Source organism: Aulonocara stuartgranti (assembly GCF_965226115.1).
Source record: "Aulonocara stuartgranti genome assembly, chromosome: 14".
Lineage (NCBI taxonomy): Eukaryota > Metazoa > Chordata > Actinopteri > Cichliformes > Cichlidae > Aulonocara > Aulonocara stuartgranti.
The window spans coordinates 10,706,058-10,994,415 of NC_138950.1; the positions used below are offsets into that span (position 1 = coordinate 10,706,058).

Here is a 288,358-nt window from a genome sequence, read left to right on the forward strand (position 1 = left end):
GGAGACAGACACCCACTTTCCTTTTAAGATTAGGCTTAAAGCTTTCCTTTTTAATTTTTGTAGGGTCTACCTTACAAAATAAAGCACATTGAGGGTGCTGTTGTTGTGATTTGGCGCTGCATAAGTAAAACTGAATTGAAGTTTATAGTGAGATCATATGATGAGATCAGGTGACTGTGAACCCCCTCTTAGTTTTGCTGCAGTAGGCCTGGGATGCTTGGGGCTTCTTCTGATGCTGATGAGTGTTTCTTCTTCACTCACCTTTTTAATTCTCTTTATGTTTATACATCACTTTGAATTTAATGATTAGTTATTGTTAAAGTGTGGCTCTCTTTTGCAATGTGTCTTTTGTCCTGTCTTTCTCCCCTCAACCTCAACTGGTCATGGGAGATGGTCTCCCTGAGTGATTATGAATATATTGTCTAAACAGTGGGTTTTGGAAACATTTTGTGAGGAAAATTTGTGAGATGTTGCAGACATCATGATAGTGATGGTGAGATGAAAGAGGAAAGGTTGTATGCTCGATAGGGTGAGGACCAAAGGGATCATGATTTCAGGTGAAAAATTGGAAAAGGCCAAAGTAATTGTTAAATGTTACATAAAAGGCTTGCTAATGAGAAATACCAATTGTTTTGGAGTAAAAGAAAGAAAAGAAAAGATAGAAATGAGTTAGATTGCGTTAACAAAGAAGCACAAAGGGCGTCAATTCTCCACTTTCTATTACTGAATAAATCTGCTATACGGTGAACAGTGACCATTTATTTAGCAACAACTGTGATCATTACTGCGTTCATAATGACTATGTTGTTAGTTTTTTGTGCCCTGTGTGTGCAGCCCGTCACATGTGAATTGCATCATAAACACTACAGCAACCTCAGAGCTGAACCACGACTGGCTTGAATTCAGAGTAATAAAGGAAAGAGCCACACTGTAGAATAGTAATTACTCAAACAATCAGGCAGGTCTGATAAAATGAATAAAAGCGTATGACTTGGCAAACCAGCTTCATGGTTAATTCAGGACTTCCTGGATGGAGTTGGAAGTTATTGGAGGATTGTTTCCCTGCGGGATAGTAAAGTGATTTGGCCGTACTCTGCAGATGTCGGTCATATAGAAGAAGAGATAACGGCTGTCCGCCGCAGGATGGATGAGATGAGGAAATTAGAGAGACGTAGACCACAGATCAGTCTATGACTAGGATGCGAATGACATTATCAAAGGAACAATGCCAAGACTGGTGAGTAGAGGAAAGATGTAGTGGTTTCATCTCCATTTCTCTTCTAGTTGCAGGAAGTCCAAGATTATATTCAACCATTTTGGAGAATCACCCGCAAAAGACAGAAGATAAAGTGGCATCTTAGTTATTGTCAGAACAGGCAGGAAGTGATCACATGACCCTGGGAGGTCAGTTTGGCCTCTATCATAGAACAGCATCAGCTATTGACACACGGCAGTAATGACCTACCTTAGGGCTGGAAGCTTCACACAGAGTGATGATGACCCATTCCTGCCTGCAAGCTACTGCTTCCCTTCTCATCGATGCAATTACTGCACTGAGGCACGGCTGGTCATGGTCTCTTCATCTTTGCCCCCATGGCAAAGAGGAAGATCAGTTCCCTGCAGTGGCTTTTACCACTGGTCTTACAGCCAGAAATAACACTAAGACAGTGACTGTGTAAAAACTGTAAAGCTAACTGGTTAATCTGTAGCAGTCTGTAGAGGGATATCAGGTGTATTCTGTACACAGGTCGTCATGATGCATTAATTACTGTTGATGTTCATGTGCGTGTTTAGCCCCTCACCAGTGAAAAGTGAGATGACAAAGGAGGTAATTTCCTCTTTCTCTCAAGCTGGTGTTTAATTGTGTGAGCTACAGTATAGGTGATGGGGCGGGGGGTGGTGTGTGTGTGTGTGTGTGTGTGTGTGTGTGTGGTGGTGGGGGGGGGGGCTACTGGTAGGAAGGAGTCTGTGTGAGGCTTCTCCCTCCTCATTCCTTCTGACAAAGATTTTAATTCACCGTAATTATACAGATGGATTGAAATATACAGCAAGACAGGGAATCACTCCAATTATGCAGAGTTGATTAAAACTTGGACCCCATGCCAGGGTACTGCAGGAGCATGGGGGGAGTCAAGATGTGTACCACTGAAACACTGAACACATAATACCAGTTAACATCTGCAGCAAAAGTACCAAAACACTGAATATTATTTCTGTAGCTCTTGTAAGACAGATGTGTTTTTTTGTTTGTTTTTTTTCTCTATACAACAAAGCTGAACATTAACAGTTTGATGGTGTGGCGCATGGACACAAACATTTCTGGTCTGGAATGAAGGCAGAATTCTTATAAAGAAGTCTCTTTACTTTCTAATTAAGATGGATCCATGCTATTCATTTACTGTCAACTGCACACTCTGTGCAGCACAGCACATCTCTTGCATTGTGTCATTGCATATAGCTGCAGTATTGACAGACAGAAGGGGAGAAAGTCCTTAGCATCTAGAGGCCATGGCCAGCGAAGGAGAACGAGGAGGAGAAAATAGGAGGGAGGAAAAATGGAAGATGGAGAATAAGAAACAAAGAGAATGAGAGGGAGAGAGAGAGAGATCACAAATGGGGAGGGATGGAGTGAAAAGGGCAAGACATTTGTCACCCTCTCCTACAAGACCATAGGAAGAAAGAACAATATCATTAATCTCCTGACATTTCAATATTGTATTAACCTTTCTAGTGGAATTCTGTGTGCTCATTAGTCTTTTTTGAGAGAGAGAAAAATAATAATCGATAGAACAAGCTCTGGACACGATTTAGAAATACACTGCAGTCAAATAACATCTAACCTTAAGCCAGTCACATGCTTTTGCCCTGTCTTTAGCAATCTAGGTCTTTGTCTACATGAAATTAATTGGTTAAAATACAAACATATCAAGTAAAAGATACATTTAGGTGAAAGGTTGCTCTCTCAAGTAGGTTACAGTCATAAAAGAGAAAGAATGGCCTGGCTGTAAAACAACAGCTTAAGATGGCAACATAAGCACTTCAGCCATCTTATGTGAGGAGGAAAAAAAAGCCCCAAGGCCACACAAAGCATGATGTCTCACCTCCACCATGCAGTCTGTCAGCAATGGAGAGAGAGAGAGAGAGAGAGAGAGCGAGGGAGAGAGAGGGCTGATCCTAAAGGTGCCTAAAGCCTTTAAATTCCACCAACATGATCCTCCCCTCCCTGTAACACCTCCACTGCCCACTCACCCTTGTCCTCACCTTCCATCTATCAATGCCTGGAGAACACCCGCCATTCAAGTACCCAACACTCCCTAGGTCATTTGACTAAGAAAACACTCTAATTTATTCACATTATGTGCCCTTGGTGAACATCAAACACTGCCAGACCTTTTGTCTGTCATCATTTACTTTTGGCCTCCATGATTGGTCATGTCAGTGTTTTGCTGAACGTGTTCGGTGATGCTGTTATGGAAACATGTGCCTTTTTGAGCACTGTGATTGTCTGTTTGTGTTGGGCATTCAAAGCCCAGAGGAAAAGTCACACGGGTTCAAGGTTATTTCCAGTACTGTAATTATGGGTCTAACAAACACCTTGACTAACACTAAAGGTCTTTCAGTGGGATTGTTTGACTTCACCGGGAAATGAGTGGGAGGTAAATTCACACGCCTACTATGTATATAAGGATTTTAATCTGTTTACTTTTTCATAATGTTGCAGAAAAGAATCATATTAGTAAAAGTAGTGTATTAGGCAGGAGCCTGAGTTACAATCTATAAAGGACCAAGGAGCACATGTAAAGATTGCTCTACAATCTCTGAGTTATCACCCACTCCATGACATGTTGGTCAGTCACAGGAGCTCGTTCAGTGAGAGACTGAGATTACCGAAAAGCACCACTGAACGACACAGGAAATCATTCCTGCCTGTGGCCATCTCCCTGTACAACGCATCCACTTAACACACTGTTTGCTGCTACAACTACACATGTTTCTTTTCCAAATATTTATTTATAAGTGACTTATGTATGTATGTATGTATATATATGTATATATTGTACTATTCTTAGTTAGCGTATTGTCTGTCTTGTCTTAATGTTGGTTTAAAATGGAGCACTGTAACAAAAAATAATTTCCCCCAGGGATCAATAAAGTATTCTGATTCTGATTAATAATGCAGGTTGTATTATGTCAATGCAGACCCAGTGTTGCAAATCAATTATTTGGACTGCTGTGTGGCAAAATGGGATTTACATGACTGTTGCATCAATGTGATTAAGCACCTTGGCATGTATTTAATTTACTGCATTAGCACAAAATCAGCCATTCTAGTATTATTGTTAAATCCATTTCCAAAGAACAGTGTAATGATGGTAGTGCTAAGGTGATTATTGCATTAGTTAGTTTGTCAAATGATGGGCAGCTACCCAAAGATTGGTTTAATCTGTTGTTCAATTGAAAACAAATGTATTCAGTAGATATATTTAAAAAAAAAAAAAAAAAATGGAGTTCAGTAGAATGCAGTAATGGAGTGAATTTTCACACTTATCTTTAGTCTTCTAGAAATGCCATATGAAGTATAATGTGATTATTTATTTATTTTTTAATGCATAGCAGTAACTGTACATCATCTCATGTGTTAGAGCAACTTTAAATGTGTTGAATGTTTTTTGTAAAACCAAAAATTTCTGTGTGTGGTCTTGGGTATAGGGGGTTCAAAGTCAGGTGAAAGTGATTGTGGTGGAGTTTTCTGGTGTTATTAAAGTAAGGTTATGTCACCAGCAGCATAGAATGGTCTTTATGCAGTGATCACGGGTAGTCATTATTATCTGAAATGCTGTGTGGGTGCAGGCCATTTCAAATAAAATGACAGTAATCCAAATTATTATTATATAATATTAATAACTAATAATAATATTATCTTTCATTAATATTCTCTAACTTTTTTGAAAAAATGGGTAATGTGTGTGATGCTCTAAGGCACTAATGTTAGTGTTGAGGGAATGGGTTATAAATCATTCACATACTTAAAAAGAAAAAAAAAACTTTCTTTCTCCCTCTCTCATCCACACCACTAGGATTTACAGTAATATCAGAGTGTCATTTGGACTGGAGAAATGTAGTCAGATGGCAATAAGGAGGGAAGATAGTCAGAACTGAGGAAATTGTTGCCTTCTTATTACTTTTAGTACATTGCAGACACTGAGAAATCCCACAGGCAAATGGGAACCATGAAGACATCACTAGGAAAGCTGCAACCACCAAATACCCGGAGAGATGAAGGCCAGTCTTGAGGAGTCAGGTGAATGAAAAGAACAAGAAGAACAATCAACACCTACGTCCTGAGAGTCATTCAATACCCTGCTGGGATAATCAGCTGACCAAAGAATGAAATAGGAGGCAGTGACATCAAGACAAGAAAGTTCATTACTGTGCAGGGTTTTACCCCAAATCCAGCACCCTGAGACTGTATGTTAAGTGGAAGAAAGAAGGCCAATGACTAGCCGGTGTTTCTCAGGATGAAACAAAGATCCATGCACTTCAAGCAACCTGTTCATACAAGAACTTTTTTTATGCTCAAGTGCTAACATTGACACATTTACACTCTTTTGGATGCATCTGAGAGCAACTTGGGGTTAGTATCTTGCCAAAAGGTATATGGCATGCAAACTGGAGCAGCCAGGGATTGAACCACCAACATACCGATTAGATTAGATCAGATCAGATGACCTGCTCTACCTCCTGAACTATAGCCACACATTGTCTGGACCTTGTTTTCTGCATATTGATTAATGGAGCTAAAAACAAGTAATTCTACGTCCTCTTTTGACTGATGTGCCTGTAATTGGTTGACCTAGCCTCCTCTTCTAACGTCGCTTCTGTAGAGATATCAAAGTGGTGATTATAAGGCATGTCTTATAGCTCACAAATACTACCAGCTGGCATTTGATCTAAAATAACCCATCTTTGTGCAAGTGTTTGGGTTTTTTTGCTTGAATAACACTTTTTTTTATCTTCCTTTTTTAAATCTTTATTATATATATATGTAAACATCACTGAGCCAACAACTGTTTAATAATTATAACAAGCACTTTGATAAAGTCCATGATTCACTGGTAGTGTTAAATGCTAGATTTTGAGATCAACTTACGGAAGCAAAGCAGAGAAAAAGCTGAGGGAAGAAAGATTCCAGGGGACAGCATGAGGAGGCTATATTCCTCTGGGTTAATTGTGCAGACCCGTCAGCACTAAATAAGGATGGTTAGAATGACTGGCTAAGTGACAAATGGATGTACAAATCATCCAGATTACTTCTTGGTTATTAAAAAAAAAAAAACCACGCACAACTTGGATTTGGCAGGCTTCCACGGTTCCTCTCTCATTACGCCTGGCAGTCTCTCACACTGACGGCCATCCTTTACAATAACTCTCATCAGTTTAGTTTTCACAAGTTTCACGAGCTTAAGAGTTTAACACTGATTATAAACAACTCTTTTTGTAATGGCATGTAATTGTGATGAGCTGGTTGGTAAGACTGTTAAACCTAAATTAGTTTTGATTGATTGTCTGAAGAGATGGCGTTTGACCTGCAGCTGTAGTGTAAATGGCTGTGGAGAGGTGCTGGTAAGCCATCTAAACGCTGCGCACCTGTGATGATGGGTTCCTCGCTGGTGTTTTCACAGAGGGTAGTGACAGTATAAGATGAGTTGTCAGACAGAGCACAGCTGTTCACTTAATTACCTTCTAGTATGGGAAGGAGGTTAATGAAGCAGTTTTGCGATCAGAAATGAGAGACAGCCTGAATGTGCACAAAAGAAATTAGTTTTTGGCTGCTGGGAAAGCAACAGCAGTTTAAATTATTGATTGCAAAAAGTGAAACACTGAAGGCATAAAGATGGGAATTTAAAGGAGGGGGAGATGTTAGTGTGCTTATATTCCTGTATAGAGTCACAGGAAGCAATGTAATGCATGCAATAGAGTACTGAGAAGGAATTGCCTTCTGCAATTTAATCATTCACTTGTTCTCTTCAAAGTTAGGCAAAGGCAGTGAACCCAATGGCTGGTATTTTGCAATCCTTAGAACTTGTAAAAATTGCTTAGATTTGTTTTGTAATCTCTTCATTGCAGTCACCATAGACTGCTTATAAAAGATGGTTGTAGTCATTATAAAATGACCTAATAGTTAATAGTTCTGTTGTTAAGTTTTGAGCTCAGTGTTTTCGCCTTTACAATGTCGGTGTTTTGAAACCATATGTGTCTCGAGCGAGGGGTGGATCCACACAATCTCTTCTTAATGATATGTGATTGATTAATCATTAGGTAATGACTCTGGGTAATCCTCTTTCTGACTTTCAGAATGACCAATAATTTAGAAAATGTTAAATTTTGATTCATTATGATCTGAAACTACTGACTGACTTAGTAAACCATTATGACTTTATTGAGGCCAAAAAGCAGGCGAGCACAAGAACTCGGACTTCTGAGCAACTTTTTGCAACCAGGGGAGTCGCCACCTGTTGGCAGTTAAAAAGACTGCAGGTTGAGGGGACTGAGGTTGATTTAACTTTTTAAACTCAAAAGTTCTGACCCTCCTCTTTTACTGTTTATGCCTTGAATCCAGTGCCCAACTGCCTTAATACTGTATTTTTTCAATAGATCTTCTGCTCCTCTTACTGGGAAATATTTTGATTGCATAGCAGTATGTGAGAAGTTGAAACTTGTTTACTGGTCCTGTGGTGCAAATTAAGACTTTTGCAGATGAGTTTGAGCTTCTCAGTCACTATCATTTTGTATTTTGTGGTTCCCTTGTCAGCCTTGAATCTCACCAGGTGTGCAGTATGGCGTTATTTTTGTGCCACTATTCTGAGCGCACGTAAAAAAAAGTTTGTAGGTGCAAGTGTTGTATTTTGAGGAGAAATTTATTTTGAGCGAAGAAAAGCTGAATTTGAGTGAACAAAAGTCATTCCAGCGTGCAAAAAATGTATTTCAGTGTTTGCTGTTGGTCTCCAATCAGCTCGAAATGACGAAATGCAATATCCCAGAATCCATTTCGTCCAAAACTCAAACGAGGCAGTGGCGGGGGAACACAGAGTGGCAGAGTTTGAAATATTACTCTTTCTGGGTCACAGAATAAACTTTTAAGATATTTTCATGCGAGAATGGTGCTGTGTAAACTTCTAATATCTGCTCGATTCATCAAGACATCACATATTTGTATAAGTGCTCTAACGTTTTCGGAGATGCCTGTTACCCACCAGCTGACCGGGTGGTCACTCGGGTTAAACACAATATATAAGGCTGAACTGACAAAAAGATCATAGACTACACCACCAGGTATTATAGGAAAAACCATAAAGCCTTTGAACTAAAACAAACGCTGTTGTGACAGTGATGTACACTGTCTTGTTGGTATATATGTATGATTTGTATCACCTTCATGTTTCCAAACCGATATCATGAGCAGCAGCTTTTACAGCTGTGGCTCCAGCCAACATCAGCTGATACTAGAAATTAATTTTAAATAAATTATAACAACAGCTTATCAAGCTTGAACATGCTGCTGTTGTTGTTTAGCGCAACATACGCTGGTTTCCTGTTTCTGGCGCAATGTGGGAGATAAACAAACAAGAGAGATGATCAGCTGATCATTGATCAGTTTCATCATTGAAGTAGCAACAGGAGAGGGAGGGGGAGAGAAAGAGGGGAGAAGAGGCAGCTGTGCAACGTAAAGACAGAATAACTCCAGCGTTGTCTTTTTTTCATTCTAGCTAAAGTACGGGACTCTTTTTCCCTTCAATACGAATGTATTGTAATTGGTCCAGCTCAGAGTTGATCATGACCAATTGGCTAATCCACCACCTTTCATTGTTTATACCGTTACAAAAACAAACAAACATAAAAATGAAAAATCATCATCGGCCCACCGGGCAAATGTCCGGTATGCCCAATGGCCAGTCCAGCTATGCGGTCAGCTGGTGGGTAACAAGGCATCTCCGAAAACGTTAGAGCACTTACAGAAATATGTGATGTCTTGATAAATCGAGCAGGTATTTGAAGTTCTCGCATGAAAATATCTTAAAAGTTTATTTTGTGACCTAGAAAGAGTAATATTTCAAACTCTGCCACTCTGTGTTCCTCCGCCACTGCCTCGATTGAGTTTTGGACAAAATGGATTCTGGGATATTGCATTTCGTCATTTCGAGCTGATTGGAGACCAGAACAGCCAATCAGATTTTTTTGCATCCAAGTCTGTGATTGGCTGGTTTTATGGCACAAATATAACGGTGTAGAGAAAGAGTTGAGCACGCACGGGCAGAAATGTTGAGCGCGCCAGCAACACATTGTGAGCGAGCGCAAATGCAAAAACTGAGCGAGAGGGGCTGCTATTGTGTGTGTGTGTGTGTGTGTGTGTGTGTGTGTGTGTGTGTGTGTGGATAATAGCAAACACCGAAATAAATTTTTTGCACGCAGGAATGAATGTTGCTCCCTCAAATTCAGCTTTTCTTCGCTCAAAATAAATTTCTCCTCAAAATACAACACTTGCACCTACAAACTTTTTTTTTACGTGCGCTCAGAATAGTGGCACAAAAATAACGCCGTAGTGCAGCATATTGTTTCGGCTGTGGCGTGCCTGTTGGAGTTGCTTGTGCCCTCTCAAGACAATAATTACAATTCCACTAGATGCACTTCAGTGTCCCAGAAGTGCTTTCCACTCACCAAAAAACACTGGAGCAAGTCTATTTTTGATGGAAGTTGAATTAAGCTGTAGAGAGGAGAAAGTCCGACAAACAACGCAACCGATTTGATTCTGTGGCTGCCTTGTGATTTACAATAGCAAATTAGTTTGGAGCTTCTTAGTCAGATCCATCCTGCCCTTTTGATGTCACAAACTAATAGGTGATCAGCCAGTTAATGGCAGCCCAGGCTCACCTGAAATTTGGTGAAGTCGCCGCTGAATCTGGGAATTACCTACAACCGTTACCTTTTACAGTTTAACCCTATGTGGCTCCATAGTGCAGTGGTTTACACATTTTCCTAACAAGAAGAAATATCCCCGGTTTGTTCCTGGGAGCTACCGGTGCTGTGGTGAACCCTGTGATTGGGGAACAGAAAGTATCTTTCTCTCTTATCAATTGCTACCATGGAAAAGCTTTGATGTCCTCCTAATTATACTTTTATAGTATAGAAATATTTAATTCAGTAATATAGAAATTCTAATGTAGTTATTTTACTGGTAAAACTTTTTATTTTATAAGCTTGGAACTGATTATATTTTTGCAGTCAGTAAAGGCTGCAACTAGCAGTTAAAATATTTTTTATTGTCAACCAATCTGCAACCTGTTTTTGATTAATGGAGTCATTATTTGTTTGTCCAAAAGCTCAATAGGTCCTTTTTGGCCAGACAGTAGAAAGAAATAGGGCCAAAATATACAACATAGAATTATTTCAGATGCACATATATGCACACAGGTTGAGTAACTGTAAGGACCAGACCAGAGACAGTTCACCCTCATTGTGCATATTCATGTCATTATGGGGTGAATAACCCTGGCTGCCCGGGTATCCACTTAAGATCTTTAATCACCTGCACTTCGTTGTGAGAACAGGACACACCTCTGCTCATTAAAATGATGGATGGAGGCATGAGGGGATGCTCTCTCCTGTTCCAAATTTGTTCTTATTTAGAAAGGTGCTTATTAAAGAACACCTGGGGGAATGAGGGGGGAAGGGATCTCCGAGAGCTGAGGTGGTGGAGGAGGTGGTTGAGGAGCGAATCACCTATTCTGAGGGTATAGCTGCAATTATATTGTTGCTAAGTAATACAGATATCTTTCACATTTTAATTTATGTGTAAATGTTAAATGCCAAACAAACTATGTTCTCTTATTTTTAAAGAAAAAAAGTACAATTTTATTTAAAAAAAAATTTAAAAATGCAAAAAGAAAAAAAAAATCAACATATTCATAAATGGTAAAAAAAAAAAAATTAAAATTACTTCAATAGTAGATGCAAAATCCTGCTTCTCAGCTAGAGGCATACGTCTCTTGATGGTACAGCATGTTGAGGTGGGCAGCACTACTCATTAGCTTGTAAAAACAGGACTTAATTCCAGTTCTTTGAGGTTCATGAGGGAGTACAAAGGGGAGGAATCATCTCTATTTCTTCATCACTGCTGTTTGAATAAGCCAGTCAGACAGTGCTTGACATTAAAGACTCCCATAGGCCAGGTTATTGCCTCTTTGAGAACAAGCAGTAGGCAGGTTAGATGTAATAAACTGGAACAAATGTATTTCCGTCTCCAATTAGGATAAGTCGCTGTCTAGAGTCCCTCTGTGGTGCCAGTGTCATTTCCTGATTCTTTTTATGGATATTTTGTTTTGTTACATCAGCAGCCACCCATCACCGAGTGAGTGACGAAAAGGGGTGAGTACTGTATTCACTCTCTTATGTAACCTCATTGAATTCTCCTTACACCTAATTGGCAGCAATCTAGGCCTGTCAAATTGAATATAATCCCTTCGCTGTTGGTTTTAGCTTCCCTCTATGGTTCCAAATGCCTTTACTGAATGACATGGCATGCTGATATTGTGAGTAATGGAGAACACTAATGGAATTGGCATTAGGTAATACATTTGAATAGCTACAGTACAGAACAGAAATGGCTATTTAGCGACTGAGCCAAGAATATTGATAGTTCCCTCCTTGATGGTGTTGTTGAAGTACATTGTATACTTTTGGTTGAGGTCAGCTCATATTAGTTCTCATTAAAAGTGTTTAATGTAGCTGATGCAATTACACTTGGGTCATTATGATCAATTACATTTATGGTAAATATATCATTAAAATAAATGTGTGCCTTTTATGAATCATTTATTACACCAGCAGAAATAGTTTTGTATACTTCGCACACATTATTGATTAGTCAGAAATGGGAAATTAATAGAAATCCTGTTTATGTTTTTGAAAAGTGCTAAAAACGAATTGAACATCTCATTGCTTATGTTGTGCAATACTCTAGAAAATGCTCTGGAAATCCTGACAACGTTTTGGGGGGTTGGCAGTGGGGGGTGTCAGCTATATGCAACTGAGAGATCAAAGTGGAAAGTGGATCACATTTTGCACATTATTTTAGTTTCTTATTTTGAAAAGTTAAAATGTGGTGTTGGCTGTATTTAGCAGCCTGGGAGTTATCCAGTATTTAGTAATGCAAAAATAATATAAATGATTAAAAGCTGCATATTGTCAACATGCTTTACTCTGTTTATAAGTCTGTGGTATTAGAGTTGCACAACATGTCCTCAAAATTCTGTTCCGATATTTGGAAAAATGTTGGCTCATGTTCCTGATGATGCAGTGAAAAAAAATTGTTTATCTGCATTTATAAGTTATTTTATCTTTTAGTTTTAAGTAAAACCGTAAAGAAACCCTTTAGTTTAACAGTCACTAAAGTAACTTAACCTTTCTAACTTGTCAGGAGCTGCACAATATTGTCACATTATAAGACTGAAAAGTATTTTCCATCTAGGATCTAGTCAAGAAGGGTTGCCTCATTGTTTTGTGCACTATAGGAACAATATTGCGATATGATGCAAAAACTTGCAAATGACTCCAAATGATTTGATGTAGCACAGACCTGTTACAGTATAAAAGGCTAAAACTGCCATTTAGATATTTGACCCAATAGTGACAAAATGCTTGCTGCAGACGTGCAGAGAGTATCACAGTTTTTCAGTTCTTACTGCCAGCAGCAGCTCCTTTTGTGCCGTGATGAAAGATGTGTGCGCAGGTGGGCAGCTTATAAAAACTTGGTTCTGTGTTCCCTTAACGGTGATGTGTGTTGGTACACAATACTGTTTCTTAGTGTGTTTCTTACTTGCAGACAAGAAAATGGAGGCAGCTTCTTAGTAGTGATGTGCAGATCGATACTGAAATATAGATTCCTCCGATACCAGTCATTTATGTTCTAGAATCGATTCTCATAATAAAATGTAGATATTTTAGTAATTTAGGGTAGATTTGTAGTTTATCATTAACAGGAACACAGTGGAAAGAAACTATATCATTCAGATTGTCTACATTGGAAGGAACTACTTCCTCTTCCGCCTTTCATAATCATATGCGACTGTATAAATGTGTCGCTGCCCCGAGTGCGCACTCACAACAATGACTGATCGTAAATGGAGTCATGTGCGGACGTATTTTACCTCCACAAACAGCCGAGTCGTGGTTTGCGATACAGGTGGCAAGACAGTGAGGTGTTGTGGCAACACCACTAACCTCGTCAAATACCTCAGTAAATCATATCACAGAATATGACGAGCTTATGTTGAGGCGAACTGAAGAGGAGGAGAGGGACGGGTGCTGCTAGGGCGAGACAGACGTCTCTCACGGAGTCCTTTAGTACCGCAGGCAGGAAACGTGTTCAAATAGCACACAGCTTCAGTTTTTGAATTTCTATATGATAATTCTGCATTGTCAAGCGATAAGAACAAGTAGTCTAATGTCCTGTTATCATTATGAAGCTATACAATAGCAATACAATAAATAAAATAATTTTTTGTACAAAGTATCTGTATCGGATCAATATCGTCGATACCACCCTGAATTTTACTTGGTATCGGATCGGAAAGGAAATCAGTGGAATCGCACATCACTACTTCTTAGGAAAAGAAAACAGGGCAATACATAGGTTGTTGTTTTTTTTTTTGTTTTTTTTTTTTCCCCCCCCCATTCTTATGCTGAGGGGGCATAATTGCACATAATTGAGTCTATGGTGCGATCATCTGTGTCATTATGACATTGTCTTTTTTTTTTTCTCCCTGCCTTGTAACGGTTTCGATATGAGTTGTACAAACTTTAACTTTGTTTGGGGTTTTTCCAAAAACACCAAACTAGGAGGCCTGGGAAAGCCTCAGGATCCCTGCAGGAGTTGGAAAGTGTTCCTGGGAATAAATTCTGGATAAGCGGTAGAAATCTGATGGCTGGAAAGATTCTTCAGTAGGAGTGGGGTTGTGCCAAAAACACCAAAGGAAAATGGATGTTGAGTCATAGAATAACAAATTGTTGGTCTTAACCTTTTTGTGGATTTGAGCTTTTAAAAAAAAAAGGATATAGGCTTATCCTTTCAGAAAATACTGACAAATGACCAAAGGAACATTTATAATTTGAACTTTTTTTTTATTCATCTTTTTTTAAAGTTCTTTTTACTTTTTTGCTTTACGAAACAAATGTTTGCAGATGTCCTATGAATAAACAACAGCACCCTTTCTCCTTAAAACAGGGCTCAATCAGCCCTTTAGTATCAAGAAAAGAGACTCTTCTTGTCCAATTACAACCTCTCCAGATTCCCAAAGTGACATTTTTCCTGTATTTGACATTCATTTAAGTGCATTCGGAGTCAGCATTACCATTTCAATTAATGTGCAATAGCTGAGTTTATGGTCAATGTGAAAAGGTATTTACATTGCAGCTATGACTCACATTAACTGTTGTTGTCATCACTTGTGTCAGAACTGGAGAGGAAGACAATCACAACATAAGGAGTCTCCTTTCAAGCACAGCCTTTGTAAACGGCAATCTTTACCTACAACATCATCATCATCATCATCATCATCATCATCATCAGGATTAACTAGACTCTTTTGTCATACCTGTTTTCCTCCAGTAAGACAAAAAGGTTAATAGATAGAATGGTTTAAAATAAAGTTTAGTGATTGTGCTTTTAAAACCAAAGTAAAACAAACAACAAACATTGATGACAACACAAAACATAACAGTGCATTATAAAAAAAAAAAAAAGGAAAAATCCCAAAGTGGCACTTTCTTGGGGAAGCTAAATAATATAGCAATTTACAACATGGATGGAATTGATAAAATAATTATATTTACTGGCATAATAAAATTAGAATTTGCAAAAAATAAAACAAGGAAGACAATTTTGAGGTACCACAATGGGTAAAACAAGAAGACATCATGTATACATGTATATTTACAGACAGTCCACCTCTCTCTGCTTGCAGCTAATTTATTACAGTAACATCTCACTGTATGGGCTTTCCAAAGTTCTTTTCAAGGCAAGCTGAGTCATGTCAATATCTGGAGTAAGAGTTCACTCCATATTGCATTGGAATTATACATAAATATACTACTGTGTATTTTGTTTTGAATGCACCATTTTATTCTTCACTCTTTCGTTTTTTTCAATGGACATATAAAATGATAAGTTAGAAAAAAAACAACATTGGTCTGTTTTCCAGATGTAAAGAAACACTACTGATGTACAGTATGAGGGCAGCCAACATGATGGTGAAATACTAAGATATTTAAAACTGTAAGAGAAACAATGGTGCTCCATTCTTGGACAAAAAATCAGAACAGTCTGTCCTTTTCCTCCTCCTTCAGCTTTCTACCATCTGGGAAAAACAAAAACATTTTGGTTAGCACAAAGGTCAGCCAATATTGACTCACTGTAGATCTGTATCTGTGTATCCCATTGTTGGAGGACAATTTAAACAAAAGTATTTTATATACGAAATTATTGGCTGCAAAGGATTTTGATTCTTTGCAATCAATACCTTATTAAAGTCATAGACATCACCAAAAGCCGTTTTGTTCAGCCAGGCCATCACTGGCCATGTAACATTTTCTGTAAATTCTGTGAATCTCGGGCAGCTCGACTTGGGGGAAGTGTTTCCAGCTGCACGTCCTTTACCTGGAGTCGAGTGTTTTAACTGATGCATGAAACGATACATTTTTAGACATAAGTTGTAACGGCCGCCGTTTTCTTTGTGAGTATTTATTACACGGCGTGCTGCGGGGAAAAGCCTGTTCTAACGTTTGACTCCAAGGTTTATTTTTTTAGCACCTGGTGGCTCTTTTTTACTTCTCATCCGTTAATAATCTGCTCTTTCACGTGATTCAGTTTATTTTGAAAAGTCTCAACAGGATCTTGAGCTTTATTGTGAAAGGTTTATGTGGAACTTAAACAAGCGGACACACGATGCTGTTACTGTCGTTGTTGCTAATGACAACGCATAAAAACAGGCGCTTGTCCGTCCATAATGTGGTTATATTAAATATAAGAGAAAGAGATTTGGACTGTGAAGTGTTGTCTGTTGGCTGAACCTGAGCTGAGAGTATATCCCTGTACAGAATGAATCCATCTACTTCTATCAGCAGTCGCATCATAAATAAACGCTAGCGACCCAGTTTCATTGGCGGCTGTACGTACCCATTTTTGCTGTGTTTTTGATCAGGAACTGTTGCAATCCTACTAATTACTTTCCTTTTCACGCCATTCTGGTACAAGATAATTTTGGTTTTATTTTTGTTTTCTTTTTTTCTTTTTGTCCAGAAGAACTGTGCTCTTTTATGTGATATGTCTACCTCCTTAAGACTAGCTAACTATTGCATAGGGTTTTTCCTAACCAAGGAAAGAATTTTGTGGTCATTCACTTCAGGTGTTTTCATTGGTCTTTCAGGCCTTTTGGTATTGCTGAGCTGCCTAGTGCATTCCTTGTTTTTAACAAATATGGATTTGGGCCATTACTATAATTTTTGCTTTCTCTCTGATAGGTTTATTTTGGCTTTTAGCCAGTAGTGTCTTTCCCTCTTTTGCATGATGATCTTTTTTTCCTCATGTTAAGACTTCCAGTTATTGAGACTTAACCTGCCTACTACACTATTTGTCAGTCAGTTGTCCAATTCCTTTTCAGCCTCTGAAAATTGCCAAACAACTAATGCAATATGTTTGGTAAAAATACCTTGATTTAAAATATAGAGCCGTTGAAATAAAGTTGGCTCTATACAGTCTGATGGTGTAGAGAGCCAAAAATGACAAAGATTGTGTCATTGTCCAAAAACTGTATTCAATCTCTTGCCAAAATTAACAGATGCAAACATGGGACATTGTCTTTGACATTACTCAAGTAGAATGCAGATGCCCATCAAGTATATTTCAGAGAAGTAGAATCTAAGACTACCCTTTACCTCTATCTCTTCATCTCCTGGTTGGAAGGCTCTGGAGGTGTTGAGGCCCATATCTGGAGGGTTCCTTCGCCCTCCTTCTCCTCTCCGCCGGCCCCCTGAGCCCCGGGAGGACATGGAGCTAGAGGAGCTTGGGTCTCGGGGGCTGTTGACTGTAGGGAACTGTGGTCGGCTATACGGCATAATGTCTTCTGAACCTATAAACAGGGAACAATAGTTAAGAATCAAGGTGCTACCCATCGGACTGAAGAATTCCTTTATGCTGTAACTATTGTAGTACCTGCATGCTGGCGTGCTTTGTTGGTAGTGCTACTCTCATGTTTATTCCCTTTCCCTCCGTGAGCAGTCTTTTGTCTATCCTGAGCATCTTTGCGTTCAGATGAGCTGGTTCTGGGGTCCGAGTCCTCTCGGGCTCGATATCCCCCTGTTCCTCCTCTCTTGTCTCGACCTTCACCGGCTTTGGGGGAAATCACTCCCCGGCCCTCCAGAGCTACCTTGGAAGGGTGTGTAGGGGACTTGAGCACTGCTGGAGGGGGGATGGGTGGAGGTGGGAGATCTGAAAAATAAACACAGGAAGCAAAAGCACATTAAAAACAAAATAAAACCCCACAAGAGTTTAGAAAATTGCAACAGACTGGAGAACAAGATCTGTGTACTTATGAAACTTTAGTGTGTATCATCTGTCACTCACTTGTCTCACACCTGCAAGGTGATGCACAAACACAGCTGTGATGTGTGTACATACACCCAGAGCTGCAGACATAGCCATGCTGAACGGAAACTCCTCCAAACAGACAGTAAACAGAACAGATGACATTAGAGAGGCTGAATCTGCCAGAGAGTTATGAGATTTGAGCAAGAGAGGAGGGGAGTGTGACGGTCAGCAGCTGCCTCTCTGGCCTATTCGACTTCTTCTGTCGATGAATCAATGCTGCTTGTCCTTGAGCCATTATTCATATGAGACCAGCCAGTGAGCCGCCTGGCCTCTCACACATCACACGGCTATCTAAACAAAACGCAGAGCAAAAGCCTTGTCTGCTTGCGATCAATGGCATTTCATCTTCTAATCAGCTACCAACCTGGAGGATGGTTTTGTTGGCAGCCAGACCCATAATCCACATTGGATTAGAACGTTATTAAACATAGTGAGCGTCAGCTCTTACACTTAAGATCTCAGTGGCTACCTCACAGACTTTAAGACAAAACTGGATTAGAAGAATCAAAGATTTTTATTCTTTTTTTTTTTAAACACAACAAGCTAATGGGGCTGGTAATGTCTTTGCTGTGTTGTTTTAGCAGTATAGTGAAGCTTCAATACACTTTCCTGATTATCCTCCACTCCCCTTGAATACAAAAGGGATGGTCAATATCATATAGCAGAGAGGCGTCTGCAGTTTTTTAATATCTGTCTTGCCTCCTGAGTTCTGCCTCAGTCAGAGTCCGATCAATGCCACAGTCTTTGAGCTATAGCTTGCTACAACGGAGGAGCTGAGCGCCTTTTAGATTTACGAGGAAATATCGGCGAGAACAGAGCTCAGATCTGAAACTGTCTCAGAGCTTGCCAAGGAGGATTAATCTGAGGGTCTGGTGGTTAATTAGGCAGGCAAGGCTGAAGCATATCGGAAGAGAAAGGAAAGGGTTAAGTTCGGTGAGGAAGCAGACAAAGGCATCAGAGTCAAACATAATATGAATCATGGAGAGAATATAACTTCACATCAACTGTGCAAACAAAAGAAATGACTAGGTCAAAAAAGGATAAGTAGTAGGGAAGTGAGGCTGCTGAGGTGCAGGGGTAGAGGTGTTGATTTTTTTTTTCTGGTTAGCAGTCTTAACCTAAAGAAATTAGGACACCTCAGGGATATATAAACAAATGACAGATATGTGTTTGCCTCTGTAAATGTAATTTGTGCCTAGAAAACAGGGTTTGTGTTTCCTTTCTTTTAAATTTCATTAAATCTTTTTTACCTATCACCTCAGAAGCAGTATTCCAAACCACAGACAGGGTCTGTAGGGTGGGAGGGTGGGTGGTTGGGGGCAGGGGAGGCAATAAACTCTAAATGAAAAACAATCCATTCAGATCAAATGTAATCAGCAGGAGGACTGATAGGCAGACAGAACTGCAGAGCTGTCAGTACGCCCCCTCCTTGCTCAAACAAAGACGGAGCAGAGCAGGAAAGGAGAGGAGAGTGGAGTGGGATGGAGAGATCACGCCAATGGGAGGGGCAGCGGATGGGGAGGAAGCCAGGATATAAGGATGATGGGTTTTTTTTTTGGGGGGGGGGGGGGGTTCTGCAGTGATATAGCTGGTCTGGCTCCCAGTGAGCTGGATATTAAATCTCCCTGTCAAGTGCTTCCAACACTCAAGGACACCTGACACTAAGAGGAGAGCCAGCTCTGGGACAGCACATACTGTACACACAGGAGTGACAATGTGCACATTCTCAAATACAGATAAATAATAATAATTAAAAAAAAAAAGATCTTTCCACAAGATCAAAGCAGAAAGGAAGTGGGGAAAAACAGGTTGGTAGGCTTCTGAGTTTTAAATGATGGTGCTATAAAATGTTAATTGCTCTGTCCCTTAACAAGGTTAAAGCTTTTCCTTCTCTGTGCAGCTGTTCCAGTATTTAGCCTCTTTTTAGTTTATGTTCCACCCCTACTGAGCTAGGTGATGCTTCAGTATGAGCCACAGCACCTTGATCCATTTCATTAGTGGCTAGAGTAGAGAGACATCCTAGTGTCAGCATCTCCAAGCTGGGCAGAGCCCCCGTGAGACAACCCCCCTCAATTTCTTCCCACCATGGCCCTGGCCTCCAGCCCACCACTCGCCCGATCTGTTCAGCCCTGCCACAGATTAGGAGTGAAGCCACGTATGCATGCGCATAAACACATGAGAGAAGATGATTAAAATTCTGGCTTACAGCACACCCATACTCAGTCATTTACAGACACTCTGTCACAGATAACTGCACTTCTCCCTTCCATATCTTTACAGGAAATATAGGAGCAGCATTGATACAAACTGACCATCTGTGTACTTGTGGGATACAGCTAAACTGCTGCCACTTGTCTGTGTAAATAATGATAAGTGATAAAGAGACTGTGTGTGACCGGATGGAGATGATAAACATTTAATTTTCTTGATAATTGATCATTTTTAGATGCTGCATAACACACACACACACACACCATAGGCTTTAAACAAAAAAAGACCTGAAAGAAATATTCGTTAAAACAAGACTTGTAATTCTGGATGACTATTACTTGAACCTGAAATGTTTTTACTTAATTGTCAGAAAGGATTTTTACTATTTTATCTTAGTAATCTACAATATCAAATGAGCCTGTTTTAAATATAACTAGATGTAATTAAAAGATGTGTACCTTCATTGAAAACTTCACGTCTCTGGTTTGCTGGATGACCTACTGGATGTTGTTTCTGCTTTTTAGGAGGCCTCCTGTGTACAGCGGCCATACTCATGTTACTGTCTGTAGACACCGGGCTGCCAGGACGGTGACTTGATGGGTTTATTTGGTATTTTCGTGCTGACAAAAGAAACAGAACAATAGTTTTTTTCCCCTCTTTTTCTTGGACAGCAAGAGAATAAAATTATTGCAATAAAATTAAATTATTTCCTATAAAAGTGGTCTACTTTACCCGACGCTCCCCCAACTTCTTGGCCCTGTGAATTAGGGTACTTTGCCACCCTGAGGCCTGAATACTCTGCAGCTGCAGCAACCGCTTGAGCAAAGTCGGCGTCTGTGAAGAAGGATCCATCTGATGAGCTGACTGCACTGGATCTCCCCGAAGAGACATTATCCTCTTCGGAAGCTGACCCCCATCCGTTGATCATGGAGCCAGTCACTGAGCTCTCCAGGTCCCCCATGCTGGATGCAGGCGTCTGTTCTAGCCCTCGTAGCAGCAACCTCCGTGGATGCATCTGGGGATGGTGAGGGTTTGTGTGGGGGTGGGTGTGGTGGTAGTGCATCTTAGCCACCTCTGCATCTGTCTCATCGCCGTCCTCCTCTTCCTCCAGTATGTCCTCCTCCTCCATACCATCCGTGTCCAAGGCTAACGGGGTGTTGATATACCCATATGTGTGTGAAGGAGACATGGGCCTGGGAGGGGGTGGGGGGCTCACAGCATGGCGCCTATAAAAAATGAGAAGAAACTCATAAACTGTAGAGTTTTTTGCATCATTAAATCATAGTTACCCAGTTATGGAAAAAACAACCTAATCGTCCCATGTTTTAGCCAATTGACTACAAATGAGGTGCTTTACTGTTGATGATGCTGATGATCTTCTGATGTCACATTAGAAGTTAAGTTTTGATCACCCCAATGATGTGAATTTGCTAATTTATTTTAAAATGGCTTCTCTGTGGAAGATGAACTTCAAATTCATTATGGCATCCCCCCCCCTTCAGGCACAATAACAGGGATGAGTTTTCCAAAACAGTTCTATCTCACAGCTGGATTTCTGCACAATTATAATCATTGACAAAAATACATTTGACTAAATTTACGCTGATGTGCTACCTATTTGAAACACATTTAAAAAAACAAAACAAAAAAACCCCTAAATGTTCTACTGCTTGAATCCCCGTACTATACTGAAATGAACTGCAACAAATGACTCCCTAGAAGGTAAGAAATCAGTCTAAAACCTAAGATATGCTTTTGAAAAATGGCCAACGGTGCACACAATATACAGACGATATACATGGAGTTTAATGGGCTCAATCAGGAAAACAGCCATGAATTTCAAATGCAAAGTAAATCATGTTTCTTTATGAGGCTTTAGAGAATAGATACATTTCTTGAGGATTTTTTTTTTCTTTTCAGCAGCTGAGTGCTCTTATTCTGCTACTTTATTCTTGCAGACAGCTTGACATCATGCTGCTGTACCTGCGTTCATGGCTGTCTGGGGCATCCTGGAGCATCGGCTGCATCTCCTCCTGGGGTGAGGGGGTGAGAGTGGCTGTGGACTGGTGACTGTAAGACACGGCAGCAGGGGAAGAAGCTGCCCCACGGATGGGAGGAGTGGGCCCCCTCTCCATCTCTTCTTCCTCCTCCAGCTCATCAGGCTGCAGGTACATGTGAGAGGGGGGCATGGGGCACTGCATGTCTGGATCACAGCTGCCCGCAGAGAGAAACAAGCCTCATTACCTTCATATCACTCAGCAAAAACATGAATGTTTTTTTTTTTTTATTGAAGCCAGAAAACATCCTCTAAATATTCATGTCAGCCTTCTATCAGAGTCTGACATGAACCTAGCACTAATGGACAGAAAATGCTCGGGGCAATTGTTTGGAATGAATGTGGAGAAAAGGCAGCCACAATGAACTAGTATTTAAATATACTGTCAGATCAGATGACCATTTAGACATGTCCCACCTTTCTTCCATCGGTAGAGAGTATTCCTCTGTGTTCCGAGTTGGGGGTGGGTTTGCAGGAGGAGGGGGCAGAAGGTCAGCCCAATTCATTGTGCTTTGTTTGGGTACTTTGGGGGTGCGCACTCCCTTCTTTTGACCCTGACTCCCTGTTCACAAAAGGGAAAACGATCATTCACAGGACCGCTACAGATACACATACTCTCTGTCTCTAAAAATCACATCAATTATTAATGCTGGAGAAATCACAAGGTAACAAAGATACTGACAGCAGAGACAATTGACATTAATAAGGCTGACTGACAAGAAAACGATAATTTTACATGTGAGAGTGAAAAGGCTAATGCAACTCTCCAATTTATGTAAGTATGCCCATACTGCTCAGAAATTAAATGAGGGGAAATACTATAAAACAGCTATTTCCCTGAAGGGGTATAACCCAGTATGAAGAGAAAAGGTAGAAGGAAAACAGCAGAAAAGGGTCCAATTAATAGAAAACTATTAAAATTGTGAACCAATGAGCTGTGATGTGCAGGCAGCACTAAAGGCTGCTCCTTAATGGCTTGAACTTCAAACGCAATATCAGAATGGATACATGGCATTAAGGTGGCAGTGTTGCATGCCGTCTGCAATGTGTTATCATTTGTCCTTGTCCAAAGACAGACATTGAGGCCATGATGAAATTAGGCTGCTCCATACTGGAATTAAAGTAAAGCCAATTAACGGAAGTAATGCAAAATAAGCAAGGACAAACACAGAAATAAAAAGTACAAAGCAGAATAACAAACACAAAATAATTTGAAGATGCATTTCCTTTTATCTAATTTGCTTTAAACATCCTTGGATGATGTTGCATAAAGAAAACAAAAAACAATGGAAACATGCTCTCATGCCTTTGTTTCAAAGTACTGTTGGCACTTGTGTTTTATTCACCATGTTTCCACACTGAAGGCTTTGCTTCAAGATGGGCTAACATGCAAATTAATCAAATTACAATTGAAAGCATATTTTATTAGTGGCTCAAAGTGATTTAAAGCCTTTGAGAAAACTGGGATTTTAAAATGGAGCTTGAGGGTATATGTGATTATAGAATTCATAGTAATAATTTAGCTGGAAAAATAATATTTTGCCTTTTTTTTTCTTCCTGCGAACATCGAATGAGAGTCTGTGTTGATTTGTATAACAGCCGACTGCCCGACCTGAAAAAACTCCTGTCCTTGATCCTCTAACCATCTTACCGGAGGTACTACTGCTGCCCCGGTCAGAGCTGTTGTAGGAGCCCCCAGTGTGGCTGTCATGAGTCTGGCTGTAGGGAATTGTGGCTGGCATAGGGCTGTCACCTCCTCTGTAGCGATCTGGTGGTGAGGATAGTGAAGGATATAGTTATTGCAGGGAGGCAGGCAAACAGGGACACCACAAAGACGACTACTTTGTACTAAACAAAGATCACCGCTTTACATTAGAAACGTTAAACAATATATGGAGTGAAATGAGATTACACCGAGAACTATGTATTTAGCTACACATGAGGCATGCAGGTCATGCTTTCATATTCATTCTCATGTGAGTATGTGAACACATGCAACAGCTGCACTGAAATCTTAAAACTATCACACCAGCTGTGGTTCCTTTCTGCAGGTACGACCAGGTGATGATAACTCAAAGATCTTTAAAGATGCTTTGAATGAAGCTATCTTTATCTTTCCTTTAGAAATCTGACACCAAGGATAAACTCTCACACCTGCTTTCGTTATAAAACAAGACACCCCAGATACCAAAAGATGATAGCAATTCAAGCCTGGCCCTCATTTAGCAGTAAAGATTCTACTTGATTGCGTGGAGAGGTTGCATGAATGCCATACAGACAGGCAGAAAGACAGTGATGGTGCTTTTGTTGAATGAAAAGGACTGAGACAGAGCCAAGGGATACATGAGCATGAAACTCTTCTACACGTATCCAGAGTGGGGCGAAACAGCCAGGAGAAGAGAGAAGTGAGAGGGAAAAATCGAGTGGAAGAAGATCATGGCTTGGAGTTGGCCTCTCTAAAGATGGCTGCTGGCTATTCCACACACTCACCCTTGTTCAGCTTGTTTTGCTCCATGATGTTGTACTGCAGCTGGGAGCTTATTTCCTGTTTCTGCTGCTGGACTGAGGGGGGCTTCCAGCAGTGTTTCTCATTCACCTCTCCTCCACCCACGAGTCCACCTCCACTCCCTCCAGTCACTCTGTCTGAGTTCATGTTGTTTCCCATAATGGAGGACTGGATGAGCTGAGTGGTGGCATAAGGTGTCGGCTGGCCCCCTGGACCTACAAAGCGGCCATCTTTAAGGTTTGGGCTGTTGAAGGTCTTCATCTCATTGATCTTGTTGGACAGGTCTACATCTCCATAGACTCCTGACTCAGGCACCATAAGGTTGGTCTGCTTGTTTTCCATCTGGTTGTTATAATTGGCGATACAGTCGGCTGAAGAACATGAGGAGGGCATTTAGTCAGTCTTTTCTACTGCTGATCAGCTTAGCAGCAGTATGCCAGTTTGGCAAAAGATTTCAAACAATAAGGCATCATTTCATCTACTGTCGAGCTGAAAAAATTAAGAAAAGCAACACATTTTTCATCTCAAGCTTTTTGAATGATCCCCACCTTCCAGAGAGACATTTCTACTTATGCTTTAAGTCTCAGTTTTGTTTGCAAAAATGACGATCTGCTCTAGGTGACTGACACAGGTTATGTTACCCCCTTCTCAGTTTCACCCATGACTCAGTGTAGGTGTCATCTGTGTTCTTTTTCTTCTGATGGTTGGGAGCGTCTTTGCTCATTGAGAGGGACGGAGACATGTCTGTATCAAAGACCTGGAATGAGGCGTGCAGTAAAAGCACAGCTTCACTGACAGATCCAATTTTCCCTGGCTCATAAAATATTCAAATCCTCCAGCAGATCTGAGAGCCAGCCTTGCGGTAAATACCAAGGACGGCCATAGGTGCGCGCAGCTCGTGCCACGTAACTCATGTTTCAGCTGCATGGAAAAGCTCAAACACTTCAAAAGGTTGATGTGTGAAAGCGCCCCTATGGCTGAGATAAAGGGACCTTAACTCGTATTTCTTTGCTCTGTCACCTAGTCAGTGATCCTCTTAATGTTCAGAATTTAGGTTTGGCACACACACAAAGCATGCGTCTGGCAAGCTCCTTAGTGTCATACAGCAGGGTGTCATGCGAGTGAGGGCTGCCTCTAGCCTGTTATTCCCTGTTAAACATCTCAGACCATGTTAAGGTAGAGTTAAACACTTCAACCTCAGAGGGGTGATTAGCACAAAGAAAAACTCAACTTGACTATAGTCTACAAAATGAATTATTAATCCTCACTGGAAAGGTTTGAAGTCAGGAGAAACTATTTAGTGGCTGGATGGATATTGGATTGAACAGCTGGACAGGAATTATGTGCTGCCCTTAAAGGCATAGTCCCAAAGTGCATAATTTAGAACATAAAGCATTTCATTGCAATCCAAGTTCCAGAGGATAGAGGTTTTTTGGTCATGGCTGTTAATTATTAATATTACGTCCTACATCATACTCTGTGTGTGTGTGTGTGTATGGTTTGGCAGCAATGCATAAGATTCTGAGGCCAAATATGCTTCCCTTTGTTGATAACTGTACTAGTGCTAAATAAACTAGAGGCCACCTGGTGGTGTTCTCTTTTTCCCCCCTCACCCTACTTATCTTATCTTTGCTCTGTATTTATGCCAATACATCTCACTGTAACATACACTTATTCTTCATCACTACTTTTTCCATCTGCATTTCCAGGTACACCCTTCTCCCTCTATCATTCTCTTTTTCTCTGCTTCTGGCCATCGTCTGCAGTCCAGCCTTGACCCCTTCGCCCGCTGCACATTTCTTAAATAACTGAGCACTTAGGGGAAATTACATTACCGGGTATAACAACTGTATGGAAATCAGCAGAGCAATTTGATTAGCAACAGAGTAGAGCTATGAGCCCTGCTCAGTGTGCTCCTTTTATTTCCTGCCTAAAACAGCTCTACTTTAACCTCAGATAAATCAAACACACAAGCGCACAGCCTCTCTTAATCCTAATATTTCTCTAGGTTTTTCTTGTGGAGACCTACAGAAGGGAGCGATACACAGAATAACTCTCCAGGGAGCTAACCTAGATATCAGATTTTACTTCCTTTTGCACTGCAGATTCCCCCAGCTCCCTACATTTCTTATCTCTACAGTTATTTTGTCAAATGATTGCATTGTTGCCTTCGAGAGGAGGGTTTATTTTGGTTGTTGACTACATACGGCACTGACAAAACATGCATACCTGGTCGGCTGTATGTTGCCAAGTTGCTGTCGCTGTTGCCATTGCCAGCAGTGCAGCAGTTGATGCTGCAGTCATTGTGGTTGGAACATGAGTTGGGCCATGTGTCGGCCAGCCAGGGTTGAGTGGCAGAGTCCCCAATGTTTAGTAAACCAGGCCTGTGGACAAAAAAAAGGAGGGGGGAAAAAAACAAAAAGGGCACCAAATGGTTAACAATAGTAAGAAACCAAGCCAATGCCGCAGTGACATTTATGTGAATGAACTGCAACACCCACAATAACATAATATTTGAAAGAGAAGATTATGTGAGTTTATTTATCCAGCTAAGAAGGGGAAAAGTAGAAATCCGGCTTTAGCACTTTTTGCCTTTCGGCCACACACAGGCCCAGGGAGCACATTAGAAAAAAGCCCAGCTAAATAGATTGTGTGTGCTTGGCTTGGCCATAGCCGATGACACTTTCCCTGAGCCCTCGTGAGCATTAGCGATCCGCCTGGATTAGACAGCTAGATAAAATTCTCTCCCAATGCTGCGAAATCCACGTCCTGAACAGGCAGTGAACCACAAATACTCAGAGTAGATTCCACAGTGTCACACAATATCTCTATCATTGGAAAGTGTTTTCTTTAAGCTGTACACAAGGAGAACAGACTTGAGCAACGGAAGAAAAATGCATCCTTATCATTGTTTTGCCATCCATCTCTGTCTTGTCTCCTGTTTTTCAGCTTTAATTCAAATTCAAATCAAGCTGGCTCATTTAACAGGATTCTACTGTACTACTGGACCTTAAGCCAAGTAAAGACAGTCTGTTTTTGCTCATTGAACGAATCAATTTAGTATACAAAAAGAATGCAGGAACATATATTGTGTGAGTATCCAAATCTCTATAGAGTGACTCTGGGTTCGCGTATCGAAACAGTGAATTAGCCATGAATTACATTTTCTTATTCCCTCTTAAATGACTCATTTCTTGGATTCGTTTTGGGTAATGAACACATTTGTCTTGTACAGCCAAATACAATCTCACAATGACTCCTCAATCACCCTGGCAGTTATATGTTGATACTGAACAACCATTGTCTTTGTGCAGAGCTGACAATTCAGTCATACAACTGAATAATATAATGATGGCTTCAAGCTAACTGTTCATTAACAGAAGAACAACACACGCATACATTACAGTATTAACTATGTTTTGGACTAGAGTAAAGAGCGCATAATGAATGAATGCATATTTTCCTGTTTTTTCCCTGCTATTTACCAGTTATGTGAACACATGCCAAATGCCATCCAATGGATATACAGGTCCAAGTCCAGACATTCTTGCTGTTTATGCAAAATGCACAATTCCACTACATTAGGCGGCGTGCTGTTGCTGCTGTGTACATGCATGTAGCTCCATTAATGTTTTATGGTGATGCTACGGCACAGCCTGGTGGTTGCATGTGGTTCTCCACCATTTGGGACAAGGATGGGCACTTGGCAGACTATATGGGGCTTTGTTCCTGTAGAATTATTACATACTTAATGCAAGTCCTTACCCCTCTCCTCTGCTCTGTGCTACCTTTGAAAGGCACAGCACTCCCCCTAGTGTTTGTCAAAGAAAAGTACACAAGGCACACCCTACTAATATATTCCGGAGGTTTAAGGATTCTTTGTATTTGAAATTACATTCTTAGCATTCATTCACTTAATGCGCCTGTTTAAAAGATATATTTTTTCAAAGACACTAAACAAACTCTTACCTTCCAGCACTGCTGACACCTTCTCCACCTCTTTGATATGCCACTGAAAGAGAGAAAATGAGTTTGTCGTGATTCCACCAACGTTATGATTGTCGTGATGTCCTTCTTTTCACCACAGCCATGTAAGTTCAACATAAAATTCTTTATTTGAGTTACTTATTTTCTTATTGAATTATTTATTTATTTTGAATTGCCAATTTTGTGAAAAATGATTGGGAGAAAACTGCTTTTAAGCTAGTGCTGTGTTTTTGTGTTTTGTATCAGAGCAAGTGAGTGTGTGATTGAATGCATGTGTCATCATTTCAGCTGAGTCATAGACACACACGCACACACGAAGCAACAGGAGCAGGAGGATGTGTAAGAGGCTTATGAAGAACAAAGATGCAGAGCTCTTTGGTTGTCTGGCTCGGGTTCAGCGTGTTTGAAGCTCTGTGTGCTGCAAGTTGGACTCTTTCAAGGAGCTCTAAGCTGCCGGTGTGTGTGAAGGCGAGATAAACTTCTAACTTTAATTACAATCTCTTCCCTGAGAGGAGAGAAGGTGGAAGAGGGGTAGGTTGGGCCTTTGCTGTGTTGATTCCATGTCTCTCTTTCAAAACAGGAAGTGTGTGGTTTGGTCTCTGCATGTAGCCAGAGGAGATCTTATGCAAAACTAAATTATCGCAGTCTGGTTAAAGATGAAAATCAGTATAATGCTCAGTAAAATCCTGGTTTCACACAGAGTACCAGGGCAGGGAATTTCTCTCTAAAGAATCGAACCTAAACGCGCAAGCAAGGACTATGTTTCAGCTGAAAGATTTCCATGAAACAAGCCTGCCACTGCAAAATTATTCTACCTGATTGCAAGCCTCAAGGCAGACACAAAGCGCACTGCTACCGTGTAGCTACAATCCCTGCACAGACAGGATCAACCAGTAGAACAACAAACACAGAGTGCACTGGATTGTCTCCTTCACGGTTACTTCCTCTTATCTATTCACACGGTTTCACATTTGCCATTTCGCTAAACACCGCCAACACCCTTTTGCACACCTCAAGGGAACAAGGAATTTCCGAGGGATGAAAGTCCACGAGTGAAAGAAGAAGGTGGAGAGAACTGTAAAGACAGACTTGCAGGGACAGAAAGATACAGATATACAAGGAGCTTTTCTTTTATCTGTTTTATGCTGTGTCACTTCAGCTCACAGATAACCTCCTTAGCTCTGCTGCCACTTGCCTGTTTAATTGGTGTGTTGGAGACTCTGGTGGTGTGTCATTCTCCTAAATCCCCTCTGAGGTTGCCAGCAGCCCTTTGATCAAGTTACCACTACTATAAAACAGATTCTTGGTACTGTGGCCTCTCTTTTTTGAGCTTTAAGTTCTGAAACAGCTCAAATATTTGCTGGAATATTTATGTGGAGGTAGACCATTGCTGTGCCAATTAATTGGGCCTTTCTTTGTTTTTTAATCAAGTGTTCCTCACCAACTTCTCTACAGCTGGTAATTTCTCTAATGATTCTATTAGGACTGTGGTTGTTAAAGCCATTAAAGGACGCTTTCCCCAACGGCAGTGAAAATGTTTCTGTTGTTATAAGATATTCTGGTTTGGTTTGTATTTAAAAGGAAACAAAGAGGACAACCTTCCCACTGAAAGAATAACATATATTGAAGGACAAACAAGGGATCTTTGAATAGGTTTAGGAATCTTTTTTTGGATTTTATGGGGGATGTGTTTCTGTCATTGTCAGATTCTGATTGTTTTCTTGTGTTGTTTTGTTTGTCCTCCTTTTTTCCTGAATTGGCCTTTTTCTGTTGGGAAACTGGACTGAGATGTGCTTAAGGTTTTGAGCACACTGTTTGGTATTTTTATGTTCCAAGAAGTTTGTGAAAATGGGAAAAGGCCTGTGCTGTAGTACATTGAGTTTATAAAAACATAGATACTGTATGTACTGCAGGAGAAGGTGCTTACCTGTTGGTGTAAAAGTGAAGGATGGCACTGTTGGAAAAGACAGAGAAAGAAAGTTATTGAATTATCAGAACTATCTTTCTAAATATTAACTCCACAAAATGTATAAGTTTCGCAATACACTTCAATAGCCTGTATTCACACGCTGCATGCTGCTTGCTAGTCTTTGATCCTCTCAGACATCCCAGAGGGAAAATGAATGTTGAGCCAGCTGCTGGTTCAAGTCGTGGCCCAGACTGTCGGAGGCCTGCTGTTCAGAGGTCTCGCACTGTTGAGATGTCTGTTGCTATCTCAACACTCACATCATCACCCTCACAACTTAATTGCTCGCACAGGCATGGAAGGGGTTCTTTATTAAACATCCATCTACTGTAGTAGGGTGCCTGTTTTTGAAAACTCTTGTAGAAAATAGGATCCTAAGTATCTGATATTTACTGCAAAAAATTACTGATATCATGCTATAGTTTTTAACTTTAACTTTGTGACTTTTTCAATACAACATGTGGCAGGCAAAGAAATGCATCAAATTCTGTTTTTTTTTTTAAGATTATTGCAGCCCAACAAGTAATTATGGCCTGGTCATGAAAGCCTTAGTACAACATTATTTTCACATTTTCATTTTTATTTATTATTACTTTTTTTTTTTAAAGCATTGGTTTATGAAATGGTTCAGAAACCCAATGAAAGTGGATTAAATTCTTTAATAACTTCTATATTTTTATGGTCTTTAAAATATAGTTGAGTCGTTTCCCTGTTTGAAGAAGTTAAGAATGCTCCAGTAAACACTCCAGTTGATGCAACTTTGCCCCATGCTGGTAGTCATCCAGCACACTGCCTTAAATATGTGCATTTTTTAGAAATGTTGCACTTTGCCTTCAGACTAAAACTGCTTTTGCGAAGAGACATCTAAGAAGCGGATACTACTGCTGCTGTCACATTTTTATTTCCTCAAATAATTACCTCATACAGTACCCCGTGCGAACAGATGTCCTTTAAACATCACAATCATCTTATCACGTTTGAATCTTTCCCCTTGATGCTCAAACAAATCGAAAGATATGAGTGGTTGGAAAAGATTATCTGTTTGATAAGTGATAGGTTTGTAACATAAACCTATTCGCTGGAACGTTAAGGACAATCTGCTACGCAGCAAAAGCAAGACTCAAGGCACCAAAGTTCTCTGGTTACTCATGCATGAGGGAGACCTGGCTGGAGCCAAGCGTCGTTCCACCACTTGACCACTGTCAGACTCTCAGCCAGGTTTCCTCACAGCACTCCTTTTATTGTGGTTACATGAATATGCATAGGGTCATTAACATATAACATCTTACATAGGTATACATGTGAACAAAGAATACTGTGTGTGTGTGTGTGTGTGTGTGTGTGTGTGTGTGTGTGTGTGTGTGTGTGGGGACTGCTGATCAAAGGGTCAAACATCCTTGGTCAGGAAGAGGGTAGCCTCCCCCTCACCCTAGATGGTTCATCCTAGATAACACGGTGAGGAAGTCCTGCAGTTCATCTAAACAAAGAGCACTTAGACTAGAACAGACGCAACTACGTTAATCCTACCATAAAACAATAAAACACGGTATGACCTCTCATGCTCCCAAAGTGCTGTCTAATACACACAAAGTTTGCAGACTATCAAGGATCAAAACCTCTACCAATCTACAACTAATTACAAAACTCTAAGCATATATAAGTAAATATTTCTAAGCATAAATGACAATCAACAATACAAATCTAACAATAAGCCTTTGAAGAAGAGACGTACCCAAAACAGTCGTGAGAAATAGAAACGTGACTAACATGCATAAATCAAGAATCAGGTTGCCATTCTCGCAGATGTTTGTTCCCAAGAGCGATGAACCAGTATGTAACCTGTGACTGTATGTAACTGCTGCTTTCTTTTCTTAAAAATGACTTGAGCTAAAAGATGTGAAGGCTTCTGTAGCATCCCATAATAACATTTGTGTTACACAGTGATGTCATTTGTAGTATTTCGAATAATGACAGAGCGCCATGAGGTCATGAGGGAAACAAGAGAAAGCTGTTTAGACTAATTTTGCATTGACAAAATAAATGTAATCTTTTAGAGACGGCGCTAGCATATACTGTCACACACAGATACACAGTAATGCAAATTCAGCTTAGCGAAGATTGTTGATTCATGTGGTTGCAATTATACTCTTTTCAAAACAAAGACTGTGGTCTGGGAACACCAGGAGGAGAAAAAGGGGAGGTATGTCTGCCTCCTGGTTTTCTAAAGAGCTTCCATCTTCCTTTCTTTCTTTTTTTTCCTTCCAAATTTGACCAAACATCAACATATATGATTCACAGCGGGACATGAGGTAACCTTACGCTACACTGTCTTCTCATCTCTTACCTGACCTCAGATCATGACTGCATTCATTAAATATTGGTCTTCACTTTGTTTTCTCTGTAATCTAAGACATAACAAAAAAAAACCCACAATAGCTCTCACAGACCACACAGGTAAATGTGCAGGAGATCAGGATAAGCTTAGCTGAGGTCTCTTTTACTTTGAGAGACACTGCTCCCACTTTTATCATGGCTGGAGTAAATTGAGAGCACAGATAGCCACAGATTTACAGCTAAAATCATTGTTTGTGTGTGTATCAAGATTGAAGGGTCTATCTTCTCTAACCTTGGCAATCAGCAGTAAACCTAAACCTGGAAGTGAGGCTGTAGAAGGTAGCACTCACAGGCAACAGCTGCACAGCCCAAGGCCACACATTAAGCCAGCCAACACATAAATGAGACTCTGAAAGAGGGGCTAATGGCTCTCTTTATACTCTAAATATTGCGGGCAGAGGCTGGGGATGTCATGAACCTCATTACTTTTAAGTCGGGTAAAAAAAAAAATGAATGAGTTAGGCAGAGGCTATGCCAACATCCTTGAAATACAGTCTTTGAGTTTTTGAAACAAAGGTATGAGGTCCTTATTAACCAGAATGAAATAATTGGCTGCTCTGTATCTGAAGGCCTCTCTCTCAAAAGTACTTTGACCACGTGAGAATGTGTCCTTGAAAAAGCGAGATTACAGCCAGACATTATCCCTTTCCCAGCGCAGTCAGAAGGGAGTTGGTAAAAGGAGGAATTTTGGATGCCAAACTGTACTTGACTGCAAACACTCCTAACACACTCCTGCAAAGACAGCGTGACAGAAGTATGAAAACAAAATAAAAGAGGTGTTTATGCAGTACTCTCAGCAGGAGCTGACACTGCATCTTAAAGTACTCTACGGGAGACCTCACCTCCAGCGCTGCTCTACAAAGAAATTTTTGTGTTTGACAGAGAGAATGTGAGGTAGGTTGGCGTCATTTAGGGTAAAGACGATGGGGAAGACCGAATTGCGTCGCACTCGCTCACTAAATGCAGTGAGAAAACCTCACTGAAGTAAACCGGCGCCTTGAATTTGAAATTCAAGTTGATAGTTCGGTGATTGTTGAATTTGTTACACTCGTGTACTGACCTTTGCGTATACCTGCATAGCTGCTGGACAGGCCATTCCGCTTCTTTCGGTGTCTGTACAACCAGATGCTGAAGACCATGAGGATAATCCAACAAGCAGCTCCTATGCCTGCTATAAATGCCGGCTGTTTGACCACATCTGAGATCTGCTGGGACAGGGGGTTCTCCTGGTTCACTGTGTCTGTCATTCGGCCAGAAGCATCTAGAACAGTGAGAACAAAGTAGAAGTTATTTTTTGTGCTTTTTGCGATTATTAGACAGCATATTAGTAGACAGAAAAGCAGTGAAAGTGTGTGGTGGGACTTGACCCCAGGCCGCTGCATTTCAGCCATGTGGCAGTGCTAAAACTGGCACCCACAAAGTAGAAATGATTGAAGAAGCAGTATATTTTGACTTGCAAATTTTGGATGGGACAAGTGAAATAATGTGAGTTGGGAATGTGAAAACAACATTATTCAAAGCTGAAACTAAACCAAGTGGAAAAAGACTGAAATAGAGAAATACATTTAAAATAAATGGAGCCTGCACAATACATAAATAGGGATATTCTTTCTCCTGGTACATAAAAAGATTCTTCATCTCAGCGGGTATGTATGAGGCTGGGGTTGTTGTGGAAAAGGAGTTGTTTCTATAATTCAAAAGGCTTTCATTGCAAATCCCAGTCAACAATAGCAGGTGAGCATATAAAAGCAACCAGAGACATTCAAACAGAGCCTGTGCAGCATAACAGCCTGATGGAAGCGGATAGGAAAAAAGAGAGACATCATTCACACCGAGCAATAGTGGTATCATAATCATATAAATAAATCCAAAGAGATCAAGCTCAAACACAGATACCACAGTAATTAGCAAACCGGGGCACATCTGTGGAAAAACTGAGGTGTGAATGCCTTGAAGCCTGTTTCACTGTGAAATGCGCTGCTGCAAAGATGCTGGCTGTACAGCTGCTCACAACAACAACCTGCTCTCGGTCTGTTTTTCTCATCGTGACACATGAAAGATTTCTTTGACTTGCCCCAAACCCCTGTCACTCTGAAATTTCTTCATGTTCTCGTTACTTTGTCTTCGTCTCTTTTTCTCGCGTCTTTCATGTTGTAGCCACTCTTCTAAACTGGCACTCTTAGCCAGAAGCAAAAACACTTCCCAAAAGAAACCAGCTCGCTGCCTTTACCCCTTCTGTATCTTTCTTTGTCTCAGGCACTGAGGCTACGTCTCCATTTGGCTGCATCCCTTCTTACTTTGCAGTCTTCTCAATTTGTGGCTCTGTCTGGCCGAGGGAACGCAGCATGTCAATGTGACTAAGCAGCCCACAAGGGACTGTACAGGTATCTAGGCCGGGATGACGCATACAAGCTCCGAGTGTGACAAATGCATTTGGGTGAAGCGCTGGTCCCCGAGGCACATTGTTCCAGTGCAGTGTTGGAACATGGCAACAATCACCACAGGAACTCTTCAAGTGAGATAAATTGTATCAGTCACAGCCAATGCTTCTTCATGCCCATCCCAGCCCACTCAATCACACATTTGAAACCAGATGGAGCTCTTTCTCTCTCTGCCTCATCCTGCTATTCATGTGTTTTCCATCTCTCCCGAGTAGGCCAGCTCAGAGCTTTGGGGAATAAAAACTGACAAAATATCTCCAAATATTTGTCCATCTAGACTAAAAGAACAAAAAACAATAAGTAAATTACAACAACTGGCCTCTGAAGCAGGCTCCGCTGTGTGTCTTAGCATTAATAACATGTCATGTCTGAGCCCGGAGTGCACGATTCATTATTGCCTTTGTTGTCTGAAGCGAAGCAGAGGCAGAAAACATTGCATCCTTGACTGGAGAATGGAGCAGGGTGCGGCAGTCAGTTCAACAGCTCTGCCACACAGGAATTTAATGTGCCTGTGTTGATCGTACTGCCAGCTACTGTAAACTAAAGCTATTTCAGACTATGCAAAAGCTGTATAAGACCCCCTGTCATTCAGACTCATCAGACTCCCGTGTGGCAGGTTTGATGATGTTTTTCTAACAATAATCACTCCAATTATAGTTTTAAAACATCGTTGATGATAAAAAAGAGAAGACAGGCAGAGGCTTGCACATGGCTGTTCCCATAAAGAAGGGCATTACATAACTGTCTGTTTACTTGGCATTAAGTCCTTTCTCTCTAAAGCTCTTAATTTAAGATGTCTGGATTAATGCCATAATTATTTGTCAAATATTTGGACTTCACTCAGTTGTGAGGATTGGCAGAAGACAAAGGCACTGAAGTAATGTTTTTAAAAAAGGAAAAGAGGGGAGAGAAGAAACAGTTGTTTCTACTCACCGAGCTGAAAGAAAGTGACATCACTCTTGACCCCTGGACCTGCACCAGTGCTGGCTGCTACCTCCACACTGTAGCGGATCCCCGGGGCCAGACTGGGAATCAGCACGGAGAAGGTTGAGCCATCAACTGTACGGTTGATGTGGTACCTAGTCTCATTCCCCAAGCACCAAATCTGCCATAACAGAGACAAAGATGAAGTGGAGATTGAGGCAATGTTATGAGCGTTTCGTGAGAACATTTAGTTTGGTAGCTGCCACTGGTCTTGTGCTCTTATAATAGGCTGGGGCCATTTTAGCACAATCTGGGTATTGCGTTTCATCTCTGAGGCAGGAAAACATGTTATAACTTACAACATTTTACAGAATATGCTCAACACAGGGTTATTATTACTTGAGGTAGTCATAACATGTCACGGAGCAGTCTCAAACCAATTAAAAACAGTAATCATCTCCTTAACCCAATTTTAGCAGAAGCTTAGAGCTGCGAGTCCCTAGAAGGGCAGCTGTCTCACAGACAAACTCCAACAGGGTCACAGAAGTATACTTTAACCTGGGATTAGGACTCAGAGACATCTCTGTCAGTCTGTTTTCTTTACCCCTCACCTCCTTCCACCAGTTAACTGTGTTAATATGCTCACTTCATCCAGCGTGTGTGTTTTTGCACTTCTGTGATGAAAACTACAAAGGCTTAAAATTTCCTGTGCATCTTAAAAATTGTGGTGAGAAGCAGTGCCGCTGGGGACTGAGCTCAGTAATGAGCAGGGAACACTCTCGAACTGTACTTAAAAACCATGAAATTACTCTAAAGTCTATCAGCAGAAAACATTTACCTGGAAAATTAACAGTGGCTTAACTTTTTCACAGGCTCTGCCTCATCTCCCTTTTTGCCACTCACCTATATCTCTTCTGACTCATAAAGGCTTTCCAATTAAAATAAAGGACTTCCACAGCATAATGTATGACAGGACAGTGCTGTCCTATATTGGCCATTGTTAAAGTGTGAATATTATCTGGTAAAGAGGTAGGACAGGGGACTAGAGTTGTTACAGAAAGAAAGATACTGAGGTCTTTTGCCAAAAGTTTACTCTCATTCTTATACACACACTACACTGATGTCTCTACTACATCTTTATTGACAGCAGGAAATAAAGGCAAGTAGTTTGTTCTTCAAAGGAAACTTCTCATTTTCATTAATACCACTACAATCATATATTATAAAATACATAATCTCCCCTAAACTCCTAAAAAACTAACATTCCATCTCTACTTCACAAACACATCTGTAATCACAGCTTAAAGCCTCACTACAGCCCAGCAAATAATAAAAGATAATAATAACATTTTGGTGAAAAATATACAACACTGATAGATTTTTACTTTTGAAATGCCACAAGATGTGTGAATTTACCACCTCCACCAGATGGCACTGTTTCACAACTGTTTCCACTAGCTTTCCAACTTTCCTGTCTCTGAGCTTTTGTCAGCAGACACAGAGGTGTACAAAGGTATGCCTCATCTAGGAATTCATTACCTTTCCATGTCTATGTATTGTCTGTTTCTCTGTTATTCTTTTATCTGAGCATCTTCACCTCTGTTTTGTCTCCTTTGTGTCTCTTTCTGAACAGTCCTACTTGCTCAGACCTGAGGTAAGTGCTGGCTGTTTGGGTTTTTTTTCTTCCTTGTTACCTTGTACTCCTGGACCACCCCATTCTGCTCCTCTTCTGGAGGGGGTTGCCAGGAGACGATGATGGCAGTCCCATTGTCCCCACTCTCTGTCACTGTAACCTTACGAGGAGGGGCACTGGGGGCTGGGGAGGTAGACAAAAGAAAAAAAATGTTCATATATGATAGGGGAAAAAAAAAGCCTAAGTGCCTACAGTCTCTCCCTGCTTTCTCTGTGCAATTTAGCTGTCAGAATTTCTTCTGTGCGTGACTAAAGCTCATGTGTGAACAAATGACTAATTATCAAATTTATAAGCATTTTTTTTTAATCTGAAACATCACTTTGCTAAATGTAAGTGTTTTTTGGGGGGTAAAAGCAAACAACTGTTATTCAGAATAGACAGTTATAGTGCTGGGGCATATGCTGCTGTGTGAGCGCCAACCTGTGATGGTAATTAAGCGCACACAAAAGAAAAAGTCACAGTGTGCGTGAGTGTTACAAACACACATCATTATGAGAAAACAAACGTTATGTTTAGAACTCCAGAAACAATTATCGACACAATTGGAAACAAAGGAGAATCCAGCAGAAAAAGATCAAAACACTCCCACACATGCAACACAGAAAAACGCACGCACTCCAGTAAACACTCTGCACTACAAATTAAAATTTGCAGTTGGGTTTAAACCAAACCTCACAAGTCTGCCACAACCACACCCTTATGAAAAATGAGTATAACACTTGCAACTGGGGTGTCGTATATTGCTCGCCATACCCAAGCATGCGTGAATATAACACAGTTAGCGATAACATAATCCTGCCTGCTGCCAGCAGCTGTTGTATTCTCTCACACATGCAAGCCGTGCATATAAAACTGTGTAAACATGAAAACATGCATGCACACATGCAAGCACTGAAGCACTCTTGCACACAGCCGTACACATTTACACCCTCCCCACCTTCCTCCAGCGTCTTGCCAATTTTGACATCACTGTCTGTTCCCTGGAATTCATTGAAGAAGGGGCGGACTTTGAATTCGTATGTGACGCCCTTCCGAAGGTGCGGCACGACGGCGCTGCCCTCCCCAGGGGTTCGCACCTCAAACACGGCCCATTCACTCCTCTGTTGCCCCTCTGGTGAAGGCCTGTACATCACCTTGTAGCCCTGGATGTACTGTGACTGCTGCTCCACCTAGTGAACGCAACAGGAACAGAGGCAAAGGTGGTGTCAGCTTAACTGGATCATGCATGTCACAAGTAACAGTGGAAAATGATACGGCAGCGTAATAAACTGTAGCATCACTGGACAGCCATGGATTCATGCAAAGAGGTTCGCCAGATGCAGATGGAATGGGGTGCTAACTCATCACATCACCCCTCTGTTTATCCATCCCCATCTTCTACATTTCTCCTTTCGAAAGTCTGTCTATGCGCCATTTGGAGCAGCAGTGATTTGTGCAAACCACACTATGAGGTCATTGGCCAAAGGTTCCTCCAAGTCTGGAGCTGCTTAAATAGGGCCCAGACTCCCAGAACTGCCTGTCTCATCCTGTCCTGCTCTCTACTGACTGCTAAAGTCAGGAAAGAGAATAAAAAGTGCACCTTTATACACGAAGTAGTAGTAGTAGTAGTAAAAAACAAAACAAAAATACAAACAAACAAAAAATGGTGTGTAGCTGAATAAAGACATTTGTTTAAATCATAGTGATAATTAATGTTACTTCCAACATGGAAAAGAAAAGAATAACTGCTAACCAGTATGCTAATATCCCTATGAGTCCCTGTGGAAGGCAGGCAGCACTGGCTTGTAAAGATTTTAGTGATTTCTTTATCCCTCCCCCATAAAATATGCTGCTGGCTCAGGTGGTCTTCATTAAGCTGAAAACTGTGCAAGCATTTACCACAACACAAAGGAAAATGTAAAACCAAGAAACTGCACATTGAGAATAGATTTAACCCCACAAAACAAGGAAGTTGTGGTGCTCCCTCCTGTCATGTCTTTTACTGGAACATTCCAGCGAGACAGAGCAACTGGGCAGTAATGGTTTAAATCAGTCTTGACATGTCAGTATCCTTTTTACATTTCCTAAGCCCCATTTATCACTCACTATGGCACTTCATAATACCTGGGAATGCTGGGGTGGCCTTGTGTCAAAAGACAGAACTGGGATTGTTTTTGCCCCTTGGTGACCCCCATCCTATAGTCTAATATCTACTATGCAAGGAAGTCGGTGGAGCATAAAAGCGTATTTGCATTGTTCCAAAAACATACATTTGCCAGATTAGTTATAGAAGGCCATTGGTACTTGTTATTTAGCTTGTACCAGAAAAGAAAAATCACCATGAGCTGCCGTTTCTACTTCTTCCTCACCCACCTATCCATTTTAACATCTGTAAGCCATTTCTACTTTAGAGCATGAGTTGGCAGCTTCTTCCTTCTCACTCGTATTATTTTAACAGCCGTCAACTGTTTTCAATCTTAGATGGCACAGTCTGGCATGGCACACACTGCTATATAGCACTACATGGCCTGTTGCAAGAGGTTGTGCTCTGAAGTCTAGCTTTTGGGTGGATGAGTGGTCTGCTATAGACAGAACTGCAAATCTTTGGTTTCTGGCCAGCTGACCAGTTCAGACTGATGCCAGATGGACACTAAGAAAACTTGGATTGTGTTCCAGGCTGCTTTCTGCAGTGTCCTTTCTCTGTACGATGCTAGGATGTTAGTGCATCTGCTCGGCTGAGTGGTCTGACAAATTGACCATAGGCCTATAACTAAACTAACCTTGAAGCTCTAGTGACGAGCTATACCAGCGATCCACTCTGCAATCTGATCCTGAGAAAAAACAAACTACAACAGTCCATTCATTGCTAAAATTATACTCACTGTCCACTGAACCCTGACAGATGAGGAGGAGAGAATAGTGGGGTTGTGCAGGTGGATGACAGCATCTCCTAGCTCCCTCTGAATCTGACGATGGTCCACACCCTGACTGGTGGGAGGGATATCTGTGTGGAGGCGAACAAAAATGAAAAATAGTGGTCATATTTTAAAACTCCAAATGTGACATTATTATATTTTTAAATTTACATCAATAAGAATTTATTATATAGTTCTCACCTTGTGTTTTCACAGCATCAGTGATTGGACTGGGATCGCTCAGCCCATAGGCATTGGCTGCCCGTACTAAGAAGAGGTAGACTGCACTGGGCTTCAAGCCCTTCAGTACAAATGACTCAGGTTTCACATGCTCTGCCAAGGTCTGCCAGCTGCTTCCTGATGCATGACTGTGGACACACCACAAAGAGAATTAAGATTTAAAAAGCTTTAAATGAAGCCCTCCAGTTATTAGTTTGTTCTTGGCCAAGCTTTACCTGAAGGCTTCTATGATATAGGAAGTGGGCGTGGCTCCAGCATTAAGGTTTGGTTTCCAGGAAAGCGTGACAGAGCTACGGGTAACATCAGTGACCTCAGGTTTGGAAGGAGCGCTGGGGATCAGGTTTGGGTCAGTAGGTCTGTTTGGCTGGAATTGGGCCCCAGATTCTAAATGCAGAACAGAGAAAGGCAAATAATAAGGAAAACATAGTCTACTGCTGTTTTCCAACAACCAGGGGAATGTGGAACATCTCCAAGGCTTATGTCTCGTGTTCGCCTTCAGTTTAAATAAACACAATCACCAAAATAAACGAGAAAAAAAAGAATACACTTGTTAGTAAAGTGGTTAGGCTTACCTTGGACCTCTAAATAGGCTTTCCAAGAGGCCTCTCCACTGGGTGTGGAGGCAGTGCAGGTGTAGCTGCCAGTGTCACTGAGCTGAAAGAGGAGGAGGAGAAGGGAGGATGTTTGTTTAAATGGAAATTATTTAAATGTGTCCCACGGTTTCCTGAACTGGGCTCTGCCTCTTGTTATCTTCACCCTACCATCATTGCTTTTGCTTATTGACATGCCGAAGGAGTCTGTAGCAGGCAGCTGTCATTGCCTGATAATCTCAATATCATCTCCTTTTGAGCAGAAACTGGGGGAAAGCAGCTGGAAAGGCCAAAAGTGGCGGAGCATTCCTAGTCAAATGGAAAAGATTTTCACAGGATCATACACTAATTGGAGACCTTTTCTCCCTTTGCCATCCACCTGAATGCCAAACATGAAAGTGACTGCTCTGTGCAACACATGTGGTATATGTTTAAACCTTGATTCATGATTCATGTGCTTGTAGATGTACTGTAACTTTGCCAGACAAAGACAAGGTTCACTTGCATTTTGGAAAATGTGAACCATTGTGCAGCTAATGGGTAATTAAGTATATTTGTGGAACTGGGCATAACTGGAAAAGGGCTTATTTGTCTTTCTTTCTGACTAGTTTGTTTTGAATAAAAATAAAATTTTAATAAAATTCTATTAATGCATTAGATTCAGGGGAAAGAGTTCTTTCAGTTAAAATGCAGCAGTTTAAGAAAAACTGAAGAAACACATGTTCTCTTTAAAAAATAAAGTCAAAGTTCCAGACATCTGGATCTGGATCCAACCAAAAACAAATCAGAATTTCTTGGCTTGTAGCCTGAATTTCCTCCTAATTTAACTGAGATTTGTTGACAAGTTTCTAAGATGCTAATAAGCCAAACATGAAACATAAACATAATGGCACAGATTACAAAAAGGTACATTTTTAAAACTGTCTGTTCTGTCAGCTGGAGTCTATGCCTCTGCTTGATACTAATGACTCTGTTACGGTTTGTTAGTGATTGATGCTATTCTGACACTACTGTGCTTATGTTTAGACAGTAAAACAGAAAAAATGAAAAAGATAAATGTTTGAATCATGAAGTATAAGGATATCCTGTCAACAGACCTCTGTTTTCCCCCCACCCAAATAAGAATAAAATTCATTAAAAAAGTAACACCCGCAAAACAATATGAATAAAATATATCATCCCAAACATCAAAAACATCTTCATTAAAATATTGTCTGGTATAAATGACAAGTTCATTAATGTAAAGTGCCTGCAGAGTTTACTCTTCTACAGCAGGGGAAGGGTTCAAATGCATCTCCTTTCCTGCCTGGCGGCCCAGTTGCACTGCAATCTTGTCACCACAAGACGTGCCGGCATTCATCAGAACGCCGCAAAATGACGTGACCTCTGACCCTGTGACGCCTCCATCTGGAAGACACGTCGTTACCCCCTCCTTGTCTCTACCTAGAAGTGTGTTCAGCATCACACAGCTTGCCATGACACATAGACGTGTGCGCGCACACACACACACGCAGCCCACAGCGCCTGCTGACTGACAAGAACTACAGACTGTTCAACTTCACAGACTCCATTTCAGATCTGCGGCAACTGACTGACAGCCTGCTGAGGGTTGGCTGCTGGCAGGCAACACATGCTTTATTTACCAACCAGCAGGGGTTTGCCAAGCACATTATGCATGTGATATGGGTAACCTTGAAGTCTATTTTAAATGGATTGAAATCATGTATTATATATAGTGTATATAAATACATGGCAATTTAGCAGATTTTGAGTGAAATTATGAACAGCAGTGGGTACTACGCTGTCCTTTAACTTTGCTTGACACTAAAAACAGACTTTTTTTAAATGTGTCCAGGTGTCTCACCTTTGCATAGCGTATCTGCAGTGCACCTGTGTCCAGTTGCTTGACCCTGGAGTCATGTGTGGACACTAAGACGCTGTCCTTCCTCCACAGGATGGTGGGTGTAGGGTTACCAGATGTCACACAGTTAAGAACAACCGTGCCATCCACAGCCACCGTCTGATTGGTTGGGCCTTGGCGGATGACTGGTGGCGGGCGGTCTGACACAACTGTGGAAGCAGGAAGGAAAATGGGCAATTATGTGGATGGCGCTAATCTGTGAAGGTTTCATGTGGTGTAGCGGGGAAAGAAAAGACACGGGATTCAGTCAGTTATATCCAGCTTGTGGGAGTAAACACACAAAAGGTATAGAACGGTGAGAATTGGGTAAACAACCTTGTAACAATGAAAGAATGGGAAAACTGCAATGGTAGCAGGAGAGGAATTCAATTCAATTTTAAGAACTGGAAGCAATTTTCTAATCATTCAACAGCAGGAGTCCAACTTAGCCAAATAAAAACAGTGTAATTAAAATGAAAGCGGCTCAGATACTTCAGTCCTCTCGCTGCAGATCCACCATAAGACTAGCAGTATACATAAAAACGCTTGCAGCCAACAATTCCCTGGCCCATCCCCCTGCCATAAAACACCAAACAGGGAAAAAAGGCTTAAAAAAAAAGCATCTAGCCAGAACAGACAAAGGTATTAGCATGAGGATGTTTAAACTCCTCCCTGTCTCACAGCCTGTGAACCCCGGGTGTTCAACACAAATCAAACAAAGACAGAGTAAAAGCGTGTGTTTGACAGAAAAAGGATGTAATGCACAAAAACGGCGGAAGACTTTAAATAATTTCTGCCGTTTGCGATTCATCATATTCCTACTATAGGTTTTCTGCCTCCCCCAGATTATCATTATTATTCATAGCACTATTGATGACCACTGCTGTCAGCCCCACTGATTTACTAGCAAGTTGCATTCAGTGAGAAGAACTCAAATTAATATCTAACACAGTGTAAAAGCAACACATAATGATATATGTATGTGTGCGTAGATCTTCAGAACCATGCTGTGGTGTAATCTGTGGGCTGCTTTGTCTTTGCTTTTGTGCCGGGGATGGTGCAATTACTAAAACACTGTCAGCATGACCTGTAATTACCAAATCTGCCTGCGGAGAAGTAGTGGCCTCAGAGCGGCCTGCTCACTTTAATAACTGTTATTATTATCCAGAGAGCACGACAGAATGAGAGAGAGAGGAGGACGTAGATTTGGAGCACGCCATTGTAGGTCTTAAATGAAGAAGGACATTTGTTAAATGAAGGGATGAATCTAGGTGTGTCATAGACAAACTAATAGCTGCCCAGATTACTGTGGGAATGGTGGAAGTGAAGCCAAGGTTAGTCCACCAGGCTTGTCAGGGATTGGCTAGAAGGGTAATTAGAGGACCCAATCCAGACCTCACCACATGGCTACAGTCTTCCAACAGTAGACAGCAGCAAGCCAGCCATGGAATACTGAAGGAGACTTTAGCCAGTGTGAAGCCAGCGAAGCCAAGTACTGCGCCACGGTCTGGGTGCACAGGCACCAGAGAGTCTCTACCTCTGACAGGAACACAACGAACTGGCCAGACCAGACCTCACAAACCTCACTTTGGATATTAATATGCTCTGAAGCAAAGCCACAGCATTACATTTGAACAGCATTATACCAATAAACCAAAGATTATCTGAAATTCCGAAGTATTATCCGACATATTCCTCTAAATGTCCTCCTAGTGTTCCTAATTCTCTCTCAGGCTTTGTTATATGCAAAAAGGGTGTTTAAAAAAAGTTTGCCTACCATCTGTGACCTCTAGCAGAGCCTTGGTGATCACACTGCCAGCAATGTTGAGGGCCTGGCAGCTGTAGTATCCCCCATCTGAGCGCACAGCATCAGTGATGGTCAGATCCCCAGTCTGAGACACTGAAAACCGACTGGAGGGTTGAGGAGGTTGATAGGAGAACAGCAGGTTCTAGAATGGATGAAAAAGGATTACATGTGGTCACCATTTTAGTATTTCCTTGAGCAAATCAACTGGACAGATGGAAGATTTCATTCTAAAATGATAGCCAATCATGTGAAATAAGCTTACAAATAGTTATTTACAAAGCTTTTTGAGATGAAAACTTTTACTGCAGTTTATTTTATTTACCTGACTGCCTTCCCGCTGCCAGAAAATGGCCGGTTGTGGGTTTCCAGTGGCCTCACACTGGAAGGTGACAGTTCTGCCAACTCCAACCACCTGGTTCTTCGGTCTTACCACAAATGCTGGCGGTACTGGAGGACAGCCATGAAAATGGTTAGCCAATGAATAGACAAACACACTACTGCCTATTACATTTATCACAGTATTATAGTTACAAGAGGGTCTGAGTTCTATGAATAGAAGACAAAGGAAATGTAAGCGCAGGCCAATGTGCTTGTATTTAATCTGTTATTGAATCCGGCTCGTTTTCAAAACTTTACATGATGTGTGCACAGCAGATCAAACAGTATGCTGATCAAATGCAAAAATGCAAGCATATTATTGTTGTAATGAATAGAAAAAACAAGGCTCACTCCTGTGCCCCTCATTTGCATGGGCAAGGGCATGGACCATTAAAATTTACATGGAAATGGGGAATAAATTTAAGCCATCTGTCCATGCTGACACCCTCCAGTAGTGCAGACCTCAACCACAATGCCATATCCATGCATGTTAATGACAAAGTCCATCTCAGACAAAGTGTGGTGACACAGACCAATGTCACATGGTGACACTAGTCTCAGCCTGTGAGGACAAATAACCTGTATGTAGAGGTCGAGAGGCAGCCCAGTTTACGCTTTTAATATCAAAAGTGCTGTGGATATGCCCTCAAATGATACAACTCTGCACACATTTTCATATTTTTTACACAGTGGCTGTATAATACATAAGAAAAGCAATCTGAAAACTGTCACTTGAAATACAGAAATAATTTGTCCATGAATAAGATGGGGTTTGGGAATGCATAAAAGGGGGAAATAATAGAATGAAATGGTGCAGCTTTACCTTGGAGGCCCAAGCTGAGTGTACTTTTTTTTTTTTTTTTTACCCATTAATGTCCTTTTGCCACTGTTGCCCGTGACAACTGAAACATGAGTGCTGATTGGATGGTGGAGAGGTGATGTGAGGAGAATGGAGGGGGGTTGTGACAGCTTCCTGTCTCTGTCAGGGCGGTGAATAGGTGACGGGTGACATTTCAACTTACCAGACACAACTAAAAAGGAAACAAAAACACAACAACAACCCAAAGGTGAATAAATAAATATTAAACAGCATGACACAAAGAGGAGAGACAAGGAAAACAATGTGATGTCCACATGTACAAATAATCATGCCATCATCAGTAAAACATGTCATATTTCATACTTCACTCAAACCCTAGGGACCACACGATAACATGCAAAGAATAATTCCTGTGAATGAGTCAGAAAGGCATTGAAATGCATCTGATTCAATGTGATTTTAATTTGGGAAGGTGTTCAAGGACAGGAAAAATGGCAGACTAAGTGAAATAAAAAGGCACAGCGATATGAAGCACACAGAGCAGATGTTTTATGCTCAGCAACATCAAGCTTTGTTTATCCTTTTTCCTCTTGTTCCAGGTGTTGTGTGAAGGTGAACATCCCTACACCCTTAATGAGGTTTAGAGCACCCTTAGGAATGGCTACACCAGTCTCTTAAATGTAGCCTTGCAAATGTACCCCGGGACTATAAAAACACAAGGTGAATGTTAACTGTCACTCTCCGGTCATAAATCTCCCCCAGCCAATCACTCACCTTATCTAATCTGTCTGCTTCAACGGCTCCCTCGGAAACATAAACGCTGTCAGTCAGAGTAATGACCAACCTCTTCCTCCTCCCCCTGCCTATCGCTGGCCTTTAAAATGCAAATAGCACGCACATCAAACAAACCTAGAAGACGCTCAGCACTATCCATGTGCGAGATGCTCCAGGAACACACAGTAATGTGAACATACACAACACCCCCTTCACCTTGCAACGCTTCCACACACCCATTCATGTGTGTCTAAGCCTTTAATTAGGTAACCCTACCTCTCCCATGCTGCTGTGATCACAATTGTGGACCTGGTGGGAGAGGAGATCTTTAAACCTGACCTGGCTACTTTGTTGTGAGCTTTCTTCTGGCTCACAGAGCAGAGGTTAGTCTATCGATAAGCTGATCAGAGCAGCCGAGGAAAACACACCGAGCACTGTGGCATCCAGCCCAATAGGAGGCAGACTATGTACCGAAGACCACAGCAGAGATATTTATAGGGGTTTGATCGAGGCTGCTGTTCAGTGGGCCTGTCATCAACACAAGACTCAGGCTGCATGCAGAGGATTTGGCCTGATTAATAGCAGCTCCCACTGGGAGATGTACATCATACTTTATTCTGTCCCTCGCTGAGATTTTGTATTCTGTACATGAGCCGAAGTGGAGATCTCACAACAACAGGCAAATATTTATTATCACAGGTTTTGGTATTTATTATAACTCGAACTGCACACACAAAGCCGGCGGGAAAGTTCCTCTCATTCACTCTGTTTTGGCACCAGTTCCAAGTCTCCTTCCAGACCCTTTACATGGGTTATTAGCAGCGCTGCTCTAGGGACCACCATTGCATTCATGACCTTTATGCACATAAATCATGGCTAAGGACAAACTTAACCAGCTAAGAAATAATAACACATCGACTTTTTTTAAAATTCTGTGCACTACAATGTGAAACAATGTTTAAATTCCATACTGCATAAACATTGTCCCCATGCCCACTGTAGTGTGTTTTTTTCTAATTCTTAAACCTTATAGATTTTGTATTTTCATAACTTAATGAATAGCTGAACAAACTATCTCAGGACTACATTCTCAAGTGGCTTAGATTAGCTATTTTACAATCAATGTATAAATAGAGCTGGTGACTTGGCCAATTCTGTGTTTCTTCCATCAATCAAATGAATATTTCACTTGACATATTTATAAGACCAGAGGAGCTGTAGCAGACTGACAAACACATGTGTAAGACAATAATTCACTGATTAAGTTAGTAATGAGAGCAGAGCGCATTGAAAGAAAAATAGCCCCAGGCGCCACTTTCACAATGTCGTCATTGTTCGCTGACAATCCCACCACAGAAAGCGTGAAAATCTCCCCGTCCATACAGAACAGCATTCTTCTCAGAAACTGTCCCGCTCTATAATAGATTAGCTTTGAAGGCCAGTATCTTTAATACTGCGTGTCTCGTTATAGTTCTAATATTTTTTTTGCTCAATCAGCTGCAATGATAAAGACATTTCATAGTGACATTGTAGGAAATGACTTCTACATTGAACCGTTTTTTAAATCCAGTTTTAATTAAACTGGTTTTATCTTACATTTACACATGACCACACAATTAGAAGAAAAACTTCAATTCAAAGAATATTTATATTCATTTCATTTCAGCCTTATATGCCCCTTTACTTTTCAGGCTTAGCAATATTGCCCTACTTTGAGTTTTGATTCAGGGCAACAGCAATGCCCACTGAACCCACAGGCTAAACGACTGCCCCCCATAATGCTGTTGTCTTCAGTACTATAGCGGCATCTTACTACCTATACATCATTTACTCTACTTTGGCCTGCTCAGACCTACAATTACCCAGCTTTTCTTTCCATTCCTGTGCCCACATCTGTAATTAGAAGCATGTCATTTCCGGGCGTGGGACTGTGGCCTGCTAGTCTTTAATTAGCTGGACTACTCAGTGGCCACAACCTCGATGGCCTCCTCGTGTCCTGGTCTGAATAAAAGTCATGAAATTCAAGGATAAATGGAAATGATTCTTAGAACTTGGGTTTAGGCATCAGCCATCATTGGATTTAACCATAGCATTAGCTCAAGGAGTCATATGATTTAAATTACATGCTATTCACCTGGTGTTACACTTGGAGAGAAAAAATTGGTTTCTAACTCTGTGGAGGTGGTTTTTCTTTGTAGTTTAAGTGTTTTTTTGTACCTTTCTAACTCTTATAATATGTGGGCAAACAGTAATGTATTAAAAGAGGGTCAGGGCTTTGCTTCTCTCCTTCTCCACACAGCAGGGAACTGGCCCGAGGTTAAGACATTTAATTTCCACTCAGGACAGGAGAGGTTTTAGAATTTCAAATATGACCCTTGCTCAGGAGAACAGCTTATTGAACTGGTGCATCAATGCTGTTCCCTTTCATTAACTAAGCTTTCATCAGGGAGAGAGAAAGAATGAAAAAAGGCAATAAGAGAAGTAGATTTATTGACGGGTTTATTGGCAGGTGTGCCTAATCTTGCTCCTCAAACCAATCTAAAGATCGCTGTCTTGTGGAGAAAAGCAAGAAATAATTGCAAAGGGTAGCCATGTGAGGATGAAGTATCTTTTTTTAAACATGTGGGGGTTGGCAGAGGAATAGAATTGCCTTGTCTCCTTAAATCTCGGCTGTGCAGACTGCTGGTAGTGACATTAATATGACTGACCTCACTGGAGAATTCTTTCTCCCCCTCTATCCTCTTCACCACAATTGCCCCCAGCCCCAAATCCCAACCTGTTCTGCATCATTGGTGAGGCACCTCCATGACCAACATACTCACTGCCCTTCCATCCAACACCACTAAGCTCCCCCCTCCTTCCCACCCGTCTTGTCTCACCCGACTCTCAGCATTCCCCCTTAGTTTGCCGTTAAATGGTCTCTGTGTTCCTCTGATTCTCAGGAGGGTTTGGGGGGTGATCCCAGCCCCCAATTCCTCTGAATGGTTTCTTTCTGAATGTTCATACTCTGTGACCAGCTGCTTTATATTCCAACTGTGTTAATAAGACATCCAGTAGAGACGGCTACTGGAGGCACTGAGATATTCCATATTTTCACAAATACTATTGTACATCTTAAAATGTGAAGGAAGACAGGCCTCCGGAGTAATGCCACTTGTATAGGGCAAATGAAATCGATTACAGCCGAGCTCCCATGTGCTCTCTACAGCTGTTATGGATTTTTGCGTTTTGTTTTATTAGAAATCAATCAGCTAATTGAGAGAGAATAGCTGAAAGTGATGACCATGTGGCGCTAAAGCTGAAGACCATTATTGCACCGTAGCTGGGCTAAACTGCATTTAAATCAGGCAGCACAATAACCCAAAATGGAAATGAATTCAGAATAGCTGTCCAAGGGGCCATGAATAACATATTTGTAGGACTACAGGAGTATTTTGTCTTACCGTGGACAGTGAGCGTAGCTGATGCCTCCGCCTTGCCCACCATATTTTCTGCCACACATGTGTAGGAGCCCACATCAGCAGAGACCAGACGACGGATCTTCAGGGTGTGGTCCTCGCGAATTTCATACCTAGATTAAAACAGGTACTCATATCACATGTTGTCAAAGACAAAAACAGTTGCAGACAAAGACAAAAGCGAGGGTGGATCAAACAAAGACAGGGAGTGTGTGACTTAGGCAGGTATTGTGGGATGAAAGGGGACCAGTTGATGAGTCAGACCTTCCTTTCGGCAGATCACCATCATCTTTCCTCCAGCGAACAGTGGGAACTGGATCGCCACGGGCCTCACACCTGAACTCTACGCTTTGGTCCACTAACACCACCTGGCTACTCGGGCGACGGACAAAGCTGGGACGCTCTGCAGAGATGAAAAAGAGCACGTAAATGAACACACAGCAGTCCTTCAATCATGTTTTTTTAATAGAGCTGAAGCTTTGATTCCATAAAAAAAAAACATAAAAAAATCTCAGATCCGTCCAAAAAAAAAAAAAACAAAAAAAAAAAACAACTAAAAATAAATCACAGTGGAGAAAGTTTAAAAACAAAAAAGAAAAGAAAAGGCAAAAACAGTCGTTTTGTATTTATTTAAACCAAGGTGTCAGTGTTCATGCTAATATAATCTCTCATTATTATTCAGTTTCTAGTACGTGTCAGTTCAGTAAATGAGTTTTCTGATTTGCCTTCCTCTGCTGTTCACCATTTTCTCTCTTTTTAGTGCAACTTCCCTTTACTTTGCCCTACTTTACCAGATAAGCGCCACCACAAAGATTCAATGATTGAATCTTTGTGGTGGCGCTTATCTGGTAAAGTAGGGCAAAGTAAAGGGAACTTGACTTTTGAAAGTCAAATTGCTTGGGAAATCAATTTAGAGCACCTGCATGTGCCCAAATATTGATGTTTGGTGCTAGAGTATTTTTATTTGTAAATCCATCATGGATCCAAGCTATAGCAATATTTGAATCCCACCCCAACAAAGATAGACACCTATAAGACAAAATCCAGTATACTATAGAAGCCAGATGGTATATACCACTCTCGGTCCGACTCTCTCTGCTCAACAAGTCACAAAAGTAAAAAAAAAAAAAAAAAAAAAATTATATTAGTAATTTATAATATTGAAAAATAAGAAATTCATATCTCTTAGTCTTAACACATTCCATCAGATGGGACATGGTGAATGGACTGGTTCTTATATAGTGCTCTTCTACTCGAGCAGGCAATGCACTTTTTATATAGGTCTCATTCAGCTTCTATCTAACATTCACATACACACCCGATTAATGCATTTGAGTAACTCTGGGTTCATTATCCTGCCCAAGGATACTTTGGCAAACAGACTGGAACATCCAGGGATGAAACCACCAACATTCCAATTAGTAGATGACCTGCTGTACCTCCTGAACCACAGCCACATACCATGGTTAGTTGTTGTTGTTGTTGTTTTTTAATTTATTTAGAAAGAGGGGCAATACATATTAATGAACATTTAAACAAATGTAAGTTGTAAGGACAACTAAGAACTTAAATGAAGAATTTCTTGATTATGACACTCAGAAAAGTAGAAGGAGTAGGTAGCCCTTATGTATTCTGAGTTTATTTCACTGTAATTTTCTTATCTTGACAAGGTTTCTGGGGAAAGGAAATAAAGGAAGTGAAGAAGATGATGCTAAAAATCAGGAGTCTGGACATGTTCTGTGCTTAGGCCAGAGAGAGTCAGGGTCAGAGGTCAGTGACGGTGAAACAAGATGCAGCTGGTTTGCAGGGAAGCTGCAGAGAACAGCCTGAGATTCATAATGAAGTGTGAGATTGGAGGTAATCTCACACTTCATCTGATAAAGGTCAGTGACACCATTTAGTAACCTGGGAGGGAGACGATCATAGCTTAACATCTGGACCTTTGTTTTTATTCTGCAGGCCAAAAAAAAGAAAAGTGTGTGGCTGTTGCATGTTTTGGGGGTAGCATTAGAAGCAGAAAAATAGACAAAAATCTGAGGTACATACCAAGCACTGTAAGTTCAGCTATTTCGCTTTCACGTTCTCCAACCATATTTGTGCCGACGCACACATACTTCCCAGCATCGCTTTTCCGGGCATTTGTAATCATCAATTTCCCTCCACGTATCTGTGAAAGCAGAAGAGAAGGTGATAGGCTTTGTATGGAGAGAAAAATGGCAATATTAGTCTGAGAGACACTTGGGACTTGTTGTTGACACACAGAAAACAGCAAAGCCCAAACATTAGGAAACATTTCCTGATTGCACTCAAGAATTCCAGCGAGCATTTATGCACCAAAAGCCCATTACAACACCGTGATAAAATGCACTCACAAACATATAATGGCTTGATGGGAAAGAGGCTTTTCACTGGGTTTTTGCTTTGAGCTTACGGAGACACAGTCCAACCGGATGACTTTAGTCTTTAGTTGTTTTATGCCGTTTGCAGTCATATTGAACTTGACTCTAAGCCACTATCAGCTGACCTGTTTCTCGCCAAGCTAAAGAATACTTTTCAAATCCAGCAGAACCACAGCTCACTGAGGTAACACCTGAGGCATTTTTTTATTATTTTTTATGTACGTTCATACAACTACAAGTGAGAGCAAGTGGACGTTCATTCAAGCACACATGAACTACATACACGTATACACACCCACACACAGAGGAGAAAATGTGTGTTTGTCCAGGTGAATGTCATGTCTGTTATTTCCCAGGGCTTTGATTACAGGCCAGAGGAGATGCTTTGTTCTCAGGCAGTCGGAAAAGCAGTCCTGGTCCCAGCACAGGCCCCTCAGCCCTTCTCTCTGCTGACAACCGTGCCAGTCAGCAGAGATGCACACAATAGCACGGTGCACGGTGATCTCTGTGCCCTGATAAAGCTTAAGGTTTTAAATGCACACATCAGCCTGCAAGACCAGGACCACCCTCTGCAAGCATGTAATGGATAGCTTCATTAGGGAACACCTGACAGAGAACTTGACACACAATATTGCAACAATCTGCTTCAGCCATGACCACCGTGTTAAGCCCAGTTACACATGTAGTCACATGCGTGCTAGGGCATCTCATCTATACCTCAAACAGCGTGTTTTCATCTGTTTTTGTAAAGTAGTTGCAATAAGTTTAACTTTCTTGAAGGACAACTTTGGACAGCAGACACATTCTTCTGGTTCTGCGGCATTCCTCGGCCCTTCACCCCTGATTAATATTCATGGTAAAGCAGGAGGCAGAGGGACTTGAAGAGGCTTGGAAGCCTGGCTTATTTAGGGCACCCTGTGGTGCTGGAGGGGTTTGAAGTATCATTATGTTACTGTTTGTTTGAGGAAAGGCTTAACAGCTAAAACACTGTGACACTCACAAAGGCCCAAGGTCAGGGCAGACCATGCAGCAGAGAAAGAGGGGGTGTACTGTTGGTTCCACAGGGCTTTGACATGAGGAACCACTTAAGGCCCCTGTTCCCTCTATCCATATCCTTACCTCTGTGAGTCTGTGGCAGTTTCCCATTCTCTGCAGGCATATTTGGAGTGCCAGAGCAGCAGGGACTCTGAGAGCTGGCTAAAGTAAATGAATGTAGCAGCGGCCCTCTTTTTTTTCCTGCATGCATATCCTCTCAACACAACACAGTGCAGCACACTGGCTGCTGAAAGCCCCAACAATCTGACCATTATCCCTGCAGTAGAGGGAGATGGCACTATCCTGTTGCCTTTTGTCTCATGTCATTTGGCAATGCTGATAATGCAAAAGCCCCCCATTCAGCACCAACTCTGTTGGTATTCACACAGCAGTTCATTTTCCAGGCCGATAATTAGCCACAACTACAGCACAAAACGAGAAGGACAATGTGCTGCATTTTGGCCATTTATGATGCTGCCGGCAGACTCTCTCTCTAACGAGACAATGGTCTAGGCTTAAATACTTTCTCTTTTTCTATTTAGTTGTCCCTCCCTTATTGTTCCTGGAAGACCATTTAGACAGAGTTGAGAGGGATGTGGCCAGCTGCTGCTAGTGGCACAGCAGCAGGGTAACTTACTTTTTATGGCTGTGGGAAACCTTTTGCATGAAGTCATGAATATATGTGAAATGGCGCACAAAGTAGGGACGTATACAATATCAGACAGGTGGTTTTAATGCCGTGCTGGATCCATGTGTGTCACGGCACGCAGTGTGCAGTAGGTGTTTACGTATAGCTGGCTAAAATAGATAGCACACAGAAGAATTCCGTGCGCTCTCTCTTCCTTTCTGGAGTTAATTCCCTCCTTTTTAAGCTATATCCAGTAAATCCAAGCCATCCCAAACCCAGTATAAAGTGCAGTGCAGAGAGAAAATCCCCACTGCAGGTGGTTTGGGACCTTGCTCTGATCAACAGTGATCACCAAGGAGACTGCACGTTTAAGCATGCTGCATGGTGGGAGAAGTGGATTGAAACAAACATAACAATGCAGAGTAGATGGGGTGGGGTTTGACGAGCTCAGCTGTTCATTACATTAAAAAGACCTCTGCTTCTCCCTCTATGGTCATTCATTGCAACCAAATTTACTATACCATAAACAAGCTTGCCGTATGATTTTTCTATTTCTAATACAACTTGATCTGTTAACATCTGTCACCACAGTTGATTACACATATTCCGATTGCCATTCATGACGTCTGGCGCTACTTTTAAAATGGTCATTTGGGAACACTCAATCTGTACAGTTTTGTACTTGACAGGAAGTTTACAGTGAGCAACACCAGCTGGTCCAGACTGTTTTTAGTTCCTCAGAAGGCCCAACATTGCTCCAAGCTACAAGGACACAACTGAGTCATCAAGCAGCAGCATTGAAAACGTTTACTCAGAGAATTTCATCCAACAGCAGACAAAAGTCATAGCTTCCACTATTCTGGGTGTAAAATCAGTATTATTGCAGAAACAGGAACAGTTTTTCCGTGTTGTTCTTAAATAGGCACAAACATGATTAGGTGGAAGAACGTGTGTGTGAGGCATGCATGACACGGAGATGAAACAGGACTGCTTTATCTTCAAAGTATGAGGTAGTCCAGTAGATAATAACCAAAACTGAAAGGGTAAAGGATGACAGAGATTAACATTCCTTTTATTTTACAGAAGATCAAATGCTGAACATGAATAGTTTTGATGTCAGTTTAAGGAGAGAACACTATCTGTGATGCAACAGCGGGCAAAGATAGCTGCTGTGCATACAATGGCCAGATATGCACTATTTGAATGAGCAAATACTACACTAAATTCCTCCAGTCAACAAGGTCCACTGTGTAGTGAAATTTTCGTGCTCCTCAGTGACAACTGACTAAACTCAGAGACAGATATGATTTAATTCTCTTTAAACCAGATTATGCGCTTGTTTCTTTCAATTATGCTGTGCAGCGTCCAGATTTCCTGAATGTGCGGCTTAGGAAAAAAAACTGAGAAAGAACAGCTACACTGTTAAAGAGCTTGGGACTCAATATATCCAACCTCAACTCACCCTCGCTGTGCAAAACTGTGTTCAGTCATGAACAGCTCTCCGCTAAAGATAGCCAGCAGCGATAAATCACAATTCTGACCTGCCCAGAAAGTTTTATTTTATTGTGCACAAGTAGCCCAGGCTGGTTTTTCAGCGACAGACTGCAGGCATACTGAGTGGAACATCTTTATTAGTAGCTTATATTTATTATCTGGGCAAGATTAGATTTTCCACGACTGTACAGTGAAGTTCAGCACTTTGTCAGCACTTGGGGGGCCAAATTCTTTGATTGCCTAAAAATTGTACAATGTGCAGCCAGAATCTTAAAATCCATCTAGTCAGATTGTTAAAATGTGATCCAGGCGCACTACTAACTACTGCCTACTCACTGCCTGCTTATGTTAGCCAACTGCTGAGTTTGACTTACTTCTAGCGAGCGCAGTATAATTAAACCCAAGTAAAAATCTCCTGCTCAAGAACAATTACTACAGACACAAACTTGTGTTTGCTACAAAGTGTTTAAGCTAGGGATAATCAAGAAACATCTTCAGTAAGCAAGCATGTAGAGCTGACTGATACTGTTGTGCTGGCCTGGGTGCTATTTTAATTAAACTGAATAATTGGTGGTTTGGTTGTAAATGCAGATAGTTGTTGTTTTGATTCTGCAGTCAGTCCTGCTGCTGCTGAGTGCAACTTTCTTCGATTCCAGTCAGCTCATTTCTCCCCTCCTGATCTACACTTCTCCTGGTTGATTTCACCAGTAGGCCATCCCTAATCAATGCAATGCTGCCAGCTAATGGAGCAAGACTAATTCCATACCTCAGTTATTAAGTGCAGAAGGCATCAAGATTGGGTATTTTGGGTTTGGGAATTGCTATTTGTGAATAATGAGCCAAACAAATCAATCTTTCAACAAACGCTGAGGTGGTGGTAATGACTTGACCTAGAGTACTAGGTCATTTTCTCTCATAGATTTAAACAGACATATACAAAGCAGTCTCTAAGCTTCAGCACATGTCAGCGATAACAGTTACTTACAGTGATTCTCTCATCTCTGTCATCAATATTCACTCCATCTTTTTTCCATGATATGGTGGGTTCAGGATGTCCACGAGGAGGTTGACACTCCAGGACTGCCGGCTCCCCCGCAGCCACAATCACATCTGCAGGATTTTGTCTGAAGTCGTCACGTAGAACTACGAGAAAACACACAAAAAAGGGAAACATTTAATGAAATGCTAAAATGTTTCCCTCTGGGGATGGTATGAAAAAGAAAGAACGAAAGAAGCATGCTATTGAGGTGTGTTTTTTTTTTTAAAAACAACAACAACAACAAAAAAACAACACTTTAAGTCAAGTTGTCTTAACACACAAAACTGGCTCTGCATCAAATGACAAAATGTTGAGCATATCTCGCTTCTGATTTACTCCATGCAGAGGATCATTGTGTACTAAAGAGTGTGTCTGTTATTGCATCTTCATCTCTCCTTGACCTTTCATATTTAGATATTCTGAATTCATGCACCCATTCTATTTTAACATGCTTGAAAGCCTGCCGTAGATCACTGCCACTCCTGTCTTTTTGATTTCCCCTGCTGGAGTGCTTTAAAATAGATGACACAGCCATGGATTTTGATTTTTTTTGGATACACGAGTTCCACTGTTTGTCATTTAATTATTTCTTGTGGAGAGTAATTTGATAACGAATAGATGTGGAGGTTTTAAAATATGAACTGAGTAGTTCTGTATACGTGGCTGCACCTAAAAATCATTAGTCTTTGCCTCCCTGCCTAATCAGACTAGTAGATTAATATCATTAATAAGTGGACGTCGCAACAAAGTAGATCAATGCAAATCCACTTTCTGAGAGGCAGACAAACTTCATATCAATGAGCTCATAATGTGCAGTGTTAAAGATAAACTGGAGGTTTATTGAGCGGAGAGAAGGTTATGAAAAAGCAACAAGCTCCTTTTGGCAGACAGTGTGTGCCAGTAATCATGTTTCCAGCTCCAATGCATATATACATATAAAATATATAAAAACAGTGTCTGTATCCTGAAATTCAGGCCACACACAGAGTAGGGAAGATCAAGGCACTGTGTGCGTGTGCATTGCTATCTGTAGGTAAAACCTGAAAATTATGTGCAAGTTGTTCTGTCTGCATTTTGAGGATAAAAGTTGCACTTTAGCTATCTTTTTGTCTCAGGCTCCTTAGCTTGCTCTAAAGTCACCGAAGGACCCCTCACCTACTGACAGCCTACAAATTCCTGACTAAACCCTTTAAGCACTTAATTGGTCATTGGCAAGCCCAGATACTGCTCTCTGTTTCTTGTAACACTGAGTATTCAGTCCATTAAAAGGAACTTTGTTTTAGAGGAAGATGGCCTGTAATGGCTTCCACAGTCCTGTTGCCTAATCACACCCACGCCTCCCCAGAAGCATCTAAATTCCAAAGCATGCGGCAGCATTTATCAGAAACAAAGCAAAAGGATTCACTGGATATTTTGTGAGTTATTTGCCATTGCACCATCAAGAGAAGGCATGGGTCCGCAGATCTATACACACTGTGCTGTATACAGTTGAAAGGCAATTACGTGTGTAACTCCCTAACTTTTCAGCCTCTCACTCTAATTCATCTCACACTCAGCAGTGCAGCTGTGGGCCGAGTTCATGCTGTATGGTTAATAGCAGATCGAGTCATTCAGGAATGTAAACACCAAACATCCGATCCATTAGAGCACCAGCTCCATCTGAAGAAACTGTCTCTGTTTGTATCAGCAAATCCAGCTTGTCCTTAAGAGGATTATTGTAAAAGTCAACCTAATGTACCAAGGTATAAATATGCTGCATCAGTTGGAGACAGTGATTGATACTGATCAAGAATCTGTACATTGAAGATATGAGGGAAATCATATTTTTCCTTTGAGGTAAATACAGTCTTTCAGTGCCAGGGAGCTAATATTCACAGGCATCTGTCCCTCTGGAAAATAAAGAATGATATGCTCGGAGGAAAAGAGGGAAAAACGATGCTATATTGACTTGTTGGAGGCCCGAGGGAGAGCTGGCATCATTCAGTGTTTACACCAACAGTGCAGTGAACCCCCCCTCAACGGCACTCACTCCCCCACCTCACGGCCTTTCTCCACCTCCAAACCAACACCTCTTTGTTATAAACACAGCTGAGTGCAGCACAGCAGACAACGCTGAACATCTGCGTAGTGGAAAACAAAATCCTCTGGGATTGAGGAGGAGTGAGCAAGAGGGAGACAGAGGCAGCCAGACAGTCTGTGAGATCGACAGACAGACCGAAATCTGGATGGGGTACAAAGCCCCAACTCTATCCCCAGAAGCCCCATCAGATCTGGATCTGGGGCTGTGGCAGAATCATTTTGCCTGCCCCCTCCAACTCATGTAAATAAAAGATCCAGTATTGCTCCTTCCTGTATTCACATATATCTCTGCTCGCCCCTTACAGCTCCTGTTTTGGGACCCAGAATTCTGGTGGGGGGAAGTGATGCAAGGCGCTCACACTACGTGCTGTCCTGTAAGTGTGTGCGGTGCAGTCTGTATCTGTGTTTGGGATAATGAGCCTACTCTACCATTCTGTCTCTCTAGTGAGCCTGCAGCTGTCCCCTTGCAGATAATATTTCCTGGGCTATTAACAGAGGGGCCAAACTCGGTGTGTGTGTGTGTGTGAGAGAGAGAGAGAGGAGTGTATGCGTGTACATAGAGATTTTCAGTTTGTAGCTTAATATGTGGAAATGAGCCAAAGTCACAGGTCCCAGCATGAAGACGCCTCTTTGTCCGTCCTGGATTTGCACAAATATGCTGATGATGGGATGGAACAGAGTGGATATCCGGACCTGGACAGATATCAATACGCTTTGTCAAGGTAAAGGGATGCATTCTGCCCTGCATTTCCTCTTTTCAGGAGTGGAAGAACAAAACATGTTTTACCTCACCTGGCTGACATGGCTTGCTGCAAGACAAATTGCTGACTATGCATAAAAAAGGGGGAAAAAATCATTCATCAAAGCAGAGTCTTAGCTTGTAGTGGCAAACATCTGTTGGGCTATATTGTACTGTATAATAAAGCTGTCTCCAGGTCCACAGTAGCAAATTGGAGCTGTGTTGAAGCTAATGCAATTAGCTGCCATCATTTCTTGCATTCAAACCCTCCTTTAAAGGTCAGCTGAGATGGCTGCTCTCAGTTCTGAAAACTAACAGGTTCATCACCCCCATAAGCTATCCCCTGTCCACACACACACACACACACACACACACACACACACACACACACACACACACACACACACGCTCATTCACACACATAAACACACACTCTTTTCCTCAGGAAATTGAAAACAGATGTTTAAATGTCAAATTAAAATGAGATTCCCGTGCTGCCCTCCAACATTAATGAAAATGAAGACTTAATGCCACACACCAGTCTGGGTGGGAAGATCAGATGAGCTTTGTTCTGAGGAAATTAAACCAAGTAAAACAAGCTCTTCACAAATCTTTAGAGGGATACAAAAAACAGACCCACCAGGGAATTAAAGGTTTATCAGAAGGCACCCGCACTCAATCCCACAGAGACACACAGCACAGCGTGGGTCTCGCCTTTGGCTTTGGCTTTTTCCTCAAAACAGAATGGACATGGCTATCTCCACAACGGAAGCAGCGGGAATGACAGGAGAGGAGAAAGTGAATTAATGAGAGGAAGAAGAAAAGTAGAAACAAAAGGAAGAAGAGACTCTGCTCGATGTATAATGCAGGACCGCTTCCTTTTTATCCATCCTGGTTTCCTCAAGGTAGTTCAAGTTCACAAGCGGCAACATTGTCGGGCTATCAGGGGCCAAATATCATCAAATACTACCTGAGGATAGTAGACAGAGATGAATGTGCAGCGCAGCGAACACCAAGAAAAATATCAAATGGCTAAGCAGCCCTAGATGTTCCTGGGTATAGGTGACTGCTTAAATCCTCAGCTCTAGCAGAAATCCATTCTTTTTTTTATTTTGCACTGCAGGAGTATTTACTATTAAAGTGTCTCTATGATTCAACATGATTGAGATGTTAAAGTCTTTGTACACGCAAAATATGTACATAAGAAATGTTTAAAAAAATGGAAATATTGAATAATAGTTTACAAAGAAAGAAAACATCCACTAAATCTCTCCTTTTCTGGTCAAATAACGGATTTATGTGCATTAAACTAAAGCTTACAGTGGATGAGCTCCCCTCCAGTCCATTTCTACTGACTATTCAACATAAATCCTCTGCCCCATCATGAGTGTTGTTTACGCCATAAGCACAAACCTGGCCTAATCACAGTGTGGCTCTGTTGTATGCTTCCGTACTGATGCTCTTCACCTTGCCTCCAGCACTGTCCTGCGATACAGACAGCGCTCATTCGCTCACTCAATGCATCTCCAACTTTGTCTTTAAATTTCTCTCCCCCCTCTCAGCATTTGACCCCCTTATCTTACCTCTCTTTCGGCTCACACACATTGAGCGGCTTATATCAAAGACAGGCTTATAGCAATGGTGTGTTAACCCATGGCACTCCACTGCAAAGGCTGTTGCAGGTGGATAATTTGCCAGAGGCGTGCATACTGTGTGTCTCTGCTTGCACTGTATAAATCTGTTTTTTTGCTGGTGGGTGTGAAGATATAACAGGACTCCTGGTGCACTCTGGAGAATCACTGCCTCCCGCCTCCTTCTTGTTTCTTGCTCCCCTCTGACCCCACCACCAGAGAGTAGAGACTGGACACAGCAGACGCGCCTCTCTTTCTGGATCTGACTGGCGTTCTTCTGCTCTGAGCTTATTTCCTCTTGTCCACTGTGCAGAAAGTCTTATCCGTCTGTCCAACAGCAGGCAGATAATGCTGTCTAGGACAGATGATTGCAGATACAAACTTCCAACTCATGAATATATATCCAAATACAGAGATAAAAACTGACAAACAGGGCAGCTGAAAAAAAGAGCTGACATCATCGTGAAGCCATCACAGATTTTCCACTTGTAAATGTTTTGTTCTTTAAAGAATTGATTCATAGCTTTCGCATTTATATTTAAAGTCTGGGTTTATAAATCACATAGAAACCAATCAAAGCTCCCCAGACAACCGTGACATTCAGTATGAGGTCACATCTGCAGAGTCACGTCAGTAAAAATGCTTGACAGCCTATGTGCATGGTTGACCATAAGATATCTCATGCACACCCGTAAATATGTCAACAAGAGCAGAAGGACTATTACCCCACTGGCCTTTAGGGTTTGCACCTGCACGCCCTGAACATCATGAGGTCATCCTACAGAATGTGATGTCATGTCACGGAGCAGAGACAGGATGTCCCGATTACTCCTACAAACAGAACTAGCTTGAACAATAAAGTATGGGAGTCCTTTTGTAAACAAAGAAAACTCAGGCACAGCCCTCAACATGTATTCACAGCTTGTCTTACTTGTCTTTGGTATCAAGATACAAAGGAGGAATCACTGCGGTTTAACATTACTGGAAGATTTCTCAACAACTGGTTTGTTGAGGGTGACACACAGACACATAAATACAAACCAAGCCATGTAGGGAAATATGCCAGCTTAGCCGATGTGTTTGCGCGTGTTGGATAAAGGCATTTTTATTACACTAGGCCAAGTGATTTCAGTAACTGACACTGGCAGGCAGGGCAGATGGCTTTGCGAACCCTTAGGTGACATACCAGAGGGCTTGTCCGAGCTTGCTCTGGCCCAGCGAAGCTGCCAATGCAGAGGGTTCAATCTCGGCACCTCACCCTCTACACACTTTAACACGCACATGTAGGCCTCATGTGCAGCAGTATCCAACAGTAATTATGTCCGTACATAAAGAACACAAACATGTGCTCACACACAGGCGCGCACACATGCACCACATAAAGGAAATTCTGCCCCACAGCCGCACAGACAGAGAGGCCATTGAGTGCCTGTGTTTGTTTAAATGGTCATAAGTCTTCTCGTCAGGCTTGGAGAGCGAGATGGCGTTTGGCGAACATGGCAAAAGGCACAGAGGGCAGCGGGGAAGCAGGTTTATGTGAGTGACTGAGTGAGTGAGTGACTTGGCACCTCATAGTTCAATAAACAGTGCCTGTTTGATTGGAGTGCTGGGTGAGCATGAGTTGGACTAAAATAAAGAGTGTTTCAAGTGCCGGGGCAGTAAAGCCAGGAATGTCAGAGGAAAGAAAAGAAAAGAAAACTCGAGAACAACTCTTTCGGTCCAAAAAAGTTGTGAAAAAGGAAAAAAAAATACAAATCCAATAAAATCCAGATAAGAACACCCACTGCCACAATGCAAGCTGTGCAATAAACATCTGTGTAGGATTATCGCATTTTCATTTAATGACTGAAAAACATTGACAAGCTCCTTGTGGATTTGTGAGCTGACAGATCACTCACTGTCTACATATGAAAGTAATCAAGGCTGTTTGGATTCTCAGGGAGAGCCTGTTACCTGTTGTGGAAACTGCATCAGATATTGTGGGTATTAAATGCACTCAAATCAGTATCAGTACTGGTCAGGCTTAAAAAAAATCCAAAACACTTTTCCAAAGCATTATGCTGCTTCTATTGGAACTCATACTTTTTCCACTCTTGCTGGTTTAGAAGTTTCACTATGCACTAAAACAATAATGAGGGAGAAAGATGGGAGAAACAAGTAAATGAATACACTTTATGAGCAGTGATTTACCTTCACTTTTGACAATAGATCACTTAATTACCACTACAGCAATTCTGTGCACACCTAACTGGTGGGTTCGGGATTTGTCCAGCCTCACTGGACTGTGCTCTACTTTTAAATGTACGTCATCTGAGTAAAACTTCTACTTTGTATTCATAATGGTGTCTATAGGTGGAGCTTTGCATCCAGAGGAAGACGAGGAACTGAGAGCTGGTGTAACTTAACTCTCACCACTCACTGTATAGCCCCGAGCCTGCAGCTCTCTGCACACAGATAAAAAAAAAGAACAGGTGTAACACTATCGTCCACACAAGCAGGTACACCTGTACTGTGTGCTCGCTCATTCTTTGGCTCTTTCTCCCTCTCAAACACAACAGAGAGACATATTGCAGCCCTGCTTGTCATTTCTCTGAATTGAAGTTTTACTGTGGCTTCCAAATGCTTTCTATTAAAACTGCATAATGTAGATCCTAAAAGAATTCTCTAGATTTATTATTATTTATTATTATGGAAAAGACATTGAAAAGACATTAAGCTTTTAAATTTTTTAAATGTAATTCTTCAGCACTGTGAGCACCAAAAAACAAAATTCGGTTACTTTGTACTCACGGGTAGAGGCAGAAATCTCAAAGATGGATCTCAAAACCTCAAACCACATATACGCACAATGAGATACTAGTTGAAGTAAGTGAGAAAATGTGTTATTTTGCTGCTTGGGTGAACCTGATCCTTTATGAACTCTTTTCTCCCTCTCGTTGCGTTTATAGTTTCACTCGCTGCTGTTCTTTCTTCTCACCCTGTGCTCAAGCTAGACTGTGCTAGTCTGAGTCTTCACAGTGTAATAGGATTTTACACAACACACAACTGGTGAGGATATGCAGATCACACATTTGTCACCACAGAATGCTCATTATAGTAAATCCCTTTACTTCGAGAAAAGCAGGCGTAAACATGCCAAGAGCCATGGAATATCTCTATCCACAAGTGCCTAAATCCCACTATGTGTCTAACACGGCTTAGTTCACATTGTGTCAGTTATGTTTTCTGACAATATCGCGCTGTGAGCTGCCCTCCTGTCTGTGTGGCCCCAGCAGCTAACCCTCTCCCAGCATCTGCAAAGATGAGAACCTTATTAAAACAATCTTCCCAATTAACATTCCTGGCACTTGGAGCCCCATCCCCCAAGGAGCAGGACCTCCTCAGCCTCTCCTCCAAACCTGACCCCTCCTCATCTCTGTGATGACAAAGAAGCTGTGTAGGACCAAGACCAGCCATGAGACCCTTGAGCATGAGTGGTGAGAAAGGGGATGTGAGGCAACTTGTTTTCCTTCCTGCTGCAGAACAGAGATCCGTGTGCTTGTCTGTTTTTACACGTGCATTTGTTTACGTCTTCATCTGTGTACCGTGCGCGTCAAAAGGAGAGGGAAAATACAGTTACGCATAAGCGAATTACTACCAATCAGGACAGCACGGTCATCGCAAATAATCCTGATTTGATGTGACGTGCAATGACACGGGCTTATTTGCACAGGGTGGAAAACTCATGATCCTGGGCTCAAAGAGGTACTGTAAGATCAGGCTGTCCACTGCAGCTAGCACACATCAGAGAAATTACATCCATAAACACAGCATGCTTTCCCGTAGAGTGCCATCTGACCCTTTGTGACCCTGTCAGAGATTTTAAAACACAAACATCTGCTGCAAATCTTTTCACTTCTCTATTATCCTGAGATCTCACAACCAGATAATCATACTCGTTCCAATCTCTTGCCCATCTTCCCAAAACAAAGCTATATCAGCTATAACAGCAGAGACTAATGGACACGGAGCAGAGGTATTCTATAGCAGTGCTGTGCAAACAGCACCGTGGTGAGGGGAATGAGATCCTGATGTTAAAAGAGGGATGTGATGTTTACAGTGACTGAGATTCTGGCTATGCTTCATGTGAGTGTTAATGGAAATCACAAATATTAAACAGCTCCTGCTCACCATACGTTGGCTGAACCTCCCATTGTCTTATATACTGAAGCATCTAGTGTGTTTATATGAGTGCTCATGTGCAGGTAGGTGTGTTTGCTTGGGTTTTAGTTCTCCTGACTCACTTTGCTGCCAGTCTGTTTGGACTACTCCTTATTAATGCATGCTTAATGAGATCCAGCATACACACAACTTCACCGATGCCTTTGTAGCATATGTCAAACACACTAATTCAAAGCTGAAAAGTTAGAATTCAGCCTTTCATCTTAAATTGGTGTAATGGAAATCTTAGCCTAATACCCTTAGTTTCCAATGAAAGTCTAATTTGTTGGAGGTTTAGGAAACAGTAGGAGTGAGCGATTGTTGCAGTGTCTTGGTCGGTCTGAACTATAAACTGGAATTACATCAGTTGGTGTTGCAGAGGTGACTGGGGAGGAGTAATGTGATAGTGGCTGCGTCGAGGGAAACAGGCGCTGAGGAAAATGGTGAAAGAAAAAAAAAAAAAAATGCTAGGGAGTCCAATGTAATGTTACAGCAGATCTCTTAGCCTTTCGTCATGGCCACTTTCATTTCCACTATCCCGTTCCCTCACCAATCACTTTACCAGGCACAGAGGAGATGGGAAAAGAGGAAAGGAAGAGCGACAAAGACAGGAAGAGCTTGTAGAGGTCAAGTAAAAGTTGGGAAGTGGGGATAAGGGGATAGAGATATAGGGCACAGGAATGTTAAAGAGGGTGAGACAAAGCAAATGAGGGTACTGGTATCCAAACATGTGTTGCAGCTCCAGAGGGGCACATCTTTGTCTGATCAGTTGCCGTCCCCATTTCAATGGTTTCCACATGGACCCTAAACTTTCCCAGATGAACCCTGAGAAGATGAAAAGCTGTCCACATCATATCTAAGAGGAGATCTGTTACAGTGGGAAGTGTTGCCGAAAGGAGTGGAATGAGGGAATGCTGTCAGATACGGTGTGCCAAACAGAAACAGAGAGTTGAAATTTCATCTTTAGCACTTGCCTACTAAGTGCGTACTTCTATGTGATCGCTGCCAGATACTTTGGCGCTATAGCTTTTCACTACGCTTGTCAACTTGTCCAACATGCAATATCGAGCTTTGCTGATACCAAAGAGGAGGTTTTGTAAATGTGCCAGAAATTAACCTGATCTCTGTGAAATTGACAGTGTGTAAGGTTTCAAGACTGATAAGTCCCCCATTTTCCAAATTTCAATTTTCACAGGATTGAGCGTGCAGACAAAAGAAATGTTTTGTCATAGTTTTTCTTCTTTGTTTTATGGGATACTTTGCTACTGTTAACATGCCTGAAACATCCTACTGAGCTGATTTATGATAGTCTCCCCAGGGTACAAAGCCAAGCCCCGTAGAAGTGGAAATTTAAGGCTACTGCACTCACAGAGTTGGCGCAGTAGCCTTACAGTAGATTTATAGAGGTGGGAGCAGAATCTTTTCCACCTCTGTGGCAATGCATGCCTGTTGCATAGACTGAATTTTCAAGCTTGGTACCCTGAGACTAGAACAAAGCTGAGTGTCGCAGTGTTTTCCACCTAAACAAATTTTATGTGGGGAGTTTGATTTTGTTAATTATATTTTAACTGAGGTCATTCAGAGTTAGTCATCTTCATCTTTTTATCACAGACAATGCTGTCGTGAAGCTCATTTTTCATAAAGAAGATTTGTTTGACTTTTTCTTAAATATAATTTTCAAGAAAAATATATCTGATTAAAGAAAACAATAAGTGTCTATTAAAATCACATGGTTTAACATCATGTTTGTCCTGTAAAATTGTTACACCTACGTGATGTGACACAAAGTTATAAAACCACATGCGATAAAGCTATTAAGTGATTCGTAATTGGAAATTCTCGAAATAGAAAATATAAGAGGGAAAATTGCTCAGAGATGATAGACATATCCTGGCCTCATTGGGTGACAGCAAAGGATAATACTAAATACTGGTCTCATATCTTTTGAGCCCCATTCCCTGCAGGCTTTCTTTGCAATACAGTTGGAGATGAGTCTTCAAAACACAGACGTGAAAAATTCATCTATGAACATCTAATCACACTAAAGAAATTTCCTCTGGCAGTTAATCCTTTTGGGAAGAAGAAAAGCAGTGACAAGGATGGTGTAAAACCCATCAACTGTACAATGTAATGGACTTATTAAAGATCAGGGACGTTTCAATTGTCTTTTAATAAGGGCAGCTTATCCTGCTGGTTCTTCTTTCTGTTGTTGTTTTTGTCATTTTTCTTTTTGTTTTCTAAATTGTTTCTTTGACTTTCTGTCTTTATTAATAATTTAAGAGTATTTTATTTATTCCTTTAATTTGAAACACTGAGAGCCTTTCTTCTCTTTCCTCATCTTCTGAACTATTTTGCTGACAGACAACAGAAGTGCAACCTCTCTTTCACCTCTTTCATTAAAAAAAAAAAAAATCCTACTCAACACGGATGCCATTCCCAACATCCAAAGGCATGTGGTCAGCCCAAAGCCCCCATGCATCATAGACAAATTATCCTGAAAGCAAGAGAGGAGCCCATCTGGTGCAGAGGAGGGGCAATGAGCAAGAGGAAAGGAAATTTAAGAAATGAAGGAGAAAGAACTGGTCGGCCGATAAGAAGGATAAGGGAATGGAAGGCAGAAAGGCAGAGGAGTGTTTGGGGGGGGGGGGGGGGGGGGGGTGGCAGATGTTTGAATTTTCTGCCAAAAGGGAGAAGCAAAGATCCATGAGCTGGGTAGCTAAAGCACTAACTGGGGTGTGTTGTACAAATGAGTCTGTGAGAGGCAAGAACTGGTGAAATAAGAGTTCGTGTGAACACCATTTAAAGCTTGGCAGTCTGGATTATTTAAGAGGGGAATAAACACTCTGCTATAGGTGAAATATAACTGTGTATTGCCGGCTGCTAGATGAGGAGCGCATTTGAGGTCAGAAGCCACGTGTACACACACAACGTTGTGTTCAAAGCTGTCAGGTTGCGTGGTCAGTAATACAACTCATTAGCACTTGCTAACCCAACTGCTTCAGTGTACTAATAGAGCAGTGGAGCTGCGGTGTAAAACAAGCAAACATGAAAACTCTGAAACTGTCCCTTGGCAAAACAGAGCATGTGATTGTGAAATCAACAAGCAAGACAAGAAGCCCCCACAACCATCATCCGCTCCCTCAGCATCTCTCCAACAAACTAACAATCTCATTTGCAGAGGTAAAGACTCAGCGAGCAGATAAACTACCTCCATTCCTCCCAGTTCTCCTGAGATAAGACCTAACATCTAACATGCCTCACAAAATACTGCCGCCGCCTCCCCGCGGAGGTAATCACAGAATAAACTATGTTTGGTTTCTACCAGGTACAAAAAAATGCCAACAAATCTTTGATAAGAGACCGTACTACTAAAAAGCTACATTGTGCAAAAAAAAAAAAAAAAGGGAAAAAAAAGAAAGAAAAAAAATCTGAGTCAGGATGTGAAAGGGCTTGTTGCCCTCTGGAGCGCCAGATGAGGGCAGTTTGTTGTGGAGAAAAGCAAAATAATTCAGAGTTCATATTATGTGGGTTAGACCAGCCTGGAGGCAGAAGCCATAAGGGTGACATCAATAAAACATTCCTTCACTATTTTTCTTGAGCACAGGGATTTTGGCATAGTGCAGCTCAAATGCAATATGCAACACTGGAATTGGAAAATACAATATCAGCCTGACAAAGCTTGACGGTTACTTTTATCTTGGTATATTGGTGTTACGTTGCTACAACAAGCAGTGACATTATGATTCTGTCCCAACAAGAAAAGTTAACATGCGACGTTTTATGATACTGGCCAATTGGAGCTTCCTTTGAAACACGGTGACTCAAAAGAAGTATGGCCCCCTAGCACCTAGTTTCAGATCAACTACAAAAAACACGATGAGAAAGATGATATTACACATCTGGTGTTCAACAGCACAAAATACTGTGCAGTTTGATCCTGATACAGCACAGCCAGAGCTGCAAAAGCAAATTGGGAGTCTTCCTTCCCTGTAATTTGCATCTTTTTGAAATGTAGGATGAAACAAGCAAACCTGGGTCACATTATGCTGGGAGAAAAACTCAGCTAAACACTGCACATATTTTAACTTAGCTAAAAACAAAACATTACATTCCCTTGCAAACAACTGGATCTGTCTGCAATTTTTGAAGTGATTGCAAACACACAACCCTCCTGCAGTACCAGAGACCACATGCCTTCTATTGTTTGAGTCCCCACCATGTTGTCTGTATCTGGGAGAGATAGCATCTCTGTAGAGCGCTGTGGCGTTCAGAGCCTGTGGGAGGCAGCACACCTGCACAACAGAGAATAGCAAACGCTTCTATGGATACTGGGAGTCTTTGAAGTGGAGATGGATTCTAGTTCAATACCCAAGACCCTCTTTTATCACACAAATCACTCTGTGGTTTCAGTGCGCATTCTTTGTCATGAGAAATGGCTTTGAGACAAGTCAACTGGAGCTTTTAGGGATGTTGAAGTGTTTGGCTGACCAGCTACTGAGACATGAGAGAACGCGTTCACGCGGAGCATACACAAAAAGTCAAAAACACTAAGATCTCTGAACACCAAGGTCGGCTTACTCAAATTTTTATTGCACAGTTAATTTGCAAAGGTTCAGGTATCAAAACAGAGACAGTGTAAATACACACATTGGGTAGAGACTAATTAATGGAAGATGAACTGAGAGTTACAATATGTTTGGGTTGGAGAGGGAAAATACCACACACACACACACACCGTATCAAAGTATCACAGCTACATCTCCAATATCTACCTTCAGTCTCTGGGCTTTTACGGGCATCCTGAGTATAAACTAGCTGTGAAATATGACATCATAAAAAGCAGTCAGTTTTTCAATTGTGAAGAACCTATGAATTATTCAGAGGCAACTACTGGCAATATATTTCCCCTCTATCTAGCTGCTTCCATCCTTATTGCATAGCTCTCTCTGCTTTTCATCTCTGCCGCTCTTTTTAACTTTTGTATATGTGTCAGTTTTTGTCTTATTTGTTCATCTCTCTCAATCCCCGTATACTGAAATGACTAGCGTAACTGCGGAGTGACGATGACAGAAGAAAAATGGAGCAGAGTCTGGAAAACATGAGAACACCGCATTGTGAATGACTGGTGTTAAAGTGGACACCTCACCCTTTGACAGATCTACAACAAAGTTAAGTGAGTGGAAACCCCGACTAGTAAACAGAGACATCAGAGCACGCAGAGACGATGTTCCAGTGTCAGCTCTGTCATCATGTGGCTAAAAACCCAGCCAGTGTTGTCCTTGCAATCCCAGTGTCTGACCCTCCATCTGTCACCATCTATTTTACCATACCTCCTTAACTACACACCATGAGCACGAGGCCCTAGAAGTAACCCTCTTACTGTACATCACAGTGGTTTACTGTGCTTGCTTAAGCATGATACAGTAGGAGTCTCTGGGGAGTGAACCAGTCACATGACAGCACCTTCCCTCCGTGGTGACAGATAAGGCCATACTGTATGTCTGTATGCACAGTGATGAGTTATGATCTCACCGGGGCTCTTTGTCTCGTATCCTATTTTCTATCTATACAATTCTGCATAAAAAGATGAAGCACATTTCCCGTTAATGGTCCACCATCAAAGCGTGCTGCTGATATCACTAATTAAAACCATTAAATCTCAAAACTACCATATAACGTTTGAGGGTAAGAGAGTGCTTGGGCTAAAGGTCAGAATTTTTAGATTTTTTTTACTCATATTTAGACAAAACCTTATTAGTTGTCCGTGGCTGGTGGTGGGTGTTTCGTGCAAAATCATTGGGGTGGGGGGAGGGGATTTTTTTTAATTCAAATTTGGACGCCGCTCACGACTCAGGATTCAGGAAGTGGGAACAAAAAGGAATAACAGCAATTTGTACAGTAATGAAAGATGGCCATTTGATGAGTTTCCAAGATTTAAAAGATCGGTATAGTCTAGAGAAAACCGATTTTTACCGGTACCTGCAACTCAGAGACTACTTTTCAAAGAAAGTACGAAGTTCGCGTACGTCTTATGGCATCCTGAATTGCGTAATTAAATCATACAGGGGCCTCCAATTCAAGGAAATTTCTGTACTATATAAAAATCTAAGAGAGAACACGACAACATCAACTTGTTGTCGTGTCCCATAAAAAAGAAATGGGAGCAGGAAATAAAAACTGATATCTCAACTGAGGAATGGTTAGATATGTGTGAAGCCCAGAACACAACGAATAAATCAAGATGCTGGAAAGAATTTGGATGGAAACACCTTACTCGATTCTTTATTACACCAAAAATCAAAAGTAAACAGACCCAAGACAGTTTGCCATGCTGGAGAAGATGTGGTAACATGGAAACACACCATACGCACGTGTTTTGGGAGTGCCTGAAACTGCATAATTTTTGGAAGAATATATCTTGGGCTATCAATTACCACACAATTTTAAAACTGTATATCTTGGGAATATTAGAGAGTATGTTATGTACGACGACTTGTATTTGACAAAAATCCTATTGATAGCTGCAAAGAAAGCTATAACAAGAAACTGGTACAAACTGGATCCGCCTTCTTCAAAAGACTGGTTAAATATTGTTGGAGAAATCTATGCAATGGAAAAAATGACTTACATTCTCAGATTAAAGGAAGATATTTTCGTTGCTAAGTGGGAGAAGTGGTGGTGGTCAGAGGGCCCGGTGGCGCCTGTGTCCGGCAGCCTCGCCTCTGTCAGTGCGCCCCAGGGCAGCTGTGGCTACAATGTAGCTTGCTATCGCCAGTGTGTGAATGTGTGTGTGAATGGGTGAATGACTGAATGTAGTGTAAAGCGCTTTGGGGTCCTATGGACTAGAAAAGCGCTATACAAATGCAGGCCATTTACCATTTACATTATATGGCACCAAGGAAAATTAATGAACGAACAAAACATTTAAGGTCTATAACTCTGTATATCTATTGATGCATGCCCGTATAAAAGTACGTATATAAGCTGGAGTATGTATGCTGCGGAGTAAAGGCAGGCATGCATACCGTAGTTGATTAGAATTGGCACCCACACCTTTTGTTCGCTTTAGTTCTGTTTGTTTTGACTGTGTGCTTGCATGGTTATTTCTCCTGTAATGCAATACATGTTTGTGTTTAAACTGTGACAAAACTATCAATAAAAATTAGAGTGTCAAAAAAAAAAAAATTGGACGCCACTCAGATTTTTCTTGTTTGCATTCTGACACCAGCTTGAACTTTACACTGAAATGAGTGAATATTTTCTTGGCTCATTTCCAGTTACACATTTTGGACTGAAGTCAGGGTTGCTAAGGAAATGTTTATTATGTGTGTTTGTTATGCATTTATGTTTCCGGATTTTCACTAATTGCTCCCTCATTTAATAAGAAATGATTACTGGGCCAGATGTTGAGTATGTTGGACAGTAATGAAGATTATACAGATACAGTCTATGAAAACTTAACTTCCTGATCCAAAATACATTACCTTTATATAATAACAATAATAATGATAATAAAAAACCCAACTTGTAGGAATAGATGAGCCATGACATCCATTTCAACTGGCTACACAGTCCGATTCTTCCATTGTTTCACTACAGATGCCACATGCACATGCAAGCACACATACTGCATTACATATACCACACGTGTAACTTTAACACCGCTGTGAAAACGCAGCTGTGTGCACCACTAATGTACTCCAAATTATGTCCTTGAAAGAGTTACCACCACTAACAAAAGCCATTGTTTAGAATGGCTGGAGTAAGGACTGGCAGTGATCAACTTGAATGATGTAGTAAGAGCAATCCATGGCCACTCCACAGGAGATAGAAGAGCACTGCCCAGGCTGAAGAGGCCCTCCACCTTCTCATCTGTCCACTAAAAGCCCTCTGTCACTGCTTCGTGCATGTATCCTCATCCACCCACGCCCTGTATGAGGCCATAATGAGCCCTGGGCTAATGCATAGAAAAACACAATTAAAGTCAAAATGGATACTTCCCCACTCAGTCCATGCATGAGCATGCAAGAGAGCACTCTCTGTGTTGATGTGTTTATGTAGCTTACAATGTGAGCTTGACCACTTGTGTACTGTCCGTGTGTGCGTTTGCTGTAAGAAGCTAACAGAGCCGACAGCTCCAGCCAGCAGGCCTTTGAACTGTGGCCTGAAGGCCCAGCAGAAGACAGCAGCACTCGCTTGTAGTTAGTCCCTTCTTTTGGCGCAGAATCCTTGGCAGGTCACTATAAAAGGCCATGTGCACATGGACCTGATCCAATATGCATCGCTTTGTTTGATCTCTCACTTGGCACACACACACACAGAGGGAGAAAAGTCCCTGTAGAAGATCCATGAAAGTGACCTGAGGGAGAGTCCAGCAGTGTGCTTCACTGTAGTCAAAGAAATCAAAGTCCAAGATTTCCACTCTGAAAGGCCAACTCCAGCTCCCAATAATAGTTTGACAGAAGCAATATTTGCTTCCAACTGCACTGTATGCGAGTTAAACTGCCTACACAATGGTACATTTATTATGGCCCTGATATATTTGTCTTCGTCTTTCTCTTTTTCTGTGAGCCAAGAAGAAAAATCATTCTTGGTTTCTCTGCTTCCTTGCCTTTTCCCATTTCTGTCACAGCTATTATTTCATGAAATCTGACTCCTGGTATTCAGTTTCTTTTCAATTTCCTTTTCAGCAAAGCCCGACTGTTCTCTCCTCCCATGTCAACCATGTCTTAGTGCACATTACAATGTGCCAAAAATATCTCCGTACCAAGAAGCAATCTTAAAACTACATTCAGCTACATTTGTCATTTCATTTCAGGAATGAGCTTTCATGGAAATACAAAAAACAACACATCTGAAGAATTCAACTTGCCTTTGTTCTACATCTCATGTTGCTGTTTGTTTACTCATCTGAGTGTGTTTGACCACTTGTTTTGGACAGTCAACAAGAGCTCCACAGACTTCTGAGTCCCAGACAGCCATCCTTTCCCCAAGGATAATATACACTCTTATGTAGAAGTAAAAAGCAACTAATTGACCAGAAATCAAAGATAATTGGCTCTGTTTAGCCTCTTCCTGTCCTATAGCAGTATGGACACTGGGGAAATACAATCTGACCCTATTCACAGACTACCACCAACAAAGAAGCAGTAATGAGTAGTGGAAGTGTGATACTGGATTGTATTGGTACCTGCAGGGTGTGGTGGCCCCTGGCTGAGCTGTTGGCCACTTTTGACTTGCTGACCTGTGTCTGCCAAAAGCTGCCTGGGAGGATATTTCTATCAGCTTCCAACATGAGAGACATTTAAACGTCTGTAAGTTCCGTGGATCTTTTTCTTGATTTCTCTCAGGAATCATGCTGTAACACATCTTTAGTGTGTGCATTATGATTTGAATTTGGTGCATTTACTAATCTTTATCAACAGTAAGATTTACACGAAGCAAGCAGACTTCTCTGCTTCTAATATGTTCATGCCGTGTATTTTAGTGTACTGGGCAACATACAAGCTAATTACATGATTATATTTCCACCGGCTGTGACAACCGCAGTGGAAATAAGCAGTGAGCAGACGAAAGTACCTTCATCCGATAGCCACATTAGCTGTCTGTTAAGTTATCATTAAGGTAGCGCCTAGCGGCTATGGCTAATAATAAAATGGTAATGTTAATGTGGGGGCTAGACACCAAGCGCCATCAATCCTGCTGTCTGTAATGTTATAATAGAGAGTGTTCATTTACGAGGATAACACAATTATTGTGCCCCAAAACTATTATGTTTCTCTTAAATCCCACATGAGCTGAGAAAAGTCTACCAGCAAGAGGACAGCAACAAACATGTGGAGCCAAGTTACCAGAAGCACAGCACTGCTTCAGACAACTTGAACGTTATAAAGACGTTATAAAAAATGGTTCTTGATTTTTTTTTTTCCATTTTTGTCCCACATGGTAATGAAAATGGTACAGAATATTTTCTTGGGTATCAGTATCGAGATTGAAATTCTAATATCGTGACAACCTGACTTGATATTAGAAAATAAATTATCAAAAAGGTGGAAATACAATATTATGTGTCAAGCAGTGTTGACTCCCTGTGAAGATGTTTATAATACATTCTTGAAAAGTTACTTAAAGGGGGACACTCCTGTTCAAAAATCTATTGTGTAAATGAACACCGTGTTAACTTTTCCAGAGATTTCACACCAACAATCTCACCAGGTCAGTCCTTGTGAGATTCATGAATCACATGAAAACATGACAAAAGTCTGACAGGGAGACAGAGAAAGAGAGAGATCCAGCTTTTAGCAGCAACAAGATCACTAAACCTTTGAAAATATGGTTAAACTTAAGTTGGTACGTGCAACAGCTGCCTCAATTGCAACAAGTCTTTTGTGCATAAGGCAAAATCTCACATGCACACCGCGGTGCTCTCAGTCATGCTCATTTACTCTGTTCAATTGACGTCTCGAGGAATATTAACTAAAATTTAACGTCCCCACACTTCTAATAGCAAACACAGAATATTCTCTATTGTAAATTTGTTTTAGGGAATTATGTATGCATTTCCCAAACACAATAATGTGGTTTTATCTCAGCCAAGTGGAAGAAAAAGAGGCGCAATGTACTCAATTTCATCTATGAGGTAGAGGGGCAGATAATCCACAATAAACAGTGATGGGTCATAAAACAAATGAAGCAAGCCTCAAATGCTGCTTGCACTGCTGTGGCTACATGACCTACATCTGTAAAGTGGAGGAATGCCGATCCTTATCTAATGTAGGATAGAGCTGGAGGGCAGTTCATCTTGGCACAAAAACCTCACTGTTATTCACCGTAAACTTTCTATTCACAGTGTGTTGAACTACAAGAGAAAACCCTCAGAGTTGGTGAGTGTACTTTAAGTATTGCAGTGATAAAGATTGATTTGTGTTACATCCTATAAGGAGAGCCATGGAGTATCCGATGAGAGCCCTGGCAAGGTTACATTAAAGGCATTCCAGTGAACCCTCAGCTCTCCACAGCACAAGATCCCAGTTTCTGTTTCTCCCTTCCAGACAAATGCCAAAGTCATTGTTTTTTCTGAGCCTGCTTTTCGGAGGGAAAACTCAATCCTACTGGCTGCCGGTGTCACCAGTGGCCCCTTGTCCTCCCCTGTCATTCAATCCCATCTCTCCTCCTTTCAGGAATGCACTTCAGTCATTCTTTTGTACTCGCCTTCCCTTTTTCTCCAGACCACTGTGCCCTAGGCAGTCTGGGGGCAGTGTGTGTGTTTGGTTGCTCCAGATCTATTCATCCTCTCTGGTGAAACAGGATACAGTGACCTCCTCTGTGTCCGGTGGTCCCCATCCCAGGCTCCTGTCTGCTAAGTGTCAGAGACTGGGAACTTGTGAGAGGAGACGAGGTAACTCAATGGCTGATCAGGAGGAAAGCCAAGAACGCACGCCTGTTGGGCATCACAGATAGATGATACTGGATCAGAGTGAATAGACCAAAAGTAATATCAGTTTATGTTAACACTCTGGACCGAATTCTTAGAGCCATCTGGTGTGCTGTCCTGTTCTGACTCCCTTGGAGAAAGCCATATATCTAGGTTCCAAACCGTGACTCATAAATGATGCAGAGTGATGGAATATGCCATACTGTACCTCAGCAGGGGATATACACATAGATGTGTTGATTTCAATGCCATTTTACAACACTGTGTCATACGTCAATGCTACTAGCAAACCCCTCCCTTCCCATTATGGAACAAAAGTGGGAGCATTTTAGGAAAGGTTCCTTCATTATACAGGGGAATACATGACACCCCCACCTCACGAGACATGACAACCTCTCTGCACCTCACATTAGCATAATCGACTTTTACCACGTGAGCTGCAATTTGTCTGGAAAATCTTTCCCCTACAGGTTCATTATTGAGAGTGTGTCCATTAAAAATAACTGAATTACCATCACAATTGGTTCACCATAAGGTACAGTGTTGGCAGTCTTTGAAAGAGTAATTGGATCCATTAAGGCAGGAAAAAATCCTGCCGCAAGAGCCAGTAAGATGCATGTTCTTTTGTGTTCAGTGTGTGCAAATGTGTGCGTCAGTGTCTCTGTAAATGCCACTGCATGGCAGTTCCTCTCGGCTCTCTTCTTCTGCTACTTCTTCTCCGCAAAGGTAGATTAGGACCAATTAAGATTAAGTTTCATAATTAAATTTAGTATTCTTTAGAGCATATAATGTAGGCAACGATTTATTATAATGACAATTTTCAACAAGAGATCCTCCGAACAGAAATTTGAATGTCACTCCACTAGTCACAAGGATGTTTCTGGCAGTATAAACAGCCACACGGAAGAGTCCCGCTGTATTGATTTTTATGCAAAATAACTTTAAAAATGGAATGGAAATGTAATTTCTATTGCAAATTTCATTACACATAAATGCGATATGCTTTACTTAACAATAGAAATAAAAGCATAACCATAATAAAACAAGTGACAGGCAAAATAAACGTAAGCATGGTCGAAAGTCTGAAGAAAAATCTAGAAAAAAATCAAATGTACACCATCACAAACTTGTGAAAGGAGAAACCATTATGAAGTGCTGGCCTGTTACATACTGTCAGCGCAACTTCAAAGCCCCTTTGTATTGATTCTCCAAGTCTCTCGAACTCTACTGGAGGGATGGAAGACTATCCTTACAGAAGATTTTCCTTCATTTGGTGCTTTAATGATGGTGCTGGAAAGCCCTAACATCTAAGATCTCCATCCAAAGTCTCCCAGAAGTATTCGCTTGGGTTCATGTTTGATGACTCTGAAGGCCATAGCATATGATTCACATTACTTTCTTATTCAAACTATCGAGTGAGTGGGCTTGACCTTTTAAAGGACACTTTTCCGTCAGTATAGAAATATTTAACCACATGATAAAGGTGATAACACTGAAATTTGCATATACCCATCCCTCATAGACTATGCCAGCAAATGCACTGCACAGCATAATAAACACCTAAAATCTGGGACTCTCAACCAGTTGCTCTTAGAACTGAAGAAGCTTCTCAGATGAGAGGTGAAACATCTTCAAGAAACTTAAAGAAGTCTAGTTGCTTTTCTTTCCAAGCTCCTTAGATTACCAAGACCTGGATGACAGAGTACCTTCACAAACAACAGCCTAATTCCTTTACTATAAAGGTAAATGTTTTTCCATTAGTCTGTCACTCATCTGTACATCCAGAGCCTTCATTTATTTTTATTTATTTGTTATATAAACTTGAGGATACAGGCTGAATTCATACAATTTTTGATGAATATTGCATTGCTTCTGCAGAAACACCTGTGTTGTCTGCTGACTCACAGAGGATAGCGTGTACAAATAAGAGCAGGCAAGCAGGATGATCCATGAGAAAACTGCTCTCCCGTGTAAAGCACCTCAGTCATGCGAATCCATTTACAGTTTAGCCTTAATAAAAGGCTCTTTAACTTTGCCGCACCCAGTATGCTGGACAACTTATCTAGCTAATGTTAACAAGCTGAGCAGGAGTTGTGCTCCGTGATAAATCTGGCCACAGCCAGGGAAAAGCTCCACCAAACAGCCTCTGCCTTATGATGAATGAACAAACCAGCAATAGTCCTTGAAACATGAGGGTAACTAGAAAGTGCCACAAACTAATCTGTCTCAATTGTGTTCAGCTGCCTGTGATTTCTATGGGTCTACGCAGGAATGTGTGTGTGCGTCTGTGTGTGTGCCCAGAATAAAATGCTGTAACGCCATTACCTGTCTGAAATGGTGGCCCAATTATGACAGTCTCCTTCAGCATGCAGCCTTGCAAAACCAGCCTCCATGAAATTGATTACCTGCACACCTGGACCTCATTTGAGACTATTTTTCCCTCACCCCCCCCCCCCCCCCCCCCCCCCCCCCCCGTCTCTGCTGGGACCCTGTTCATTTCCAACAACAGGGGAAAAAATGTTTTTTAAGGATGCATGCATAAAAAAGTATTTGTATATTAATCGACCAATGCAATCTCATGTTGGAAGAGAGAAAGTGCAAAAGGGAATTAATTTTTGCTGAGATGTGAGAAAAAACCAATTTAAGACAAATTGGGAGAGAAAATGAGAGGGTGAGGAGGAGTGATACAGGGCAAGGAATGAATTTAGAGATACTGAATAATCACCTGACTCCCAGTGTTGCCCTCCCTGCTGCTATCATTAGCAACCGCAGGTCTTTTATTCCCTCATTCTATTTTGTAATTCTCTTTTAAAAGAGTACCCGCTCTGATTCAAATTGACCTCCTCCATTGGGCTCAAGGTTACTGGGGTAGGCACAAGGACAGCGCTGTGAGAGAAACAGCAATGCTTGGCTGCCATTGAATAAATAGAGACGTTTTATGAGTGCTGGTGACAGTAAAACTGAATGAGATGACAAATCTGCCAATTGGGTTATTCTGAAATGTATTTTATTGCTGAAGTAAAGATGAATGTTTAGAGGTTTTACAACAGTTAATAATTTTTTCCCAGATATACAAGTGTATCATGCTCTTATTCTATGAGATAATATTATATATATCTGCCATATTGAGAAATAAATTCAATGGTTGTTAGTGATGGCACTTCACTGCGGCTGCTGTTCTCATTTTGGTTCACTTTTATTTGGTCTTTGCACCTCTGCCGTGCTTATTTGAGGTCTGCTATAAGGAGGCCTCAGTTCTCATTGACCGATAAGGTTGGGAGGTGGAGGTAAAAGGGGTGGGAGCTAGTTGGTGATGCTGTCTTACTCCCTTACGGCTCCTGGTAAAAAAAGCCCATTTGTGTTCTGCTGTTGACCTCAGTCTCTCAGTGGGAAAATCTCTGGGGACTCCCTCTGCTCTCCATCTCTCCATTTCTCCATCTTTTTAGCTATCCATTCTTCTCTTTATCATCCACTGCCCAGTAGCAATGCATTTCTGCTGATAATGTTACAAGGCTTTTCCCCTCACAGGGATACCTTTATGGGGAAGTGGGATGACAACCTAGTCAAGTAAAATTGCAGACATATGGCTTATATCATTGGCAGTTTTAAAGCAACCACAAATGTCGAGTTACTTTTTTTCTTCTTCTGGGTCCCAGTTTCTAGCCTGATCTTAGTTTTTTCTTAGATGTACTCCAGGGATTGTCTGAACTCCCACTCAATGAGCTCAAATGTGGGTGGATTTAGTCTTGCCTGCTGGCTGCAGTTAGAGCAATGCTTGGTTGCATGGTGCTACAACCGCAATACAGGGCTGTCAGGTTTGTGCAATGGCTATGTTAATACTCAAACAACCAAGAACACAAAGCAGTGTTAGTTTCAAAACAGGATGGAAGAGGAAAAGTTCTGAAATCTGAGGTGGTGAATGTAGCGAAGCAGTCACGCTGTGGTGGGTCCCGCATATCTGTAGCTGGTGAGCAAGCCCGGCGTACGGATGACTGCGAGGCAACCTCTCCTGTCTCTCTTGACTGTTGTTTTGCATTCCTCATAATTAGAAGTGCCCAAGCATGCTAGACATTCCTAATAGAGGTGTTTTACTCTTGTGGCTGACACCATCACTCAATCTGAAGCCAGTGGTCCTTTCCCAAAAGGTCAACAGCGCAGTCTTCCCCTCTTTCAAGCTGCCTCCTTCCAAGAGATGGGAGGCCCACGCGTCAGAGGGACAAAACCACACGCCGCCTTCTTTTGTTCCAGTGCTCCTGTTCTACCTCTGTGAACCCCAGGGCTGGATACTAGTTAAACCTAGCTTCCCTATAGTGACAGATGACTCCGCTGCTCTCTATACCAATGAAGACGAATGCTACGCATGAATTATTAAGGGCCGGAGCAGTTCAGAATATTTTTATATTGAACGTCTCATGAATAATTCCAGCAAGGCTACACCAAAATGAATTACCTTGTTCTTAATGTACTGCAAGGAGGTGCTACTCTTTGTCTCCAGGTAGTGGAAAAAGATGCTGGATGTAATATCTCGGACATAAAAATTCATCTCATACTGGTATTTGGTATTGGGAGTGAGGCGAGAGCAACCTGGGCTGTGATGTGTTTGGACAGTGCGGGATTGTATATTCCCTTTGATCTAGTGGTTGAAGATGGGTCCACCGAGAGACTCACACTGGGATGCGAAGTATATGGAATGCAGAGGGGGCTAGAGAGAGGCAGTGATTGGGAGGGGAGGGATGGGGTTGCATGTCCAATTATCTAGCAGCCAAGGAGAGAGGGAAGCTGGCCAATTAGAGGAAAAGGGGAGAGACCTCTGCCAAAGACCCCAGATATACCCCACCGAGAGAAAGGCCGACAACCAGACAGAAAAACACAGCCTACAGAGACAGAAGCAGAAACTGAAAAGTTAAAAAACTAATAAAAAGAAAAAACAGAGCAGGGTAGATAAAATACATTTCTATTATACTGTCTTGGGAGGTGAAGGAAAGGCAAGCTGAAGATGAAATGATTTATTCCCTCATTGCTGCAAGAGTATTGTTGCATGGTTCCTGCTTAGGTTTACAGTACTGAATACTTTATTATGATAAGCTCAGTTCGGCTTGTGTTACATGAATTCACTGAATTTGGATAAAATCAGATTTCACTTGTTTTTCATTTTCCAGAAGCATTTCAGGAATTTGTTATTTTGTTCACCGGTGGTAGTGCTCGTATATGATGAATACTGTAAAATAATTACTATTTAGTACACTGTGCTGCTGTCAGTTCGGGTAAAATGATGATTTACAACCCTATAGAAACTGCAGCCAGCCAAATCCCCAACTGAAAAACACTTAACGGGATTATAACTTAATAAAAAAATGTCACACATCCACCCTTATAAACCTCTGAAATGTGCGTGCTGCTGTGTTTCCTATAATTTACAGTGAGGCTGACTATTAATCATCTTCTGTCTTAAAGAAACTTCTCAAAGTGACTTGGAACTAAATCCAGGTGTAAACAAAGAGAAAGTCAAAGTCTGTTTTTTTACTAAGACAATGCCACCTTGTCTTTCTAAAGATGCAATTCCCTGTCAAGACAAGAAAGGTGCTTGGAAGAAAAACCCTCGAGCACATGGAGCAGAGATAAATGGAACAATTAAGGATCATCCATTATCACCTTCTTATTAGGGAGGTCGATGACTTTTTGAGTCTCAGAACATGATTAATTGTTCACTTTACCAGCACTTAAACTCTTTGAAGGGCTTCCATTTTGAAATAATTTAATATTTCTTGTTATTTCAAGTTTTGCTCAATTACAAATCCATGCTGGATTTTTTAATGATTAATTGTAGCAGAGGATTAACTCAGTTAACATGTTGTGCACTGTGCAAGCAAAAACATGACAAGTGAGGATCAAGGATTGCTCAACTAACTTAGTCACGCACTGAAAACAAGCATGATAAAACTCACCTCAAAACCACAACACTTAAAAGTCCTCAGAGCTCAGAAACTTCATCTTACAGTTAAGACTACCAGTATTTGTGGCAACTCATAAACCGCTTAGCCACCTTCAAACTCAGTCAGTTACAATTGCTTTCTTTGTCTCTCATCTCTGTGCCACTGAAATACAGAATGATTGCTCACTCACTTCAGGAATGTCTGGTGACTTCTCAATGTCTCATTTAAGTCTAAGCAAATTGAGGGGTTTTGAGCTAAACAGCACGGCGCTCCGCGGCCAAGTCAAGTCCAAACAGCGGATCCTGTCGTTTCAGACCAACTGTATAATTTCTGACACCACAGGAATGGAGCCACAACTCTAAACTGAGACAATGGCTGTTTGCTTTGAAAGGCGCGCAACGCTGCCCAGAAGTCTGACTGCCGTTCTACGATCACACTCTTTGATAGCAGGAAATCGTCTTCACTGCAATCAAGAACATGGCATTCTCTCTTTAGGCACCTGTGCTTCTGATTGTCATCTGTTTCCAAGACTAAAAGGACATGCTCAATCATCTTCAAAGCAGCAGCCTCCATTTCTGTCATGCTCCTCTGATACAGAGAAACATTTAGGAGCTGCAAACAGGATATTAAAGATCTTAGTCATCTAGTCTTACAGCTGGCTCCAAGTACAAAGACTGCAGTGAGTTAATAATTAACCACAGGTCCACTTTACACGCTTGCCTTGACCTCTGACCTTTTTTACTCACCACTACTTCCTGTGAGCATATTTAGGGTCCTATTGTAAATGGCCCTTTGATCATGAAGCAGGGCAGATGTTTAATACATACAAAGCCATTAGTAGTCCTTTGTGCTTTAATACATCATAATTTGGAGTTAAGCAGACAAAGGTCAAGAGGTCACTGTGGTCTGACCTGGGAAGGCCCTTAGTGCTTGATCACTGGTCAGTCTTTAACAAGCCTCCTCACGGAGAGACAGTGTGCCGGCTTAAAGAGCAGTTAGTGGGGGCTGCTTGGTAATGTGCAAAGCAATACAATTTACATGAGACGAGAAGAGAAATTAGAAGTAAATGAGAGGAGGACTGGCTCATCATTCTTTCAGTCCTCAAGCTCACTCCCCCTTCTTTCTCGTAAAATTTCAAAATAGAAATGAAACAGGAAAATAACATAAAACATCTTGTGAGTCTGTCCTTATATTGTATGAACAAAGACAAAAATTCAGACATGATGGGTAATCAGGGTGTAGAAAGGTTTCTGAATACTTTTGGGAAAAACTATTGAGAAACAGACACAAACACTGAACCTTACTAGTGAAACCTAGTAACTCATTGCACATCAGTCATACCCACGGGCAATTTTAAAGCCGATTTTCTTCTTTCCAAATTCTGTCCTTCGGTCTTGGGCCTTTTACATTTTGCCAGTCCTCCTCAGTGTTTTCCAACTTTTACTGGAACTCTATCTATCTCTGAAGTCCTTTTATACCTTGGTTCTGAAAAATCACATAAGTCACATCCCAGGTATTTAATATGTTTTGATATAAATTAGGCTATAATGTGAATTGTTAATTAGCCCTTCCATTGTAAGTCACTACACTAAAGACACGACTTATCGCATACATGCTGATAATACCAAAATGACCAAAGAAGAAGCAATTTGTTCAATGTGCTGATGTTAGTAGAAGCATCAATAAAAACTGTTTTTAATAAATCAGTATATGTCTATGCTGTGTCAAACCGGCTCTCTTTCTGTCAGCAGTTACAAAAGTGCACAGAGCCATTCATCAAATTCTACCAGATTTATTAAGAACCAAATAGCTCTAATAATTTTAGCCCCTTCCCTGGCAGTCAAAGGACACTAAAATTTTGAGCCCGATGAAACACGATTTATTAGCAGACTAAGGAAGAACGCAAGAAAATTGGAAGTTGGCATCTGGACAGATTAAGATAGAGAAATTTTACAGTGCCGCATCTGTCTTCAGTGTCCCTGGGCTAGAAGAAGAGCTCAGACTGATTATAACCTGTGGCTGACGACAATCAATAAAGTCCTGCCTGCAAATCAATGGCTGACAATGGTAGATGATATGGAGTGAATGCTTGTGTGTCTCTGTGTGTGCGTTACATAATCAAAATACATTTGTATGCATGGAAACAGTAGAACAGCTAATCCCCCACACCCACCCAACCCTTATTACAACTCATCTATCTCAATGAGAGAAGTAAGGGATGACTGGCATTTGGCCCTCTCACTGAAGACACTCAGGAACACTCATGCAAACACACAAACAAATGTACTGGGGGGAAAAAAAAGACTTTTGTTATTAGCATATTTCCAGGTTAGCTGTTTTTCAAGAGAATGAAATCATGTTTTTCATTGATGTATCTGTGCTGCATGTGCAAACTAATTTGAAATCTTAACCCTGAATACCTGGAGCTACAACCACTTTATTTTATTTATTTATTTTTTTTTGCAAATGAAGATGAACAACCAAAACAACTGTTAAAATTTAAATTAAAAAAAGAAAGACATGCAGGAAGAGAATGTATGTCACAAATCCTATCAGTTTTAGGCCTGCACATGGCTATCTCCTCTTTTTCTTTGACTTACTTATAGCACATTTTAGCAAAAATATGGCTTATTAGAATTTGTATAAGCGCAGTTCTTTATGTCATTACATTTCTACACACATAGCTGTACGCAAACATGCTTGCACTGAAACATGCCAAAGATGACAATGAATGCTCTATAATTAGTATAATAAACATGTGTGGAAAGTACCATACAAAAAAAGCTGTCGATGATTTACCAAGATAATTCATCCCAGGGAATATGGTGGGTGCAGTAGAATGTGCATAAACACTACTTAGATGCACTAACCTCCCTTTTAACACCTGTCTAAATAAAGAACAACGTTGAAATGCCTGTTTATACTCAGCTGTAATGTCACTGACCTTGCTTTTATCCTTGGGAGATTTTTAAAATAGAAAACTTCAAACAGTTTACGCATATGTTTAACACCAGTGCATGCTGACCCAATGTCAAAGGCAAGTGGATTTTAGATACAGCTGTTTTAAAAGTCGCTTTAATGGCAAAAATGTGGAAACTGGCACCAAACTGCAGAAGTAAAACACTTGATCCATCTTATAATTAATAAATCATCATTAATCAAGTACAAAGTACATCCGACGGCTCCATATGTACGCTAACCATGCCTGTATCAGATGTAGACCATCTTTAAGTGAGCAACAGAATGCTCTTCCAGTCTGCAGAGCACTGGCTGCTTCTTTCATGTAATGAGGGTATGCTATGGAACTAGTCATGACGAACAGCGCACAGATGAGAGTAAATACCACTCGCTCACAGCTGCGTTTGCTTGCTTCTCTGAGGGTGCAGTGGAGAGAAGACAGAATGCTAACATGAGAGCAGGGAGCATAATGCGAAACAGCGCTCATCTAGCCTGACAGTTATTTGCATGCAGGGTAAATAGGAGAGGAAGGAAGGCAAACTACAGACTGCAAAATACACCATGAACCCACCTCCGACTCAGGTAATGATAGAGCAGAGCTTCAAAATGAGTAGGCGCACAGAAGTGTGTGGAAAGACAAGCGAGTTAAATAGGGAGAAAGGAGGAAGGAATAACTCACAGGCAGATATTTTGTCATCAAAATCAGTCTTTTAATCTCAAGAGGCAAAGTTACCTAAAGTTTCCCTTGAAAAGAAACGTTCAAAAGGAGGATATCCTCATATGTCTGCTGCTCTTTTATTGTAAACCTAATTATCACCAACGCATCTGACAAAGAACGAGTCCTCAAAGAAGCGTTTTGTCAGAGAAAATACATAAAAGATTAAAAGCCCGGGGAAGAAGGGAAATATTCACTTTGATAAAAACACACTTATGGTGGTAATGGACGTCTCCGCCTGTGCTGTTTTCATTGCCCTCCCTCATGTTTGGTGAAATTTTATGGTCTCCTGGAATCTCCCAAATCTCTGTTGGTAGGAGGGCTCCTTTGAGAGCAACCACATCCCAGGGGAGAAATGTATGACGAGAATGCTTTTATCCTTCCCAGAACCGTCTTTTTGTACAAAATTCATCATAATAAGTGCTACTTTGAACATAGACACTCCGATTCTGCCTCTGAAAAGATGGTAGATTTCATTTCTTTACAAATGGATCAACTAGTTTCCAAGAGGTGAGCATTTACAAGTTCGAAAGGGATTCATAATGAAGGCTGTTCCCCGTGAAAGTCATTACTACTGATGAGAGCACGGGGCTTATTAACAGTAAGAGAATCACCCGAGGTGTCTGGCATGATCTTCTTTACATGTGTGATCACTCTCGCGCTCTCTTCCTTGCTTTTCTGAAAGGTTAAGAGGGAGGTAATATGTTATAAAGAGAGGATTAATCCAGCTGTCTGACTACCACTTGGCTGCGTGACTGTGCTGATAACAGGTGCCGAAGACATCATGGACAAATTAACAGTAACTACATACATCGATTTATTTACTGTTGTAAAGTCCAATAGGAGAAAGGCATTCTTGTGCACCGAGTTAAAAATGAAGAATAGAATTGTATAAAAAAACAGATCAGCTGCATAAATAAGCCAACATTTGCTGTCACACTAAACCAAACAGGCCAAACATGTTCATACAATGCTCACAAACAGGCAAACAAAACCCCGATGCACCTGTACTGCTGCATATAGCTCTAATCAGGTCAGAGACTGTGACATAGAATGCGTTCACTATCTCACTTTATATGATAATGTGCCACGGTTGACACGCTGGAACCTAGATAAGCCATATCAGGCTGGGAAGAGAAATGTGACAGGACTTGCAAAGGACCACTGCTAAATCGGCTACAGTATATAGAGTTTATTTGGTGACTGCCTGGCGTGAAAGTGAGGATATGGCCCAATGATCTTGCTTGTTCCAGGTGAGGGCCTTCGCTATTACATTCGCTTTCACGACAGGAGCAGCTGACGTCCTCCCACAGGGAGTCACAGTAAAGGTCAGAAGCACCCTGAAACAGGTGATGGAGAGAGAATCGCACTTGAGCTTTGGATTTAATGTTTTTAAATAAAAACCCAAGAAGCCGTGTTTATCGTGAAAAAGTTGAGTGGGCACACATGTTCGTGCTGAGCAATGCAGGGCTTCACATTTACACCCAGGACCCACCGACAGCCTGTGACTGCTGGCAACTGACCAGACCCACAAGTGTAGCTGGCATCAAGTGTACCTCGACAGCAGCTGCTGAGAAAGCATAGAGTGTGAAAGCAGCAGTGCAGTGGAAACAACATTGAAATTAATGTGGATGTAGAGGCAAAATAGCCCGTTTCCCTGTGGAAAAGCCGAGGAACTGAGGAAATCAACCTTGGCGTGGCAGTGACACATCCTCAAGCGGACGATGATGGGTCAGCAATTCCCCTCACCCTCTGGAAGCAAACCGTGTCAATGTAATTTATGTGAGTGAATCTGTACAGTTTGTCACCTACTGTAGCAAAAAGTGAGTTATAGCCCATTATGTATAACTGATTCTTATATGTACTCCAGTAAATATAAATCCTCCATCGCTCTATCCATGGAGAGCTCATAAGGTGTGCAAGTCTGCTGCACCCTGGCTGGGAGGCTGCTGGTGCTTGTGGCAAAAAACATCCTCTAGTCTTAGCCTCTCTACAGACCAAAGCATGTCCCAGGGTGCCTTGATTTAACCAAATGCAAGATTTTACACTTGAGAGTAATGACTTGACTAGAGCACAAGCAGGAAGAGAATCTCAAGGACCTTCTGCCGAAGGAAACAAGGAGACTGAGAATTCTGTAGCATGCAGCTAAATGCAACCAATGGGGACCAATTAGTTATTAGAAAGTACAATTCTCCACACTTACTCGAAGTCATCGATTAAGTATCTGCCAACCCAATACTCAATTCAATACTCCCTTTTTTTTTCTTTTTTAAGACTCTGTATGTGTGCACAATTGTGTGTGTAAGGAGAGAGAGGTGACACACATATCCCTTCAAACATTGAGGTATGGTGATGAAGTATGGCAAACATCTCCACCTAAACACAACGCAACAAACACGGTGACCCCGCTTTAACCCCGGCTCTGTCCATCCATCACCCAGCAGCACACACCAGTGAAACCCATATCTCTCTCCTTTGTCGACATCAGGCCTACCCCGTGGAGAGATTCATGCGGCTTCACTCCATTAACGGTTCCAGCGCGCACACACACAGAGCCGGACAGTTTAACAATCTAACAGACATTTTATATATGAAGTTATAGTGAAAATGCTTGGGCATTGACAGCAAGCTGTTTAAATCAAAGAGCACAGTTTAGACTTTAGGTTTAATGACTTTCCACCTGTCCCTTTACAGAGTTGGAACAGAAAATGTGCGCTGGCTAAAGAAATATAGCTCCAGAACAAGATTTTTTTGGGTTTCTGGAACATATTTTCACTGTGAAAATGTACTTTCCCCACATTAGTCATAATGAAGAGAAAATTACAGAAAAACCTCTGACAACCACTCTGATTGCCAGTGTTTTTTGGAATGCTTTCAGTTTATGTTTATTACGTTTATTACATTTATAAATGATTGGATATCAAGCCTTTCAGTTAAATGGCACCGCCACTCCTCAAAACACCAGACAGATAGAAGATAAGAGCTTAGACAGTCAGACGTGGTCAGAAAGGCAGAGGAAATCCCTATCATTTGTCTCAGGCCCTGCAGACGTATGTTCAAGCTCAAGTCTCAACCCCCCTATCTCTCCTCGCTTCTCTCTCAATAGTTTAAGGTTCATGTGGAGGTGAGGGTTCCTACCTCCCCTTCCTCCACAGTGACCCCTTGCTCTCTGCGTGTCTCAGTGGAACAGAGCCCCTCAGGGATCAACCTCTTCCCCTACAAACAAACAACACACACATCCACACGTGTTGCTTTTATGGTCTCTGCAGGTGCTGCTACACACAGTGAAGCATACAAAGTCCCAAGATGCACACTACGCAAGCCAAGAAAGGGCATGGTTCTTTTTCTCCAAAGAAAAAGATTTCGATATTGTTGTTTTGCGGTGGTAAGACCAAACTGGGAGGGGGGGGAATCTTTCAAAAGACCTGGACTCTTGTTTCAAAAGGCAGGTACGGTCTGTACTTTATTGTTCGCAACTGGAGTTAGAAGATTTAGACAGCGCTCGATGTGCTAGAAGTTTCAGAGCAGGTAATTATTGTAATTTAATCTTGAGTGAAGGAACAACAGAAGAAAAACTAGTATTACTGCTCAGCGTGAGGGTGTTTCAGGGCGAGAAGCAAAGGGAACTCGGATGACCGTGTGCTGCATAGAGAGCACTGCCAGTCAAAATTACTTTAAATAACTAAAAATGTTACTGCAACGCTTGTAACATATGTGATGGAGGATTTTTCACAGCGTGACACACTGTCCAGGTGATGCAGCTGTTCCCACTTGCCAATCACATCTTCCCCCCCCCGGACCTTCAGGTCTTTCTAAACAGCAAATTTAGTCTGACTAAATTACGAGGCACATAAGCCGAATTCAACAATCATGTGTGACTGTGTTTATCTCCCTAGAGGAACCATGCACTACCACTGACTGACTGAAAAATGTGGGGATCCTGCAGCTGATCTTGACCACCCAGTCCTGAAACTGGAGAACACAGCGCTACGCTTGAGGTGCACAGAAATGCATTAGAACTGTTATCCTGAACTATTTAGATATTTGTTTTCTAGGCATACGGCAGAATTTCTCTTTTAGGATTTTGTTTTTTTAAATATCCATTTGCTTATTTTGGGTACCTGATATCCCCTCACATTCAGCAGTGACCATCCCTTTTCACTACACCCTACTGGTGCCAGCATGCTGACTATGTGTCTAAATTAGGAGTCTTTTTTTTAAAGCCCTTCAGCTATTTTCTTCATAAAAGCACCCAGGAAAAAAATATCTGTGGACAGTGCAGCTTCAAACGAGCTACACTTTAAGAGAAAGGAAAAAAACTCTCTCTTGTATCATTCAGCAAATGAGTATTGAGACTGGGCACTCTGTGAGGAAAAAGTAAAAGAGGCTTCCATTTTTCTCTAAGTGATCATTTTACTTGAAAATACAATGGAATCTAAAGTAGAGTCATCATTGTTAACTCATATGCATGATGACTTTATCAAATTATAAAATCCCATGCCAAATGGCAGCTGAAGCTTTACATGTTCCCTGTTAATTATTAGCAAAGCTCCAGAGCACAAACATTGGTATTCAGGACAGCCTTAGATTGCGGTTACATTCTGGATACACCGATAATGATATGCAGGTCAGAGAAGCTCCATCATCCATAATCAATAACACACAGTATTAGGTCTGCTCATCCATGGAAATGTGATGTGCAATTTTAGACCGCATACATGTTGCTGGAGGCAGAGGCAGCATTGTTCCCTGACCCACATGCTTCACCTCTTAGTGCCTTGGCAGCACCCCTGGGCTTGTGGCGGTAATGAGAGGGCAAGGGGACAGGCAGCCTGGGTTCACACATAGAGCATAGGCCAGGGGGGGCAAGCAAAAGAGGCCAAAGGATATACAAGCCTGAGATGCATACTAAAAAGGCATCAAGCACAAATTCCATTGGCAGCAATCTTTGTCAGGTCCATCACAGCTAATATAATTACCCTGTGATCCAAAAACCCTGCTGAGCACAGAAAACCTAGAGGGAGGGTTGTGCATATCTTAATCCCTCTGTCAAAGACAGCATATCTCAACATTAACTGCTCTCGTCACCTTTTGCGAGGGTAAGTTGATAGGAGGAGGGAATTTCTTTTGTATCGCAGTGGCGGAGAGGAGATGATCAGAAACTCCTTGGAATATTTTAACATAACACAATGAATTCTTAAGTAGACTGACATTTAACCCTAACATTAGGTTGCCTGGGATTGAGCGAAAAAGAAGGACAGTGTGTGTTGCGTCTTCTTTTTTTCCTGCAGCGGCGGTTCATTCCCCCACAGGACTGTGGCATGACAGCTTGGGCCCATCACTAAGATGAATGGTTCTGTCCTACACAAGGCCTTTTAATTAGCTCCACAAACTGCCTTTTATAAAAAGCGCACACAGAAACGCACCCGCACACACGTCATGCTACGCACATGTTCACAAAACATAAAACCCACAAGCAAAGAAGAAACCATATCAAAACTACACTAGGGAAAGTTTTTGAATAGAGCAATATTTCTGTTGGGGAAAAAAATATGCCAACATTAATTACCTTTGATGAACTTCAGCCCCCATCTATGCTTAACCCAAAAATGTGGGAGGGCTAGTAAAAAGCAATTTCTGCTCGGTGTTATCAATCTATCATCATTTTACTGGCAAAAAAAGGGGGTAGGGATTAGAGCAAGCACTGAAAGGGGTAAGCATGCTGGCGACCAGACGTGCACCATCAAGACTGGGACAGGAAGCAAGAAATCACACTCTTCCTCCTCTGGCTCCCTTTCATTGCCTTCTTTTCTCCATCTCTTCCTCCTCCTCCTCCTCCGCCAAGACTCTTCCTCCACACATGGTTGGGAATGTGGAGTCCCATCCACTATTAGAGCGTGGGTGGGGTTATAACAGGGCCTGGGAAGGCTACAATGAACCACCAGGGCTGTTCCAATTACAGAGTGACTGATACCAGATGATGAAGCTTGCGGCATCTCACATTAACATCCACCATAGCCACAGCATCTGCCCAGATGAAGGGCCATAGCAGGACATTGAGCTGCACACACATACTGCACTATCCAATTAGTGGAACTGCCAGCTATGCAGCATGTTGGTGGGTGGAATAAAAGGAAGGCTGCCTGAGTGGACTCAAACCTGTGCTGCAAAGCAAAAATGCTGTAATTGTGCTACACGCTCTCATTAGCTAAAGGTCCTAAGTTGGGTTGTGCGTGGGTGAGTGTGTGTGTGTGTGTGTGTGTGTCTTCGAGTGTGTTAAGATAAAAAGAAAAAGTGAAAATAATGGAGAAAGAGAATCATAGACGTAGACAGAGACATATTTCTGATTTGACAACAGCAAGATGGTCAGTGAAGTACAGATAATGGTTTGATCTGTCAAACTCTGCCTTCACAATGTTCCACTGCTCTTCCTCCTCGCTAGGCTTGTTCAGCCACTTGGACAGACGCACACACGCTTGCGCGTGCACACGCTGATAATAAAAGCAGCAAAGGGCTTTACAGTACATCTGCCACACTGCTGAAGCAAACACTGTGGCCTCTCAACACAACACCAGCTGTTCTGGAGCTAGGACTCAATGTTTGTTTATGGCCCATTGTTTTCTCTGCCCTGTCTTTCACTCCTCAATTTCAATTTACTCAAATACACACGAACACAAAGGAGGGCAGTGTGTCAACGCCCACAGGCCTTTGAAGTGCAGACTGAGTGTTAGTTTAGACATCCGAGAGCAGTTATAATGTGAGCGTGCACCCATTGCACCCATTCATTGCACACGTTTGGTAATATATGGGGGCACTCAGAGGATGTAGAATAGATGGAAAAAAACTCTAGCACTTTCTGCCCATTCTGACCCTCAGCTACACCGGGCTGTATCATTTGTATAGTTAAAGAGGTGCAACAAGAGCCGTCTGGTGCGGAAGAAAAGTTAATGATCATAAGTCACTAAAATAAGATAGATATCGAACATCTTACACGTTTGCACGACTGATTTCCTGACCTGCTCCTGGTGGTAATAAAATAATTTGTTATCAGATCTACTTTAATAACTGACAGCCCTATAAATCTGTCAAGTGCACCATGAATTACTGCATTCCATTCACTCAATCCTGATATTCTCTGTCTGCATGGAAAATGGCCGTAGCTGCCAGGCAAGTCAAACAGATTTGATTTCACTCATATCTAGTAACAGTACGTTTTTCTTTCTCCTGCACTGCCTGTAACAGAATATGCCTTGTTCTTCTTGGCCTCAGGAGAAATCTTCTGCCTAGCAGGGCTAGAGATGGACGGAGAGAACCCTGACTGACTGTGCCTGGCGGCGGGTCTGTGGGGAGCAAGCTCATCAGCAGTCTACTGGAGAGGGAAAGAGGGAGGAATGGGTTGAGGGAAGGGGTGAAAGAAATAGGGAAGAGGAAAGGGAGATCAATAAGCCAACCAAGAGTATCCTTTTTCTTGTATGAGAGAAATTTCCCTTTTTTCCCCTCTTTTCTCTCTTTCGCATGAAGGGTTGGTCCACAGCACCCCAATCACACTCACTGAGAAATAAAAAGGATATATATATATAGAGCGACTGATATTACAGACAGTCTTAGCAGGACAAAGAATCCAATCATACACCCAATATGTACTGAACTTTTCTTAGTTTTGGAGAAAACTACCCAAAACTTATTACTGTAGGAGGTTATAGTGCTGGATATATCTACAGGCACAAACATATACGGAAACCAATATAACTGAAAGTGCCACGGGGTGCTTCTTTGAACACATTCACACACAGTATTGTCCCAAGAGGAATTTATTTGATTTCATTAAAACACACAGAAGATGTCTATTTTCTTCTTCCCCCCACATCTAATCCTGTTGTCTCTGAGTTGTCAGCATAAAGTCCTGATTATGATGAAACATAAAGATGATAGACTCCTGAGGGTTAACAGTAAAAGGCAGTATCCCCTGAGAAGTGCCCTGACGACTTGCTGGAAACAGCTAGGGAACACATATAGGGAAGAGAAAAGTTCCTCCTCCAAATGAAGTACATTTATTCTCCATCTTCAGCTGGAGAGAAAAGTATATCATGCAACAGTGCAGCCATGTCTGACAGATTCGTCATTGTAACCCAACTCGTTAGTCATCCTTTCAAAGGCCATCTTTGTTACTACCGTCATTAAGAGGGAACAGATTAGTCAAGCAGGCATATGAACATTTAACCTCTGTCCACTGAGTCAGCATGGCCTGATCGATTCCTTCAGATCAGCAAAGGATGACAAACAATAGCAAACAGTCATTGTAAGCTCAGTACTGAGAGCAAGACCGAAAGCCTCTCCCGCAAGGTCAATACTGGAACCTCTTTACCTTGATAAGGAAGCAATGGGTGATAAAAAGAGGGCAGAGTTGACAGTGTTGTACATTCTAGTCGACATTCATAAAGAAGATGACCTCATATCCTTTTTTATCATCGTCTATCTAACATGGTTCAAAGTCCTCAATAGGTACATAGAGAGTTCGGCTCAACTTAAAAGAGCTTTGACTTCGATTTGATTAAAACAGAGGGGGATCGCAGGAGGGCCCTGACGCTGCCTAGCACAAACTAGAGCTCCAGCTAAAATCATTCATCCTGAATATTGCCAACAAAGCTATGTCACTGTTATTCAGGCTTCATCTGAAAAGGCCATGTTTGATGAAAGGACAGCTGTCATAGCGGGGACCGGAGTAAGTACTATGATGACAGAGTGATGCCGAGAGAAAAGGAGGTCATGTAGCTGAGAGTCACTTAGGAGACATGGACCAGGGGAGGCCAGGATATTGTTCGTCAACACGACTAACCTCACAGGGCTCACAGAAAACAGTCTGGCTCTCATTTAGTCTACCTCCGTCTCACCAACTGGAATCACAGTACAACAAACATACCAGCATTTAAAAAAACTGGTGTTCAACATAAAGATTCATTGATGTCGTATAGGAAATTTACATCTAGTCTGCTTATTGAAGCAAAATTCATGTTTGAATTATCTGGTAAAATGAGTCATCTAATAAAAACATTTTTTTCCTCTTTCCCTCCTTTTTTAAAAACAAAAAAAACAAAAACAAAAAACAGAACAAAACACAGAACAGAGGCATTAGAAGCACTAGAGCCAGAAAAAAAAGAATGAAAAAAATTCACTCACCAGATCCCAATAGCACCCCGGAGAGGCCGAGCTGTTAAACATAAGCGTCCTATCTGCATTTCACTGACATTTTCCTGGCAATATTTCTGGGAATATATGCAGTTTTCCACTTTTCACTTACTGCTATTTGAATCCACCAGTGTGAGCTGGCCATCATACCCCTAAGTCTATAAATAAAGGAAATGTTCAACAAGCCAAGACATTAAAATTAAACCGAGACAGTAGCAAAAGAAAACGCAAAAAGCACTGGCATGTGTCTTGTTGGTTTAGAGTAACATGCAATCAAATTGTTTTCTTCCTTCCATCCTTTCCCCTGTCAAGGGCCTGCAAACAAAACCGCCTCGTTTGAACAATAGAGCCATGATTGTTGTGGGCATAAAGTGAAACTTATCTGACATGTAGCACCCTTTGAATATACAGCACTGAAGCCTTGAGAGGGAAAAGAAACGCCAAAAAATGTCCCTCCGGTACAATGGCAGCCTTTGTCAGAGTGCAGGCTGATACATAGCAAACTAAATGGTAAATGTTTGAGCAATGAAACTGAATCCATGTTTCACTGCTCAAAGCAGGGTCTAACCTGTTCAGGACTTTGGCAGGCTATTTATGTGTCTGGGGAAGAAGGAAAGAAAAGAAAAGCAATAGAAGGCAGAAAAAGCTCAGTGCTTAACAAAATACCACACTTTAACCAGTTTAAACTCTCTGTTCTCCAGTCTGCCTTTCATTTAGTCTGAGGCTTTGCTTGTAGTCTGCATTTTTTACTGCTGACCAGATGAACCTACAGTATTTCCACATTTGTGCCTCTGATGACAAACCTATGTTTGACTTTTTGGTTAAGGTCACGTGCTCTGTTTGGTTTTGGGCCCCTGATCTCAGACTGCCAACACATACAATACAAATCCACAAGTCACTCGACTGGCTCAGTTAAGAACCCAAGCTTAAGTTAATGAGTGTTTCTTTAGCCCCAAATTAAGAAAAAGCTGAGATGATGGAGCTTTCACATAGGACAGATGATGACAACTTTCTTTGGTTGCTGAATCTATCAGAAGACCCTCTAGATCTGGATTAGGGCTCCCCAACAAAAGTGAACTTCAGTATCCACATGAGGAAAGCCAGACCATTCCTCCTACCTCAAGGGACAATGCTGTGGTAGAAGTCTTTGGCATACATGGCCATAATCAGCTGTGGCCATGTTCACTCACCTACTGAGAAAACCCAGATTGATCCCCTTTCACAAAAAAATCTCAGGGAGGGATACAAATCACATGTGACACCACAATGTAAAGACACTGAACAGAACTGCAGCACGGAAGGAGACATGGACAAGAGGAAGGAGAGGATGAAAGGAGGCACCAGAATGTCACAGTGAGTCTATTGTGGATTTTTAAAGACTGAATGTGTTCTTCTGTAGGGAGAACTCAAGCATGCCTTCCTCTGCACATCTGATAATGAGGGTATCCACACACACACACACACACACACACACACACACACACACACACCTTAAAAAATATATTGTCAAGACATCTTACTATTGAAAGAAGCTTTGCTTAGTCTACCTATTCCCATTGTATAGCCCTGCTCCATAAATAGATGAAGCCAAATGGTATAACATAAACTCAAGACTGACTTGTGTCCCTTAGTAGCATCTGCCACGGAGTAAATCTGCCCACAGCCTGCAGCTGTCAACAGGAAGCCCAGAATGACCTCCATATACACACACGCACTCAGTCAAACAGTCAGCTGCACGCACACACACACGCATAGGCTTTCATCTGTCAATGATTGGCTTACATCCAGCAGTGTATATCTGTTCCACTCAGTTTTAATAAAACTTCATACTCAGGCTTACTCAAGACCAGTCTTGAATATTAAAAACTGCTCTTTAACTTTGTCTGTGTATTAAAGGGAAATGGAATTAGTAAGACAAACTGTGTCAAAGAACTGTTAGAATAAATAAAAAAAAGTGCTCTTGGAAGGTTGGAAACACTTCCTATATTTAACTGGAGTGGCAGCACATATACCTTGTAGCAGAGTGCCGACAACCACGTTCTCGAAGGAGGGAAGGGCTTCTGGTTTTTGTCAGCGCAATAGCTCCCAGCACCTCAAGTGCTGCGCCTCGATTGCCAGTTTGCTCATATTTTCCCCCAGCCCCTTGGCAGAAAATTTACAAGAACGTTTTTAACAGTTTGTTATTTCATGGGCTGGCAGAGTCAGTTTTGCTGAGAGCCTTGTAAATGTCTTTTAGGACCTTGGATAATCAGCGGGACTATCAGCTGCAGAGACTAGAGTGCATGAAAATAACAGTTTCCAACAATCCATCATGAAGAGACAAAGGTAAAGCAGACAATAATTGCTGCATATACATATGTGGGATTGCCCTGTTTTCAGCCTGTATCAGAAAATGTCACAATGGCATTTTTTTTTCATTTCTCACAGCTTGTCATTAAGATCAGATGGAGCTGCTGTTTTAAAATTGTACAGATGGGCTTTTACAAAAGATGTTTTTCAAGTGACAGCTGATTCAACCGTCCTGCAAACATCTAAACTCTCACCAGTCTTTGTAGACAGCTGGACTAAACTGCGATAAACATCATCAATGGAACAACAGAGAGGATGCGCACACACATGCGCAAACACGCACACAAGCAAAGCATCATATGCAACAAAACAGACCAACAGCAATCCCTTAGCGATAATGGCCATATACCAGTGAGGGTGTGACTGTGGTAGAAAGATAGGGGGTGTGCACCCTGTTTCAGTGCCAATGTGCCATCTGCACCCAGTACTGGCTGAACTAATGAGAGGATTAGGCCCACATGCACAGCCCTGGGACAAGGCCCCTACCCTAACACCAGCAGGAACCCACCACACCAGCACTTTAATATGGAAAAAAATGACAGAAGCAAGGTGTGCACATGCTGAGCAGAAACCCCGCTGACTGACAATGTGCAAGGGCATGTGGGTTGTCTGTTTGGCCATTCATGGATGAGACTCAGTTTAGGTGTGTAGAAAAATACCAGTGTGCACTTGTGTGACTACATTGCATGGGCATACTAATAAAGGACAAAGCAATGTGAACATGAAGGAAACCAGAATCAAAAGCTCAGCAAAGGGAATAGTGGGGATCACAGGGAGTCTTTTCCTCATCTCTCACAGACAAAAGATCTGCTTGATAAAATAAAACAAAGAGAGAAAATAAATCTGTTCACCTATGAAAAAAAAAAATCTGGATTAAAAAAAACATGAATATGTTAGCTGTTCAGATAGCATCGACTCTATGAGTACACTGTTTATACCAAACATACCATCAACACCAACACCAGAGACTGCATATCCTAAGGCAGCCAGCCCTTTTACACGGCCCACAAGGAGTAAAAGCTCCCTTAGGCATTCCCAGCTAGTAGTGAAGCCTTTATGGGGCACTGGCTTCCTACTCAAGGCCATCATCACCTCCAGCGAGGTGTTTTGTTGCAGAGGGAAACACGAAAGGAGGGGTACAGACCTAAATGACAGCAACGGATATAAAAATACCACCAGAAAGGATGATTACTAAACAAATGAACAGATAAATGAATAAATCCACTGACCTTGGGTGCAATTAGTCGTTAATTACTGCACACCATGTGCTCTGGGAGACACATTAATTAAAAGGGGATAATGGAAGGCAACAAGGGAAGCTTCATGTGAAAATGGTTGCCGGCAAAGAAGATCCACCAAAGGCACCAAAATGAATTTTTCATTTGAAGACTGGTGCTCATCTATACTGCATGATAGTGTAGCACGACGATGGTGTGAAAATGACCACAAAGTAAAGATACACCATGAGAAAAAAAACAAAATACAACAACAACAAAAAAAATAGTTGGTCAAACAAGTGCTCAGATTTCTTGAAGCTCGAAATTTATTATTATGGCTTTGGGAAGTAATGAAATGTGAAATCACACAAAATACTAATCTGCCACAGAAAATGCCATTATAGGTATTATAGCAAATATCTACTAGCATTCATGCTGGACATTTTAATTTAAACCTTTCATGTCCAATACTGCCTCCTGACCACAGTGAGGAAACTTTAATGACCAGTCAAATTGGGTCTTGGCAAAAGAGGTAATTTGCCTTGTCCCCCTTTTAACTCCATCTGTGTCTGAGCATATTTCTGTTCATAGTCTGCTTATGGTTCTGTTCCCACAACTGAGATGGACATTCTTTCCTTTTTCTTTTCTTTATGGCTGTGGAAACCATCATTACCCTGGCCACCACCTACACTAAAGCACTCCTCTGAGGGCAAGAACAGAGACAAAATGAGTTTGCATCCACATTCAAGGGTCAAACAAAACCTAACCTTTATCATTTGGGCCACAGTCTTCCTTTCTCATTTTGTGCCACATGAAGCAACAGTAGTAAGGGCTGAATACCAAAGGACAATTATGTTTATGTCTTGACTGTCTCCTTCCTGCTCTCTGTTGCCCGTCTCTCCACACTGGCTGATCAAGGCCCTGAGAGTCCTGTAGTAACACTGAGTTTAGACACTCACTGACTGTCAATTAGAGTCTCTGTCTCTTGTGACCCCCCACACAGAGACTTTAAGGATCTGTTGACAGAGTCAGTCATCTCTACCTGGTTAGTCACAGTACTATTTAAGGATAACGTCACCTTAAAACACTGACGTACTGCTGAGTGTCTCCAGTGTGTCCAAGACAAATGGACACAGTTTCAAACAGTATAAGATGACAACTAAGAAAAAATAGTGTACAAAGCTGGAGTCTAACAGCTTGATAAAATATGTGCTCACAAATTAATAAAATAAAATCACTGGCATGCTCAGAAATGGAATGACTCACCGCTTGTTCACGCAAAGCTAATAGAGAAAAACAGACCCAAGAATAGACTTAAATAGAATGAAGGGCATGACTCTCCTGTGCCTCACATACAGGGCCAATAGCAGAGCTGGCAGAACATTGTCCAGCGGTTCTGTTTTATTGAAGTCTTGTATTTGTTAATGTGTCTGGGCTCCTGCACTGCTGAGAGAGACAGCCTCACAGAGAGGCTGTTGTGTTCGGGTCTGGCTGAGCTCCACTGTCCCCTCCAACCAAACTGCCATATTCACACTTTTTTATAAACCCTTATGAACTGGGGGCACTATGTGTGGGTGAATAGTCACTCTACCTATTCACACACAGAACACTGTTTTTAGAGTTCACAGAGTCAGCTGAGCTGAGAGCAATTGTTCCAAGAGTGTGTTTATGCTTTATTTCCATCACTTTTTCTTGTTCAGTCTTCCTCTGTGCCTTTCCAGGCTGCTGAATAGTCTACACCCTCTCTTTCATGGTGCCCTCTCTGTTGCTGGAGCAGTGACGCCTAGGCAGGACTTGGGTCTTAAATAAGGCCTTGAGGCCTGACACATGTGGCCTGTGAACTGACAGCAGCTTTGTGGCAGAGGCAAGAGGCGTGGGAGTTGGAGGCCAGGGGCCAGGGACACTCGGGGAAGAGAGACAAGCTAAAGGAGCCCCTTGAGAAAAAGCCTGAGCCAATAACCACAACAACACCTCAACAAGGGCTCCAGTCATCCAGTGGAGTCGAGCTGGAAGAAAAGTAAGGAATGGTACCACTGCTAAGTGCCAATGAGAATCAAGAAATCCAGTGGCAGAGGGAGATGAGGAACAGGCGTGCTGTGGAAAACCAAAAAGGCAAAGTGAACAGATGATAGAGTGCTGGAGAGAGGAAAAGGGAAGAAGAATGAAAAGGAAAGCAGACTTTACGGGTGGGCTACTGATGGCAGACAAAGGCATGTGGAAAAAACTGTGAGGAAGCCAACCTGTATAAAGGCACAGTAAATGTGAAGAACAGGAACAGGCAGGTGAGAGAAGAGAGGAGCTTGAAAGTGTGTTGTGTGTCACAACACATTGCTGCACATGGTGTGGTACTTGTGAACAGGCCAGCAGGGAGGTAAACAACTTCAGAAAGCATATTACAGAAAAAAGCAGCCAGAAATAGTTTGACAGCGGAAGAAAACCTGCAAATATTTAAGAGTGTCTCTATCAAATTAGATAGGGAACAGGCCTAAAACAAAAACTCTTAATGATTAGTATTATTGTTTGCCACCTATAGATTTCAACAAAGTATGAAGGAAACTCACAGCCAGGGAAAGAAACATTAAGAATAAAAGAAAGGAGGGAGTCGGTGCTTTTCCAGAACAGCAGACAAAGAGAAAGACAATTACAGAGGCTCTAAAAATCTATTCATTGCATTTTGCTGGGAACAGTTCCTCCTCCATTTCAGTCACTGTGCACTTCTCTGGCTCAATCCCAGCTTAATCCTCCAATTTACCTCCATCTCAAGTGATTTCACAGTTGTCACCGAACACTGAATTTCCTTTTTCCCCTCTTTCCACAACTGTTATGGGGTACATGCCAAGATGGCGCCAAGATAGAAAACTGGCGTGGGGGGTTGAGGTGGAGGTGTTTGTGAGTGTGCGTGTGTGTGTTTGGTGGCTGCAAACCTTTCCTTCACGGATGTTAACATTCTCGAAACAGCAAGTTTAAACACTTGACTGTCATTTAGCAGGTGAAAGCGTTCAGGCTGGACCTGCTGTCGTTAAGACTTTAGAGAGCTGGAAGAGCCGTCGCAGCAGCTAATGTCCCTCACTTAACATTGGAACCATCGACATTTCACTAACGAGACAAGAGGCCCTCTGAGAAGTCAGCAATCCAAGTCAATGAGTTCCTGAGGCACAAATAGACACACACATACACACACATATACACGCAGACACATACTGAAGGTCAAAATGTTATCCTCACCTGTCCCCAACCAATCAACTGATGTCCACACATCATGATGAAAGTCGTGTCTGTGGCTGGTCTCCAAAGCACCGAACTGGAGTTGTCTAATTACAGTTGGAGAGGTCACTGTCCTTCCTGCAGCTAATGTGGATTTACTGACACTAAATCCTGCCTTAACAAGGCATGGAATCTATCAGACACATAGAAAAAAAACAACATACAGCTGTGCAACATGGGCATTTTGGATAACAAGACAAGAGACGGTAGCTAATGGTTTAAAATCCTGCTGAACATTAAATCTCCTCTGTCATGTCCACAATTGTGCCCATTGATTCCCTCCTACAGCTGCAATACTGTTTTGTTTTCTACACTTCAGATCTCTTGAGCTTTGTGCCATGAAGCTATGCCACTGGTATGCGACGACTCTGGGCAGCGGAGTGAATTAGGTTTGAAATGGGGTCAAAATAAATACACTGGGGCAATGTTCTTGGCATTGACAGCACCATGTGTTACCCAGGCTGGTTACCGCTACACAGAGAAGTGAGGTGTGGTAACAGTAAACAGCCCAGACACAAGAATGCACAGTGCAGTAAAACGCTATACAGCACCATTCATCACAGCACCCCGAGCGCAGCAGGGGCACAAATATCAACGTTTCCTCCTCACGCCCTGTTCTACAAACAGATTTCAGCATACTTTTAGTCTCCTGCTGTCTATAATTCTCCCCCATGTGCCCCACTGTCTATAACTGACTGACATTCTTGCTGTCTGTTACTGATGTGCTTGTCACTGAGGTTTTCATTAATAGCTCTGTGAGTAAACCATTTGAGGTTTAGAGTTATGCCACATAGGCTGTGGTGAATGCCAGACGGGTCACCTCTGGGACAGAATCTCAGAAAAAAAAAGGCTCTGTAGTGCAAAGTGGTGTAGCAGTCTAATGCACAAGGTTGGAATACTGTTATTTTTTTTAATTTATTTTAGGTGGGAGGACAAGATTAAGCACATTAAATAACACTGCACCGTGCTGATTTGATGATAAAATACGAGTCAACATTTGTACGAGCTAACAATAAAAAGCAAGTGTCTGTGACCAGTAAGAGGAGGTGCAGTCCATATACACCGCTATGGATCATTTAGTGCACCATCAACAGAGCAGGGCTGCAGAAGTAGAAGCATGTGTGACATTCAGGCGTTGGAGGTGTCTTTGCGCGAGTGTGTTCAAACACTGAGTGTAGGAGTTCCTCTAAACCCTTTTGGTGATAAATTCAAGCTTTTCCGGCCAACTTAAACACAGCATAAATCTGTCCTCAGAGCCAGTCAGCAACAAACAGCCTCAGAGGCAGATTTGTAAGGAAGAAAAATCCAAGAGTGACAGCCGGCAATCTATTCTCTGCTCAACGTGTCCTTTTTCATGTTGAACACCATCAGCATTTATCTCACTAAAGCTTTTCAAGTTTCAGTCTTCATTTTCTTCAATTTACTGTATGTAAAAATATACTTATATATATATAAATGTTGCAAGCAAGCAATTCAGATAGTAATAATACATATACCGCACGCTTCCTTTTGTTTTTTTCTTTCTCAAAGATTCCCAAGGATATTGGATAGGCAAAATGATTTAACAAAGAGCTGGGAGTAGAACAAGGTGCTTGAAGCAGAAAACAAAAAAAGGAAACAATGAGCGATAAGGAAGACTGCACAGAGAAGATAATTAATGAATAGCTGCGTCAAATAATACAAGCTGTAACAGTGGGACCTCTTGTCCTACTTCTTGCTGTGTGTTATGCACTCACAAAGACACGCACGCTCAAATAAGGGGGAGGAGGAGGAATTAAGACGTGGTTCCGAAAGGAATTTACGAGTGATTTACTAACGGACTTTCCCATTAAAATAAAATATGGAACAGTATGGGTCATTGAGAAAGACAATGAAAACAGAGAAAAGCTGGCAAACACAAACAGTCTTATAGCAGTGACACGACTGCACTGCATTAGTTGGTTCAGTAAAAAAGAAAAAAAACCCACAGAATTTTAGGTGGAAGCAGCAGCAGTGTGGGGGGGACTCATGAATTTTGTTCTGTGGACGGGGTGTTGGAGTTCACTTTCTTTGTTAGGCTGTTCAGGTGGTCAAGGCCACGGGGGAAACAGACATGCCCACCAAAAAAAAAAAAAAAACTGGACAGAGCCAAATGGTGTGGAGAATGGGGAACTATTTTATATGGAAATCCCAAAGGTGCACTTGCATTAAAAATAGAAGTCAGTCTAGGAAAAAAATATACCGGTCAGATAATGAAACCGGTTTCCAGATGTGCATATTCACCACAAACTGTGACTTGTAAATTAATATTAAAATATATTCAGTTCACGGGTCCTGCTTCGAATTATGTGAGGCAATTTTGCCAGTGTTGAGAAAGTGCCTGATTTCTGTGGCAGGTAATTGAGAGCAGTGATGTGAATAGTGTCGGATATGGTGAAGACCTGACTCTCCCCTCAGCGTCAATGTCTCTCGGAGGCCCAGGAAAGAACCATTGTTCCATCAAGGGACACAAAAAAGGGATTAATTTGAATTTGGTTTACAATGCCATGCCTTTCAAGTTAATCCATCTGGCCTGTGCCCCGGAGTTGCCAGTTACTCCCTCCATTCCTCATTCACTCTGCCAGTGCTCTTTGTCTACAGGAGGGCTAAATGTCAACTCTACCACTGCTTGCAGACTAAGAGCCCTGAGAGATGCTGAGAGACAGAAACAGAAAATGAAGACAGAAAGAAAAGAGCGTGCTTTACAGATACATGTTTATACTGAAATTTAATTATCCTTTCACTCCTGTTTTGTGCCAGCAAAAGCTACAGTATTGACAGAGAGATGCATTAAATGATAAACTTTTAAAATCTCTCTAAATGCAAAGGAATTTTGCAGTGCTGTACTTAACAGATGGAGATTTGGCATTCTGATTCAGTAAACAGCTGCCTGTGTGGAAAATAAATAAGAAATATAGTCACGTCCTTTCTTCCTTCCTGTGTAGTTGTTAAGTGGCCCACATTATCTGGCACCCCTGCTGAGAGTGGTAAGATGAACCTTCCCATACATCCATCATGTCTGCTTCCTCTCTTTCTCTTGCAATAAAACCAGCTTCTACCAAATTACTATAATGGACTAGGACATTTCAGTCATTCTTTGGTTCTCTATATTAGTTCTTAATATTTTCTGCCATTTAAACTTTCACATTTTCCAAATGTTGTGGCTTTAAAGGTTTAAAACATAAATCTGGTACATTTTTTCTCTTTAAATGGAACAAAACTAATTGGGGAAAGAGTACAATACTTGATGCTGTCACTTCTACACTCAGTACTTAACATTTTGTGTTTGTTTCAGCAATTTTAAAAAAAATACACATTAATGGTATCTGAAGAACTGCAATAATTCATAGTCATTGCTGCTCTATAGTATATGAGCATGGTTTGGAGAACAAAGTGAGCCAGTGACTGTGAGGCACCAATGGGTGAAGCATCTAAAGGGAAAATGTATGGCGCTTTAGGGTACGGAGTAAAAGATGATTTAAAAACACTTTGCTAGCATCACTGGCTGAGATAATAGCAGCACTTCTCCTTCACTTTCTCCCTTATGCTATATCTGCTGCCAGAGGGACGGTCACATTACTGACCTGTGTTTTTTATCTTTTGTATTCTTTTTCTGCACAACTCCCATCAGACTCCTAATACACTCCTGTAGTACTCACATCTCAGCAGATCAACACAGGAGGACACTAAACAGTTGCGGTAGACATCTGCAGGGTGAGTGCGAAGTGGAGAAATACAGATGGGGTTTTTGAAGTCTCTTGGCTGTTTCCTCGCTAACAAGCCTTTCAATTAGGAAGCGCGGCAATTTATGGCAGCAAATATATCTAAATGCATGAAGATGATTCATTTGGAGCCGAACTTGATGAAAATTATTTTGGTCCCAAGAGAACAGAGCAAAACCCAGATAATAAAAAGAACAAATAAGAAAGAACACTGATTTTAATTAGAGATGTTTTGTCAATGCTACTGTCTCAGCTGATGTCCTCACCCATTCAAATACTCGTCAGTATTAAGCAGACAGCTCGCTGAGTAGATTATGCATAGAGAAAGGTCTATAATTCTCCACAGATGGAGAAAAATGGGATCAATTTTCGACTTTTTCTTCCCTCAAAATCAGGCCCAGTAACACTACTTCATACTTTCCTTTTTTTTTTTAGCAAAACGTTTCAAAAGCCTAACACAGGAGGATGACTAACCCAGTGCACAATACAAATTAACAAACCTGCCTGTGATATTTTATTTATAATCATGCACAGAGCTTTTCAAAGACTAGGTGCTAATGATACCAAATGATGTCTGCAGCTATCAGATTCATCTAACTTAAAAGCTGGTGTGAAATGGAAAAGAAAAGAGATCTAAACAAGGAATCATCAAAATACATACACAATCGACGCTCCGCTGTGGTTGGTACTAGACTTGAGGTAATCGCTGACAAACATAATAACAAAGAGATGATGATCTAATTAACTTAAGATAAACACAATGGTAGAAGCCCAACTGTGATGCCTGAAGTGGGCACAGTACTCCAATTACACATTTGGGCTTTTTAGGTCAACGCTCAGTAGTATGGCAAGGATTTAACTAATATTCAATTACACAGTGGCTTAGTTTTTCATATAAGCCTGCAGATTTAGCTGTCACTCAGAGTTTATTTCCAGCACGTAAAACTGGAAATAAACGGACACAGTGTTTTGACCAGGTCAGATGTGTTTAGCCTACAAAGATCCTGCATCCTGATTGCATTTCCTGGTACACAAGCGTGCCATCAAACCTGTTTACAAGAGGTATTTTCCCACAAATATCAAAATATCTGTTTTACTGCCAAAGTGTCAAAAAGACAGAATCAAGTTGCGGATTTGGTAAACAGCACTATGAGTTCTACAATGCAGCCATTCTTAAGTAATGAATTTGAAACTTTATACTTGAGTTAGAAGTGCAAAACATTGTAGGAGGACTGATGACTGGAGACACAGTTAAAGAGGTGTATTGAGGTAGACAGCTTGTACCACCCCCTTCTCATACACCATTAGCCCTGGCAGTGGTGGGGTGGGGCCCCACAACTGTGGGTCCATCTAAAGAGTGCTAATCCACTGCTGGGCCATGCAAAACAGGGGACGACCAAACATAAATAAATAAGAGAGAGCTGAATCTCCGTCGACTTTTCCCATTTCAATCAAGTGCAGGGATGGAAGCCAGACGGCACGGTCACATTCAGGGGTCAGTTCAGGCCATAGCTGGACTGGCCATCGGGCATACCGGGCATTTGCCCGATGGGCCGCTGGCGATTTTTTGTTTTTATGGGCCGATGTTTTTTTTTTTTTTGTTTGTTTTTTAGGAAGGGTATATATAATGAAAGGTGTTGGATTGGCCAATTGGTCATGATCGACTCTGGGCTGGACCAATTACAGCCGAGGAGGCTGGCTGCACCCTCCCCCTTCTTTAGCAATCACGTGATTTTTGCGCATTGCATGCCGGGAACTCGTGGCAAAACAATCCAAGTACCGCATCAAATGCAAACATTTGCAGCACCGCAAAACGTTCATTCTCCGGTTCCAATACCTTTTTTTCTTTGCCGCACAAAAAAGGAATGTACAAAACAAAAGGAGAACAATGCCGGTCCGTACAAAGACAGTCTCGACGAAAAGACAAAGAAAAGATACGAGGAAAAAATCAAAGGAGTGAAAGAGTGGACAAAAGACGTCAGCGTGCTGCCCAACTTTCACCACGCGCAGATTTATAATTACACGGTTCTTGGAGTGAGTGCATACACTCATGAACTTTAGTAACTTCAGGTCACTGCAACAAGCCCAGGTACAGTTTACCGACGGATGGGTACAGGACCTTGAAATGCACCGTGTAGAACGAAAGACTATTGCACATATCATAAGTTTACCAGTCTCACAAATCGTCTTCATAAATACACATTCATTAACAGTTTATTAATAGGACCTTTAAGCTCAACGGTAATTAATTAGTAGTGGAAATAATTTCTGGTAGTGTAACAGTGTTTATGTGGTATTATTCCACTTGCCACAAATATCAGTGTAATGGGGAAACAGCGCCCCCCTCTCGGTGTGGCTGGCTGCAGTAATCGCTGCCTGTCTGCCGTATGAGCCATACGAGAGGTGAGTTGTATTGTTCCGCACACAATATAGCTAAGTAGTACAGACACATAAAACATGTTTGATTAGCTGACGAGCACCGAGTGTAATAAGTGCTTAGTGGACACATGTCCAACACCAGTTTTATGTACTTTTCATTTGTTTATTAATGTGTGAAACTGTATGCTAAAGCGGAATGCTAATGAGATGTTCTGCCGTAGTGTGCTGTGCGGAGTGGTGTGTGGCGAGCCTGTGCACTGATAATACACCGTTGTTTCCATTCAGGTACATCATTTGTTGTTGCTGTTATTTTATTGTATATTAGAAATTGTAATATTGCTGCAGTAATCGCTGCCAGTCTGCCGTAGCCATACGAGAGTGTGCTGTGCGGAGTGGTGTATGGCGAGCCTGTGCACTGATAATACACCGTTGTTTCCATTTAGGAAATAAAGTGGCAACGATCGATCAGAGACTCCTTGTCTTTTTAAAAACACTACACAACGCAGAGTCGAGGAGTCTGTTTGGGCCGAACTGTTGCAGCGGGATGAAGCAGAAACCGGTTACAGTAGCATTACAGAAATGTAGCAGTGACAATAATATTGTATATTGTAATCGCACTGGACAATTAGTGATACAAAACAACTGTTTTATCCTGTGAATAAAAGTATATGTTTTTGTCAGTGTACCATGGTTATAACAGAAGCGAAACGCAATATTGTGTCAGGACAATTCACTATTTATGCACAATAAACAAAGGAGCATAGCGCGACAATTTCTGTTCAGCGCCAGACTTGCTTGTAACCTATATCACCAATTATGTTAAGAAAAATGACGTATTAACTACTACAAAACTCTGACCTTTGTGGGAATGCTTGGAGCAGACTAACATGTGAGCTGGAGTGTTCTGAGACGTTATATTTGGTATATCCAGACCATCCATCGGCTCTTACTTCGGAAACATGGCTTAAAAAAATTTCACTTCAACGACGTAATCCGATAAAAAAAAAAAACGATCTCTTTACCCGTCGGCTTCCTGTGGCTGTCATGAGACCGGCTATTGCAGTTAATAATAATACAACAGCTTCTTGCCATTTTTTGGGTTTCTTTTTATCGCTGTGTAACTGAGTTCAATTGAAAGCCTGCGTGCGCTAGTACCTCTTGCCACAAGTTCCCAGAATCCTTTGCGGTTTTATCCCTGAATGACGTCACATTTTCAATCTTTATCCTGGTGGGCCGGTCTCTAGTCAAAATGCCCGGGCCGATTTTTTGTCCCAGTCCAGCCTTGGTTCAGGCCCAATTAGAAAGCCCTCCATTGAAAACGGGAGTGATTATTTTTAAACCTTTCGAGTGTCTCTGCCTACTGGCAGACAAGTGGGGAACTTAGGCTAAGGAAGGAAGGGGGAGAAAAAAAAACCTTTGCCCCCCCCAAACCTGCCTTTCTCCCCACACTGCCTGTCAAAATGCACAAGGTTTATAAACAGAGACAGACAGGATTAAAGGTGTAAAGAGGGAGGTCAAAGAGAGAGAAAGGACCTCCAACTCTCTCACTGACACATACCAGTCGCAGGCAAGCTGAGGATCATCACCAAGACCACACTGCTATTGAGAAAAAAAAAAAATACAGCTGAGCCAGTAATGTCTGGGAGCTGGAACAGACTTTATTAATTATTATCACTCATTAAGAATTCAGGTAAAATGATAGGCACCACACTGGGGTGGAAAAAAAGAGTGGGAAGGTGTAGAATGGGCTTGTGTTAGTGCTTCATATACCAAGGGAAGATTATCATGTAAATGGTATACTGTACAGTAAAAACCCTGCTTTTATAAATGATAGCAGCTGGGCCTCAGAGAGGGAGGGATGGATCCGAGCATAAGTGCTCTTCAGGGATACTATCCCTGCATTTTGTCTGCTACATCAAAGAGATGCAGCTGAAGAGCTTCCATTTCCATAGTTCAACACTGTGAGCTTCCTCTATGACATGTCCATAATGCTTTCTCCCTGACAACAGTCATGTGCATGTATGACAGCTGCACATGTTTGTGAAAGTGAATGGTCCTCTCCATTTTATATTGCCTTTCATTTCAGACATTCACAATTATTCTATTTGTGACCTGGGGAACACTTGGGAGGATTTCATTAAAACTCTGCTTGATAACACAATTCGTTTGATTAACTTAATGGCATCCAGCTAGTTTTATGCTCTACTGTTAAACACTTATTAACACCGTAACTTCCCTCATCATCCAAAGTGTAATTCCACATGGAGAAGTATGCATACCACAACAAAATTTCAATATTTTGGTGCCAATCCCTGTCATTTTCTCAAATGTGTGTTGACACTTATTTGGATTAGGATCAAAGGAATAACAACAACAAAAACACAGCTGGGTGGCAACTGTTGTAGTTCAGCATGCAGCATGCATGATTGGTGAAATTACATCCAAGTCAATTTATTCTCTTTCTACTTTAAACACTGTAGAGGTAATACGGTCGTCACTCGCAGGTCACATTGTGCAACTGTCCACATCAGACTACTTGTCTTCTGCTTGTCTAGTGCAGAGATGTTTAATTCTGTCAGCCAATTACAGGCCAGTGCTGTCAGCAGATTGGTGCTGAAGCTTCCTGATGAATGCACGCATGTCAGGGATATGGATGGGTTTCATCTGGAGTCTCTCCACACGTCCAAAGTGCACATACAAACACACGCATCCACACACTTCCACACCCTCAGACACACATCCTTGCTGAAAAATGTCCCCTTGGGACTCATACATCTCACTTTGTTCCACAAACTCACTTGGGCTCGTTTGCAGAAAAAAGCCTTCAGTGAGCATCTGCTGAACACAGTTGTGCAGGAGTACAGTCTTTTAGCTTGACATCAAAGTTGACCAGTGAGTGCAGTACTTAGCAAGTATGAGAACTCACTACAGATCAAATGGAGAAATTGTATGAATAAAAAAATACTGCATGGAAAAAACAGGCAAAAGTGGACTATAATATGCTGAAACTGGTTCCCACCATCGCTTGGATAAAATATTCCATGACATTCATAACTAGGATGAAGTGTTTGTATAACCCAAATAACTGTATTTTATCCTGCTTTCTAGGTGCTGTAGCTCAGGAAAGCCCTGCAGGGATGAACAGTCTCATTCTGCTACGTACAGGCCTGCTAAGAAGAAATATGGCTACAAACTACCACCAAGTTGGAAAAACAGTTCCTAGTTCTCCCGGAAATGTATCAAATCCCTTGACCGTCTCTGCCTCCTTGAAGATATTCTTAAAATTCCACTGCCAATGAGAACCCCGTTGAGATTAAATATTTTCCTATTCCTCCACTAAATTCCTCAGAAAGGGGAGATAGCCTAGATAATACAATTGTGCATTTAATGTGTAGTCTACCATTTCCATGCAGCAAACCTTTTCTGTAAAAGCTAGATTGATGCTCATTCTCCATCTGTAGTAGAGAGGATTAGCAGACGGGCTGAGGGAGTGTCTTATCTCACCTTGCACAGATAAATCAGACAGGGAAACAGCTCTGTTCATGCACTGCTCTGGAGAGCAGTAGAGAGGAGACACAGGCATTTGAACAGAAATGCCACACACAGCCTCGACACCAGACTGTTTGTTTAAAACCTGCTTTAAGGGTTTATGCTCTGCTCTGGCTGCCCCAAGGAGCGAGTGGGCAACGGCCGTAAGCTCTGAGGTTGTTTGGAATGAGCAGAATAGTCACCTTGATCTCATCTCTTCTGACAGTTTCCACACAACACGACAAAGAAAGCTTCCTGCTGAGAACTTGGCCTAGTTTTTCTATACCTGACCTGTTTCAGATATTTATTCTTTCTGTGGAATATCCTGGCACTCATTTGCATAAACAAAATCAGAATCTTTTACCCAAACAAGAAAATACCAAACTGACACGTGAAGCTTAGCGATGAAAGTCACACATAAACATCAGACAACACTGGGTTTACGTGCTCCTCAAGGTTGCACTAACATGTACCAGGCAACAAGAATTTCCATAGTACTGTGACTGTTATTCACACTGGAGCATGCATACTGTTGTAACACCTGCAAAGACTTTAATGTATGATTCGGTATCACAGAAAAATTGAATGCTGACATTTCTATTGTGTCCTGCATGCCACAGTGAAAAGCTACAGGATTCCTACAACTTTATGGCCAAAAAGGAAAACAGTTGATGTTCAGAATGAATATATTTCTAGGTATGAGGACAGCTATAAAAACATGTGTGTGTCTGGAAGACAAAGATGGCTTTATGTGGACTTGCCTCAAGGGGAAATAGCTGGACCCTTGTGCAGGATGAAGGGAAACTATATTTCAGATGCCATTCAACCTTGGAAAGCAGTGCTGCAGAAGTTCTTGTGGCAAAGCGAATGTAAGGAATTGACCATGTCTGAATGCAAGCAGTGTGTGATCTAATCACTGCAGCAATTTTTCATGTAGCATTTTCCACAGTCACTGCCGAGACAAGCCTGTGCTGCTCATTTGTCTCAAGACTAGGAGACACTAAATGGTGAATCTCAAAGCTAGCTGTTCTGTTAGTGTGTTAGCTGAACAAAAAGATCATTTCCACTCACAATATCTATTAAGCAGTGGGCGTGTATTTGAAAGCTCCCAAGCAAATTAAAATCATTGATCTGCAGAATTATCTCCACGACTGTTAATTAGATATTTAGTCAAAATTAAGAGATACACACGAAGGTACCAGGAACCTTGAAGGAGTCATTCTGCATAAATGATGAAATATGTGTCCCCATTGGCCTGAATGCAAGTGTCATTATGGTCTTTAAAGGATTTTAAATTTCATTACGAGTCTGCTTTAACAGCTGATTAGATTTGGAATGTAACCATGAGTCATATATGGTGAAATGTTTAGATTCTAATCAAGACTGATAGGGAAAATAAATTGAGCGTGGATGCAGAAAGTGCTGATAGTGCTTTCATCTAAAAAAAAATCACCATCATTAATTTTTGCATATGAAAAAGTTCTTTGCCACAAAGAAGGCACCCTCATCAAGGTGACCTCTGGGGCGTGAAACATCAATGAATCAGGTGCAAGCCAACTGTTCTATTGAAGGTGGGAAGTTGAAAGGAACTTCAAAGAAACCATTAACAAGAACAGAGAAAAAAAGAACACTCATAAGAGTTGACACCAATCAATAGCGGTCTAGGAAATTGATTCCTATTCGGTTGACCAAAAGCAGTGCTGGAGGGGAATCTTTTTTCTGAGCCTCCACCAGAGCACGATGGCCACGCAGAGCATGAATTACATTTAAGAGCAACTTGCATTGTGAACAAACTTTGTGGCGCTCAGGGATGAAAGCCAGCTGTCAGGCCACTGTGGCAACTGAGTGCTTCACCACTGAGGACAGTGCTTGTTTGCCAACAGCAAATAAGCGCCTCTGGACCATTTAGTGCCATCTCTTTTTCTTTTCTGCAAACAAAAGCAGTCTGCCACTGAGATGACACAAGCTCTTCTCAGTGGCCGCTACACTGCCAGATCAAACACAGCGCTGTATGTGGAACGAGCCCAAAGCCAACACAGTAAAGAACTCCGAACTAACCACAGTACACGCATGCTACATACTGCCAGGCCAGCACAGAGGAATTTTAAGTCCCTTCTGTTTTGGCTCATTTGTCAACCCAGCATTTGCTTTGCATGGAAAAGTCTTCATTGGTCATGAAATAAAGTTCATGAGGCACCGCAGGGTGGTACCATATCGATGCGGAATCCTGCCTACAGTAAAAAGCCTAACAACAACAACAAAAATCTGTCAATTTTGTTGCTGTTCTCACATTAAGGGTGTAGGTTAAAAAAAAGGCAACAGTTCAACTGGTCATTCATACCTCAAAATGAGCACAAACACAATTGGTTGTGCAACTTTTTGTCATATAGAAAACTGAAAAACATTCACTTCTTTAAGCAGGGTTTGTTCAATTCTACTAACTAGCAACCTATCATTTCTCTCTATCCTCCCTGGTTTTTGGCTGCTAATTCTTTCCCCAAGCACTGTGCACTGTTGTGCACTGTTGACCATGACTGTAGTGGAGGCACAGATAAAGGTAAATGTACGACCCCAGTACGCCACTCCCAAAAGTTGGGACACTGCATAAAATGTAATCAAAAAGAAAATGCAATGATTTCAAATTCATAAACCCAAATTTTATGGGTTGTAGTAAATGTCAAAAATGTGCACCTTCCATTGCTCTTCTACACACAGAATCTACAGATTATTGACACGTTTAATCCTCAACATGCATGAATAAAAATAGTCTAATAAAATATTTACAGGCATAAAATCGTCAAAAGCTGCTGTGTTTCCAGAGAGAAGAAAAACAACTATAAAAAATAAAAAATATGACTCGAGAGTGACATCAGCAACATATCTTAGCTGCCAAGTGTTTAAACAACTTTCCAAATGCAGACACATGTAGCTATAAACACACAAGAACTTATAAACAAATGTCACACAAACATGCATACACGCGCTCTCGGAGACATGCACACATTGTATGGCAGCATGCTTATAGGCAGAGAGTTGCCAGCTGTCTGAGATCTTGGAGAGAACAGAACACCACCTGTCCCCTTATCTTCCCCTCACAAGCCAAAAGAGACTCTCTGTCCAACTGGAGCCACCTTCTTCTACTCTCTCATCCCACGCTTAATGGCAGCCTGTCCGCAATTTTCTCCTCAATAGTTTATCTCTCTTTGTTGTTCCTTCCTATCTCTCCTTTTGCATGTTTGATCTCAAAGCAGCAGATACTGCGCAATTATTTAAAATCGCATCAAGGCTTCTTTTTTTTTAAGTGGACAAGAGAGTAATTTAAATGTTGTACCTGGTGGAGATGGAACCTGATGACGTTTAGATTTGGGCTTAGGTGGACAGTTTTGCCAGATGTTTCTCCTATTGTTGCCAGATAGGAATTCGGCCATCAGGTCAGTGTCGGTGTGTGTGTGAGACAGGGTGTGAGGTCAACATTTTTCTGCCTCTGTGTTTACATTATCTCACTCCTTCACCTCTCTCCTCGCTGTGCCATTGTTTTGCTTTTGCTTTTGGTTAGCTGAGTCTTTGGGTGCAGACAGATTGATAAAAGGCAGACTAAAGCATGGGCAAAGTCCAACCACAGCTAAACCAAGTTTTGCTGCTTTCTGTGTAAATAGCAGCCAATATGATGTCCTGAAAGAACACAAAAAGTAAATGTGATGAGCAACAGATTTTAGTCCCAAAATCAACCTTAATTGGGAAAGATGGGGTTGGGGGGGAAAAAAAGGGAAAAAAAGAAAGCGCTACAGAGCTCTTCCATAGTCTAAGTATTGATCTAGAGCACATTTTTAGTAGCAGCTTTGCTTGGAGCTTTTAAACAAGAGAGATTGTGTCAGTCTGTTTTGGTAGCTAGACGGCAGCCAGTCAAATAAAAGCAAAATGTGCAGTCTCCAGGTAACCAGCCATAGTAAGAATGTGCATATGACGGCAGCGCTAATGGGCCAGACTTCCTCCAAGGAACACACACACACACACACACACACACACACACACACACACACACATCTTCCTGCACCTACTGTACGCACATATACATACTGAACAAGAGCACTTTAGCCTGAAAAAAGAAAAAAAAAAACTAGAAGAAGAAATGAGTGATGGTTCAACCAGCTGTCTGAGAGTTATGGTCTGAATCATGGAGAGAGGCCAGGCTGATGCTTTTCAGACAACCTGAGGAGCAGTATAGCAGATGGTGGTCACCACTGGATAGCATAGCTAAAATTAACCCAACAGCTTAGCATGAATTAAGCTGGGCCTCTGGGCAGAGAACCTGCATCCCCTCAGGACTGAGGTGGGTGCTGGGTAGAAAGTACCAGGCCGACAGGGACCAAACCGCAGCTGAAGGAAGGTTTCACAAAATCAGCAGGGTCCTGTCTGTCTCAGAGCAGTTATTCCGACTCCTCTGAGGTTGAAAGTGAATTTACATAGCAGTAGTGAACCCTGGTTAATGTGATTAAATCCTGGCAACACACTGAGTGATGATTAACTTATTCTCTCCCCTCTCCATGCCCTTCCATGTTGCTTTTTGCATCTCTGTAAGACAATCAATAAGCTATTATAGCTCCAAACAGTGGGGTAAATTAACTTAGGCTTCCACCTGCAGAGTCGGCACTCTGGACTAATCCCATTGGCAGGGGAAAAACGCTACTGGATGCACAGGCCTGGTCTCAAGATCATGCGCTTCCACACTGCGATTACTGACATGACTCAGACAGCAAAGTAGCTTCTAAAGCCCAAACATTAAATAAGTTGCACTATAAAAGCAATGGAGTAAAGGTAAGGTGTGGTATAGTGCCTCTTAAAAGTTTTCCTTTCTCAAGAACAAGAAAGGAATAATGAAAGTGTTGAAAACTAGAATCAGTAAGCGTCCAATCCCGAGGTATTTTTAGGGGTTAAGGGAAGAAACCAGCTAGATCCCAACTGGTTATTGACAGCCTGTCTATCCGATCCATCAGATGTGAGCCAATCTGCTAAAGAGAACTAAGGCACCATTGACAGATTTGAATCTGATACTAGTGTAAGGTGGACAGAGAAAGAAACATAGAGAAGGCGGTGGGAGAGGGGGTGGTAGGGTAGGGAGAATAGAAATGTCACCCCTAAGCTTAACAACATCACTATGGTCATACAATACCATGCCTCAGTGAGTCACATGTCAGCTATTTCAAACTTACCCACAGCAACACTGACTACTGTTTGAATTTTGAATGGATCCTCTCTACTTTTCTCCTTTTACACATGACGTCTCCCGTCTGTCTTTTATCCAACTCTTTGCCTGTATATGGTTACACGGAGCTCCCTTTGTGTTGCTGCCACACCCTGTTTAGAAAGGTCAAAGGGGCACAAAGAAGAGGTGAGGGTGTTTCTGTTCTGTTCACTGCTCAAGCAAGCCACCCTCTTCTTCACTGTCCAAATTAGACTGTTAGATGTATATGTTTACATACCCTCCATCGAGGATTATTATGATCACTGCACATGTAATTAACCCCAAGCTGCACAAACAACATTCGCTGTGAAGCTAGTGAGCCAGATGCTTAAACATGTCAAATAAAAGCTTTCAGATACAACCTGCATAGCATTAGTTTGTTGCTGTTCCAGTTCATCCATTTCTTTTCATTTGCTTCATCATTAGTACACAATCACTGTGGTAATGGAGCCAATCCCTTCATTTGTAACATGACCTAGCATGTTGAATATCTGGGGCTTAGAAATGAACTGTTAGAATTACAGAAAGGTCAGAAGAAAAGAAAGCTTGTGGAAGAACTACATTGTGATAATGAGCATCAACTTTCATTCATACTGGTCCTATTCTTGGACACGCTCTTGTCTATGTAACATGACAAGGAGAAACTAATTTTCTCCCAATTTGTGCCTTAATGATCAGAGTAGCTACCACAGCGACCAAGGGCGATTAAATGACAAATGAATGCCATCATATATCTCCTGTTTGTTTGTCACTGAGTGATTGCAGGGCTCTGGCTTTCCATAATCAGTAGCAAGAAGACTGCATTTCATTGGCAGTCAGATAGCACAAGGCAGATTATTATCACTGTTTGGGTCGACTGCTTAGTTCTCCAGCTTTTCCTGCCTGTCACGCTCCAGGCTCAGCAACATGCTACATTTTTGATAAAATTTCAGATGTCTTTTTTCCCCCCACTTTCCCCTCCCTTCTCCTTCGCAGAGGTCGTGGAAATACACATCGGTACTTCAATCTTTCTCTTCTTATCAAGTCACAGGAGACAGAGCGAGAGAAAGCAAAACAGTGAGGAAAAAGGGGAAGGCGAGAAACACAGTGGGCAGGAAAAGAGGAGATAGCAGTTTAAGAGGGAATACATATCACATAAAGGCTCGTATCACACGAGTGTGGCATAAACACTGTTTTCTGTGCTATCAGTCCACTGAAGCTGAGCAGAATCAGCCCATCTGTGCTTATACTGCCAGACAACCACCTAACTGCCTCTCAACAGCCCAACAGAAGCTAGAAATCCACAAATTACACAACCAGTTCACATATTTGTGTGCTGTCCACTTGCCACAGTTTCCTGTCACTATAATTTATATTTAATATTTTTTTAACCATTTCTAAAGTTTGTGAACATTACAGTTCAATATAAAGGAAAAGAACTAGCAAAAAAAAAAACCCTAACCCAAAACTTACAACTAAAAGTTCTTAAAGACTTATCAGTCTCATGTTATTTGCTTGATACATGATTCATTTGTATTTAACAGTGTATATATTATATTAGAAATATGCTTATTGTTGTTATTGAGGTTTATATATATCTTTTCTTTTCCTAAATGACCTTCTGTGTATTGTTTACATGATATAAATAAATGCTAGAAAAAGTCTGAACAGTCTGTCACATGTGCAAAATTGGTGTCTGTCTTCATGAGTAAATCACAGTATGAGACATTAGTCTTTTAAGATAAACACAAAAAATATTTACTATACTTTTTGATTTTTGGTGAAATTTTACTGGTTGTGTTTTTTACCCTAATTGTAAAACAAGCAATAAGTTTCATTCTCCCATTCATGAGAGAGTGAGAGTAGAGCTGAGGCTATCAATAGATGGTATGTTACACAGCGAAAATCCCTGGATCCTGACCTTATAGACTAATGCCTGTGCAATTTTAAAAACATTTTTCTCCATGCACGCTAGCCTTTCAACTAAATGCGAACACAGTTTTGGGTCAGTAAAAACTGACCCTTTGCAAAACTTGTTTAAGGCTGAAGAGATTCAGAAACTGTTTGCAATGCAGACAGGGAAATCTGAACTATCAGTGCTTCTGACTGGTCAACATAGCTTTGATGTTAGGTTTATATTGCCAGTGATTGGTTCCCAAATCTCTTAACAGCATGCTCTTGACACAGCTTAAGTTTTGAGTTATCGTATAGACAGAGAGCACTTGTGTGGGCAAGATTACATTTTAGAATAAAAATATTCGTGTACACTGGGGCAGAATGTGCCTCTTGAGCACACTTTCAAAACTTTGGCAAAAACCCCTAAAGTTCTGGTCTCCAAACCCCTTAATCCTCCCCAACGCCATCGTCTCGGATCGAGAAGCATGATAGAAGGTTTCAAGTGAGGGCTTAACCCAGGTTTAATAACCAGAGTGTGTCTGCAGAGCAGAACACCTCATCATATGACCAGACACCAGAATGCAGGCACGTATGAATGCGCAAGCCTCAAAGACATATGAACACTCATACGCAGAGACTCTCTGGCCAAAGGAGGGGCTCAGACCAACAAGAGATTACACCTACCAACAAGAGTAATACCCGACTCACAGCAGAAGAAGGGGAGATTAGATCTAGCAGCATGCATTCATCTAGTTCTCACCAGCACTGACGCAAGCTTTACCACCATATGGAATATAACTCAAAAAATATGGACACATTTTCATAAAAAAAAAAAAAAGAGCACAGTAAAATACACTTGCTGGACACAACTCAGTTTTTAAGAGTAGAGGAAGGGAAACTACTCTGTTATCAGTGCTGCTCCTAAGTGGTAGTACAGGACCACTGGTCTCAAGAGCTCACACACTTTATCTTATCTGTCCTAGACTAGCACTTCATAATGTTAATATCATACTTCACTATCCTGGGATCCAGCAGCTGTCCTACAAAACCTCCTGTTCTGCACTACAGCCAAAGGCGAGGATTACATCGAGATGAATAAGCAGTCACTGTGGCGACCGGGGGGTGAAAAAAAAAAAAGCTCTGACGCACAAGAGTTTGGGGAAGTGTCCAAACACTCAGACAGACATAGCTGTGAGGTAGTTTCGCCTTTTCCAAAGAAATCCAGAGATATCTGGGCAATGTCATCATATGTAAATGGACGGATTGCAAAAGCCATCACAGAAACAGAGAAAAGTGCTTGACGTGGACTCGGTAAGTCTGGGCTAGCTACCTCGTTAACAGAGACAAGTTATTTACTGCATGAATGCACACTGAGAGATCTGTAAGGCAGAAAGCGCCTCGTGTCAGTGTGTAACAGCTGTGTTTAGCACATCTAATGCGCTACACTCATTCTGTCTTTGTATATAGGGAGATCAAAGAGGCCAATATCTATCACACTAAAAAGACTAACCTAATATAAAGGAGTATATTGTCACCATTACAAAGTGCCTTACTCACCCAGGCTCTGTGTCTATCGTTTAATGGCGAAATTCTACTTGTGACAATCAGATAATATAGGTGATAGATACAGAGTGGGAATCAAATGGACTCTGGGTTCTCAGGTACTTTTGGAGGACACGTCCTGCTTGTCTCACCTGTCCCACTATGCTGTCAGAGATGGGTGGAGCATAAAGGGATTGATGGCACATTGAGCTTTACCCATCCCTATACACCTGCACCTCTAGTCTCTTTCACAGAATACATCACTAGACATTGTTCAGTAGAGCAGTGTACACAGACTGATGGAATTAAACATGAACACACACGCATACACACACACAGGAAATCTCGCTCTGTCGAAAGCATCATTCTTGTGTAAACCAATCCATTCATTCGAGTTTCTCTCACTCTGCAGGATGTGTGTTTCTCTTTAGGCTCTGTGCCCGTGTTCACTGTAAAACACCACAAAGCGCCTAAAACTCTGTCAAAAAGCTGCTCTGGCTCTTATCTGCTGCTACTCTACTGTTTCCCATGGTGAGCAATTTCAGCGCTTGGCCTCCGATCGTGCCAGCAGTATTAGTTTTGGTGGGGGAGGGCTGTGTGGGCGAGGTTACGCTTGCATGGTTGCGAAAACCATGTTCCAAAAATCCCCAAATCACTGTGGCATTTGACACATTTTCACATGACTGAAAGAGACACTAGCATCTTCTCTCCTTCACCCCAGGTTGCCATCACTGCTCAGAGTGACAACTCCATTTTAGGGCAGTTATGTCAGCCAATATCTGCCAGGATGCTTCTTATGAATATTTAGTGAACATGGTCAAAGTTTTAAGGTACATATCCAAGTCACTAACAAGAACTGCATGCTAGTTCCGGGCTTGGTTGTGTATCACAGAAATTTTCATCTCAAAAGGGGACTTGGGTATCGACCAAGCATAGCAAATGGATACTCCAGGTTTAATTAAATGGAATGCATTGATTTATGCAAACAGCCTGAAGCGGCAAAGACGCTAAGTTCAACAGACCACACGTAACATGCATGATAAAATTGCTCTATGCATATATGGCTATACAGACGACTAATTGAAATGCATGTGTTGAGCATATCTCCCCTGCAGAGGTTTCACAAAGACTAAGCTGACAGTTATGTGCTGTGGGGAGTGTAATTAGACAGTAACCAGTTGCTACCCATGTACTGCAATTTCAAAATTAACAACAGCGGACTGAAATAGGTTTGAACAGCAGTACACACCCTGGAACTATTTAGAACAAAATAAAAAAATAAACATGAATAATGAATCCAACATTTCATAGGCAACACGAATATTTTACTCTAATAGGAAATGGAGACTTTCTTTTTTTGAGGCAGCTTTGACAGCTACACATGCACACGCCATCGGGCTCAGAGATTGTGGACCGGGTCTGCATTCCAACATGAAACAGATTGGAGTGAAGGCCAAGGAGCGTCTGTGGTGTGGAGCCCACGCCTCAGCTGCATGTTGACTCACGAAGCAGACCCTGGCTGTGCCGTTTGCACCAATTTGCTCTGAACCTCCCTGAGACAAATAACTGCCACAGAGCTGTAACGCACTGCCTCCAGTCCACTGGCAGCTTGCCAGCACACTCACTGGTGCTACTGGTGGAGTAAGCTATCCTGTTTTTTTTTTCTTTTTCAAAATCAGTCAGCTCTTTCACCCTTATTCCTTTCTTTCTTCACCTCACAGTCTCATTTTGCTTCTCAAAGTTCTTAATATTTGCTGAGCTGAAAAAGGGGATTAAAAGAAGCGCAATACCCAGGCAGGGATAGCTCAGTAGGTAAAGTGGTCGCCCCATGATCGGAAGGTCGGCGGTTCGAATCCACTTAACGGCTACCCTGAGGTACCCCTGAGCAAGGTACCGTCCCTACACACTGCTCCCCGGGCGCCTGCTTAGTGGGCTGCCCACTGCTTCACTGAGTGAATGGGTCAAATGCAGAGAAAAACAAGTAATTTCCCCATGGGGATCAATAAAGTATCCATTATTATTATTATTATTATACCCCGAAAATGATAATAAAAAAAGATGGATGTGAACAAGAAGTTGATGAAATTTATAAACCCAGACCTTCTGCACTATATTGCTCCTCTCGTAATAAGTTAATGAAAGGCAAAGACCATGACAAATAAATAATTACTCTGCCATCAGGCAGTGAAAGAAGCTGTTTCAGTCACAGAGCGTGTTCCATTTCAGTGGGCAGCAGTGGAAAAATAATCACAAGAGAAGAGATGAGGAGATGGGTAAGGGCAGCGGAGAAAGAAATGTTTGACAAAGTCAACTGGAATGTTTATGTTGTGTGTCAGGTGGAGAGGATTAGTCTGAAACGTTTACAATACAAAGACCCCAACTTTTCGATATTCAACAGATGTAGTACAAGAGATGTCCTGCAAAAGAGACAGGAGGGTCTTAAGATCAGTGGGAGGTGGCTTCTTTGCCTTTGGACTGCTGCATGCCAGCCAACTGTCCTCCACTCTGCAGATGACCCTCAGGCATGGCCCAGAATCTGTCAGGATCAACTGAGCCGCCTTCAACACATCTGACGCCCTGACCTACCCCTACTAATCAGAGAGTCGGTGAAGCCAGCTGGCTGCACATGGTGACAGAGATTTCACAGCAGCATTGAGATCAATGCGATTCTGGGGTAAACTTGGCTGAAAAGAGTTATATGCTGTGGACCGAATTCAAGTAAACATCCCTTTGCTTCTGTTGTTAGTGGCTGTAAAAAGTAAACCCTGCCTCTGGAGAAAGGAATCTGTGTGTGGATATGAAGCCTGCAGCCAACCCTGTGCGGTCAGCACTGTGCAGTCAGCCAGGCCACTACACAGCAGGCCCTGAGGTTATCGCCTACTCAAGTGGAGCAGTGTGCCGTCCATTACCTCACTGTACTATCTGCACAACCAGGAAAAGGGAAATAGCTATTCATAGAGCCTCTCAGGGACTCGTACACAGCATGGGTAAAACAATCTACTCTGACAGATCACAGGGTATATCGACGATTATCATTTTGTGCCTGTCTGGAAGTGATTACTTGAAAAATTATAACCATTATAAATGATTCTCTTACTTAATATATAAAAATTAATAAAGGTATTCATTTCCATTTTAGTGGAACAGTGGTAAGAAGATTCAAATAATTAACTTAACCCTTTAAAGCACGCTCCGTTCTGCATAACTATTTTTAAATCCCGGTAGCTCTGCAACCACGTAAGCCAGGGTAATAAGTTTTTTTTGCATATGAAACCGGAGGAGTTGTACTTACATCTTATGCCATCAGCCTGTCCTAGGTCAGTTTCCTTCCACATATAGCTTTGCAAAAACTGCATAAAAAGCACTTGCAGCAACAAAAACATAATATTCGCTTTGCCATCTGATCAGCTGTTTGTAACGCTTCAGCGCGAACTATCCCGTGTCTGCCATGACCTGCCCGAAACCGGAAGTGACATAATTTTGAGGAAATGTAGTTTTTTGGTTTTTTGGTTTTTTTTTTACCATCAGGACCTTATGAGCCTATACTGGTGTTTTTAAAAGTTATGTTTGACTTTATGACTTTCTGTGTCGTTTCTGGGATGCTTGGAACTAAAATTGCACTGCTGGAAATGGTTTATTTTGATGCATATGCTGGTTTTTTTGCAAATTTACATTATAATATTTATTTTTCGTTTTTCCTGCACTATATAAAAATTGGTGTATTTCAAAAATAAAACTATGAAGACACTTAAATTTCCTGTGGTGGGAAACTATTTTGTGCAACTTTTTTGTATTTACAGTTTTGAGGGACAGGCATCTTAAATTTCTCTAACTAGAAATATATATTAAAAAAACTAAAACGATTTTCAATTTTTTTATGGTTTATTGCACTTTTTTGCAATTTATGTAATTACTATGCACTTAATGCATACATATTATTAAAATTTGGGCTGTAATGGTTGTATTGATGTATATCAACTTAAAATGCTCCCAAAAATGGCTCTACAGCATGTAAAAATATAATATAAGCTCTGGCGGACTTGGTTCTATGGTAGGTCTTAAAGGGTTAAGAAAAAAAAAATCAGTTCTGCTTCTTCTGTTCACTCACATTAAAGTAATCTCAGAAACACTTTTTACTTTTACTTTCCCCTGCTGAGTTCAGAGTCTTGTTTGCTCAGTGTTTTGCAAAGAAAAAAAAAGAAGAATGGCATTTGAAGATTTATATCATGGAAAAATAATCATAATGTTTGAAATACTTTTAGTTACAATCTTGAACAAATGGTCTTTATCACCTGGCTGTTCTCAAGCACAAAGGCATTTCATTATTTGTCGCTGACATCTCTAAAGCAAAGAAAACAATAACACAATAGGCAAAGAATTCTATCTTAAGCTTGTCTCAATGCACCAAGCAAACATGATTCATGGTAAATGGCTTTGGGTTAAGAGGCTGAGATAGAGAGATTGTGGGCTGTACTGTACATGTGGTTAATGATAAACCAAACAAACTGGGCTAGCTCTCCTAGCTGGCAAAACAGGACTTGTTGAAATGTGGATTACGTTGACAATCACTGGTGAGCACAGGAAACTGTCAAAGCCAGGGTCTTAGAATAACATCACAAAAAAATTCATGTTTTCAGCTTTTAAAGTGCTTTTAAAGCAAAAATGTTAGAGAGGGAGAACGAGGCAAAGTAAACACAATTAAACCCATGACTTCCTTCTTTGGAGTTTCATTGGAAATTAAAAGTCTGGCTAATCCCTCAACTTAACCTGAGTGAAAAATTCTATTTACTATATTGAACTCATAACAGTATCATTATGACAAGCATCTGTAATGACAACAAGGGGTAAAAAAGGGTTTAAAACTTTCCTAAACCCTCATAAGTCAGATATACGTCTCAAAGTTTATTTACTCGGGAGTTTAAATGTAGCCTCGAAAAGAAATCTCAGAGTTTCTGAACTTTTTCTTTTGCTTTTCTTTTTAATCTCCAGGGTTCCATCCTGGTTGCTCCAACAACATAATTACATGTAGTTAAGCATGAACTGTGGAGAGGGGTGAGCGAGAGACACCAGCTAAGCGAGAAGGAGAGAGAGTGCTGGAGCACAGTGGCTTGTCATTATGCATCTGTTTGAACCTTATACAGCATAGACCTAAACTTGAGACTGAGCCAGTGGTGCTCTGGTCCTCGTGTTTCCCGCCAAGTATCTTGTTTTTCTACTTGAAAAATCCACCTCTGAAACAAACACAGCATATTGCCTACTACAAGGGAAAGATATTTTTAGCACTCTGGCCTATGGAAACTTGTAAGTATACCAAACTTAAATGGTCTTCCACTTTTATTAAATTGTGCAGAATTGTAATTTTTATGTTAGAAGTTAGTTGGGAATATATATATGATACTGATTCTCTGCAGCTCTTTGTCATTATCCTTACTTCTAAAGGAAGACCTTGACTCTCAGCTCTAAATCAGAGCATAGACAATACACTATAAAAACTTATAGTCTGATCAGCAGGCCTCGAAATGTCTTGGATCTATTGCGTCTGCTTTACATTTCAGGTGACAGTTGGGATAGAAAATATTAAAAAAGCAATCAGAGTGGGGAAGTTTTGTTACATTTGTATATTCCAGATATTCCACTAATTCAGCTTAAACTACACAGCAATCCCTTGACTGACACCTCATACCCAGTACCACAACAGCAGCCCATGCCCAATGCAGCAATGGCTCACATTCATTCACACATGCTCACATTCAAGCGCACACACCATTCTTTCTTTCCCCATCTTGATTAGATTACAGTGAGTGAGGTTGGTGACAGCCTCTGGGCACGCTGGAGGAGCGGTTGATATCTGAGCTCCTCAGCCTTCACTCTAGCCAGTCAAGAGCGCAACGAGATAATATATCTGAAGAGCTGACCTCACCAACAAAATCAGTCTTTTAAAGAATCATGGGAACAATTTTGTCAACACCAGTCACAACTCTTAGAAAACACTTAAGGTTTTAGAAAGACTTTTTTATTATTTGTCCTGCATTGCAAGCACACTGACAGCCAAATATTAGCCTTGTTAATGTGTCACAAAGGCCTCTTGTTGACCCTACAGATGCTTAATCCACTCTACATCAAAGCTCAACTGTCATAGCACAAGCAAAGCAGACAATAAAAAGACATCGCCGATTCTTCAATGAAATGAGTAGGAAGGCTCTTTATTAAAAGATGACTAAACACAGATGCAGCAATTGCATTCCTTTTGCTATAAAACCTCATATCTATCTCTTTGACAAAAAGCAGAGGTAGGATGAAAACAGAAAGGACATTGTTCCTATTGTAGCTCATGACCACCTACCAAGGGCCCTTTAGAGAAGCATTCACCCTGGAATGATCAGGCCACTCTCCCCCCCCAAGGCTCTGCAGGCCTACAGAGACGGCTGGGCCAAACACATCCTGCCCATCGCCTGAGAGATTATTCAACTCAATGAACACATTGAGCGCAGAAACACAGGAAGAAACTGGAGCCTGCTATTCAGCAACATCTGAACCCAAACTACTCTATTCACACCCCACACCAGAAAGTGGCGTGGGTGTGAAAGTGGGAAGACATGCTGCACTTACTGGCTACTTCCAGCGAGGCGTTGTGGCTCACTGCCTCTCCCAGGTAGTTGCGAGCAACACAGACGTAAGAACCTTCATCCGGTTTACTCCGCCGTCCGTGGACGATGCGCAGGAAGAAGAGAGAGCCACTGGGAAGAAGCATGCGCTGAGAACGGGGATTGTCCCTGTCCGTTTCCACCCGCTCTCCATCCTTGTACCACTCCACTGTTGGGGTTGGACGGCCCTCTGCTTTACAGTTGAGAGTTGCGGGCTCCCCTTTGGAAACAATCAGGTCAGAGGGGTGCTCCACAATCCGGGGTGGGGTGTCCTCTTGGCGCAGACGGGATCCTGAGAAGAAATTACAAAAGTGACGATTTACATCTGCGAGTCCTTATTTAAGCTATTTAAAGGAATGATAGGCTTGTTGTGGACTTTGTCTTATTTGATTGAAAAGTTTTAAAGGGTTAGTGCAATGTGGCTACAGTAGATGCATGTAAATTTTAGCAGCTGATGGTAGGCCACTTTAAAATACTTTTTTCAGTATAAATTTTAAACAGTTAAATTAATTCTACTTTACATATATAGCAATAATCAGTTCTTAAGTATTAAACATGCTGATTATTTTTAAATACAGACAAAATTTGATAGTAATAGATGTATTTAAGGTACTATTTGAGGTTGTGGTGATGAAAGAAGTAAAGAACACGTCTCCCCCCCCCCCCAATAGCAGCTCCTGTGGTAAAGGTTAACATTGCTGCACCTTTGTGAGTGTCATTTCACAGATTGAAGAGCAGAAAAGGCAACGAAGGGAAAGGTAAACAAAAATATGACACACCTTGAAGGTTAAAAAGGAAATTAAGAGATAAAAGATAAGATAAAGGTGCCATGTGTAGCTTCATGACAGAAAAGGAGCAACAGCAGAAATTGCACTTTTGAAGAAAGACAGATGAGCCACAGCAGAGCCAACAGCAGTGCCAGGGGGTTAACACCCCAGTGCTATCTCTGGTCATTAATATTGCTCTCTGACCAGTCAGCTGTAGCTATCAAACCTGCTTTACATGCAAATTAGCTTCCTGTTGTTAATTCCTGAAGGGCGGGACTGGATGGCTGTGAATGCATTGTGTGGCTACACACAAAAGTGTGTTGTGTGTGTGTCTGTGTTACCAAGAGAAAGAGCTCTTCCCCTCTCACCATATCTCCCAGCATAGGCCTTTGGAGCCCATTCAGCACCAATTAAAGAGAGTCGGGTATAATTGGAGGCGCAGGCCTGCAATTAATTTACCCAGCATCCCGTGAACTTGCCACACTACCTCATTTATGTGCCATACACCCACCCATGTTACCCAAGAGAACTGGTGCTGAGAAGGCATCTTCTTGTGGTCGCCACATATTTTTGGTAAAGTCAGCATAATTAGTGACAGCTTTGTGGAAAGATAAATCACTTCAAGGCAAATGTGTACTTTGGTCAATGAGATATAATTAATCCAGTATCCCAGTGAAGGACATCACGATCCCAAGTCTTTTGAAATATCCCAATAGTAATGATTTTGACAGGTAAGGGCTGTGCGGACTTTTTGAAAATTGCTTGATTGATGAAAGAGACACTGTTAAAGAAATGGAGTTTTTATCTCAGAGGGTTGAGGCTTCTTCTGCACCTCATCATTCTTACATGAACCCTACACAAACACTGAAATGTGGCGTCAGCTCCTCCATTGGGACCCTGTTTGATGTTCATATGATTCTGCACACTTTTTTTTTAAATTATTGGTCACAAACTGCAGTGCTTGATTGCGGTGCTTGTGGGGAAAAATATCACAAAAGCAAACGAGTTGACTGTTTGCAGATTGCAAGGTTGCTGATTATTTTCTTCTCAGGTAATTTAAATTCAATGTTATTATTTTATTTAAAGCGCTTAATCTGGTGGAGGACAAAAAGAAAATCCTCCAATAACTTTTCCAAAAATGAAACACTTGGTGACACTTAACGTGAGCATTTGTTTAAAAACTGGAATTAAAATAATGATAATTAAATGAAATTCTGCGATTAAGATGGTAGCATATTAATGGTGCAGTGCAATAATTGTACACCACAGAGAACTGCAGTCAAAATGTACCCGTAATCAGTACTGTATCTGAAATTATTACACTAACGCCAGCAAAGCTGAAGTTTTATTATTTTGTGGCCACATGACACATAAGATAAAGTCACACACAGAAATCCCCACAATTCTGAAACTGTTTTGGTCCTGCACATCAGACGCTCCGTGGGTATAAAAAACACATTTGTAGATTAAAGCATTTCTGAGAGTCGAACAGAAACAGATGGAGAATTAGAGAGCGATATATCAAGCCTTTAGCAAGAATGAATTAGTCCTCTATCTGGCACTGAATAAAGTTTATAAAAAATACATATCTCTGCTTTCTGGCTATTGAAACCGTCTCAACCAGTACTAGGCTAATTAACCCCCATTTGTAACCTGCTCTCAAAACAGACCTTTTAACTTAAAGTCCATATGCTAATAAAGACCCAGCCCTTTGGTCAGACAGCATGGAGCTGCACTAACTTTGCTAGCATACACAGGCTGATTACTACTGGAGCAACTGTACCACTACCACCCCTCAGCAGACAAGGCAGGCTAATATGTTTTATTAAAGAGGACTTTGAAGAGCTCAGCCGCTATCTGCTCTGCCCGTTCCCTTCCTGATTTAGATAGCTTCTCTCTAATTTGAAATGGTCTGAAGTTTGGGGCCTTATGGGGGAACCATTAACTATTTAGATGTAGCACACTGTGAAGAGAGCTGTGCAGCAGGCGGAACTGTGTTTGATCATTGACTGTTTACTGTAGATGATTATGGCCGATCTGCATGATGAACATGCAGACTGATGATACAATATGAAGTGGGCCACTGTGTCCTGTAACAGAGAAGCTGGTGAGAATAATTGTATTAATAAATATTCAGCAGTTGAACTACTGAAGTACACTAATAAGTGTTTTGTGTGCGTTTGCTGAGAGGGTGTGCGTTTTGAGCCGTGACTGGGTGCACGGGATGTATCAGTTACACAATGCTATCATCCCTCCCTCGTCACGACTGAATTCTTTCTAGGCATATTTTGCTTGTGTGTGCGTATGTAGGCTTTGCCGTGCTGATCCCCGCAGACACTTTGAGTGACCTCTGTTACTTCAGCTCCATTACCCCTCACCAGGGGAAAGAGAATTATCCTGTCAAGGAACAAACACTCCCGTGCTCCCTTCTACAGGTGCAAGCTTTTAGGAAATGGAAGCTCACTTCACTCCTTCGATGCAGCACACACAGACGACCAAATTTGAGACCGAAATAAGAGATGAACAGAGTGCGTACTTTCACCATTGCTTTCTCGCATTACTTTAAGTTGCACTCCCCTTTATTTCAAAGCGCTGCCCTTCCTTCTCCACTGCCGCTTTCAACCATCCTCCCCCCTGTTTTCTATCCCCCTCGTCACCCCCCACCCCCACCCCACCCCCCCCCCCCCCTTTGCTTCCAGACAGAGAATGCAAGATGAGCTAATGCAATACACAGCTTCACCAAAGGGAAGCTGGGACTTCTACTGCAAGGATCTGATCGATTGGTGCCTGAGGCAAAATTCTACTTCTCCCTTAACCGTCTCACTTGCTAGAGAGCTTTGTGCATCTGTCTTCTCATTTACTCACATAGGGAGACTCACACTACACAGTGTTAAACTATGCTTGAGGGAGTCTTTGCTCACTGGAGGTAATTAAAAAACAACAACAATGGAGTCAGAGTTTTCTCACTCATGAAAGTAATCTTAGTAACAAACAACAATCCCAATAGCAAAAGCGAACACAATGAATTGGAAAGGCTCATGCCAAACCACATTGCCACAAGGGTGCAGACCTAGACATTGACCCATATACTGTACGCATGCAAGGATTCATGAAGACCTCCAGGCGTTTGCTCACTCTAAAACCCAGACTCTTCCCCCCACTCTAAACATGGATAGACATGGCATAAGAATGAGATTTATGATGGTTCTCATGAAGCAAATGGCCATTATATCACTAGGAATATTTATGTGTATTGAGATTATGGCTACTAGCTTCACATGGATTCATCTATATGTCTTGGGGCTAAACTTCATTTTCACCATGCAACATGAGATGATATACTCTGACTTTATATTCCAAAAGATAATCATGCTTCCTCAATCGGATTAAAGAAATATGCTAAAAAGAGACAGACTACTTCCAATGAAAACAACATAGTGAAACCTCAGGAGGGGACTATTTTTGCACTGGACTTGTAAAACTATCATGAGAGATGATATAATCAAATAAAGTCTCTTTAACTTTGCAGTGTAAGAATTTATTTGTTAATGTTTACTGCCAGTGTTAATCGCCCAGGTATCAACATGAAGAAGCAATAGAGTGCAACTGTACGGTAACAAGTTACAACTCTTCCTAAGTCTGGGATGTGGCAATCAATCGAGCTAACTATTCTGACTTAAAATAGAGAAGAAGGCCCTCCATCGACCTTAACTCTCAGCAGCCTGAGGACAAGAAACCCCCCCAAAAAACACAAGGTTAGCTTTCGTAGAGACACGGGCCATTTCGTTAACACTTTTGCACTTTGAATTTAAAATGCAGTTGGAAGAAATCTAGAAAAGAGAAAAATAAATGAATAGGAAATAATAATAGAAATAAACAAAGAAAAAGAGACAGAATTAAAGAATTAAAAAATACTCTTTACTTCATAGCCTCAAGGATATACTTCTAATGCACTTGAAATAATTCAGTGTATATTTTTGGATTAAAACCATTGCTGACCAGATGAAAGTCCTCTGCTTTGCTAGTTATGTCCTTAAGCCTTTTTTAAATGTTTTTTTTTTTTAAATTTCATGTCATTTTATTAATTTGTTGGCTCTTTATTCTGCTTCATAGTAGTTACCTTCTTTGCGCTGAAAAGCTCTATGATTGACTAAAACAGAACCTAGAGGAGGAACATGAATCCAGTTCCTTGTGAGACCAACTCAATACCAAAAATATTAAAATGTTAATATGATTTTTTTCTGTCCATTGACACCAGTCCATCAGTGGGGAAGACAACTGCATTTATATATATATATATATATATATATATATATAATTTTTTTAACTAATCATGCACCACTGACTAAATCCCTAGATGAAGGACTGAAGGAAAGAAGAAAGACAAGCTAAAAAGACGTAAAACAATTACCTAGCTTCAGCAATCAGTTCTGGTCCAGTGATTTCCCTAACTTCAAAAATGAATGTGCCTTTGTCCCTCACAGCTGTTTTCCATGGCTACTATCTTCACAGAGTGTGAGGAAGAGGAAGGGAGCCAGGCACCTGCCCTTTACCCCAGAGTACTCACGGGGGAGAAGGACAGTGAAGCAATTTAGATCCGTTGTCAGTCTGGTCCCCTGAGGTAGGGAGACAGGATAATGTGTCTACTTCCTTGACTGATAAAACAACTTCACAATGCCGGGTCATTTGACTGTCACAGAACAAAGGATCCCAGCGACAAATTTCATTTGATTATATGAGTGAAGTTGCTGCAAGTTTAATTTCCCCCATCAAAATGGGCAAGGTCACAGAATATCATAAAGAGAGGCAGTAAAATTGAAAGCTATTGCAGGAGCCTTAGCCGTATCATCACAAGCCATATCAGATGTCCAGCTGAGCAATGGTAAGAGATATGGAATATGGATCTGTGATAAGGAAGGCCAAGCACAGTAGGGCACTTTTTATCTACAGCCCCATTAATCTGTGATTAGGGGACTTAAGAGGGATTTATGGCAGAGATAAGAGCAAAGGGTGTGTCCCTCGGGGTAGCCAGGCGTACACAGGAGCCACGCCTGCTCGGGACAGGGCTGGCCAATAAATGACTTAACACAAAAGAAAAGGCACCCTTTTCTGATGAATTAGAGACGATAAGGGAGAGAGGGGCAGAGATAAGCGGGAGAGACGGACACAGAGAGAAAAGACGAGGTACTGTACTCCTGCTGATCAGATGACATTAACAGGAAAGTGAAACTGAATCTTTTACCGTTTCAGCCTCAGAATCCCACCCTGGAATGTGCTGCATGAATGACTTTGCCAGTTGCATCAGATCAGACCTGTTTTTAATGTTACACAAGGCTATCGCTTACACTCCTAAGAGGCAGGATTAGAGCCCTGTGTGTGAGTCTGTATGGAGCTCCAGAGGTTGGGTGATGGAGGGGGTTGATGGATATCTTTATGGCCTCTTTTCCTCCTCATCTCTTTGTCTCCATTTACCAAACACAACAGGGTATGGTTACCTCGCTTATACTACATCAGCACTTGAGAATAGTTATCAATTTCCAAAAAATGGTATCTCTGTCCAAATGCTTTTTTAACACAAGCAAACCAGAAGATTGTTATCTATGAGTTTATACACAACAGTACACTATTGGGTTGGCTGTATTTGTTGTTATAGAAACGAACACTCTCACAGATTACAATGCTCCCATTGATATTTGAGCAAAATATGGCTGTGGCAAACTGGCAATTTGCATACACATCACAACACCCCTTGATAAAAAACAAAACAACCCCCCTCCACCCTGCTTACTATTGTGCGTTTCAGCAGAGCCCACTACAATTTATCCAATCAATTCTTATAATTTTCACAATATGATAAACATAGAAGAAGAAAAAGTAAGCCCAATTACTTGTTATCTTCCACCATACTTGCTCCAATTTCCAACTTGTGCAAACACAACCTAACTATTAAGATCTGTCAGAGTCCCTTTATCACTGTTGTTGCCTTTGATCATCCTGTTGCTTGTTCTCACCTGCAATAAAATCGTGACAAATCAGCTGATGATACCATAAACAAGGCGTTCTACTTCCTTTACTCGGGGCCAAGGGTTACTAGCATAACTTCCAACGCTCTAGGATATTCACACTTATCGCTCATCAGGACAAGAGCCAGCAGAGGTCTCAAGGCCTGAAGCACCAGCCCGAGTTCCTGGCTGTGTCAGCTGGGAAACGCATCCTGGCGCATCCCTCTGCAATGCGAGCCAGGTTGAGAGTAAGACAGCATAGCAAAGTACTCCTTTGGGAGGCTGGAGCTCATCCTGCTCTGGGGCCCCCATCTGAATCTAAGACAATAGTAGCAGGATTTTAACTTCTGCACCAGGCTGTAGATACAAGGCACAGGAACAAGTATGATGAATGCAAAAATATTTGTTTCGTGTGTCTTTGAAAGAAAATGTGAGCACAAACGTATTTATAAATAATGTTACACACTGAGGTTTACCCCCACAGTTTAAACAATCCAACATAATTTCACATACACTGTCAGCAACATACCAAGCAGGAGTAAATGTGAAAAGATGTGGCAAGAGAAACACACACACTAAAAATAATGAATTTTCAGCAGGCACCCATGGGACACAATTGTGAATGAATTGCAGTTCTTCCTGATACCAATCTGCTACAGTCAGTGTCATTAGACACAAACAAAAGCTGTCAAACTCTGCAGAAGGCCATCAGGGCAGATTTCATTCCTACAGGATAAGTATAATAGCTATTCTTTATTATATCAATTCACTGGGAAGAGGAGGAAATCTGCAGTGGAAAAGACTGGAATGCTTGTTAGGATGCAGCCTGTCAAATTGGCTCTGGAGACCGCAGGCAGATGGGATGAACAGAGCAGCGTGGATGCAAGTACAGAGTCCGTCTGTCTGCATGCATGTGTGTCAGTCTGTCTGGTATCTATCTATCAATCTATTCACAATGTGTGTGTTTGTGTGTCTTTGAGCAGACTTGCAGACTCCTCAAGTTGACCCTGTATATTCACAGTGATGACCTGAGAAGAAAACCTAGCTCAGACTTCTCATGAATGCCGGTGTCAAAGATGTCATTCCATCAGCAGTGCAGATACCCCAGGAAAAGAGTTGTAATTAATATGGAGTGCAGATGACAGGCTTGGACCTTCTATTAAGGAGCTTCATGCAGCACAGTCAAGGCTTCAAGTAAGAGTGGGGAGGGGATGGGGGGGATTACTGAAAAGAAGCACAAGGGAGCAAGACTGGGCAATTACTTCTTGTTTTTGTTTTCCAGCATTGCCGGTTTTTAATGAGGTTTGACCAGTGTGATCTCTGGGATACATCAAAGCTTTCTACAACAGCAGGATAGGAGAAGCAGAGGTAATTGAATACACTGGTACATTTATTTCCCAACAGGGGACAGTGAGTATCTCACTGCTGACTTACGCAAGCTGCTAGACTTGAAATCCTCAAGTGATTAATACAACTGTATTTCAGCAAAATTAAGTGTTTACTGTTTTTGAAAAAATAAAAAAAAGCATTCAAGCAAGAATTATGAGCATATTTCGATGGGAATGGCACAGTAGAGTAAATGTAAATAAAACAGTTTGCTTAATTTAATTTCGAAAAGTGCTGCCTGCTTAGTTTTGTGTCAGTAACAATATGATCAGGTGATTCTCTCCTCCCAAGGTCGCTCTCTGGGCTAACTGCAGTATTTCTGTCCAGCCACTAGACATGTGGGGACTGAAGGCAGGGGAGGGGCTGAAAGAGCAGTGAGGAGGAAGAGGGACCAGCACACTCAGCTGGCACAGCCCAGTCGTGGGGAGTAGGGCATGTGGGCTTAATGCCAAGAAAGAGAACTGCTCTGAAGAGATGCCAATGTGAATTGAGGCAGGCATGGCCAAAAGCACCTAATGCTTTTTTAAATGTTATTTATTTGATGGCAACAGTGATACAAGTCTACTTTGGACCAGCGTTACATTACAGTTGCTTAGTGCAAAGCTGAGGACCTTAACTTCTTATGTGGGCTATTCTAAACACTCAGCCAAAAACATTCTGTAGTAAATCTCAGACAGCTGCATGCAGAAAGGGAATTTCATTTATTGCATTCAGTCGAGGGCACAGTGGTAACATCTGAATGTAGAAACCCGGCACATTTCCTTCTGGTGCCCTTTAGGTTAAAAGGGCAAATACAGAGCACATAGTATTGATGTGTCAATGTGTGCAAGCTTAGGTATTGGCATATGCAACAGCGGTTCACATACTGTTGGCTATGATGGTATTCTTAAAGTGAAACGTGGCTCCCACAGCATAGGTTAAGACTCTGTGGAGCCATGTGGCAAAATCCCAGATACACCAGCATGGGCCTGCTGAGTGGGACATGGCCCAAGTCCAGCCAAATGGAACACAAATTGCCCCAAACTGTTCAAAACCTTGCCTGGAAAAAATTTAAGTGGGATGTAAGGTTTGCCATGTGATGCACAGTAAATATTTGGTCAAAATTAATGAAGGGGCAAAGTCTGCCAAGAAGCCTTTTTCTAGACGTCCACAGAGGGGAGACTGTGCCCAGTCTGGCATTAAAAAGAAATTTCCTTTTGCAGACAACTGCTCACTGGCCTGAATGCTTTCCAGCACCCACTTACCATGTCTCTTCCTCAAAACATACACACCAACTGTCCAGGTACACAATGTAATGAACCAAATACTGCTTCCTTTGATGCTTCAAAGTGAAAACAACTTGATCGCAAATTTAGTTACTCCCCATCTGTCAGTGTTCCACATTTGACAGCAGAAGCACTGCTCAGACTAAAGCTGTGAGAAATGCTAGTTTGGAAATATTGATTTAGGATGATTTAAAAAAAAAAAAGAAAAGAAAAGAGAAAGTATATCTGAGTAAATCTTAACATCATGCCCTGCCACTGGTCTACTCAACATCCTCTTTTAAAAGTGACCTGTTGAACTGCCAAAATAATGATTTTCAGACAGTACTTCATCATATATGCAGTGCAATACATTATGGTGTGAAAGTCCTTTGTTAGGATAACGGGAAATATGACCATATGTGGAAACGTGTGGAAATATACATGAAAATACAGCACACAAAACAAAAACTGAGTTTGTAAAATTTAACAAGCTTGTAAGTCAATATTTGGTATGACCAATGCCAACGTATTCTTCAATACACTCCAAGTCTTTTAGGCAAACTTTCTTGTAATTTCTTTAAAAAGTCTTCAGGAATAGTTATTCAGGACATTCAAAGTTCTCCTTTGGATGTTGGCTGCCTTTTGTGCCATCGTCTATCAGGATGCCACACTGGTTCAACGTTAGTTAGATTCCTTTTTATGCTGAATGCTCCACAGGTCACTGTTAAGTCATTTAACGAACAACAACAAACCAAAAAAAGAAAGAAAGGAAAATGGTCAGGTTCAAGGACTGTAATTAAAATGAATGAAAAAGCAGCCAATGGCCAAACTTTAAAAGATCTTCAGAAAGCCTGACCAGACCAGAGAATTATAAGTCTGGCTCGTTGAAAGAAAAAATAAAGAAATAAGGGGTCGCTCAAGACTTTTGCACAGTACTGCAGCTAAATTGAACATTAGTTAGATTTAGAAGCTACGAATGGAAGAAGAGTTCTGAATTATTTTGGTCTTGTCTAAGATGCTCAACGTATTCCCATCATTGTCACTGTACGCTGTGTAGAGGTGAAGAAAGAACTGTAGTATTTTCTGGCTAGACAACCTGTCAAGACTACATTTTAGCAGGAAGTAAAGCCTTTCTACATTAATGACTTCTAAGGCAGGAAAGGTGAATCTGTCAAGGCAAAGTGCAAACAGGGAAATGGGGATGAGGCCCTAAACCTACAATGAACCTGTTTTAAGTCAGAAGTATGAAGCTCACCATTGAGAGTTGCTGACTGACATACAGACAAATACCAAAGCAATCTTATGTTTAAACGCTGAGGAAGCTGTCTTTCACAGAGTACCTACAATTGTTATTCAATTAGAGCTTTCATGGTTTAAGCAAAAGACGGCACATCAGAAGGAAAGACGGGAGGTGACTGCAAAACAATCACACAGTTGAAGGACTCTGAACTCTTTACAGAAGAACTGAAGCAGATTTGCAAGTCTCTCGAAACTGAGAAGTAAAAGCTTTCTGAAAGAGGGGAAATTCGGAGCCTTTACACATAATTAAAAGGCGTTATTCTTGTTCAAAGAGTTCAATAGCATTTGGACATTTTAGAGACTGTGGCACTTCACACATTATCAACCAAGAAAATAAGAGGAAAAAACAGTTTGGGGTTTTTGTGTGAGATTCAATGGTGACATCAGGTTTCAGAAAAAATAATGTCACCAATTCCCAGAAAATATGTGAGGCTGATAATGGGCTGGGATTAAAGTTAATCTCTTAACTCAGAGCAACAGTGTATTTACATGATGGGAAAAAAAAATCACCCAGTTATTTGAAGCCTCCTCACCATGGTTACTGCTGAATGGTAGAACAGGCTCCAAAAGCAGTCCTGTAATAGTAAGTTTCAAGGTCACCTTCCCATTAATTATGTTTTTCAGTGCTTCCCCTTAAATAAAGTGCACCCCTCCTACTTCTATCACTGTCTTTTGTGTGACAGAATTAGCCCCCAGGAACCAGTAGATTTAGCTGCTGACAGAACTCACAATAAGAGTGGCTTTTAATCATGAATCTGCACTGCATAAATAGATAACAAATGTTTCAAAACATAAAATAAACAGAATAATAATAAAAAAATGTTTGATATAGGAAGACAACCTTGTCACCAAAGGGAATCTTGAATCTTAACAGTGGCAGCATAGCTGAGAGGGGGAGGAACCAAATACATTAATCAACTAATTAGCAGTCTCTCTTTTAACTGCTAATTTAATCTATTCCTCTCAGCCTCTTTAATGGTATTTTCCCCTGTCAGTTATAACCAAAGGGAGGTTTAGCATTTCAAAAGTGTATCCAGGCCTTGAAATGAGAGGGTAATAGAATGGTCACAGAGGCTGGGAGGAGGCCTGAGCTCTGGGAGTGAGAAAGAAAAGACGGATACAGGGAAAGGCTGTCCTCAATGCCATCTCTCAGTCTCCCCAGTGGAGAAAATGAAAGGGAGGGAGGTCTGAACCTTTTTAAAATGCACAAGGCAGAGCACCCCACGGTAGCACAGCTTCACCGCCACAGCAAACGGTAGGCCCAGGGCAAGCCCTGTGAGAGTTCCTGAGCATGCAAATGTTAGACACGTGAGGGATGTTGGCCATGCAGCCCGAAAACCAAACCAAACCCTCACCGCACCACTGAAGCTTTGTTCCAGGATCTTTAATTTACTCAGCACTTCTAAAAATCAACTTCACCTGTCCCCACATGTCCTCCTCTAAAAAACCCAACTCACAGTTTACCACCTCTATCACCCTAATCAGCACATTCAGCAGTGCCATGAGGGAACAGTAAGAATATGCAATGTGCGCACAGGGAGCCATATCAAGAGTATTCCCACAAGCTGGCGTATCGTGGTATGTTTGACTGCTCCATCCTCCCCTTCGTCCTCTGTTCTTCCTCCCTCCATCCCCCTTCAACACCCTAGGGTAGCCTTTGTGTGTAGCTGCACTCCTCTCTTCACACACCCTCAGTCTCTGGTGAACTATTCTCTTCCCCTCCTCCATGCCTTACAATCGCCCCGTTAAGGCAATACAATACGGCCTCCTCGTCCCTTCCCCACAGGCTTTTTCTGCGTGTCGGCCTGCTTTATTTAAGAAAGACTCTGCACTGACCAGTCACAAAAAAGGCAAGTCTTAAAAAAATTGGGCCAAAACAAAAAAAGAAAAGAAAAAAAGTGGGGGATGGGTAAAAGGATGAAGAGATTTCTTAAGCCCCTTTTGCCACCCCACACAAACACAAGCCCCATGTGCCTGTCTTTTATTCTTGATCACATCTATATTACTGAAATGATCAGGACACCAGTAATACATTCAGGATAGATCAAAAAAGCATGCATGTGTGATACAGAATCAAATGTAACTTGTAGGGCTCTGTAGGAAACAAAAAAGGTCTTTATATTTTTTTAATAACAGAAAGCTGTGGGAATTCTAAGGGTGCCATTTGTGAAATGGGACGGAAACCAGACAACACCGTTCATCCTATAAGGACACAACATTCATCACTTTTAGACCGAGTGGCAAGAGGGAATGTTTGTCCTCCACGTCAACCGACAGAACAAGATGCATTAACTATATTGGCCCAGGAGTCTAATAGCCTAGACATGCCTGCTGCCTTCAAATATCAGCCAGCTGCAGACTAAAATGCTTATATGACTTATATGAAGTTATGTTCCAGAGTATTCTTAGTGTAGACAGCTTATCTCTGTCTGGCTATACGTTTTTGGGGCTTAGACCGACAGACAACTTGACAGACAAAGTGATACTTGCTAAGTAAGTCATGACAACATTATCAGCATGGAGCGAGCAATACTCTACGAAACTCACACCGTCTAAACTGAATCCTGGTGAGACACAGCCGTTAATTCCTGTGGTACTTAAAATACCAAGAAGTTGACACAAAGGACATTGAGAAGTATCTTCCTCAGGTTTTTTTTTTTTAATCTAAATCCTCCATTTCTCCTTGCAGACATCCGTATCAGTTGAGCTGCAGCCACGGCAAATTACAAACTATTGACGTCAGATGGATTTGTTAATTAATCCAATTAAGCAGTCCTTTGAGGTCATTAAAAGAAGAGCAGCCGAGGGAAGGCAGATCATCAAGAGTCACTGCCTAATTTATCTGCCCTCAAACAAACTGTTTTGAAATGTTTATCTTGTCGGTCATTAATGAGTTAGCCACAGTTCTCATGGACAGGAAGAGCACACTCGCTGGCCTCCCACATTCCTCCATGTGTTTTCACTAAGCCAAAGTCTACCTAATCCCGGATCTTAGGGTGTAAAACCCAGTTTGATTCGGATTAGGATCAGATTAAAGTGTATTAGTGGAAGTTATGGAGCTACAGCTTTATGGACACCATCATCTCACGCAGGTGTGAGATTTTTAGAGGTGACACGACAGACTCGAGACTCAAATTTCTTAAGAAATCTGCTTTGCTTACCCAAAATCAGTTCAGAAGGTTAAACGCTCAGATAAATCATTATTTCATCATCATCAAATTTTCATCATATTTTATTCGCCACATGCAGTAAACTGCAGTGAAATGATTATTTGTATTTTGGGGCCATTTGAAGCAACTCCTAAACACTATTTCACAGAACTGATAAAGAGAAATGGGTAAGGGAAAGACTGGCTTTAATGAGCATGTTTCCAGGCCATGTGGTAAGAAGCCAGGAGACAGAGATACGTCTCACCTGTGGTCTCTGGCCATTAATTGGCTCTGGAACCTGCTGTGTCCTGTCATATGAAATGTTGTGATGTAGCAGGTGGAAGTGCTCCACGATTTATCAGCACTTATGGGTCAATTTGTCAAGACCTCCACAGCTTGAATGTGCCGGGGCTGGAGATGCTTACCGAGGTGGTACCACTCCCACTGTCTATGTTTTTATCAGCATGACTACACATTCACACTTAGGCACTCTGTTGGGCTGGATGTAATCACTCCAAGGGTTTATAACAGCATAGAAGCCAACTTTTAGAGGAAAGTCTGATATGTGCCTTAAAGGTAGAGCCTCCCTGTTAATATATATATATCATTCTAACAACCCTTATTTCCTCAGAGTAATCCATAGCATCTTTCTGTGTGTGAGAAGCAGAGCCACCTCTTGCCCTCATCTGAATGGCACCTCTGAGGCGAGTGCAAGGTTTGATGAGCACTTGGAGGAGAGATAACAACCATTTAGTGTATAGCAGGAGGACAGATCATTCTGATAACAGGGCAAGACAAGACAGAAGGAGGTATCAATTTACACCCTTCACACACAGCAAAGCGGCAATAAGCAAGTCATCACAAGTCTGTCAGGGCAAAGGTCATTTTATCTCTTACTTGCTATTTCACAGATACAAGAAGTATTAAAAATATATTCTCTCACCCAGGCTAAATCTTGAACGTTTAGAATAGGATACAAAGACATGTTACTAAATGCCACTGAGAGTTTGCTTAAGGGATCTGATATATTCCCTACTCCAGAATAAAGTTCTCAGCCATGCAATTAGTGGCAAATGTGAAATATTTTTTCCTGGGAAGTGGCATGAAATCTAATTTTCCTGACACTTGTGTCTAAACCAGGGCTAGTCATTATAGTATTTCTTGTCCAGTCCATCTCTCCCCAGAAAACATCCCGAGACATTCACAGACGGGAGTAATTGGAAACTCTGCTCTCCTACAGGACGGGACCATTACTGGCTTAGGAGCCAGCTTAGGGCGGAGCAGATTCAGTTCTCAGCCCTCACCTCTGACCTGACTTCCTGTTTAGGTGCTACAATATTTTCTTGTAGGTTCACAAGCTCTCCCCATCACCATACAATAAACAATGGCCAAACTTGCATGAAACAAGTCAGAGGTTCAAATAACTCAATGCAGAAACACTGAATCAAAAAATGGATGAATATGGGCTGCCAGACCTTATAGGGAATGAACTGGATATTTTATTGGGGATAGGTCACTTTAAGGCTTAATAAAAGTCATTTAAGTGTGAGTATGAGTTTTGCTGACTATTACTTAGGTAATGAGGTGTGCAGTAGCAACAGTAAACTGCAGTAAAGGGTTCAAATGTCACTGCTATTTCTCTGACACAGTAGTTTCTTTACAAATATAATGTATATTGAGCATCTTCCTGTATAGAAGTTCTGATAACTAGTTTTTTTTGTTTTGTTGTGCAGTTCTTTGTCTACAAAATGTCCCCATTCCAAACCCTCTCCTCTTAATGTCCTAAAATGAGGTGGTAAGCATTTCTTCTCAACTCTGAAGCAGCTGACCTGGAAACCCCAGCTAGCACGGTCCAGAAACTCTATAAAGAGATCCATGTGATGGGTGAGAAGAAACAAAATGTGAAAGATAATGGGAGGGGGGTAATGCAGGATTAGGCAACAAAGACACCTAAAACTGTTGTAGTTCTACATGAGTTGCATACATTTGTATTACAAAACAACCGATGTAAAAAAAAAAGAAAGAAAAGAGAATAATCTCTGTGATTTGATTTTAATTTTATAAGCATAAAAATAGTGTTGCACTCAGCAATAATCGTGGTCCAGGGGGAGAATCTTGACATACATAGAAACATGTTCCCCATAGGGGCATGTGCTGTCTGTATGACCGATGATAGCTGCTCTTTCCACTCATCCCATACGGCCTCAGCACTTTATGTGTGACTTTATGTGTGCTCAGCTTTTAAAAGTTAAGACAACCCCTTTATCCTGGATGTTGACTTTTGTGGTGAAAGAAAAAAAAAAAAAAAATCACCGTTTCGTGTACTTTTCTCATTTCAAAGCATGAAAGTGAAAGAAAATACATTAATAAAATAGGATCATCTTACAAAGGGCAGAGCAATGACTACAACACACTTCCTAACAAAACTCCAGCTCTCAAAATGTGTTTACTTATTTCTGGTAAAGTTTGTAACTACATTAGTGCAGAAACCATTCTGCACGGAGTGCTCCTAAATCAAATACGTTTGTGCATCCACTGTCACTTAAATCATTTTAAAATGGCCTTTATAAAATTAAAGATTAAAACTTGAATTTAATTCTTCCCCGAATTTTTCATTTCAGCTAGTAAAACCCCAGTTAAAGGCTAGCAGATTACTTTGAATTATTACCAACGACTTACCTGAGCACACATGGAGAATTCCTAACAGAAATACAAATCCAATTAAAGTTGGAGACATCATTCAACGTCTCTCTTGTGAGAAATGTTCTCGTATAATCCAAATTATATAAATAAAAATTGAGGCATCCGCTTCTTCATGTCAAACTTCACTCAAAGGGAAAAAGCTTAAAATCCACAGTTTAAAAACAAACACACTGATTTTCGTTTGTGAGTCCCAAACGCAAATGATAAAAGTCCAAGATCAGTCCAACACGAGCCTGATATGGCTTCTTGGTGTAGGTGAAATTGGGGAGTTGAGATGGGAAAGAATAAAACAGAAACAGTCCGAGATTTCAACACATGTTCTGTTCCAGTAGTCCAGTTCAACTGAATGATAGCATGTGTTAAATGTGTGCTAGAATCTCTCAGCGCAGAAGTGGCAGAGCTTTATCCTTTCTTTGGATTCATCCCGTTGCTGCTTTCACTGATCAACCAGGATGTGTTGTTTAAATCGTTTAGTTCCTTTGTGCAAAAAAAGTAGCAAAGTAATAATTCCAGCGCAAAGCAAAACTTAAGTCCAAAAGTGCGTGAAATCACGCCAGCGGTCGCCAGAGTCCACGCTAAACTGCTTGCAGTCACATTATTTCATTCCAGTTCTGAATGTGTCACTTGAGATCGGAAACTTTGCGAGTTAGTCCTATCCTCTCTCATCCACCGGATCCGGACACAAGATCACTGCAACTTTTCCATCACTTTCCCCCCCGTTTCTCCTCCGCTGCAACTCCTATCACTTGTGCGCGTCGCAGACACCGAACCTCAGGCGAGTGGGGGGGAATACGGATTCATATTCACAGGATTTCATTCAAGGAAAGCGGAATGCCTCGTCAGTTGGTATGCGCCTTTCTACCCCCTCCATAGACCCGAATCTTTCGCAGAGAGGAAATTTAACCTCTTCCTGCCTGGATCCCACCGAGCAGCAAAGTTTCACAGAGACAACTGGCAGTCTACTGTAATTTCTTTCAGTATGTCCAGTCATGAGACAAACCCTAGAAAGCTAGTCTATCCGGATATGTGTTTTATTATTTCTGTGGCTCCTGACCACGAACATGCAACAGCCGATTCCAGTGCTATTCCTACAGGGATTTAATATAATGTTTTCACAACTCATAGTTAGTAGTCCCTGTAATGGGTTTAACATACTTTAAGGTTTTGTTTTCCCTCCGATGGTTTCTTAGACCAGTGATTATGCAACTTTATAAACTACTTTAGGTATAAAATTTTGTTATTTTAATCATTTTAAGCATTAGGCTAGAGTTGGATGAAATATCTCTTCTTTAAATATCCAATACTGTTTTTAAAACTCCCTTTGTTTTACAGTACATGTAAAACAGTAGTCCTCCAGTCCAAGCAGCTAAATGCTGAGACTGGGAGCTGAACTCATAACATGTTTTTCCAAATACCCCCAGCCTTTCCACCGTTTCAGAGAAACAGTATGAATACATTTTAATATAAACCCAAAGAAAACAGCTCACAGTTAAAGTGCACCGTCCATGACCACAGATAGTTAATTGAATTCTGACAGTATTTATATTCTAGCTTATCATTTCCTTAAAACAAAAACAAAAACAACAACAACAACAACAACAACAGAATAACCTATATAAAATGTGTCGTCCCGCTCCCCCTTTTTTGTGAGATTTCTCCGCTATGGTCAAATCAGTGCAGTTTATAGATCCCAACTTCTGAGGCGCAATAGTAGGCATGACGACTTTAGACAGCGAGTAGCTGTCTAACATGTATAAATTACAACTCAGCAGGATATACTATATACTTTATTAGAAGACCCAAAATGTGGAAAGAAAAAAAAAAGGAATAGCAAAAAAAGAGCCACTGAAAGACACATTGCCTCACATTAGATCAGAGCGTCTGTGTCGGATCAATTGAGCATTTGTTACCACACAGCGCCCTCCAGTGAACACTATGTGAAATAATCCAACAACGACTGCTTTGTCTGCTTTCGTGAAAGAAGGTGTGGCAGTATTACCACCTGGCACTGAAATATGTGCCCCAGCTTTTTTCAGACAACAAGGAAGTGTTCACACTGTGAAACCTGAGCACACTGGCTTGCTGTGATTACTGTTATAAGGCGTTCATCTTCATTAGAGGGAAGGAAACAGAGTATAACAAGCCCTAACAATCCTTTCTGTTTTACCATGACAGCATTTTGGATGGTAAAAATATTATTATGAATACATAAATTAAAAATATTTCTAACACGCATGGTTTAGAACACCTCTTTCTGCATTCTTAAATTTAAAAAAATATTCTTAGATCTACTTTAAGCCTTCGCTGCTTTGATTGTTTCCTTCTCTGTGCCCCAGTTTTCACTCCTGCTGATGAACAATTCCACATGACTGACATATTAAGAGAGCAGTCTGTTTTTGTTTCTCATTCATCCATGTGTGCATTACATTACACTTTTACACACTCCATTCTCACTCCATCCTTGTGCCAGGTTTTCCTAAAAGCTTTTGCAGCCCTGGATCTCTAAAGTGGCTGTTCAGTTGATCACTACCAGTTGAATAGTAAAATTTCCTCTAGCCAGCAGCAGATGACAGTAACATAGAAGCAATTATCAGCTAAGTTCATGGTTAGCTCCATCAACACAGGAGGGTGTATGAAAATGCTGACTGCTACAAGAGGACGTGAGTATTTTAATGGCTAGATGTTGCCCAGCAAAGACTAAAATGTAGGTATAAAACTGAATTTCACATAGCAGACACAGTTATCTGTGTCACAGATCACTCATAGGGCTGTCTTATGTCTTTTTTCACATTAGCTACAAAAAAGGAGACCCCCCCCCCCTCCCAAGATGACACAAGAGAGGCCGAAAATTGTTCCCAACAATAAAATGCCGTTATGCTTTTATGCCATTCTTGGACTCTAACCAGGACCAGGACAATAACTAAATATGGTCAAATTACATTAAAGTCTTTTGTAATCTGTCTTCTTGTAGTTTATTTTCTTCTTTCTTCACTCTTCTTCAATGGTTGTTAAGAAAAGAAAAGAAAAGACAAGAAAAGACAAGAAAAGAAAAGAAAAGAGCCAGTACAAGTTATGATGACTGAGCTCTGTAAATGGAGGTTCTTTGTCCTCACACTTCCTTCTATAACCTTGATTAGACTAGCAAAGGGAAAAAAAGTGACACAATATCAAGGCTGTGATGGCAAGAGCCAAGCTGAGAGCTTTTAACACTACAGCCTAACGTTTCCTACAAAACATCTTCCAAGAATTTGTGAGGTAAAAAAGGACACAAAAACACCCGCTCCCAGACTGCAAAGTGCTCCAAATAATGTTTTAACAGTTGTTAACTAAAATTACTTTTTGATCCTGTCAAAAATTTCAACTGGTAGTTACATGGCATTGCAGTTTTGTACTTACTGTGAAAGATCTGGCTACACTTGTGGAATCGCCTCAAAGTCTGATGTTTTCTGTGAAGTTCAGGATTGTTTGGCATCTGTTTGCACCAATGGGACTTCTGTAATCCAGATAGGCGATGGGTCGCGTGTGGACCCTTATGGTCTTTAGGGACTCCCAGCATGACCAACATTGCAAACACCATCACCAGCAAACCAACAATCTGCATGGCGATGAGTCTACACAACACAGAGCCAGGGTAATGTAGATGTGCATATAAAAACACACCTTTCAAACAATCTACTGAAGTAAGGAAATTTCACAAACACTCCTTAATTCATCCCTGCTCCAATTAGATAAAAGACACTCCTTAAAATGTAGCAAATAATAAAAATGCAATCCAAATTCTCCAAAGCAACAACTTGCAAACACTGCCGCACTTCCCACCAGTCCTTCATGCTGCTACTCCTGAGATCTGCCAAAATACATAAACCCCTGCAGTCTTGGCTACCCTCCTAAATCCAGGGACAATGTTTCGCCCCAGAGTACGATGGGATCCTAATGAGGGCAAGTCTATGTACAATATGCGTGGTGAAATTCGCTCCCTTCTCCATCTCTTCATCCCAATGCTCAAAGGAGAGACTCTCTCTCATCTTCCCAGTCTTTTCTTTCTCTGATAATTCTTTTTAATATTCAAAAGGAGTTTGTGGACATTCTGTCTTTTCTTATGATGTTTCTATGCATGCAGCAGCACAGGGGATCCTGTTGACTACATGCTGGGCGTCTTTTCAATTCTGCTGGCCTCCTCACAAAACCTAGGCCCCCTCAGCACAGAGGTGATGGGGTGAAACACAGGCAGGCTATAGCAAGGGAGCCTACATCCCCCTTTTTTCTGACTAAGACTATTTAATGGCTTTCATTCCCATCTTGCCAGCACACCAAACAAGATCGCATAAGACAAAAACTTTCCCCCTCAAAAAGATGCTCCCTATTGAGAGGCAAACACAACACTCTTTCCCAGAAGACAGAAAAGTGATGCAGTATGGGATTTAACGTTCCACAGGCTAGCGTTGTTACTCCTAAATCCATTGAGGCATAAACAGAGACAGACTTGCAATTGGAGTCACCTTGGAACCACAGGTACAGTATGTTTGAGTTTCCTTCACAGGCATTTCGGCTGGACTGTTACCATACTTTACTCGCCTCACATTCACTACAGTCAGCTTCTTCTCATTCATGTCGTGTCCTTGCAGAGCCATCCTTTTATTTATTCATTGTGCTACTTTTATAACACAACAATTCAAATTTACAGTCTCCTTGAGTTAGCAGTGGACAGCACAACCCCAAGGTGTTTTCAAAAGATAAAGACAAACAACTTGAAGAAAAAAGGACTTGTTTAAATGGATTCTCATAGCATTTTACAAGACAATCAGCAAACACCTCCAGGGAAACTTTGTCCTGCTCCTGATTTTGACTGTAATGCATTTTACAGTTGCACAAGTAGCCCATCACAAATCAAAGAGAATATCTGAGATGTCAGGAGAGAAATGTCCTTTGACAAGCAAGGTCAAGTCTCTCTGGGCTTTATGCTCAGATCCAGACCTGAAGCTCCATGAAATAAACAAAAGAAGACCAGAAAAAAGCCATGTCCTCTAGTCACCACAAAGCAAAAGATGGACTTAAAACAGATTCAATTAAAGATATGAAATTGGACTTCATAAAACTCCTGTGCCAGTTTGCAGAAATACCCCTTTTTTTAACAACGTAAAACAAAGTAAGTGTTGCATATGTGCTGGATTGAACCTGCAGAATATATCATGTTGAATAAAGATTGCTTCATCATACATGGATCCTACAATGAGAACTTCTTCTTTGTCAGGTCTCTCTTGAGACAACTTGATTTTTAGGAGGCATGACAGACTCAGTGGAAGGAGTGGGAGACAAGAACTGATGTGAGGTGGAAAGAAGAGGTGACTTAGGGTCCTGAAGAAGTTGGATGATATTATTGTTACTGTGTCACTGTGGCAACAAATCATTTCTGATTGGTTGGTGAGGGGGTGATAAAGCTTCAGGAGCACCAACCACACTATAACTAGGTGTACAATCATAAGAATTTCACTACAGTTACCGTAAAGAGAATTACTGCAGTGTTTAACCACAGAACAGTCAAAAACATTAACATATCAATGAAATGGGGGAGGCTCATCAACCAGTGTGGACAAGAGTTTAGTGCACACATCTTCAGGAGTTAGACTGCCACGGTGCCAAACAATGAATCAAATTAAAAACACAGCTGTCTAGTTAGTCTCAAATCAGCCATATTTAGACCCTGACACTATTCAGTGTGCAGTAAGTGCAGTCATGTCATATTTCTGGAACATCTATGACAGAAACCTCAGCAGCTGTCAGGCCATTTCGTGATGCCTCTCCACTATGCACAATTACACTGGAACATCAGCTCTACAAGAGAGCCCAAGAATGTATCATTCTGGGCTCTGTCCCAGGATAAATACAGTTAATCCACTAACGTGCAGCCAAGGAACAAGGCAAAAGCCAAAAAGCCTTTTAAAACTGGACATGACCAAAATGTTTTTGCTATTCTCTACTGACAGAAATATCACAGAATCAAAAAAAGGACAGGCAAAACAAAAAAGCAAGATGCAAAGCTGCATGTAACAAAAGCTGAAGAAAAGAGTAAGAGTTTTTGTCTTCTTACTATAGAATCTTTGTTCAGGCATTTAAAAAAAAAAAAAGTAAGAGATCCACTAAAAGAAAATCACAGAACAAATGTGTTTCTGTTCAGGGAATGTCCTCATGCATGACACTGCTGCAAGAAATGCGAGGCCGGGGTGGGCACTGACGACAAGAAAGAAGGGGTGCTTTGCAGGATGCCACAACGAGGTTTGGAACACAAAACAGGATGAGGCGATAAACAGGCTGTTGCTTTTCCGCTTGCCTGCGCACACTGAATCCCTCTTTCCCTGTGTCTTTTAATGGGCCTCACATTAGCATCTGTTTAGCGTCAGCCTCGACATGGCCTGTGGAGTCTGATTAAAATAACCCAGCTATCACGTAACACGCTGGCAGCGACATCAAAATACAGTCAGACATTGGAATATGTGCAGCAACAGACATTGGGGAAGTTAACATGAATGTTCTCTACTTCTGTTGTCCGAACATTTTTGATTAGTCGCTTCTGTTCAGACTCTCGTCTTGCGAGACCACATTCCGTATGGAAAGACATCAAGCGTTCAGATTACTGTGCAGCGCTCACTATGGTATCTGATTGTTTTTTTTTTTATTCATGACTGTGCTTGCATCACGTGGAGATAAGATTTGAACAGTACAGGCCTCTCTGGCTGTCCTTGGATGCTCTTATTTTCCTTGAATGCAGCTTGTTCAGTGACCAAAACTTCACTCCTTCCCTCATAAAAATGCACAACGGAAGAAAGAAGCAGCATTGTGTTTCATGCTTAATTGGCTTAATTGCTTTAGAGACACAGGAGCTTTAATGACTGACAGTAGGACTCAGTAACTGAGCCAAGAGATTCTTTTGTTCTTATCACTGCTGGACCTCAGCCAATCACATGGCAGTGAGATTGAAAACAAGAGCCAGAGTGGAGCAGCAATCTGACTTTAATTTAGGTGGAAACATAAACAATCATTTCCTGGTCAGATTCATTTTATGCAAGTCACACACTGCAGCTGTCTGATACAGTATATTTAGGTTTTGACTCTTATGTCCAACTGAGTCAACTCTGTAGGTACTGGTTTGCAGATACGGCATACCTGTACAAAGAAAGTCACATATAAGGAAAAGTATTGCTATAGGCAATCATATATTCAGAATGTTCTGGAGTGCGTCTATGTCAAGAGCAGTTGCTCATTTTACCCACATTCAGGTAATTTTCTTTAAAAAAAATAGTCAAATTTTAACTGAGAAAAGCAGTAGTTCAGCTAAGATGGAAGTACTGTCAGATAGGCAAAGTCAAAGTTATTTATATAGCACATTGAAAACAACAACTGTTGACCAAAGAGCTATGCATTTAAAAAAATCAAGAGATAAAATAGAGAAAAGAAAATCTGATTAAGAAATAAGACAAATAATAGTAGTAAGAAAAAAGTAAGTAAGAAAAAATCTAAAAGCTCCTTTACTTCCCAGAATTCATAGAAAGTCTGAGGCACCACTTAGAGGTAAAAACAGAAATAAAAATTTTCACCTCCAAAAAGTGAGTAGCATGGCTGCTCTCTCACCTGTTAAAACAGGTGTTACCTGTTTTAACAACCAGGCATCTAAGAAAAATAGGCTTTATAAGATTTAGCCAAGCTAGAAGTTAGCAGGAAGTTAGAAAGATAGTTTCCACCTAAACATGATATACCATATCCCAAATGAATTATTTCTAAAAAAAAAAAGTACAGCTCTGTTAGCAATGTTTGGAGGGGAAGTGAAGTTGTGCTAAGTGGGGTATAAGGATGTCCTCGCTACAGAGGTATGGTTAGTTTAATATAAACGCATTAGCACAGAAAAGGTTGGGAGGGGGGATAGATTGTTCTTGACAGTTCTTGAAGTTCATATTGAGGGTTCCTGCTGGGCAGAGATAAATACCATTATATGGCAGGAAGAAGATGCTGAAAATAGATCCGATTTTATCCAAGAGAAAATCTGAGATGATCCCTTTCACTACAAGGTTTGTCATTAATATGTTGCTATGTGGTTTGGATTACTTGCTGTGAAAAACTCCTGATCCTATACTCAATATTCACACTGAAGTCTTAGTTTGCCTGACTGGGGATTTAGACTTCAGCAGGAAATCTACAGCATAGGTTCGTCGTACCCACAAACCTCTCTGAAACCCTGTAACATAGCCTGATGTGCAGCCCCCTGGAAATGTAACTGCACGACCACAAAGTAATTAACACAAGCATAAGTACTGGCGATGACATCAGCCACTTACATCGGTTACATTGTTGGCTCTACAAAGATGCACTGCTGAAGTCTAAGACATTCTAATATTTGGTGTCCAGAATCCATGAGCTGTAATGTACATTTGTTTTTAAAACTCAGTTTAAAGACATTTTGCACATACAAATAAATAGTGCTTATAAAACGCTGGAGGGGCACAGAATGACTACTGATTATTTTTGGGGGGCTTGTTTTTTTATTAAATAAAACAACACACGCACAGCATTACCACATGTTAAAAACATGACAGCCTTAATCACTCAGACACTGGAAACAGGGTTGATCTGTCACTTAACAAGTGGATTTTCTAACAGTTTTGAGCGTACACTATTGTGAAATTACTACAATACTACCAGCTCTCTGAGACTGTAGCACAGTAGCATTTAAGGCTAAATGCTAACACACTCCACATCCTGACCTGAGTTTGGTAAGTGTAAAGGACAATTGTAGTTTAGAATATTAGAATACAAATATTTCTGACTAATAATGCATAAGGCTTGTTGTGATGCCATTAATTTTACAGCTATATTTCCTAATTTACTAATGACGGCCGGAGACGATCACTATTTACAGTTTTAATAATGAAGAAGCCATAATTTTGTATCTGCAAAACCTTGACAAGCTATCCAGTTGTAGTTTAGTGTTTTCACTAAGCTACATTGTGGTGGTAGGTAAGAAGTCAGAGAAAACTAAAGCTCTCAAGGTAAACCTTCTAGGACCACATTTTATGCCAGTCCAGTGATTCAGCTAGCCAACAGGCCCACACTGCCATTGTCAGAGTCTTACAGCTACTTTTATTATAGCCGGTTACTGCTTAACATTCCTAATTCAAAATGGTTTGGTTTGTAAAATCTTTCTTTTATATTTTGAAAAGAAATTGATCAGTGAAGCAACAACACAAACTGTTGTTTCAATAATCCACACAAACCTAAAGTGGCACAAAGCTGAGAATTGATGGGGCATTAATATTTTTCCTGTGAGGTAGTTCTTATAGTAACTTTCCAAGTGTATTTAGAATATCATTCTAGTTGCGGTTACAGTGGATGCTTTGAGCCAACATCAGCGATTGATCTTCTAAGATCCCGAGCAAGGAAAGACGCTGCTCATGCTAAAAGCATTCACATCCCTCAAATAAAAAGCCTATTCTTTCTTTTTCTTTCCCTGGTGCGATCAGCTGCCAAAACAAACTGGTGCTGTGATGAATGCAATAAATATGATCGATGGGATATCTGGGTGCTGCTGACCTCACACCACGCGCCAGAGTAGAGGGAGCAGGTGCTGCTCAGATTTACAGCCCACCTCCTCGTGATATTCCCCTCTCTCACACACACAGACAGCGAGCCCTTCTGAGACACAGTCACACTGTTGAGTTTCCACAGCACCCCTGCAGCTCACACCGACTCTCAGAGAAACAGGCTTATTATTGTCTCTGGCTATACTTCATGTCCAACATGACTATGCATGAATCATATCACCACTAATAAAACCAGCAATGATTTTACAGATCATCAACCAGTCAGTCCGGCTGACAGTTATTACAGTAATTTCTACTGGGAGGAGCACATGGGGTTGTCGGCGAGGTCGAAGAACTCCTTATGCGTTGGCTCGTAAAGATAGCTAATTGATCTGAGGGCAAAGGCAACTCTGGAAGTGAACATATAAACTACAGAGTTTTGCCAGGAATAATAAACACCAGTGCTTTGGATGGGTCATTATCTGGGAGGCATACAACAAGTTCAAAAGAGCCACTGATGAGTCACAAGATTAAAACCAAAGGCAAAATTTCTTTGGTCCCCCTTGTGCTGCTTATGCATCAGGGTTTTTATACTTTGGTGGTTGTTTTGGAATCCTAGATGTAGTTATGGGACACTTAGACATTTTAGTACACTTTAGTAAATGGATCAGGGCTTTATTGAACTGTAGCTTAAGTGAAAAAATTACCCTTGCTCTTAGATCCTGATCAATCCTGCCTTTGTGCCAGGCTGATTGAGGATAGGTAATTAATGTGCATTTGTGGATAAATAACTAAACTCAAATGCTCTCTCCCTTTCAAAAAGCTTGTGAATAGATTGTAGTGCTATGTAATGCTTCAAGTACATAATGAACTGACAACAAACTACCTTCAGCTCCAGTTAATGTTTTGTCAAACTCAGCTTAATGATGAGTCTAGTTTGACCAGTCCTACTTTGTCTTTAACAGTCTTTAACAGAGGTTACTTTTTTGAAAACAAATGAGTTTCACTTGGAACAAGAAATTGAGTGTAGTGTGTTGTACCTCTGCTCTCAAGTCAATGTTTTGATTGTAAATCCACCGAATTTCATCACATAACTAACTAACTCCACATATCTGTACCAAATGTTGCTGTGCTGAACAGATTAAATTCTGATTTTGCAAAAAGCCATTCTGCTCACAGCTGCCTCTTTTGTAAAGGAAAATTGTTTGGGGACTTGTGCGCACAACACTGTTACTGCATTGTTATACCAGAATTATAGTAGCCTCTCTGTGTGTTGAGCAAAGAGATCCAAACAGGTCAATAAAATGAGGTAAAGATTTCTTCCTGAAATTATTTTATTGGCAGGATCCTCACCCTGACATGTGACAGGTTTGCCTTTCTGAGCTTTCATTTGAGGTCCCTGTTATAGAAACTTTGTGAACCACCAACTTATGTATGGCTGGACAAACCAAACCAGTTCGACCACTACCATTTAGGAATGAAAAATTTTGACCCATTTACACTCTAAAATACCCCCAAAACATTTATTATCCTTTCATTTGGAAACAAAGCATATTTGACAGGACAAGAGCAGAAGATTATTAGCACTTAGCAAAACCCCATCCAATTTTCTTCCCAATTATCATGAGGACACTAGAAACGTGAATCTGAATATTCTAATTTAATTCTCACCTCATAGTCTTTGTGTTTTGACCCCTTTGCACTCATGCTAACTCCCATCTCCAATCTTACTGCCACTCCAGTGCCTCTTGACCACATTACTACACTTGCTATCCTGACAAGAATGGCTAATAGACCTATTTTTTTGGACAGGGCTAAGCTAAGCTGTGCAGATCAGGGAGATGAAAAGAGATTGGATGGGGAACAAAAAAACCTCCAGCAGCAAAGAGACTACGGGGAAGCTGTATATAGGGCATTAGTGCTTGGTTATAACTAATTATATCTCAAGTGAATCGCTCCTCCAGGCGTGGCAAGGGATATCTCTCTATTGTTGCACTGTTATGAAATGAGTGCTGTTGCCATACTGGGGATAATGTGTGTGAGTGCAGCAAGCTGAATGTGTACAATTCTCTTTGCTTCCTGTATCATGATTATCAGGGCACTACGTCTGATGAACATAAATGAGTGTCATGGAGATGTGACACGATGATGCTGTGGGGACTCTTGGGTAATATATGTGAAGGTGATGGTGTCAAGGAAATTGGTTTTCAGGGTGGGGACTCAAGGCCAGCGCAAGAGCCCAGTAATGAAAAGAAAGGATGAACAGGGAATAGAGTTCTCCATCTCTATCATGATAACGCTGTCTGTGCCATGTATCCAGGCACAGTCCACTTCAGCTCCACATCAATAAGGTGAAAACAAGCGCCAAGATCATAAAGACATCGAGTAAGCATTAACTCCATCCACTCCAGTTAAATAGAGGTATTATTTCTTTTCCTAGAGGTTAAATTGCTTTTTGTACAGTTTGGTAGCAGCAGCTGATTTTTAAAATTCCTTTTCTGCTAAATTTGTTTGATTGTGCAGTTTGATAGATCATGGTTTAAAATGATTTTATTATTAGTTTATGGACCAAAATCAATACTTGGTAAAACTGAGTGTAACTGATTAGATATTGAGACTTTATTTAGTTAAATATGCTGGATTTGAACATACAATAACTACTGCAACATTAGCATGAATATAAAAAAATACCTTCTCCCTCCAAAAAATTAAATTTGTGTTTGCTTTTATCGTCATTGTAAAATAAAAATGTGCCATGTGACAAAATGACACCTGACAGAACTGTGTCACACAATGTATGCTTTTACTACAGTATAGGCAAGAAGCTAGGCTCAGCTCAGTGTTGCCTATATTCTTTTGAAAGTACCAGCATGGTTCATCATGAATAGGGTACACACTAAATGTTTTTCTACATTCATGCTGCACTTGGTATATGCATCAGTCTGGTGGATGTTTCGGTAGAATACTGTTTATTCTTAGGTAGACATCAGGTGACTGCTGTTTGACAAATACAGTATTTTAGAGTGTGAGACATCATCAGAAATGACTCGACTACAGTATATACTACAATGTGACAACCAGTGCTTATTGCTTACATACAATTTAGAGATAGAAGTATGCATATGAGTAAGTCAGTAGAAGTGACTGTAAAGACAAAAAGGAGCAACAGCCTAGAGAATGAATATCTTACATGGTGTATATACAGTCATCATCTTTATCACTCGCACTACACCTTTTTTCATTTCACTACAGAAATGTGGACTAACAGCCTGCATTGCACTATGTGAACGCCCTGATGGATAATTTCTATTTGATCACATCTTCAGCAATATTAACCTTGATGCCTCCGCAGCTCTCGGCTAGACACGGCTTTGTTCTCCCATCACCTGTCTGCACATCCATCAGTGTCGTGAATGGTTTCTTGGAGACATTGAGGGGTGACTGCTTTGAGAGAAGATAAAATGCTGCATTTTGACATGCCTGGACCCCTCTATTCTGAAGCCAATCAGTGATGACAGCGTGGCAACCTTCAGTTCCCTCTCTTCCTCCCTATTTCTATTTCCATAACCTTACAAATAGAGCAGCTCTCTGAAGTTGCCGTCCTTTGTGATCTGTGACAAACGCAATGGTAGCTGTCAGCGGAGAGGGAGGATATGAGTGCTGATGTGCTCTCTGAAGTAATGCTCAGCCTTTCATGTTGAGGCAGAAGAACCAAAGACCTGTCTCCTCTGTGTGTGTAGGCCTGCCAAGCACTGGCTAGCAAAGTGTAAGTGCAGGAGTTTTAGCGTGCCTTTCTAATCCACTGCTTTCACACAGGTCAGTCTCATTTATTATGAATGTGAAGTTCTGTGCAAAGCTCTTTGATATCGGGAAACAATTTAGAGCTGGCTGAGAGTCAATATCATAAGGGACCAATAAAAAACATTTTTAATGTGTTACAAACTTCAGGTCAGCTTGTGTTTCCTTATAAAATTCACAGTAGGCTGTATTAGTCCCGGGTGACCATAATATAAAACATTACTGAGTCAGTGCCTGGACATGTGGCAGTTGTTTTTAGTTTCACCTAAACTAAAGAAGGTCAGGTTAAAGTAATGATGATATTGGTAGTGATTTCAGACATGTTATAAAAGGACATGGATGACAAGGACATAGGATCCTTGAATCGCGTGCATAGAGTGTGATTAGTTAATCAGTGAAACTTACACAGAAATCAATGAACTTTGTTTCTGGATGAAGGTCACAGAGATCGAATGAAAAACACTCATAATTAAACAAACCCAGGCACCTAAAAGGTTCTTCACCTTAACAATTAATGGAGCAGTCTTTTTTTTTTTTTTTTTTTTTTTTTAGCTCAGACTGGCAGCTGTCAAGATTATCCTCACGTTTCATCCAGAGAGTCACGCTCCTTGTAAATGGAGTCTTTGGCAGCAGCCCACTTTGTTCTATCAGGGGCAGAATGAGGTATTAGGGCACATTAGTCTCATTTCCAATTCACTGACTGGGCCAGATCGATTTCCTTCATTTTCATGCACAGATGGGATTAAATGGCCAGATTAAAGATGAACTCTTGGCACTGTCCAAAAGGTAGATTTATCATTCTAAAGATGAACACAAATGCAGTGAAGCAGACACAACATGATTTTCCTCTTTAAACCTGCATTCAAAGTCTTCAAGGCCTGTTAGCTAGGTCATTAGCTGCCATTTTCTAGGAGATATCTGTAATGTCTCAGACCTTTTCCCTTGGCATTACTGATGAAGGCCACACTATGGTGTTTCTGATGGTTATGTTATAGTTTTGCTGGTTATCTTTTAGAAGTCCAAGTATAAAAACAAGCTACCAGGCTACAACACATTGTGATGGACCACATAAAGATTTTGGCAGTCAATTTGGATTTCCCTTTTCTTCACAATATTTCCTGAAGATGTGTGAGGTCCGGTAAATCACCTAGTGAGGTAGGCCTTCTTGCTACAACAACACAGGGGGAACACTATTCACCCGCACTCTGGGAAAAGAGCCCAAAACTCAAACAAAACACATGCATCATCAATAATTTTTTCCAGACTTGTTTCCTTTTTGAGTTTGTGCGTATGTGTGTCTGTTAGTCTCTTGGGCTCAGAAGCTGCTTCTGGCTTCTCATTTCCCTACAGAGCACTCATTTATTGAAGACATCCAACTACAAATGCTATTCAGTTTGGTGCCTCATTTTCCCACAATTCTCCTCTTTCAGAAGCGGCTTCCACTGAAACACATATGGAACATGGTGTCTAAACTAAGTGCTTATTTATTCTGTGAAAATACTTTCTGATTGAAAAATATAAACAACTGGCTGTTCTGAAAGCATTCTGAAATCCTTTTGACTGCCAATCTTAGTAAAGGATTAGGTACAGTATAATTGGCTGGTGTGCCTTGCTGTGACAGTCAGCTCACTTTTTCTGATTTTAAATTGAATTCCAAGTCTAAGTATAACCTGTTTTGCAGAAGAGAGGCCTAATGTTTGCTTGTTCATTGCAGATCAATAATAAAAAAAAAAAGATGAAAATTGAACTTGAAAATTCTCTCGAAAAGTGAACCTGGAAAATATTTCGATTTTTTTCACATCCCCCAAGAAAGTTATGTTTTTGGTACCACTGACATGCATGTCATTCTGTCTGTCAACATGATAAGTATCATATTCCTTTGGACTTCTGACCTCTTCTTTAGAGTAAAATAAGGTCAAACATTCACAAAATGCAATTTATCTTTAAAATTATACTTAAAATTCTGCTGCCTTTGTTTGTGTTGGCAACATTTAGGAAATGATACTAATATACGGGGGTTCTAAATACCACACTTTAGTTTGCATCCAAATATCATATCACATTTGACCTCTGATCTATAACCTTGATTTATGTTCAGTTATTTACAAATCAATGCCTCTTATCTATTATTATCCTCTTGCATGTTTATGTAATCAAAGTAAACATCTATCATGCACGATTAACCTTAAAAAACATTTACAACATAAACAAACAAAAATCAAAAATGAATGTGTACTGCTCTCTGGGCAGGTACCTTGGTTGACATAGAGTTCCTGTTTTGTTTGTTCTAAAGTTTACTGCTGGACACAAGGCCGGTCTTACTTTACTAAAAGTTTGCACAGAGGACTCAGTGGCTTCAAAACTGATTGGCAACAATTTAAGGTGAGCACTGAGACATATTTCCACTAAAAACAGCCAAAAGTAGTGTTGTGTAACCAATAAACACAGAACATATGTGAGTGGACTTTTAAGTTAAAAGCAGCAGCAGTACCTGTGTAGCCCAAAGAGTTGTCATCCTCATGCTCAGTGGTAGGAGCTGGTGTTGCCCCTTCGCTGGCACCATCTTGAGCGACTCCCATCTCTGTCAACAATAACACCAAAGGGACTGAGAAACTAGATGCATTCTGCCCACTTTCCACACCCACGGTCCAGACCTCCAGCCCTCTGCCTCCCTGACACAGGCAGACTGTAAATATGCTCAGAAGTGCCAGGCTCCATCCCTGTAAACGCTGTCTCTTGCAGAGGAGTCCAAACACCCACATCACGCAAACATCAAATAATCCAAACACTTGTTTAAATTCCTTTTTATGTGCCTAAAACAAAGCAACCAAAAACTTTTGAAGTTTCAATCAGCCGGTAGGTGAGAACAGATCCATCAGAATGATCGGTTGATGCAATCTTCAGCTTTTCTTTGGGCTCAGCAGGAGGCTGTTCTGCTACCCTGTGTTGGGATTGAATGTGAGCATGTGTGCGCACAACAGAGTCATCCCTACAATATCAATAGCCATAAGTGGCTGCACCCCTATAGGAGCACATGTGGTGGACAGAAGAGGGAGGGCCAGGGCACACTCTGCATGACTGACAACATCACTCTATATGCACACACATACACCGTGCACGCAGTCCTGATGCAAATACAATGATGCACCATTAATCGTTAATCAGTTTCTTTTGATTTGTGCCCGTCTTTGTGCCTGTCTCTCTTTTTGGATTGACAGATTGAGTATGTGTGACAGACTGCATGAGGGCGGGACAGCACGGGGAAGAGAGTAAAAAGAAAGGCCAACGGGGCCCTGGTGTATCTGGCTTATCGAGGAGCCGAGAGGCCCGCTGTGCCCTTATGATGACTCTGTGTGAAATAAATCAGGCTCAGCCATGCCCATTCTTTTTGTGTACCACTGACAGGGGGTTAATGTGGGCTGGGCAGTTGGGGTGGGTGGTGGTGGGGGTAAACTGAATCTTAATCATCTAACCCCTTTAGCTAAGTGAGTGGCAGTCTGTCGGAAGTATCTGTTTCCTCAATGAGATCTGGCATCACTTCAGATAAATAGCAGACGGGCAGATGGAATTGTTCATTGGAGAGTACTTTAAGCCATTAGAGTGAGAAGAAGAAGGTGACCTACAATATCGTCTGCCACTCCCACCATTAGAAAATTGACAGTCCAAATTTATGCAAACTTTTCATACACAGCAATGACCTGAAATCACATTTAACAACAGCACTGGACACATTAATGATGGTAACCACAAAGAAGACATTCAAAATGCAGCGATTACGCACCCCTGCTGTGCTCGCAGTGATGCAATTAGCGTGGCAGTAAAAGGGCTTCATGCTGGCCCGAACGTATTATCTGGCACTTTTCTGCCTGTGTGTTTGTCTAAGCAACAGGATCCGACTGACACAACAGGAGAGCAGAGCCACTGAGTCACACATTAATAACCATGTAGGTTACTCAGTATCGTGCATGCGAATGAAGTGTGATGACACATGTAACGAATGAGATGAAAATGTGCATGGCATGAAGAAACACAGACATCAACAGCAGGTCTGATGCACTGTCTGACAATTATAGCGTGACACCGGCAGTCAGAGATTGTTTTTAATTAACAACAGACAGATTAAACACAAACATCTGCTACTGGAAAAAAATGTAGCTTGACACTGGCAGCAATTATAGCCTGAAAGCAAGGACAAAAATATAAATGTGTGTTTTTGCAAAAAAATAAAAGAAAAAAAATAGTATACATAATTCCACAACCAGGCATATATAAACTAAATCAAATACACCGACTTAAAGGCTTTTTTCTCATTCTAGTGGAAAAGGATGAAATTAAAAAAAATGTTGTTAAGTTTATAAACTGAGTCCAAAGGTCCATTAATAGCAAATAACACTAACAAATATTGTGGAAAGTATTTTCAGCTTTACTTAGCTTTAATTGAACATCTTCCTTACAAGCATAAGGAAAAATATCAATCTGCCAATTTTAAATAAAATAATATCCTGAATTTGTTTACTTTTTGGATGATTATGACTTACTAGTTTATTTCAGAGCTTTCAACATCATCTTACAGTTTTTAATCAGCAGATGATCTTTGCTCAGTTGTGAAAATGGCCTTTACCATCTATTTCTGCTGGTGAAAACAGTTTGATATGACTGACAACCATTGAGCTAACCTTTGAGTTAAGATAATTGTGTCAAAGACATATCAGCAGAAGCATGTTATTATATAAAAAAAAAAAGCATAAGATCAGATAGTCTTAGACTTTGTGTTTCTCCATCTCCACTAGCTTCGAGTCTTGTCTGCAGTATCTGCCCTTTACATCTTTATGCTGTATTTCCTGGGTGGTCCATAAGCGGAGGTCCTATTAGAGACCACTTCAGAGTTCATTAACAGGTGGTGTACACAGATCCCCCTGGGGCATCAAGACAGATATCCAGACCCACAGTCTGGATCTCCCTTTCCTTTTAGCCCAAACACAGCACACAACATCAGATCCCCTGCTAACTAATTAACATGGTCCATGTGGAGTGAACTAACTACTTATTTAAAGATACAAAAGCATACATTCTGTCTCTTAAACCACTCCCTTGTTACTCACGGGCCCCTGGTTATAAGCCCTGGCCTCGGAGTCAAACAGAACAGCACGTTGCTTTTTCTCCACCACAGCTGTTTCTTCATGTCCACAGGTTAGGAACTGTTAGTATCTTGGCAACAACGCGAAGTCAATCAGCACTTCAGCTGCTGTCCAGTCTGACTTATGCAGTTATTGCTAAGTGACAAACGCTGGGAGCTTGTAATAAATGTGAATGAAGAAGCTGAGAGACTTGCTGTTGTCTCATTGTTATCTTGTCACTGGCACCCTGGCAGTCTGCAAAAGTGATGGATGGGCTTAAAATGATTAGTTTGGGGAGTCTGACTGTGGAGCTTGTTAAGAGGACTGACTGATTATTTGCTGTAGGACATGTTCCTTCACACAGGCTGATCAGAGAAGCAGCATATTTCTGTAAGGGACCTCAAGCCATTTCACTTATTAAATTGGTTTCTTTGAGAATGTTCTCCACTAACATCTGTTTACTTTTTTTGTCTGATGACAGAGGGGAAAAGTATGAACAGCCAACAAGAATGCTAATTATTAAGCACAGTCAACAAGATTCCCACTGCTTTCATTTGTAGCAGTCATTCTCAAAGCTGCAAATTTAAATAAAATCTTTGCTGCTGATAGTCAAACGCATGACATCATCTTAAAACTTCATTTTTTTGTCGTTGAGGAGCTGAATTCAATGGCCTTCACTATAACAAAACGGTAAAGAAAGAAAGTACAAAAAGCTCCTTCAAAAGAGCCCTTTTCAGCAGAATCTACTCTGTCTGCTTCATCTGTTTCCACAGCACCATTACATTCATTTCCATTTTGATTACTCTTTCTTTGTTTTCTGCATGACTAATGGAGTTTTAATTAGGCCTTGAGATAATACATACGTACGCATTAAGGACAGAAAGCTGGAGAGAAGTACAAAGTCAAAGTGGAGAGGCAGTTTTGTCACATACAGTGTAAAGAAGAATGGTGGAGGGTGAGCTTAAAGAATAAAAAAAATCAACTTGTGCCAGACAGTGGATGAACTGAATGGCCACACAATCCCCAGTATATAGTAAATAAGTATTTTTTTTTTAACTGTGAATCATGGAAATCTGTTTTAGTAGAGTCTGAGAATAAAACCATGATCGTCAAAATGAGCATATTAGGACCTGTTTAAATGAGAAGTTTGACTTTAATTAAAAAAAATGCATAGTTTCTTTCCCCTTGAAGATTAGAGATGATCAATACTACTCACATTATCTTATAGTTGGGGTCAGCAGACTTAGTTTAGTACAAACACTAAGAAAATCTGCCTACTGCTGCTCACAGTTTTTTTTTCCTTGGAGTCCACACTCATGGCAAATAAATAATCCAACACAATTGCCAATAAAATCCCTATTTTTCATTTTTACATTTCAGTTTTTGTACAGATTAAACTACTGATATAATATAATATATATAATATATACTCATTTGTGACTTTAGAGATGCTGGTAGGCAGATTTTATAGCTTTAACACAAAGCCAAGCTGGGTATCACCCTTCACACTAATCTAAGCTAGCCAGCTGTAGCTACATACCATATAGACCACATTTCACATTTTATTTTCAAAACTGGTAAACTATTGTTTAAAGACAAGATTAAAACGGTGCGTTGACAGCATAAAATACCATGTCACAAATCATTAAGTTGTGCAGCAGCTGTCGTGAGAAAGTGGAGCAAATGGCTCACACTCACACATGCACACTTCAGCTGTGCCGAAAGGCTGGCTCTTAACGTTCATGTATGAAACCATACCCCTGCAAACACGGTAAAGTACATTAATAGCTAGCTGATAATACCTTTAGCTCCAAGCATGAACTAATTATTATACCAGAGCAGTTTAATTCATGATAAATGAGAGGAAACCAATATATACAATCCACAAGCTGTTACTGTTTGTATTTTATGTTGCTCTGCCAAGCCCTGTGCATATTAGTTGTCTATAACCTGATCTGTGAAGGATTAAAGTATATTTAACCAGCTAAAACTGCCCCATTAGAAAGAACAAACATGACTTAGAAACTGAAAAAGATATTTTATGTGTTTTTCAATAGTTTCTGTAAGAACAGGGGGAGCGCTTGAGTATGTTTAAGACTCTATTTAATTTCCCACACAACTATTATGTTCTCAACAGATATTTAAGAATCAAGCCATGATATTGACAATGACAAACTACAATAATCAGGCCTGTATTAGTTCCCATGAGTGAACTGCGGGGAAAGGCTGACTGAATGACTTTGCAGCTTTTCCACCAAACCCTCTGATGTCCTTAACAGCCACAGGTTCATTGCACCAGCTGGAGAAAATAAAACGAGTATAACGACAAAGTGTTCTGATCAGACATGTTAGTTTGTGCATGAATGCCTGCAAACAGGATTTTGCTATTGACAATTTCACTGCGGTTGTGCGAACTGTATCCTTTCCCCCCTCATGGTTTCGTTGGTTACAAAACTGCCACACACCTCAAAGTTGGAATGTGACTCACCTCTGAATACATGATTGGTTGATTGTTATTAAATAGAAGCGCAAACGTCAAGGAAGAAATATGTGCCAATTTGCTCACTGATAGATTTGCTCGGAGGGCATCGGCAACCAACCACAGAAAGAAAAACAGTGAGACAGATCCAGGACAAAGAGTGCTGATTGGCTTGAAGGGTGCTAAATATTGCATGGTCACTCTGCTGAGCTGCAATCGGTGAGTGCCAAGTAGAATCCCACTGAGCGAGCAGCTCACGCTGAAGCTCTCATAGCTGCTTTCAGGGCACCTTTATCCCTGAAAAGCTAACTTTTGCAAAACACTTTTTTATGGACATCTTATTCCCATACCTTTACGTTATGTAAAATAGATATTATCATGCTCACTTAAAATGTTGCCTCTCAGATTTGTTTAACCACACTGATGTCAAATAAGTTCAAAGCCTGCAAGGAGTCTGAACTTGCTTTGACATCCCAGTGGAGCTGAGGCAAGCATACTCCAAGCTGCCAAAAGCCCAGATGTCCATTTCTGTGACACTGGAACACTTTTTCTGCTCAGAGAGAGACAAATTGGAGGATGGAGAAAAGAGAATGATAGAGAGGGAGAGACTTCTCATAGGTGAGAAAAATATGATCTTTCTAGAATTTAAAGTTCTGTAGCCAAGGTGAACAGCTCATGGTCATGACTCAGAAGCAGCTTGTCAACATCCGCACCATCACTGCCGACAGACTAGTGACCTTCTCTGACTTCCCGGTATAAAATCTGCTTCATGCAGCTGCTCTACCCTGCACTTCACTCAAATACCATAAGATTTCTTTGTATGTGGGGGTGGTTTGTGTGAGTAATGACAGCTAATACTAGTGTTCAGATTCTCTTTCTTGGTCTATATAAGACAGAGGATGGTAGGGGAAAAAGTAATCTATAAGAGAAACTGGAGGCTCGTGATGATAGAAAATGAGTTTAGAGGGCAGCAGAGCAAATAAATTAGACCTCACTTCAAAGCAGCGGCAAATTACTGACAAAATACAATGATGGCATATTGTCCTGCTCATTGATTCACTTAATCAGGCAGTGTGCTCTAAACATACAAACACACATGCATGAACACACAGGGAAAAAACACCCTCTAACTCAGTTCACATGTGTTTTTTAATAATCTCTGAAAATTCCATCAATATGTTAATGTGAACAATTCTTTCCCAAACCAAGAGACCAAAAAGCAAGCCTCTAATCCGTCATTCCTCCCAGTAACATTTTCTGGAGCTGCTCCATCGTCGAAGTCTGACTTTCCAGGGACAAGGAAAATTTCTTGGGTTTTTATGCTTAAATGAGATTTGGTGGTTACTGACCAAAATTCTTGACATGTGACCCCAAAACTTGTTGGTGTATTTAAACACGAACTCTTCTCATGCAAATTATGCAGGACAGAGATGTAAAGACTTGATAGTTGTTTATCATTTCCAGTTCACCTGTGCCCTCAATGCCCAGCAAAGTTTCCTGGTAAACGCCTCGAGGTTGTTTGTGGCATTAACGTAAGCCAAGGGGAATTCTGCGACTTTTTAATTAAAGCTCATGAGAGGGGAAAAGATCCACAGCTGATGTAAAACCTTGTCAGTCTTTGATGTTATGACACCCGGCTTTCAGTTCACACTAGGCACACCTCTTAATCTCTTTCTTCTCTCAAGCTGTGTTGTGGTCAAAACAAATGAGCAAATATGAAATGCATCTTGGTTTGGCAGTGTTTGCTGAACCGCTTCAATGACATGCAATTATTCCTTCACATAATACCTTTTTCCCCCTGACCTCTACTTAGAAAAAAAGACCAGCTGTTAAAGGATGTGTGCATACATAAAGACAACATGACAAATTAAAGGAAAAAGCCTTGACCCATAATAAACTAGTCTCTCTGTTGTACTACGGAAGAAACCGCATTATGAAGGAAAGATCTGGCACTTAAAGAATTTAAGGAAATAGAAGGACTCCATAACCAAAGCTGGTTGTTGTCCTTCCCTGTCAACTAAAGAGCTAATCATCTGTTTAGTAACTGTGGGATCAGGAAACATATAAAGCCAAACATGTTGTTACACAGTTGCTGTTCACGGCAGCTTCTGACTTATGGTAGCAAGGATATTTCCTCATTAGAGATGTACGCTTATAAGTGTGCTTTTCATTTTTCCTTGCATATTATGTTCTGGTGAGATGAGCCAGAGTCACTAATTATGGTGACACTCTGGAGTGAACTGTAAATGATGTTGTAAATTTGCATATGTAGCAGAAGTAAGCAAACCATATTTTGCGGCAAACAACAACAAACTTTTGAGGGATGTTTTTCTTTAATCTAATTTCTATATTTATCATATACACTGGTCAATGCCCATGCCCTGCTCTATTATAGAAATATAATTGTAGTAGTTATTAGGTGGTTGCCAAGCAATGTGATGGCTTAATAATATAAATCATAATATTCAAGTTTTGTTTTTAAAGTAGAAGTTAATTGTGGTGATATGAAAAATGTCTATAGGTACAAATGCTAAAATATGAGGAATTTTAGTCTATTTGTAGGTGGTTGCCAGGCAACACAACAATGTCGTAATATCTGATATAGATAAGAAAACTCTGGAGCCTAAGATGTACCTGTGTGCTCGCTTTTGTTGCTCAACTTTTGATCATGTAGAAGGAGTTGGCAGACAAAGGAACAAGCACACAGACAGAAGGAAAGAGATTTACTGTAATGACTCAAGGGAATGATTCTGTCAATGTACGGTATTTAGATTAAGATTTTATATACCATTGAAATTAAAGTTACAGATCTCTCCCCATTTATTTAGGTGGGGCCTTGTTTAACCAGAAATAACGATGCAGAAGGTTAGCCCAGAAGCTTTTAGAAGGACTGGGGGAGCATTTTGCTGCCATAGTTTTGGTCCAGTTCCTCTCTTAGAGGACAGATGCAATGCCAACAAGTACAAAGTTGCTCTAAGCAATCCTGTTAGAAAACATAAAACATGCAATAAAACATTTCCATAAGGTAGTGGTGACAGTACACTCAATTACCAGTATCAAAACATCAAATATGGGAATATCTTTTGGAAGACTGACAATTATTCCTGAGGCACAGATCCAGTTCCAACTTAGAGAATCAGTGCCAAGGAGCACTGAAGTTGTTCCGATTTCACATCAGGATCTAACTTACTGAGACACTTTTAGTTTTTACTAGAGATTAAATCATTACATTGTATCACATTTTATTATTTATACAAATAATTAGTTTGCAGTTTTACAAACCTGAGTTTCCATGCTTCAGCTTTAGTTTGATGTATAAGACAACACTTACTGGCCTTTACTCTGAGATACAGGTATTTTGCACATAGCAGTTTTGTAATGATTCTGTTCATTTGCCCATGTCACAGTTCAGTCACGATCTGATCTGAAGTCAAGCAAACTGAACAAACAGCGAGCGCTATCTCTCTTTCCCAGCCTATCTCCCTCTCTTTCTGCCTACACAAACACTCTCATTCCACCACGGACTGGTGCTTGTCAGGGAGAAACATGTGTATGCTAATTTACTGGAGCACACACTAACCATTCACAGTCCAATGAGAGAGGGCAGATAAACCAACTCATGCTCTGAGTATGCCACTTTCTGATTAGAAGAGATGAAAATGAGGACTTGAGACGATGTGCGGTAAGAATGTTGCAGGCATGCAGCCAGTTTCTCAGCACTCATAAAACTAACAATCTCAGTAGACAGCCAGATCAAGTTGGTAAGACCACAAGGGGACTGTAAGGATTGTTTAAATCTACAGGTCAACTTGAAAAACCCACCTCTTTTTCTGATGTTTAAGTTACAGTGTAGTTTACAGCTGCCAGCACGGATCAAATGTCAGGAAACCTGCGGCACGGCTGTGATTTTGGTCTATATCACACACAGGCACGTCTCAAGTTTGTCATACAGTCTTGCACATCTGTGATGCCATTTTTAGTATAACAAACCAAAATCACTGTTTCAAACTTCAACTAACTCAGTGGACAAGAATGTGGATGCTGTTGGTAGGCCAGCTCAGATTAAACCCATTTGTGCTCTTGTTAAAAGAAAGCCTTTCTAAAGACAACAAAGACAGTAAGAAAAAAAGAAAGAAAAGAAAGCAAATGTAGTGTCTCACCTGAGGCAGTTTTTAAGCAAAATTCTTAAGGATGAAGACTGGATCAAGTTTTACAATGTGAGACCTCAACATCTGCTTTCTCTGACAGCTTAAGCCATTCATTGTATGTTCACAAAAGCAGTTTTAAAGCAGTATAGTGTATTTATGCTTTTTTAATGTCCAGCAGGTTTAAGGAAGCTATCAACCCAGTCACTTTACCAACGTAAGAAATACACTAAAATTGAGCAACATATGGCTTTTGACAATATGACCTCAAACATACCCTTGAAACAATATTCTTCTATGCAATTCATCTAACTGTCATCTCATTAAATCAAAGCTTGTTTCCACCTGAAATTCTGCCTCTGCCACGGGGTGTTTAGATGACGACATAATTATAGGCCATAAAACAAATCACAATATTTCATTCACCAGTTTCCATAAGTCATTTCAGTCCAAAATCTTTTCTTAAAGATTTACAACCTTAAATGTATCTACTAACCTCCCACTTTATATCTCCTTTAATATGATTCTCAGCTGTCTAAGAAAAACTGTATTTGTGTGTAGAATAGGAGCCACATACAAAAAGGGACGATCTGTGATATCCAACCTTATACCTGATATGGAAAATAGTAGCTGACTGGCCTCATATAGGACCATATGAAGACTTTTTTCCTATCACATTCCAATATATACCAAGAGCAAATTCATTATTTAACCTCTTATTCAGTCACTGTATTAGGCAGATAATAATAATTTGCATGGGCATATACAATGTTTTCCTTAGACCCTTACTTTAAAAGCTAAAACTTTAAAAGTTATACATATAATAAATAACTTAATATTATTATTAGCTTTGGCAGTGTTAAAAAAGCCCACAAGCAGCTTCCCAGGCATGGCCTCTGATGATTTTTGCTAGCTGTAAAGCAGAGGTGTCACATGACACATGGGAGAGCCGAAGCACCGGAGGGCCGGAGGCTGTGAGAAGCACATCGTAAATCCAAGAAAGGCAGGAAATGCAACAAAAGGACAAAGTGCAACCCTCCAGTCCTCCTGTAAAGGCATAACAGCTCTCCCTTCTGTCACCCCTTCACCAAATGAAATCAGCAAAATTTATTAGTGACAGGTGAATTTCTGGATTGCAGCTAGATTATGGAGTGATGTGTTACAGGCAGGGTATTGCATTACCATCTGCTTGTGTTGAGTACTTTAAAAAAAAGGGTGAATTTCTATCCAAGGAAACTTGGCACACTGTCCATGAAAGATGAGAACGTAAGGTGGCTGCACACAATGGAATGGGTGATGTTTTTAGTTAATGCTTTATTGCAGTACATCTGAAGAAATATAAAACGTGCAAGAGACCAACAACATTTTTGTTACATTCAAAGGGGTTACAGAGGGTGAAACAAATCACATGGTGTCAGACATCTGGTGGTAATATGTCCAATAGCGCCTTTATGTGGCTAGGGACTATTTCTGTGCTCATTCCCTTTTATCCCACCGTTTTCTGAATGATGTGTAAGGCTGCTTCCAGCATCTAGTACAAAATGAAGTGAGCATCTAAATATAATACCTATAACATTAATCAAACTCAGTTATTAATTGTATTCCAGCTGCTTTTTCTACTTACAGTCTTCTCAAAATTAAGTTACAACAAGACAGTTCAATATAAGAACACCAACCTTGTATTGTTCCAGATTTCCAATTAGCAAATTAATTAGACAGGTTCATTTTAGGTCTTATGACGTGAGACTCCACAGCCAGTCTTCATTAGTGCTGATTAGTGTCGCTGCCACAATAGGCCTCTCACTGAATCATAAGTAGTGGGTGATTCCCTACTGTTCCATTACTCACGCTGCACTTAAAAAAGATGTTACAGCAAGACATCAATATTTCATTCATGCAGTAATGTGACATCATTTGAAAATGTTAAAAGCACAAAACCAGAATACCTCTTTGAATTAAAATCGTTTTAATTTTTTATGCAGTTTTATTAGAGATGCTCCGTGTGGTGGCAGTAAAGAGCAATTTAACGTCAGGAGTCTACCCACTAATCAGCCTTGGATTCTGCATTCACTTTGTAAGCCACGATCATCGTAGCTCAAGAGTTGGCAGTTCATCTTGTAATCGGAAGGTTGCCGGTTTGAGCCCTGGCTTGGACAGTCTCAGTCGTTGTGTCCTTGGGCAAGACACTTCACCTGCTGCCTACTGGTGATGGCCAGAGGGGCCAATGGTGCGATATGGCAGCCTCGCTTCTGTCTGTCTGCCCCAGGGCAGCTGTGGCTACAACTGTAGCTTGTCTCCACCAGTGTGTGAATGTGAGAGTGAATGAATAGTGGAATTGTAAAGCGCTTTGAGGGTCTCGAAAACCGCTATATAAAGGTCCAGATCATCAAGTGGCATTATTATTAATGCCACTTGATGATCTGGACCTGGACCAAGAGAAAATCTCTTGTATGCCTGGGTTGTGGAAACAGATGGCTTGAATATCTCCACACAAATGCAAATCATGAGCTCACAAGTTAACCAGTGTCTGAGGAATGGATTTCCATTATGACAGTGCTGATACTGTAAGATGGAGCAGGGGATTGTTGTGAGTAAATGGGGTGTGTGAATGCTGTGGAATGCTGATACATAGACCCTCTCCCACGATGGACGCCCAACCACTGGCACAGCTGGATTGTGCTTAAACCGATGTGTGTTTGCCACTATTGAGGACATGCAGACAGCAGAGGTGGATTAGTTATTGAGCTTTCCAAAAGAAAAAAACAACAACAAAACTGTGGGGGAAAATATGTTTTTGTTTATACAGGGCTGCTCCAATGGTTCTTTAAAAAGATAGGAAAAGCATAAAAAAATAAATATAATCGTTCAAATGGAGTGAAAACAATTAGTTGCAACTCAAATATTTTTTGTTCCATTTGATAAGAACTTAAATTTATGTTAAATTTGTGTAAACCATGAATCAGCAGAAACAGTAACAAAACACTGCAACAGCCACAAACCTCCACTAGCCACGTTGCCTCTGGTTCACAGTGTGACCAAAATGTGTTACAGACAGGCATAACACCACAGCGACTTAAGATTGTGCGCTCTCTGGAGGTGTGAGACCTCTATAATTACCACTTCATCAGTGAAGTGAGGGGAACGAGAGCCTCAGCAGATTTTCATCTGGGCTGGTAAACAGCTTGCTCTGTCTTTGCTGTGGTTGGACGGTGTGGGTTTGCTGCTGTCTGGCAGACAGACTGCCTGTCCTATATATGCACAGTTATGTCTGAATGCCCTACAGCATGTAGTTCAGAAAATCAAAGCAAACCTGTCTCATCAGCAGAAAAGTTAATGGAGTCGACAAATGTACCTTAAATTGAACTCGCTCTATCAAACGTGAATATTTAATGTTCATGCAAGAATGTGCAGTCATCAGTATTTCTCTTCAACAATAGCATAGACTTGCAAAACCTCAACATTAATTTCTGTTAAACCAAGAAGGCAAAGACATGAAAAGTGTGATTTTTTTAACTTTTACCGCAACCTCAATATACTGTGCAACACAGACTTAGTAGTACTATAGTGAGAGCATAAACACAACCATGTTTCCCTTCTAATAAACACTGGATTGACAATTTCCGCAGACTGGGCTACTATGATGTCACCCATGACTTGTAAGTTTTTTGCAGCCAGAAGTTGCCATAATTGGTTGAGCAGCTGGAATGCTAACTAAGATTAGCAAGCTATCTCCATGAATGTGCAATGCACAACATGCATATCTGTTCATTTGCACAGACCAATAAACTAACAAGACAGAGTGCACCACCATGTTATTTCTCAGATAATTTAATTAAAAATGGCAAAAGGCACAAACATGAGAGGTCCAGTATAGTGTTTGCTGGCAGCCAGCTGCTATAGCTACCAGTATATCAAAGCAGAAACATAGTTTTTAAAGCTATACAGCTGGGCATATAATAATGTGACTTGCTTTAAGAGCTAGTCAGAAGTGATGTCAGTGACTTTGCTGAGCGCAAGTCCTGAAAGCTGAAGTTCTGATAGGTGAATATTTTGTGTCTTTTTAAAGGACGAAACACTGGCACCAGTTACGTGTTCAGAAAATTAGAATTAGAAATAGAATTAGAAGCGCTTTTTGTCATTATAGAATGTGTAATAAATTTGCAGATTGGCTATGCCTCAGGTGCAATGAAAAAGACAAACATACAGTCATATACAAAGAAAATGTAGAGATAAAAGTAGTAGAAATGTTAGTAGGGCTAAATAAATAAGGTAAATACAAGGTATGGTGAGGTTATTCAAGATTTGATGTATATGTACTCAGACTATAATATGTGTTACATATCTGGAAGATATATGGGTGTCCAGACTAAAACAGAATAAGAAAGTGAAGTAAGAGCATGTGCTTTCCCCCCCATTTTATATATCTCACATCCAGATGTACAAAAGAAAAGCATCTGCGTGTGCAAACATTTCCCTATAAAATGGCTAAAGTGAAAGTGGCGTGAAAAAAGGAGGAATAAAACATCAAGGAGTGGTACCATTTGAATTTTAGCCTTTAAAGACATGCCTCAGTACTTAATGACCCTTGACCCTGAATGTTCTCAGAATCCTGTGATTTCCCTCTGGCTCATGCTTCTCTGAGCCCCATATTTATGGGCCATGTCTGATCACAGTATCCACCTGTTTTTTTGACATCTCTCTGCTGAAAAGTTTAAATTCTTCTCACATGAAGCTGTTTTTGTGAACGCATTAGAAATTCAAGGATTGGATTACTACAATAAGAAAACATTTATTTAATTATTTATTTATTTATTGTGCAGGCTTGTTTGGAAAGCAAAAGAATAGCCACTGAACAGGCATAGAAAACACACGCATGATTATCATGTGTGCCATGTCTTGCTATAGATCCTGTTTTTACAAATACTGAGTGAATCAGGTTCATTGCATTTTAGGAACTGTAACAAGATAAATGATCCAATATCAGTGACACTGAGATTCCATTTGCACCCTCTTCCCTTTTGCCATCCCACTGTGCCATAAACTGACCTTCCATCGCTTTGTTTCTGACCTTGTGTATGGCGTGCGGTAATTGAGATTCCCAGCTCACGGTTATCTAATTAAAAAATGTCTGTACCTCTTAGAGCCTTGGGCAGGGAGAGAAATGGGAAAGGTGTGATGAAGAGCACAGCTTAGAGGAAGCAATGCATAGAATGACCAAAAAACCTGGGGAAAAAAAAAAGAGAGAACACATCTGGGCTCCGGTACTCATTAGCACATCTAATAGTGAATTAATTAGAGTGTGAGTGTGAATAATGAAGAGTTGTTTCTTATTTGGTTCCAAATATGGAAAAAGTAAGTGATGAGGGTTGAGGAAGGTTTCTAATATTACAGCAAAGAAAAGATTTGGATCTGGTGCTCATACCATGAGATTCACTTTATTCCTTACACACAGTGAGACATCTACAATAATTGTTCCACATATTTACAAGCTTCTACTGCTTTGGGCTTTGTTTCTGATGACTGTGTGTCTGTGGTTAAGACTGTCTGGACTCCATCTGGCCTCTGACCCAAACCACATGATACAGTCCACTGCTCTTTATCACTCATTATTTCCCTCAAACTCAAACCAGCCCAGCATGTCGCTGTTGCCATCTATTGGATGTATCAGTTTATATCTTTGCATATGCAGCTCCAACAAAAAATCATTCATGCTAGCCACAAACTCCCACAGAAAATCATTTATGCTAGCCACAACTAAATTTGATATTTACAATGTAGCGTAAAGCTGCACACAACGAGGTTTCATAAGTTCAGGCAAATGAAACCAGAGAATTATACCAGAGACTTATATAGGCCACATACTTTAAACTACATACAGCTAGATAATTTATCATGACAATATTGCAGGCAGTAGTATTTTTTGTCACACAAATCGACCATGTAATGGAAAAATATGGCGATAAATCAGTCAGTTTATTTACTTTTTTTGCAGAATAAACTGGAATGGTTATAAACCGTTTGCATGGAAAACATTTAGTATATCTGAAATAAATAAGGCACTTTGATCAAATTTTGAGAGGCAGCCAGCTAGATTTCTGTGGATTCTGTTAGCATCCAGAGCAGAGTAAATCAGCCATAAATCCTATAATCTGCCTCATAAATCACAAGGATGAGGCTGTGACAGAAGCAGAACCGAAACCTCAGCAAACAGCATAAAGCTGGTGGTCCATTTGTGGACTTGTTCATGTAAGGGTTCACCAAAGCTCATGTTTATCCATGAATACTGTAAATATACTGTATCAGTTATAAATAATTATGTCATATCTGCTTGGAACAATAGAGTTAACACACTCCTGAGTTGTCTTCTTGACAAGCAGAATGTTGTAAAAACTAAAAGTTACACATAGAGATGGTGCATCTGAGGTGTGTGGAGACAACTTGATGCTAAAAACAGAAAATGTAATATTTTATTTATTAACTGCATGCACTCATACCTGCACACCAGTTTTATGGATTCTGCTTCGAGTTCATGCACTGGCCAACGTGTAAGATCATGAGAGGGTGTGACATGAAAATACAAAAAACCCACTGTGTGCTGACATTAGCTGTAAAAGTACACGTTACTCTTCCAGCGAGAGGAGCTCTGCCTGCACACTCTTAGCAGAGATTTAGTCTCGGATAGCAAATATTAGCTAGTGACATTATTACTTATATCGTCAGAATTCACTTATGCATATCTCTTTATGCTTTGTGTGCTGCTAAATGAAACTTGCATGCAGCAGTCTGCATGCCACATTCAGTATCCAGGAGATGAGTCGGATAAACCCATGAACATTTTATGAGTAACATTTCCCCATTTTCGTGGTTTTTAGAGATTAAACAATTTTTTTCTGTAGAGTGGATAAGGTGACAAGATAAGGCGACTCTAAGGTGACAGCCTGCCACAACAGAAAGGTTAAATGATTATATCACCACATGGGCTTGGATGGAATACAGATGAATATTATTGTGGAGACATAAACCCCAGCATTAGCTCATTTGTTGACCATTTTCACTGGCAGCAAGCTATAAACACTAAAAAACTGATGTGTTATCACTGGCAAACAGCTGTGTATTTACATATCTAGCAGACATAGAGGAACATCTGTGTTCATTTTGATTTGTAATACAAAAACCTTTTAGACATCTGTTAATGCAAAATATGAGGAAAATGCATTAAAAGAAAAACACATAAAATTTGATCACGTCCTATTGCATTGATAAAACTACATTAACACTTTAAGTAGTCCTTAGAATGCAAATAAAACAAGAAAAATATAAAAATGTAGCATATTGTCCATCATTATAACCCTTTATTGCTATGTTTTGAGTCATGTTTTATTGTAATAACCACACATCCTGTTAAATAGATAATTAAGTGGTTAACCAGCTTGGTTCACACAGGGGGCTATAGCCTAACTCACCCAGCATTGGAGTGACACAGACGTGACACAGACGTCTATGTCACAGACATCTTGGAGTTTGTGAGGCTTCACTCAGAACTAACAGAACCATACACTGCATATAAAACATGAATATGACTTATTAGTTTGTGAAGTTTTTGCTGGAAAGTTTGCCTGGCTTCTTTTTAAGGTCTCATTATACCTGCTGTGTGGGATCTGATGAAGAGCACTGTATGACAAAGATGATGTCAAACTGACATCACAATCTGCTGTCACGAGCTGCCCTTCCTGCTTGTGCTGTACCTCTTGATTTTTGTGAGCTGGCTTGTTGTGCCCCCGCTGCTCAAGCTGGGTTGAAGCACAGGTGTATGACTGTGTCCATTTTTACTGTTGTTTTAATGGCGTATCAGAAGCTTAGAGATTCACAGATTATAAGGAGAGATATATTTCAACCATTTCCAAAGATGAAATTTTGCAGGGACAAAAAGTAATTTTGAGATTACAATAATAAAGACTATCACTGCCAGGGTACATTTACTATACACCCTCCACAATTCTCACTGTGTTGCCCAAACACAAAAAACACATCAGCACTACTGCTGTTGGTCAGACAGATACACATATTAAGGAGTTAATTTCCCACATTTGTAGACTGAGCATATACAAAGTTGTTCAGTTTATATGTTTTAAATGGTTCAACAGTCTTTTCCCCACTCTTTATCATTCTCTCCAAACACACAGGGACATCTTTCAGTGACAAACAAATACACAAAAAAAACCCCAAGGAGTTGTGATCAACCAACATCTGTGCAACCACACAGTTTCATTAACTCTAATTTAAAACTCAAAACCAACAGACATAAATACCTCACTCGACCCTCTCCTTTTTTCTCTCATTTTGAGCTGAAGATGGATTGCAATAGCTGAGTCTCACATGTACATTCAACTTTTCAAAAACAGCTTGCCTGCAAGCTTGAACCTGTGTACACTTCCACCTGGGCATGTCCTTTTTGTCCATTATGTTCACAAATGTCAACATGAAACTGTAGCGAGATATATTAAATTTAACATGAACTGCCCCCTGCAGGCCATTAGAAAAAATGCGGGTTCAAAACACTGCCGGGGTGATTTCTTTGTTCAGACCCAAAAGCTATGTCCATCTTTTGTGTACAGTCTGTGGTTGGAGATGATGATTGACAGCAGGTGACAAAAGAGTAACAAGTCTGAGTGGATGCTGCAAGTTTGTTTGATAAACACTGAAGCATGGAAACATTTCTTATCTCTTATTATATCTAAAATAGAATTATGAACATGGGCATGAGCAACCAGCTTAAATAACAACCTAGAAACTCTGAACTAAAATTACTTGAAATTTGAAAGTGAAAATGTATTCTAGTCATAAACCAGTCAGACAATACACACCTGTATTTCCCTGCGGATGTTAACTGAGTGAAACTGCATAACTGCATATTAATGTGTATGAGCGTGCTTCTGTCTCTAGATACACAGAAGTTGTTTCGAGCTTAAAAAAAGCACAGCTTTAGAGCACAAACTTGCTGTGGCTGCTGTAAAAAGGCAAATTATCAGTAAATTTGATTGACAGGGAGACTGCATAACAGAAACAAGGCTTAAGCAATAATTTGTACAATTTGCAGAAACAGTCTTTTCTATATTTTCTGGGTAAAAATGTTTCACTTATTCAAGATGATATATTTTATAGAGAGCACACTGTGTGCAGAAGTGCTTCCCAGAGTGGTGTAGGTTTTTGAGAGTCTCGTACCTTTTTGTATTTACATTTCACTTCCAACGTTTAGTCTCAGTGTAGGTTTCCAAACCAAAAGCCAAACATTTCTTTCAGTTTGCCATTCACTAAAAAAGAAAGAGGGTTCTTGTAAAAAATACTCTAGTGATCTGGTGACTGAGACTACTAATGCACTTTACAGGATTTCCAATTCCTTTGTCAAGTAACTAAATATAACACCAAACGCAACACTTCCAGTGTCATTGCCATCTAAAACTGTTAACAATATCAATTTTCATGCCAACTTGAGACCAGCTCTGTCTCCTTGGGAAGGCAGTGACCTCCTCTAGGCTGACTTAGTGTCTTTTCCATCCCATTCCAGTCATTTAATCTTGGAACAGTATCAAGATAGCGATCTCCCTTTAACCTCCACAGAGGGGACAGACACAGACACAAAGGGACATACCCTGCACTTCATCACTCAGAGTCAAGCAGTGGTGGCATGCCAAACAATCCTATTAGCCAGCAGCCAAAAGCCAGGGACAGCAGCAATGTCCTGAAACAACCGCAGCTCTCATTTGAACATTCTCTCTCCTCCCAACATCCATGCACTCATGTGTCAGCATATATAATGAAGTCGGAGCTACTCTCAGCTTTTACTCTGAGGAAATAGGCAGCTCTATCACTCTGAGTAGCTTTTTACAACTCCACACTGATCAATTAATGACTACGAATGAGACCCGGAGAGATATTCATACAGGAATATTAGAGTAATGCTGAGCGAAAGAAGGACACATGGAACAGGATAATAAACTATGGATTGCAACTCATAGTAAATTCAAAAGCAGAAAGGCACTTTGCAGTCACGTACATATTGATACCTCTTAAAGCTGGCAACACATGCCAAGCTTGCTGGACTCATATAAGTGAGTTATTTCACTCTCATATCCAGGTGCCTGTCACAGAGAAATGAGCTGAGACTCAAACAGCAACCAGAGCAATCAAAGTGGCACACAGTGCTTAGTGCTTCCCAGCTCGTATGTCACAAGTCCCAACAGTGAAAAGAGCAGTAAAAAAACAGCCAGAAAAGAAATGCTGTTGGACACTCTTGCAAAAGAGGAAAAGGAAAGACAAGAAAGAACAAGTAGAGAAAATCTGATGCAGTAAAGGAAGGAGGAGTTACTCACGGCTCCTGTCACCTTTCCACCTCCAGCTTCCTTTGTACTTCCCTGAGCCATCTGCTGGTGCACAGACTCCACTCAACACCTCCACCAGCACCACCAACAAGAGAAGAGGCAGCTGCCCGGTGGCCATGCGCGTCTCTGAAGCTTGCATCAGGGCTACAGCAAAGAGTCAAGGGCCATGGGGAGTGCTGTCCCACTCTCAGACATATTTCACACAGCTGTTTGGTTTGAGAACACCTCCTCCCCGGCTTCCCCTGGAGCGTTATTCTCAGGTCACAACAGTGAAGCCCCAGAAAGGGTCACACAATCACAGCAGAAACCACTCCTCCTCCTTTCCTTGGAAAGATCCTTTTGAAAGAAATAGCCTCGCAGACTGACTGTAATCCCAGCATTGATAGGAAGTGAAAGTAAGCCTAGAATTTTGGAACTTTGTAAGTTTTCTCTGTCTTTGCACTATTTTTCTGTGCCTCACAGAGTTAAGAAGCTATCTGTTGCAGTCCTGGTCAAAGCAGAAGAATGAGCTAGAAACTGTTGAAACAGCAATAAATCCCCTTCATAAACATACATAGCACAAGAAAAAGCAAATGTTTCACCCTCTTGCAAAGCTGAAGTTGTCACACTGATGGTGACACATCCGACAGCAGCTCACGCTTGTCACCCACACCAGGTAGTAGCTGAGTGAGTCCAGGACTGTGTGCAAATGCATGTGTGTCCTCCCCCTCTCTCTTCATCCACCAACCACAGGTCTCAGATCACAAGAGGTAGTGTTGATATAAAAAAAAAAAAGAATAAATCACAGAGATAGTCACTTCAGAGCAGCCTTGACTTTGTAAACAGAGCGTCTGAGAGAGGGAGAGAGAGCACATCCACAGAGCAAGTGAGGAGGGAGGGCAATGGAAGGAGAGAGAGACGCTGAGTGAGGGGGGGTGGGGGTGTTAATAGCAATTTCACAAGTGCAATGGCGCTCTTGTATCCATATCCATGATGCTCATTCATGAGCGGATTTTCAACGTGGCCAGACTGATTGAGCTAACTGGTTATAACATGTGGCATACATGTTACTAGAACAAGATCACAGAAGACTAATGCCTTGCAACAAACAAGACAAACTCTAGGACCTGTATGCAAATAATCAACCGACACGGCTGTTTAAATAAGTAAACAAACCTGCATGACAGCCTGTGTTAGTGCGTGTGACAGTAAGTCTATAATTCAAATTATTACAAAAGTCTGGAAAGGAAGTCAGAACAATATCACTCCTGTGAAACAGATTAAAAAGTTATTATGACACAATAAACGTAAGCTTGTTTCACTGTCAAAGAATCATTTCCCATCATTGAATCAAACTGATGAGTTGTTCAAGTTTAAACAAGTTTAGGCTGGTTTGGATATATATTAATAGACCTAATAATTTAAGATGAATTTTGTATGAAAAAAGCAATTACAGTTATAGAAGCTTGTTTTGCAAGATGTTTGTACCTCTAAAGTCTTCATTCAGGAAAAAAGAACAACATTATTCCACTAAATTACCATGCTTCTTTATTTGAAGTGTAGTAAATACCCCATATTTTGTATATCTTATTAAAAATATATGCAATACACCACACACATACACACATTTGCAAACACATACACGCATTGCAAAAGACTATTTTTATAAAACACAAGCTCAGCAAGTCTGAGTTTCAAGTTACATTGCCCGTTTCCTCCCGCTGCCCCAGCTGTCAGGAGGCAGGTGAACACAGGTTAACGTGGGAATCTGGAAGTGTCAGCAGCACCTCCCCCTCTGCCCACTCCCCACATCTCTTTCACATGCCCTTCATTACTGCTGTGTAATTGCCAAGTGTAAAATACTACACAAAAGCAGCCAAGTCCAAAGTATTTCAAGTATGGGAGGTGAATCTAAAGATAATAACAAATGTGTATACTGACTTTACTATAAAATTTATTCTACATATTGAGTTCCTAATTTAAGTCTAGTCACTTGATGTTCTAACCTAATTGAATAGTATGGACAATGCCTTACAAAACCATGCCTATTTGTCAGTCATGTAATCCTGATGTAGTGGTCCTTAAGGATCACGCTGCTGGAGATGTAATTAATCACGTTCCATTGGGCACTGATGGAAGTCTGATTAAAACAGCTCTCTAATGATTAGGCCTCTGGAATAATTATCACTGCAGTGACGACAGGCCACTTCAACCCCTCGGGGTGCCAATCTAGCTCTCCCACTACCTGCGAAATGTCACTGCTAATGCCAACAGCACAGACGCTTAGACAATGCAATGCTAATTCTACTCATGAAGAATAAATGGTGTGACAAGTTACAACAGAGGCAGCATTTGCAAACTGTCCGCCTGGTTGCCTAACATGTATAAGGTGTATCTTTGTTTATATGCAGTGTGAAAAAAACTGTTTCGCCTTATGTTTACTCAGAGTATGCCTAATGAAAACATATAAATAACCCTCTCTGACAGGTTTTAAAGAACGGATTTATTAATAAAAGATTCTAATGCAAACTCTTAGCATGGCTATTATGGACTCCAGTCATTTTTCTTTTCATGTGTGCTATGAAAATGTGACAAACAAAGGGGCTAAAAATTAGTGTTCGCACAAAGAGGGAGAGAGATGAGGAGATTTATTGTACTGTCTTAAGCAACTCCTTGTTTCTTTAGATCTTGCTTTGAAGGACCCACACTTTATTGTAATTTTTTTTAAGTGTGTCTTCCTGTCTTCCAAACAGTTCTCCCGGTGTTTCAAAGCTTTTCTTTGGATATTGGCTGGTTTTTCATTCATTTTCAGTCCAGTTCTTGTACCTGATTATGTTTAAAGGATTTGTTTGTTTGTTTCTTTGTTAATTTTGTTAACTTAACACTGACCCGTGAATTGGAAATGAATTACTATTGTGTGTACATATAAAAAAAAAAAACTTAGCAATGCAGTGTGGACAGCACGGTGGCATGGTGGTTAGCACTGTTGCCTCACTGCAAGAAGGTCCTGAGTTCAGTCTATCATCAGGCCGTGGCCTTTCTGTGTGGAGTTTGCATGTTCTCCCCATGTTTGAGTGGGTTCTCTCTGGATACTCCGGCTTCCTCCCACAGTCAAAAGACATGCAGTTCGTTGGGTTAGGTGAATTGGTAACTGTAAACTGTCCATAGGTGTGAATGTAAGTGCGAATGGTTGTATGTCTCTCTTGTTAGGCCTGCGGCAGACTGGCCAGGGTATACCCTGCTTTTCGCCCTGTGACAGACTGGGATACGCTCCTGCGACCCTGAAAGGATAAGCGTAAGAGAATGGATGGATGGGGTCTTGAGGCATTGTGTTACTGCTTTTTGCACATCATTAGTTCCATCATTTTTTCTTTAGCTGAATCTACAAAAAAGAGAAGACAGTTTGACCAAGGCGATTCACTATTAGCCAAGAATTTGTCGGAATTTAGCAATTAATGTGCCATGTCCTTAAAAAATCTGAAGAAACTGTACAAGTGGAGAACAAAAGAAGTAGTATCAGGCCTGAAAGACAATCTACAGCAGATCAACAGTATCTGATGAGTCCTGATGTGTCCTTACACAATCAAAATATCTTTTCTATCTCTTAAAGAATGCTGTTTTAAAGAAAGAGCTTAAAGATGTAAGACTCAGCACAGTAATAAACAGTTAGGTCAACATATATTTGAACACTGACACAAGTTTTTTTTTTTTTTTGGTTTTTTTATCTGTTTACTGAAAGATATTGTAATTATAGTGTTGTGGACATGGACATAGTGTGTAGTGTCTTAGTTTTCATTAGTGGGTAACCACATTCAAATTGGGTGTAGGGCTTAGAAGTTTCAGCTCCTTAACATGTGCCACCCTCTTTTTAAAGGCAACAAAAGTAATTTTGGACAATTGACTAAAAGGCTATTTCATGGCTGTGAAGAAACAACATGGGGTCAAAGGAGCTCTCCATGCAGGTGAAACAAGCTATCCTTAAACTGTGAAAACAGAAAAAAAAAACATCTGAGAAATTGCTACAGTATTAGGAGTGGCAAAATCTACAGTGTGGTACTTCCTGAGAAAGAAAGAAAGCCCTGGTGAACTCAGCTACGCAAAACGATACAGAAGTCCATGGAAAACAACGGTGGTGGATGCTCAAAAAAAAAAAAGATATGCATATCACATCACCAGCATAGCTGTACCAGGAAATCTAACCTGGTTTGTGAAAATTTAGCTGTAATACCATTGAAGTTGACTGTTGTAGTATATTGTTTGTTAACTTGTTTGTAGATTTTTATTTGATTTTCTTTATAATTAGAATGAACTGTAAGATAAAGCAAAATCATCTACGCATTATTATGTAGCTTTTGGTTTAAAATAAAAAATGTGCAGCTTTCAAAATAACTTTAAAAAAAGACAAATAAACACTTCAGTTCTCGCAAAGAAACTGACAGATTATTGTGCAAGGTTACACCATCTGCTATTTTGTTTTATTTAAACTTTTGTCTCACCTCCACATGCTATTATATCTCTCAGGTTTCACATGCTCTGTGTGTACTTCTTCCTTTTTTAAATGCTGGTTTATGTGTAGGAAAAGGTATACCCATTGTTTTTGCCTGTGTATGTTGTTTATACATAAAATTCTACATCTCTTAATGCTGTATGGTACAAAACAACCTTTCTTGTGCCTCCACAATACAATAAGACTGTTATGTATTGGATCTTTCAAAATTTACCTCCATTTTCTTACTGCCTGAGGTCAGAGGTCATACATATTTGCATGTGTGGGTTCTAACAGAGAAAAACCTTTGCCTATAGGGAGTTACAAAAGCTGCCATATACAAAGTCACATCCATAAAGTGTCTATAAAAGTCCAGGGCCAACAGTGCTATGTAACACTGATAAAAAAAACCCCCAAAACATTTATCTCTCTTTTCTACCTCCACTGCAAGTCTGCACATAAGGTTTGGATGGACAATTAAACTGAGAGCTATTACATCAACAACCTAAGACCTCGGTCCTAGGCAACAACATCAGACTCCACCCCACCATAAGCTGAGATGAAGAGGAGATGAGAGGAGCCACAGAGTGATTTAGCTTCAAGGTTAAACCACTGCAATGTACTCTTTACTGGGACCTTTTCCAGAAATCTCCAGAGACTTCATTCAGTGCAGCAGACTACACTCAAATCACACCTCAGATTAAATAGCTACCCCCAGGACTAGGGAGGGTGAAAAAAGTATTAAATGTTTCATATTGAAATTCTATTTCCAAAAAAAAACAACGTCCAACATCCAGAAAAGTTGGTGAAAAATAGATACAAAAGGGTGGAACTTCTCCCAAGTGAGGAGTTTGGGACATTGCAAATGCATTATGAATGCTAACAAAATATAAATGTTTTGGACAAACATATGCTAAAAAGCTCTTTAGTCCCTAGGGAAGGGTTTGTTTATTTCAGCAAGAAAATGCACAACCACATTCTGCATATTTTACAACTGCATGTCTCTATAGTCAAAGCAGGCCTTTGACTATAGAGCCTGAGACGTCTCCTATTGAAAATGTTCAAAAACAGACAAAAATTACAAAGTCTCAAAGAGGTGATGCAAGATGGCCCTGACTTCACTTTTTGTTTTTAAATTTTGCATCAAATGCCATACACTCAAATAATTTTCAAAAAACAGTGAAATGTATTATTTTCATCATTTGATGTGTTGTGTAGAATTGTAAATTATTAGTTAGGAGTTGTTTTTTCTTTTAAGACAGTGGGGTTTTTTCAGCCAGAATCATAAGCTGAATGCACTATGCCCAACATATTTGATTTTCCATTGGTTTACTCACTATTTTCTTGATAAATGTCGGATATAACAAGATTATTGGATGGCACTATTCAAAGCATGCATCACATGCCCACAGCTCAGCCTCTATAAAATATAGTCTTGAAAATTAGATCGCCATCTTGTGCCTCCCCCCTTGTGCAAGTAGGGTGTTTATGATGCTTCCTTTCTGGCTCCTCTTAGTTCTGGCAATGTGATGTGACAGCAGGGTTGATGGGTGGTACAAAGACTCCCACCAGAGATGAACAGACAAATGACTGGACATTAGCACACAGCTTGGAACACAGCAAGATACTGATTGGGAGGTGGGCGGGGAAAGTGACTCTCTCCCTCTTTTACCAGCATGTAGCCTCAACCATTGTGAAGTGAATGCCTGCAGGGGTGATTACAGGGCCGGTTTTCCCTGCTATCTTAGTGTGGACTTTTAGAAGTTAAAAACAAATAGATAAATATACATGGACAACATGGACAGTGGAAAAAGCCCAGAGATCAGAAAAACAGGCTAAGTAGAAAAACCTTTGGGCAACTGCAAGCTTACATCTATTTTTTTTTAACATTTTGGCTGACTAAGAAGAGGTTATACAGGATTGATTTGGGAAACTTTTAAAGGGTATTTCTCTGCCTGTCATAAATATTGCAAAGATAGTCTACAAGCTATGAGTCAAGCTAGGGTAAAGATAACCTGGCTTACACACAGACACACTTGTTTAAAGTATGGTTTGGTGTGGGGTGATACAAACATTCATTCAGACACTGGCTGCTGATAATCCAGATGCCAACGTGCATTTGAGTGCACCAAGAAAAGCTTGCCTACCCAACAGCCACTTAGCTTAGCGCAAAGCCTCAAAATAAAAGAATGTCACTGGCTCAAAATGAAATACAATGTGCTAATACTGTATGTGAGATTAAAAGATGGTGGTAAATGGATTACTTTAAACTGAATTTTTCTCCAAACTTTAAGCAGAAGTTGAATATTGGCTGTTCCATATCAACGTTTTGTCTTCAAGAGTGATATCAGTTTTTTACCCAGCACGGGGAAACACAGCAAACAATGAAATTCCCAAAATGTGAAACCATTACTAGTGAGTGAGTAGCTAAAATGTAACACCTTTACCAAACTTACCAAACAAACTTGACTATTTAATAACTGCTTCATCTAAAGTATATACTAAGCTCATCAAAGTAATAACATTCAACTTTATAAACTAAAGAATAATTTTAATAATTTTTCTTTCACAACTTTAAAATATAATAACTTAAATATAACTTTTTTTCCCCAAAACTTGATTAGGATTTTAATTACAGTGGAGGATGGCAGCTGGAGCTTAAATTAGCCATCGTGATGCTGTACAGTAATACTGTATGATGACAGAAGGGTTCCTAGTGATTCATGTTTCATTAGTGTCTCAACCTCAAGAATAAAAAAATCAGTACCCATCCACATTTAAAGGGACGGGAGTGTCGACCCAAGGTAAGAGTTACAGCACAGCACAGGCTGTAAATATAGTTCACAACCTGGATGTGCTGTGGTGTTCCAGTATGTAGGCACGCTCTTTGGAAGACTGCAGCAATACTGTACTGCTGTTGGAAACACATGTGCTGCACAGCAAAGCCCTGATGTTTCTCAGTGATTTATGTCAACCATGTATGGAGGATGATAAACAGGACCACACCCAGCATTCCCTGCATGATCATGATGATGGCCCCACTCAATCAACACCACTGTCCCACCCACACCTCCATCCTTCAATCTGTCTTCTCCAATACAAATATATCACCTGCCTCTCCAGTGCAACTCTCCAATCAATGAGAAGTCACAAGAGGAACCTGGCTGAAGGTTAATGTGTGCAGGGGAAAACACACGTGATTACTTACAAAGATGCAAAGGGGAAGAAACTGCTTCTAGACAGTTGCTTAGTTACAAAACTCAAGTTTTACAAAATGTTTTCAGTCTTTAATGTTCATTTGTTCATTTTTTCTCACCTGTACGCTTCCCATGTTACCATTCAAATAATGCAGTGTGTAAGTTGAAATCATGTCTGAATGCGTTACTATCATTCAATCTCTAAATGTAATCAATTAAAAATGATTAAATATGATTAATGATTGCAGCAGTCAAACTAAAAAAAAGAAAACAGTACAACAATTTTCTCAAATTGTGTGTTAAATGAAGCTGGCTGACATTAGCATTCAAGAAGAAGGCAGAATGAATGAGTTCAAAATACTTCTGTTTATGTCAGATGATTTTATGGTGCCACACTGCTCCACTAACATCTGCCATTTTATAGAGACAAATAGGGTGAATGTCATTTGCCTCCCCTACCTCCACCCAAGTGTCCTGGTTTCATTTCCTGTAATGGCCGTTGTCAGCAGTCTCACCTTGCAGAGAGATTCCAGCCCGCAGCACTATCGTCCAGATCGTAGAACGCACTGTGATTTACAGCTGCTGTGGCTGCAGGGCCATCTGGACCATAACCACTCCTGAACACTCAGCATTAGGCTTTACATCTCTCTCTCCTTAGCGCTCTCTTGGTGCATGCTGCGTGCTTTCGGTATAAATCTTCTTCTCTTGCATATATACATATTCCCTGCTCTTTCTTCATCCAGATGCAAACTTTCTACCTGGACACCCTCTCTCTTTCATCTTTGGATGACATACATGCGTACATCTGCTCCATATAGACGCATTCATGCTTGCTTTCTCCAATGTCACTGGGTTTTGAGGCATCTCAAATTATAAATTGCTACTGTTAAAATGAAAACAACCAGGAAAACGGCATGCAACACCTTTTATTATCATTATAGAAGACCAAAAAAGCAGTGTAGATTATATTACTGAGTAGAACACCCTATACCATCTAATCTAATCTAGTCTTTTTCTCTTTACTGTAAACATGTTCACAGGAACAGGTTCACAATTACAGCAAGGGTAAAAATGTGCTTTTGCTTGCAAAAAATCAGCTAACAGGTGCCTGCATTGCATTTAATGATGTCTAATTAAGAAAAACACACACAATATCAATGCTGAAGCTGCACTTAAGGTTTGCTGGCTTCCTCCCAAGTGCATAGGTGATAATCGCAAAACCTACAGCGTAAATGTGCACCATTCATGATTATGGGGTTGTCATAAATGTGTACCTGCATCTTTTACTGCCCTGTTCCTCTGATTCGGTGTCTCTCAAAGGGCTCCTGCAGCAGTATGCGCTCGCTGAGCTGTGTGATGAGACCCAGTTGAAACATCTGGTGTCATATAAAAGGTGTTAGAGCATTAAGAGCATAGGCATACCAGCTTCAAAATAGCTGCAGATGTAAGAAGGTGCAGCTGAGGTCAGCTGCTGCAATGTACCTATTGTCCAGGAGGAGGCAGTGTTGGGTTTGACATCAATATCAATCTGAGCCACCACTGAAAGTGATTCCACCCCAGGGAGGTCAGGGACACCTGAGGAAAATCAGGGTTTTGGTGTTGATGTGACACCTAGCAGCCAGGCCTGAATTAGAACCATTTAGAAAACATTTCTCATTCAGCCACCCTCAATCTAAACAATAACTTACACCACAGACTGATTGGAATAAATAATTGTCAGTTAATTTATTTAACCTTATATCCTTTCAAGGACAAGCCCTTGTACTGCTCAGGCTGATGGGAAAATCATGTGACATCCAGAGGAGTGATCTGATTTTGGTAGTTTACTCAAGGAATGTGACATTTTTCATCTAGTCGAAAAAGGAAATGGGTTTAACAGAAAATATGCAAATTTCTTTTCTGTGGGCTACATAATATACCTGATAGAGTAATTTTAAAATGCCAGCTAATTTTAAAGTCTATTTTCAGTACAAATTCTTTTTCTGCTTATAAAGAGCCCTTGATTACTTTGGGTCCTACGTGGGTTTAAATTTCATTCTCAGCTCTCAATATCAGCAGAAAATATGTGTGTGTATTCCTGTAACTCGGTGCAGGACGTATACCCTATCCCATAAGTGTGCTTCGTTTATATTAAATTTGTGCATCACAGAGGAGCACTGCAAATCAAGTGGGATCTCACTCTGTTTTGTGCTAAAAACCAATCTCTGCAGAAGCTGTGCACATAAAACATTTACCCTTTAAAACGGCACAGAAGAGTCTCGGATATAAAGTAAAATTCTAAAGTTATATTTATTTGTGAATCAAATTTTAGTACCTGCTGTTGTGTGAAGCAGAAGATAATGGGAGAGATATGAGAAATACAGCCTCTGACCACAAGGTGGCACTCTAAACCAAGATAAACTTGGAATCATGACTGGAGGCTCTGAACGGATCTGTTCATGCTGTGGAGATATTTCTTATATCAAACAGCGCTTTTTGTGGACCTCAGTTCACACTAAGACGTCTTTAAATCTTTCAGTTTAATACACAGATCGATGTTCTACAAAAAAATAAAATAGACCTACAATTAAAAACATTTTTGTTAATGGTACCACAGCCCGACACTGAGGAAAATTATGATAACAACAGATGCAGAAAGTATAAATGTATATGCATCTTTGACTTGTTCCTTGCAGTTTCATATCACTATATTTGTGTTCTCTTCTCTTTGGAAAGTTTGATGTTTTTTATTTAACTTTCTTCCCCCATTTTTATTTACGTTCTTCTAAAATCCAAAGTCCTTTACTTTTAGATTGCTGTGTTTCGTGTGACGTTTTCTTTTCTTCCAAAAGAGGGCAGTAGAGTCTCATATTGTGAGACTGACAGGGCCAGCACTTAAAGCTCTGATTGTTCATGCTATAGTTTCCTCGAGCCTATGCTCGTCACGCTGTTTCATCGGGACTAATTAAAGTGTCCTTCATCAAAAGCAAAATGTTAATGATTTGCTCCCAAATTGGTACTAAAATGGCTGCACTGGGTAAGTGTTCACTAATTGTTCAAAGTACACACACACACCTACCTGAAGTATATGCTGACATACTGCTCACATTAAATACTCAAGTTTCTCTCTCATTTCTCTTTCCCCTTGAGAGCCCACTATAGGGTTTATTTTTCCACTCTTGCACTGTTCCCCCTTTCTATCTGGATGAATTGACACACCAATAAGCCTTTAATCTCTTTAATATAAACTTAACAGAATGATTTCTTGTGGCATAAAATAAACAGAGAGTGTGTAAACAGATCTTCTCCCAGGATACGTTTAGTTCGGCTGCATACAGCGGATTAACTTGAGAAGTAAGCCTGCAAGTTATTTTAAGAGAAAAAAAAGAATGGAAGTGTGGAGAATAGCACTGAATGTCACAATAAGTCCTGTGCAGAAAGGAGTTAGGCAACACATGAGGAGAATAATCATATGGAGATGATGGTGGTGGTGGCTCTGTGATTAATGGGCCCATTTTCTTTGCACAGCTTGGATAGTGGGCCTACTTGGCCCCATTAGGAAGAAGCCTAAAGCCACCCGGTTCTGCTGTATGCCATTCATCAGAAAAATATGAGCAACAGAAATGGTTTTGCCCCAAAACCCATGAAATATGCACTGTAAAATTCCCAGAAACACATTCCTAAATTCCTTTTATCCTACTTTGGGTTATGATCTATATAGGAGAATACCTGTGTCAGAGGTCTTCAGTAGTCAGTGAGATGCACCAAGAGAGGCATTTTTTCTTTTCTGCTGTGCAGAATTGGAGGCAGAAACTAGTCCTTGTGTATTTTCTTTCTTATTTGATGGACTACAGGGAGCAAAAGTGCCAAATACTGGCCATACAAGCACAGAGACATGCCAGTCCCCCCTTTTAGAGCAATATGCAAATCCACTGTTAAATTTCATTTTTCTAATCCCTTTAATCAGAAACGGGGGAATAAAGCCAGCTGGTAGGAACCCATGTTAAGATGTAATTAAGCATCTGATTGAATTTCAGTGCATACCAGAGTGTGTGTGCCAAGGCGAGAGCAGGAGTAGGAGGAAGGGGTAGAAGATGGACGGGGGGGAGGGATGGGCACTTGTACACCAGATTGAGTGTGCGGGCTGGTGGGGGGGACACATTGCCCAGCGACAGGGGACCTAGAGCTCGTGGTGGGCTTGGTATTTTCCAGCACGCTCCACTGCATGAGTGAACAGTGATCAGAGGCACATTTTTATACATTACTACAACGGCTCCCATGTCAATCATCTCCCTGCTGGCACTGGAATGGTTTTCTCCTGCTTGAAAGTCAACAAAGTTTCCAGAAAACAGACACAAACTGCATCGCAACATGTCGTTCCCATTAGCAAATATGTGAAGGAAAGTAGCGCACGGGTTATTTGCCTGTTAAGTAAACTTCAACACGGCCTTTTACTCTTCCATCTCATTCGGTCTGGTTTTGTTATCGCCACACAGTATTCTTTTGGGGTCAAAGATAATCCATGCTTACCTTGGTAGCAACCAAATATGTGACCCAATTCATGTGCAGTCAATAAAGGCAAATGTAGGAGTGAAGAGAAAAGAAAAGAAAAGAAAAGAAAAAACATGTGAGCATACACACACGAGAGCCTCTAATGAAATTCATTCACTCAAAATGTATTCGCTCCCAGACAGAGACAATATAAAGTCTGGAATGGGGAGAGGGAAGAGCTGTCACTCTAGTTTAGTTAAGCTTGGATATAGAAAAGATCCATTACTGAGACCTTTCATCACCAAATGATGCATAATACCTGTGGGGCTCTGAGGCAGACCCTGACAAGGGGAGGGTGGTGGGCCACGAAGAACAAAAAAGCAGACAGAGACAGGTGACAGAAGTTGACAGGTCATCATGTGTGTGCCCTCCCACTGTCCTTTCCCAGTCCTCCTTCACCCCTGCTCCGTACTATGGCTGTCAGCACCCAAGGCCCATCTGCCGAACAAGCTGCCTCTGACAAACAGAGTTAAATGAGACCCAGACTACACCACCCTGACCTCTGCTACCCCAATTACACATAACTAGTCAACAATATTATGCAGATATTATGCAGGCATCATTTGCCAGCAGATAACCAATTTTAAACTGATACACGAGCTTAAGAAGTCCAGATTGATCTCAAATGTCCCCGAATAATGGCTAAGTGCCTAAAAGCATTCATTCAAACTACATTGTCTCAGTCTACAGCACAACAGCATCACCCTCATCTGGTATGGACTCTGTGAAATGAACAAGTTCCAATATTCAGTCTCTTATTCATTCTTCCACTTGGATTTTTCACAGCAGTTCAACAACATCTCGGAGTAATTTCCTTTGTAGTAATGTGTGTAACATTCAAAGCTGACAGGGAAAATCCTTTTTTTTTCTTCTGTTGTCAAGCTTCACTCAGACAGATTTAATGCTGCATTCTCACAACCAGTTACAGTGTGTATACATAACTATAGATAGCTCTTTGTCTACAAGCCACAAAAAGAAGTAGAACTGTTATGTGTTTGTTTACAATTCATTGTTAGAGAGCCACGGTTTCTTTCAGGGAGACAAAAGGACAGAGGTAAGCACTAGTTCAGTGAAAGGTGATGTATGATCAAACGTGAAAGCAGTATTGATTTTCCTGAATTGTGTTTGCTCCGTTTGCCACTATTAAATATGGATTCTGCGTGACTGCCAACTTGACTTTGTCTTGAAATTGACACTCTCTCTATAAAGGGCTATAGCTTTTTCAACAAAGTGTGTGTCAAGAGAGACAGAGCCAGAGATTCCACGTTGGACTTGATTCAATGCCACAGCTGGGCTCAGGTTTAAAACAGCCCAACCAATGGTAAGACAGGGAGCAGCCACATAAGAAAGCGACTGATGTTGGATGCTCCTCTAAAAACAGTACTGTCTAAAATTTGATACTGATTTCAATGCATTGCATTTATTGCCCAGGTGCACATGTTATTTATTTTCACAGAGGTTCTAGATGTAACAGCTCCAAAAACAACCACACAGGGCCATGTAACAAACTGAAGAAGACCAAGCTTCGTAAAGCTGTGCCATGATGCTGCCCTGGTTCCCCTAGGGTGGTGAAACTGTGTCTCCATTTCCCACCCACTCCATAGTTACTGTAGCTAAACTTCAGTGTTCAAGATGGTTATGTGCTGTCAAAGGAGAGCAGGAAAATGATTATGAAGTTGATTGGGCAGTTGTGTTTTTATAGCATACTAATTATTATTTTAAAAAAGAAATAACTTGCATAAAAAAAGATAACAGAACCTTTATAGTAAAATAACAATATACTTTACATTGTTAAAAACAAAAACGAGTAACACATGAACATGTCTGAGAGACGAAGTATCTGTAGCTTGAAATGAGGACAGTCTTTGAATTGTGACAGTGAACACAGAATAATCTTTCTCTGCAGCATCGATTATGGTCAAACATTTCATTCAGTGCTGTTCCTGCTTTTGTCTGGAGATGAATAAATCCAGGCTGATGCCCATCTAATGCAGTGTTTACAGCCATCGCTTGTGACAAATTGCACATTACCCTGGATGCCATGTCCTTGTGAGGCCGTTCCTGCATTGTAGCATCTATTAGACACATTTTGTTTGAGTTTTTCCTGACCATTACAACCCCTTCAAAGAAACCAATGCTGCTCAGCATCACACTGAGAAAGTAGAAAGCGTGCGTCACTCTGGCTTTCACAGTTCTTTAAACTGAGAAGGTGAAGCTATGAATAATTGTCCGTTTAAAGCACATATGTAGACACAGGTCTGTTTTGAATATATATATATATATATTCTGATATAGAGTTGGTTTTCAAGATACTGGCTCACATCTGCGTATATTAAAAAAAATATTAATGCTACAGTTAACAATGGACCAGAGAATGAATCCTATTGCAACAGCCAGAGTTTGATAATGAGATATTCATCATCATGTATAGTTATAATAGCAGTATAACTTGATTGCCTAACATTACAAAGTAATTAACTTAAAAACTATAGAGACCAGTAGCTATAACTGTGACTCCAGAGATTAAATTAAGGATATATAAAATAAGCGCAATAGTCCAGAAGATCTCAACACAAATGAACACCAATGGGAGATTGTTGAATAGTGTCTTTGACAGTGCTCTCCAACACTTTCATCAAAACAACAAATGAAAAAATATATTTTTCCAGGAACAGCTTTATGCCTCCAGCAAAGGCTCACTACCAAAGTACAGTGAAACTGCTCTGGTAGCACATGGCGTAGCCTTTACATTGTTTTTTCCTTCAATTTGTATTGTGCCTTTATGTGCGAGTGCACATAGTCAAAGTTAAGTAAAAAATATGCTGATTTGGCTTTTAATATCTCCTGCAGCAGTGTCTGCCAAGGGTTGTAATCTTATTATGAAACCATATTAAAGAGCACACATTTTGACCTTCACATTAGAGTCACCACTGATACTGGCAAGCCTATAGCCATTGTGTGTCTGCATATTGCAGAATCACAAATTGGTAGCATGTGCTCATATAGGTATGTTATCCCTACAAAGCCACTCTCATTATTCCGTGCCCCTGATATTTCAGAACCGCGGACAGCTCCCATATTAATCTTGAACTGTGTATTGCCTGTTCCCCACACATTCCTGCCCCTAATGACAGTTTTATCATAACTTATTATTGCTGCCCCAACCCTGAGCTGAAATTATGTAAATGTTGTATGTTTGGTGGGGGAAACATCTTTATGTTTTGCTCAATGGTCGCTCAAGCAGGAATCTAATTCTGCTCACCGACAGCCTAAATGAATCGTCTTGTTACGGTTTGAATAATGGCCTAAGCAATGGGAGACGGGGTCGGGCTAACTGAAGGTTGAGAAGGAGAGACCCACTTAGTTAGATGCCGCCTTATCGGATTGTACCCCCGCCTCATTCATTACCTTCCATCACTTCCCTCATTTGCAATGAGCAATATCATTACAGGATGATTTGCCTCAAACGTGGGGTTGAAGTAACATCTCCAGGCAGGAATAACTGCTCCAAGATTTGTAATTTGGGGTGCAATATAGGCCAGTAATAAAGCTTCAAATTTACTCTGAGACACACACACACACACACCCTGCTCTCTTTGTTTTCCCTTTGTCTTTTTCACTTTTTCACACACACACCTACACACCTACACACCTACACACACACACACACACACACACACACACACACACACACACACACACACACACACACACACACACACACACAGCGAGGCAATAACACAGAGAACACCACTTTAGCTTTAATAGGATTTTCTTGAATGCACATCTTAATTGGCCATAAAAGCTTCACAGATGTCCAAAAAGTATCTACTCCTATCTACATTTCTGTCTGTGTTGCTATCAATTTGTCCATTTCTGACGCTTTGTCTTTCTCTCTCTTTCTGTCTCTTGAATTCTCTCCCCTTCTCATTTGCAGTCAGCAACATCAGACTCCAGCCATATTATTCATTAAGGTAGTTAAGTTAGCAGCCTCACAAGCAGCAAGCCTGATTTCCAATTACCGGTACACTCCATTTTTCTTCCTATGAGAACATCTTTAGCTTTAGGAAGTTTGTGCTGCTGTTAGTGCTGGACTTAATTTATGTGAGTTTACAACTTTCCAAAGCCCCACCAAGATTATAAATCCACCATGATTGATATCTATACAGAAAATGGGTCTATACATTAGAAAATTTCTTCCTTCCACTCAATGCACATGACAGTCCATAAAGTCTAAAAGTAGACTCAGATAAAACAAAATAGGCACTGGTTTTGAGTACTCTTAATTCAATCTCATTTTGACAACTCACGCTGGCTTAGCAACAGCATCTGAATCCCTCAACCACTCCTGCCACCATGTGGTAAAGCACCAGTGGGCACGTCTAGCGTCTTACTGGTGATGGAATCCCATCCTCCGTAATTAGATAAATGTCCCCTAACCACCCTTTCAGTGCACACTAACATGACTAAGTATATGAGTCCTAATAAATTAGCAGCTTGTGAAAATGAAATTAAAAGGATCACGGACCTATTTTGAAAACTAAGCCTCCACCCCTACGATCCATCACTCATGTAGCATGAATTAAGCACACCCAGGGAGCAAAATAAATTCAGAGAAGAATATAAAGTATAACTTGTGATATGCGTTTATGGTTGACATTTAGAGTCTCACACTTCATTTTCTGTCTGGAAATGTCACACAAAGAATATAGACGTTCCTAAATCCGTGCCCTTTGCTGTAAAGCAGATGCTAAAAAACACAGGTGTCTTTTAGGGATAAATTGAGGAAAGACAAAGAAGAAAACAACATGATCGTAATCAGTGGGTAACAATGGGTCCCTGACAGGAAAACAAACCAGAGATAAAAAAGAACGTTTGCAGCTGCAGGGTTCAGCTGCTAACGCTAATGATGAACCTGTACAGTTGCCTTTAGGATCGTAATTACTATTGCAAACAGCCTCACTGCTTCATGTTTTCCACAAGGTTTGTGTAATGGGTGATGGGGTTCGATAGCACTGGGTGTGAGTCACAGACAACAAACAGAGGGATATAAAAAGAAAGACAGCCTTCTTGAGAGTAAACACACCACACCTGCAAACTGGTCAGAGTTGGAGTTGGAGGAACATTTCTCCCTTCCCCTGTATGGTCATTGATTATGAGACTGCTGAATATCGACAACACAGCCTGCAGGCAGGGACAGATGGGCCGGTGCTGCTGGAGCACACCGACAGCACCGAGTCTATCTCTGCTGTTGGGGCCAGCTGATCCCAGATGGCTGGCTGGACAGGGGACAATGAATTATGAGTGATGCAAAACCACTGGGTAAGTGCACTGGAGCATTTTTCATGGTTTGTGTAGCTGTATGGCTAAGGGAATGGCTTCTCGGTGCAGGACAAAGTAACAGAAATAAACAAGTATGTAGCAACAGCAGAAGACAAAGAATTATTAAATTACTGAAACAGCATTTCAAGTTGTGTTGGAGTATTTTTGGTTTTTATGTTTGCTTGTTACAGTCTGTTATCGTCTTCTTCTTGTTTTTAAGGTCTGTCTCAGACACACTGTTCTCTTAAAATAAACAAAGAGTGGCCTTTCACCTTTCTTGGCACACACACAAACATACACGCACGCACACAGCTTTCTCCATCTCTACTGAACTGGAGGCAACTTCTTATTCTGTACTTATGTCTGTATATTTAGGGGAGTGGAGCTGGAGTGCTTCTCCTTGGCTCTAGGTCAGGGGTTTTGTCCGCCAGGGACTCTGGCTTCTACCAACTTCTCAGTGCTCTAATGGGGCATCGAGGGAGAGGGGGTGTCAGCCGGGATCGTCTACCTCCTGTGGAAAGCTTAATTGGATATAAAGAGGTAGCCCTCTCTGCGCCCTCCACCTCAGGGTAAATCATATGATATGTTTAAGGAAAGGCTCTAGACGTGGTGTGCAGGTTAAAGCTTTCTTTGCCTGGAAGGGAAAGACAGCATCTGCCTGAGCCTTTGTATTCTTAGATGTGTGCAGGACATTACCCTCAGCTGAACAGTTTTCATTTTTTCTGATGACCACAAGCTTCAAGTCATAAACGAACAAAATATCCAAAACATGCTGATAGCAATACTTGTGCTTCACATGTAGAAAAAAAATGTTGGAATAGATGTTTCTGACATTAAAAAAAACTTGATAAAACTATAGATTTCCTGAATAAGTTACCTACTCTATTAAAACAGATACAAACATGTTGTCTCGCTTAGAAAAAGTGCAGATATATAAACCAAAGATACACATAGCAGAGAACCATGTTACGAAATACATAGTTGGATCATTTTGATGATATTTATCCACTAATGATATAGTATATTCCATTTATCCATTCTATTACCAATAAAGTATTGGTCAGGGTTGGACCATGCATAAGCCCATGACTGATGGCTAATCAATATCAAGCGGCACAGGTCTTATTGAACAAATGGCTATAGATAGAGAAACATCTGGAAATGCTAAGCCTTCTGAAAGCTCTGGTAATGGAAGACAGCAACACATTCACAAGAAAACTGGTGAGCACAAATACATGTCTGTAGTGAAAGTTGGAGTATACTGTGCACATCTTTAAAAACCTGACCTGTCAAAATCCCAACACGCAAAGCAATAAAACTATTAAACCACGCAGATCTGTCCCGAAGACCCACGTAATGCTGGTGAGGTGGAGCACAGTGGGGAGGGTCAGTGTTTGACAGCAAATGTCAGATCTGGTGTGAACATGTCAGGTAGGAGTGAAACAAGCCCTGTCAGGTCCTCACTCACACTCCAGCCTAGAGCGCTGTGTCAGCTATCTTGCTATTGATTCGTACGCTTCTTTGGGGAATTTTGCTTCATCCATTGTCACAGGAACAGCAAAACCAATTGAAAAGAGAAATCAGATGTATAAATAAGCAATGTTCTGCATGAGGGCGCCCAGGAATGACACACTGACATAGTCACCTTGACATAAACCTGCAGCCCCCCTCCCAGAGCAATCAGTGCTGACCAGTGCTGTAAAGCCTTTACACAATGACACACTCACATCCCCTAATGACTCTATATGTGCTTTTAAGTAGATAGAGTCCGTGTCTTTCACTGTCATCAGTAGAAGATTCTTTTTTTTTTCAAAGTGGAAGAGAGATTTCTCCATCAATTTTTATTGCTACTATAAAATTATAAGACAAGTTTTAAATCTGCCGTTAAAGGGATCATTAAAGACTGTAATAGCTATGCTTGATACTGTCCTGTCATTCGTAATTATTACTATCACAGGATATCTTAAGAGTGTGTATAGTACTGTGCCACAAGACTGTCTGACCTGCTCTTTGTGATTGACTATAAAGATCTAAAAAGTAAATATTTAAGCAAACTAATATTTGATATGTGAGGGTGGGTATGATGAGGTCAAATTATGCTCTTTGTCTGCTCCTTCATAGGTTTGGACAAAAGAAGACTGATCAAAGAATGAAATGTACCATTTATTTATTCACCCTAGAGTTGGCGATATGCACTTTTAGGATATTTAAGCAACTTGTGTGTAGAGGGCAAGAAAACATCTCTATTTTGTTATTCATTTCACTCTGTGGGTAAATTACACTTTATCACAGTTCATAAATAACTGTCTCTTGCAATTGCATTTTTCATCTCTCTGGCATGATAAGCAGAAGACTCTTTTTCTAAAGCAGCCACACTCACAAAATCACACAAATGAAGCATTAAAGGGGATTGTCTAAAATGGGCACAGCTCACACAGTCATCTTACTACTGTTAAGTGAGAGTTGAGTGCTTCTCTTCTCTTTTCTATGCTTTGCTTCCTGCTGTTGCTGGGTCAGGAAACATGAGCTTAGCCCCTTAGCTTCTCCCTCAGACATGCAAAGAATGGTCATGTCAGCAGACACTAAGGGCAGTTTTCACTATGGTCCACTTATTCACCATGCAAAGATGTTTACTGTGCAGCTGCACAGAAGCTGAAAATCATTTTGCGGTGTGATTTGCAATGCACAGAGGGCCTTTGGAAAGTAACAGGAAAGCTCATTCTGCAGTGTAGTTTAGTTCCATCATAGTTCTACTTCCAATGAGAAGTAGGTAAAGATGAGCCACCCCATGGGTCTCTTCTGCCCACCTCCACTCAGCACACTCATCATCAAATACAGCTCTGATCAAGTGAGTGCATGAGTGGTAAATGGGTGGAAGCCTAAGAGGGATGGGACACGCTTTCTTTTGCTTTTACAACTCCGGGCGGTCAGGAAAAAGAAGAAGAAGGGTGAGGACGAGGTAAAAGATACTTTGAAAGACAGTTCACTGACAGCAAGATTAATCACCCAACACAGAGAGGTCTGGGGCAGTGTAGCCATTTGATATGGAACTCTGTACCCCCTCCACACCTGGCCACAATCCATATGAGTCCTGTAGATTTCAGCACCCATTAGCAGCAGCCTTGGCAAATGATACTGTCCCTCACATCCCGTCCCTGCCAGCATCTACTCTAGATAATAAAATACCGCATAACAGACAAAAAGAAAAAGGACCTGTCAAAGATTGTGAAGGGCAGTTATATGGTAATCTGGGATATGTGTGTGTAACTGTGTGTGTATTAGCGTTGTGCAATTTATAAGCACAGTAGAGGTAAGTGGGCAGGTTGAAGACCTCTTCACCACTGTTGTTCATATGGAAATGAGCAATAATGAAGTCAACACTGTCAACTTCACATCTCTCTGTATTGTCACAGTGATAAAGGGCACTAGAGGCAATTAATTTCAGTCAAAATAGTGAATACAGAAGGCCGGGGAAAGGATGTCACAGAGGCTGAAGAGGCTGTATTGTGCCATTGTCAAGTTTCATGTCCTCACAAATCTGTCACAGCACTTCACACAGTTTCACAACAGGCCTCTTTAAACACTAATAACTACCTATTTACACATTAATTTATGTAATTTATGAAAAAAGGAAAACCAGGGCTACACCCCCCCCCCCCCCCCCCCCACCCCCACCCCCACCCTCTTTTTCCCCTGTTCGGTTGAAATATGCAAAAGCACTCTTTGTCCAAAAGAGTGCAATCCATTGCATGCATGGTGCGACACATAATGTGTAGATGTGATGTATTATGCAGCTCAGTCAACACTGTTGGACATAAATTTATTTCTTCCTTCATCTTTGGGGTAACTGTGGCTCAGGTAGAGCAGGTCATATACTAATTGGAAGGTTGGTGGTTTGATCCCAGGCTGCTACAGTCTGCATGCAAAAGTATTCTTGGGCAAGCTTCTGAACCCCGAGTTTATCCAGGAGGGAATATTAGATAGAAAGCACTTATACACAAAAAAGGAGTAGAAAGGTGCTACAGAAAATCAGTCCTCTTACCAATTTAAAGGAACATCTTCTAAAACAACTTAATCTTTTTGTCTTTGAACAAAGCTAATGCAGTGGAATGCAACAGCACATTGAAGTCGCAACAGCATATTGATTGAAAACATGAACATGACATGAATACATCACCGGTGCTCTTATTTCAGAAATGACTGATCTGACGTCATATAAACCCGTTTAACTGTGGCAAAACACAATCAAACGTTTAAATATCAGATGTTAATTATATTATAATGCATCTGAAAGGCTGCCAATAAAATACATAACTCTGTAATTTGCTACAGTACATTGGTGCATTTTCATCACCTCAGCTCAGTCAGTAAACTCAAAAGTATATCTTTAAAAATTACAGAAAGAACATACGTAAACATAACATTAGCCAAAACGTGTTTTTATTTAAGTTACTGACTTTTATACAAAATTCCCTCTTGGTCTCACAACAAGTAAACTCTATCCAGAGACACACAGAGAGAAGCTTCCATACTGTGAGAACTAACTTTAAAAGGTAATATAATTGTGGCATTAATTATAGCTTCTGTTTACCTTCAGAATATATTTTTGCACAGAGCGGTGCACAGCTGCGGATTTTATCACCAACCGCTTAAATCCGAATCGATTCTTTCACAGTCCGTATAAACCGGAGAAACAATTACACACAGCATTATCTCTTTCAGTGTACATACAAGTATGAGAGTGTTATATCAAGAACACATCTCAGAAGTCATCTCTTGATGAAGGCTGTTGGCTAATGAGGCTAATAATGTGAGTGAATCTTGAACAAACAAAAGAACAAGCTGGTACCTGTATTACACAGGTCAGAAATTCTCAAATAATGATCATTAACTTGCTATTAAAGCCTTCAGGCATAAAAAACCTGTGACTAATACTAATGTTATAGCACTAAAATGATCGTGAAGGATATATCAATACATCGTTTTGAATTGCTGCTACTCGTGGGGCACTGTAACCTTCAAGCTATGCCTCCTGCAATCAACTCCATGCAGCCGATAAAAGTGAATGTCGAGTACACAGCTGCACTTTTGTGCAGCAAAGCCTGAAGGTGTGACAGACACAGGCAATAAAACTGCGCAAAGAAAAGCAAGATGGTAGAGGAAGCTCGGTTTCCCCTTACCTTTACTCGAAGAAACTTGACATTAATATGACAGGGAGAGATGTAGAGTGGGGGGAGTGCATCATATGGATTCAAGGAGAGGGAAGCAGGGAAAGAAAAAGAACAAGGTAGAAAAGCTGACACTTGACATCAGTCAAGTGAATGTAGTTGGTGGTTCTATCACCATCAGTACCATCATTATCACCACGAAGCTGTCTCTACAAACAAATGTGTACTTAAAGTATGCGCAGGTGTGTGAGAATATTTACTGTGAGCATATCTGGACTCTTGTGTCTGACTGCATGCGGAAAGATTCCCTTTTCTTCGATGCTGCGGCCTAGCTGTGTACGTTTAACCCCCCACACACTTGGCTCTGCCATAGGTCTTCTCATCCAGGCAATCACATGACAAAGGCCAACGTCCTCTCAGCATCCTTGAGTGCCTGTGATGGGCACCCAGCCAGTGACTGATCACCCGCTCGTTCCCTCTTGTCAGCACTTTCGCTCATCCAGCTCGTCATCAGTGCTCCGGGGTAATAAAACCAATGTCAACCTGCTCCTTGTGAAGTTCACATGGAGAGATAAGGGGAAAAAACCTTCCACTGGCTTTTTGTTCCAAATTAATTTCCCGCAGTCTTTGTGCACACCGTTTCCTGGGTGGCATTTAGTGCTGACAGAATGCTAATCTGATGTTTTCCTGCCTGATTTAAGTGTTCATTAGGAAATTCTGCTGTTTTAAAGCCATTTTCCATTTGACTTTTATAGTCAAGTGTGTGTTTCTAAATGGAAATAACTGATCAGGTGAGGCTGTTCTAGAGCAACAGGGACACCTCTTTCGTTAATTAAAGCTGCATGGGGCTGCTGTAAACATCAGGAAAATAGGGCTGTATATCAGGCTTATTACCTAGATATGATCATCAGCATGGGGACTTTGTCCAGGGAAATCTCTTTTAGTCCGTCAAACAAAGGCTTTGCTCCCCCTAAGGCCACCTGTTCTATATACACACATCATGAGATCCAGAAGAAATTGTAGTCATAGAGAAGGTTAACAGCAAGAGAAATGGAGCAAAAGTTTTGGTAGATCTGCTATAACTCCAACTGGGACTTGGAATGTGCCTTTTTAAATTTCTGCCTATTTACTATTATATAAAAAGTGGAACATTCCCTTTGTACAGTAAAGAATCCTATCTCCCAATGTCCCCTAACAGTTTTTACCCAAATCATTACTTGGAATTGCAACAGACAGCAGTATGTTGGAAGCAAGAGGACCTGTAGGGATTATGAGGGTACAGGTGGGACAACATTAAGAGGAGATAAGGGAAAAACAGAAATATTCTTCCCTAAAACCACAATAGATGCTAAGGCAGTCTTACAGACCGTTATCAGGCCATCATCATAGCTTGGTTATCGTCCCACTGAATGGAAAGGTGGACCGAGACCATCTCAGCACTGTTTACTAGAATGTAGGCATGCAGGCAAACATTTTCTGATTAGTGAGCTTACATTCATAATGACTTGACAACCTAAAAATGTGATAGAGGAACTTTTTGTCACAATAATAACTGAATTTTTACTATAAATGAATTCAATATATAAAATATGCTTATTTTTTTGGAAAAATATACACCTTCTAATTAAATTAACTTTTAGAAACATTATGGAAAATTCAATTACAAAGTCTACTGTTACATGCAATATGTGTTGTCTCAATTGGAAGTGCTTCCAAGCAAGCCACTGCGGTTGTTTTCCACTCTCAGCCATGATATATAACATCCAGTTAAGTCTTCAATGTTAGACTCGATATGAGCAAATACACTAAACACATTATATTTGTGGTAGAATACTATTAAAAATTACTGTATAACACTGAAATCCTTTTTACATACTGTAATAATGGATCAGATGCATCTTTCAGCTGTGGTTTATTGATGTGGTTGGAAATTTTATTGTAAAGAAAAATATATAACACTGTCCACAGAAGGAGTTGTTTTTTTTTAATGATTTTTGGTGTACACCGTTTTTCAGCTCCAACATTTCCAACAAGTTGTGATTTTTTTTTTTTTTTTTTTAAATAAAAGTCTATTAAAATCAGCAAAATCATTGTGCTACTCCACTATATATAGGCAATGAGGGCAGCTTCTACAGGTGGATCCAAATCCCTAAATATTGCAATTTTCACTCAGAAAGAGCCTTAAAAATGGAGACAGGAAGCCTTCATCCTGCTCGCTTTTTCCTCATCGATTGTCTGCATGTCTGTGCCATTGTGCCTCACGGTGGCAGAAGCTAAAGTGATGGAGACAAAAGGCAGTTTGAGTATTAATTCAGCACTCACGTCTTCTTTCAGGATCTTTTCACATGCAAAGCACCGGGCTGCGCATTGGGCAGAAGGGGACGCTGACAATTACAGCCTCACATTGAGCCACCGTCAGAGACTCACTCTTCAGCCTGATTGACAAATGAAAGAGCTGAAATAGCTTCCATTTAAAATGGCCACTTGCCAGAATAGGGGGATCATCTCCAATATCTTGTCTCAAATGGGAAAGGGAAACGATGAGCGTGCATAGGAAATTGAGCTCACAATTCAGTACTTTACAAAGGCCATTCAGGCTACATGCACAGAATACCCAGTGGTACTGCAGAGGCTTTAAAGCTCAAATTCAATGGAACATCAATTAAGACAGAGCAGCGACTTTAAGAGAGGATTTGCATCCAACTGTTCTTTCCCGCAAAACCAAAACATTTTCATACTTTTCCAACTCACCCACCCCCTGACAGATGCACAGATGAACATATACAAGGAGTGCATGTGGAACATAAACATACACTGATGAGTGAAAATTGCCTTTTCTATATGCCTGGAAATCCCTGAAATCCCTGCATGTGATTTCAGCAGGAACAAATAAGATGCTCATTGTCCCAAAAAGCACGTAGGCAGGCACATGGATTTCCAATCATGGGTGATGCTCAATTTGTCTGCCAGTCCTTCAATACATCTCCACAACTGAGTTCAGAATCCAAATCAACAGTTTGTAGAGACGGATGCCTATTGAGCTCCTCATCAAAAGTGAAACTGGAACGACATGACTCCTGTGTGAGTGAGAAATGACAATGTTTTCCTGTTGTGGCAGTGTTATATTTTACTGACCTTGAAAACGTTAATATCCTGTCATTACTGCATGCAACTATGCTAGATCCAAAAGAATAAAGCAAAAAAGCCAAGAGGAGTTTTCAATAGGCTGGACATTCAATGTAATCTAAACCAAAATCATAAAACGATAGCTGTGACTACATAGGAAACAAGGAAGCATGTGATTTTTGTAGTTTGTCTGCTTTCTTGATCATGACATTAAATTTAAAGACCACCCTTTGCAAGAATGCAATAATGTCTTCACACTGACTTAACAAATTCAACAACCTTGATGGGAAAAACTAGTAAAACAATGAGAAGCACACATGAACAAAAGCACATGAGAAATGCAATATGGCAAGAAAGAGTCTCACTGCTGAGTGCATGAGATGCAGGTAGCCGGAGCACAAACAAGACAGGTATATAAAGAACAAGTACTTGTGTCTGAGAGCACAAACAGCTGCAGGGGAGTTCTGCGTGCTGCTGTAGGAGCACAAACAGGTTCTTTAATGGAGAGCGGGATGTGAGGAGAAATTCATTTGTGAGATGACACTCTCCCGTAGCCCCACAGCACAAACCCCATGAGAGGGATGTTTCAGCTCGGAGAATCAGGAGGGCAGGGGGGGGGGGGGGGGGGGGGGGGGAAGCAGTGGGGTTGTGCATGTATGTATGTATGCATGTATGTATGTGTGTGTGCAGGTGTGTGAGAGAGGGCCAAACTTGAGGTATGAGGTGAAAAGATACAAAGGTGCCTGTGTCATGTCTCTGTGGAAATCAATAAAGTCTGCTGTATGCACAGCACACCATATCACGCGTGCATACAAGTGTACACACATTCGCAACTGGGGAGAAATAATGTATGAAGGAGCTGCATGTGAAAAATATGTGCAGCTACACTGGTATTGTACCATCTGGTACTATATTGCCAATTATATTTTATTTAAAACTCCTATAGGAGCCTAATAAAGAATAGACAGGAATATGATTTTTTCTCTCTCAAATGTGTCCACTGGAATGTTTCTGAATGAAATCATTAAGCCACAAGCTGAGTCATACTGTATGAATATTCAAGTGAAACACGTAGTGCTGCTTGAAGGATGTTCAAAATTAGATTAACAAATGCCTTAAACAAGGTTTCCCAACATTTAGTTAAAATGCCTGTGAGGTTGCTGATGTATGCGTGGCTGGTAATGGTTATAATTAGTCAGCATATTTTATGATGACATTACAGCTTCAGCCATTTCTGTTTATCTTGCTTAAAGTGCCGGAAATGGCTTGCACACACTTGGCAAAGCATGTGATATTAAAGTTTTTTGTAGTCTCATCATAGTTCACCTCTGCGCCTCTGTGGTATTTTATCTTTTGTTGCCTTAGAGGAAGTGTGACCTGAGCTAAATCTTACCTTCCCCTTGGACTAACTTTGTTACAGACCCATTCTTAATGGTAGGGAGCTGAGGTTCAAGATAAAGTCACACTTCATACGTGAGAAGCTATAGCAGAGGGTGTGAAATACAGAGAGCACTACTTCTAAGCTCAGAATATCAAATTTCAAGCCTGCGAGCAAAATATATTGCCAAAAATATGCTGGTTGTGTACAAAAACACCCTCCTTTCATTCACAGACACACAGCTCGATGGCAAAAAGAGAAAAGAATGATAATAAAACAAATGCCCAAATCTCCCACAGCAGATTTTTCATCATTAAATGATGGCCTGAGGGTGGAGGGAGTGTGATGAGGAAACACTGGCTTCTGCTCTGCTCTGTAATTAAATGGTGGCCGAATGAAGTGAGAGGCAGGGAGATGATAAGCACAGGGCTCTGTGCCCCAGGACAGAGGAACAATATGGTTATCTGTGACCGAAAATGCTGTTTTGCAAAAAGAAAGATGGCAGACAGATTGCCGCCATTTCCTAATGGAACACTGGAGGCTCTTACACAGAAGTGCAAAAAAAAAAGGCATATTTACATGAAAAACAGAAAAAAAAAACCCTCCGTCAACAATATATGATTTTAAATCCTCTCAATAAGACAATCAATAATAACACCAGATACATTTGGTTCAATTTTTACTCCCCGGGAAGCATAAAAGCAAAGACTTTGTTTTTCTGAACACAATTATTGCCATGTATCATTCTTAATGTTGCAACAGATTAAAAACACATGAATGTGAATGCACTAAAGACAAAAAAAAACATGGGATAGAAAGTGCAAAGGAAAATAACGCACGGCCACAGCACCACAATTTCAGATGACAAGACTGGGATCGGTTCGCTGAAATCAGTATGGACAGAGTTCAGAGGGAAAAATGAGCACTGGTGTCTTTGACAAAGCTTTTTAATATGTCTTAATGGAATGAATAGTGTCACTAAACTGTATTGTTTTAAAAAACATTCTATCACAAGAATTTCATTATATTAAATGCCAAGCGTTCAATCCTTCCTCTTCCTCCAATAACGCCATACTCTCTCTTGAGAAAGAAAAATGAAACAGTGGTGGTGAAACGAGGATTTTTCATCTAAATACAATTACTGAGCATTTTGCAAAGTGCTGTGAAAAGCAATCAGGAATTACTCTTGAAACTTGGCTAGGAGAGAAACAGACCTGGTTTTTAATGTCTGGGTATTTTATTCTGACTTTTTCATTGCTAAAAAGCTTTTCCTGCCCTTTGCCAAGCAGAGTGTTGTATCGCTGCCAGTCAGGTTTAGAATTCTTTTGATGGGGATTGAAGATGAACACAGTCATCCCTGAAAAAATGGCTGTGACTCCAAGAAGTCACGTGACTGATGCTGAAACTGGCGGCTTCATTTTTTTGGCGTTAGCCTCAAATTAAATCAGACATCAGAAACGACCTTCAAATATCTGCAAAGCCAATATGCTGACTAGGATGCATCGGAGAAAAAGGCCAGTGATCAAGATTTATGGAGTGAGGCTACTCTGTGCGTCAAGAGTGATACATGTCTCATCAACGGTGAAATGAAATGTCAAATTAGTTTGTGTATGCAGGACAGCTGTTTCAGCTCATCTACGCGGATGCTCTAACAGTAAACAAGATACAGAAACAAAACGACCAAAAACTGCAGTCAAATGAGATCCAGAGTGAGAGAAAGGAAGGAAAGAATGAGTGTCAAATAGGGTGCTTATAGCGCAGAACACTAATAAGGAGAGCGTCAGCAGGACAGTGGCAGCAGATCCATTCTCCTCCAGGCTTCATCTTGGCAGTACCTGTTATAAACTTCCTCTGCCGTCTCGCACAATTGGTTCTGTAATTTAAAAAGGTCAGCATGGCTCCTGTGTAATTCAGTACTCTCATGGTGCTGTATTAACCACATATTTAATCACCCTCGGGGTGGTGTGCAAGCTGAATATTGAATGTAAAGGGAAAGAGTGGGACCCACAATACACCACAGGGTCTGGCTCTCTCACCTGACAGAAAGCACTCACACTATGTGGTGGCGCAGTTTAACCATGAACTTTGCTTAGTGTTTCAATTTTTTAATAGAAAAGCATTGGAAACCTGAATGTTTTAAGAAAAAATAGAAGGTCTCTGCAGGAAAGTTTGTTTCTAGTCACACAATGGATGAGTAAATTGAATCAGTATCTGTTGCACTTTGAGTGTAACAGATGTAATATCGTTTGTTATGGATTTCATTTGTCTAGAGAATCACATCAAAGAGCAGATTCACCAAAAACCGCTGTATGAAGAAAAGAAAATTCTCCTTTATGGGACATGCAGAGCCACACATACTATATATTGAATGTTTGCTACAGTACAATGTTAAAAAATCAATATAAAGAAGAAATTTAAAGTCAAACTGCCGATAAAACAGAGAAAAGCCTGTATCTGTATCTGCAGTAAATGGACTACACTAGATTCAAACCCTGGCCTGTACAAAAACTTTACGCCATATGGTTGCCTGATCAACCAAAACTGTAACTTTATTCAGTTGATATATAAGATACCCTGGAAATGGATTTGGCCTTTAACATGTCAAAGCTGTACCGTTAAAATTGTATTCTGTAGGTAATATTAAATAAAAAACCTACATCAATGTCTGAAGCCATATTTGACACAAATATATTTGCTTGTATGGTTATATCACACATTTTGCAATGGCCAACTGTGAGGTTACTAAAATTATCCTCCAACCCTTTCACCAGACACAGACAAGCTCATTATTTGTAACGTATGCAAAAAAACCCTCCAGATCATGTTCAGCAACAACTTTGTGTGAATTTGTGCTCGCTGAAACATCTGTGGATGGCAGCTACAGTACAGCATGTTTACACAAGTCAACTTTCTGTTGCATGCCAGTCAAATGTAACTTTTTTCATTAAAAAAATAACTTTATCCATTAACTGTATCGGTCTTTGAACACTTTCAAAACATGAGTGCCCTATACTCAGTCCTCCAACTGAATGCAGCCTCTCAGATCACAGATGGAGGACTGAAGATCATGCTAACAAGCTGTTCAAGCTATGCAGTCTGAAACAGTCGAGATCTGGGAACGTGAGATACACTGACACCCACCACCATGATATCCCCATCCACAGTGTTACAAAGAGTACTTCTTCCTGCACTGGCCCCGAACAATGTCACTGAGTGCAAATTACTAGCTGTAGAATCTTTTAGAGCAAACAAAATTTTTTTATGGTGTCCTATTTTTTCCGCCAAAGTTAGATAGTACACATAATAATGGTGCATTACTCATGAATCAGACATGGTTAACAAAGAAGCTCTGAAAACCCAAATGATGAAAGTGCCCTAAATAAAGGAAACAGGGAGTCACTGCTTTCGGGAACAGCTGATATTTGCATTAAAGCAAGGAAAATAATAGCACTGTCAGTCATGAAGTATGTAAAGATAAAAAAAAATAAAGCGGCGCTTTGACATTTCTCTCTCATTGAGAAACACGGTCCTGGTGGAATTCAGCTTTCCTAAATCTAGACATTACTGAGAGCTGCCTTCCTTTGCTGACACATGTACAGAAGGTACAACCCATGACTTAGATCTTAGGTTAAGGTGAATTGCCACTGAAGCTAAACAACAGGTGCCTTACATAAGAAAGAATGTCTTTTTTCATATCTTTGTTCCTGACACAATTTTGACTTACAGATACTTCACCCGCCACTTAGAATTCTTGTGGGTATCACCTTGCATCTCTTCAGTGATAAGCTATAGAGATAAGTAAAAGCCCTTGGTATAGCACTCTGATGCCATCAGATTGTTAAGCAAAAATGTTTCGATTCAATCTTAATATAGCTCCTACTGCTGCCAGTCAGAGATCGTGCTCCAAGAGTGTGATTGAAAGCATTTCTGCCAAGGTAGCGATCCCTCATACACACACACGCACACGCACGGACACCATCACATCGGAGACCAGGGAGCTGCATACTGCCCTCTGCTTGACAAGTAAATTGCTTCCTAGATAGTGCTGGTGAAAGAAAATACAAAGAGAAGAAGGTGGTGGCGTGAGCATGGTTAAAGAAAATGAATGAGAGGTGAAAGGCAATAGAAAGAAGCAGAGTAGCCAGAATGAGAAGGTAACAGCAAGCAGTGAATGTGAAATGCTCTGCTAAGCAGGACTGCAAGGGCCTGTTGTCTTGCTGGATGAGAGCTGGGTGGAAAAAAGAGAAATCAGCATGGTGGAACTGAAATGACTGTCAATTGCGGTGACAAAAGCACATAGTGTGGGTGGTTCACTTATCTCAAACAGGGAGACATTTCAGTAAAATGTCACAGGTTAGAAAATCAGTCATGTAAAAACAACCATATCTTAAAGTCTTAAAGCAAACAAGACATGGAACAATTTTGATTATTTATCTCATAGACAGATAAGAAAAGAAATCTGTAAAAGTCAACAGACCAACTTTCAGATATTGATGACAGAAGCCAGTGAAGTATTCATTTAGCAATCTGTGGGTTATTTCAATCTATTTCCCACTGTAAAAAATGAAATAAAAAATAAAAAATCAATTTTTAATAACTTGCAATTTTCAAAGGATGTGAAATCCTTTGGTGACCTTGTGAACTTGAACTTTTTATCAGAAACTACAGAGTAATTCACTTACTCAGTCAAAACTAAGACTTGAAAAAGTTCACCTCCAAATCGCATACACTACAAAAACAACTCCTAATACTTGAATTCATGTGCTTTCCAACCATGCAGCTTCATGGCATCCATTTCCATGCAAGAAGATCCTGCAAATGTAACATGTTGCTGGTCTAGTACTTTTGTCCATATAGTGCATGTATTCAATATATGTACATATATGTTGTCAGGGATCTTCAAAATAACGTCATCAAACATGTAGAGGACTCCTAAAGAAGTTGATAATAATGATCAGCGGAAGGATAAAGTGTTAGTAACATCTACAGTATACTTTGGACACATATAATGAACATAACTGAATGGTGGCTGGATGTGCAGCCCCCACCACAGCTGGTTTTTCTTTAATTCCTATGATTCCTATGACTCTGCTTTATTTCATGTACTTTACTTGTACATCAAATTCCCAAACAAGTTCAAGAAAAATTGTTTAAAACAAGATCATCTTACTGGCATAACTTTAGAATCTCTATATCTGTTTTACTGTCCATCTAAGGTTTCTGTGTATTTTGTGTCTTTGTAACCCTTCCATTCTGTATTGTATTGTTTTACAAACCCAAGAAGAGGGAAGAGGTGGGTAAGGTGTAAGTTATTTTCATACTGACAAGCAAAAGTAAGTTCATAGCAGTGCAAAATTAAAAATTTTTGAATATTAGTGTGCTCAAGCCACGGAGGGCCGTTACAAAGTAGTGTACTTCTTTATTTTGTTGTTTGGCAAATCAGGGACTTTTCTAAATATTCCACAGGTACAAGTACCGTTCAGTGAATCAGGAACAGTTGTGCAAATAACTTGAGGTTTAGAGCTGCAAACGCTTTTACTTGTTGTAAAAAATGTCACCAAGAAAATTACTTTGTGCCAAAAAAAAGTTGGCAAAAAAAAAGTTATCTTAGCTCCAAATGATTCAGGATTTAAGTCCCATGTCAACAGTAAGTCACTAAAGCTACAAGAGCGGTGTCAAGCATACAATAAGTCAGACAGCCGTTGACTGACAGACAGACACAGACAAACCATGACGATGGAGGCAGACCATGAAGTCTTGATCACTGATGAGCTGACAAGCACGTGCTGAGAAACATGTCATGTCTTACCTGGGATTAAAGGAACCTCTTGACCCCAAGCCAGCCTGAGGAGGACCATAATGAAGAGGGGCGTGGCCCCTGACCATGTGCCACGCATAATGATGCTCACTGTCCTGGCATCACTTAAGGTCAAACTGAAAAAACAGATTAAAAACAAACAGTTAAACATCGGTTATATAGCTGGGAATTCTCTCACACATGTAAATACCAACCGGAAAGAAAAAAAAAGTTGTGTAATGCATAAAATTTCCTACTTCTTACTTTCAAGAATCATAATACACAACGCAGCTCTCACATCTAAATGACTCACAATCTTTTAATGAGTTCCTTCACGTTGTAATTCAGTGTCATTCCATAATTTTTTGTCAGAAGAGAGTTCAGTCTTGCTAACAATGCCAAGAAGGCTACAAATCAACTTTCCTTGTTGCAAAACTCTGACCTAGCATCTTATTTTGTTCACAACACAACAGAAGTCGGTGTCAAATTGATTTCAGACGCGGGAGCCAAGATGTCAGAGTTTAGTGGTGTGTGTGTGTGTCTGAGAGAGAGAGAGAGAGAATGCTGCCCTACTGAAATCACCTGCACATAGTGACAAGGACCGTCTGTGGCATGGAAATAAATCGGAGGATTCTCCAGATCAGCCATCTGTGGAACAACCTGGTCACCCTTGTTTGATTACATCCAGCAGGCCAGGCAGCCTTGACTGCTTCGTTTCTTGGTCTTTCAGACTTCCCTCCCTGCGCTGTGAGGCAGTATGATTTTCTCTTTACAGCCTTTTTTCCAGGCATGACATACTCCTTGAGTTGGATATGCTTCAACAAAAACATGATGGACATGCTTTATCAAATATTTCAAGGCACCACAGCAGTGACTGAGTCTCTACAAGCATTGGATCATTTATAATGATGATTTACATTACCATTCCACAACAACCAGTGGAATTCAACATATGTTGCAATGACAGTGAATTTGGCACTGCTATGAAAACTTTCTGGTTTCATATTACTTAATTCTTCCAGACTTGCATGTCTTTTAATAACGCACTAAATGGACCATGTATTTGCCACTTATCATGGAAGCTTTTATGTCATTCTTTTCCTCACAGCTGCATCGATTTAGTCTTGCACCTCTTTTATTTCCTGGCTTTTGAATGAGATAAGTCACTGAAAAGTCTCTCTGTTAGATCTCAACGTTGGGGTTGCACCAACATGTGTTTTCATTACTTTATTCCTTCAGTGTCACAGCAAACTCTAAGAATTATTTGTTGTATTTGCACATTTGTTTCCATATGACAATCATTTTCCTGCCTAAATGTCTTATAAAGTCCCAGTTGTTGCATTCACTACTCATGGCCATGTGAATCCATACCATACTAACAGTTTCCTTGAAGACTAGCAGGCTAGCATCCCCCATTATTGTTGATAATTGTGTCAGATAAACACTGCATCTTCCTCTTGCAGGCAATCTGATAAATACCCAATTACCAGTAAGGAGATGGCTGTGACAAGTCAGCATCAGAGGTCTTTGGTTTGGGAATGGCATTGGGAGGACCCCCTCAACCCTCCATCAAGTAGGGAGCTGGATTCATAATTCAACTCATCACAGTGTTCCATTTGATTGATGAATGGACAAATTGGAGATAAAAGAAGATTTATTTGAGCCCTACCTCCTGGAAACTACAAACACACATAAGGATGCATCACAGTCCAATCATTGACTATTGCTCAGGACTCATTATTAAACCTGCTTCCATCAAAGGGAATGCACATGTTTCGCTAGACTTGTTTCAGCGCCTTCGACTTTGTTCACTACAGATTCAGTTCGGGAGGAATGAAAGGACTTTATTGTCTCTTTTTATCTGACTCAATGACTGCTGAATGGATTCAAGCCAATTAATCAGGCACTGACAAGCAGCATTGCTGCTGGCTCAGTGACCAACTCCAACAAAAGACGGGAACCATCAGCAGAACAGTCGCTGCCCACAAATTGATTTCTGTAGGCCTACAAAACCGAGGCAATGCCAACTCAACAGGAATCACAACCTGTGGGTGAAATATTATCGAACATTAAGGAACAAAGACATATGTTTTTCTCAACTTGCAAGTATTTCGTGATGAATTAAGAAAACACAAAATCCATGTGAACTATCCATGAACCTGGAAATTCTCAGGTGAAATGTTTAAATACAGGACTGGCAAATAACTTTCGGGAAAGCTAAGTGGAGACCTCTGGTTATAAGAATGAACTTCATTTTACCTCTGACTGGGACTTCTACTTTTCATTGCTTAATCCTTTTTTTTCTTTCATCTTCTACTTCTGATACTAACTGCACACTAACCAACAGTAAAGCAGCTTGGGAAGCAAAAGCACCGAGGGACAGCATTGGGGATGTATTGGCTGAAAAGGCTGAAACTGCCGTTGTCGAGTGCAATCAGCATAACAACAGACAAATAAGCTGACAATTACTAAAGGCAGTTATTTGCCAATGTTTGTTTATTGTAATGCATCAGTTTTATGCTTATGTTTAAAGATAGTGTAATAAAAAGCCGAAAGACTTCAAGATTTCAAAGAATCAGCCCAACTGGTATGACATAAACAAATACAATAAATGCAAAACATAAAGTTAAACTGTGACATAAATGCATGGTATCATTTTGCAATAACTATTTGAAAGATTAAATTGTAAAGACTTCTTGTAAAGTACTGGTTTGAGTGTACAAGCAGAAATTAGTTTTCTGTTCGCATTTTCTCTTCAACACTTGTTGATCACGTGATATAGTTTGGGAAATGTCACTAACCATAAAGATGCCCCATTCCACACTTTTTTAGCTCATGGATCACTTTATGCCAACTACCATAATTTCATCCATTCTTAGAGATTAGATGACATAAAGCACAAAAACATTAACACAAAAACATTGTGGTTGATGGTTCGATCTCTGGCTGCTCTAGTCTGTATGTCAAGTATCCTTGGGCAAAGCACTAACACCAGTGCATTCATTGGCATCTGAATTTGTGTGAATGTTAGATAGAAAGCATTTGAGAACAGAAAAAAGTGCTTGTATGAATGGCATGTTGTATAAAGCACTTTGAGTACTCAGGTAGAGTATTTAATTTAATAGTTAATATTTAAATCTGACGTTTTCTTGTTATTTTCTATCCAGAATAAAGTTTATTGCTAAATACTCTACCGACGTGCTTCTTTACCGTCTTTCTTACAAACAAACACTGCTGATATGCTCACGCTGTTTTAAATATCTGGTCACAATTTGTCCCCAGTTTGAAGACAACCTAAAATTTCAAATACTAACAAGCAATATTATCTTGGTGACTTTGATCAGAAAGCTCTTAGTCTTTAACCACAGGGTTAGCAGTTCCATTATAGACCCTGGCCTCTCCAATATTAATGAGTATTTCTATTTGCCACTGACCCTACTTCTGAAATGCATCCGATGCCCTTCACAGCCTCATCTTAGCTGAGTGTGAGTGGAATATTGCTGAAAGTTAGCCAAATAAAACTGGATATTTTCCAACATTAAGGTATTTTTAGGATTAAATCGGTACCTTTGTTTCTTCCGTGTTCCTTTGCCTTGCAGGACCAGAAAGATGATAGTCACATGCAGGTTTGTTTTTTAGAACACAGCAATAACAATTACCCACCACTGGGACAAAAATATCCACAGGGTTTGTTAACTCAGACTGCTATAGCTTCAGCAGTTAGAAATAAAATAGATAGAAATGCCTTTTTGCATGAAATATTGACTGTAGATGTCATTTATTTCTGAAATGTATTCCTCACTATTTAAAGAAATCATATTTTCTTTTCTTTTATCACTTTCTCTGAATATTTTGGCACACCTGGAAATGGTCAAACAGATTTGAGAGTAGGTCAAACAGTATTATAAGTATTAAATAAATCTTATATTATAAAAGTTCTGTGCTTTTTCCTGCTCAATAATAAAAAAAACTGCTTTAGCGATTCATTGACTACATTTTTTCTTAGATTCAGATTCCAGAGTTAAGGATTAGTGCGCCATGTGCTATATATATCTATAAAAGACTTGAATCATATGTACAGTAACTGGTACAACAATAGCGACCCAAACAAAAGCGCATGGGAATCACACTTTAATGAACAATGAGCTTCAGTTCATAGCAGTCCATTTCTGATTTGGTGAAATGTGCATAAACTGATAAAACCTACTGTATCGGAACAGGTTACAATGAATGAGTGAAAAAAGAATACATTTACAGTACATGTGCAGTGGTCATCAATACCATTAAGGGGATTTGCTGCTTCTGTACATACACCTGCAAATCTCATTAGGTGTGGTTTATCATGCTGTGCCATGTCAGCACTGTATTTTGATGAATAGTCCCTGTGCCTCTCATGCACTCCGTTCTCTGTGTCACCATGTCTTCTCCTTTCTCATAAAAATGCCAACACTGGATTAAGGATCTCACATTCACATTATGCTCCTTCACTTCATTACAATAAACGGATTAACCTGCCTGGGTGGTGGAAAGTGATCGGTAGGGAGGGTGGATGACACGTGGCTGACCTGTCCTTCCTTCTTTGTGTAAATCATATCTCTCATGCTCCTCCAAGACCTACTACCAATCTTCCACACTGCTGTGGGAACCACAGTGCAGACAGTGGCAACATTCAGGGACGAGAAACAAATCTGCAGCCATTAAGACGCCCTGCAGTTGACTTACATAACAGCATATGCTCCATCCATTCCACCGGGAGAGACCCGTCTTCACTGTCCCACTTTCTGTTCATTGCTACTGTATGTCATGTAGTGAATGATCATTTGGATTTGTTTTAATGGTGGAAGCTACTAGCCTAGATGGAGGTTTTTATTCTGGTATAGAAAAATTAGACAATAAGCAGATCCAATTTAATAAGCATCTCTTTGTCTAGAACCGGGAAGTTGATGCAGATAGAAGAAAAAATAAAACTCAAATCACAGCTGAAGCCACTCCAGTATCTCTCCGGAGATGAGCTTGGTAACTTGGCTTCCTTATAGTGACCTGTCTTCTCATGAATGTGATCTTTAAAAAATTAAAAGCTTATTATTTCCTGGAGTGAGAAGCCAAGCGCATGGCCCCCAGCCCCTTCACTAGTGATGATGGATTAGTCCTTAGCCTGCACTATGGACCTGTCCCCACTGACTGCACAGCGAGTGACGCCACAGGCCTAAGTGCCTGCTATCAAGATGCCATCTTTGACAACTCTTAATTTATTTGAATAAAGGCTCCACCATTTCTTTAAAGGACAATTCCATTATTTCAGGATACAGATGGGTGGTTCTTTGATTTTTTCGAAGTAGTATTACCATAAAAACATCCAATCCTATTTAGTCCTATTACTCCATGTGGACATATTTTTAAAAGCTGGGCAAAGTGCTTCTTTCTGTAAACAGAAAACATACATTTGTTTTCTAATATCAATAAAACAGGCCTTTAGTTAATACAAACTTAACTTTATTCCTTTTGAGTGACTTTAGACCATGATTGGGAGATTGCAAAAGCTGTTACTCGGTGAGAAATGTCTCTCAGTGAAACAGTATTATTGAAGTCAGAGAGCACCAGGGAGCTATAGGTTCTGTGCTCAGGTTCAGTGTCCACAAGCTTAAAGTAGCCGAGGTTTTCGCATTATGGGCCCATTCTTATGTGTCTGAACCATTTTCCCAGGGTCAGCATCATTTGGACGACTTACAGCGCAATTTGTCTGCAGTGATTGGGTCTGCCTGGGTTTGAACAAAAGCAGTCAGCCTGGCTATTGTGTCCTTTTGTGTCCCATATGTCAGAAGTCTGCTACACAAACAATGCAGCAACTGCCAAGAGCACAACAGTCATTATCGGCTGCAGAATCGCTGTCATTATCCTGCTGCAATCATAACTCTAATTACAAAAGTTGCTATGTAAGCAGGTAGATTATGCAATGTTAATTACGCGTGCACAATGCGGCAAGCGTATGTTCAAATGCCACTCTCTATTATGCCCCGCACAAAAGCAGCACACGTTTTACCCTCTGCCACATGCAAAGCAACACCGAGTCCCTTGATGGCCGGTTTAAGCACTCACAGTAGAGTCGCAGACCTCTGGTCATTAACAATATCTTATTAATAGTTGCTATTAATCATCCCTAACTATATTTTCTGTAAGAAACTAAAAATGATTAATTGATGGTCTTCATCCCACAAACTGGTCCATCTCATTACTCAGACTCACCTACATTGGATATCAGCTGGATGAAGATGAGCTGCAGGCATTTTCCAATTTAATTCACAACCAGTTCCCACATACTGCATACAGATTTGTAATTAACCTCTCACCAAACACTCTCAGATTTAACATCTGTCACATACACCATATGACAGGCACAGAAACAAACTGTTAGATATAGAAATATACATATAAAACTGATTAAAATGTCACACAGGCAGGTTTACAACTGCACTAAGCTTACTTTTCAATTCCAGGCTAAACACGGTTGAAAAATGTGTGTTAATAAAATCTCAGAGATTTTATAGACAAAAGCTAGACAGTGGACGGTTTTCCTAAAGCAGAGCACAGGGTTTTTTGCATTAATCATCATGAGGGTACACTTTCCCAACCCACTCTGGCAAATTAAATCCTCAGAATAATATCTCCATCATTGCTGTATTTCTATGCTCTGTCACAAGCATCTATCTGGGTTTGGAAAGGAGTGCAGCAGAGCCTGCCAACTCAGAAAAACCTGAAACCAAGGGGCAATAAAAAGTGACATCAGCAATGGGAAAGTTAATAGTGTGTTTCAGATGCACTTTCTGGAGGACAGGAGTAGCAGAGGTTTCATTTACTGTAAGTGACAGTGGCTGACAATCTCCTTCTGCCTTCCATATGCCCTTATGAATCTCAACCCGCTCTGTGTAATAACCTATAAATAGATAAGGCTTCTGGGGGGAGGGGGGGTTCTTTGACAGTTTATAATGTCTGGACATATACTGCATTTACAGTTTGTGTACAGATCATTGTAACACCTTGTTTTTTCTATTCATCTATTCACTGTGATGTCTGATTGAAACCGGGCTGCAGTTCCCTGTGGGGTTGTATGGTGTAAGAAGTGTCACCATGGTGGTTGTGTAAGACTACTTTTTTTTAACTTCAGAGGTCTGTTTCTAACTTTACAGAGCTCATTTCAGCACAGCTGTCAGAGAATGCCTCAAGCTGAATAAACAGAATACAGAACCACGAAGGCAGACTGAAGACAACATGACTCCAGGCGTCTGTTTGAAATTGGGCCACAGGCACATTTTCTTCTGTTTCCTCCATGCTACATGTTCTCTTTCTCATTTATTAGCCAACATAACTCTTGCTGCCTCTGTAGTGAATTATCATGTATCATTTATCTTTACAGACCTAGTTAAGCTTTTTGTCATAACAGTATGATGTAAGACAGTTAATCCTGAAAATAAATAGGGTTCTTGTATACAACACAGCAATCTCTAATACAGCTTTATGGACTCCATTTTGCAATACTGCTCTAGGCCTGTATTTATCAAACTGTTAAGAAAACTTTATAATGTTTTACTGAGCAAAAGAAATAAATAAAATTGAAGAATAAAAAGCATTTATCAAATGACTTGATAAAGCGTAAGAGGAGCAATTATGGAATGCATGCTCAGTAAGTGTCGGAAAAAATAATGATACAGCAGTATCTTCTACAGGTTTCTGTTATGATACGTTGTCTTTCAGTATTTGACTTACCAGAGTCACTATTCCTTATCTCTATTATCAAATGAACGAGGTAAAGTAAACAAAAAGTAACTAACTAAGAGAAGAAGAAACACAGAATAAGACAAATCAGACAGCAAATTAACTAAATTATGTGCCAATTTAATGACAATAAATAATACAGTACACAATTCATGCACGTTTAGGGTATTTTTTTCTCTTACATATTGGATAAATCTTAGATGACTGTTGTATATGGGGTATGGTATAAAAATGTCCTGCCCTGTTATTGTCATTATTGTGAGCAGAATATTGTAGCAGCATTGTATTATATGTAACTGAATCCCACCCCATTGTACAGAGCAGAAAAAGAGGAATTTATGCTTCTAATTATACTTTACTTATTATACTTATTATTCTAGTTTATTTAATTTATTCTCCAGTTGAGTAAAAAGTAGCTCTTTGAAGGACACCCTCTGCCTGCTATGCAATTTTATTTTGTAAACTTAAATCATAATTCTAGCATATGTACTCATCTTGAACATCTGTTTCATAGAACACAGGAAGAGAAACAAAGGGATTTTTTTTAAATCTCTCTTTGCTGGGACCTAGATTTTAAATAGGTGACTTACACCTATACAGTTAAGGTAGGATTTGGCAGATGTGGGAATCCTAACTCTCCAGCAGAGTTGGAGCTGAGCTGTGCTGCTGCTCTTTGTGTTAGCCAACTAAATTTAACAACCTATAAGTAGATGGTGTGCAGTCATCATAGCTAATTTGCTACTCAGTGTAACCCTAACATTGACCATGAACATCATAGTCACTTCGCACCAGTGGAACATTGTGCATTACTGTAAACTTCACCAAAATTTTGCAAATTAATCATTATATCCTGTCTTAAACGTCGCAGCACTGCCAGCAATTTTACTTCAGCAACACATCATGAATTCAATAACATTCTCGGATAAATAAGGACATTCTTAGCAAGCTTTATAATCCCAGTTTATTAAATGTCACTGAGCAGTCCCTATCTCTCTTCTTCCTCTCCTGCTTTCTTTCATCCTTCTCCATCTCTAAGTAAAGCTATCTCACATTCCTTTCTCTCCCTGAGAAATACAGCAGCTGTACCTTTAGCTGGCAGACACATGTGACAAATTGCATGGATACAATTTGCGTGTGTGATTAAATTTGCTAAGCGTTTCAAAATGTTGCATTTGAAATTGCCTGCCACTTAAAAAAAAGTTACTCTCTTTATACTGGCTTTTTCTCTGTAGTGCTACCTAGATGCTGAAATACTGTGAGTCCTCATTGTTCCAGATCATTCTGGCACAGTCTATCCTCAGAGTATAGTGCAATGATGCATGAATTATATAATCTTTGCCATTTTCATCGCTTCATTTGCATTTAGCAGTAATGGATACACCAATGGAATTGCATTTCATGTTTTATTTTTGCCTCCATTTAGCTCCAAACCAGTTTGATTTGACTTACAGCTAAGACAATAAGAATGTTATGAAAATGTAAGTACAGAAATTAGTACTGAGAAAGTACCTAAATTTGTGTTAAAATGTAGATAATAAAAGTTAAAAGTTGAGAAAAAAGCAAATATTCAAGTATAGCTACTGAAAATTCTGCTTAAAGTAAGAAAGTATTTGCACTTCATTACTATCAGTTTCTATGTTTATCCAATCACATGGCAGCAACATAGTGGTTTTAGGGATGTAAACTTGAGTACGATGATCTGCTGAATTAAAAACTGAGCATATTGTGGAAATCTGAAATAAATCGAGCTACACAAACTTTGTAGGTCTTTGTAGGTTTTTAATTCGCCTTAATAAAAGGTCTCTAATGACGATACAGGGTAACAGTAGTTTGCTTGGCTTTTGACGGACAATAAAGATAATCACAGATTCATTTATAGCAACATATTATCCACGCACCGTTGTCACAGAATACAGTCAGAAGATTCCATGCAAATTATAGCTTGAACAGTCGAGTATGTCTTTTATTAAAAGATTACATAAAGACAAAACATGGTGCTATGGAACCTTCATTCATCCAGGTCAGCTTATCACAGTAAAGGGCAGAATGTTGGGGGAGAAAGATGATTTAAGTGACTTTAAATGTAGCATATTTTTGATGCCAGAATGACTGGTTGGAATATTACAGGAACTGCTGATTTACTGGAATTCAATGACACAACCACCTAGGGTTTACAGAAAATGGTCTGAAAAAGAGAAAATATCCAAATGGCAGCAATTCTCTTGGCAAAAATATCTTGTTGAGGTGAAAGGTCAGATAAGATTTGATTAATGGGAAGACAACAGTAACACTTGTTGCAAACAGAGTATGCAGAAAAGCATCTCTGACATTGACATTGAGTCTCAATGGGACTACCCATATAAATAAAGGTTAAATGAATTACATAAAAAAAACAGCAGCACAAACCTTGAAACAGCTGGGCTACACCAACCACACCAGGCGCCATTCCTACCAGCTAAGCGCAGGAAAATGAGAATACAATTTAAATGCGCTCCCCCACAAATTGGGCAATAGAAGATTGGAAAAGTGTTTCCTGTTCTGACAAGACTCCATTTATAGTGCCACATTTTGATCACAGGGTCTGAATCTGGTGTAAAAGACATGAAAGTATGGACACGTCCTACCATCTATAAAGGGCTAAGGCTGGAGTTAGTGGTATAACAGTATGAGGGATATTTTTGGCACATTTTGATTCCTTAGTATTAGTGACAACAGACCACCCATCCCTCAATGATCATAGTGAACCCATATTCTGATGGCTGTTTCCAGCAGGATAACATGTCATGTCACAAAACTCAGACCATCTTAAACTGCTTTCTTAAATGTGACATTTAGTTCATTGTATACTATGGAACCTTTCATCTATACAGGTCGGTGTGAGGTTGTTACTGTACATGCTGTAATGTTTCCAGCACCTTGTTGAATCTATGCTATGGAGAATTAAAGCAGTTTTGAAGGCAAAACAGATGATTCTAATGTTCATAAGTCATAATGATTACAAGACGGCCCCGATCTCAAGAAACTGATACTGTAAATCCATCTTTAAAATGGACCAGCTGTGAAATGGATACAGTTCTTTCCTCCCCTTTCAACATTCAAACCACTGGCCCTGACAATTCATAGTGGTAGACTTTCATGCTCCAGCAAACAGCAGACAAAGATCAAATGTGTGATATGAGACATGAAAACTATACAGGGATAAACAGCAGCAGCTGCAACGACTGCCACAGAGCAGGAAAGAGAGGAAAAATCAGGTAGATAATGAGAACACAGTGGGTTTGCACTGCCTTGTTGCTGACAGACAGGAGCAGTGGTCCTGAACATGTACGTGGTTCAACAAGGCTCCGACATGGTGAGCCTTTCTCCTTGGGACTGTCAGCCTTCAGCCGAGCACATCATCTCTCCATGAGGATTTCAACACATTAGCCTAAGCCGGGTGCACAGATAGTAACAACAGAGAGTGTATCGTCGACAGGCAGGCACACAGTACCCAATTAGAGCTATCACACACACTGTAATTAGCAAGACTGACTGATTTCAGTTTGTGTAAAATGTATTCATATTATCCAGATTACAAATAAGCACATTCATCTAATTAGCTCACGTAGCTCACAAGCTTAATTAAAGTTAATGCATTATGATACTCCAAAATCCAGAGATTGCAATGCTCCAAGGTTCTAGTTAATTAGAGTATTCACACACTGACAGGCAGTGATCCCAGCCTCCTTTTCCCTTAGCCAATTAAAACAGAGGGTCAAAGTGGACAAAAACTTTGTTTCTCTTGTTTTTGAGGTTTTCCCACAAGCATCTGGTAAATGTAATGTGCTCAGAGAAATGCTTAACAGACTCTTCTTTTGTCAAAATATGCTTTTTCTGTTTCAAACTTTTTGTCTTTTTCTCCACAAAGTGACACTACCAGGTAAATCAAACTGGCAATTACAGAGTCCTACCTTAGAGTCAGGTTATGAAAATAACTGACAAAATCAGATTCATGCCTCTTCATTTATCTTTACAGTGGCAGTCAAATAGAAAGAAGACTGAGCTGAATATTCATTGACTTTCCCACTACTCAGAGTTCACTTTGCACTTACATGCTCTGCAAAGCTGCATTAACATAAAGTCTCTTATAACAGTATTGCAATGTTAGCAGGCCTGCTTTGTTACGGATGGTACTTTAAATTTGAAAGAAAAGTGCCAGTGTTAATTTGTTGATAGGGCAGGGTATTAAATCTGAAAGTGCTAAAAACACAAGCTCTTTAGATGTTGCCCTTGTTAGTATTAGCCTCGTCCTCTCAAGTGTAGGTATCACCTGCTCTACTAAATCAGACACCTACAGAAACACATGCTGGCACACACCTACATCTCCAGTGTATTTTATCATTTGAGTGCATACAAGGACAGAGACATCAAAAGAATTCATTTAAAATGCATCTCAAGTTCCATTAATAGGCTGTCAAGAGAGAATTACGATATGGACAGAACATGGGTTTTTAAAAGTAGTAAAAACTCTTTCTTGGTCAACTTTTTTAAAAGTTTTCTTTCTGAAGGCAATTGGGAAGATCAATATCACCTCAGATCTGGGGTGTTAAACATATACTGACTATGGTTGTGATCTAAACAGTCAGTCCTTAAATCTCCTTTCTCTGTCACACAAAGCCATTTAGCTCTCATTGTTCATGTGTGTCCCCCCCACATTCTTTCCTAACCCAAACTGTTTGAGGTACACTGTCTTCAAGTCCCTGCTCAAGGGTGAATTATTGTGTTAATGTTATTCTATAAAGTGCCAGAAGATGACTCATGATTTGGCACTTTCTTCTTTTTAAAGATGAATTAAACTGAATGAAAAGTGAGAAATATGAGACTCTTTAAAATTGTCTCCTGCAGAAAGTGAATGCTTCCTGATGAATTATACGTAATTAAAAATACGTAACAATACAAAAAAAATAATCTCCACTTAACTCCACAATGCCATCAACAAATGAACAAGTTTTCACCCCTTTCTATCAGCAGGTCATTTTTCTAAAACCAGGTCCCACACATTAAATTTAAATTGGTTGCCAGCTGCTAATCTTAGACACTGGGGAAATGTATTAGTTACACCTCACCTTGTAAGTATTGGTTTGGACCACCTTTTGTGACATGGCACATTATTTCGCTGGAAGCAGCCACGAGTTGATGGGTACAGTGCTGTCATAAAGGGATGGACAATATTCAGCAACAATACTCAGGTAGGTTGTGGTGTTTAAATGATGCTCATTTGGTACTCAGGGGCTCAAAGTCTGCCAAGAAAATATCCCCCACTCATTACAAGCTGAGGAAGAAACATTGATACAAGGCAGCGTGAATCCATTCTTTCATGCTGCTTACACCAAAGTCTGACCGTACCAGTGGGATGTGGCACCTGAAATTGAGACGCATCAGATCAGGCAGCCTTTTTCAATCTTCTGTTGCCCAATTTTGGTGAGCCTGTGTTAACTGTAGCCTGAAGTAGACATCTGTGTCAAGGTTTGTTACAAGTTACAATTGCCTTCATGTCAGTTGTATCTAATATATTGGACATAAGTTCTGTTTAGTGTAGCATGTGTATTTCTTTTGTTATCTTCAGACAGAATCAGGCTAATTGTTTCCGGCATTAAATGCTAAAAACAAACATATTTATCTGCCAAAACAGGCTTACTTATAAAATTACTCATTTAGAATGTATTTATGTAACTGCAGGCAAGGAGGGCAATTGGCCAATAGGTGCGAGACGGTTTTCAGATGTGGAGCTGAAAAAAAAGATTTGCAGAGAAAGGGCAGGGGTTGAGTGTCTCTTTATTTTATGGCTTGACTCTCTATTAACTTATATATTTATTTCCTATAGGAACAATGGACTTACATCATTGTAAATGTTCCAGTGTAGTGGAAACAGTGCAGGTAGTTAAAGCATCAAACATGACTTTTAAACACTACACTATCATCTCCCAGACTTAATCTGAAAAAAGAAGGTGATAAAATATTTACACTTTGGTGAAATACTGCCTGCTCTAACCCACCTTACAATTATGACTATTTATTAAAAGAACGTTTATAATATGCTTTATAGAAGCCTGGCATAAAGAATGTGAAATATAGTTTGGGGAATCTTGACTGAACAATGTCCTTAAATTTTGGATGAGGAGAGTTATATAAAAGATGTGATCAAAATGTTCTGAGGACAGAACCATAAAAATATAAAACCTTACCTGATTTAGATTTTGCTGTTGGCGATCAGTTGTCTCATGCGCTTGGTAACTGTTTTCACTGAGTTATTTATTTTTGTCCCCTTGAACTTGTCCTTCTGCAATGGGCATTGGATCCTCTCCAGTGTACCAAAACAGCAATCTTTCAACTTGATTTTGATTTTCAGGAAGTGGGCGAGGCTGTGGGGCTGCCAAATCTGGCGAGTGGTCCAGGTGCTCAGGAAAGATTGTGTTTGTTTGAGCAAAAAATTCAAGAGCAAAAAATGCGTTTTCAGTGCATTCTGAGCTGGCATGAGATGGGACGCACTGCTGTTCTGATCGTTTCCTCTGAATGTTCTCCCTCAGGCACCACAGTATGTTATTGTACAAGTCAGCTCTGCCAGTCTTACCTTCGGGGACGAATTCACAGTGTACAACCTGATGAATCTTTAAAAAAAATAAAATAAATTGAGCATGCTTCTGGTTTTGCTCTTCACCTGACATGTTGCCTTTAGGCTAGAAAACTGTGGACTCTTCAAATAAAAAACTACAGAAAATTGCTCAGTCAAAGCCGGAGACATGCCTTTCATCACCAGAGATGATCCTTCACTTGAAATTTGGATATAAAAAAGAATTAACTGTTTGCCCTTTGCACAAGTTATAGGTTTGTTGTAAAGTCATAGAGCACACAGGTTGGAACAGAACTTCCAGGGAGCGGTGTAAAAGTGATAGCCATGCTAAATGTGACATTGACCAAGTTTCAGAATTAAAAAATTTAAGTCTGTTAAAGATAAAGTGATAAGAAGAAGTCAGAAGTCACGTGTGAATGCTAAACTTCTTAAAAGGATAAATCATCACTTAAATCATAGCTAGAAAATGTTCATAAACTTTCAGGGTAAAAACATTCATAACCTATAATCCCTTTATGCAATGGGAGATGCCAAAAACTAATTATTATTTAATGTTTAATAGATAACGTTAAATAGAATAGAAGTTGCATCCAGCTGCAGCAGCTGATTCAAAATTCATGATGAATAATAAAATAGTACTCTACTGAACTATAGTCTTTTTCTTAAAATTGGCAGATATTTGACATTCAGTTTTAGCAGTAAAAGGTAATGCAGCACAAAAGCCTAGCGCATAGAAAGTGTCTTCTAAAATACCCAACTGCATTACTCTTGGATTGAGGCATTCGGGCATACTCAGTAGCTAAACATTATATGTTCACAATATCATAAATATCTCCAACAAATATTAAAAGAAGAACTTAAAAGTTTTACGACCAAAACAAGAGGCCATTGTTGCATTCAGGTGGTGTAAGTGGTAACTGAGAAGAGCAAGAGACTGAATAACTTAATAAAAAAAATAGCTCATTTTCACGCCAGTCAAAGTGAAAGTATGCTTATCTTGCGCTGTGCAACTCTGGTGCTAGAACACATTAGGTGGATCAAAATGAACCCTTCCAAAAGGCTCACAATACCTCAAACTAATGGTTTGAGACATCTGTAGATGAGCAACTCCATTGTTCTTCTAGGTGAAATTACTATTCTTGTCAATGGATTCTGGTGGCTTTGAAGAAAGCGACTTAACAGCTTTGAGTCCTCTGTTGGAAAAGAATGTTTGACTGCTGGGTAAAAACCCCAACTGAGTAAAATCAGTATACCCAGTGAAACAGTTACATTTAAAATATTATAACAGAATATGAAAAATGATCTTATTAAGTTTCTCAAAAATGTGCATTGGCTCCTGACTGCTTTTAAGTATGTCATCACATTTTTTTTCTAAATCACAGTTTTTGGTTGTAATAGATGTGCTTCTGACATCTCACATAATGCTTTGACTTGCAAATGAACAGCTAGCCCACTCTGTGGAAAAGATCATCTAGCACCATTCAGTGTAAAAACTCCAGTAGGAATTTTATGCCCATATCTCCTAGACCTAGTTCAGGAACAAAAACGCTGTTCTTATGTGAACAGACATGAAGGGACAAACATAAACACACACACACACACACACTCAAGCTCGCAGACAGACTTGGAGGGTATTCCTGTCTCCTGCACCCTGATGTAGATGGATGTCCCGGGCTGCTGATTCTGAATCTACATCAGGTCATTACAATAAGCTGTGAGGCCCCAGTGAAACCTGAAAAGTGGAGGGAGCGGAGCAGCTTGGGAGGAGAACTACTCTCCCAGCCCTGTGGGGAAACAACCTTGACATAGTCATCTGTCTTAGTTACATCGGAGTTAGACCTACTGACACATACACAGTGGAGCTGCACCAGCCCATGCAATCTGTGCCATGTTGTTATGATACTGCATTAAAGGAACTAATAGAGTGCACCTAAAAATATTGAAAATGTGTTGAATATCATAGATGACAAAGCTGTTTGGGGTGGGGGTTGTTTCATGGTCAGCTGGTGGAAAGGGTGCAGCAAGGTTAGCAATAAACTCGCCTCAACACAGGTGGCTTCTGACCCTGAGCGTCAGGTGAGGGTAATGGGAAGAGGTGGAGTAGGGAGGCCGAGGGTGGACCAGGTCATGACAGATAGACACACAGAGATGAGAAGTCTGGAGAAAGAGAGAGAGGAAGAGGAAGAGGGAGAGAGGCGGGACGCTGGTGTCGCTGCAGTGAGCTCTCACTCAGTCACCCCAGGGCTGTGTTTACGGAACTGTCAGTCACGTGGTGACGCGTCTCCCAGGGGACATAGGCCACCAGGGCGATGAGAAAATAATAGCTCCTTCTGTCAGAGCTTCGAGGGACAGGGGTCTGATGGACACCACAGGGAATTAGAGCCAGCCTTTGGGACATATCCAGCCCAACACTTAAATACAAGCGGGATAGAGACTCACACACAAGACAAGGAGGAAGAAATATCTACCAGCCTTCCCAATAATATGAATATTCAAATGAACAGTATTCATATCCAAAACTGGAGTGCCCAAATGAGCCTTGTTGATAATATTCAGATAATGAAGTAAATAGAGGTAAAAGGTATAAACTGTGCTTTGTAGCGGTATATAATAGACGATGTAGTTGTTACCCTCATTTTCAGTCCAGATTACCTAATTGTGTCGGAAACCTGAGTGACATCAGCTATCCAAATCCAAGAAATCATCAAATTTGCTGGAACGCTACAAAATTTTGTTTCCTGGGGTTGCTTTAAGGGCATCAGAGTCTGTCAGTGCAGTATTAGCCAACTCTAAAGTCCAAAATGTCTTTCCATCCTTGCATGCAACAACAAACCGAGTTCTCAAAGTGCAATTGAGCCTAACAATAAGAGATGGCATATAGCTGAAAAATGTAATTGATTACCTATCGCAGAATAATTTTGAGTCTCTGCAAGTTAATTTTCACATTGCACTAAAATGAACAGTGATCAATGGCTGTCTGGCTGAAAGAAGATCGAGGTAGACACGGCTCGCAGTGAATGGGAAAAATTTGCTGGTTTGCCTCAAAAACAAGCAGTACCAGATCTGACATAAAGCTGTCTTTACATCAACCTCTAAAGGACAAGGCAAAGTAAAAAAAAATACAGTATCGCTGTCTAAAAGCTGCAGCGCAGCCCTTGGTTATGAGAAAGACTAGAAACTACTGCTCCATCCATAAAATCTGACTTTAAATCAAGCTGAACCTCCATTAAAGGGTTGAAAGATAGACTAGTGATGCTCATCATTAGTACAAACACTCAGAAATCATGGGGTAGCATCTGTTTTCTGCACATCCTCCCACATCAATGCTCAGAGCAGCAGGCCTCGGGGAGGGGGGGCGTACAGACAACTATTCCCCCGTCCCTTACCATGAATAACAATCTCTACCTCCAGGTAATTAAAGGGGACAAACGATGTCCACAGGGCCACACCAACCCATCATTAAGCAAAGAAACTATTGCAAAATGTGTACACAGACAGGGAGAAAGGGACTCTTTACACATGTATCCAAGTAGCATAATGGCCATTGATCGGAGTCGGCTACGAGAGAGAACATTTCAATATATCTATTGCGCTGATTAATCCATATATCTTTTTTTAATCTACCTGCATTAATGCAAGTCTGCACATTTAGTGCTTTGTTCCCAGCTGCTACAAAGGGGGTATCTACTGCCTTTGTCTCTGTGGGGAGCTGAGACAAGATGATGTGCTCCTTACTGATGACCTGGCCTACGTTATGGGTTACCACTAATCCCAGTGGCTGCATACACCTCAGCCGGCACATGCACACATTAAAAACAAAAAAGCTGTGCACATTTGCACTGCTAACTGATTATTCAGATTCATATTTGGGAGTGGATGTTATTACACACAAATAATGCAAATGAATGTGCACACATACACAGGGTACATTTGACTTTGTTGCAAATTTAGAGCAGCACAGACAACTGAGAGACTGACAGACAATACACACCAGGCAACTGTGTACTCTTTCTCATCCCATTTGGAATTGGGTATTGACATCAAACAATGAGCCACTGCTGAGTATGCAGAACTTGGCCACTATGTTTAAAGAAACTGCGTGAGACAAACAAATGCATGCAAATAACAGCTGGCATTCAGAATTTGAGTTAACAAGAACACACTGCAGAAGTGACCTTGCCTTGGTTTTTGTGCTCTCCACTCAGTCCAATGTCGCACAGTAAAAGGCACTTTATTCATTAAGTGTGCTTTGGGTAATATGGAGATTGAGGGACTGAGGCATTCTCATCCCAAGAAGCAGTGGAGCAGTTACTGCAGCTGATCGTGATATCAGAGGCACATGAAAGGAAGAAGGTAGAGCTAAGGCAGAAAAGGAAAAAAAAAGGGGGAGGACAACCTTCTGATAAGAAAAAAAATGTGATATTCAGCAGCCCCTTTCTGCCTCCACCCCACATTTCAAACTGTGTCCAGGCACAGGACAGTCCCCCAAAATCAAAAGACGCTTTAAAAATCCCCAGAAATGAAAAAACACCCCAAGTACAGCTCAGTGCCTCCCGCTGGGACCCAAGCTGTTTTATGACTTTAAAACCTGTTAAATAATGCAGCACATTATAGCAAGAAAAACACAAAATAATAAACCACAGATATCCTGCCAGATACTGGCTAGTGTGGGTGCCAGTGATGTAGGAGATGTCCAGACACTAATATTGAGTTTTATCGCAAAGTAGGCATACTCCAATGAGCTAGAGGAGAAAAATCAAGATATAAGATATGGCAGGGAAGAAAACTGAATTCTTATTCCTAACCCTTGGGTAAAAGCTGAATATGTAAGTGCAGTAATTCAAAGGTAACACTTAAAAAATTATTTTTTCAGAGGCAGATGATAGGCCTTGGGAAATGAAAGAAGGAGAAGAATAAGACTTAAAACTATTTTTTTCACATTTCATTTGAATTCTTCACAAGAAAACATAAACTGAGATGACACTAGAACTATTGTGTACATTTTCCTGAGAAGGATAATGTCAGCAGTTGACTGACATTTGTGCACTAGTATTGTTAGTAAATGTCATAGCGCTATGTATCTGACTGTACATCCTCTGTATGGTCTTTAAGCAGTAATAGAGTGAGTTTTCAAGCGTTGCAACAACACATAGCTGCTTATTTGACATTTCCAACTTTCAGCATATGGGGGACTTGTGCTATTCTAGGAACGTGTTCCTCTCAGAAATAGCAGCCAGCATGGTAGACTTCTCGATAGCTAACCCTCACTATGAAGAAAGGATTGAGAACTGGATAAGTTAGCTTTCTAACATTAGCATTAATTCCCTCTTGCTGTGTCAGCAACTCCAGCGCCCTTAAGTTGGTCCCAGATTATAAAAAGGAGAAGCATCCTGTTTCTGTTGGAAGGGTATAGTCACGAGGATGGAAAATGAGAAAGTTGCTGTCAAAACCCACAGCGAGGAGTAGGTTTGTGTTGACCTCAGATCCGTGTAGACTCCAAGATGTAAACCATTACACTGACAGACTGCACAGATCTGCCAATCTAGTTAGAAGTACTAACAGGGGGTGCTGTCATGACAACAGCAATCTAAAAAACTGGTAATATTATCCCATTTTAAATGGTACTACCTTAATACGAACTTTAATCTTTAAATATGATTATTGTACTTTTTTAACTTTTGGACAGAAGAAAAAAAGCTCTTATGTGGCCTGTGAATGCAAAAATGCACAACTTCATTCACTTTTGATGTTAAACAACAGAGAACAACAACTTTTCTGTTCAACACTTCTAAACTGAAGAAGAACTAACAAAGCACTTGTCAACATTTTAACAATTAAACCTTTTTGAATATAAGCAACACCAGAAACCACATGACATTTAACAACATAAGCCACCACTGAACACTACAAAAAAGAGCATTTTTTGTCTCTCTTTCTACCCACAGTATATTATGGATTTTATTAATAAACTTCTTTTGTTTTTACTTTAACCTTTTTGTCTAAAAATCAGATGTCTTGTTAGGGATCTTGAGGCTGACAGTGAATAGTGAGGGTTTTTTTTTTTTTTTTGCATTCACAGAAAGCTTTTCTCAGCATTTACATTTCTCTGTTAGCTTTACTATGTAGGGAAACTTGTGCATGCTGAGGAGGCTGACGGGCCAGGAGCTTATCACCTGATGCAGGGGCATGAAGCAGCTTACAGCAGCTGCACAACACAAACCCAGGGATAGGACAGCAGTCTATCGCAAAGGCTTACCCCCAATACATTTGGTTTGATACTAAGTGGCAAGCAGCTAAACATTTTTTTTAAACTTTTTTCTGTACTGAGGTGTGCAACAGGGCGTCTTAGAGCCAGCTACTGCTGATCGAGATCACACTTTATGTGGCCCATTTTACTCAGAGTTTTAGAGCAGCAAATGCACAGTTATCTTGAGACAAATCATGGAATACACTCTCAGCCACATTTTCAATCGTTTCCATTTCACACTTTATGGAGCTGTACATTGCTTTGACATTACAGATTTGGGCACAGAACAAATTCCTCTTCTGTGACAGTATGTTCATAGAAAAATACAACTACTGGCCTGGCAAAGACAAATATATTAAAGCTGAAAAACTATAATAGCCCTCATCAAAGAAAATATTGATGTGGTTTGAGAATCCTGTATTTTGACCAAGATGAAAAAGTGGAAAAAAATAGAAAGTGAGTCATTCATGAGACATCTGCAAACAAGCAACCTCTGTTAAAAATACACACATACAGAGTAAAGACAGACTTAAGAAAAAAGCAATCATCCAGGTACTTAACAGCATAAATCTCCATGTGGTGCTGCAAATTCTCTGTTTGATTCACACAACACTGAATCTCCTTGAGAGGCAAGCATAGACACCTTAAACCACAACTTTGATCACAATCTCCTGCATCCCAATTCTGACTTTTCTAGAAAGCCTTCATCTTTTTCTCATTCTGTTGTTTTTGTTAGTCATTTATTCTTAACTTTGGTCTTATAACATGTTTTCTTAACAATTACTTGAGGAACGTTTGATGAATTAAGATAAAAATGTGAGTCCTTAATTGTTTTGTGGCATACAGTAAGTTAACTGATTGTGATGGGAAAATTGTAATCCCTTTCCAGCGTGTCCTCCACGTGCAGATGAATGACAAAATCCAACAAGCAAACATACCCTAACTCCCTTAAGATGTGACTAATTGACTTGCCACCATAGGTGACTGACATGCCATCCAGGGGGCACCATAATGGCCGTGTCATGGGGGAATGATGAGACCTGCCGACAGCGAGCAGCCCTCGACCTTTTGCATGTGAGGTCGGGTGTCAGAGGGAACGGGATCTCCCCGTTGATGGAGCCACAGCCTCGGGGCTCTGAGGGGGATGAGCTAAACTGAACTGGAGTTTTTCAATCAAGCAACCTTGCAGGACAGCAATTTCATCCGGTATGACAGAGAAATGAAAAATAAAAACAATAAAATAGAAATCAATCGTCAGAAGCCTCAGGGTATTCAAACATCTTCAGGGTGGAAAGTAGATGAAGAAGAGTAATGGTTACTTCCTCTATCATTTTCACCTAACAATGGGTTATCGTTGTGGTTTTTTCTTTTTTGTCATTTTCTATTGCAGAAATGTTTCGAATACATGAAATACCTGCAATTTTGAATGATGGTTTCTTGTACTCTTTGGAAATCTTTCAATCTTCTTAACCAGTGAATACTAATAAGTGAGAACAGGTCTTTTTATAAACAGTGAAAGTGAAAGTGTGTAAACACAATCAAAATATTGTAATGCAATTCTGGAGATTTGTGACAGGAAAACCTTTCAAAGAATCTTTACTGATTTTATTAGTTACTGTTGTTGGTTTTACTCACAATGTATTAATGTTTTATTCATTACCCGCTTTGCTGTCTTATTTCCAAATATCCCTAATCCTGTTAGATGAGATCTCTTCATGTCCCGCTCTGACTGCCACGCACAAAATTTCAAGTCTGCTGATAAGCCCCAAATTTGCCATGACGGCATATATGATCCGCCTCTCTGGATTAGAGAGATTTACTGAAGCAACCATAGACGTATGACCAGCAGTTCACAGTGGGCAAAGTCACCCATTCAACAAACAAAAGCAAGAGTAAGCTGCAAATAAAATGATTTTAAATTCTGCTATTATTCTCTCTGAATAAGTCCCTAATATCTCATTCTTTGTTTTGTCCCTGATCTCAATTTTTGAACCTAATTATTATCAATTTGATGCAGTGTGATATGGAATATCCAGCATGTTTAATATGCATGTAATATCATTTTCTTTGTCACGACAAAGAAAATGGTAATATACCGACATGTGAACTGGAAGTGCAGTGAAGAGGGAGAGATAAGATTACAGCAAAAATGGGATTTGGGAAAAATGAATTGTCTTTGTAATGTAACAAATGCTAAATGCACACAAAAGAATAATTGATAACATAATTAAATGTCAGTAACACAGCAGGAATGGGTATTATAAAAAGACTGATAAAATTATTACAACAGGAGAGTCGAATTTGCATGAGAAATATGTAATCTTATTATTTCCAATAATAATGTGTGTTTTTACATTAAAAAAAAAAGTCTTAAGAGAAGTTCCAGAAATTCTTACTTGCCTTCAAAAATGCTCAAGGAGGGACTTATATTATAACAAAAAAGCCATTCATTGGTTTTAAAATCCAGCCAGCCCAATTCATCACCACCATCACTAAAACCAAAAATAGGAAAAAGATAAAGAAAAAGAAAAAGAAAAGAAAACGCTGGTCAGCTCTCTGAGAAAGTGAATCAGTCTGTAAAGTGCCACTGTGCCAAATGCTGCCAAGACTATTAAGACTCACACAGTATTACAAAGGGCAGTCTGCTCTGGAGCTTGAGCTGAGATAGAAAATACTGTATGAAGCAATGCCATGGCAGCAGCATCAACGGCACTCCACCTGTCTACAGAAATCCTCACAGCCATATTGTAAATCTCAGATGTGAAGAGCTTCAGATTAGTGATAACAGCAATCACAGACAGGAGCTCCTCACAGTGAATCTGAGTTCACATAGCTGCAAGCCTTCAGCCAAGCAAAGTCCATAAATAGACCAAAAACTGTTCAAAACTGACTATAATGCATAACCATAACTCTTAATGCTTTAAATCTTAATATATAGCATAAAGTAGATCGTTTTACAATTTTAATTAAATTCCGTTTTTTTTTAAATTCCCTTTGTGTTCATTCAAATGATGCCTGTTCCATCCCTCTCACTTTTTACTGTAGTCCCTGTTGAGATTTCAGTGCTGTAAGTCAGTGCCGTGGGAGTTACACGCATCACCCTGTACGAACCATGTTGCAGGTAGACCGGTAAAGAGCTTAGTTGTGTTTACCTTTCAAATCCTAAATGTCAGTCCCTGGAAATAACAAAAATACACGAGTACATTGCTTGATTCCTGTCACTGCTCTCCTGTGATGCGACAAGCCACGCGGCCAGTTGGGAAAGTTTCAGCACCACAGAAAAGGGACAGCTCCGCCGGCGGAGTATGACAGCCCATCAGTCAACAGGGTGCTTTGACAAGTAACAGACACACTTGTCAAATCACAAGACGACATGACACTAGCTGTGGAAATGGCTTTAAAATAAAATGTTAATTTTTACGACACAATTTTATGTACCCGAATACATCAAATTTGCTGTAAAAGTAGATCACCGTGTTTTATGCGCTATAAAGAAAAATCTACCAAAAGGCACCAGTTTTACGCATAGAAAACCAGTGTGTCTGTGCAATGTGTTTAGTCAGAAGAACTGCAGACTAGCCTCCATGAATCACACAGACAATAGTACACAGCAAGCCTCCGCACCGACAGAAAGAGCACCATTTTTCACCAAACTGCGCTTGTCATCGCACTTTTCGCAGCACTATTCACTAACAACAGCGAAATTCAACTTACCTCTCCAAAATGACGCGACGGGCTGCTGCACGTGTGTGTGTTTCACTTAAAAGCCGAGGTGATCCATGCCGGCTGGTCCGTAAAACTTTTATTTGCTGTGCACGTAGCTGTGAACAAAACCCAGGGACATGGACAGCCTACAACTAGTAACTGAGCGACTTGAGTGGAAGCGGGTTATCCTGCTTCCCAGAAACAAACCATTGGAAACTGGAACCAATGCAGAGTCCTTTGATAAACCTTATCCTTCAGGGTGAAAATGAGAAGTTCCGGTCCGTTATGTACAGTGGTGTTAGGGTAGCGGTGGAGAGCCAGCGCATTCAAATCTGTTCATGCTTCTTCTGCAGGGAGCAGCCGCGTCAGCCTCTCTGGGTCCTAAAGCTGCGCTAAACTAACGGCACCGATATCTGCCTGCGTGTCTGTCAGAAGACTGCAACCAAACAGCCTCCTAAAAAATGCCTGCTTTATAGATGGTTCTCGAGGTTCTCGTGGCCACATCTTCTAAAACAAACGAAATTCAAGACATTTTTGAATAATAACCTATTGTTGTTTTTTTCCCTTATAGAATCATTTTGAGAACAGTTGTCTTTTTTATATGAAACACTGGGAAGAACTTAACCTAGCTGTGTTTTGAAAACTGAAGCTTTGGTCGGGGTAAAACTGAGATTTGATAGTGAATTCATCAGGTAAAAAGTGTTTGAAAATTCACAGCTACTTTTTCAGCTCAGTAACAAGTGCAGGTAACAGCAAAGTCAGCTCTGGAAGGACGAGTACCCCACTTGAAAAATCACTTGTATGTTCAATCAGCTGCTCAAAACCCGGATACGGTTCAGTTTAATGAGCTGCCAATCAAACATATTTATCTCACAAAACTGTGTCCCTGAAACACATCATTCAGTGGTGGCGGCTTCGGGATGACTGTTCGGTTTGCTTTCCCCAGGTAGTAAAGGTCCATGTTTGCGCAGCTGGACAGTGCCAGCAGCCTTAATTTATGCGCCCACGACGTCACATGCGCCAAGGCGTTGGGTAAAGTAGAATATAAATAGGAGGGTGTGGCAATTAATTATAGTCTTCGCAGGTGCGTCACTCATCTCATACATTTTAAATGGCTTTGAAAAACACAAAAGGGCAAACTGCAAGCTGAGTTCAAACCCGATTCTTACTGTTGTCTGGCACAGACTGATATATTCACACATTCTGAATAGTTAAGATATATGATATTGTCAAGGCAAGAAATGTATGCACTAACTCATTAGCACTCACCTCAAGCTGTATTTGGATAATGATACAATGATAAATTCTGCTCTCTACTAGCAGCCCGACTGGCTGGAGATCCCAAAATTTAGCTGTGTAGCGGGCATTTGTCTCCAACTATAAGTGTATTTAATATTTCTGAAGAAAAAAACAGCCTACAAATCTTCAGATTTGCATCTGTTTGTAATCTGTGCTTAAAGAGGAACTTTCTCCCACTGCCTTCTTTAAAAAGAAAACCAGCATGGACAAAAGATTCTATTTGGCTTTAAAATTGAATTTCTATATTGATGCATTTATGTATTCCATCATCCTTTTGAATCAGTCCATCAATTCATGCATTATGCCTCCCATTTCTTTTTTCCTCCTGTCCAGCTATTCACTTGCCAAGCAATTTTGCAGTACAGTATTTGTATTCCTCTTATTTATTTACTTATTTTTTACAGTCTCATGTATTTCTATAAGGGTAAACATGAACACAACCTCTCCTGTCAATCAGCGCAGAAGCTGACTTTCTGAGTTGGACTGAACATTCAGACTGCTCCTGCTCTCTTTGCATCTTAACAAGTCTGCCTGGTGTGTCCAACGAGGGACAGAGGTTATGTCCACTGGGAATGAAGATCCACATCACAAACTTCTTATCTAGCAATGGACCTGCAGTCTGACTTACAAGTTACACGTGTATGTCAGACAGAGAGACCGTGTGTGGTGTCTAAATTGATCTAAATGCATCAATGAGATAAAATGCATTGTCTTGGAGTTGTTTAATAACAATTATGTGTCATTATATTTTAAGCTTATTAATTTCAAGGTCCTTGCATAGAGGTTAACATGACAAATGGCTGCCAATATTGAATAAGACAACTGCATACTGCTAGTTTCTGAGCTGCTTCATAACCAGTCTCTTAACTATGGGCACCATAGTAAATGAAACTGCTGCCATCTGCTATGAGCACTGCGCTGAGTCAAAATCCATTGTTCCATAATGATTATAATGTAAATATTCCTGTTGATTGACTATGTTTACTTGACCTGTTTTAATGCAAAAGGTTTCAATCTAAAATGTACTCTAATGCCATTAATCACTAAACCATACTGATCTGAAGACCTGAGCTGAAATATTTTAGTTAAAAGCTTGAATTATTATTCTATTCTTTTTGTCAAATAATCAGACCAAATCCTGGAGAAAGTATTAGGAGAATATTTGAGAAAGAAGTGAAAATATTTAGGTTCCCTCTGCATATCAGTCACAAAGGGTGGCAAGTTCAGGTGTCATGTTCTAGGTGTATGTTTGGTGGTCTGACATTATCTCAAAATCAGTTAAATTGGCAAATTTATTGACAAACAGTAGTTAGCTTGCACCTCATTACCTTAAAAAGTTATTACGCACCTACGTGGAATGAATATCTACTCAAGTTTCTGGTGCTTTGATGAATAAAAGGCCGGTATTAATAGGTTTAGGCTTGTTTTCGATCACTATTAACTTTAAGAAAAAATCCTGCTCTTTATCTTCAGCAGCTTGTTGATCATCTTGTCTATAGCTTGAGATTGGTAAGGTACTGTACACAGCAATTGGCCTCTCTGGGGACAACAGCAATACATGTTAATATGCTCTATATTTGACCCCCTTAAATTTAACACAGATATTTGATCCATTGTTAAAAAATATTACTAACGCTGCTTCAATACTGAAGGTACTGCAGCAATGATTAGATGGAAGACAATATGCTTTATTAAATAAAACTCCCATATGTCATGCACATATTTTCATTGCAGTTTGATTTAATTTCATTGTTTATACACTGTTGTTTCTTTAGCGGATGAGGTGCCATTGGAGGTCCTGCAATATGTCAGAATGTGATGTTGAAAGGCAGCTAAAGTTCAGATCCATTTATATTCACTCGGTGTTCGTGGATGGAGAAGAAATCTGAAGAGTCAGCTGCTGAGACTATGCTTGATATGCAGGATAACCGGCTGCATCTGCAACTTGTTAATCATATAAAAACAAGAAAGCAATGACACACAGTGAGGTCAGGCATCAGTCTTGAATAAAAGAATAACAAGAGATAATCTTTTATTCATTATTTGTTGAAGCACACAGGTGCAGCTGCAGAGAGAAGCCGTTCACGATGCAGGTATTAACAATGAATAAATATAAAGAGAACGCTGATCAAATACACGTGTGTCTTCATACAATGCCTGGTCATGAAAACAACCTGCATTAGTAAGTGTGATAACTTATGCAAACCACTGTCTCACATATTGCCTTGAGCTTGTGGTTTGGCAGCTGGTAGGTGGGAGAGTGTGAGATTAATTTTTTCACTCATTCTAACAAGACTTTTACCGAACATCTCATCAAACATTTATTCTTTTATGCTGCTTGCACCATAAGCCGTAATTGCCACCAGCATGCAAAGGTGCAAATATCTCAGGTACTTGATGGAATGATGCGTGTGTGCATGAGCATGTGTGTGTCAGCAGCAGTGAGACGAACAGATGGAGAGAAAACAGAAGCAGTTGCAGATGGGCATTGATGGACTTGAACATTAACTTGTAGACAGACCGACAGGTCAGCTTTCCAGGAGGACTGCCACATGTTCAGCATAACCAGCCAAAAATACCATGCTGCTATTCTAAAACAAAAATACTTCAGTCTACACACACACACACACACACACACACCACACACACACTGAAGAATGAAAGCAAAGCACATCTGTACCTCACTGTTACACTGGTATAACAAGTCTGACAAACAGCACTTTGATATCTGCTCTCATACTATGAATAGTGATTAAAGCAAAGAGAAGTCTGTCAGAAAAAAAACTTGTCTTGTTTAAACACTGGGTGCATTCACAGCTGCTCAAAGGGCCCTAAGAGAAAAGTCAGACGAGGTAAACTTTGAAAAAAGAAACTAACTTTTAAGTACTTGGAATGTAAACTCTTTGAGGAGTAAAAAGCTGAAACTTACACAGTTAAAAGTACCAGTCAGAAAGCTGGACTTGCTTTTGATCAACTCACAATATTAGATCATCGGTCTCCTTGTTTTTGAAGGTAGCAAGACTATTTGTGTTGAGGAAAAGACACCATATGGTCATTACATTTTGTGAATTGTGCCATCTATCACTTTTTTATCCTAAGATAATATTGTATTAAATGGAATTCTACAATACAGAAAATATGTGAGAATACCCTGCAGTATGGTAAATTATATTTATGGAAAATATAGAAATGCCCCAGCAAATAACAACACAACCATCATGAATTAATTCAATGTATTATGAAGATCTTCTAATATTGAGTTTTTCACAGATTAAATTGTAAGCACCCGTCTATAGAGTTATATTAAATCAAACAGTCATAAACTGGCCACACTTGGAGCTTCAAGACAGCAAAACAGCAGAGAAATTAATTATGAGCGGGGAAGAAAGGAACCACACAACTGATAAAATATTGTATAAAAGAAATAACATACTGAAAGACACCATACGTGGTTGCAGTTGGGAGAGTGCTGAAAACATTTTGAAATACACTGAAAACGTATGCAAACATTCTCCAGTGTGAATTTTGAACATCAGGTTTGAGCAGAATATAAGATCAGATACCAGCAGAGGTGTGACAGATGTTCTGCAATCAGCATATCACTTAAATTTGTGCTTAACTTGGTTTTTGGTACTTCTTATGAACTCTGTAAAGGTTTGCAAGACTGATCCTCATACTGGTAGGTAAAATAGGTAGGTAAAAACATTATTTAAATATTACAGGTAATTGGGAAGACAGAGACACTACTGATAATGCTTTGTAGTTCACAGATTTTTTTATGACCTGAGTAATTTTTAAGCTTTCATCTGCTAAGAACAGGCTTTACTCATTAGTAAAGTAAAGTAAGACCATAAACGTAGTGTGAATCAGATAACTTGGAATACTTGAACTGCTTATAGTGAAAACCAAAGGACGTGTACTAGTCTGGCAGCTAATACTCCCTCATACACAATGGTGAGTTTTTGCATCGACTTTTTGCATGACTCAACAAATATAAGCAGTAAAGACTACTTGAAAACTACATTGAAGTACATTCAAAGTGGTTCAGGCGCTGTTTTGTTGTAATATCTGAGGCATGCTTGCTGGGTACAGACCTCAGGGCAGGCATATGGTTTCATGGATTCCAGTAGATTTCCCCTCTGTTTTGTGAGGCACTGAGCTCTTATGGTAAAAGGAAGTTCACCCTGCTTTGTTTGTCCCAGAGGCACTGCAACCCTTACTGGGATAACTATCAAGATAATTGAAGCAAAACTGCAAACAGATCCTCAGCTCCTCTAAGACAGGCAGAGGATGTGTTTGCAGGTTATCTTGTTTCTATTAGTCTGTTAAATCAGTTAAGCTGGTTCACATCAGTCCCATTTCACTCTCAGCTAACCATTGTTGAAAAGGGGGCATCATATCTGTTGTTGACATAACTGGACAACACCTCTGTTAGAAAAACCCATGCCTTGCCAATTTTCCCCTTGTCGCTGCTATTCCTGGAAGAGTTGTGTCTGTAAATTTAACACTATACCAGATTTCTGTCAGTGCCCTTTACAGCATCCTTGAGCTTCAGAAAGGACACAGCTCAAATAAAAAGGGAGCTGTTTGAATGCCTGGTGGCTTGGTACTCAGTGGGATAAAGACATGAAATACACCATGTGTCATCTGCCATCCACTCTTTTTTAAGCAATGTGTAGTTGCCAAGAATCCCATCCTGGGGTGTTCTTCTCTTCTATCAAAGTGGGGTGGATAGAAAAGAGCAAGTCATGCTCTGTCCTGGTCTTCAGCCACACATGGTTTTCTGTCACAAATGGAAAGCATCTGAACTGATTTCAAACTCCCTCACATATTCCTACAGTCCTAATTGCTTGCCCTACTTGTGATTAGGATGCTGTCATTTTACTTCACCACAGTTTCCAGTGTGATGACATAGCATGACAAAAACACTTTTCCCTCCACTGCCATACTACAAATAAAGACTTGGCCTCCAATACCAGTGCCACGTTTACAGAGGAACAGAGGTAGTTGTCACAAATTGGTCATGGAGTTGACAGCGTATTGTGTTTGTGTTATTTCCACTTTCTCCTGCCATCTATAAGTCTGAAGCCCTGCAGTATAGCTGCTGTCTTGTTTGTTCAATAAATGCTGTGGCTTTTCACACTGTGTGCCATATGCCACAGTTAACAAACATCCTACAATACCGAACAAAGAAACAACTTATTACAGCTATTCCTTATGTGTACATACATTTGAGATTGCGCTACGGTTTAGAGTTATGCATTATAAAGTGCATGGGCATTTGTAGTGACAGGTGGGGATCTACACACATGTTTGTACACCTAGCAATTAGCATTGGTAGAGGTTAAAAAAAGATACACACATGCTCCATATTTTCCTCATGCCTGCACAGGAACTAACATCAGGTGACTGCAGCCAAGTCAAAGAAATCTTTTGTCTCTCAATCCACTCATTAATAAGCAGCAACATTATTGTGAATGTAATGTGATTATTGAATTTAATACAATTATGTTTTATGTGATTCTGATAACAAGTGATGGCATGGTGGTTATGTCTTTTTTTATACAGCCTACAGCATTTTGTTATAAAATATCATAACTTTTTTGTGTTAATGAGAGTGACATAAATGATAAATGCTCTGTACTTATAGGCCCCTGCAGTGATCATTTATCCATTCACACACATTCCATGCAAAGGACTAAACTGGTGGTCTTACTCAAGGACATTTTAGCATTTGAAGGAAAGAAGGGTCAAACCTCTAACCCTATCATTACTGGGCAATCTGGTCTACCACCTGAAATCCATCTATTTTCACAAGGAGGGGGTTGAGGCCTGTCCCAGCTGTCATAGGGCAAAAGTCTGGGTTCACCCTGGACAGGTTGCCAGTCTATTGCAGGGCTAACACGGAAAGATAAACAACCATACACATCAAAGGCAAATTTAGAATCATTACATGTAAACTCCACATAGAAAGGTCTCAGCCAGCCTCAAATGCAAAACAACCCTCCCTGATAAAAGTGTTAAGGAATTACAAAATGAATTGCAGTTTATTTAGATTGTAGACTGAATATCTGCACCAAATGATAGTCCACTCAATGACTGTTGAGGCATTTTGTTCAAAACCCCGCTGGTGAACCTCACAGTGGCACTAAAAAAAGTAAGACTATCACCAAAACCATCAGGTTTTATCCATAAAAGTTTGTACAAATATAAAAATCAACATAATATAATTGCTATGAGATCAAGAAGATGGACTATAAATGAAATGGATAAAACTTCCATGAGAAAGAGCCTCTGCAACTATGTAGTAAAACAAAAAAAGAACGGAGGCAGATACAAGAGACACAGACCAGAGTAAGGATTTCTGGCACATCATCACTCACTGCCAAGGTGCATGGCGAAAAAGAAAAGTCTGAGGAGGTCAAAACTCTTGCAAAACTTGGAGCTTAAAAAATACAATAAAGTGGACGGTGCCTAAATAGCTTCTGACTTCATGTTCTTTTCTTTGCAGATATTTTGCCTCACCAAACAGGGGAAGCCAATAACATTAATAGTAGCTGTATTAGTTGCTCCAGTAGCAGGATCCCATCACATGACAACACTGGCTCACTGTGGCACCAAAATAAAAGGCGAGGCATCACATTTTTACTTGTTACATCAAAGCAAAATGTGTGCAACATAAATATCCATTTTGTTCTGCAATATTGTTAGATCTAGGTTCAGTTAAGTCTGACTATTAAGTACTATGGGGCTTCCATTCCATTAGCAGGAAAGGCAGCAGAGCATAGCACATGACAGGAGAGGGAATTGTACTCCATTCTGTTGTGATAGATTCTCCTCAAAAGTCGAGATTGCATTTTTATTGTGGTTTCCACGGAGCACAAAATCCATAGGCACTGGGTATTTTATAGGCAAACCTCAAAGTTTTACCATTCACCTGGGATGGCCACGGCAGTACTTTACCGATCAGCAGCTCCCCAGTTAATAGCTTCATGTATTGGGAGTTAATACAGCAATGGAATTAAATTATAAACCATGTCCAAATAATTTAACATCAAGCCACAAGCAGGTGCATTTTTTGGACAGGCTGAGAGCATTAGCAATCTAACGCACAAGCCTTCTCTCCTCTTAGCTGTGGGGCCCCAGCTTCCAAGTAATACACCTGCTGCCCTCCCACTTTCCCCACAATTTCCCATTTCAGAGGCCATTTGGTGTAGAGGCACATGGGGGTGAGAAGTACTACATAGCAGCAAGCTAGATTAATGTGTCATCTGAATGTGGATCTATAAAGAATGGGCTTCATCTCTGTCCAAAAAGTCAAAGGAGGAAATATTATCAAACATCTCATTGGGGGATTTACCTGTTAAAACATTCATTCTCACTTTCAATTACTATTTGGCTTCTCATCACAGAGAAGAAAATTACCACGTATGACATTCCCATGGGATATAGAGATAAATTGAGACTGAAATCCACTTTGATATTGCTATGCAAATAATCCGATGTGAGTAAAAGTGTTCCCCTTCTACATTTGTAGTGCTGAGTTTGAGTTCTTTGTGAGAAAACAGAAGGTGAATGTAGTCTGATAGCAGTGATTTTTTTTTTTGTTAGAGTTCAGGGACAGAAAAATTGTTGGTCCCTGTGCCTGTTCTTTTGGGACATCAAGCTCTGTAGATGCTAAAATACAACATGCTTTTATCTTAATAGCTCTCAGGGTTCTTAATGTGTTAACTACTTAACCAATGCTTTGATAACAGTGCCAGATATTTAACCACTGCATTCTGCTTGGAGATTAACACTTTTGTATACTCAACATGGTTTTACCAGTGTGGTATTTTCTTCTAATTTTATGAGAATTTAATTTAGATTAAACACGTTGAACAGTCAAAGTGTGTTTCTGTCTTAATTTATTCATCATAAATCTCTATGTGTGATGAATTTTGGGTAAAATAAAAACAAAACTTTGCTAGTTAAACAGTTTGAAATTATGTAACTTTTCTCAAATGTGTAAGCGCAGTTTTTGGCAAAAGGCTGGTTTATCATTTTATAACAAATTGGGTTTTTTAATGAGGTCTAACGAGGTAGGGGGGAGGCTGGGTGTTTCTATCACTGCCATTATTTTTGAACATACACGGGTGAAGTCTGCAGGATCCCAAGCAATGAGGAAGAAAAGCCAGTGTCAAGAGCACATGACTTAAAGTGCATCCTTATCTTCTGCATTTCATCCGAGTCATGCCAGCAGAATGGAGTGTTGCATCACCTCACTAATGAACCTTTTCTTTGCAGAGGAATTTTCACAAAATAGATCATGCCATGTGGTCATGTGGGATTTCATTAGAAAAATCCCAACTATTGCTCCACTCGTCATACTGTCATATAGTGTTGAGAATACTGAATGTTTCCCTCTATTGGATCTGCACAATGAAAAAACCTCTTTCTCTCTCTAGAAAAATATAGATATACACACACGTGTATATCTATCTATCGATCGATAGAGAGAGAGAGAGAGAGAGAGAGAGAGAGAGAGAGAGAGAGAGAGAGAGAGAGAGAGAGAGAGAGAGATAGATAGATAGATAGATAGATAGATAGATAGATAGATAGATAGATAGATAGATAGATAGATAGATAGATAGATAGAGAGAGAGAGAGAGAGAGAGAGAGAGAGAGATAGAGATACAGGGAGTGCAGAATTATTAGGCAAGTTGTATTTTTGAGGAATAATTTTATTATTGAACAACAACCATGTTCTCATTGAACCCAAAAAACTCATAAATATCAAAGCTGAGTGTTTTTGGAAGTAGTTTTTGGTTTGTTTTTAGTTTTAGCTATTTTAGGGGGATATCTGTGTGTGCATAATTATTAGGCAACTTAACAAAAAACAAATATATACCCATTTCAATTATTTCTTTTTCCCAGTGACACCAATATAACATCTCCACATTCACAAATATACATTTCTGGCATTCAAAAACAAAACAAAAACAAATCAGCGACCAATATAGCCACCTTTCTTTGCAAGGACACTCAAAAGCCTGCCATCCATGGATTCTGTCAGTGTTTTGATCTGTTCACCATCAACATTGCGTGCAGCAGCAACCACAGCCTCCCAGACACTGTTCAGAGAGGTGTACTGTTTTCCCTCCTTGTAACTCTCACATTTGATGATGGACCACAGGTTCTCAATGGGGTTCAGATCAGGTGAACAAGGTGGCCATGTCATTAGTTTTTCTTCTTTTATACCCTTTCTTGCCAGCCACGCTGTGGAGTACTTGGACGCGTGTGATGGAGCATTGTCCTGCATGAAAATCATGTTTTTCTTGAAGGATGCAGACTTCTTCCTGTACCACTGCTTGAAGAAGGTGTCTTCCAGAAACTGGCAGTAGGACTGGGAGTTGAGCTTGACTCCATCCTCAACCCGAAAAGGCCCCACAAGCTCATCTTTGATGATACCAGCCCAAACCAGTACTCCACCTCCACCTTGCTGACGTCTGAGTCGGACTGGAGCTCTCTGCCCTTTACCAATCCAGCCACGGGCCCATCCATCTGGCCCATCAAGACTCACTCTCATTTCATCAGTCCATAAAACCTTAGAAAAATCAGTCTTGAGATATTTCTTGGCTCAGTCTTGACGTTTCAGCTTGTGTGTCTTGTTCAGTGGTGGTCGTCTTTCAGCCTTTCTTACCTTGGCCATGTCTCTGAGTATTGCACACCTTGTGCTTTTGGGCACTCCAGTGATGTTGCAGCTCTGAAATATGGCCAAACTGGTGGCAAGTGGCATCTTGGCAGCTGCACGCTTGACTTTTCTCAGTTCATGGGCAGTTATTTTGCGCCTTGGTTTTTCCACACGCTTCTTGCGACCCTGTTGACTATTTTGAATGAAACGCTTGATTGTTCGATGATCACGCTTCAGAAGCTTTGCAATTTTGAGACTGCTGCATCCCTCTGCAAGATATCTCACTATTTTTGACTTTTCTGAGCCTGTCAAGTCCTTCTTTTGACCCATTTTGCCAAAGGAAAGGGAGTTGCCTAATAATTATGCACACCTGATATAGGGTGTTGATGTCATTAGACCACACCCCTTCTCATTACAGAGTTGCACATCACCTAATATGCTTAATTGGTAGTAGGCTTTCGAGCCTATACAGCTTGAAGTAAGACAACATGCATGAAGAGGATGATGCGGACAAAATACTCATTTGCCTAATAATTCTGCACTCCCTGTGTATGTATATATATATATATATATATATATATATATATATATATATATATATATATATAGTAGATCAGCTTGTTAGTGTCGGTAATCGTGGTTGTAGGTATTGTCCGTAGTGCTGCATTAACATCATCTAGCAGACCTTCTGAAGGTACTTCACGTAATCTTGGTAACCGGCTACGGGGGATCCAGGTTTCAAGCTTGGCCATGATCCTATTTTTCAGGTCAGTTCCTCTCGCACTCAACGATCCTTCTCCTATCGCACTTGGGGCTATGTACCCAGTGAGATCATTAACAAGACTGGCTATGGATACCGACTACGGAACGGAGTAGTTGTCAGCCACCTCCTGTACATGGATGACATCAAGCTGTATGCCAAGAGTGAACGAGACATCAATTCACTGATCCACACTACCAGGCTATACAGCAATGACATTGGAATGTCGTTCGGACTGGAGAAGTGTAGTCGGATGGTAACAAAGAGAGGGAAGGTAGTCAGAACTGAGGGGATTGAACTACCAGAAGGCAACATTGCAGACATAGAGGACAGTTACAAGTACTTGGGGATCCCGCAGGCGAATGGGAACCATGAAGAGGCCGCTAGAAAAGCTGCAACCACCAAGTACCTGCAGAGGGTCAGGCAAGTCCTGAGGAGTCAGCTGAATGGTAAGAACAAGATCCGGGCCATCAACACCCGTGATCAGGTACCCTGCTGGGGTAATAGGCTGGCCAAAGGAGGAGATAGAAGCCACTGACATCAAGACAAGCAAGCTCCTTACCATGCATGGAGGGTTTCACCCCAAGTCCAGCACCCTGAGGCTGTACGCTAAGCGGAAGGAAGGGGGCCGGGGACTGGTGAGTGTCAGCACCACAGTCCAGGATGAGACAACGAACATCCAAGAATACATTGGGAAGATGGCCCCAACTGACCGAGTGCTCAGTGAATACCTCAGGCAGCAGAAACCCAAGAAAGAGGAGGGAGACGAGGAACCATCATGGAAGGACAGGCCCCTGCACGGTATGTACCACCGGCAGATAGAGGAGGTGGCTGATATCCAGAAATCCTACCAGTGGCTGGACAAAGCTGGACTGAAAGACAGCACAGAGGCACTAATCATGGCAGCACAAGAACAAGCTCTGAGTACAAGATCCATAGAGGCTGGGGTCTATCACACCAGGCAAGACCCCAGGTGCAGGCTGTGTAAAGATGCCCCAGAGACAATCCAGTACATAACAGCAGGGTGCAAGATGCTAGCAGGCAAGGCATACATGGAACGCCATAACCAAGTGGCCGGCATAGTGTACAGGAACATCTGTGCCGAGTATAACCTGGAAGTCCCGAGGTCAAAATGGGAGATGCCCCCAAGGGTGGTGGAGAATGACCGAGCTAAGATCCTGTGGGACTTCCAGATACAGACGGACAAAATGGTGGTGGCTAACCAACCGGACATAGTGGTGGTAGACAAACAGAGGAAGACGGCCGTAGTGATCGATGTAGCGGTTCAGAATGACAGCAATATCAGGAAGAAGGAACACGAGAAGCTGGAGAAATACCAAGGGCTCAGAGAAGAGCTCGAGAGGATGTGGAGGGTGAAGGTAACGGTGGTCCCCGTGGTAATCGGAGCACTAGGTGCGGTGACTCCCAAGCTAGGCGAGTGGCTCCAGCAGATCCCAGGAACAACATCGGAGATCTCTGTCCAGAAGAGCGCAGTCCTGGGAACAGCTAAGATACTGCGCAGGACCCTCAAGCTCCCAGGCCTCTGGTAGAGGACCTGAGCTTGAAGGATAAACCGCTCGCAGGGGCGTGCTGGGTGTTTTTTTTTAATATATCTATCTCTCTCTCTATATATATATCTCTATCTATCTATCTCTCTCTCTCTCTCTCTCTCTCTCTCTCCATCCATCTATATATATCAGTTTTCACAGGACTCCATGAAAAGCTACGTATACCTCTACAGCTGCCATAGAAATTAAAGGGTAAATAGCAGTCAGGTGTTGCTAATCAAATGATTAATTGACTTTCATCACCTCTAAAAAAGCAGAGATTTTCTGAGTTTGCTTGTCTGGAGCGTTTGCCACAATCCTCCCAGGACTGGGCTTCCCTGAAAATTCACCATAAGGTCAGACAGTGCAATGCCTAAGTTACATCTCAGATTCTTCAGGCCTCAGTTAGCATGTTAGATGTTCAAATTCATGACAGTACAATTAGAAAAAGATTGAACAAGAATGGTTTGGTTTGAAGGATTACCAGGAGAAAGCTTCTCTTCTCTAAGAAAAGAAAAATGGCAGGAATAATTTAAATGATTTTCTTCACTTAAAATCCCATTTTTGTTCATCAACTTATTTATTTTCGGTTACTGTAAACATTGTTTACCAATAAGCAAAATGTGAGAACAGATGACCAATAAGTCATGTAACTGAGGTACAACTCACTTGTTTAGTGGCAATGACTCAGCAGCCTCTCCCATTCTCTCTTCACCTTCTCATTGACCCAACAAACCCCTCAATAACTCTGCTGTGTCTCATTAAACTGTTTGCCATTTATTGTGGGCATATCTCTTCAGTCATATCAATTTTCCAGCCAGTCCTGTTATTATAACACAGCTTTAAAAGCCCGGCGGACATAAAAGGAACTTTTAAGTCGCATGTCTGAGAAAACATGTCAACTACCAAATTAATCTGTGCAGTGAAGGATTAAACATGACTGAATATTTTTGTGTAAAGAACAAGTCACCACAAATTAAACATTCCTGAATGCCACACCACAAGCCACTGCAGTAACTGAACAACAAACTCTCTAAATAAAGGAAATATAAAACTGAAGCTTGCATTTCTGAAAATACTGTCTATGTGATTAAACAGCTCACTTAAAAAAAGTTTTCTTTTAATTATGAAGATTTTTTTTTTTTGTAGTGTACTTTTCACTGGCATGCAAAAGGCCAGATGTAAAGACTGCTAAAAGCAGTTCCTGTTAAAATGGTACTTTGAGGATGTGGAAGAGGTCAGTGAGGGTTTTTCAATTATGATGATCAAAGCACAGCTTCCTCAGTAAATAAAACATAATGAACACAGAAACAGGGGATTCCTTCATGTCCTAGTGGAGGTTTGACTACATTACATCTCTACTCTTGGTGAGTTTAAATAGTTTTGTCACACTAATTAGTCTACTTTGTAAAAGTTTTCAGACAAAACGCATTAGCAGTCAGCCCTTATGTGGGGGTTAGATGAAATTTAAAATGTCTCTTGTCATTCTAAACATGTTTTATTTGGTATTCCTCAGTGCTCAGTTCCCTTCTTCAAACAAAAGCGACATGTTTGCTCTTCCACACTGTGATCTTTCATGTAAATATCATTGTCAGCTAAGCTTGAGCACATTTGCATTCTCACATCCCTCTCACAGAAGGCCCACACCAAATACAAGAACCCTGAGTAGACTTTGAACATCACACAGATGCTCATGCAGACAGTTGCCGAAGAGACTGAGACAGAAAAAAAATCAAAAACAAAGAAGCAGAGAGTCCATAATAAACATGATCCCTGTGCCCTCCCACTGAGTGAGTGGTAGGCTGGCAGACATAATGTACACTCAGAGGCTGGTTGGCAGTAAACAGTGCAGAAAGGGACAGATCGAATGAGGGCCTGAGCATGTGGTTATCTGTGGCAGAATCACGTGTGAAAGGAGCTTTTGCCCTTTGATAGAGAAAAGATGAAGGGTGAGGATAAGAAATGGCTATTGATCGATAGTCGCTTTATCTGCCTCAACCCTGATAACCAGACAATGCAATCTAACTTGGCCCAGAAAGGTGCAAAGGTGCTGATGGTTTTTCAGACTACATTAGTTTCACTCTTAGAGTTCATACAGTCTCATTATAGCTCTATTAAATTCAACACATTTCACTTTTTTTTCCTCTCTCACAAAAATATCAGTTCAAATTTCATGGAATATCAAAGCTGAACTTAATATTTTAATATTACCAGTAGCGAGAAGAACACATCATAGCAAGTGATTGCTTTTCATCTTTTCTATGTAGGCCACAGGTGACAAAAATTGGTGCAAACTAACTATTTTTATTTTCTATTACTTCTTATAACCATTTGTGGCTGGAGAAACAATCTAAAAGTGCAACACTGCCCTAAATAATATTGGTAGCGTGTCCAACATTCATACTCTTTTTACTGTATGTTAACCCTTGAAGGAAATATCTGGCTTTAACTGCTAAAATCACCATCATGTTAGTTAAACACTGTTAGTCAGTCTGGCTATTATGTGGTATTGCAATAGTAAACTGCAATAGAATTTCAACTACTTTCCCCTATCCTCCAGACCATGATAACTCTGGTAACATTGAACCAAAACACCAAAATGATCTGTCAATCCATCCACTTCTGCTCGACCTTGTCAGGGTCGCAGGGCACCGAAACTAATGTTTTGCAGATCTCAAGGGTAATGTAGTCAACTAATGGCTCTTTTTCATGCAAGAGGCGATACTGTGCAATGTGTTATTACTGGAAAAATATTAATCAGAGATTCTTTAATATCATGGATCTCCTTCTTTCATTGCACCACTCTGATCATGTTGTGAAATCTGGTGCATTCACATTTTCTGTTTCAGGAATTTATTCTGGTTATCTCCAATGATCCAACCTGAATCAAAAACATTCATTTTGCCTGGCTGCATCCAGCCATAGCTTATTAAGTGTGATTGCTTGAACAAAATGCACGAGGCAGATTGCATTTGCATTCCCTAACACATTACCATTCAATAAACAGAACGCATTGGTGTCATGGGAGATGTGTGCTTTATAATGAGGAGCCACACTGCTATTCTCAAATGTCCCTTAAACCACAAAATGCACAAATCCAGATATATACAATCAAGCAGAGTACACACACACACACACACACACACACACACACACACACACACACACACACACACACACACACACGCAGCATAAAGTCAATGGGTGCGCTTCAATAAAAAGGCTCCACTTCTCTCCACAAGCAAAGATCATTTTGGGAGCACTGATGGAATATGGTGAGCCCATGTGGCCCGAGGTGGATATCAATTAAAATGATGTATAGCCCCAGTGTTTTCTAATTGGGACATGGTGATGTATTTAATAACACACATTAGAAGCCTAATTAGAAGTAAATTGAGCTGCATCCTATTGTCTGCTAATCAACATAGTGGACTGGGTAGATAAATAACCTTAGTTGGAGGGTCTCTGTGGTTTAAGGCATTTACCTTTCCAAAAACATCTATTTGTTTCTTCCATTTGTGGGTTTCAGCGGTGCATTTTCTTTTGAGGAATTAGGTGGTGTTCAAAACAACGTGTAAAAACCCTCAGTTTCACGAGCCGCTAAAACATTTTCTCCTCACCTATTTAGAAGTAAATCATATTTTTTAACGGATGCTGAAACAGATAAATCACAGTTAATCATAACGCTCCATCAGTAATGAAGCTTAAACATAGTTCTCCTCTAATGAGTTGTCATGATGGATTTTCTGGCTGCATAAGGATCAGGGAAAAGAAAAGACAAAGAAGCACTCTTGATTATTATCATCCTTTCCTTTAAAATCATTCGCCCTTGTGTAACTAAATGACTTCATCTCAGACTGAGAGACAAAGAAGTCAAATCAATCACATTATTAGTTCCAATAAAGCAACAGAACCTTTTTTTTTGTTACTTGGCAGGAGGTGCTTTCCATCACGGATAATTGGGATTTGCATGAAAAGGACCTGAAGTAAAAAGAACTTTACTCATGAATTATTGTCATTTGTACTGTTTGAACAAAAGGCAGTATTCTAGACTTAATATTGAAAACTGAAGTACATTTTACATACTTGTGCCATGAAGAACGGTTTAGAAAAGAAAAACGTTCAATAAAGGTAACGATCTATGTAGCAGGAAGTTTGGTGTTTTGCTACAGCATGACTGTTTTTCCAGGAGGTCAGCATACTGTAAATAGTAGTCATACATCCTTACTCCAGCGTAAAAAACCCCTGTGAGCACATTTTATGGATTGCAGAAACGTTTGACAAGCTCTCTGCAATCAGATGTGTCAGTATAAAGGATTATGTGTTTTATGGAGCTTGGTCTTAGGAGCAGATCTGCTCCAATAAACATGCACTACAATTTAGCCCAAGGTGTGCACTGGAAAGGTTATCCAATCACCCCTTTGAAAGTGCCTCTCAAAATGAGTGAAAGCCTTGGCCGGTGCAACACAGTCATGCTGTAGCACTGCAAAACACGGAAGTATTCTATCAAGTGGCTGAGATAAAGAGCAGCACTAAAACAAATGCAGCTTCTGCTTTCTATCAGTATGTTCGATCATTCCTTATTTCTCTGTCCGCTTCCTGTTTTGTGTTTTTTTTCTCAGAACTAAAACAGCTTTCTCTGTATTTCACACTACACAGGAGCAAACACACCCACGTATTGATTGCAAACTCACTTGTACTGTATTGGTTATCTATATGGTAATGCAGGATTGCGCTTCTCATTTTATTATTGCATCTTTCTCTGTCTCCTCATTACAACGGTGCAGAGCTGTGAACACCTCCTGTGTATCTAGATAAGGCTATTTGAATGGATAACACATTCTGCTTTACATACAAAGGGTTATCTCTCAAAGAGCAAGCCCACCTTCTCCAACAAAGCCATTAATCATTGTAGTGCCGTATTCCTTCACTTTGGTAGATAATGAACATAACTTTGCCAAAGGATTGCTTATTTAAGGGCAAAAAAAGATGTATAGATGGATATTATCTGAGGGATGAGTTAAAATGTCAGGAACTTTACACTGTCATCGTTAGATATGTTTAGAGAGTTACTTTCACAAGAAATCACCTAAATGGCCTTTTTTATTTTGGCACAGTATTCACTCCCACTTATGCCGAAACCCTGAATTCGTCATATAGTGACCTAACATATTGCAGATGAATCAGAGCAATAGTATTCACTAGATGTCTTCTCCCACCTCCCATCACCTTACAGACCCCCTTGTTTTGTGCAAATGAATATATCTGGAGCACAGCAAAAGAAGGGAACCGTAAAGCCTCATACAAACAGATCTGTGGGTTATAAAAGTTTGTAGCTTAGTGCAAAGCAGAGGCTGTGGTCAGTGAAGTTTTGATAAGAGTTCACAGTGATATAAACTCAAATGTTCAGAATGTTCTTCACAAACAGCTCCTGCAGCATAATCTACTTCTTTGCTATCCATCTGTGTGCCCGGTATTTTCCAAACTGTCAGATTTTTACAAAATGCCTTGGCTAATAACTCTGCTTCTGTCTCAAGTCCTCTGCTTTCTTTTTCCTCTTAGCAAGTCTCTAGTCTCTCAGTGGAATATTTTTCATGATACCAGTTATCAAATAATTTAATTAAAGGTTTTGATTGGATATGTTTATGTAAAGGAAATCAGTTTGGGTAACTGGAACTTAACCACAGGTTAAGATAGAGCAGCCTAATACTGGCAGGACAGATGACATAACAATGATACTAGCAGATAAACATGACTTCAAGAAGAAAGGTATGCAAATTAACGAACATGTGCAAATGCCAATCTTAATGCATTACACACAGTTACTGTAATTAATATTTTTCAGTAACACAGTAATGTAATGCATTACTTTACAAAATCCAGCAATTAGATTACAGTTATAATTCAATGATTACTTGCGTTACAAAGATTCTTCAGTTCTTTAGAAAAACAAACAAACAAACAAAGATTTTTTTTCTTTCTATCCTCTTGCACTACAATTTGCTGATTTCAGGTTGCATAGCGAAAATGATGGAGTGGTACAGGACTACAGATCTGCACATTACTTTTATAATTATTGCCCAACATGAAATCTGTTTGATGATAAAGAGGAAATTGCATCCAGGACAGAAACAACCACATGATACTCCTAACCTTTTTTGGCTGTTTTATGAGTATGTCTTAATTTTGGCCCCTTCACATGATAATTACTTCCTAAGGTAGGCTTAACACCAGAGAAGTTTGAGAAATGCTTTTGTTTTTGACCATTTATAACGCCTTTATAGCTCTAATCCACTATAACAATCATGAAAGAAACTGAATATGTCTTTCATTTTCTGTGAGGAGGCAAACTACAAGCTTTATTTCAATGCTTTTCTGTAAAACAATGGCAGCATTTCTCTATTCATGAAGAGTAAAATCATGAATTTCCGTGCATATCTCTGTGTCAGAATAGATGACAGTGATTTTTTTTTTGTCCCACTGCTGATTTCTGGATTTTTTTTTATTTAGCTTTAGATTCACTCATGGTCAGATGAACCTAATGAGGAGGCAGGTGCAATTACCAAGTTGTGAAACAGTCAGTCTTTCTGTGCTTCAGGCCCTGTGCTGGCGGCAGTAAATATAGCTAATTACATCTTCCGCTCCACAGCCTCTTTATCTAAACTCAGCAAGACATAGACCTGCCCACCCAGCACTTCATTACTGTGCACCAACCTAATAGGGACTTGATGTTTTTGACCGCCCTAACAAATTGCTTTGTAACAGTCAGCAGCATGCAACAAAATGCACCAAAAATGACCATCTTAGGGCAATCGTGGCTCAAGAGTTGGCAGTTCGTTTTGCGATCGGCAGGTTGCCGGTTCAAGCTTCGGCTCAGACAGTCTCGGTCGTTGTGTCCTTGGGCAAGACACTTCACCTACCACCTACTGGTGTTGGCCAGAGGGGAAGATGGCGCAATATGGCAGCCTCGCTTCTGTCAGTCTACCCCAGGGCAACTGTAGCTACAACTGTAGCTGCCTCCACCAGTGTGTGAATGTGAGAGTGAATGAATAGTGGAATTGTAAAGCGCTTTGAGGGTCTCGAAAAGCGCTATATAAATCCAATCCATTATTATTATTATTATTATTATTATTATTATTATTATCATCATCTTTTTTTTAAAAATCAGCCTTATTATAGTCTGAAATATCAAAGTCTAACTTTAGATAAAATTATTTCTTTATCTCATATTATAAGGACCTTACTATAACAAGTTACCAAAATGTACATTTGAATATATCTGTATATAATGATCATGTTGCATGCCTTTACAGTTTGGCTCAGGTTGGCAAACATAGTATAGACATTAATAAATGTCTATACTAAATTTGAAACTACAACTCTATTTAGAATCTGGCATGAATAAAAGGATGATTAACTTTTAATTAATGTTTCAGAGAGTATGAAGAGTGTATTTTTAGGTTTTACAACACTTTAAAAATAGATATTTGTAGGTAGGAATGAGTATACAGTATGACTGTAGATCATGTAGAACTAATGACTAAATCCAGAGTGATATATAAACAAACAGCGAGGGAGTGAAAAAAAATCCCACAATGCATGTTGGGAGTCCCCCAGCAGCCTAGGCCTATTACAAAGTAACAAAGTGAGGATTCAGAGGTCACCTGAATCAGATCTAACTATATACTTAATTACAACAAAAGGTTTTAAGCCTAGTCTTAAAACTAGAGTGGGTGTCTGCCTCCCAAAAACTGGGACCTAGTTCCACAGTAGAGAGGCCTTAAATCTGAAGGCTCTGCCTCCCATTCTACTCTTAAATACTCTAGGAACCAAAGTAAGCCAGCAGTCTGACAGCAAAATGCCCTTTTGGGGTGATATGGTTCTATGAGGTCATTAAAGTAAGATGCAATAAATGCAATCATCCAATAGAAGCCTCACATATCTAAGTGCATGCAGTTTTAAATGGTCAAACTATCCTACTCCTACTTGAACTTAACAGAGTCGTGAAATGATTATAATAACAGTTTATAATAGATTATAATAAATTTCATTTCTTTGGTTAATGAATGTTTTGGCTGACCTTACTGGACTCAAGAAAAAAAAAAGAGGGGGGGGGGGCGACGGGCTCTTGAGTGGCAGACAGGAAATGAACGAAAGGGAAAAGTCATGTCTGCCGTCAGCTCTTTTACAGTCAGTCCCAAGGTCAATAGTTCTGCACCCGGGGGAGAGCGAGAATGAGAGGGAGCAAGCGAGAAGGACTTAACTTCACACAGACCAACTTTTTCATTTTCAGTCAAATTACAGTGAATGAAAGAGGATCATCAAGATGACATGGAATTCATTCCATGTAATTCCTCTGTCATATCTGTGATAGAGAACATCTCATTTACAGTAGCTGTGAGAATTAATTTCCGGCTTGATTCAAACCCGCCGCTGCCTATTTCACACACTTGACTCTTCACCTGAGTCTGAATCTGCACACTCGGCCGTTCAATTAAATGGCCATCCAGCACATATGAATTTGTAATGTACATTCAAATTAATCATAAAATTCCCACACACTTTATTTTCTATTACGCAGGCTGAGCAACCATTAATCACATTATTACAGGAATATGATTACATGTGACAGGGGCAGGCAATGTGTAAGATCAGCAGCTCTGAGGTGTTTGTGTTTAAAGGTCAGGTGTAATTCCAGCGCCAGCCAGAAACCACCTTGCACGCTTAAAATGTGCAGCCCATTACATTCTGTGAGGCGACTCAAACATGCACTCGTGCTGTGTTTATGTCATCACGTTCGACAGATCTTGTTGTACTGACTGAAGAGCTCATTGATCACACTGCAAACACATCTGTGCTGAGTGGTCCACAGATGTGAGGGATGAGAGGGCATTAGACAAGAAAGCAGGTCCACACACAAACAGCCCTCGCTGAGAAAATGGAAGAAGTTAAACAATAATGAATGGGCACATTTGTAGTCATTGTGTGAAACATCACACCCAGTATCATGCTCATTCACATTCCTGCCACGCACACCAACACACACCGCTGTATCCCAGCTCTTCTCTTTCTCATTTTCCCCCTCAGCCCTGCCTGATTCCCCGTGGAAACTCGAGGTCATCGGTGTTAGTAGGGGCAGCTCCAGGTTTTAGTGTAGCAGAAAGAAGGAGGAAGGCAGAGAAAGAATCAGGGAGATGCAGGTGCTAACCTCTGAGAATCTTAGATTGCTTCTGACTTTATAGCCTTCACATCACCACACACCTTGTTGTGTTTGACACGTGTCGGCTGAAACACAGAGGAAAAGTCATTCATCATCAATGATTGGGCATTGCTTAATTTCCAACTTGATGATATTTACTGATATCATTTGAAAGAAGTCAATGTAAAGAAACTCTGGAAAACAACAAGAATAGAAGTTTTTATTCCCTTGAACCAACGTCTGAGTCTGTGGATGGACTACTAACATCAGACTTGTAATTGTAGCAGTTTTATTGTGGTGTAATTCGGCTTACTGTATGCTTGCTTATCTTTAGAAAAGGACAATTAAAAAGATTTATGTATACTGGTTATTACAAAAAAAACAGTCAATAACAAAGCAAAATCTTACCTGATCATAGTGTACCCATACTCCACCTCAAGGTCGCATTCATGAGCACCTCTGCACCCCCTTCAGTGGTACTACTATTTTTTAAATTGTGTTCCGTTCTGACCTCATGTACATCTTTTCCACTGCATCCAGACAGCGATTCTTCAACTGGATTTATGTTTTGAGGAAGCGGACAAAGTTGTAAGGTGCCAAATCTGAAAAGCAGGGAGTGACCACTGTACATTTGAGCTATGAGCAAACACATGATGTCACATAAGTCATTTTTATGAGCATAGTTGTAGAAGGTTTCGGTTTGCACGTTATTTATCATGTCAGTGTTAAGCAGCATATGAAGCTGCTCTGCAGACACAACAACTCCTACAATACATACCAGCGCTGTGGGAAAGAGGGGGTCTTGGTAAATAGTAGGGTTGTTCAGAGCACTTTGAGAAACAATACTGATATTTTTTTTTTCCTTCAGAGAAACATTTTACAGCATCCTGTTTAAGGCTTTGGGTGAGTGGAGTTACTTTCTCTACAGTTTTAAACTACATGCTTTAAGTTTTTGAAATAAAACTAACTATGATTTATATGCCAGGAGATATTGGGGTTTTTTGGGGTTTTTTAAGAAAATAATTAAATACAGGCAATACACAGAGAACATTTTGTAGTCAGCGTAATTATTAACATTTCCCACTGGAAATTAGCAACTACACTCATAATAAATATATACATTATATCATTAAAATATATTTTGCAACATCACATATTTGGTAAGCTAAGTTACCACATATGATGCTTACCAAATAGAAGACACATGAAGAATAACTTTCCTGCATCCTTTTCCAAAATAAAATTGAGGAAGAAGACAAAACTTTGTCTTCTCCCTTATTTCCCAAGGGTTTGCCACAGCTGATGGATCCACATGTTTGACTGGGCAGATTTTTACACCAGATGTCTTTCCCAGTGCTCTTTTCCCAGCCTCCCCCCATTTATCCAGGACCAACGCTAGGTGTACACTAATTTGTGACTTCCTGAACTTGGTTTTGTGTATCCTCCTAATCTCTAACTGGGGATCGTTTGAGTCTGAGGCAAATATTTTAGCAATTACACCATGTAGCCACCTTCATGAAACAGTATACGACAAACTAGAGTGTCAAATTTCTCAAACCAAAATGTTAAGAAGCCAGTAGTATGCACCAAAAAATCTGTAATTTATCTGAATATCTTACTGACAACAAAACCAGAATCTCCATCTCATTTCATAGTCATAGTTCTACATAATTTTATGCTGCGAAGTTGCAGTCAAGCAGCACAATGACTTTGCCTTTCACTCAAGCAAACAGAAAGTAGCCTCCCTCCCCATTTATGGTGTTTTCACTCTGCTTTTCCTCCTCGCTTTCTCGCTCTTTCCATCTCTCCAGACAGCCGCAGTGGTCCCTGCCTCATCTCCATTTGGATCTCTCTGTTTGGAAATAAATCACATTCATACAACACCTGAGCTGCTTACGGGAGCCGGATGGGATCAGGGTCCCAGGTGGACCATTTCAAATAGTATTCAATTCTTGCAGTGGACACGCACACACACAGACACACACACAAACCACAAAGGTTATGGTCAATCAAACCTCCCGTACTCATGGGTCACACATACAAACTATAAGCCAATGCACACACCTACATATTCTTTGTTTCTTTGTGTTGTTTCTTCTCTTCTTTTCTCATTGTCTCTTATTGACACACGCACACATGCACCGGCACATGCACATGCACAAACACACACACTTAGTTTCTCTTTGCCATTCATTAACTGACAGCTAGAGACTCTCCCAGGTGGAACTGTTGGGAGGCAGAGGATTTGCATTTGTATTTTTCCAATATCTCCTCTGGACAGAGGATCATGAGCTTACCAAGGGAGAGAAAAGAAGCTGGTTTGGCTGCACCGGCTTGACATTTGTTAAAGGCATTCATCTCCTCTCATCTTGTTCTTTTTTTATCATTTGAGAGAGGACTCAAACCTGTTGTCTCTGGCTGTGGGGAAGGGCATTGTTGTTAAGGGAATGATAGGGTTACTCTTCCCATTACATACTGGGCGGACGAACATGGAGTTCAAACCTGAGGTGATACAGCTGTCCTTAGCCGGATTGTTCTGGTTCTCACCAGAGACAAAGAGCTGCTGCTATCAGTGTGTTACTACCTAAAACAGAATCTTATGCATGCTTTAAATTCTGATTTAAGAATTAATATACCTGAATGGGAATTAACTTATTTCTTCTAATACTCTGTAAAGCAAGCTAACAAAGCAAAATTTAAAATAGGCGATACACAGGAAGGGAATCTTAATTATTCAAATACTCCAGTGATTTCAAGTAGCAAAAATGAAACTTCACATGACCATGTGAATAAAACAATGTGAATCATATTAGTGCTTCCACTACTGCTCAACAAAGGGCACGCCGCAGAAGATGGACATAGTCACTGTGATATCCAGTTTGTGGAATTTCTTTTACCGTTTTTTAAATTCTGTCATATTGGTTTTCTTTGAACTTGAAGTGACCACATATGGATAACAGTCATGCATATTATTTGTTAACACCAGCTAGCTTGTTTTGCAAGATGCACCCATAGCATCCAGAAGCTGTTGGTGCACATACATAAAATATCACAATTTTATATTTACCCAAATACAGGCTTCTTAAGCAGTTTGTTAGTACATTTTATATACAACTAGTAATAATATTTGCTTAAAAATCTATTTTAAAAAAAGGCAACACCACAAGTCGGAGCTCAAAGGTTGGATTCAGGGACTTAAGTTAGTTGAAATGACACTTAAGAGATAGTTAATGATACACCCACCTATTTTGGCTCACCTGTAATTGTGCATGTCATTAGGCTTAAGACAAAAACAGTTTCATAAGTTATGAATTTTAACACTGGTTTCCATGGAGACTCTCTTTGGATAAATTTCACACATTGTCTTCAACCAAGCCCGTGAGTTGCTACAAACGGCATGGTGGTGTTTTGCTTTGTTTGTTGCTTGTTTAGAGCCCAAGGAGCTACTTTGATTATGCACTTTTATCTAAAGTAATAAAATCATCAGTTGTGATGAGACTAAGTATTGATAATAAGTCAACAACAGTGTGAATATAGCACTCAACAACTAGAATTTGAACTAGAACAGCTACAGATACAGCTACACATATATTAAAGTGTGTTTCATCTTCTGCCATGGATGATTAGATAGCATTGGTTAACCTTGCCACTCATAAGCATTACTAATGACTGGTGGCTAAATTGTTTATTTTTATCACTTGAAATTTTGGTTAAAGTTTTGTTATGGTATAGGAATAAAGTTAAAATGATGGTTCCGTTTAAGTTAGATCCCAGTCAGTGAGACCTAGAGATCATTTGGTGACCTCCCGGCACTGCCACAAAACATGTGTTCCCCAGTGGGTTACTGGCAGTTGTTGGCAAATTAAACTATTTGCAAATAGTTGCAAATAATATAGGTTGCCAGTCAAAAATTATTCTTGACATTGCTTTGCTTGCTTGCTAACAGACTATGTCATCCATAGTTTGCATGGCAGATGTTGACTTGACTGAAAACACTTATTTTTCATTGAGCAGTAGTAAAACTGTGAAATGTTAATAATCACGTGGTGATTTTTGGAGCAGTACTCTGTCTGGGACCAGTTCCACTTTTTGATAGCCAGCAGGAACCATTTGCCAACCAGCAGGGGAATACATATTTTTCCTTAGTGACCAGTGGTCACAAAGGGGCTTTAGAGAACCCTCTTTAATGGTGACAGTTATACCAAAAGGTTGTGTTTATTGCTGTGTTGGTCTTAATGGTTAGCAATCATCATTTATCCAATTTTTACTGTTAGCTAAAACTAATGACTAACAGGAGATTTCAGTGTTTAAAGTCATCTATTATCCTAATAAAAACAATTACTAAGGACCATAGCTGTCAATTGCATATAATGACTCAGTTTCACAAGAGTAAAAACAGAATGACTGGCTAGTGGTAACATGCTAAATATTTGGGTAGTCAAAGACTAATGTGCAGTGGTTGCTTTCACCACTGTCTTTCCTGGTGGAATGCAGCTCCTCTTGAAACTGACAGCAATCACTGGCAAACAGATTGATGAAAGTTTGCAAGTAGTTGCCATCTAATTCATACATATAGAAAGATGAACACACTGCCATTAAACTGAGTCAGTCAATGGAAGCAACTTCTTTGCATCATGTATCTTTGTAATAGGTTATATTCCTATGTAAAAGCAAGGCTGCAAAGTAAATATGTTATTTTGTAGTTAAATTGCTCTTCTGCAGTAACTAAATCACTATTTGTTTTTGTTTCAAATCTATGAGGTTCTAGCTGGACTCTGAAAGTGAGCGCTTAATGTCGGTTTCTGTTTAATGTAAATTTCTGCAAGTATATTGCAACAAATTGCAATTTTTCCTGATTTAGCACAGTCCTATTATCATAGACTGAATGCAATTGCCTGCTTGACACCAGTCAACTGCAAACTGATAGCAGACTGATTTTTTTCTTCTTCATGACACTCCAAAATTGCTTTGGAGATGACTGTAAGTAGTTGCAGACATGATCCTTTTCTTCAAAGTAATGAGATCACAAGCTTATTACACACAGAAGCAATAATTTTGGTCATGCTGTCATCTCCAAACACTGTTGACTCTGTGACTATAGCATAAATGCATGTTGTTTTGGGTATTTAATCAACTTCAATCATAGTAGATATGATAAGTATGAAAGAAAAATCAGGTTTCATCCAAATAGGTGTCAGAAGACGCAGGTAAAGATAAAAACATTATCAAATACTTTAATGACAAAAACTCTTGGCTAAAAAATAATTAAGGGTGATTTTCCAGTCATGTTCGTGCACTGAATTGTTTTGATACTTGTGGTATCGCAAGAAATAAGTGGTTATATAAATATATGAGTATACATAATAGTTATTATTCATAGATACCTACATCCTAAGTTCCTGTTATTCTTCTGAAAGAAACAGAATGAATGTGTTGTTACAATGGTAATGCCAGGAGAGGCAGTATTAGTTCTGTGTTACATTAATGTGTAAGGAAGTGGAAGAAGAGTGTGTCCTGTAGGAGGCAGTAGAAAATGGATGCTCATGTTCTGTACATGCCCTGAAAGAAAGGTTCAGTAAACCAGTGCAACGATACTCCGGTGTAAGGCTCAGTTATTGTATTTTTATTTTTTGAAGATGCGACATCTTTTTGGCGACGAGGACGTTTAGGGGGAAGGAGTTTGGGCGATCGGACTGAAAGAAAAGAGAAGAAAATAAAGTGATGGAGTCGGCTACAGGTTTGGCTAGCTTTTCAAAGAATGCAAAAGTTTTCGGCTGGAAATAGAAGGCAGTGACCTCGAAGCGGAAATGGCTACAATTGGTACGCTAGTAGCGTTCGATCCAAAGAATCAGACTTGGGATGAGTACACGGAAATACTCGAGCAGTTTTTCGCAGCTAACGGGATCGACGATGCAGAGAAACAAAGAGCGATATTAATAAGTGTCGTCGGAGCAGCGACGTACAGCTTGATGCGAAACCTTCTCAGCCCGGCCAAGCCCAAAGACAAAACCTTCCAAAAGCTGGTGCTTCTGATGAAAAATCACTTCGATCCGAAGTCCAGTGAAATTGTGCAAAGGTATAAGTTCGACTCTCGCTCCCGCAAGCCGAATGAAACCGTCATGGAATATGTAGCGGAGCTGCGTCGCCTGGCACAGGATTGTAACTATGGCAACACGTTACAACAGATGTTGAGAGATAGGATCGTCTGCGGAATTAAGGATGACCGAATTCAGAGACGTCTCTTGCCAGAAATAGATCTCACTTTTGACAAAGCTCTGTCAATTGCAGTAGCAATGGAGACTGCAAATAAAAATGCACAGGATCTGCAGACCTCAGGGGCGTCAGCAAAATGTTTCAGTCTCGCTAGAGGACAACAGGAGAGTCGTACCTTTAAAGCAGAAAATAAAGAGTGTTATCGTTGCAAAGGAACCAAGCACACAGCAGCAGACTGTAAGTACAAACAAGAAAAATGTCATGCTTGTGGTAAAATGGGACACATAGCTAGAGCTTGTAAAAGCAAGACTAAACTGAACCAGAAAAAGTATGGATCGACATATGTAAAGAAAGAAAAAAAGCAGAGTTCACACTACAGTACTCACAATGTGGGCGAGAAAGCAGATAACAACAAAACTGATAGCTCTGAAGATGACTCTTTTATGTTGAACTGTGTCAAGTGCAGTCAAGGGCACAACAGAAAACTGTTCAAGTTAGGGCGTGGCAGTGCGCACTTAAGAAGAGTAGACCCCTACACTGTGGATATGCAAATTGATGGGAAAAAGGTGAACTTTGAAATAGACACTGGATGTTGCCTAACAGTCATGAACGAAGCAACATTCAGAGAAACAGGGAAAGACAGTAAGCCCCCCAGCCTGCAGCCCATCAAAATCAAGCTCGAAACTTATACAGGGGATCCTGTTAAGGTGATTGGTGCAACACGAGTCAGCGTCAAATACAAGCAGCAGAAAAAACATCTGCCCCTGGTGGTGGTCGAAGGCGACGGCCCCAGCTTGCTAGGTCGAGCTTGGCTCGAGGAAATTAAATTGGACTGGGGTGAAGTGAAAAACAGTCCTAACAACAGAAAGCTGCACCAAGTCAAAACAACAGAGAAAACACTTCAGCAAGTGTTAAGTAAACATGAAAATGTGTTCAAAGAGGAGTTGGGCACCCTGAAAGGAATGAAAGCTGCTATTCATGTGAAAAGTGATGCCACCCCACGCTTCTTCCGTCCGCGTTCTGTCCCCTTTGCTATGCGAGCAAAAGTCGACGAGGAAATAGACCGACTGTTGAAAGAAGGCATCATCTCGCCAGTGAAATATGCTGAATGGGCGGCACCAGTAGTGCCACTCCTGAAGCCCACAGGGACAATAAGACTGTGTGGGGATTACAAGCTTACTGTAAATACCGTAGCTTCACTGGAGCAGTACCCCATACCCAGAATGGAGGACTTGTTTGCCACACTGTCCGGGGGTAAGCAGTTCTCAAAATTAGACATGAGCCACGCTTACCAGCAAATCCTCTTGGATGACGAATCGAAAAAGTACGTGACAGTAAACACATCTCGGGGGCTGTTCACATATAACAGATTGCCTTTTGGAGTGGCCTCTGCTCCAGCAATATTCCAGAGGACCATGGAAAGTCTTTTGAAGGGGATACCTCATGTAGCAGTGTATTTAGATGACATCTTAGTGACTGGAGTGGATGAAGTAAGCCATCTACAGAACCTGGATGAGGTGTTGACCCGGTTGGAGGAAGCTGGGTTGAGGTTAAAGAGGTGCAAGTGTGCCTTCATGCAAGAGAAAGTGGAGTACTTGGGGCACATAGTGGACGCCCAGGGGCTCCACCCAGTGGAAAAGAAAGTTAAAGCAATCATGGACGCACCTACCCCCACAAATGTCACTGAACTGAAAGCATACTTAGGTTTGCTAAATTACTACAACAAATTCCTTCCAAACCTGGCAACCCTGTTGGCACCCTTACATGAACTTTTGAGACACGAGGTATGGTGGACATGGCAAAAGAGACAAGAGGAAGCATTCCAGAAATCTAAGATCCTGTTGAACTCAGCAGAGGTGTTAGTTCATTATTCTGCTGACCGTGAGTTGGTTCTCTCATGTGATGCATCCCCATATGGCGTAGGCGCCGTATTGTCACATAAGATGGAGGATGGAAGCGAGAGACCTTTGGGGTTCATGTCACGCACACTCTCTCCTGCTGAGAAAAAGTATTCTCAGCTTGACAAAGAAGGTCTAGCTGTGATATTTGGCATCAAGAAATTTCACAAATACTTGTATGGCCGAGTTTTCACGATTTACACAGATCATAAACCCCTAATCTCACTGTTCAATGAAAAGAAGCCTATACCTCAGATGGGCTCACCAAGAGTACAAAGATGGGCCGTGACATTGAGTGCTTACGAGTACAACATCAGGTACAAGCCAGGAAAACATCATGAAAACGCGGATGCGCTCAGCCGGTTGCCGGTACCAGACTCAGCACCTGAGCAAGAGATGGCTGAGCAGGTTTTGATGATGGATGTACTGGATGACACATTAGTGGACACTGCACAGATCAAACGATGGACAGCTAAGGATGTCTTGTTGTCGCAAGTCCACGAGTACACCTTAAAAGGCTGGCCAACTGAGACCGACACCTGTTTAAAGCCGTATCGACAGAGAAAGCTGGAACTGAGTGTGAGGGATGGTTGCGTGCTCTGGGGAGCCCGAGTAATTATTCCCACCAAAGGCCGAGACAAAATATTGAAACTCCTGCACCAGACTCATACAGGCATGTCGAAGATGAAAGGCTTGGCAAGGTCGTATGTATGGTGGCCAGGGATGGATGAGAACATTGAAAGAGAAGTGCAGGCATGTGAGGAGTGTCAGAAACACTCCAAGTCACCACCTACTGCACCATTACACCCTTGGGAGTGGCCGGAGTCACCATGGTCCAGAATCCATGTGGACTATGCAGGGCCTTTCCTCGGGGAGATGTTTCTAATCATTGTGGATGCTCATTCCAAGTGGATGGACATTTACCCTGTGAAATCCTCTACATCACAGGTAACTATAGAGAAACTGCGCCAGAGTTTCAGTGTGTTTGGACTACCTAAAATGTTAGTTTCAGACAACGGAACATGTTTCACAAGTGCTGAATTTGAGTCATTCATGAAGCAGAATGGAATTGACCATGTAAGATCAGCACCTTTCCACCCTTCTTCAAATGGGCTGGCTGAGAGGGCGGTCCAGACCTTTAAGGAGGGGATGAAGAAAGTCAAGGGTGATACCTTGCAAACCAGACTGTCCCGATTTCTGTTCAGTTATCGCATCACACCGCATGCCACTACTGGTTTATCACCTGCAGAGTTGATGATGTCACGGAGACTCAGATCAGTTTTGGACTTGCTCATGCCTGATGTGAAAACAAAAGTGCAGCACAAACAATTGAAACAGAAAGAAAATCATGACACCAAGAAAAGACTGAGAAGTTTCACACCAGGAGACAAGGTCTTCATCAGAAACTACTCCTATGGCCCGAAGTGGATTCCCGCAGTCATTGTGAGAGCATCGGGTCCAGTGTCTTACATTGTTACCATTGGATCAGGTCAAACTGTGAAGCGGCATGTGGATCAGGTAAGAGCAAGAGTGGCTGACACTGTTCCCAGTACACCAGACAGGGAGGTGGAGCCATTGCTTGACAAAGAATCAGTGCCTGAGTGCTGCTTGCCATCAGAGTTGGACACATCGCCACAACCTCCGGCAATGGAGTTGCCTTATGCTCCGGAGACTCCAGCTCCCGGAGACTCCTCAGGGACACCCGTGTTGCGACGTTCCCAGAGAGAGAGACGTCCACCAGAGACTTTAAAGGACTTTGTTAGGTAGTGTGAGATCTTCCAGAAATAGAGCAACAATGCGCTCTGATCTCACAGGAAGGACGTACCTTCCTAGTTAGAAAAAAAAAAAAAAGAGAAACATGGAAACCTATGTACAGTTGTATGGTTGTATGGTTACCTTAATTACATGTTGATTGTTTGTTAAGCATTCTTTAGATAAACAGTTATTTTGTAAGTCAAGGGAGTTGTTGACTTAAGGGGGGAGGAGATGTGGTATCGCAAGAAATAAGTGGTTATATAAATATATGAGTATACATAATAGTTATTATTCATAGATACCTACATCCTAAGTTCCTGTTATTCTTCTGAAAGAAACAGAATGAATGTGTTGTTACAATGGTAATGCCAGGAGAGGCAGTATTAGTTCTGTGTTACATTAATGTGTAAGGAAGTGGAAGAAGAGTGTGTCCTGTAGGAGGCAGTAGAAAATGGATGCTCATGTTCTGTACATGCCCTGAAAGAAAGGTTCAGTAAACCAGTGCAACGATACTCCGGTGTAAGGCTCAGTTATTGTATTTTTATTTTTTGAAGATGCGACAATACTCTAAGTTTTAAAACAGAAACTAGTGCATTGGTGCTAAAAGCTAAAACTTTGAACAAAATCCATTATCCACCTATTATGGCTTTCCTAAGGAAAATTAAACATAATGTAAGAATATACTATACATTTACTGCTGTAAGTTAGAGGCGGTATTATGTGCAAGCAAACACACATCATTTATGTCCACATCTGCAAGGCTCTAAACAATAAAATGCAATTTACAAGGCCTGGCAGGTAAATTTGCATTTGCTATGTGTGCATACTAAATAAAAACAATCAGTGCTACAGAAACAGTATCTTTGTTACACAGTCCAGCTATATAAAATTATTCATACTGTTCATGCTATCCCTTGGCTTTCCTCCACCACAAATCCATCATAACTTGTGGCTACCTACTATGAATCCTGACGTGATCCAAAAAACAAACAAAAAACATACAAAACCCCTCAGATAACTGTTAATAGTGAATTTAGGAGCAAAGGCTTTGAAATATACTTCAGAAATGTTTTTCTACTCAAAACAGAACAATGCAAAAATAAATTGCCTGTGGTTAAGAAATGTGCAAAGAGCAGCCAGGAGTTAAGGAGGAATTTTGCCCTTAGGGAATCTGTTTTTTAATATTACCTCGGGCTGTGCTGGACAGGACTAATGTATTCTGCCTGGCAGAACCAGAGTGGCTCAGATCCTCAGTGTCAGACAGCTCAGTTATAGCTGTACTTAGTGCTGATGTCCACTCAATTAAGTGACTGGTGTCAGTGTATAGTAAGATAGTTTATTAATCCAGTAAGACCAATATAGTAATTTTATTGAGGGGTGCATATTAGTAAGTCACGCTGGGAGACATTCACTGTCCCCTCGAGTCGTCTTGTCTATTAAATTAACTACAAGGAGCTGAAATTCAGAGTCTGTATTTTCACAACATAAATACATTTGAATACATAAATCCTTCAGTATGAGACAGACATTTTTGATAGTATTCTCAACCAACCTTTGAAAGCATCTGTTAAAAAAATGAAAAGAAAAAAAAAGCTTAACAGCTGGTGGTGCTAATTATCCATTTTGGAGCCAATAAACTGCTGCAAAAAATGGAAATATGACATTTATGCTTTTGTTTTTTTTGTTTTTTGCTCAAATTAATTATTAACTGCTCCACATAGATCTGATGTTTTCATTGGCTGGCATTTTCCTTTAGCTCAACACTGAGTGAATGTGGATGTGGATGCTACTGATACACTCAGGTCTTATTATGAACAAATTTATAATGTAAATGAAGGAGTTGGAGGGAAACATACTATGGTATAATGGTATCATAAAACTGAAAACTGAGATTTAATTCACAACCAAAAACAAAACTCCTGGTCAGAAACATAGTTTTATACTGTAGTATATTAAACGCTAATATAAAAACCTGATTGCAATAAAGGACCTCTGTACTTATCCCACTTTTTAGACACATTTTAAGCAATGAATTAGAGTACAGATATAGTATGTGATTTTGTGAACTTAAAGTGTGCACATGGTTCTCTTTTATCGTTGTTACTATTTTTTTGTCTCTGAGACACCAACGCAGTCATCCTGATACTGAGGGAAAACATCAATAATCACACCCCAGAATAGCACAACGCTATCAACATCGAGGTATTGTTGTGTGATACTTGATTCTGTTTTTATCATGCAACTCTGACACTTTCACATTCTCTTTCTACAAAGATTCAAACCTAATCTGGACTTTTTTGAGCGCTGCATAAATAATGTATTTGCATTTCGTTCAGCTCATCATTCACATAGTGGAATAATTTTGAGGCTAAGAACATAAGAGGATAGATGTTGCACTATTTAATTCAATACACAAACTTAAAAAAAAAAAGCACTGAGGGCAAACTTGTTCACAGTGTGAGGATATCATGTGCTTTATAGAAAGTCCATTTAAAGCCTATTGGGACCCGCCCATGCACGTTAATAACGTGTTAGGTAATATTTTCTAACCACAAAACTATATGTTCTGTGCTAAAGTATCGAATATGTTTTTCACAGTTTTCAGGACATAGTTTTGTTTCACTTAAGTCTTGTGTAGTGCATTGAAATCCTCACTAGGGCTGCAGCAAAAAAGGAGCAGTAATAACAGCAAAGACTACACCACAGGATTACAGCAAAGTTACTGAAAATCGTAATTTTGAAGAAGAGTGGTAAGGTTATAAAACTTTTTCAAGGACAGGACTCTTTGATTTCAATCTCTAAACACTTCAGAAATGTCAATCAGCCGCAGCACTGCATTCGCACGTATAGAGCGTGCGCAACATTTGTTCTGGAAAGGCGGACAAGTTCATTTCCAGGCTTCTTCCAGCACACATCAATGAGAATACAACATCCACAAATAAACTGTGGAATAACTGTACCACAAATAGATTTCAGTACCCCCATACAAAGATAACCAGAAATGTGTGCCCCCTCTGGTTTATTGGAATATTTTCTAATTTCAGGGACCTTGTGAAGTGGGAACTCTCAGGGATGGATTTTTGGAGACACAAACAAAACAATCTGCTTCAATCCAGTATGATTACTGCCCTTTTCACCATTATTTTTAGTTGTACTTTGCTTCAATAAGTTCAAAGTTGTATTGAGTTGTGAAGGGGAATATACAGCCATCCGCATTGACAATACCAGCATGAAGAAGAAGCTGGGAGGGGAGAGGCTATTGATTGTGTCACCTTTCCATGAGCCTGAGGCTGTGAGGGCTCTTTGTGGGTCCGGCTCTCAGTGGAGGACTCGGGCACTTGTACATAAAAAGACTCAGTGTATAAAGCAGCTGGGGCTGAAGGGGAAAGCTGCACAGTGCTACAAACTCCTCTTTCATGTCCTGCTGTCTCTCCGTCTCCCTGTCTCTATCACTCTCTCTTACTCATTCTCCTCTGCTCGATTCCTCCTCCTCCTCTGTGGGGGTTTTTTCAGTGTGTGTTGTTTTTTTTTTTTATTAAGTAAACTAATAATATCTTACACTTAGAGCAGAACAGATAGACTGTTTTTGGCAATAATGCTTGAAGGTACTGACTGTATTCTTTCTGGGAAGTGTTCAGATATGAAGTTAGTGGCTGGCGCCGGTTTCTGTGGCAACAAGAGGGCAGCTGTTACTGGCCAGATGGCTTCAATAGAGCTATTTTAGTGTGAACAGCGGTGTCTAAGTGGTGCTCTCTCACTTTAATTTGCTTTCGAACTGGGCATGTATTGGAAAAAGAATTCCTATTGTCTATTTCCCTATTATGCTGTTGTCAGAGAGGCTTATTAGCTCTCTTGAAAATGTTTTACAGACCTCAGGCAGGTGCTTTTGGAAAGAATTAGATGAAACCTGTAAGGGCCATGTTTATCCCGCTGAGGCTTGAGGCATCTGCATTAAAGGCCAGCAATCAGCCTGCAATTACCATGTAACCTTAGCTAATGGTTCTGAAGAGTCCACTCAAACTGTGTTTACACATTCTCAATCAGATGCTGTAATGTCCAGGTCAAGTTTAGCTTTGATAGAGAAAATAGAAATACCTAAAAGTACACTTGGACCCCGCTGGGTAAACTTTTCACCGATGTTTTCACAAATGGATGCAACACCTTGTAGTTAGAAAAGCTAAGCAGCGAATACAGAGTGAGGGGTAAACATTTTCACACAGTGATGAGGTAAATTGGGTATTTTGATGAAAATTATAGCTTTAGCTGCATAAAAACCACCAATTTGTTGGTCAGTTTCTGAAAAACATACAAAAGAAAAGTTTAGACACACCTAACTTTTAAAACCTTCAGTGGAAGTTTTAAAGGCTGAAATTTGGTGTAATGTGTCTATAATAATGCAAATCACACTGGGGACTTATTATGCTTATTTCCAGCTGCATTGTTTTATTCTTGGGCTAGAGTAGTTGTGCATTATTCATGATTCAAAATATTGTTTATTGTGGACCTTGGTTTAGTCTTTCCTGCTACACCTAGATCTGCCCCAAGGGGTTTCTGAGCTTCCTGCTCAAAAATGTAATGCCCAAATTTAATTGATTATTTCTCTGCAATTACAAACTCTGTCCTTACAATCTTGGCATCAAAATAAAGCTAACACTTGTGAGATTTCATCAGAGGTGTAAATATTGAAGCAGATATTACCGTGTCAAAGTTACTGAGACTGGAACACAGAAAAAGTAGGTCGATTTTATCCCCGCCGAATTTTATTTTATTTTATTTTATTTTTTTTAGCATATAACCCTTTTAAAAATATGCCTCAGTTCACATTTCATTCCAGAAATTCAGTAACCAACATATAAACATCATGTATGCAAAGATTTATGTTTCTAAAGTGAAACAGTGAAAAAATTACAGCCCTGTCAATACATGAATATCCGCATGTTGTACAAAAATGTCCAATTTTGGCACACAATTGGACACCATGCCAGTTGAATTTTTAGGTATTAAAGAGCAGAAATTAATAAATTTTATTAACAGACCTAAAATGCTTTTTTTAAAAATATATTTTTGAAGAAATAACCACACATTTACATGGCAGTGGGCCTTTTCTGCCGTGCGCATGGAGCGTTTAATTGGTCTCTGGCCCTTTAAACTCCGAGAGGCTGTAACTTTGGTTTCTTTTGGTCTATTTGCATGATTGATACCTCTCTTTAATTGTTTTAGCCAATAGAATCACAGTAATGATGCCACGTTCACGTCACTTCAACCAATCAGACATTGCAAAGCCAAGTGGTTAAGTGGTTAAACCCTTTGTTTTGTACAAGGGAATACGGCCTCCGGTCTGCAGCTAAACACCCCAGTAGTTTTTGTAATAGCTTTAGCCTGGTCGGATTGGGGATCAAAGGGCTACTTAAATACCGCAAACTCCTCTGCTCCTCCACTTGGACCGCTAGCACTGGCCATAACTATCGCTGGCCATAACTATCGCTTGACAGACTGACCACGCGCACCATACACATACTTTTTTTCCTTCTTTTTCGAATCTTCGGATCACGTGCGTGCCGAACCGTGGAGTGGGATCGGTTCGGATTACGGATCAACCGTGATCCGTTGCACCACTAGTGTGTACTATAGGTAGAAAGAGTTTTTGTAATCTTTTGGGGTTTTTTGGCCTTTTTCAGCTTTATTGACAGATTCAGTGAAGAGATTCCCAAGCATTCCCAAGCATTTCACTACATATCGTACTGTGTATGACTGTGTACGTGACAAATAAAATTTGAATTTGAATTTGAAATGAAAGGAAAGGAGAGAGAGAGAGAAAGACAGGGGAGGACATGCGGCAAAGGGCCACAGGTCAGACTCAAACCCCGGCCGACTGCTCTCAGCCATATGGCACGTGGTCACCTGCTCAAAGCACTGAGCTAAACCAGGTAGGAAGAGTTGGAACATTTAGACCAAAGCTCTGAATGTGTGTGTGAATATGGTTTGCAGTACAAAGTACTTTAAGTGCACAGAGTAGAAAAGCACCATATAGAGAGCCAGTCCATTTCCATTTATCAAAAGTAAAAGGCTAAACTAAGAGGGGAAAAGTACCATTGCATTTGTAGCAGCAGTATAAAGTCTGAGCTTTGGGTCATGGAGATTACTCGTACTGCATATTATGCTGATCTCATTATTTGAAGCTTTGACCATGTTTAATATGAGCACCCATGACCACACTGCTGAGAAATGTTAAGCTGATACTTAAATTACGCGTCTTCACCAATGAAATATTCAAGCTGAAAATGTTGATATACTGATATACTCAACAGTCAGTGGAAACCAACAATCTGAGGGCTCGAATTAAAATTAAAGTAAAAATCTAAGTTAAAATTGCTTGAGTGTTCCTTTAAATTCTTTGAGTGAGATAGAGGTTGTATCATTTTTAAAAGGTTGCCCATAAGAATTCTACAGCACTAAATCTCAATATTATGTCTTCTAAACAGATTCAAGGTCAGAGAAGGCTTATCAGGAGTTTTGTCTTTTTTCCACTATTTAAAGGGAAAACTAAATTTAAAAAGTAATCATTCTTTACAGTTGTTACTCATGCAAAAAAGAAAAAAAGCACTGGATTAGCAGTGGAAGCTGCTGAGCAAAAGATTATGTCTGCTTGCTAACAAGGAGAAACATGTTAATCCTAGGTTGCCTTTGTTTGATTTCTGATGAACTAATTAGAAATGTTCTAGTAACATCACAGACAGATGATCAAGGCCATCTGCAATGTTTATTCTGAGCATTACCATAAGCACAGTTCAATTACTAAGTACCTCACAGTCTGCTGTACTCTAACAGTGTTTACACTTTTTTCCCCATACTTCAGCTAAAGCAGTTTCTGGATCAGACAGTGTCTAAGCAACTTTGACTCCTGCCCTGCTGATAAGGATCATATTTATCACAGCAATGGATAGCTCATTAATTTCTCCAGAAATACCATCTGGGGACAATATCGTGCCACAGTGCTACTTGAACAAGGCCAACACACCATAAACTTTCTCATCAACCCACAGTATACATTCCCACAAACTGTGCTCATGCTTATGTCTGAGTGACGCCGTGAACTGGCAAAGCCACTTAATGTCACAAAGGAAAAGGTCAAGTTGATTGAAGGGAAAACGACCTCACTCAACGGTACGTAGCTGCAGTAACAAGAGCATAGGGCTGCCTTCTGAGCATGCTGAATTGTATTAACCACCTTGTCAGGTAGAAGACACAGTCAGTCCACCCGCTGACCTGTTGTGTGAGATGTAATTATCCGCTGCAGTTCTTCTGCTGCGTTACAGGTAATTAATGCTTATTTCCTCAGGAAGGGTTAAAATCTGTATTGATTGTCAACTTAAGCAGGCCAAGTTTATCACCTGGCTCCCTTCCTCCTCACTGAAGAATCAATACAAATTTCACCCAACAACCTCCTTCACCCATCTTCACCATGCTAAGAACTGAAGGCCTCTCTCGTGCTTAGCTACTCTCTAATTCGCAATGCCTTCATAGCACAGTGCTGCTCCACAAAGCTCTGCTTAGCCTCTTAACTCGCTGCTCATGAAATCTAATTACACCCTCGCTCACTAATCTGGAATTAATTCACTTTAGATGAAGGTGATTGATAACAGCCTATGGAAAAGTCACCTAGGTCACCCATCAACAGTCTGACTTCACAATGAATAAAGGAGTTGAACTTGACAGATCAAAGCTATTTTAAAGGACAGTGTAAAGTGCAATATAAAGACTGCTGTAAATGCTACACTTCACACTGTTCATAGCAGAGTCTGATGCTTTTTCTAACAGATATCACCAATAGATAACCAACTTCCTTTGTCGAGTTCGGACTAAGAGCATAGAGACTGGTTAGTAGCCACTGGTTGATAGGGACAATGTAGATTCTTTGGCAACAGATTGCTGGAGTTCCTAACTGAAAGTGAGTAGAAAGAACCTGTCATGGTCGGGTGAGTTTCCACCTTTGGGCAGAGCTACCTCATTCTACCCACGATCAGCACCCGTTGGTAATTTGGACTGCCAGTACTTGAGACCAGCTCAACGAGTCTTCCCCAGATCTTCTTCTAGCCTGCATTAGTGTGAGGCCACCAAGTCCGTTTGTGTTTATCACAGTCGCTGTTTATACTTACCTGGTGTGTTTTTCACTGTTTCACTCAGCATGTTTCAAAGGTACAACGTTTACTTTGAAGGCAAAAAGGTTTTATGTCCTGATTATGTTGACTTTTCACAGTTTCGCTACTTCTTGAAGAGAAACAACTTCGTCAGGGAATGCAGGGGATACCCTCTTGACCTGTGCTTGCCAGTGGGGTCACTTAACAGTCTCTAGGCCTGTGTGAACAGGACATTACCAATCAGTTTCACAGTGACTGACATCAGTGTCCAGCAACCATTTGCCAACTTCTTGAGAAGATTTCTTCTTTTTTTTTTCCCTAAGAACCAGTGGTTTTCAGATGTTGCCAACTTCTCTCTAGGTCTATGTGACCGTGGGCTAAAGTAAAGTGGTGATTGATACGCTAGTAAGACAGATTCACCCAGATCCTCCAGGAGGTCAGCCTCCAGTGGTTTATGTCTTTGTCTCTAGCTCTCTAGCAACATCCATTTTACATACAGTACACAAAGTGTTAGCTAGCTTTGTACTGTAGAAGTAACAAGATTTTGACTTTTACACAGAACCACCTAGCTGTTCCCACCAATTTGAAGTTTTTATTCTTAGCTTAAGTGAGCCTTTGTTTTGTTACTTACATACCGCAAGAAGGCAAATAAGAAGTTTTCCCAAAATATCATCATTGCCCATAAAAACCATCTAACATGCTTTAGTTTTCTTTTAACAGTATTTGATTAATTCAGCCATTGCAATACAGCAGCTTTCACTTGATTTTAGCAGCTCTCCCATCAGTGACGGATAGTGACAGAGATACAGTGGAACACACTGCACAATGATATGGGTCGTATCCTTCCATACAGCTGACAACAATCTAAGATGGAGTCCCTGGCTGATGAACACCTCCTCCCCTGGAGAGTAATAACGTGCACTGAGCCAGAACCTCAGAGAAAAAGAAAAAAAAACAGCAGGAGCAGAGGGCTGAGCTTCACTGTCTGTCTCTAGTATGGAGCCCTAAGAATAAGCTCCAGGGGACAGACGGAGAGCTAAATTATGAGGTGAGCGAAGCTGGTCTCTTCATTACTCTGCCCTCTAACACATGATGCTCCCTTTCAATGGTGAGTTCATCAATCTCTAAAACTTTTGCAAAAGATTTCTGCCTCTATTGCTCGAGTGAGTAATGTAGATGACAAAGTTGTCTATAATTGCAAAATTAAAATAACAAACTTTGACTCGCTGGGTAAAAACAAAACACTTTAAACAGTTTGTCTAAGGAAATAACTGCCTGGAGTGACACTGGTTTGTCACCAAAGACAAATGAAATTTTTACATGTAATTTTCTGATCTTAATCCCCATATTGACAGCACAATATAATTTGTCAGTTGTACAGTCCTTATTGTTAAAATTTGACTCAAAAAATAACCTGACATACAAAAAAGTAAATGAACTTTTTTGCTCTATAAAAACTTCAACTTACTGTGTTATAACCAACTGACAAGATCTATAATTACTGTTGCTGCTAGATGGTAATATTTTTTATAAGAACAGACAAAAAAAAGACACTATGTCAAGGTTTTATTTGATATTATAGGGATCACAGGTACAAATTCCTTGGTGGGAATCTCAGTGAAGGCTCTTTAAAACCCAGAGAAGAAAGACAAAATGATCTGGGTAAGCCGAAGCAACTGAGATGAGGACCCTCAACGAATAAGGTATTTTTTTCCTACATAGGAGACACATGTTTTGACTTCGTGTCATTAGATTAGATTAGATTAGATTAGATAGAACTTTATTAATCCCTCGGGTGGGTTCCTCTGGGAAATTTGATTTCCAAAAAAGCACAGCACCGACAGAAGTTACAGAGTTACAGAATATTATATATATATATATATATATATATATATATATATATATATAAAATACACACACACACACACACACACACACACACACATATATATATATATATATAAATACAGAGACAATATAAATAAAATATACGAAGGGGATAAATAGAATAAATAGGAATAAAAAATAAAAATACAAGTGAATTGCACATTTCAAGTATTGAGGTCTATTGCACCGTTGACTATTTACAAAAGTATTGCACAAAAGGTATTGCACAGTGAGGTGAAGAGGCACTACAGCTTAGTTGTTCCCCCCTCCTTTGTCCTCCTGTTTCCCCTCCCTCTCCCCTCCAGGGAGGAGTTAAACAGTCTGATGGCGTGTGGGACAAAGGAGTTTTTAAGTCTGTTAGTTCTTGTCTTTGGGAGAAGCAACCTGTCACTGAACAGACTCTTCTGGTTGTTTATGGCCGTGTGCAGAGGATGCCCAGCATTGTCCATAATGTCCATCAGTTTCTTTAATGTCCTTTTCTCTGCCACTGTCACCAGAGTGTCCAGCTTCATGCCGACCACAGAGCTAGCCCTCCTGATCAGTTTCTCCAGCCTGGATGAGTCCTTCTTTGCTGTGCTGCTCCCCCAGCACACCACAGCATAGAAAAGTACTCCAGCAACCACCGACTGGTAAAACATCCTCAGGAGCTTCCTGCAGATGTTAAAAGACCTCAGCCTCCTGAGGAAGTACAGTCGGCTTTGGGCTTTTTTATACAGGTGCTCTGTGTTGCATGACCAGTCCAGTTTATTGTCCACCCACAGCCCGAGGTACTTGTACTTGTTGACCACCTCCACCTCCTCCCCCTCTATCTGAACCGGCAGTGGACCTGCTCTAGACCTCCCGAAGTCCACAACCAGTTCCTTAGTCTTTGAGGTGTTGAGTTGCAGGTGGTTTGTGTGACTCCATGCGACAAAGTTCCTCACCAGACTTCTGTACTCCTCTTCCTGATCATCCCAGATACACTCCATGATGGCTGTGTCGTCTGCAAACTTCTGAATGTGGCATAATTCAGAGTTGTAGCAGAAGTCAGAGGTGTACAGGGTGAAGAGAAGAGGGGACAGCACAGTTCCCTGTGGTGCTCCTGTGCTGCTGACCACTGTGTTAAGTTTGGATACCACTGTTAAATTACTTTCCCGTTACATACCTCCTTGTGTGAAAATCAACAGGGTAGTGATGTCTCAAAGTGAACAAGGCATCTTGTGTACTTTGGGTTTGATTGATTCTGACAATATATCTTCCTCCTAGTGCCTGAAAAGGGTTTGGTGGTCCCTTAAGCTCCGTAGAGGCTGTGAATTGTACTGATGCTGACCAAGCTAACTTATTTTATGACAGAACCATTCGGAGGTTTTACTCTTACTTATAATATCAGTTCTCAGTGTGAAAGTAGTTAAGCACTGAAATTACCTGTTTTAAATATGGAAGCAGAGAATTTCAAACATAGGTGAAAAACGCATGTCGTCTGACTCTGAACCTGAAAGCTGGTATGCAGACAATGATAAATTAGGACATAACTTACCATAGAGTAAGATTTATCCCTGGAGGCTAAACAACAAAAACATGAACTCTATTTTTTTTTTTTTTTAGCTTTTTCTTGTTTTAACTGTGCCAATGGCTACAGACCAGTTTTAAACTATAGAGCTGTAATAGAATATTACATCCAGATGACCATGCTCTTCAGTCAAAATCAGCTCAGGCGAAGACAATAGGAGAGAAAAAAATGCTACCCATAGAAAGGCAATGGGCAAAAGGCAAAGCATCACACTTCAGATTTAATGGACTCTAATGACTCCATCTAGACACTTCATTTTGCCTCGTTGAATGAATAAAACACAAACTATTTGGTAAGAGCTTCGAGTAAAGGAGACAAAGCCCAATTATAGCCAATAACAGAGCAGTAACTTGATGACAGTTGAATTACTTTAAAGAGGGTAATGACACTAAAGCAGATGCTGCTGAGGCTGATTTTTCTGTACCAGTGTCGTTGAGCAGAAACACAAGCATCTAGTCCACTTTTCTAAATGAGTGTATTAATGTGGATCAGCAATAAAGTTATTTTGTCTAGACTTTTCTTATTAGGTTGTCAAGATGATATAGATAATAGATGGATCTTTTTAATTAAACACTATAGGATGAAAGCTGCAGTGTTGGCACGCTCAGGTTACTTTCAGCTGTTCATTCCTGCTTGACACACTTGTATTTTTCATGTTCGAAACAAAGCTGCGCGCTATGTCTCGGGTGTCCTGGGTGGGAATGACTCACTATACCTCTTTGTCTACTGTGGCAGTGGAAGAAAAGACTGAAGGGATGAGAACAAAGGCAGGAGTCGGGTTTTGCCTGCAAAGAATTCATACATCTGTGAGATAACAGCGATGTGGAGGCATTTCTAGAATGACTTCAGGGGTCTCAAATTACTGTCATGTAACTTTGTAGAAAATTAATGAATTATGAAGAATGCACACAAAAGAAACCTCTTTGCAAACTCATACAGAAACTCATGCTGAGTGGTGCCACCATGTCTTACATGCTTCCCTATTCATGTGAATGTGATGAATATGCCTCTTTTTGCCTTTTTTCTTCCCTGCAAAGAGTGTCAAGGGGATCTCTTTGTCATAAATAAATCGTGTCTGCCTGATTATTCATCCATGAAACGTTTTGTTCTCAATCAGCAGACAGTCTGCCCTCTTTCTGTTGAACCTCATTTGGCAAATCTATGTAGATTTGCACACTCTCGGGGAAAAAAGTAGCTAAAAGAGATCATTTTAAAACACATATTGGACATCTGAGCAGTTCTTACTGCCAGAGAGGAATTCCTTGTGTTGAGTTGGTGATTTGGCTTCTGGGTGCAGCAGCCATTTTTTAAATGGGTTTAATGTAGCCAGTGGATATCCAGGCCACAATTCCCATTTCAGTCCTCAGGTCTTTGTAAATTTGAATCATTTTTTTAAAGCTGCATCATCACAAGAGGTTGGTCAAGGTTTATGGTCACCACAGGGACCGTTTGCACAACTCGAACTACAAACAGAAAACTCGCAATTTCCAGTATTGAAAATGATCTCCACTGATTGTGCGTATTCATATCGTATGGAAATTAAAATAAATTATTAAAATGCTGAAAACAAAGCAGTACATGACTGGAAGAGTATCTTCAGTTTTCTATAGTACATTGTAAGTACTTTGCAGTGCATCTGAATATAAATCAACTTTACTGGTGGGAAGTGGTTTGTGGCTGCGAAGGGTTGGAGCAGTGGATTCTGAGTGTGGTGTCAGGGGAGGCTGACTCACAAAGCTCACCTGCATCATCTGATCATGTCTCCCCTTTTGAGTACATCGCCAGGATCAGAAATCAAAACTGTGTGTGGTGTGAAGGAGAATGAGAAGACCAGCTGGAAAGCTGCTGCAGTAACCGTTCAAAAATGAAAAACGAACATGCAAACAATACAAACGTAACAACATGTAACACTGTGTGCATTAGGGATGGGTATTGATAAGATTTTCACGATTCCGATTCCATTTTCGATTCTGTTTAACGATTCGATTCTTTATCGATTTTCTTATCGATTCTTTTTAAAAAAGGAGAACACTAAGGTCGATTAGCTTAGAACTTTGTTTTATAACTTCTCTTTGAACAAGATAGAAATTTAGGAGTAACATGGCCTTACAAACCCAGCAGTGAGATCTTAAGAGATCCAGCCTACAGCTCTTCAATGGGTCACAGGGCCCCCGGGAAAAAAATTGTAAATGTAAAATAATAAAAATAAATATTCTTCTGTAGCAATAACAAAGTATAACATAAATTATTCTGTAGCAATTACACAAGAATATCCAGTAATGTCCCTGCCTACAATTAAACACATTCACTTACCAAAAATTGGGGGCATCTGCTGTGGCAAATGGGTGCAAGCCTTTGACCACAAACTTAGTCACTGCTCGGTGACATTCGTCTATCCTGGCCTGAAAGGAGACACTACCGGCAGACTGCAGCGAGAACTGCCAGCGTCTGAGCCAGCCAGACTCTGTCTGTCTCTCTCATCATGGTCACCTAAATGCACAGTAATGGCAGGTTTTGTAATAAGGCAGATCGCGCTAACATAATATGCACTGTTTGTTGATTATTTACCTGCCGCATTAACGGGAGAGGACGTGCAAACGTTACCGCTGCTGCTGGGTTGAGATTCACGAGTCCGGAGCGGAATTAAAAACACGACATTCATTTAAGGTTATCACGTGTTTTATCACTTCTGGGTTAGCTTTGTGGGTGACTATGAAGTGGTATGGTCAGAGAAGGGAGGAGTCACACAGATATATCACCTTAACGTCCTTCAGTGGGAGACTGCGGCACCCACGGTGTGGGACGGAGAGATTTCGCAGGTCTTTCCTCCCCACTGCTGTCAGACTCCACAACAAAGACTTTAACTGAACAAACACACACATCCACACATGTGCAATAACACTAAGTGCAATAATCCTTTCTGGCATCGTTGTATTTTTACTCAGTTGTATATAGCATTCGTATTCTATTTTTATCTTATTGTATATTTTTATTCTATTTTATTCTACTGTATATAGTATATTATTTTATTCTATTCTGTACAGTTGTGTACTGTATTTATTCTTATTGTATTCTAATTTTTGCGTCATAACTTTTGCACTGTCCACTTCCTGCTGTGACAAAACAAATTTCCCACGTGTGGGACTAATAAAGGTTATCTTATCTTATCTTATCTTAAAGCATAGAGACAGGCTGAAACTGTGTCCCTGGTGAGTCTGGTTAAGGAAGTTAAGGAGATGAGTTGAGACCAGAGGTGCAAAATTCCACCATTCCAGCCTCCTTTCATTGTGATGACCACCTCACATAGGCCCAGAGAGCAGATGTTGCAGTGTTTAAACAGTGTTTTGCAGATGTGTTCTCCCCCTACCTGGCCGTACTGATCTCATAGAGCACCATTTTGAAATGCGCAGCTGGCGTGACAGTGCATTCATGAACCTATAGGTTACCTGAGCATAAAAGACAAACTATTCAGAGAGAATTGGCAAAATGCTAAAAATGGGAGCAATAGAAGAGTCACATTCTGGTTTAGCCCCAGAGTTCTTAAGGTGAAGAAAGATGGGTCTATAGGGCTCTGTGTCAACTACCAAAAGGTGAAAGAGGTGTCACAGTTTGACAATTATCCCATAAACTGGATCGACAAGTTCCTTGACCAGTTGGCAGTGTAGCAATGCACAGCTCTCAGAAGACGGTGTTAATTATGCAGTTAGAAAAGAACTGAACCGGTAGGAAGATATCATCACATACAAGCAGGTGAATAGATACTGGCATAGAAACATGTATATATACAGTAGGTGTTACAACACATGGCTGACCAAACATGTTATGGGTCTGTCCTTCACTGATGCTAATTGCTGTCTGCACTAATACACTTCTGGGTTAGCTGTTTTGTGCCTCTGGGTAAAAAAACCCACTGGGTCTCCAATATCACCTTAGACCAGAGGCAGATGTCGTGTCATTTCTTTCATTGCTGTTGAATTGTTTAGCTGAAATACAGCATGTTAGCAAAACCTTATAATATAGTATAAACTGAATATACATAAACAAGGCAGAAGTTGTGCTGTACTGGAGTTTATTTTTATCTGTTTGACTAAATCTGTAAAATAACCACAAGGTTGGCCTTGTTGAATTTACGCAGTGCACTGTGAATTGGAGGTTTCTGCCTTGGGGCTTTAGGGTGGCTGGATGATTGAGGAGCTCCTTGCTTTTGCCTCTTTTTTTGTCAGTAATGAGGCGAGGGACTCATAGAGCTGGCAGCCCACTTAGGGTGTGCTGGTGGGCAGGCGCCCTTTGATGGCTGCTGATGAGTGGGGAGCGTCCCGAGCCACTGGGGTGAGAGTTGGCAGGATGTGGGGTCTGTCCAGATGGGTTCTCATCTGGCCCATGCTTCTTCCCCCTCCCTTTGCAGATCAGCTAGTCTCACACAATGGGACAGAACAGCAACAGACTCAGAATCTCAGAAGACTCCAAATGAGGAAGAGAGGTATGTGGTACATCAAAAGTACCCCTGATTGCCAGGCATCTCAGATAGAGATCCATCACTGACATTTAGAGATTGTCTGATGGCCAGAGAAGGAAAGGTTAGATTTTAGATGTTTGAAGCTGAACTGCACAGCAGGGATGCAGCACACAAGGGAAGGGAAGCGGAATATGAACTGTTGAATATCAATGGAGAAATAAACAGGGCAAACAAAATTAAATAGTTAAAAGTTATATAGAATGAAATGCTAATAGAATATTTATTTTCCCCTCTCTGCACCGAGTATGTCCGTTTCCTTATCACTACCACTTAAATCCCAGAGCTAAAGGTTGAGTTTAAATGTTGGCCAGAAAAAAGGAAAATGAAACTCCACAACTATAGCCAGCAGCAAGCAATTTTCCTCATCTGGCTGAAGAATAATAAACTACAGAAAAAAATAAACCTCATTTGTAAATCTCTCCTCTCTCTGGGCTCATATTTTTGCACATGATAACATCACCAAACAATGGCTGCAGCAAACTGTTTATCAAATTGAGTTTTCTTCACTCACAATAAGGGGGGAAGCACCTTCTTCCTGTGGACACTATTATTTCAGAATACGTGGTTGGACAAAATGCAATTATTGATATGGAAATGCTTTGAGCCGTCAGATGATTGAAATCATAATTCACAGCTGCTGTTTTTCCTTGCATTATTTACTGTTTTATAAGCACATAACTCCTACTTTTAACTGCTGCGAGAGTGAAGCAAATATAAAGAATGAACATTTAATTTCACAACTTCATGACCCAAGCGAAAAAGACAACACACAAATGTTAAATGACATATGCACAAATGAAAATTTTAAATGAAGAAAAGCACAGTGTAAATCTTTATGACACGCTCCATCCGTGTCTTTCCACACCCACTATGTTTACAAATCAGTACTGCTCGTGTCTACTGGGAACCACCGGCGGCAATGATTTCCGATACATAGAAGATCCCTCCTCCATCCCTCCTTTGAAAGCCCACACTAATTCCCCTTCCCTGTGCACACTGAGCTAAGCAGGGTTCCCTGTGGGCCAAGTCTGTGTAGAGAGGGGTTACAGCTGAGCTGACTGGCCAAGCATGGGAGTCAACTGATGCAAATCACTGTGGAATCAACACAAGCTACAGGAGGGGAAATCTGATCACGACAGAAGTATTCGCTTCACTTTTGTTTCCATAAATTTCAACCAGTTTTCCCTCCCAAACCTCAATTTTCATAGGACACAACACAATCTGAAAGATTCTTTAAAATATTGAAAGAATGCAAAACACCACCTTAGCTGTCATGATGCAGCACCAAAGCAGTGAATGTGTCGCTCCGGGATAAAACAACCTCATTATATTATTCACACAAGTAATAACACAAGTCCACAGTGTTGCGGAACTGAGATCACACAATTAACCTGCTGCCAGAGAATGAAAGTAATCAACCCCGGTGAATCAAAATGTATAATTAAAATGCAAATCCTCTGGGCTCTCTACAAATCTAAACGGATTATTTCAAATCACCTGTCATAAAAAAAGTGCCATTAATATTACATCCACTGCAAAAACTTCAGTGACTCTTTAATATCAGACTCTGTGAAAGAACTGTGGATTTGCGGAAACCATGTTTGTGTTGGATATACATGTACTTCCTGAGTATTTGGGCTTATTTGTCTCCATTCTGAGTCACCTGTTAACCCTCTCTTATTAAAACATGTAGCACTTGAAGCCTATTAAAAACTATTTTACACAAAATCATATCACTTATTAGTAGGTGAGAACTATCATATAAGAGACAAAAGTACCAATGTAGTTTTTGGGGGTTTTTTTCACTGAAGAGAAAACATCCAGCCTTGTCTGGTTTTTGCCCCACTTTTTCTAAAGCAGAGGGGGGGGGGGGGGAATCAGGGTACAACAGGTGAATCGCCTGCAGAGAGAATATTATTGGTTTGTCATATCAGGCAGGCAGTGATTGCTAATTACAGAGAAAAACACAAGGCCTAGGTCAGTCTGCCCAGAAGCATACTGTATGCAACTACAAATTGCTGTGTTCCTTGTGGTCACGTTCCATCTCTTCAGATCATTTAAATGTTCTGTGTGTGTCTTTCCTTCCTGTTGCATTAGTCACATTTTGTTGTTTTTAACCCTTTTACTATTTTTTGCTCTTCTTTAGTCTTGTGCAGCAGAGTTGTGCAGCATGTCTTTGTGTTTCTCTTCATGGTCTCCTTGTCACATGGCTTCGTGAATCTTTTGTTTGCAATTATTTTGTACATGTAGTCGTGCCTGTGTCTCTTTGCTGGGCCATTTAATTAACATTGACACGTCGCCTCAAACAATGCCACACGGGCTACGGAAAAGTGTTGAATATTAATCGTGTATGGTAGTCAATGTAAAGGTAATTCACCTGGAATTGGTGCTTTTTCTAAAAACACAAAGCTTCAAAAAGCAAACTGACTTTCTTCCATCCAAATCATTGATCATTCCACATTTTATGTCAGCTCACATAATGAAAACTAAATAGCACATTAACTCGCTAGCGGACTTTTCAGCCATCTGCTGGTGCCATGGATGAATCTCTAGTTTAAACACAGCAGCGTAGTAGAGCCCAT

The 288,358-nt window shown here is 40.5% G+C and overlaps 1 protein-coding gene and 1 long non-coding RNA gene across 11 annotated transcripts; one reads left to right on the forward strand and one right to left on the reverse strand.

The window, feature by feature from the left end:
* Positions 1-14,157: 14,157 nt before the first annotated feature.
* Positions 14,158-213,131, reverse strand: robo1 (roundabout, axon guidance receptor, homolog 1). 9 transcript variants are annotated; one of them, XM_082503127.1, is made up of 31 exons: positions 213,023-213,121; positions 160,399-160,488; positions 127,956-128,282; positions 57,282-57,439; positions 52,787-52,907; positions 51,005-51,143; positions 50,726-50,853; positions 45,633-45,757; positions 45,281-45,452; positions 43,468-43,673; positions 41,586-41,667; positions 41,229-41,397; positions 40,975-41,141; positions 40,741-40,862; positions 38,817-39,048; positions 37,881-38,002; positions 36,196-36,367; positions 33,882-34,082; positions 30,389-30,415; positions 28,444-28,486; positions 26,704-26,858; positions 24,459-24,845; positions 23,620-23,736; positions 22,386-22,530; positions 21,896-22,126; positions 20,645-21,138; positions 20,371-20,532; positions 17,678-17,770; positions 17,267-17,542; positions 16,990-17,183; positions 14,158-15,413 (listed from the first exon to the last, which is right to left on the reverse strand). In XM_082503127.1, exons 1-31 carry the CDS (start codon positions 213,108-213,110, stop codon positions 15,399-15,401), a joined length of 5,160 nt encoding a protein of 1,719 aa, XP_082359253.1. In that variant the 5' UTR covers positions 213,111-213,121; the 3' UTR covers positions 14,158-15,398. The 9 variants fall into 9 exon arrangements, with proteins under 9 accessions (XP_082359253.1, XP_082359261.1, XP_082359255.1 ...); XM_082503135.1 differs by lacking the exon at positions 17,678-17,770 and having other exon boundaries at positions 213,023-213,131; XM_082503129.1 differs by lacking the exons at positions 160,399-160,488; positions 213,023-213,121 and adding an exon at positions 180,031-180,846 and having other exon boundaries at positions 45,633-45,748; positions 50,708-50,853.
* LOC309687870 lies at positions 21,993-94,469 on the forward strand. 2 transcript variants are annotated; one of them, XR_014270884.1, is made up of 3 exons: positions 21,993-22,080; positions 28,451-28,565; positions 94,294-94,469. It is a non-coding gene; the product is annotated as an uncharacterized lncRNA (long non-coding RNA). The 2 variants fall into 2 exon arrangements; XR_014270885.1 differs by lacking the exon at positions 94,294-94,469 and adding an exon at positions 28,750-30,371.
* Positions 213,132-288,358: the final 75,227 nt, after the last annotated feature.

Coding starts and splice junctions, on each gene's coding strand:
- robo1 (XM_082503127.1), bottom strand. CDS start 213,110: ATGCGTGGCACATGGTCAGGGGCCACGCCCCTCTTCATTATGGTCCTC. Junction 36,368..37,880: donor GGGTGGTCCAGGAGTACAAG/GTAACAAGGAAG, acceptor CTGTTATGGCAG/ATTTGGTGCTTGGGGAATGA. Junction 17,771..20,370: donor ACGTGAAGTTTTCAATGAAG/GTACACATCTTT, acceptor GTCTGTTTGGAG/GAGTTTCCGTTCAGCATGGC.